Genomic DNA, 243,793 nt, shown 5'->3' on the forward strand with positions numbered 1-243,793 from the left:
TGTAGGCATCATTACCACATATGACAAGGCCTCCTCAAATTCAGCAACACGCCTACCCATCCTCAACGTGGATTCTGCAGACGAATGGCGTGCTGTCGTACAAGTCAACCAATGAAGCATCCGGTTCAAGCTGGACTCTGGTGCTTCAGCAAATTTCAAATCTCAAGCAGATCTTGCTCGCATCCGCCGGCCTGCCAGCTGCTTGATTATAATGGCAATGCCATTACTGCATTAGGGTCTTGTCACTTGCATGTCTCCAACAAGGCCATCAAAGCCACACTGCGATTCAAAATCGTCAAGCCTGACAAGGCTTCCCTGCTTGGTGCCCATGCATTCAAGGTACTCAATCACGTCCAGTGCGTACATGCCATGTCCTCTGCCAATATGAATCTTCAGGCTGACATTGACGAAATCCTGTCACAATACCCGGATGTGTTCAGTGGGATGTTTCCCACGCTGCTGTACCGCTACAAAATCTTACTCAGGTCTGATGCCATGTCTGTGATCCATGCACCACGCCGGATGCCGTCTCTTCTGAAGGACCGTTAAAGGCGCAGCTGCAGGAGCTCCAAGACCAGGGTATAATCTCTAGTGACGGAACCGACTGACTGGGTCAGCTCGATGGTCTGTGTGAAGAAGCCCTCTGGAGAACTGCGCATATGTATAGATCCCAAGGATCTTAACCGAAACATAATGCAGGAACACTACCCGATCCCAAGCGGGAGGAGCTAACCAGTGAGACGGCACATGCCAAATTCTTCACGAAGCTAGATGCATCGCGTGGTTTCCGGCAGATACAACTGGACGAGTCCAGCAGGAAGCTCTGCACGTTTAATACACCTTTCGGAAGGTACTGTTACAACCGCATGCCGTTTGGTATTGTTTCAGCCTCTGAAATCTTTCACAGGATCATGGAACAGATGCTGGAGGGCATTGAGGGTGTGTGGGTTTATGTTGATGACGTCATTATATGGTCCACGACCCCAGAGGAATCTCATCTCCAACAAGTCTTTAGACGCATACATGCCAACGGCCTCAAGTTGAACAAGGCCAAATGCTCCTTTGGCATGTCATCAATCAAGTTTTTGGGTGATCAAATATCCCAGCAGGGCGTGCAACCGGACTCGGACAAAGTCAAGGCCATCAACACCATGAAGACCCCGGAAGACAAAAAGGTGGTACTCCACTTCCTGGGTATGGTTAACTTCTTGGGAAAGTTCATTCCCAACCTCGCATCATACACCACGGCTCTCAGGCATCTGGTGAAGAAGTCCACTGCCTTTCAGTGGCTACCCACAAATCAAGCAGAGTGGCTCGAGTTAAAGGCAAAGCTCACCACTGCTCCGGTACTTGCGTTTTTTGACCCAGAGCGGGAGGCAAAAATCTCCACGGACGCCAGCCAGGACGGCATTGGTGCGGTGCTCCTCCAGAAGGATGACTCCTCATCCTGGGCTCCAGTGGCCTATGGCATCCAGGGCCATGACTCCCACCCACTGAGCAGAGGTATGCTCAGATAGAGAAAGAGTGCCTAGGCCTCCTCACTGGTATTGTAAAGTTCCATGATTTTGTCTACGGTCTACCAGCCTTCACAGTAGAGACTGACCACAGACCCCTAGTCCATATCATTCACAAGGACTTGAATGACATGACGCCCATACTTCAGCGCATTCTCCTTCGACTCCGCAGGTATGATTTTGAATTGGTTTACACACCGGGCAAGGAACTAATCATTGCGGATGCCCTGTCTTGCGCCATCACCTCGCCCTGTGAACAGGTCAACTTCATCCGCCAAATTGAGGCACAGGTGCAACTGTGTGCCAGCAACCTCCCAGCCTCAGACGAACGAGTCGTCAACATTCGAGAAGAGACTGCCAAGGACCCTCTTCTGCAGCGGGTCATACATCACCTTGCAAATGGTTGGCAGAAAGGGCAATGCCCCCAGTTCTTTAATGTCAAGGATGAGCTAACAGTTGTCGAGGGGATCCACCTCAAGCTGGATCATATCGTTATCCCTCGCAACTTCCAGAGCTTAGTGCTCAAACAGATCCATGAGGGACACCTCGGTATTGCGAAATGCAGGCGCAGGGCCTGGCAGGCTGTCTATTGGCCTGGCATCAACGAGGACATATCCAACATGGTTCTCAATTGTGCGACATGCCAGCGTTTCCAGCCTGCTCAGCCCAAAGAAACACTCCAGCAACACAAGATCGTGACCTCCGTGGTCTAAGGTGGGAATCGACCTTTTTCACGCCAATAGGCGTGACTACGTGCTTATAATTGACTAATTCTCGAGTTACCCCGAAGTGGTGAAACTGTTCGACCTCACATCAAGGACTGTCATCAAGGCCTGCAAGGAGACATTTGCCAGGCATGGTATTCCGCTCACGGCCATGAGCGACAACGGTCCCTGCTTCTGCAGCTAAGAGTGGTCCAACTTCGCGAAGCTATACCAGTTCAAGCATATTACCCCGAGCCCGCATTACCCGCAATCTAACGGGAAGGTCGAAAAAGGGGTCCATATCGTGAAACAACTGATCTGCAAGGCCGCGGACTCAGCTTCTGACTTTAACATTGCGCTCCTGGCGTACAGGCAACCCCTCTGTCCACCGGTATGTCTCCGGCACAACTTCTTATGAATCGTGACCTGCAGACGACCGTTCCGTCCATTCATTTACCTGACCTGGATCATCTTCAAGTACTGCTAAAGGTGCAGCAACTCAGAAACCGGCAAAAGCTGACAAACGATGCTCATGCTACTGATTTGCCTGTGCTCTCTCCGGAAGATGCTGTTCACATCAATTTGCATGGTGGAGGCTGGTCAGCTCCAGCTGTTGTTGCTCGACAGGCTGCTCCCAGGTCGTTCGTGGTTCGCATGGCTGATGGATCCATTGTCAGGCGCAACAGAAGGGCACTACGCAAACTTGCCTGCCCACCGCCGGATCTCACGTTCCCAGCTGTCGTTATGCCTTTTCCAGACACCTTGCTCCACGAGGCCACCAATCTAGCTGCAATCCCGCCTGTCAAGACGCCGTCGTCCCCACCTCCACCTCTCTGGCGGTCGACAAGGATCCGACGCCAGCCCCAGAGATTGGACTTATAAATATTTCCTTTGTACATATTGTTCTGTATCTGCACGCTAGACACCTTACATGTACATATGCATTCACTCGCCATTTGCTGTAAATAGTTATATCTGTAAATATGTTGTATATGCTCTAAGCAACCAACACATTTTTTTAAAAAAGGGGGGATGTCATAATATGCACCCATGCACATCATGAGGTAAAAACAGGCAGTGACAGACACCCAGGTTAGCCAATCAACATACAGGACAGAACACAACCAATCATCAGACAGAACACCAGAAGGAGGCTTCCAACTATAAAACACACAAGGCATCAGCACGCCGCCTCTTTCCACTGGTGACAACTGTAGTGACAGTCAGGGTGTATATATCAGTCAGCACCTTCGACATGTGGATCAGAGATAGCCTGGTCTAGTAAGTTAGACTTTTTAAAAAATATATATTTTATTCAAAATTTTTGGCCAACCATGACAGTACATTGTGTATCCTTTCACAGTAATATAACAATATAAATAACAATGGCCAGTTTTAAGCAAGAGATAAATAATATATAAACAACATCGAAATTAAAAAACAAAACTAAATGGCAACTGCCTTGTCCCAGATAAATACTCTCCAAAAAATACAATCTAGCAGTCCAATATACAATTACCTATAACAACAACCTATACATATACACTAACATCCCTGAGAGTCCTTCTGGTTCCTCCTCCTCCCCCCCCCCCTGCCCTCCCACCCTGGGCCGCTGCTGCTGTCTTCTTCTTTTCCATTCCCTCTATCTTTCTGTGAGGTATTCGACGAACAGTTGCCACCGCCTGGTGAACCCTTGAGCCGATCCCCTTAGGACGAACTTAATCCGTTCCAACTTTATAAACCCTGCCATGTCATTTATCCAGGTCTCCACACCTGGGGGCTTGGCTTCCTTCCACATCAATAGTATCCTGCGCCGGGCTACTAGGGACGCAAAGGCCAAAACATCAGCCTCTTTCACCTCCTGCACTCCCGGCTCCTCTGCAACCCCGAATATAGCCAACCCCCAGCTTGGTTCGACCTGGACCCCCACCACCTTCGAAAGCACCTTTGTCACCCCCACCCAAAACCCCTGTAGTGCCGGACATGACCAGAACATATGGGTGTGACTCGCTGGGCTTCTCGAGCATCTCGCACACCTATCCTCTACTCCAAAAAATTTACTGAGCCGTGCTCCAGTCATATGCGCCCTGTGTAACACCTTAAATTGTATCAGGCTTAGCCTGGCACACGAGGACGATGAGTTTACCCTACTTAGGGCATCAGCCCACAGCCCCTCCACAATCTCCTCCCCCAGCTCCTCTTCCCATTTCCCTTTCAGCTCATCTACCATAATCTCCCCCTCGTCCCTCATTTCCCTATATATGTCTGATACCTTACCGTCCCCCACCCATGTCTTTGAGATCACTCTGTCCTGCACCTCCTGCGTCGGGAGCTGCGGGAATTCCCTCACCTGTTGCCTCGCAAAAGCCCTCAGTTGCATATACCGGAATGCATTCCCTTGGGGCAACCCATATTTTTCGGTCAGCGCTCCCAGACTTGCAAACGTCCCATCTACAAACAGATCTCTCAATTGTGTTACTCCTGCTCTTTGCCATGTTCCAAATCCCCCATCCATTCTCCCCGGAGCAAACCTATGGTTATTTCTTATCGGGGACCACACCGAGGCTCCCGTCTTACCCCTTTGCCGTCTCCACTGCCCCCAGATTTTCAGAGTAGCCACCACCACCGGGCTTGTGGTGTATTTCTTCGGTGAGAACGGCAACGACGCCGTCACCATAGCTTGTAGGCTAGTCCCCCTGCAGGACGCCCTCTCCAATCTCTTCCACGCCGCTCCCTCCTCTTCTCCCATCCACTTACATACCATTGAGACATTGGCGGCCCAGTAGTACTCACTTAGGCTCGGTAGTGCCAGCCCCCCCCCCTATCGCTACTACGCTGCAGAAATCCCCTCCTCACTCTCGGGGTCTTCCCGGCCCACACAAAACTCATGATATTCTTCTCAATCCTTTTGAAAAAAGCCTTCGTGATCACCACCGGGAGGCACTGAAACACAAAAAGGAACCTCGGGAGGACCACCATTTTAACCGCCTGCACCCTCCCTGCCAGTGACAGGGATACCATGTCCCATCTCTTGAAGTCCTCCTCCATCTGTTCCACCAACCGCGTTAAATTTAACCTATGCAATGTACCCCAATTCTTGGCTATCTGGATCCCCAAGTAGCGAAAGTCCCTTGTTACCTTCCTCAGCGGTAAGTCCTCTATTTCTCTGCTCTGCCCCCCTGGATGCACCACAAACAACTCACTTTTCCCCATGTTCAGTTTATATCCTGAAAATTCTCCAAACTCCCCAAGTATCCGCATTATCTCTGGCATTCCCTCCGCCGGGTCCGCCACATACAACAACAAATCGTCCGCATACAGAGATACCCGGTGTTCTTCTCCTCCCCTGAGTACTCCCCTCCACTTCCTGGAACCCCTCAGTGCTATTGCCAGGGGCTCAATCGCCAGTGCAAACAATAATGGGGACAGAGGACATCCCTGCCTCGTCCCTCTATGGAGCCGAAAATATGCAGACCCCCGTCCATTCGTGACCACGCTCGCCATCGGGGCCCTATACAGCAGCTGTACCCATCTAATATACTCATCTCCAAAGCCAAATCTCCTCAACACCTCCCACAAATAATCCCACTCCACTCTATCAAATGCTTTCTCGGCATCCATCGCCACCACTATCTCCGCTTCCCCCTCTGGTGGGGGCATCATCATAACCCCTAGCAGCCTCTGTATATTCGTATTGAGCTGTCTCCCCTTCACAAACCCAGTTTGGTCCTCATGGACCACCCCCGGGACACAATCCTCTATCCTCATTGCCATTACCTTGGCCAGAATCTTAGCGTCTACATTCAGGAGGGAAATAGGCCTATAGGACCCGCATTGAAGCGGGTCTTTTTCTTTCTTTAGGAGAAGCGATATCGTTGCCTCTGACATAGTCGGGGGCAGCTGACCCCTTTCCCTCACCTCATTAAAGGTTCTCATCAGTAGCGGGGCGAGCAAGTCCACGTATTTCCTGTAAAATTCAACTGGGAATCCATCTGGTCCCGGGGCCTTCCCCGCCTGCATACTCCCAATCCCTTTCACCACTTCCTCCGTCTCAATCTGTGCTCCCAGTCCCACCCTCTCCTGCTCCTCCACCTTGGGAAATTCCAGCTGATCCAGAAAGCACATCATTCTCTCTTTCCCATCCGGGGGCTGAGCTTCATATAACCTTTCATAGAATGCCTTGAACACTCCATTCACTCTCTCCGCTCCCCGCTCCATCTCTCCCTCCTCATCCCTCACTCCCCCTATTTCCCTCGCTGCTCCCCTTTTCCTCAATTGGTGGGCCAGCAACCTGCTCGCCTTCTCCCCATATTCGTATTGTACACCCTGTGCCTTCCTCCACTGTGCCTCTGCAGTACCCGTAGTCAGCAAATCAAATTCTACGTGTAGCCTTTGCCTTTCCCTGTACAGTCCCTCCTCCGGTGCCTCCGCATATTGCGTGTCCACCCTCAAATGTTCTTGCAGCAACCGCTCCCGTTCCCTACTCTCCTGCTTTCCTTTATGTGCCCTGATTGATATCAGCTCCCCTCGAACCACTGCCTTCAGCGCCTCCCAGACCACTCCCACCTGGACCTCCCCATTATCATTGAGTTCCAAGTACTTTTCAATACACCCCCTCACCCTTAGACACCCCCCTCATCCGACATTAGTCCCATGTCCATTCTCCAGGGTGGACGCCGTTCTTTTTCCTCCCCTATCTCCAAGTCCACCCAATGTGGAGCGTGATCCGAAATAGCTATGGCCGTATACTCCGTCCCCCTCACCTTCGGGATCAGCGCCCTTCCCAAAACAAAAAAGTCTATTCGCGAATAAACTTTGTGGACATAGGAGAAAAACGAAAACTCCTTACTCCTAGGTCTACTAAATCTCCATGGGTCTACTCCTCCCATCTGCTCCATAAAGTCTTTAAGCACCTTGGCTGCTGCCGGCCTCCTTCCAGTCCTGGACCTCGATCTGTCCAGCCCTGGTTCCAGCACCGTGTTAAAATCTCCACCCATTACCAACTTCCCCACCTCTAGGTCCGGGATACGTCCTAACATGCGCCTCATAAAGTTGGCATCATCCCAGTTCGGGGCATATACGTCCACTAAGACCACCGCCTCCCCCTGTAATTTGCCACTCACCATCACGTATCTGCCCCCACTATCCGCCACTATGGTCTTTGCCTCAAACATTACCCGCTTCCCCACTAATACAGCCACCCCCTGTTTTTCGCATCTAGCCCCGAATGAAACACCTGCCCCACCCATCCTTTGCGTAGTCTAACCTGGTCTATCAGTTTCAAATGCGTCTCTTGTAACATAACCACATCTGCCTTAAGTTTCTTTAGGTGTGCGAGTACCCGTGCCCTCTTTATCGGCCCGTTCAGCCCTCGCACATTCCACGTGATCAGCCGGGTTGAGGGGCTCTTTACCCCCCCTTTTTGATTAGCCATCCCCTTTTACCCAGCTCCTCACCCGATTCCCACACAGCTGTGTCCCCCCCAGGCGGTGCCCCCCCGCCCCGCCCACCCCACCCCATACCAGCTCCCCCTTCTCCCCAGCAGCAGCAACCCAGTGGATCCCCCCCTCCCACCCCCCCCCCCCCCCCCGCTAGATCCCCCACTAGCGTAGTTACACCCCCCATGTTGCTCCCAGAAGTCAGCAAACTCTGGCCGACCTCGGCTTCCCACCGTGACCTCGGCTCGCACCGTGCGACGCCCCCTCCTTCCTGCTTCCCTATTCCCGCCATAATTATCATAGCGCGGGAACAAAGCCCGCCCCCAATGGCCAACGCCCCTAACTCCTCCACCTCCCTTCCTCCCTCCCCCACAACCTGTGGAAGAGAGAAAAGTTACCGGGTCGCAGGATTAACAACATAAAAATCAAAAATCATCTCTCCCCCCTTTTTTCCCCCCTCTTCGCCCCCCATATTCGCCCCACCACTTTGTCTCGAACGTTCTTTTTTAATAACCCACTCATTCCAATTTCTCTTCAACAATAAATGTCCACGCCTCATCCGCCGTTTCAAAGTAGTGGTGCTTCCCTTGATATGTGACCCACAGTCTTGCCGGCTGCAGCATTCCAAATTTGATCTTCTTTTTATGAAGCACCGCCTTGGCCCGATTAAAGCTCGCCCTCCTTCTCGCCACCTCCGCACTCCAGTCTTGATATACGTGGATCACCGCGTTCTCCCATCTACTGCTCCGAGTTTTCTTTGCCCATCTTAGGACCATCTCTCTGTCCTTAAAACGGAGGAATCTCACCACTATGGCTCGAGGAATTTCTCCAGCCCTCGGTCTTCGCGCCATAACTCGATAGGCTCCCTCCATCTCCAGCGGACCCGTCGGGGCCTCCGATCCCATCAACGAGTGCAGCATCGTGCTCACATATGCCCCGACGTCCGCCCCTTCTGTACCTTCAGGAAGACCAAGAATCCTTAAATTCTTCCTCCTCGCATTATTCTCCAGCACCTCCAGCCTTTCCACACATCGTTTATGGTGTGCCTCGTGCATCTCCGTCTTCACCACCAGGCCCTGTATATCGTCCTCGTTCTCGGCAGCCTTTGCCTTCATGACCCGAAGCTCCCGCTCCTGGGTCTTTTGCTCATCTTTTAGCCCTTCAATCGCCTGTAATATCGGGGCCAACAGCTCCTTCTTCATCTCCTTTTTAAGCTCTTCCACGCAGCGTTTCAAAAACTCGTGTTGTTCAGGGCCCCATATTAAACTGCCACCTTCCGACGCCATCTTGGTTTTTGCTTGCCTTCCTTGCCGCTGCTCTAAAGGATCCACCGCAATCCGGCCACTTTCCTCTCCTTTTTCCATCCGTATCCAGGGGGGATTCCCTTCTGGTTTACCGCACAGTGCTTTTAGCCGTTAAAATTGCCGTTGGGGCTCTTATTAAGAGCCCAAAGGTCCGTTCCACCGGGAGCTGCCGAAACGTGCGACTTAGCTGGTCATCGCCGCACCCGGAAGTCAGAGTTAGTACACTTAGAGTAGTAGAGTGTCAACCCACAGCCAGCTGTGTGCATTGTTACAGAAGTTCAATAAATCGTATTGAACCAACGCCTACGTTTGGTGTATGCTTTACCGTTCCACTGCATCCTGTTGCAGTCCATGTTACCCCAGGGTGAATAATACGACACCCTGAATTGATCCTCTCAAAGCGAACTTGATTTGTTCCAGACTGAGAAACCCTGCCATATCGCTGACTCACACTCCTGACTTCGAGGGCTCTGACTCCCTCCATCCCAGCAAAATCTATCTCCGGGCAACCAGGGAGGAGAAGGCCAGGACATGCGCCTCCCCCCCCCCCCCCCCCCCCCCCCCCGCCTTGGCCCCCCGGCTCTTCCGATACCCCAAATATTGCCAGTTCTGGACTCGGAGTTACCCTCCCTCCCAGGACTTCTGACATAACGTCCACAAATCCCTGCCAGAATCTCTTCAATTTCGGACATGCCCAAAACATATGTACATGGTTCGCCGGGCTACCCCCACACCGCCCACATCGATCCTCCGCCATCTCAAAGAACCTGCTCATCCGGGCTACCGTCATGTGGGCCCTGTGGACCACCTTGAACTTGATCAAGCTAAGTCTGGCACACAACGAGGATGAATTGACTCTCTTCAAAACTTTTTCCCACAGTTCAATTTCCAACTCTCCTCCCAGCTCCTCTTCCCACTTCCTCTTTACCTCACTGATAGGGGCCACTTCCTACTCTGTCAACTCCTTGCATATCTCCGAGACCCTCCCCTCTCCAACCCTTGTTTTTGACATCACCTTATCTTGTAGTCCCCTCAGGGGTAGGTGTAAAAGCTTAGAACCTAATGTCATGATATCTACATTAACATATCATGGTGCAATCACACACACACACTGATGGACCAGTTGGACCAACCAACACACACACAACATCACAGCCAATCACCAGTGAGAGCACACGCACTATAAAACAGGGAATACCACAGTTCCCACTCATTCCAGCAGGAGATAGCTCAGAGCACAGAGCTCACAGCGTGCCACTCAGACATACACCATGAGCTGAGTGCCTCACCAAGATAGTGCTAGGGCTGGGTCCACAGGTTAGCTGGTGAAGTACGAACCACAGCCAGAAGTTAATAGTTATTATTGTACAGAACAATAAAACAGAGTTGTACCATCTACAACCGTGTTGGTTCGTTTGTGTATCGGAACACCCAACATGACATGATACCAGGACGGGAAACTCACCAGCGACTGTGAGACCTACCTGCACCTCTTCAGAAACCCGTCATCCTGCGCCATGGAAACCATCAACCCGCCGCAGCCGCTCCGGATCGCTGAAAATCTTGGGGTCAACTGGAAGCTGTTTAAACAGCACTTCCAACTCTTCCTAGAAGCCACAGACAGGGAGAATGCATCGGACACCAGGAAGATCGCCCTCCTCCTCTCCGCGGTGGGGCAACACGCCATCGACATCTACAACTCACTGGCATTTGCGGAAGGCGAGGACAAGACGAAATACAAGACGATCCTTCTAAAATTTGAGGAACACTTCAGCGTGGAAGTTAATGAGAGCTTCGAGAGGTACCTCTTCCAGTAGCACCTGCAGGGTAAGGATGAGCCTTTTCAATCTTATTTGACACACCTCCGTATCCTCGCGCAGTCCTGCGGCTATGAGGCCACCTCCGACTCCATGATTCAGGATCAGATAGTTTTTGGGGTCACCTCGGATACCCTACGCCGCAGCTCCTCAAAATAAAGCCCTAGCCACCGCCATCGACACCTGCGTCCTCCACGAAAACGCGACCAGCCGGTACCCCCAAATCCAGGCGGCCGAATCAGCACGGCAGGGGTCCTACGAGGCCGAGCGGGTCCAGTCGATCGAGTTCCTCCCGGCCCGCGGCCCGGACAGGGATGGCCATTTTGTGTGCTTTCCGAGGCCTCCCGTGCTTGTAAGAGGGGCCGTCGACGCAGAGGGACGGGAAGCGCAGGCGTGCTCTGCGCAGGACCGCACCGCACATGCGCGGTGGCGCAACTAACGCCATGACGTCACGACGTGCGGCAACTGTGGATCCGCACACTTAAAGCGGCAATGTCCGGCCAAAGCGCGACAATGCCTCCGCTGTGGCAGGATGGGCCACTACGCTGCCTGCTGTCGAGCAGCTCAACCTGCCAACTCTCCGGAATTCCGCCAGCCTCACAGGTACGTGTGGGCCATTCAGCCCCCATACACCGAGTCATATCCTCGTGCAGACCGGTGATACCGACGACCGGGAACCCTTCCGCGTTGCAGTAATAAACAAGAACCGGATGTCCCCAAGTCGGACCCACCAGCCGATGCCAGTGCACAACATTGATCCGGGCGATGAATGGTGTGCCACCCTAGTGGTCAACCGATCACCAATCACATTCCGCTTAGACACTGGTGCCTCCGCCAATCTCCTTGCATGGTCAGCCTTCCACACCTTGAAGGTTAAACCACCGATTCTGCCATCCCACTGTCAGCTGGTTGATCATAACGGGAACGTTATCCCGGCCATGGGGTCCTGCAGCTTGAGGTGACACACAATTCATACACAGCCACACTGTCTTTTGAGATAGTTGGATCCTCGAAGGACTCTCTGCTAGGCGCACAGGCGTGCAAGATCCTCCACCTCGTTCAGCAGGTACACACTCTGTCTCCAGAAGGCACGTCCGATTTCCCGGATGCAGACTTTAGGGTGCAGCTCCACTCGCTCCTCGCCCACAACCAGGAGGTTTTCGAGGGCATGGGCACACTGCCCTACACATACAGAATACGTCACAAACCGGACGCTACCCCGGTCATTCACGCACCTCGTAGAGTCCCAGCACCACTCAAGGACCGCCTCAGGCAGCAGCTGCAGGATCTGCAGGACCAAGGAGTGCTTTCCCTGGTCACGGAGCCAGCGCCATGGGTCAGCTCAATGGTGTGCGTAAAAAAGCCCTCTGGCGAGCTCCAGATCTGCATCGACCCGAAAGACCTGAACAACAACATCATGAGGGAACACTACCCCATACCCAAACGGGAAGAAATCACGAGCGAAATGGCCCGGGCAAAAATATTCACCAAGCTTGATGCCTCAAAGGGTTTTTGGCAGATTCAACTGGATCAGTCCAGCAGGAAGCTGTGCACTTTCAACACTCCCTTTAGCAGATACTGCGACAATAGGATGCCGTTTGGCATCATCTCGGCATCCGAGGTATTCCATCGCATCATGGAACAGATGACGGAGGGCATCGAAGGGGTACGCGTCTATGTCGACGACGTTATCATCTGGTCCACCACACCACAGGAGCACATCAGTCGTCTCCAGCGTGTCTTTGCACGGATACGAGATCAGGGCCTGCGCCTCAACCGAGCCAAGTGCTCTTTTGGCCAGACTGAGCTAAAGTTTCTGGGGGACCACATATCCCGGTCAGGGGTGCAGCCAGATGCCGACAAAGTGGCAGCCATCGCAGCCATGCCGCAGCCGGCAGACAAGAAGGCAGTGTTACGCTTTCTCGGGATGGTCAACTTTCTGGGGAAGTTTATTCCCAACCTTGCCTCGCACACAACGGCTCTTCGCCACCTGGTCAAGAAGACAACGGAATTCCAGTGGCTGCCCGCACACCAGAAGGAATGGGAGGAGCTCAAGATCAAGCTTACCACCGCCCCGGTATTGGCGTTCTTCGACACCACTCGGGACACAACGATCTCGACTGATGCCAGCCAGTCCGGCATTGGGGCGGTACTCCTGCAACGGGACGACACTGCATCATGGGCCCCGGTGACCTATGCCTCGCGGGCCATGACCCCCACAGAACAGCGCTATGCGCAGATTGAAAGGGAGTGCCTCGGTTTGTTGACCGGCATCGACAAATTCTACGATTATGTGTATGGTCTTCCGCAGTTCACTGTGGAGACCGACCATCGCCCCCTGGTCGGCATCATTCAGAAGGACCTCAATGATATGACCTCTCGCCTCCAACGCAGTCTGCTCAAGCTCCGGAGGTACGATTTCCAACTTGGCTACACCCCGGGAAAGGACCTCATCATCGCGGATGCTCTGTCCAGGGCAGTGAACACACCGCCCGAATCGGAGGGGTTCGTTTGTCAGGTCGGCGCACAAGTAGCCTTCACATCGGCCAATCTGCCGGCTACTGACGCACGTCTGGCGCACATTCGCCGTGAGACTGCGCTGACCCTCTTCTACAGCCGGGACGACTTGGCCGTCATTGATGGTGTACTCCTAAAGTTGGACCGGATTGTGATCCCACACAGCATGCACCGGCTTGTCCTCGAACAATTGCACGAAGACCATCTCGGAGTTGAAAAATGCAGGCGGAGGGCCCGAGAAGCGGTGTGCTGGCCGGGCATCAGCGACGACATCGCTAACATGGTGCTCAACTGCCCCACCTGCCAAAGGTTTCAGCTGGCGCAACCCCCTGAGACACTTCAGCCCCATGAGTTGGTCACGTCCCCCTGGGCAAAGGTGGGTGTGGACCTCTTTCATGCGCTCGGCAGGGACAATGTCATTATAATTGACTATTCTTCAAATTATCCGGAGGTCATACGCCTGCACGACATGACATCATCAGCTGTCATCAGAGCATGCAAAGAAACCTTCGCTCGCCATGGAATTCCGCTCACCGTCATGTCTGACAACGGTCTTTGTTTTGCGAGCCAAGAATGGTCTTCTTTTGCCGCTTCATACGACTTCGCACACGTGACGTCCAGCCCTTTGCATCCCCAGTCGAATGGCAAGGCGGAAAAGGGCGTTCATATCGGAAAGCGGCTCCTCTGCAAGGCTGCTGATGCCAGATCTGACTTCTGTTTAGCCCTGCTGGCCTATCGCTCGGCCCCACTGTCCACGGTCCTCTCGCCAGCCCAGCTGTTGATGGGTCGCACCCTCAGGACCACTGTGCCGTCCATTCATGTTCCTGAACCCGACCATACTCCAGTACTGCAAAGGATGCAACAGCAGCGTGCTCAGCAGAAGGTGGCACATGTCACTCGGGCAACTGATCTTCCTGCCCTGGCGCCTGGAGACAACGTCTGCATACACCTACCAGAAGGTGGCTGGTCAGCAACCGCCGAGGTTCTCCGCCGCGTGGCTCCCCGCTCGTTCCTGGTTCGCATGCCTGATGGCTCCATTCGCCGGCGTAATCGTGGGCCCTTCGGCTGCTTCCGCGCTCGCTACGAGATCATGCACCGGTGCCACGCCCTCCTGTTGTCCCTGATGTCGACTTCGTTGAGCTTCCTGCCACTCTGCCTATTCCTCTCTCGCCCGTGGCCAGGCCCATTCCTCAGCCGGTGGATCCTGACCCACCCTTGAGGCGGTCAACCCGAATTCGTCGCCCACCTGATAGACTGGACTTATGAGCCTGTTAGCACATTGGACTCACTGAATTGTTTTACAGTACTGTTAACGTGTTTCTTGTCGTTCCAGAAGTTCTCTTTCGATGTTTGCTAATTGCACTTGTTTTGTTAGTGGTACAACCTCGTTGCTCTGTTGCACCTGACACCTTCCTATGTATATAGTTTAGCCTCATGTACATGTTGTAAATATTGCACACACATACTCAGATGCACTCAGTACACACCAATATTTATTAGCATGTAGGCACATATCCTTGTGAAAAGGGGGGATGTCATGATAGCCACATTAACATATCATGGTGCAATCACACACACACACTGATGGACAGTTAGTTGGACCAACCAACACACACACAGCATCGCAGCCAATCACCAGTGAGAGCACACGCACTATAAAACAGGGAACACCACAGTTCCCGCTCATTCTACCAGGAGATAGCTCAGAGCACAGAGCTCACAACGTGCCACTCAGACATACACCATGTGCTGAGTGCCTCACCAAGATAGTGCAAGGGCTGGGTCCACAGGTTAGCTGGTGAAGTACGAACCACGGCCAGAAGTTAATAGTTATTATTGTACAGAACAATAAAACAGAGTTGTACCATCTACAACCGTGTTGGTTCGTTTGTGTATCGGAACACCCAACACGACACGTACAAAGTCCTGCACCTGAAGGTACCGGAACCCGTTCCCACCCGGCAGCTTGAACTCCTCCTTTAATGCCTCCAAGATCGGAAAGCCCTCCTGGATGAATAGGTCCCCAAATCTCTCAATGCCTGCCCGCTGCCATCTCTTAAAGGCCCCATCCAGCCCCCCTGGGGCAAACCAGTGATTGTCACAGATTGGTGACCACACTGACTGCAGTCCCATGTGCTGCCTCCATTGCCCCCACTCCCTTAGGGCTGCCACCACCACAGGGCTTGTAGAGTACCAAGCTGGCGAGAACGGCAGAGACACCGTTAGTAAAGCCTCCAAACTCGTACCCTTGCAGGATGCCGCTTCCACTTCCTCCCAGACCAACCCCTCCTCCACTACCCACTTCCTGACCATCGATATGTTGGCCGCCCAGTAATAGTTAATAAAGCTCGGGAGGGCCAAGCCCCCCTCTCCGCGATCCCGTTCCAGGAGTGCCTCCTTTAGTCTCGGGGTTTTACCCGCCCACACAAAACCCGATATTGGCGCGTTCATTTTCCTGAAAAAAGCCTTTGGGACAAAAATCGGGAAACATTGAAAAAAGAAGAGCAGTCTCGAAAGGACTGTTATCTTCACCATCTGGACCCACCCCGCAAGCGTCAGCGGGAGCATGTCCCATCTGCGGATGTCCCTTTTCATTTGATCGACTGCTTTGCCCAGATTTAACTTATGAAGCTGCCCCCAATCCTTAGCCACTTGAATCCCCAGATATCTAAAACTCCTCTCAGCCACTTTAAAAGGTAACTCCTTCAGTGTCCTTTCCTGCCCCCGTGCCTGGATCACAAACATCTCGCTCTTTCACATATTTAACTTGTAACCTGAAAATCACCCAAATTCTCCTACTACCTCCATGATTTTGCCCCCCCCCCCCCCCCCCCCCCCCCCCCGGGCCTGTGACAGAGAGCAGCAAATCATTTGCATAGAGAGAGATCCTGTGCTCCACCCCCCACCTCACTATTCCCCGCCAGGCATTTGATGGTCTAATGGCCATCGCTAAGGGCTCTAAGGCCAGGACAAACAGTAATGGGGAGAGCGGGCATCCCTGCCTTGTACCCCTACAGAAACCGAAGTATTCTGACTGGACTCGGTTGGTTTTTACATTTGCCACCGGAGCCTGATATAACAGCCGGACCCAATCCACAAATCCCTGTCCAAACCCAAACCTGCCTAAAATATCCCATAGGTACTTTCACTCCTCCCGGTCGAAAGCCTTCTCCGCATCCATGGCTACTACCACCTCAACCTCGCGCCCCTCCGCTGGCATCATTATCACATTAAGAAGCCATCTAATATTGGACGTCAGGTGCCTGCCCTTCACAAATCCCATCTGATGCTCCCCGATTACCTCCGGGACACATTCTTCTATTCGAGTGGCCAAGATCTTTGCCAGCAATTTAGCATCAACGTTCAAAAGGGAAATTGGTCTGTACGATCCACAGCTCTCCGTATCCTTGTCTCGCTTCAGGACGAGAGAAATTGATGCCTGTGATTGTGTTGGGGGAAGCACTCCCATCTCCTTGGACTCATTAAAAGCCTTAACCAGAAGCGGCCCCAGTAACCCAGAAAACGTTTTATAAAATTCCACTGGGAATCCGTCAGGTCCCGGGGCCTTAGGCAATTGAAAAGTCAGTCACTATTCCCAACCAAGCACAGATGAGGGGGACAGGATTTATCTGATCCGTTGCAGCTTTCAGTTCTGTCCTGGCACCATGGGGACAGTCACACGTTGAGAACTACATTACCCATGCTGCATGTGCCCAATTGTCTGTACAATGAGGAGTGTCAGTATGGAACTGGGGTGACCCAGCCCTCGGTGCCCGATGGGAGCACAGTGGTGGTTGGCGCACAGCGTTCGAGAGTTCAAAACAGAGAGGACACGAACAGAAACAGCTGTGATGAATGTAGGAATTGTACTGTATTATAATTGGTAGGTCAAGTAAGGGTTAAATGCCTGGGTTAGAGTGTGTTTGATTGCTGAAATCGTGTTTTACAAGATTCTTAGGTTGAAAGGCAACAAAGCTTTTGGGAGCCAGAAGTGCAATTAACCATCGTAAAAAGCTTGGGCTAATGCAATTTTGTTTTGATTAAGGGGATTTGCTGGGGAGTTAATTAGTTTTCAGCTTGGTGAGATGATGTCATTGCTGGGTGGGGCTAAGGCATCAGCCTTTTTGAGAAAGCATTTTCAATTCAGTTCTGATCTGGCTGAAGCTATGTGCGCAGTGAAACAGTCCTGCTCTCACTGTAAGTTAGTTAAAAGAGATTAGCTATATTTAAAGCAGAGCAGACTTGACTGAGGACAAGGGGGAGCTGAAACAAGCCAGTTGAAACAGCTTTTGAAGACATCCAGCCAGAATTTCTGACAGAGTCAGATCTTTTCTGCAAAGCAGTGTCAAGAGATCTCTTTCTCAGAGAATAACTTGGTTAAGCAAGTATTACTCTGTGTCATTGGTATTTAAAGTGGAATGAGAACCGAGATGTTTTTTTCCCCTTGTTGTTTAAGTAGGAATAAAGGTAGCAATTAAGGGTATTGTATTCACTGTATTGAGTAGTATTGTTTAAGGGGTAATTGTAAGCTATTTTCTGGTGTGATGTTAATACTGTGTGAGTAATAAAGTTTGTTTTAATATACCATACCCCTATTTTTTTGTGCAATCATTCTTCGAGCAAAGTACCCGCTTCTCACAGTCTTACAAAATTAAAATAAAATATTGGGATTTTGGTCCAGTATCCTAGCCACTGTTGGGGTCTGCTCTGGTTGGGATCGTAATACAGCTGTCATGTGGACATGCTGGAATTTGAGGTGCACACATGTAAATCCCTGCCCACGTTATGTGAACCATGATTGCAGGCGTTTAACTCCCTCTACCTCATGACCCCTCCTTCACTCCAATTTGCCCTCCTTCACCTACCCATCCCTTCACCCACCCATCCTCCCTCCTTCACGCCATTCCTCCTTCCTTCCCACCCCCCCCCCGTTCACTGCCCCCATTCCCCCTTTTTCACCCCATCCCCCCGTCTTCACCCACTGATCTCTTCTCCTTCCCCACCCACCCACCTACCTCCCCCTTCACCCACCCATCCACTCTCCTCACACTCCATCCCCCTCCTTCACTCGCCCACCCCCTCTTCTTGACCCATCCATGCCCCCTCCTTCACCCCCATCCCCTCTCCTTCACCTCTTCCCCCCTCCTTCCCTAGTTGGAGAATTCTGATTTGCATGATCAGCCATGATCATTGTGAATAGTGGTGCAGGCTCGAAGGGCCGAATGGCCTACTCCTGCACCTATTTTCTATGTTTCTATGTATGTTAAAGCAGCAGAGCTGGCACACAGTTGAAGTGGTTGTACTATTTGTTCACAGTAACTCTTTATAATGGATAGTTTTTCAACATAAAGTCTGAATAATGAAAACACCCTTCTCTGGATTGCAAGCCAAAGGATTTGCTTCAAGAAATACTCGACCTTGGACTCTCTGGGGTGTTTCCGAATATCACAATTGCATTGTGTATTTGTGTCAGTTTGCCTGCATCAGTGGCTTCAGGTGAATGTACTTTCAACCTGTTGAAGCGGGTAAAGAACCATCACCATTCCCCTATAGGACAGGAGCATTTCAATGGTATCACCATGCTTAATATCAACTGTGATATTGCATGAAAGCTAGATTTTCCCTTAATAATTAGTGGGATTGCACAGAAAAAGGATGAAAAACATTTGTTAAATTTTTAAAAATAAAGTTAGAGTACCCAATTATTTTTTTCCAATTAAGGGGCAATTTAGCATGATCACCCCACCTACCCTGCAAATCTTTGGATTGTGGGGGTGAGCCCTCGCAGACACGGGGAGAACGTGCAAACCTCACACGGACAGTGACCCGGAGCCGGAATCAAACCCAGGTCCTCAGCGCCGTCGGCAGCAGTGGTAGCCACCATGCTGCCTAACATTTGTCAAATTTTTTAAATATTCAAATTATGTCTCACCTTTTTTTGGTGTCATATTTTTATTATGGCTAGGGGCCTCAATAGCTGAGGTGGCCCAGGTCTCTTTGGACCTCTGCGAGGGCCTGAGTGAGACATCCAAATGGTGCAGCACTCTCAACAGAGCCAGAATAAGCCACCCTTTTACAGCACTAGTTGTCATATTCTGTCTGGTAAGTTTAAAGGTCCAATCTTTGAGTGTGGGTTGGCGAATGGGTAAGTGGATGAATGGGTGAGGTGTGTAGGTGGATGAGTGTCTAGGTGGATGAGGTGGACGAGTGGGTAGGTGAGTGAGCTTGGTAGGTGGGGAGTGGATCTGTTATAAGGTTAATGGGTAAGTGGATGAATGGGTGATGGCAGTGTTGGCCGGTGTTAATAAAGCACTGAGGGCCAAGGTGGATGATCTGGAGAATCACTCCAGGAGACAGAATCTTAGAATCGTGGTGTTGCCGGAGGAAATGGAAGGTCCAAATTGAATGGACTATATCTCGAAGATGTGTTGGGAAGATTCTGGGGGAGGGTGGATTGACATGCCCTCCCGAGCTGGATCGAGCCCACCAGTCGCTCAGGCAGAAGCTTCATCCCAGCGAGCCACCACAGGCAATCATTGTGAGGTTCCATGGTTTTCAGGGGAAGGAATAAGTCCTGAAGTTGTCGAAGGATCATTGGGACTATAAATGGGAGAGCCATGCCATCAGGCTTTATCAGGATGTGCACATAGAGCTGTCAAAAAGCTGGCGGCATTTACCTAGGCCAAGGCCGTATTGTGTAAGAGCTGAGTTCAATTTGGGGTGGTATACTCTGCACGTCTCAGAATGACTTTTGATATGAAGGACTATTATTTTGACACGCTGGAGGAAGCAGAGGCTTTGATTAAGAATAATAGGCTGGGACGAGCTAATCATAATTTTCACAAGGTCTTTGTATGTTTGGGGAGGACATGTGGTAATGGGGATTTGTTGGGGTGCAAATTTGTATTTTTTTGTTCTTGTGTGGGAGGGGTGTTTTTCTTTGTTTTTGAAGTTAGATTTGGGCGGGCGGGGGGGCTGGTGGCTAGGGCACAGTAGCACAGCAGTTAGTGCTGTTGCTTCACAGCACCAGGGTCCCTGGTTTGATTCCCGCTTGGGTCACTGTTTGTGCGGAGTTTGCATGTTCTACCCGTGTCTGCGTGTACTTCCTCTGGGTGCTCCGGTTTCCTCCCACAATTCCCAAAACATGTGCTTGTTAGGTGAATTGGACATTCTGAATTCTCCCTCCGTGTATCTGAATAGGCTCCGGAATGTGGCGACTAGGGCATTTTCACAGTAACTTCATTGCAGTGTTAATGTAAGCCTACTTGTGACAATAATAAAGATTATTATTTATTTGTCTTTATTCTAAATGGGGACAGCCCTGCTAGCTGAAGAGTTAGCTAATGGGAACAGAGTGGTGGGGATAACTGCAGCTCACTATATTATAGTAGTTTTAGATAATGATCTAGTGTTTTTGTTTTGTTTGGGGTTAGGGGTAGTGGAGGTAGGGGCCAGGGGGCTTGTTTGTCTTTTGGTTATTTGATTGTTTATTTGGACGTGGTATTGTTGGGAGATGGGGGAGAGATTTGGGGGACATGGATAGTTTTCTGACAGTGATACAGTTTTTGCTTTTGGATGGAGGGTCAGGCGGACATCTTGGGTGGGTCTGTGCCTGTGCCCTGTTTGGTGGAAATGACTGACTCAAGGACGGGATGGGACTGGACGGGACAGGACGGGGTGGGGTGGGGGTGTGGAAGGCCCCCAATTTGGCTGATCATTTGGAATACAAGGGGGTTGAACGGCCCAGTGAAAAGGTTGAGGATATTTATTCACCTGAAAAGTTGGAATGCTGATGTGGTGTTTCTGCAGGAGACTCATTTGTGGATAAGGGACCAGACAAAGTTACGGAAGGGTTGGGTGGGACAGGTTTTACACTCGGATTTTGATGGTAGGGCCCTGGAGGGGCAGTAGTTTTGAGTAACAAAAGGATTCCTTTTTTGACGGCTAAGATCTTGGCGGACCCGAAAGGGAGACATGTGATTGTCAGTGGGTCTTTGGCAGGCACTTCGGTGGTTTTAGTTAATGGGTGGGATTATCCGTAGCCTGACTCTGAAATCAAGAACGGTGATCAGGGGAGAATAGCTCCTGACGCCAAAATTGGGGCAGGCGCTAGTTTGACGCCGGTTTGTGATGCTCCGCCTCCCTCCAAATTGGCATCATCGGGACGTTGTGCCGCGCGCAGTCACAACCCCGTCGGAGCGCCATCGGCCGGCCGGCCCGCAGATGCTCCACTTCCAATGGGCCGAGATCCAGACAGCACGGGCCACTTGTGGTCCCAGTGTTATGGGCCAGGGGTTTAGAAAACCCCAAGGTATATCATGGAGTTCACCTGACCCACAACTGTTTATAGATTTTGGTTATGAGGAGCATACCTTTCAGCTGTATTCAACTTTAAATCAAAAACAAAATTTATCCTACAAATTCAGTTAACATTTCTATAAACACACACAGTAAGCATTTTTATCAACTACAAACATAAATACCCCACACAGCTACAGTTCTCTCTATATATAACCCTTAATAACTTCCCTTTCAACTGTTTCAATTTGATAATTTGCCATTGAATACAGGAGTTGGGACGTCTTGTTGAAGTTGTACAAGACATTGGTACGGCCACACTTGGAATACTGTGTGCAGTTCTGGTCACCCTATTATAGGAAGGATATTATTAAACTGGAAAGAGTGCAGAAAAGATTTACTAGGATGTTGCCGGGACTTGATGGTTTGAGTTATAAGGAGAGGCTGGATAGACTGGGACTTTTTTCCTTGGAGCGTAGGAGGCTTAGGGGTGATCTTATAGAGGTCTATAAAATAATGAGGGGCATAGATAAGGTAGATAGTCAACATCTTTTCCCAAAGGTAGGGGAGTCTAAAACTAGAGGGCATAGGTTTAAGGTGAGAGGGGAGAGATTCAGAAGGGCCCAGAGGGGCAATTTCTTCACTCAGAGGGTAGTGAGTATCTGGAATGGGCTGCCAGAGGTAGTAGTAGAGGCGGGTACAATTGTGTCTTTTAAAAAACATTTAGATAGTTACATGGGTAAGATGGGTATAGAGGGTTATGGGCCAAGTGCGGGCAACTGGGACTAGCTTAATGGTAAAAACTGGGCGGCATGGACTGGTTGGGCCGAAGGGCCTGTTTCCATGTTGTAAACTTCTATGATTCTATAACAACATCCAATTAAAAAAAAACTTTTACCAAAACAGTAGGTTTGAATTCTTTCCAGAAAAAAAATTATCACTTTTAAATTATCAAGTGATCTGGACACCTTTTAACGTGCAGAGAGAGAGAGAGGAGAAGTCTTCTTTGTCTGAATCCAGATTCCAACTGTGTAAACCGAAAGTAAAACTCAGAGTCACAGCCAGCTCCCAGCTCTAAACAAATGTAAAAGCCAGAGCCACAGCCCAGCTCCACCCACACACTAACATCACTGAAGCCATTTGATAAGACAACATTTCTTAAAGGGACTCCCCCGTGACACCAGTGGTCAGGAACCCAGCATGCTGGCTGAGGACAGTGTCCAGCGCCGCCATACTCGGCTGAGATCCGTGCCGCTGGCCGGGAGGCTTCTGCTCGGGCTGGAGGGAGTGTTGAGGGGTGGCCAGGAGGTGGGCTGAGGGGTCGGGTGGGGGGGTGGGTACGTGGTCCAGCACGTCCGGCGCCATGTTTTCCGGTGTGACCGGTGCGAGTGTAGGCGTGCGCAGCTGCAGCTTGTCAACCCTGAGCATGTGCGGCCTGGGACCTGGCAATTCTCCGGCCGTTTTCTGCACGTTCCGCAGGTGTTTCATGCAGCGCCGGTGCTAGCCCCTCACCAGTACTGGAATCGATTTTCTCATCGTGGGACACCGCGGATTCTCCATTGGCGCCAGCACTCAGCCTCAGAAATGGAGAATTCAACCCAATGTGTCTGCACCAAATTGGGATGATACGGCTTTTATCAACAACCTACTGGCTTCTATTCCTAATCTGGACTCACACCAGCTAATTTTAGGGGGGGGACTTAAATTGTACTTTGGATCCTTGGATGAATTGATCAAGTCCTAAGTCTCTGATCCCATCAGGGGTGGCAAAGGCATTATTGGCTTTTATGGAGAAGAAGAGGGGGGGGAGGAGCAGGGGCTTGGGGTGGGAATGTAGATCCATGGCTGCTTTGTATCCGAGTGATGAGGTCTTTTCTTTTTTCTCCCATGGCCATCAGGTTTATTCTTAGATCGACTTTTTTGTGGTGGGTAGGTCTCTCCTTTCTTGGGTGAAGAGGGCGGGGTACCCAGCCATTGTGATCTCAGACCTTGCCCCACATGTTGTGGATTTGGTATTAGAGCCGGGTCCCTCTCAACGACGCCGTGAAGATTGGACAAGGCGTTGTTGGCAAGCAAAAGATTCTATGAAGGTATCTCCTCTACCATTGGGGAGTACATTAAGTTTAATAAGAGTGAGTCGACCTCAGCTTTTACATTGTGGGAGGCACTTAAGGGGGTGATTAAGGGGAGTAATTTCCTACAAGGTACACGGGGAAAGGGTTGGGAGGGTGGAATGGCAGAGGCTGGTGGATTCCAGCCTTGAGGTGGACCATCAGTACACGCTTGCCCCCTACACCAGAGTTGCTGGCGAGTAGGAGAAAGTTACAGATGCAGTTTGAGTTACTCTTACGGGTAAGGCGGTGAGCCAGCTGCGACGCTCATTGGGAGAAAGCCAGTCGTCTTTTAGCGCACCAGCTGAGGCAGAAGGCTTCCTCCTGGTAGATTATGCAGGTAAGGCACTCGGGTGGCAATTTGGTCTCCGCCCCACTAAAAGTTAACGCTGTGTTTGAGGACTTTTATCAAAGTCTTTATAGTTTGGAGCCCCTAGAGGAGAGTTTGCCCATGATGCAGTTTTTGGATGGGTTATCCTTCCTGGTGGTGGAGGGGGAGAGAAGGGAAGAGTTGGAATCCCCATTGGGCCCTGAGGAGATTATGGAAAGTATTAGTTTAATGCAGTTGGGGAAGGCTCGGGCCCAGATGGGTTTCCCATCGAGGTCTGTGAGAAATTTGTGGCAGTTGATCCCACTGATAGTGGACATGTTTAATGATTGCTTGGCATCGGGGGTATTGCCTGTTACACTGGCGCAGGCCTCTATTTCCCTGATTCTGAAGAAGAACAAGGACTCTACAGAGTGTGGGTCGTATCAGCTTAACTCGTTGTTGAATGCTGATGCTAAATTGCTCACTAAAGTGCTGGAACCGAGGTTGGAGCCCTGCATTCCAGAGGTGATTTTGGAAGAACAGATGGGTTTTGCTAAGAGTCGGCAGCAGTTGGCCAATATACATCGATTACTAAACATCATCCTCTCCCCTTCTCCAGTTCCCGAATCGGACGTGATTGTCTCACTTTTTCGGATTTCGGACTTGCCAGTGCTGCAGACAGGGATGAAGGAGGATGCCCTTGCCTTTGCCTCATTGTTAGCCAGAGGTGAGTTCTGCTGGCGTGGAGATCTCCTACTCCACCCAGTGCCTCTGCTTGGTTGGGTGACCTAATGGAGTTCTTATATCTGGAGAAGTACAAGTACATCATTAGGGGGTCGGTAGAAGTATTCTACTGGAGATGGCAGCCATTCATTTCCTTTTTCAAAGAGTTAGTCACCGTCAGCTGTTAGGGAGGGGTTTTAGTTGTAAGTTTGAGGGGTTGGGTTTAGTTAAAGTATTGATTGTGCTATTTTTATGTTGTACCTTTATGTACAGTGTGGTATTATTTTGTTACAATGAAAAATGTCTTCAATAAAAATATTTTAAAAGAAGAATTAATCTCTTTCAAATATTTTATTGCTTCTAAGATTAAAATAAATGTTGAACGATTTTAGTACTGCATTGAGTTTTGTCGATGATTCATTAATTTCTTGCCTTGTCCGCATTGGGCTTACCGAGTAAAGCAGGGTGTTCACCTGCTCTCCTCTGACTTTTTATTTAAACCTGAAACAATGCTGTATCTTCAGAATTGTTTCCTCCAAAGTCTTCAATCCTGTGGTTCATTTGGGCATTGAATTGGTCTGAATTGATTTGAAAGTGTGGAATTCTGATCCATGTTCAAAATTTTAAAAGTGTATGATCTGCTTTAAGAACTGTCTGAATGTCACTCGGAAACAAAGGGATTTTCAACATTTTCTGCCTGGCTTGACTGCTTGGAGAGTTCTCTTGTTCCGTGTTTTACTTTAAAGTTACAAATTTGTCAGGTCCTGCCTTTGCTTTCTCCCAGCTGAATTTAGAAGTAGTACTTCCCCTGGGATTCTTGAATTAATTGCTGTCTCAATTTCGGAGTGAGCGTGGCCATCACGCTGACTTGGGGATTGGGATTGAGCAATGGCACTTTTTTCAAACTGCACTTCTATCTGAGTTATTTAAAGTTTGGTCCGGACTTGCTGTAGCCTGGAGATGTAAAAGATTTAGCTCACCCTGCTGATTATGAACTCTGGGATTTGAAGCTGGACTTCCAAAGGGGCTGCAATGGAGTCTTCTGCTGCAGTAAGAAATTTTAAATCTCTGCCTTCAGCTTTCAAGCCTTTCTTTGGAGCTTTTCCTGGCGATTTCTTTTTCTGTGCCTCTGCTTCTGGAGCATCAGAATGCTTTTCTGATTTTTTTTCCTCAGTCTTCCAGCGGTTTGTCTCTGCATTTTAATGAGGTTTTGGTTTTGTCCATGAGCTGCCCCCATGTTGTGTGGTGTAGGTTACACCTCAGTACATTTGATAAAGTCTTCATAGTCTTTAGCTGGTTAACTGAAAATCTTTATTAACTACTAGATGGGTGTAAACTAGATACACGTCTCCATGCTTAGGTCTGAACGTGGCTCAGTCCAACACCACACTAACTATGGGTACTGATCATATGCTCTCTTTCATCGCTGTGGAGGTGGTACTATACTCAGTCAGTCCCACATTTACCTTATATGTGCGAGAACCTTATAACAGATCCTCCCCCCCACCTACCAAGCTCACTACCTACCCACTTGTCCACCTCATCCACCTAGACACTCATCCATCTACCCACCTCACCCATTCATCCACTTATCCATTCACCAACCCACACTCAAAGATTGGACCTTTAAACTTACCAGACAGAATATGACAACTAGTGCCGTAAAAGGGTAGCTTATTCTGTCTTCCCTTGACTCTATTCGACAAAGTTCCCTGGGGAATCATGCACTGCACATTTCTGTGACAGCTGGGATTTGAAGATCCAGAAGAAATCTGCAGAAACATTGGGTCAGGAGAATCTTCACACACAGCTACAATGTACCCACTGTTGACGTTGCTCAGAAGATTCAGCCCAACTATTTTAGTAGACTGAGCTTTGCTATGCAAATAACTATCAATGTTAAAGAAACATAATAACATCATTATTATGTGAGTGAGTCCAGAGCTAGGCAACCTAAATTTAGGATAACCAGAATGCAACCAAATTTAAAAGGAATTTCTTGCACAGACAGTTCTGGGAATGTGGGCTTTGCTGTCACATGGAATGGTTGAAGCAAGCATTGACATATTTAATGGTTCTCGTTATTATTTACACGCGAATTGGATAGCAACTTCTGGCAAGCACAGATTTGCAGTTCAACATTCTCACCATGCAAGAGTGGCATTTTGCTGACTAGCTCCATATTGAAATGCATTTGATGGCATGAAGTTCCTATATTACTAATATAGATGTTAACCTCATTATCACTGCCTAAGCACCCTTTTTAACAACTTGCAAATCTTAATTGCTACCAAATAACCTCTGGCATTGAATATTAACTTTAACAATTTTGGAACCTAGTTTCTTCAGATTTTGGGGGATTTGCTAAAATTAAATTGTTAAAAAAAAAGTCTGTCTTTTTTATATCTCCCCCCACTTAATCCAATCTTTTTTCCCTCTTTCTTTATTTCACTTGATATATAAGGTTTGGCATTTAATTCACTGTTCAAGTTACTCTTCCTGGGGCGGACTGTGGAGCAGTGGTTAGCACTGGGACTGCAGCGCTGAGGACCCGGGTTCAAATCCCGGTCCTGAGTCACTGTCCGTGTGGAGTTTGCACATTCTCCCCATGTCTGCGTGGGTTTCACCCCCACAACCCAAAGATGTGCAGGTAAAGTGGATTGTCCACACTAAATTGCCCCCTAATTGGAAAACAAAATAATTGGGTACTCTAAATTTTTTTTTTAATGTTACTCTTCCTGGTTCATATTTTGCACTTCTCACTAACTATTCTTCAACCTGATTGGTTGCAGAGATGCATAGTTTCTTGGCTTGTTAACATGGGTCCCTGTCGAGAGTGCTGCACCATTTGGATGTCTCACTCAGACCCTCTCAGAGAGGCCTGGGCCACCTCAGCTTTTGAGTCCCTAGCCATCATAGAATATGCAGATACAAGAAAACAAAATATGCCACCAAAAAAAGGTGAGACATAATTTGAATATTAAAAAAATTTGACAAATGTTAGGCAGCATGGTGGCTACCACTGCTGCCTACGGTGCTGAGGATCCGGGTTTGATTCCGGCTCCGGGTCACTGTCCGTGTGAAGTTTGCACGTTCTCCCCATGTCTGCGTGGGTCTCACCCCCACAACCCAAAGGTGTGCAGGGTAGGTGGATTGGCCAGCTAAATTGCCCTTAATTGGAAATAAATAATTGAGTACTCAAAATTTATGTTTAAAAATTTAACAAATGTTTTTCTATCCTTTTTCTGTGCAAATCCACTAATTATTGAGGAAAAATCTAGCTTTCATGCAATATTAAGCATGGGGATACCATTGAAACGCTCTTGTCCCATAGCTGAATGGTGATGGTTCTTTACCCACTTAAACGGGTTGAAAGTGTGTTCACCTGAAGTCACTGATGCAGGCAAACTGACAAAAATACACAATGTAATTGTGATATTCGGAAACACCCCAGAGAGTCCAAGGTCGAGTATTTCTTGAAGCAAATCCTTTGGCTTGCAATCCAGAGAAGGGTATTTTAATTCTGAGGACTTTATGTTGAAAAACTATCCATTATAAAGAGTTACTGTGAACAAATCGTAAAACAACTTCAACCGTGTGCTAGCTCTGCTGCTTTAATGGAGACATAGAAACATAGAAAATAGGTGCAGCCTGCACCACCATTCAATATGATCATGGCTGATTATTCAAATTCAGTATCCCACTCCCACTTTCCCTCCATACCCCTTGATCCCTATTTAAAAAAAATATATTTATTAAAGTTTTTTAACACAATTTTTCTCCCTGACAAACAATAACCCCCCTCTCGTAACTAAAAAAAATGAGAAATCGTGCAGAGCAAGATATATACATGGCAAAATGATATATTTACACAGCTTTATACACTGGCCCTCACCCGTACGTGGCAGTTTCCCCAACCCTTCATGTTATCTCTTGCTCATCCACCCTCCCAGGCAGTCCCCCCTCCACCCCCCCCCTCCCAGGACATCCCCTCCACCACCCCCCCCCCCCAAGGTTGCTGCTGCTGCTGACCGACCTTCCTCTAACGCTCCGCGAGATAGCCTAGGAACGGTTGCCACCACCTGTAGAACCCCTACGCAGACCCTCTCAAGGCGAACTTAATCCTCTCCAACTTTATGAACCCAGCCATATCATTTATCCAAGCCTCCAGACTGGGGGGCTTTGCCTCCTTCCACATTAGCAAGATCCTTCGCCGGGCTACTAGTGACGCAAAGGCCAGAATGCTGGCCTCTTTCGCCTCCTGCACTCCCGGTTCGTCCACTACTCCAAATATTGCTAGCCCCCAGCTTGGCTTGACCCGGACTTTCACCAGCTGAGATATTGCTCCCGCCACTCCTCTCCAGAACCCCTCCAGTGCCGGGCAGGACCAAAACATATGGACATGGTTCGCCGGGCTCCCTGAGCACCTTCCACATCTGTCCTCTACTCCAAAGAACCTACTCGACCTCGCCCCCATCAAGTGCGCTCTGTGGACCACCTTAAATTGTATCAGGCTGAGCCTGGCACACGAGGAGGAGGAATTAACCCTACCTAGGGCATCAGCCCACAGACCTTCCTCGATCTTCTACCCCAGCTCCTCCTCCCATTTACCCTTCAACTCTTCTATCAGCGCTTTCCCCTCTTCTTTCAACTCCTGGTGTATTTCCGACACCTTGCCCTCCCCGACCCATACACCCGAGATCACCCTATCTTGAACTTCTTTTTTTTTTTTAAATAGTATTTTATTGAAAATTTTTGGTCAACCAACACAGTACATTGTGCATCCTTTACACAACATTGTAACAATACAGATAATAATGACCTTTTTAAATTTAAACAAAAACAACAACAAATAAATAAATATTAAATAACAAAAAATAAAAACTAGCCCTAATTGGCAACTGCCTTGTCTCAGGCCACACCCCCCCCCCATCCCCCCCCCCCCCCCCCCCCCCCCCCCCCCCAAGTCCTGGGCCGCTGCTGCTGCCTTCTTTGTTCTCCCCTATCTATCTTTCCGCAAGATATTCGACGAACGGTTGCCACCGCCTAGTAAACCCTTGAGCCGACCCCCTTAGGACAAACTTAATCCGCTCTAACTTTATGAACCCCGCCATATCATTTATCCAGGTCTCCACCCCCGGGGGCTTGGCTTCTTTCCACATTAGCAATATTCTGCGCCGGGCTACTAGGGACGCAAAGGCCAAAACATCGGCCTCTTTCGCCTCCTGCACTCCCGGCTCTTGTGCAACCCCAAATATAGCCAACCCCCAGCTTGGTTCGACCCGGACTCCTACTACTTTCGAAAGCACCTTTGTCACCCCCATCCAAAACCCCTGTAGTGCCGGGCATGACCAAAACATATGGGTATGATTCGCTGGGCTTCTCGAGCACCTCGCACACCTATCCTCCACCCCAAAAAATTTACTGAGCCGTGTTCCAGTCATATGTGCCCTGTGTAATACCTTAAACTGAATCAGGCTTAGCCTGGCGCACGAGGACGACGAGTTTACCCTGTTTAGGGCATCTGCCCACATCCCCTCCTCAATCTCCTCCCCTAGCTCTTCTTCCCATTTCCCTTTTAGTTTGTCCATCATAGTCTCCCCTTCGTCTCTCATTTCCCTATATATATCCGACACCTTACCGTCCCCCACCCATTTCTTTGAGATGACTCTGTCCTGCACCTCTTGTGTCGGGAGCTGCGGGAATTCCCTCACCTGTTGCCTCGCAAAAGCCCTCGATTGCATGTACCTGAATGCATTCCCTTGGGGCAACCCATATTTCTCGGTCAGCGCTCCCAGACTCGCAAACTTCCCATCCACAAATAGATCTTTCAATTGCGTTATACCTGCTCTTTGCCACATTCCATATCCCCCATCCATTCCCCCCGGGGCAAACCTATGGTTGTTTCTTATCGGGGACCCCCCCAGTGCTCCGGTCTTTCCCCTATGTCGTCTCCACTGTCCCCAAATCTTCAGTGTAGCTACCACCACCGGACTCGTGGTATAGTTCCTTGGTGAGAACGGCAATGGGGCTGTCACCATAGCCTGCAGGCTGGTCCCCCTACAGGACGCCCTCTCTAATCTCTTCCACGCCGCTCCTTCCTCCTCTCCCATCCACTTACTCACCATTGAAATATTAGCGGCCCAATAATACTCACTTAGGCTCGGTAGCGCCAGCCCCCCCCTATCCCTACTACGCTGTAAGAATCCCTTCCTCACTCTCGGAGTCTTCCCGGCCCAAACAAAACCCATGATACTCTTTTCTATCCTTTTGAAAAAAGCCTTCGTGATCACCACCGGGAGACACTGAAACACAAAAAGGAATCTCGGGAGGACCACCATCTTAACCGCCTGCACCCTCCCTGCCATTGACAATGCTACCATATCCCATCTCTTGAAATCTTCCTCCATCTGTTCCACCAACCGCGTCAAATTTAGCCTGTGCAATGTGCCCCAATTCTTAGCTATCTGGATCCCCAGGTAACGAAAGTCTCTTGTTACCTTCCTCAACGGTAGGTCTTCTATTTCTCTACTCTGCTCCCCTGGATGCACCACAAACAGCTCACTCTTCCCCATGTTCAATTTATACCCTGAAAAATCCCCAAACTCCCCAAGTATCCGCATTATTTCTGGCATCCCCTCCGCTGGATCCGCCACATATAGTAGCAGATCATCCGCATATAAAGATACCCGGTGTTCTTCTCCTCCCCTAAGTATTCCCCTCCATCCCTTGGAACCTCTCAGCGCTATCGCCAGGGGCTCAATCGCCAGTGCAAACAGTAATGGGGACAGAGGACATCCCTGCCTTGTCCCTCTATGGAGCCGAAAATATGCCGATCCCAGTCCATTCGTGACCACACTCGCCACTGGGGCCCTATACAACAGCTGCACCCATCTAACATACCCCTCTCCGAACCCAAATCTCCTCAACACCTCCCACAGATAATCCCACTCCACTCTATCAAATGCTTTCTCGGCATCCATCGCCACTACTATCTCCGTTTCACCCTCTGGTGGGGCCATCATCATTACCCCTAACAACCTCCGTATGTTCGTGTTCAGCTGTCTCCCCTTCACAAACCCAGTTTGGTCCTCATGAACCACCCCCGGGACACATTCCTCTATTCTCATTGCCATTACCTTGGCCAAGACCTTGGCATCTACGTTGAGGAGGGAGATTGGTCTATAGGACCCGCATTGTAGCGGATCCTTTTCCTTCTTTAAAAGAAGCGATATCGTTGCTTCTGACATAGTCGGGGGCAGTTGTCCCCTTTCCTTTGCCTCGTTGAAGGTCCTCGTCAGTAGCGGGGCGAGCAAGTCCAAATATTTTCTGTAAAATTCAACTGGGAATCCGTCCGGTCCCGGGGCCTTTCCCGTCTGCATGTTCCTAATTCCTTTCACCACTTCTTCTACCGTGATCTGTGCTCCCAATCCCATCCTTTCCTGCTCTTCCACCTTGGGAATTTCCAGCCGATCCAAAAACTCCATCATTCTCTCCCTCCCATCCGGGGGTTGAGCTTCATACAATTTTTTATAAAATGTCTTAAACACTTCATTCACTCTCTCCGCTCCCCGCTCCGTCTCTCCATCTTCGTCTCTCACCCCCCCTATTTCCCTCGCTGCTCCCCTTTTCCTCAATTGGTGTGCCAGCAATCTGCTCGCCTTCTCTCCATATTCATACTGTACACCCTGCGCCTTCCTCCATTGTGCCTCTGCAGTGCCTGTGGTCAGCAAGTCAAATTCCACATGCAGCCTTTGCCTTTCCCTATACAGTCCCTCCTCCGGTGCTTCCGCATACTGTCTGTCCACCCTCAAAAGTTCTTGCAACAACCGCTCCCGTTCCTTACTCTCCTGCTTCCCTTTATGTGTCCTTATTGATATCAGCTCCCCTCTAACCACCGCCTTCAACGCCTCCCAGACCACTCCCACCTGAACCTCCCCATTGTCATTGAGTTCCAAGTACTTTTCAATGCATCCCCTCACCCTTAAGCACACCCCCTCATCCGCCATTAGTCCCATGTCCATTCTCCAGGATGGACGCCCTCTTGTTTCCTCCCCTATCTCCAAGTCTACCCAGTGTGGGGCATGATCCGAAATGGCTATAGCCGTATATTCCGTTCCCCTCACCCTCGGGATCAATGCCCTACCCAACACAAAAAAGTCTATGCGTGAATAGACTTTATGGACATAGGAGAAAAACGAGAACTCCTTACTCCTAGGTCTACTGAATCTCCACGGGTCCACCCCTCCCATCTGCTCCATAAAATCCTTAAGCACCTTGGCTGCTGCCGGCCTCCTACCAGTCCTGGACTTCGACCTATCCAGCCTTGGTTCCAACACCGTGTTAAAGTCTCCCCCCATTATCAGCTTTCCGGTCTCTAGGTCTGGGATGCGTCCTAGCATTCGCCTCATAAAATTGGCATCGTCCCAATTCGGGGCATACACGTTTACCAACACCACCATCTCTCCCTGTAATTTGCCACTCACCATCACGTATCTGCCCCCGTTATCCGCCACTATAGTCTTTGCCTCGAACATTACCCGCTTCCCCACTAATATAGCCACCCCCCTGTTTTTCGCATCCAGCCCCGAATGGAACACCTGCCCTACCCATCCTTTGCGCAACCTAACCCGATCTATCAGTTTCAGGTGCGTTTCCTGTAACATGACCACATCTGCTTTAAGTTTCTTAAGGTGTGCGAGTACTCGTGCCCTCTTTATCGGCCCGTTAAGCCCCCTCACGTTCCACGTGATCAGCCGAGTTGGGGGGCTTCCCACCCCCCCCCCTTGCCGGTTAGCCATCATCTTTTTCCAGCTTCTCGCCCAGTTCCCACGCGGCTGTATTTCTCCCAGACGGTGCCCCCCCGCCCATCCTTTCCCGTACCCACTCCCCCCTTTCCCCAGCAGCAGCAACCCAGTAATTCCCCCCTCCCCCCCCCCCCCCCGCTAGACCCCCCGCTAGCGTAATTACTCCCCCCATGTTGCTCCCAGAAGTCAGCAAACTCTGGCTGACCTCGGCTTCCCCCCGTGATCACGGCTCGCCCCGTGCGGCGCCCCCTCCTTCCTGCTTCTCTATTCCCGCCATAATTATCATAGCGCGGGAACCAAGCCCGCGCCTCTCCCTCGGCCCCGCCTCCCATGGCCAACGCCCCATCTCCTCTCCCTCCCCACCTCCCCCCATCACCACCTGTGGGAGAAAGAAAAGTTACCATACCGCAGGATTAATCATACAATCCCTCTTCACCCCCCCCCCCCCCACTCGTCCCGCCACTTTGTCCAAACGTTCATTTTCGTAGTCCAATCATTCCAATTTTTCTTCTACAATAAAAGTCCACGCTTCATCCGCCGTCTCAAAGTAGTGGTGCCTCCCTTGATATGTGACCCACAGTCTTGCCGGTTGCAGCATTCCAAACTTTATCTTTTTTTTGTGAAGTACCGCTTTGGCCCGATTAAAGCTCGCCCTCCTTCTCGCCACCTCCGCACTCCAATCTTGATAGACGCGGATCACCGCGTTCTCCCATTTACTACACCGAGTTTTCTTCGCCCATCTAAGGACCATTTCTCTATCCTTAAAACGGAGAAATCTCACCACTATGGCTCTGGGAGCTTCTCCTGCTCTCGATCCTCGCACCATAACTCGGTATGCTCCCTCCACCTCCAACGGACCCGTCGGGGCCTCCACTCCCATTAACGAGTGCAGCATCGTGCTCACATATGCCCCGACGTCCGCCCCCTCCACACCTTCAGGAAGGCCAAGAATCCTCAAGTTGTTCCTCCTTGCGTTATTTTCCAGTGCCTCCAACCTCTCCACAGATCGTTTCTGGTGTGCCTCCTGTATCTCCGACTTCACCACCAGGCCCTGTATGTCGTTTTCATTTTCTGCTGCTTTCGCCTTCACGACCCGAAGCTCCTGCTCCTGGGTCTTTTGTTCCTCTTTCAGCCCTTCAATCGCCTGTAATATCGGGGCCAACAACTCTTTCTTCATTTCCTTTTTTATCTCCTCCACGCAGCGTTTCAAAAACTCTTGTTGTTCAGGGCCCCATATGAAACTGCCACCTTCCGACGCCATCTTGGTTTCTGCTTGCCTTCCTTGCTGTTGTTCCAAAGGATCCGCTGCAATCCGGCCACTTTCCTCTCCTTTTTCCATCCGTGTCCAGGGGGAACACCCTTCTGGTTTACCACACGGTGTTTTCAGCCGTTAAAATTGCCGTTGGGGCTCCTATCAAGAGCCCAAAAGTCCGTTTCACAGGGAGCTGCCGAAACGTGCGACTCAGCTGGTCATCGCCGCACCCGGAAGTCCTATCTTGAACTTCTTGTGCCGGGAGCAACGGGAATTCCCTCACCTGTCGCCTCACAAAAGCGCTCACCTGCATATATCTAAAGGCATTTCCCGGGGGTAACTCGAACTTCTCCTCCAGTGCCCCTAGGCTCGCAAACGTCCCTTCGATGAACAGGTCCCCCATTCTTCCAATCCCCGCCCGATGCCAGCTCTGGAACCCCCCGTCCATCTTCCCCGGGACAAACCGGTGGTTACCCCTGATCGGGGACCACACCGATGCTCCCATTGCACCCCGTGCCTTCTCACTGGCCCCAGATCCTTAGCGTTGCCGCCACCACCGGGCTCGTGGTATACTTTGTCGGCGAGAGCGGCAGCGGTGCCGTCACCAACGCCCCCAGGCTCGTTCCTTTACAGGACGCCATCTCCATCCTCTTCCATGCCGCCCCCTCTCCCTCCATAACCCACTTGCGGATCATCGCCACATTTGCTGCCCAGTAGTAGCTCCCCAGGTTTGGCAGCGCCAACCCTCCTCGGTCCCTACTGCGATCCAGGAACCCTCTCCTTACTCTCGGGGTCTTATTCGCCCACACAAACCCCAGAATACTCCTGCCTACTCTCTTAAAAAAGGCTTTAGTGATCACGATGGGAAGGCACTGAAACACAAACAGAAACCTCGGAAGGACCACCATTTTGACCGACTGCACTCTACCCGCCAGCGAGAGCGGTAACATGTCCCATCTTTTGAAATCCTCCTCCATTTGCTCAACCAACCTCGTCAGATTCAGTTTATGTAGGGTCCCCCAACTCCTGGCTATCTGGATCCCCAGATACCGAAAGCTCCCCTCCGCCCTCCTCAGCGGTAGGTCCCCTATCCCTCTTTCTTGGTCCCCCGCCTGTAATACAAAGAGCTCACTCTTCCCTACATTGAGCTTATAGCCCGAAAACTCCCCAAACTCCCTTAGAGTCTGCATGACCTCCACCATCCCCTCCATTGGATCCGCCACGTACAGCAACAGGTCATCCGCATATAGCGACACCCGATGCTCTTCTCCCCCTCGGACCACCCCCCTCCATTTATTAGACTCCCTCAATGACATGGCCAATGGTTCAATCGCCAATGCGAACAACAGGGGGGACAGGCGGCACCCCTGCCTCGTCCCTCGGTACAGTCGAAAGTACTCCGACCTCCACCGGTTCGTCACTACACTCGCCATCGGGGCTCTGTAAAGGAGCTTAACCCAATTGATAAACCCTACTCCGAACCCAAACCTACGCAGCACCTCCCAGAGGTATTCCCACTCTACTCGGTCAAAGGCCTTCTCCGCGTCCATAGCTGCCACTATCTCCGCCTCTCCCTCCTCCAATGGCATCATTATCACGTTTAAGAGCCGCCGCACATTGGTGTTTAGTTGCCTGCCCTTTACAAATCCCGCCTGGTCCTCGTGGATTACCCCCTGGACACAGTCCTCGATCCTCGTGGCCAGCACTTTTGCCAGCAACTTTGCATCCACATTGAGGAGCGAGATCGGCCTGTACGATCCACATTGCAGTGGGTCCTTGTCCCGCTTTAGGATCAAAGAAATTGTCGCTTCCGACATTGTCGGGGGCAGGGCCCCCTCCTCTCTTGCCTCATTAAAGGTCCTCACCAGTAGCGGGGCCAACAGGTCTGCGTGCTTCCTGTAGAACTCCACCGGGAATCCGTCTGGTCCCGGGGCCTTCCCCGCCTGCATGCTCCCCAAACCCTTGCTCAGCTCCTCCAACCCAATTGGTGCCCCCAAACCAGCCACCTCTTGCTCCTCCACCCTTGGGAATCTCAGCTGATCTAGGAATCGTCTCATCCCCTCTTCCCCCGCTGGGGGCTGGGATCTGTACAGCTCTTCATAAAAGGCCTTGAATACTTCGCTTATTTTCGTCGCACTCCGAACCGTGGCTCCCCTTCCATCTTTGACTCCCCCTATTTCCCTCGCTGCCACCCTCGTACAGAGCTGGTGTGCCAGCAACCGACTAGCCTTTTCCCCATACTCGTAGGTAGCCCCCTGCGCTTTCCTCCACTGTGCCTCCGCCTTCCCTGTGGTCAACAGGTCAAACTCCGTCTGGAGCCGCCGTCTTTCCCCAAGTAATCTTTCCTCCGGGGCCTCTGCGTATCTCCTGTCCACTCTCAAATTCTCCCCCACTAACCTCTCCCTTTCCATACCCTCTGTCTTCTCCCTATGAGCCCTAATGGAAATTAGCTCTCCCCTGATCACCGCCTTCAACGCCTCCCATATCACCCTCACCCGCACCTCCGAGTTGTCGTTGGCCTCCAAGTACCTTTCGATACACCCCCTCACCGTCCCACACACCACCTCGTCCGCCAGCAGTCCCACATCCAGCCGCCACAACGGGCGTTGGTCCGTCTCCTCTCCCAGCTCCAGTTCCACCCAGTGCGGGGCATGGTCCAAAACGGCTATAGCCGAATACTCTGTCCCCTCCACCCTCGGGATGAGCGCCCCACCCAGAACAAAGAAATCTATCCGGGAATAGGCTTTGTTTCCATGGGAGAAGAAAGAAAATTCCCTGGCCTGCGGTCTTGCAAACCGCCATGGGTCCACTCCCCCCATCTGATCCATAAACCCCCTAAGTACCTTGGCCTCCGCCGGCCTCTTTCCAGTCCTTGATTTGGAGCGGTCCAGTGCTGGATCCAACACTGTATTGAAGTCTCCTCCCATTATCAGGCCTCCTATCTCCAGGTCTGGAATGCGCCCCAACATGCGCTTCATGAATCCTGCATCATCCCAGTTCGGGGCGTATACGTTTACCAACACCACCCACGTCCCTTGCAGCCTACCGCTCACCATTACATATCGCCCTCCATTGTCCACTACAATAGTCTTGGCCTCAAATGACACCCGCTTTCCCACCAATATTGCCACCCCTCTATTCTTCGCGTCCAGTCCCGAGTGGAATACCTGTCCTACCCATCCCTTTCTTAGCCTGACCTGGTCCGCCACCTTCAGGTGTGTCTCTTGGAGCATGGCCACGTCCGCCTTCAGTCCCTTTAAGTGCGCGAACACTCGAGCCCTCTTCACCGGCCCATTCAGGCCCTTCACATTCCACGTTATCAAAGAACAAAGAACAAAGAACAAAGAAATGTACAGCACAGGAACAGGCCCTTCGGCCCTCCAAGCCCGTGCCGACCATACTGCCCGACTAAACTACAATCTTCTACACTTCCTGGGTCCGTATCCTTCTATTCCCATCCTATTCATATATTTGTCAAGATGCCCCTTAAATGTCCCTATCGTCCCTGCTTCCACTACCTCCTCCGGTAGCGAGTTCCAGGTACCCACTACCCTCTGCGTAAAAAACTTGCCTCGTACATCTCCTCTAAACCTTGCCCCTCTCACCTTAAACCTATGCCCCCTAGTAATTGACCCCTCTACCCTGGGGAAAAGCCTCTGACTATCCACTCTGTCTATGCCCCTCATAATTTTGTATACCTCTATCAGGTCGCCCCTCAACCTCCTTTGTTCCAGTGAGAACAAACCGATTTTATTCAACCGCTCCTCATAGCTTATGCCCTCCATACCAGGCAACATTCTGGTAGATCTCTTCTGCACCCTCTCTAAAGCCTCCACATCCTTCTGGTAGTGTGGCGACCAGAATTGAACACTATACTCCAAGTGTGGCCTAACTAAGGTTCTATACAGCTGCAACATGACTTACCAATTCTTATACTCAATACCCCGGCCAATGAAGGCCAGCATGCCGTATGCCTTCTTGACTACCTTCTCCACCTGTGTTGCCCCTTTCAATGACCTGTGGACCTGTACTCCTAGATCTCTTTGACTTTCAATACTCTTGAGGGTTCTACCATTCACTGTATATTCCCTACCTGCATTAGACCTTCCAAAATGCATTACCTCACATTTGTCCGGATTAAACTCCATCTGCCATCTCTCCGCCCAAGTCTCCAGACAATCTAAATCCTGCTGTATCCTCAGACAGTCCTCATCGCTATCCGCAATTCCACCAACCTTTGTGTCGTCTGCAAACTTACTAATCAGACCAGTCACATTTTCCTCCAAATCATTTATATATACTACAAAGAGCAAAGGTCCCAGCACTGATCCCTGTGGAACACCACTGGCCACAGCCCTCCAATTAGAAAAGCATCCCTCCATTGCTACCCTCTGCCTTCTATGGCCTAGCCAGTTCTGTATCCACCTTGCCAGTTCACCCCTGATCCCGTGTGACTTCACCTTTTGTACTAGTCTACCATGAGGGACCTTGTCAAAGGCCTTACTGAAGTCCATATAGACAACATCTACTGCCCTACCTGCATCAATCATCTTAGTGACCTCCTCGAAAAACTCTATCAAGTTAGTGAGACACGACCTCCCCTTCACAAAACCGTGCTGCCTCTCACTAATACGTCCATTTGCTTCCAAATGGGAGTAGATCCTGTCTCTAAGAATTCTCTCCAGTAATCAGCCGGATTGGAGGGGCTCTCAACCCCCCCCCCCCCCCCCCCCCACGCCCCGCCGACTAGCCATCTCCTTTTCTGGGCCAGTCCCGTGCCCACGCCTCCCTCACCCTCCAGTCCCCCAGAGGGGGGGCCCCCGTCCCGACCACCTCTTCTGTGTCCCATTCCCTTTCGGCCAGTGCAGCAGCAACCCTTTCCCCCCCCCCTTCCCCCACTCCCCCCCCCCCCCCCCGCTAGACCCCTGTCTAGCTTGTTTGCTCCCCCCCCCCATGTCACTCCCGTAAGTCAGCTGACGCCTGCTGACCCCGGCTTCCCCCGCCGTCCCACTGACCTCCCCGCGTGGGAGTCTCCCAATCCATATGCATTCCTTCGTTCCCCTTCCCGCCTTTCCAAAGCCCACTCTGCCCCCTCTGGCGCAGCACCTGTCGCGGCCTTGTCTCTCTCCCTCAGCCCATGTAACATTTCCTGCGCGTGATTGACCCCCTATATACAACAACCATCACACATCAAACCCCAAAATTAACCCCCCACCCTCACAAACCCTCAGTTAGAGTCCAACTTTTTGGCTTGTACAAAGGTCCACGCCTCTTCAGGCGTTTCGAAGTAATAGTGTTGGCCCTTGTATGTGACCCACAGTCGCGCTGGCTGCAGCATTCCGAATTTCACTTCTTTCCGGTACAACGCCGCTTTGGCCCGGTTGAAACCCGCTCTCCGCTTTGCAACCTCCGTGCTCCAGTCCGGGTATATTCGGATCTCTGCATTGTCCCACTTACTGCTCCGCTCCTTCTTGGCCCATCTCAGGACCCACTCTCTGTCCGTGAACCCGTGGAACCTCACCACCATTGCCCTTGGCGGCTCATTTGCCTGGGGCTTCTTCGCCAGCACCCAATGTGCCCCGTCCAACTCCAGCGGCCTCGAAGGGGCCTTCGTGCCCATCATCGCCTCGAGCATCGTGCTCGCGTATGACCCGGCATCAGCCCCCTCCACTCCCTCAGGGAGACCCAGGATTCGCAGATTCTTTCTCCTCGACCTGTTCTCCAGGTCTTTGAGTCTTCCCGCCCACCTCTTGTGTAGCGCCTCGTTCTGCTCCACTCTCACCGCCAGGCCCACGAGCTCATCCTCGTTCTGACTGACTCTTTTCTGTACCTCCTGGATCTTAGCTTCGTGGGCCTTCTGGGTGATCCCGAGTCCTTCAATTGCCGAAAGCATAGGCGCCAACATCTCCTTGCGCATCTCCTCGCGCTGCTCCTTGAAGCAGCGCTTGATGAACTCCTGCAGCTCCCCTTTGTCCCTGGCCACCGCCATTTTGTTTTCTTTCCCTCGCTTCTCCCGTTGCTCCAGTGCCGCTCCTTTGGCCGTTACACTTCTGGTCCGTTTCATAGAAGTTGGAGGGGGACCTCTCTCTTCCCTTCCCCACGGGCTGCGTCAAAAAAAAAAAGTTCCGTTGGGGCTCCTCTAACGAGCCCGAAAGTCCGTGGTAGCGGGAGCTGCCGAATCGTGCGGCTACCGGAAGTCGAGAGGGAATCCTTTTGGCGGTGTTCGCTTCACCAGTCTGCCCCAAAAAGTCTATGGAAACACCTGAAAAAGGTCTGAGAGTCCGTTCCAGACGGGAGCTGCCGAATGCGCGACCTACTCCTCCATGGCCGCCACCGGAAGCCTCGTCCCTGCTTCTTCAATGGCCTTGGTAGATCTTTCCACAGTTGTTCCCTCTGCTGCTAGAATTCACCTTTGATAGAGTCAAGTCAGATTGCAGCTTTAAGCTTGCCCTTCCCCCGCCTGCATGCTGGAAGAGGCCTTTGTCTATTCCTGCCGCTCAAGCCAAATCTTTTACTGTTTCTGCCGTGTCTGGTAGCCAAAAGACATATCATTTCTGGGGGACACTGTCAGGGGAATGCTGCAGTCTTCTTCCCACACCAGGAAATGTCAAACAAATGCCGTGGGGGCCCTGTAAAAGAGCCCAAAAGTCCGTTCCAAGCGGGAGCTACCGAATATGCGACTAGCTCTGCATAGCCGCACCCGGAAGTACCCCTTGATCCCTTTAGCTACAAGGGCCACGTCCAGCTACCTCTTGAATATATCCAATGAACTGGTCCGAATAGCTTTCTGTGGTAGAGAATTCCACAAGTTCACAACTCTCTGAGAGAAGAAGTACTGCCTCATCTCAGTCCTGAATGGCTCACCTCTTATTCTTAGGCTGTGACCCCCTAATTCTGGACATCCCCAACATCGGGAACATTCTTCCCAGTTCTAGCCTGTCCAGTCCCATCAGGATTTTATATATTTCTATGAGATCCCCTCTTATTCTTCCAAACTCCAGTGAGTACAAGCCCAGTCAATCCAGTCTTTCTTTATAGGGCAGCACGGTAGCATTGTGGATAGCATAATTGCTTCACAGCTCCAGGGTCCCAGGTTCGATTCCGGCTTGGGTCACTGTCTGTGCGGAGTCTGCACATCCTCCCCGTGTGTGCGTGGGTTTCCTCCGGGTGCTCCGGTTTCCTCCCACAGTCCAAAGATGTGCAGGTTAGGTGGATTGGCCATGATAAATTGCCCTTAGTGTCCAAAATTGCCCTTAGTGTTGGGTGGGGTTACTGGGTTATGGGGACAAGGTGGAGGTGTTGACCTTGGGTAGGGTGCTCTTTCCAGGAGCCAGTGCAGACTCGATGGGCCGAATGGCCTCCTTCTGCACTGTAAATTCTATGATAATCTATGTCAGTCTTGCCATCCCGGGAATTAGTCTGGTGAACCTTCGCTGGACACCCTCAATAGCAAGAATGTCCTTCCTCAAACTAGGAGACCAAAACTTCATACAATACTCAAGGTGTGGACTCACCAAGGTCCTGTATAACTGCAGCAAGTCATCCCTACTGCTATACTCAAATCCTCTCGCTATGAAGGACAGCATGTCATTAGCTTTCCTCACTGCCTGCTGTACCTGCATGCCAACCTTCAGTGACTGTTCCACCATAACACCCAGGTCTTGTTGCACTTCCACTTTTCCTAAACTGCCACCATTCAGACAATAATCTGCCTTCCTGTTTTTGCCACCAAAGTGGATAACCTCACATTTACCCACATTATATAGCATTTGCCAAGAAATCACTTCTTCAAACATGTGAATTGTTGCACACTTTTGTTCTCTCTCCCTCTGCAAACACCTAGGCAAAATGAGGTAATGTTCATTTTTATTTATTAAAGGCAATTTGAGGTTAGCGCCGCGACAAGTTCCTCTTGTTTTAAAAACATTTTTTTTACACTTAAAATGTGGCAGCACGGTAGCACAATGGTTAACACTGTTGCTTCAGAGTGCCAGGGTCCCAGGTTCAATTCCCGGTTTGGGTCACTGTCTGTGCAGAGTCTGCACGTTCTCCCTGTATCTCCGTGGGTTTCCTCCGGGTGCTCCGGTTTCCTCCCACAAGTCCCGAAAGACGTGTTATTAGGTGAATTGGACATTCTGAATTCTCCCTCTGTGTACTCGAACAGGTGCCGGAATGTGGCGACTAGGGGCTTTTCATAGTAACTTTATTGCAGTGTTAATGTAAGCCTACTTGTGACAATGAAGATTATTATTATTATTATTTGCCCACTCAGCCAGCCTGTCCAAGTCACCCTGCAGCCTCTTTGCACCCTCCTCACAGCACACACTGCCACCCAGCTTAGTGTCATCTGCAAATTTGGAGATATTGCATGCAATTCCTTCGCCCAAATCATTAATGTGTATTGTGAATAGCTGGGGTCCCAGCACTAAACCCTGTGGTACCCTACTAGTCACTGCTTGCCACTCTGAAAAGGATCCTTTTATTCCCACTCTCTGCTTCCTGTCTGCCAACCAGTTCTCTATCCACTTAGATACATTACCCCCAATACCATGAGCTTTAATTTTGCTCACTAATCTCGTGTGTGGGACCTTGTCAAAAGCCTTTTGAAAATCCAGAAACACGGGACTTCCGGTGGCGTGGGCGAGCAGGGCGGCCGCAATAACAAGAGCGCCCACCAGTGGCTGCGATCCGCAGCAATTTCGGGGAAATCCCCGAGTCCTCACGCACTCCCCAACTATCGTCGGCCTTTGGGGCCGCCACGAGCAGCCAGCGGAGCCGGTTTAAAAACCAGCGAAGAACCCCGCGCGGGTGTCGGGCGGCGGGGGCTGAGGCGCTGGGCCCGGCGTGGCAGGTCAGAGCAGCAGGGGCGGAGCTAGGAGGAGGCCGAGGCGGCAGGCCCGAGGCCAGGGCACTATGTAGGGAGGGTGCTCCACGTCGGATGGCTCCCACATAGAAAGAAGAAATAAGGTTGAAGTCTGGTCCCAGGGGAGCTCTGGGTGAATGCAGAGGAGAAAGAAAGAAGGTTTAAGGAAGTTTGGTGAAAGTTTTTTTTTTTCTCTCCCCCTTTTTTTTCAAAAAACTAATGTCAGATTGATGAAGGACAGGAGGGTGAAGGGGGAGAGAGGAGAAAAGAAAGAAGATAAAAAACAATAAGCCGCTAACGGATGCGAAGAGCAGCGTCGAAGAAAGGAGGAAACGCGGGTTCGCCGCCGAAGGAGAAGACGAGCAAAAGTGTTGACAGGATGGCGGAAGCCGAACTGCTTACGGTGGAGAAGATGACCGAAGTGATGGCGGTGGAGCTGGAAAAACAGTTTGTGAGGCACATGGAGGCCTTGAGGAAAGAGACGGCAGTCGTGTTGAGGTCATTGGTGGAGGAGGCAATTGGCCCGATGAGGGTGGAGGTGGCAAAGCATCGGCCGAGGTGAGAGAGCAGGGCGAGAAGTTGAAGGAGGTGGAGGAGGCCGTGTCACGACACAGCGACCAGGTCACCTCGATGGGGGATGAGCTGCGGAGGGTGGTGGAGGTTAACAGAGGAATCCGAGCAAAGCTGGAAGACTTGGAAAACCGCTCAAGGCGCCACAATTTGAGAATTGTGGGCTTGCCCGAAGGGACAGAGGGCCCAAGGCCAACGCAATACTTCGCTAAGAAGTTGGCGGAGCTGATGGGGGAGAGTGAGAGCTCCACCCTGTACGAGCTAGACCGAGCTCATCGGTCATTAAGGCCAAAGCCCAAAGTGAACGAACCGCCAAGGGCAGTAATTATCTGCTTCCATAAGTTTTGCATGAAGGAGAAAGTATTAAGCTGGGCGAAGCAGGAGCGTGAGGTGCTGTGGGATGGTACTGCGGTTCGGATCTACCAGGACTTGACGGTGGAGTTGGCAAAAAGACGAACGGCGTTTGGGCGAGTGAAGGCGGCTTTGTACAAGAAGGGGGTGCAATTTGGTGTGGTGTATCCGGCGAAGTTGAGAGTAACATATAACACCAAAGACTTTTATTTTGAGACAGCGGAGGCGGCTGAGGCGTTCGTGAGGGCAGAAGGCTTGGGACAGACGTGAAGAGCGGAACTGGAAGAGAGACTGTGGACTGTGTTTGAGCGGCTGGAAAATGTTACAACTTTCTTTTTACTGATTTGTATTGAAATTTACTTCTCTTTGCATTGTTACAGAGTTCAAGTTAATGGAGTTCTGTGTTGCGACGGTTAAATGTTATGTTAGTGAATTGTAGGGGTTGGATTGTTGGGTTTGTTTTGGTGTTTCTTTCTCTGGGACTGGGTGGAAGGGGGCGAGAGGTCTTGGCGGGGGGAGCCACCCGCGCTAGCTAACTAAAGTCAGTTAGTGAACGGGGGTGAGGTGAGAGGAGGGCTGCGGACGTTGGAGCCTGGATAGCAGGCTTCAATGGGCCTATGAGGCGAGCAAGATGGGGTGGAGGGATGGATGTTGGGGGATGTTTTTGTAGGGGGAGTTCTTGGGAGGGGGGGAAGGGGTTCGATGTTAACAATGGACAGGGGCGGGTCAGGCTTATGGAGCAGGGCCCGGTGGTATGGTGATGGTGGATAAGAAAGGTGGGGGGGGGGGGGGGTGAGAGACCCCAAGTAAGGATAGTCACGTGGAACGTGAGAAGGCTAGGAGGTCCAGTCAAGAGGTCAAGGGTGCTTGCACATCTTAAAAAGGGCTGGGTTAGCCAAGTGTTTCACTCCGGATTTGATGGAAGGGCTCGAGTGGTAGTGGTGTTGGTCAGCAAAAGGGTACGCTTCCAGATGGAGAAGGTGGTGGCAGATCAGGGGGGTAGATATGTGATTGTGGCAGGGGCGCTGGAGGGGAGATTAGTGGCGCTGTTAAGTGTATACGGTCCCAATTGGGACAATGTGGGATTCGCGAGGAAGGTGTTTGGGGCTATTCCCAACTTGGACACGTGTGAGCTGATTGTGGGGGGGGGACTGGAACTTGGTGCAGGAGCCAAGATTGGACAGATCACGGCCACGCTCGCTGGTCCCATCAGGGGGGGGGCGAAGGCGCTGGCTGGGCTAATGGTGGAAATGGGAGGGGTGGACCCTTGGAGGTTCCTGCACCCAAGGGAATGGGAGTACTCGTTTTTCTCAGCGGTCCATAAGGTATACTCGCGGATCGACTTTTTTGTGGTGGGGTAGGCTTTGCTGGCTGGAGTCAAGGGGTCGGAATACTCTGCAATTGCAGTGTCAGATCATGCTCCATATTGGGTGGATATGGTGCTGGAGAAGGGGGCAGCGCAGAGACGGGGGTGGAAACTGGATGTGGGGCTTTTGGGGAACCAAGTGTTCTGTGAGAAAATTGAAAAGGTAATTAAGGAATATGTAGGTTTCAATTGTACGGGTGAGGTGTTGAAGGCAGTCGGCTGGGAGGCACTAAAGGCGGTGGTGAGGGGTGAGGTAATTTTGTTTAAGGCCAGGGTGGATAAAGAGGAGAGGTTGGAGCGGCAGAGGGTAATAGATGAGATGTTGGAGTTAGATAGGAGGTATGCAGAGGATGGGGACCCGGCGAAGCTGGAAGAGGAAGGAACTACAGGCGAGCTTCGACCGACTGTCCACCAGGAAGGCGGTGCGCCACCTGAGACGAGCAAGGGGTGCAGTTTATGAACATGGAGATAAGGCAGGTCAGCTCCGGAGGGAGGCAGCGGCAAGGGAAATTCTTCAGGTGAAGGATAGGGCAGGGAAGTTGGTGGTGGCTTCAGTGCTGATAATCAAGGTTTTTGAGGAGGTTTATGAGAGGTTGTACAAGTCAGAGCCACCCGGGGTAGACCGTGAGATGCAGGAATTTCTAGATGGGTTGGAGTACCTGAGGCTAGGGGAGGGGGACACGGCTACATTAGAAGGAGCAATAGTGGAGCAGGAGATAAAGGATGTGATTGGGAGGATGCAGTCGGGGAAGGTGGCAGGGCCGGGTGGGTTTCCGGTGGAATATTATAAAAAATTTAAGGATAGGTTGGCACCCCTGATGGTGGGGATGTTTGAGGAGTCGATAGGGAAGGGGGTGTTGCCGCAAACCTTGGGACAGGCATCGATTTCCCTGTTGCTAAAAAAAGATAAGGATCCGACGGAGTGTGGGTCGTATCGGCCCATATCACTTCTGAATGTAGACGCAAAAGTGATGGCGAAGGTACTGGCGTGTAGGCTGGAGGAGTGCCTCCCGAAGGTGATAAGGGAGGATCAGATGGGGTTCATGAAAGGGAGGCAGCTGTTTTCGAACATTAGGAGGGTTTTGAACGTTGTTATGGCACCATTGTTATGGCACCGGCAGAAGGGAAGGAAACAGAGGTAGTTGTGGCATTGGACGCCGAGAAGGCGTTTGATCGGGTAGAATGGGGGTACCTGATGGCCGTGCTGGAGCGGTTTGGGATTGGACCAAGGTTTGTAAACTGGGTAAAGCTATTATATAAGGAGCAGAAGGCAAGTGTCCGCACAAATAATATCAGTTCGAGATACTTTTCTCTCCACCGTGGGACGAGACAGGGATGTCCTATGTCCCCCCTGCTGTTTGCACTTGCGATTGAGCCGTTGGCCATCGAATTGAGAAGTTCGGGAGCATGGAAAGGAATAGTGCGGGGGGGGGGGGGGGGGGGGGGGGGGGGCGGGGGGGGGGGGGGGGGCGGGGGGATAGAGCATAGGGTGTCCTTATATGCCGACGACTTGCTGCTGTATGTGTTGGAACTGAGTGCGTTGATAGGAGGAATATTGGAGCTACTGCGGGTATTTGGGTCTTTCTCGGGGTACAAGTTGAACCTGGACAAGAGTGAGTACTTTGTGGTGTCTCGGCCGGGGGTGGGGGCAGGGGTGGGGGGGCTGCCATTCCGTAGAGCAGGGATTCATTTTAGGTATCTGGGGGTGCAGATTGCCCGGGAGTGGGGGAGGCTTCGCAGGTACAACATCACTAGTTTGGTGGGGAGAGTGAAAGCCGACCAGGCATGATGGGACAGCCTTCCTCTGTCACTGGCAGGTCAGGTACAGGCGGTTAAAATGAATGTGTTTCCGCGATTCCTGTTTATTTTTCAATGTCTACTGATTTTCCTGCCAAAGTCTTTTTTCAGGGAGATTGAGGGAAGGATTACCTCATTCATATGGGGAGGGAAGGTGGCCAGAGTGAGAAAGGTGCTGCTACAGAGGGGAAGGCAGGCAGGGACTTTGGGTCTCCCGAGCCTGTTGTACTACTACTGGGCGGCGAATGTGGAGAAAGTGCGGAGCTGGGTCAGAGGGGTTGATTCTCAGTGGGTCAGAATGGAGGAGAGTTTGTGCAGGGGGTCGGGGCTGAAGGCACTAGCAACAGCACCGCTCCCGATAGCTCCAGGGAAATATTCAGGGAGTCCGGTAATAATAGCTTCATTGAAAATCTGGAGGCAGTTTCGCCAACACTTCGTGTTGGGTTTAGGGTCAAGGGAAATGCCGATTCGGGAGAACCACAGATTTGAGCCAGGGAGGTGGGATGGAAGTTTTTGAAAATGGGAAGAGAAGGGGATTAAGACGCTAAAAGATTTGTTTCTTCGGGGTCGGTTTGCAGGATTGAGGGAGCTGGAAGCGAAGTATGGGTTAGAGCAGGGAGAAGTGTTTAGGTACATGCAGGTTCGGGATTTTGCCAGGAAGGCAGAGCTTCCCAGAGGAACCGGCCTCCACATTGCTGGAGGAGGTGTTGACGACAAGGGGACTGGAGAAGGGGGCAGTGTCAGCGGTGTATGGAGCTATTTTGGAAGAGGATAAGGCACCACTGGAAGGGATCAAAGCAAAGTGGGAGGAAGAGCTGGGAGAGGTTATAGAGGAGGGGGTCTGGTGTGAGGTGCTCCGGAGAGTGAATGCCTCCACCTCATGTGCGAGGTTGGGGCTGATCCAGCTGAAGGTGGTATATAGAGTGCACCTCACGAGGGCGAGGATGAGCCGATTTTTTGAAGGAGTAGAGGATGTGTGTGAGTGTTGCGGGGGGGGGGGGGGGGGGGGGGGGGTGCGCGAATCACGTTCATATGTTTTGGTCCGGTCCAAAGCTAGAGGAGTACTGGAAGGAGGTGTTTAGGGTAAGTTCCAAGGTGGTGCATGTGAAACTGGACCCGGGTCCCCAGGAGGCCATATTCGGGGTGTCGGACCTGCCAGGGTTGGAAACGTGTGCGGAGGCAGATATCATAGCCTTCGCCTCGTTGATCGCCCGAAGGCGGATCCTGCTGGGACGGAGAGCAGCCTCTCCACCCAGTGCCCTGGCGTGGCGGGGGGACCTGTTGGAATACTTGACCCTTGATAAGGTTAAGTCTGAACTGAGGGGAAGCTCAGAGGGGTTCTACAAGTCATGGGCGCTATTTATTATGCACTTTCAAGAACTGGATAACATCGAACATTAGTTGGGGAGGGGGGCTGTGTAGATTAAGGGTGACTATGGGTAATCCCTGATTCCTTTTTGTCATTTGTTTATGTAAACATGCGGGCTGATGTTTGGGGGTTGGTGGGCGGATGGGATCGTTGTTATTATGGGGATTGACATATCTTGCTGATTATTGTTTATTGGTGATATGTGTAAATGCAGGAGAAAATGTGAAAAAGGAGGAGAATAAAAATATTTTTTTTAAAAGAAGAAAAAAAAAGAAAATCCAGAAACACAACATCTGCTGGTTCACCCTTGTCCACTCTACTCATCACATCCTCAAAGAATTCCAGAAGATTAGCCTAACGTGATTTCCCTTTTGTGAATCCATGCTGACTTGAACGTATCCTGTCCCCACTTTCCAAATGCTCAGTTATTTCATCCTTAATAATTGACTCCAGCATTTTGCCCACCACGGTCTACAATTCCCCGTTTTCTCTCTCCCTCCTTTTAAAAAGAAGTGGGGTTACATTAGCTAGCCTCCAATCCATTGAAACTCTTCCTGAGTCAAGAGAATGCCGGAAAATGATCACCAATGCATCCATTATTTCTAGGGCCAGTTCTTTAAGTATTCTGGGATGCAGAGCATCAGGCCCTGGGGCTTTATTGGGTTTTAATCCCAACAATTTCCCCAATACAATTTCCTGACTAATAAGGATTTCCTTCAGTTCCTCCTCCATGCTCGACCCTCTGTCCCCTAGTATTTCTGGAAGGTTATTTGTGTCCTCCTTAGTGAAAACAGATCCAAAGTAATTGTTCAACTCTTTGTTGCCCATTATGAATTCACCTGATTCTAACTGTAAGGACATTTGTCTTCACCAGTACTTTTCTCTTCACATATTTATAGAAGATTTTGCAGTCAGTTTTTATGTTTTCTGCAAGCTTACTCTCGTATTCGATTTTCCCCTTCCGAATTAAACCCTTTGTCCTCCTTTGCTGAATTTAAAATTTCTCACAGTCCTCAGGCTTGCTGCTTTTTCTGGCCAATTTATATGCCTTCTCTTTGGCTTTAATGCTATCCCTGATTTCCCTTCTTAGCCATCTTCCCCAACTTACTCTTGCGCCAGACAGGGATGTACAATTGTTGAAGTTCATCCATGTGTTCTTTAAATATATGCTAATGTCTATCCACCATCAACCCCTTAAGTATCCTTTGTCAGCTTATCCTAGCCAATGCACATCTCAGACCATCAAAGTTACCTTTCTTTAAGTTCAAGACCATAGTCTCAGACTTAACTGTGTCACTCTCCATCTTATTTAAAAATTCTACCATATTATGGTCACTCTTCCCTAAAGAATCTCACACCACAATGTTGCTAATTAATCCTCTCTCATTGCACAATACCAAGTCTCGGATGGCCTGCTCTCCAGTTGGTTCCTCGACATATTGGTCGAGCAAACCATCTCTTATACATTCCAGGAAATCCTCTTCCATCACATTGCTACCAGTTCGATTAGCCCAATCGATATGCAGATTGAAGTCACCCATAATAACTGCTGTACCCATACGACACACATCTCTAATTTCCTGTTTGATGCCATCCCCAACCTCACAACTACTGTTTGATGGATTGTACACAAATTCCATTAATGTTTTTGCCCTTTGGTGTTCCGTAGTTTCACTCATTCAGATTCCACATCGTCCAGGCTAATGTCCTTCCTTACTATTGCGATAATCTCCTCTTTAACTAGCAATGCTACCCCACCTCCCTTTCCTTTCTATCTGTCTTTATGAATGTTGAATACCCCTTGATGTTGAGTTCCAATCTTTGGTCACTCTGGAGCCAGGTCTCCGTGATCCCAATTACATCATATCAGTTAATGATTGTCAGTGCTGTTAATTAATCAACCTTATTACAAATGCTCCTTACATTGAGACACAGAGCCTTCAGGCTTGTTTTCTTGACATTTATTGCCCTTTTAGAATTATGATGCAATGTGGCCCTTTTTGATTTTTGTCTTTGGTTTGTCTGCCTTCCACTTTTCCCTTTACTGCCTTTTGTTTCTGTTGCCAACTTACTTCCCTCCGACTTCCTGCATTCGTTCCCATCCCCCTGCCATATTAGTTTAAACCCTCCCCAACAGCATTAGCAAACACTCCCTCTAGGACATTGGTTCCAGTCCTGTACAGGCGCAGACCGTCTGGTTTGTACTGGTACCACATCCCCCAGAACCGGTTCCAATGTCCCAGGAATTTGAATCCCTCCCTCTTGCACTATCCCTCAAGCCACGTATTTATCTTAGCTATCCTGCTAGTCCTACTCTGACTAGCACGTGGTACTGGCAGCAGTCCTGAGATTACTGCCTTTGAGGTCCTACTTTTTAGTTTAACTCCTAACTCCCTAAATTCTTGTAGGACCTCATCCCATTATTTTATCTATACCATTGGTGCCTATATGCACCACGACAGCTGGCTGTTCGCCCTCCCCCTCCAGAATGCCCTGCAGCCACTCCGAGACATCCATTTAAAAAATAAATTTACAGTAGCCAATTCTTTTTCTTTTCCAATTATGGGGCAATTTAGTGTGGCTAATCCACCTAATCAGCACATCTTTTGGGTTGTGGAGGTGAAATCCACGCAGACATGGGGAGAATGTGTAAACTCAATATGGACAGTGACCCAGGGCCAGGGTTCAAACCCGGGTCCTCAGCGCCGCCACTCCGAGACATCCTTGACCCTTGCACAGGCAACACATCATCCTGGAGTCTCATTTGCGGCTGCAGAAACAAAGAACAAAGAACAATACAGCACAGGAACACGCAGTCCAAGCCTGTATCGGTCTTGATACCAACCTTTGCCAAAACCCTCAGCACTTCCTTGTGCCGTATCCCTCTATACCCATCCTATCCATGTGTTTGTCAAGATGCCTTTTGAGCACTGTTAATGTATCTGCTTCCACAACCTCCCCTGGCATCGTGCTACAGGCACTCACCACCCTCTACATAAAAAACCTGCCTCGCACATCTCCTCTAAACTTTGCACCATGGACCGTAAACCTATGCCCCCTAGTGACTGACCCCTCCACCCTGGAAAAGAGTGCCTGCCCATCCACACTATCCATGCCCCTCATAATCTTGCAGACCTCTATCAGGTCACCCCTCACCCTCCGTCTTTCTAATGAAAACAGTCCTAGTCTATTCAGCCTCTCCGCATAGCTAACACCGTCCAGACCAGGCAATACCCTGGTAAACCTCATCTGCACCCTCGCCAAAGCCTCCATATCCTTCTGGTAGTACGGCAACCATAATTGTGTGCAATATTCCAAGTGTGGCTTTACCAAGGTTCTATACAACTGTAGCATGACTTGCCAGTTTTTATACTCAATGCCCCATCCAATGAAGGTAAGCATTCCGTATGCTTTCTTGACTGCCTTGTCCACTTGTGTTGCCACCTTCAAAGATATGCCCCTTACAATTAAATCCCCTATCATTATAGCTCTGCCAGTCTTTTTCCTGCCCTCCTGTGCAGCAGAGCCAGCCACGATGCTATGAACCTGGCTGCTGCCGCCTTCCCCTGGTGAACCATCTCCCCCAACAGTATTCATATACTTACATCATCTTTCATACGCCAGTAGGATAGGCTGCGCAGACACTGCCCGATGTACAATACGGAACAACAAAACAGAGTTTATTTTCCTATATTATTTCCTTATGCGCATAAAAACATGTTGCAAAACTTATCAAATGCCAGAAAATTAACTAATGTCTGAATTTGAGGCCCCCTTTCAGCTTGAGTTCCAAGTCCCTTCCCCGGATTGACCCTGGTCTCACTGACAGCAACTTGCCATGCAGAACCTCTTGTCTAGGCAAATACACACCTAATGAACAGCTAGAGGTGCCATTTGTTTGCTGCTCACAATGGCCCATTGAGTTTATCCACTTAGTAGCTTGGCCATACAGATGCAGAATGTTCCAGAATTAGGCTGTGCTGGGTTAGTTGTTTTAAACAAAAGTATTGTGATATTGACATTATGGATTCCTGCCCAGTCTGGGAGCTCCAGCAGGAGCAGAATCAATGACTTTAGAAGAACAAAGGAGGGAAGTAAAAACAATTTTAAAAAAGTGTGGACTCACTGTATTGATGCTTCATACTACACAACTTCTGAACAACTAGAATCATCTACTTTTCAGAAACCTACATGGGTGATTCATATCTAAACCTTGTTTACAAATCTACTGTTCTAGCCTTAATTTCCAAACATTAATTACAAAATGTAGCAGATTCTCTGTTATCAATGGAAGTCTTCAGCACACATTCTATCAGCCTATTATATGAAAGGGAAGGAAATACAGTGTGAAATATAAGCTAATAATAAGAAAGCCAAAGCAGTTTTAATGTATGTTTTGCAAATAATGCAATATGACCCAGCTGTTACTAACAGTTACTGGGATTGTGGTTTCAGCACATTTGTTATTTTGCATTAATATGCTAATATATTTATTATTTATTTATTAGTGCATTTCTTCTGGCATTCGCATTCCTCATAACCTGAATGCTCGTAGCATTCGAAACAGGGCAAATCAGTTAATGGCACAAATCATCGTGAATGAGTATGATTTAGTGGCCATTACAGAGACATGGTTGCAAGGTGGTCACGGCTGAAGTTAAATATCCAGGGGGTATCAGACTATACAGAAGGACAGACAGGAAGGCAAGGGAGGAACTTCCGGGTGCGGCGATGACCAGCTGAGTCGCACGTTTCGGCAGCTCCCGGTGGAACGGACTTTTGGGCTCTTAATAGGAGCCCCATCGGCAATTTTAACGGCAAATAACACTGTGCGGTAATCCAGAAGGGAATCCCCCCTGGACACGGATGGAAAAAAGAGAGGAAAGTAGCCGGATTGCGGTGGATCCTCTAGAGCAGCGGCCAGGGAGGCAGGCACAAAGCAAGATGGCGTTGAAAGGAGGCAGTTTAATATGGGGCCCTGACCAACAAGAGTTCCTGCGGCGTTGCGTAGATGAACTCAAAAAGGAGATGAAGAAGGAGCTGTTGGCCCTGATATTACAAGCGATTGAGGGGCTAAAGGAGGAGCAAAAGACCCAGGAACAGGAGCTTCGGGTGGTGAAGGCAAAGGCTGCTGAGAATGAGGACGACATACAGGGCCTGGTGGTGAAAACGGAGATCCACGAGGCACAACACAAAAGATGTGTGGAAAGGCTGGAGGTGCTGGAGAATAATGCGAGGAGGAAGAACCTAAGGATTCTTGGTCTTCCCGAAGGTGCAGAAGGGGCGGACATCGGGGCATATGTGAGCACGATGCTGCACTCGTTAATGGGATCGGAGGCCCCGACGGGTCCGCTGGAGGTGGAGGGAACCTATCGGGTTATGGCGCGAAGACCGAGGGCTGGAGAAATTCCTCGAGCAATAGTGGTGAGATTTCTCCGATATAAGGACAGAGAGATGGTCCTCAGATGGGCAAAGAAAACTCGGAGCAGTAGGTGGGAGAATGCGGTGATCCGCGTATATCAAGATTGGAGTGCGGAGGTGGCGAGAAGGAGGGCAAGCTTTAATCGGGCCAAGGCGGTGTTGCATAAAAGGAAGGTCAAATTCGGAATGCTGCAACCGGCAAGACTGTGGGTCACACATCTAGGGAAACACCACTACTTCGAAACGGCAGATGAGGCATGGACATTTATTGTCGAGGAGAAGCTGGAGTGAGCGGGCCAGAAAAAGAACGTTTGGGACAAAAGTGGGGGGGTGAATTTGTGGGATGAAGGGGGGAAAAGGGGGAAGAGAGGACTTCCCAAGTTGTTAAACCTGCGACCCTGTAACTTCTCTCTCTTCCTCATGTCGTGGGGGAGGGAGTGAGGGAGGATGAGGAGCTGAGGACGCCGGCCATTGGGGGCGGGCCAAAAGGGAAGCGCGGGCTTTGTTCCCGCGCTATGGTAATCATGGCGGGAACAGGGAAGCAGGAAGGAGGGGGCCTCGCACAGTGTGAGCCGAGGTCACGGGGGGAAGCCGAGGTCGGCCAGAGTTTGCTGACTTCTGGGAGCAACATGGGGGGTGCAATTACGCTAGCTTGGGATCTAGCGGGGGGGGGGGGTTAACTGGGTTGCTGCTGCTGGGGAGAAGGGGGAGCTGGTATGGGAGGGGGGGGGGTCGGGGCGGGGGGGCGCCGCCTGGGGGGGATACAGCTACGTGGGACCCGGGTGAGGAGCTGGATTGAAAAAGGAAATGGCTAGTCGTCAAGGGGGGGGGGGAGAGGGGGGGGGGGGGGTAAAGAGCCCCCCAACCCGGTCGATCACGTGGAATGTGAGAGGGCTGAACGGGCCGATTAAGAGGGCATGGGTACTCGCACACCTAAAGAAACTTAAGGCAGATGTGGTTATGCTTCAGGAGACGCATCTGAAGCTGATAGACCAGGTTAGACTTCGCAAAGGATGGGTGGGGCAGGTGTTTCATTCGGGGCTAGATGCAAAAAACAGGGGGGTGGCCATACTAGTGGGGAAGCGGGTAATGTTTGAGGCAAAGACTATAGTGGCGGATAGTGGGGGCAGATACGTGATGGTGAGTGGCAAACTGCAAGGGGAGGCAGTGGTATTAGTGAACGTGTATGCCCCGAACTGGGATGATGCCAATTTTATGAGGCGTATGTTAGGACGAATCCCGGACCTAGAAGTGGGGAAGTTGGTAATGGGTGGAGACTTTAATACGGTGCTGGACCCAGGGCTGGACAGATCGAGGTCCAGGACCGGAAGGAGGCCGACTGCAGCTAGGGTGCTTAAGGATTTTATGGAGCAGATGGGAGGAGTAAATCCCTGGAGATTTAGTAGACCTAGGAGTAAGGAGTTTTCGATTTTCTCCTATGTACACAAAGTATTTTCACGAATAGATTTTTTTGTTTTAGGAAGGGCACTGATCCCAAAGGTGACGGGGATGGAGTACACGGCTATAGCCATCTCGGATCATGCTCCACACTGGGTGGACCTGGAGATAGGGGAAGAAAAACAACAGCTTCCACCCTGGAGAATGGACATGAGATTATTGGCAGATGAGGGGGTGTGTTTAAGGGTGAGGGGGTGTATTGAAAGGTACTTGGAACTTAATGATAATGGGGAGGTACAGGTGGGAGTGGTCTGGGAGGCACTGAAGGCAGTGGTTAGAGGGGAGCTGATATCTATTAGGGCACATAAAGGAAAGCAGGAGGGTAGGGAAAGGGAGCGGTTGTTGAAAGAACTTCTGAGGGTGGACAGACAATACGCGGAGGCACCGGAGGAGGGACTGTACAGGGAAAGGCAAAGGCTACATGTAGAATTTGACTTGTTGACTACGGGTAATGCAGAGGCACAATGGAGGAAGGCAGGGTGTACAGTACGAATATGGGGAGAAGGCGAGTAGGTTGTTGGCCCACCAACTGAGGAAAAGGGGAGCAGTGAGGGAGATAGGGGGGGTGAGAGATGAAGAGGGAGAGATGGAGCGGGGAGCAGAGAGAGTGAATGGAGTGTTCAAGGCATTTTATGAAAGATTATATGAAGCGCAGCCCCCGGACGGGAAGGAGAGAATGATGTGCTTTCTGGAATTTCCTAAGGTGGAGGAGCAGGAGAGAATGGGGCTGGGAGCACAGATTGAGACGGAGGAAGTAGTGAAAGGGATTGGGAGCATTCAGGCGGGGAAGGCCCCGGGACCAGACGGATTCCCAGTTGAATTCTATAAGAAATATTTGGACTTGCTGGCCCTGCTACTGATGAGAACCTTCAATGAGGCGAGGGAAAGGGGGCAGCTGCCCCCGACTATGTCAGAGGCAATGATATCGCTCCTCCTAAAGAAGGAAAAAGACCCGCTGCAATGCGGGTCATACAGGCCCATTTCCCTCCTGAATGTGGATGCTAAGATTCTGGCCAAGGTAATGGCAATGAGGATAGAGGATTGTGTCCCGGGGGTGGTCCATGAGGACCAAACTGGGTTTGTGAAGGGGAGACAGCTAAATACAAATATACGGAGGCTGCTAGGGGTAATGATGATGCCCCCACCAGAGGGGGAAGCGGAGATAGTGGTGGCGATGGATGCCGAGAAAGCATTTGATAGAGTGGAGTGGGATTATTTGTGGGAGGTGTTGAGGAGATTCGGCTTTGGGGACGGGTATGTCAGGTGGGTACAAAGATTTGGCTTTGGAGATGAGTATATTAGATGGGTACAGCTGCTGTATAGGGCCCCGATGGCGAGCGTGGTCACGAATGGACGGGGGTCTGCATATTTTCGGCTCCATAGAGGGACGAGGCAGGGATGTCCTCTGTCCCCGTTATTGTTTGCATTGGTGATTGAACCCCTGGCCATAGCACTGAGGGGTTCCAGGAAGTGGAGGGGAGTACTTAGGGGGGGGAGAAGAACACCGGGTATCTCTGTATGCGGATGATTTGTTGCTATATGTGGCGGACCCAGCGGAGGGGATGCCAGAGATAATGCGGATACTTGGGGAGTTTGGGGATTTTTCAGGGTATAAACTGAACATGGGGAAAATTGAGTTATTTGTGGTGCATCCGGGGGAGCAGAGCAGAGAGATAGAGGATTTACCGTTGAGGAAGGTAACAAGGGACTTCCGGTACCTGGGGATCCAGAGAGCCAAGAATTGGGGTACATTACATAGGCTTAATTTAACACGGTTGGTGGAACAGATGGAGGAGGATTTCAAGAGATGGGACATGGTGTCCCTGTCATTGGCAGGTAGGGTGCAGGCGGTTAAAATGGTGGTCCTCCCGAGATTCCTTTTTGTGTTCCAGTGCCTCCCGGTGGTGGTCACGAAGGCTTTTTTCAAAAGAATTGAGAAGAGCATTATGAGTTTTGTGTGGGCTGGGAAGACCCCGAGAGTGAGGCGGGGATTCTTGCAGCGTAGTAGGGACAGGGGGGGGCTGGCACTACTGAGCCTAAGTGAGTACTACTGGGCCGCCAATGTTTCAATGGTGTGTAAGTGGATGGGAGAAGGGGAGGGAGTGGCGTGGAAGAGATTGGAGAAGGCGTCCTGCAGGGGGACTAGCCTGCAAGCAATGGTGACGGCGCCGTTGCCGTTCTCACCAAAGAAATACACCACAAGCCCGGTGGTGGTGGCTACATTGAAAATTTGGGGGCAGTGGAGACGGCATAGGGGAGGGACGGGAGCTTCGGTGCGGTCCCCGATAAGAAACAATCATAGGTTCGTTCCGGGGAGAATGGATGGGGGATTTGGAGCATGGCAAAGAGCTGGGGTAGTACAACTAAGAGATCTATTTGTAGATGGGACATTTGCGAGTCTGGGAGCGCTGACGGAGAAATATGGGTTGCCCCAAGGGAATGCATTTCGGTATATGCAATTGAGGGCTTTTGCGAGGTAACAGGTGAGGGAATTCCCGCAGCTCCTGACACAGGAAGTGCAGGATAGAGTGTTCTCAGAGACATGAGTGGGGGACGGTAAGGTGGCGGACATATACAGGGAGATGAGGGACGAGGGGGAGATCATGGTAGATGAGCTGAAAGGGAAATGGGAAGAAGAACTGGGGGAGGAGATTGAGGAGGGGCTGTGGGCTGATGCCCTACGTAGGGTAAACTCATCGCCCTCGTGTGCCAGGCTAAGCCTGATACAATTTAAGGTGCTACACAGGGCGCATATGACTGGAGCACGGCTTAGTAAATTTTTTGGGGTAGAGGATAGGTGTGCGAGATGCTCGAGAGGCCCAGCGAATCACGCCCACATGTTCTGGTCATGCCCGGCACTACAGGGGTTCTGGGTGGGGGTGGCAAAGGTGCTTTCGAAGGTGGTGGGGGTCCGGGTCGAACCAAGCTGGGGGTTGGCTATATTTGGGGTTGCAGAAGAGCCGGGAGTGCAGGAGGCGAGAGAGGCTGACGTGTTGGCCTTTGCGTCCCTTGTAGCCCGGCGCAGGATATTGTTAATGTGGAAGGAAGCCAAACCCCCGGGTGTGGAGACCTGGATAAACGATATGGCAGGGTTTATAAAGTTAGAACGGATTAAGTTTGTGTTAAGGGGTTCGGCTCAGGGGTTCACCAGGCAGTGGCAACCGTTCGTCGACTACCTCACAGAAAGATAGAGGGAATGGAAAAGAAGTAGACAACAGCAGCAACCCGGGGGGGGGGGGGGGGGGGGGGGGGGAGGGCGGGGTGGAGGAATCGGACGGACTCTCAGGGATATTATTGTATATGTATAGGTATTTGGTATATGTAATTGTATATTGGATTGTTGGATTGTATTTTTGGAGAGTATTTATTTTGGACAAGGCAGTTGCCATTTAGTTTTGCTTTTTGTTTTTGTTTATATATTACTTATTTATTTGTTTAAAACAGGCCATGGTTATTTATATTGCTTTATTGTTGTGTAAAAGAAACACTACGTATTGTTATGTTTGGCCAAAAAACTTGAATAAAATATATTTTTTTTAAAAAAGGAAGGCAAGGGAGGTGGTGTAGCTCTAATATTTAAGGATGTCATCAGGCTGGTAGCGAGAGATGATATAGAAAAAAGTTGAATCTATTTGGGTGGAAATTAGAAATAGTAGGAGAAAAGGTCACTGATAGGCGTAGTCTATAGGCTACCAAATAATAATATTACAGTGGGGCAGGCAATAAACAAAGAAATAACTGATACATGTAAAAATGGCACGGCAATTATCATGGGGGATTTTAATCTGCATATCGATTGGTCAAAAAATGTCGGTCAAGGCAGCCTTGAGGAGGAGTTCATAGAATGTATCCGCGATCGTTTCCTCAAAACCTGGAATGGAACCTATGAGGATGCAACAACCCAGACCTGTTTATGTATAATGAGACAGGAATAATTAATGAACTCATAGTTAGGGATCCTCTCGGAAGGAGTGATCACAGTATGGTTGAATTTAAAATACAAGTGGAGGGTGAGAAGGTAAATCCAATACCAGTGTCTTGTGCTTAAACAAAGGAGACTACAACGGGATAAGGGAGGAGTTGGCTAAGGTAGACTGGGAGCAAAGACTTTATGGTGGGACAATTGAGGAAAAGTGGACGACTTTCAAAGCAATTTTTCACAGTGTTCAGCAAAAGTATATACCAATGAAAAGGAAGGACTGTAGGAAAAGGGATAATCAGCCATGGAAATCGAAGGAAATAAAGGAGGGTTTCAAATTGAAAGAAAATGCATACAAATTGGCAAACATTAGTGGGAAACTAGAGGATTGGGAAATCTTTAAAGGTCAACAGAAAGCCATGAAAAAAGCTAGAAGGTAAGATAGATTATGAGAGTAAAAAGAGGGGCTAAGGTAAACATTGGTTCTTTAGAGGATGAGAAGGGGGATTTAATAACAGGAAATGAGGAAATGGCTGAGGCATTGACAGGTATTTTGTGTTGGTCTTCACATGCCAATAACATGCCCATAATTGATGGCAAGGAGGCTATGGCAGGTGAGGACCTAGAAGTGATCATTATCACTAAGGACAAAGAACAAAGAACAAAGAAATGTACAGCACAGGAACAGGCCCTTCGGCCCTCCAAGCCCGTGCCGACCATGCTGCCCGACTAAACTACAATCTTCTACACTTCCTGGGTCCGTATCCCTCTATTCCCATCCTATTCATGTATTTGTCAAGGTGCCCCTTAAATGTCACTATCGTCCCTGCTTCCACCACCTCCTCCGGTAGCGAGTTCCAGGCACCCACTACCCTCTGCGTAAAAAACTTGCCTCGTACATCTACTCTAAACCTTGCCCCTCTCACCTTAAACCTATGCCCCCTAGTAATTGACCCCTCTACCCTGGATCTGACTATCCACTCTGTCTATGCCCCTCATAATTTTGTAGACCTCTATCAGGTCTCCCCTCAACCTCCTTCATTCCAGTGAGAACAAACCGAGTTTATTCAACCGCTCCTCATAGCTAATGCCCTCCATACCAGGCAACATTCTGGTAAATCTCTTCTGCACCCTCTCTAAAGCCTCCACATCCTTCTGGTAGTGTGGCAACCAGAATTGAACACTATACCCCAAGTGTGGCCTATACAGCTGCAACATGACTTGCCAATTCTTATGCTCAATGCCCCGGCCAATGAAGGCAAGCATGCCGTATGCCTTCTTGACTACCTTCTCCACCTGTGTTGCCCCTTTCAATGACCTGTGGACCTGTACTCCTAGATCTCTTTGACTTTCAATACTCTTGAGGGTTCTACCATTCACTGTATATTCCCTACCTGCATTAGACCTTCCAAAATGCATTACCTCACATTTGTCCGGATGTGGACAAAGGAGGTAGTGTTGTGCAAGCTAATGGGGCTAAAGTTTGACAAGTCTCCTGTCCCTGATGGAATGCATCCCAGGGTACTAAAAGAGATGGAGGGGGAAATAGCAAATGCGCTCATGGTAATTTATGAAAATTCGCTGGACTCTGGGGCGGTTCCGGCAGATTGGAAAACAGCAAATGTGACACCACTGTTTACAAAAGGAGATAGACAAAAGGTGGGTAAATATAGGCCAGTTAGCTTAACTTCTGTAATGGTGAAAATGCTTGAATCTATCATCAAGGAAGAAATAGCGAGACATCTTAATAGAAATTGTTCAATTGAGCAGACACAGCATGGGTTCATGAAAGGCAGGTCATGTTTAACTAATTTAGTGGAATTCTTTGAGGACATTATGAGCACAGTGGACAACAAAAATCGGTGGATGTGGTGTATCTGGATTTCCAGAAGGCATTTGACAAGGCGCCGTACAAAAGGCTGCTGCATAGGATAAAGGCGCACGGCATTACGGGTAATATATTAGCATAGATCGAGGATTGGTTAACTAACAGAAAGCAAAGAGTGGGGATAAATGAGTATATTTCTAGTTGGTGTTCAGTGGCTAGTGGTGTGCTTCAGGGATCAGTGTTGGGACCGCAATTTTTTACAATAGATGATTTGGAGTTGGGAACCAAGTTTAATATGTCAAAGTTTGCAGATGACACTAAGATGAATGGTAGGCCAAAGTGTGCAGTGGACACTGAAAGTCTGCAGAGGAATATAGACAGTTTAAGTGAGTGGGCAAGAGTCTGGCAGATGGAATACAATGCTGGTAAATGTGAGGTCATCCATTTTGGTAGGAATAACAACAAAATAGACTCTCACTTAAATGATAAAATAATGCAGCATGCTGCTATGCAGAGGGACATCGGTGTCCTTGTGCATGAATCGCAAAAAGTTGGGATGCGGGTGCAGCAGGTAATTAAGAAGGCAAATGGAATGTTGTCCTCATTGCTAGAGGGATGGAGTTTAAAAACAGGGAGGTTATGTTGCAGGTGTATAGGGTGCTGGTGAGGTCACACCTGGAGTACTGTGTACAGTTTTGGTCTCCTTATTTGAGAAAGGATGTACTGGCACTGGAGGAGTTGCAGAGGAGATTCACTAGGTTGATTCCGGAGTTGAGAGGATTAGCTTATGAGGAGAGACTGAGTAGACTGGGACTATACTCATTGGAATTTAGAAGAATAAGGGGGGATCTTATAGATCTTATATGTAAAATATTGATAAGGTAGAAGCAGGGAGGTTGTTTCCACTGGCAGATGAAACTAGAACTAGGGAGCATAGCCTAAAAATAAGGGGGAGCACATTTAGGACTGAGGTGAGGAGGAACTTCTTCACCCAAAGGGTTGTGAATTTATGAAATTCCCTGCCCAGTGAAGCAGTTGAGGCTACCTCCTTGAATGTTTTTAAGGCAAAGATAGATACATTTTTGAATAGTAAAGGAATTAAGGGTTATGGTGAGCAGCAGGTAAGTGGAGCTGACTCCACAAAAAGATCAGCCATTAACTTATTCAATGGCGGAGCAGGCTCGAGGGGCCAGATGGCCTACTCCTGTTCCTAGTTCGTATGTTCTTAGAAATGGATAGTATGATGTTTTTGGCGAGAGCACTCTTCAGATTGGACAATGTTAGCACAGTTCAGACTGCAGATCAGAAGCTAATTAGCTAACTTTTCCTTTTGTAAAATTGTTTTGCATCTATAATGAAGTGTGATAGGTGAAACACGCAGACTGGTTTTATACATTCACTCATGGACAGCCTTTTTAAAATAAGTACAGGAATGTCACAGATAGAATGCAGAATGTATTGTTCTGTTCAGTGAAGTGATATCACTTAAAGGCTATGAGATCTAATTATGTGAACACCATGCAAGGTCAATTAGAGATTCCTCATCTTGGTAGTTGACAACCATGGGACTCCCGTGAAGTACAGAATCTCAATGCAACTTCCTTCTGTTAAATGCCAGTGGACAAATGTGCTGTTGACAGAAAGCAAACCATGGTTGCAGTGTATTTTTCACAATGACTCACAAGGTAGCTACACCACCGCCTTCTCAAGGGCAATTAGGGATGGGCAATAAATGCTGATCTAGCCAGTGAAGCCCACGTCTCATGAATTAATAAAAGAACTTGGTGTTCTCCTATAATCGCAGAATCATGGTTTGTTAGATGAAACAGTAAAATAAAGGCACTGTTGCCTCACGGCGCTGAGGACCCAGGTTGGCTCCCGGCACCAGGTCACTGTCCGTGTGGAGTTTGCACATTCTTCCCACGTTTGCATGGGTCTCACCCCCGACAACCCAAAGATGTGCAGGGTAGGTGGATTCGCCATGCTAAATTGCCCCTTATTAGGAAACAAATAATAAAAAAATACAGTAAAGTAAGAACACATGGGTAACATGGGTGAGTTGCATAAATATTTGAAGGTCTTACATTGAAGGTAAAATACCCAAAATTAAAATTTTCAACATTATAGGAAGGAGTTGTTACTTTTCAGGATTTAAAATAATTTGTAGCTGTGTACATTTGGGTTTACATGATTTGATGGAATTGTACTTTACCATTGGAACTTGGTGTTCTTCATGTAATCGCAGAATCATGGTTTGTTATATCTTTGTCTCTTTCATACGTATAAGGCAATTGTTGGCCTCAGGATATATCTTTGCAAGTGTCTTGGATCAGACAAATACCTTTCTTGACTTCTGCACACCACTGCTTTAATAATTGTTTTGAATATTGCACCGTGAATTATATTTTCAATATTTGTTTATGAGAGGTGAATAATCACTTCAGACTTGTCTTTATTTAACAAGCCTATTATTGAGATTTGATAGAAATATTCAAAATCGTGAGGGTCCTGAACAGGTTAGATAGGGAAAAAAACGTTCCCATTGGCGGAAGGATAGAGAACCAGAGAGCGCATATTTAAGGTAACTTGAAAACGAAGCGAAAGCGAGGTGAGAAAAACCTTTCTTTTTTTGCACAGTGAGTGGTTAGGGTCTGGAATGCACTGCCTGAAAATGCGATGGAGGCAGGTACAATTGAGGCATTAAAGAGGGAATTAGATGATTATTTGAAAAAAATCAATGTGCAGCGATATGGGGAGAAGGCAGGGGAGTGGCACGAGGGTGAAATGCTCATTCAGAGAGCAGCTGCACACATAATGAGCTGAATGGCTTCCTTCTGCACTTTAACAATTCTGTGATCCTGTGAAATGTTATATTCAAATTCTCAATGAGTGACTAGAAATGATATTCTGCAATTGGCTTGATGGAATCAAATAGAACGAAGATGAAGCATAAAAAAACTACCAGTTGCTGGGATTTCTGAAAATTATGATAGGCATTCAATTTGTTCAAATATTGATGGAAAATCATTATGCTTTCTCCAATATTTCTGTGAAAGCAGTGCTGAATGCTAGGAATGCCATGGATTCCTGCTGCAATAGTGGTGGGGGGCCATTCCCTCTGTACCAATTTTACAAAGTATTTTTATTTATCTTATTTTTAAAGAATAGTTTTATTCAGCTTTTTCAATTTTATACATAACCCAAACAGGAAATACCAAACTTCTCCCCGAACCCTCCCCTCCCTAAAAATCCCAACAGAAATCCCACCAACCCGCCCCTCCTGCACCAACCCCCTCCTCCCCACAACAACTAACGGTGACCAGCTCTTTAAAGTACAAAGTAAATGGCTGCCATCTTCGGTAAAACCCTTCAAATGCACCCCTCAAGTTGTACTTAACTTTCTCCAGATACAAAAACTCCAAAGGTCCCCCAGCCAAACTGAGACACTGGGTGGAGAAGTTGACCTCCAACCCATCACCACACACTTTTGAGCAATCAGCGAGGTGAAGGCCAGAACATCAGCCCCCACCCCAGTCTGCAGCTCCGGCAGGTCCGATGTCCCGAATATGGCCCCGAGGGGACAAGGCTTCAGTTCAATTTGTAGGATCGCCGACAGGGGGCCAAGAAGGAGGTCCAGAGCCCCACAAGCTTCGGACATGGCCAGAACATATGCACATGGTTAGCCACGCCCTTCTCACAATGTTCACACTCATCCTCCACTCCCGCAAACAGCTTGCTCACCCTGGACTTGGTTAAACGGGTCCTATGCACTACCTTCAATTGTGTCAGCCCTAACCTCGCGCATGATGACGTTGCAATCACCCTTCGCAGAATTTCACACCAACCCCTTCCTCAGACTCGGACCCCAACTTCTCCTCCCACTTGGCCTTCACTTCTTCCAAGGATACTGCCTCTTCCGCTATAAGCCTCCCATAAACCCCCAAGGTACTCCCCTCCTCCATCCCTGCCAATGACAAAACCTTCCCCATCACCAAGGAAGGGGGTGCCACCGGGAACGTCGGAAAGATCCTCTTTGCGAAGTCACGCACCTGTGAGTGTCTAAGTATATCCGCCTGTGAGAGTCCACATTTCTCCACCAATTCCTCAAAGCTCACAAATCATCCTTCCAAAAGCAGATCCTTCATCACAGCAACCCCCTTCTCTTCCCATCCCCAAAACCTAGTGTCCAGCCTCGCCGGCTCAAACATATGGTTCGCACAAACCGGCACCGACTTCGATATTGCCCTCATTTAAAGTACTGTCAAAATTGTCTCCATATCTTCAGTGTGGAGACCACCACTAGATTCCCTGAGTACCTCCCCGGAGAAAAAGGTAGAGAAGCCGTGACCAATGCCCTTAACCTCGACCCCTCTCCGAGCTTTACTCCATCCGCACCCATAAAGCCTACAGATCCCGACACCCATAAAGCCTACAGATCCCCACACCAAACCAATACCTTCTTAGTGTTCGCTGCCCAATAATAATATATCATGTTTGGCAACGCCAAGCCTCCCGACTGCCTGTCCCTCTGAAGCACCAGCTTCCTAATCCTGGCTACTTTTCCCACCCAGATGAACATTAAAATCAATCTCTCCACGCTCCCAAAAAAGCATTTTGGAACGAAAAAAGTCTGGCAAAAATTGGAATAAAAACAGTAAACGAGGCAGGACATTCATTTTCACCTATTGAATTCTGCCCGACAAGGATAGAGGGGGGCTATCCCACGTCTGTAGATCCACCTTCACCTAAGGCACCAGGCTCATGAAATTTAATTTCTGAAGCCGGGCCCAATCCCGTGCCACCTGCATCCCTAAATATCTAAAATGGGGACCCATAAGACGAAACGGCAATACCATCAAATTAACCCCCCTCCACAGCTGGGTTATCTGAAAATATTCACTCTTCCCCCAATTTAATTTATACCCCGGAAAAGCCTAAAATCGCTTCCGTGGTGCCATGATATCACCCATTGTGGGGATTGGATCCATTACCAACAAAAGAAGATAATCCGCATTCAAGGACACCCTAAGCTCAAACCCCTTCCCCCCTCCCTTACTAACCCTCTCCACCTATCTGAAGCTCTCAGGGCAATGGCCAAAGGTTCAATTGCCAACGCAAACAAGAGGGGGAATACAGAGCACCCTGGTCTCGTTCCCCTGTATAACTGGAAATATCTCGAGCTCATATTGTTTGTCCTTAGGTGCCTTATATAATAACTGAACCCACGCCACAAACTTAGGCTCCATCTCGAACTGTTCAGCACTGTCAACAAATATCCCCATTCTACCCTATCAAAGGTCTTCACAGTGTCCAATGCCACAATGACCTCCTGCTCCCTCCCCTCCGCTGGGGACAATACCACATTCAAAAATCGTCTCATATTGGACAATAAGTGCCTACCCTTCACAAACCCCGTCTGGTTTTCCCCAATAACCTGTGGGAGACACCCCTTGGTACTCACACCTTAACCAAAATCTTAGCATCTACATTCAATAGTGAAATCAGGAGGAACAATCCGCACTCAACCAAGTCCTTATCCTTCTTTAACAGAAGCTAAATGGACGCTTGCATCATTGTCTCTAGAAGAGAGCCCGAACCACCAAGTCCTCAAAATCTCCATGCCAGCAGCAGCACCATTTGATCAGCACATTTTTATAAAGCTCCATCCTGCCCCTGCGCTTTATCCATCTGCATTTGCCCAAATGCCTTTCTGATCTCCTACCCCCAGCGGCCTCTCCATCTCTCCCCGATCCTCCTCCTCAACCTTGGGACACTTCAAACCCACTCCAAAATCCTCAACTTGTCTGGTGGCTCTGACCTATAAAGAGTCTTATAGAATGCCTCAAATGCCCCGTTAACCTTATCCGGCACCGACACTACCCCACCACCCGAGTCCCGAATCCGTACAATCTCCCTGGAGGCCATCTGCCGCCTCAGCTGACCAGCCAAAAGCCTACTGGCCTTCTCCCCATACCCATACACTACATGTCTCAACCACTAACCAAATCCCATTCAAGCCTCTTCAGTCCAGTCCAAGTCCTTCGGCTTTAATAAATGTCTCCGTTTCCTCGACCATCTCGAAAAAGTGATCTTTATCCTTGTACATCACCCTCAGATTCACCAGATAAACTATGCCAAACCACACACCACTCTTGTAGAGCGCTGACTTTGCCCTGTTAAAGGCCGCCTGCCTCCTTGCCAATTCCGCTGCAATGTCTTGATAGATGCGGCTACTGCTGCCTTCCCACCGCACCTCCTGATTCTCCTTGGCTCACTTTAGGACCCACTCAATTGACAGATAACTGTGAAAACACGCTATCACCGCTCATGGTGGTTCACTCCCCCATGGCTTCACCTCATGCGACCAGTGGGCCCGATCCAGCTTTATAGGGAGACCCTAATCTTCCTCCCCCGTCAACTTCTTAAACATCGACTCAAAGTATTCAGTCGCCTCGGACCCCCCACCCCCTCAGGCACGATCCTGAGGTTCTGCCACCTCGACCTGTTTTCAAGGTCATCGACCGTCCCTCTGAGGCCCGTGACGTTCCTCCACCCTCTGCAGATCAGCATCTAAGTAGGCCAACTGATTGCTATGCTGCGACTGCGCTGCCTCCCCCCTTTCAACAACTCGTCATGCTCCCGCACAGTCTCTTTTTAAAAATAAATTTAGAGTATCCAATTATGTTTTTCCAATGAAGTGGCAATTTAGTGTGGCCAATCCACCTACCCTGCAGATCTTTGGGTTATGGGGGTGAGACCCACGCAGAAAGGGGGAGAATGTGCAAATGTCACACGGACAGTGACCCGGGGCCGGGATTGAACTTCGGTCCTCAGCACCGTGAGGCAGCAGTGCTAATCACTGCGTCACCATGCCTCCGCACAGTCACCAAAGTCTTTTCCACCGCCTCTTTTATCAGGACCTCATCCACTGACTTTCTGAGGGCCTCCATCATTTCCCTCCCATGCCTTTAAATGCTTGCCGATCTGTTTCTCAAATTCCACAGCCATTACCTTCTCCAGCTTTGATGTGGAGATGCCGGCATTGGACTAGGGTGAGCACAGTAAGAAGTCTTACAACACCAGGTTAAAGTCCAACAGGTTTGTTTCGAATCACTAGCTTTTGGAGCACTGCTCCTTCCTCAGGTGAAGGAAGGAGCAGTGCTCCGAAAGCTAGTGATTCGAAACAAACCTGTTGGACTTTAACCTGGTGTTGTAAGACTTCTTACTCTTCTCCAGCTTGACTACCGTGATAGGTGTGGACCCACACTTGTGGATACACTTATCTCCGCCATCTTAGGCCCCCTTAGACTGTGCATCTTGCTCGGCTCTTCCCGCAAACTACTGCTTCCACCTTTCTTAATTATATTTTTTCTTGCGTTTTGACAACCTCGTACCAAATACTCATGAATGGGATGAGTCTGACTATCAATTATCCCCCGGGAACCAGGTAAAAAGAACCAAAAACTAACGACTGTGGCGGGAGCTACCTGTATGTGACCTCCTTCTACATCTCGCCCCGACAAAGTATTCTTAAAGCAAATTTTTCTTTGTTTCCCCAGAGGCAGGCAACTTGGCTGTCGGGTTCTGAGGCATGGATCAGTGATTTCCCTCTCTAGCCTTAAACAAGCTTTCTGACAGAGGAGAAAATCCCACCATGAGCTTGGTGTAACTATTTGAATGATCCTGGAACTGGGAAGCCAGTTAAAAAATAGAGCAGGTCCTGCTGAAGTTGTGACAGCGTGAAGTCAGGAAACAAAACTGGGCCAAGTCTAGATGCCCTGCATTTTGTAAATGATTTAATTGCAACAAAATCTTTCTGATATTGTGAATCATTTTCAGTGGATTTATTCCATAAGATTGATCAATTTTTACCTTGACTGGAGGCCAATCATGTGCTCCCCCTCATTTTTTTTAATTTAAATTGTTTTTATTCTCCTCCTTTTTCACATTTTCTCCCACATTTACATCCAGCTCCTCCTGTCCACTGCCTCTTGTAAAACTCCTCCTCCCAAACTCGGTTCCTTCCACCCCAGCTAGACCACTCGGACCCTGTTCTGCCAGGCTCCGATGGTCGCAGCCCCTTCCCCCACCTCACTCCCGTTCACTGGCCGGCTTAAACCGGCCAGCGTGGAGGCCCCCGCCCGGGTCCCTTTCCCACTTGCCCGGCCCTAGGAAAGCCCAAAGATCCCCTTTTAGCACACAAACCCCACATATCCACCTACACCCCAAAGAACTCTCATTTCGAGTGAAAGTCCAGTCCCTTCCCTTGTCCAAATATATACCACATTGGCTCCTTTAATCTCTACACCCGCGCGCAGTGATACAAAAAAGAAGAAAATACAGTCATGAGGTTACATCGGCACATGGCCATTCCTCAATTTGTCAGTTCTGCCACAGTCCTTCTGCTTTCGCAAACTCCTCCGCTGCTTCAGCCGTTCCAAAATAAAAGTCCCTGAGCTTGTAAGTCACCCTCAGCTTCGCTGGATATACAACCGCACTGCACCTTGCTAATGTACAGTGCCCTCGTCACCCGGTTGAAGGCAGCCTGCCTCCTTGCCAGCTCCACCGTAAAGTCCTGGTATACACGTATACCAGCTCCAGTCCACTGCACCACCCGCTTCTGCTTGGCCCAGCTCAGGACCTTCTCCTTCACCCTGTACCTACTGAAGCACAGAGTCACTGCCCTTGGCGGCTCACTCGCCTTTGGTATAGGCCTCCACGACCGATGAGCCCGATCCAGTTCATATCGGGAGGGATCCTCCCCCTCCCCCAATAATTTTGCCAGCATCGCGGCAAAGTACTCAGTCGGCTTCGGTCCTTCAACTCCTTCGGGCAGCCCCACAATCCTCAAATTCTGTCGCCTGGATCTATTTTCCAGGTCTTCCATTTTTCCTCGCAGATCCTTGTTAGTATCCATCACCTTCCGCATCTCTTTCCCCATCGAGGCAAGTTGATCACCGTGCTGCAATAACGTCTCCTCCACTTCCTTCAGCGCCTCCCCTTGCTCTCGCACCTCCGCCACTGCGCTCGCCACCTCCGTCCTCACCGGGGCAACCACCTCCTCCACCAGCACACTCAAAACCTCCCTCATCTCCTTCCTCACCGTCTTCATGCATTTCGCAATCTGCGCCAACTGCTTTTCAAATTCCGCAGCCATCATTTTAGTTATTTCTTCAGCCGTAAGCAGTGTGGCCTTCCCTGGTGCACCAGCCTCCATTTTTCCTCGTGACCCCGTGGTGACCTTTCCACTCCCCGACGGACCTCCAGCTGTTTTTTTTCCGGCCGTTTTCTTGCTCACCCTCGACATTTTTCTTTGTTCCTTTTTTCCTCCTGTGTCTTCACTGTGCCTTCTCCCTTCTTCTGCCGCCTCCGCGGACCCTGGGACCGGGCTTAAAGCCCCGAAAATGCCGTTGCCGACCGGGAGCCCTCCATTGTGCGGCCGCCTCCCGCCCGCCGTCCATGTGCCCCCCCTCATGAGCTACATCTATTTTTGTTTGTGTAACTATTTTGATTATTCTTGTCCAGACATTACATGTAAGTATTTTATGAAAGTAACCTAGTTATTTCGAAAGAAAATTATTTGAATGAGGTGATTGAGTGACAACTTAATCTCCTGACTATATCCCTCAGTTTAAACTAGTATGGCAGGGGGGTGGGCACGGGAGCAATAGGTCAGAAGGTGAGAGCATTGAGGGAGAACTAGAGAATAGGGACAGTGTGGCTCTGAGGCAGAGCAGACAGGGAGAAGTTGCTGAACACAGCGGGTCTGGTGGCCTGAAGTGCGTATGTTTTAAGGCAAGAAGTATTACGGGTAAGGCAGATGAACTTAGAGCTTGGATTAGTACTTGGAACTATGATGTTGTTGCCATTACAGAGACCTGGTTGAGGGAAGGGCAGGATTGGCAGCTAAACGTTCCAGGATTTAGATGTTTCAGGTGGGATAGAGGGGGATGTAAAAGGGGAGGCGGAGTTGCGCTACTGGTTCGGGAGAATATCACAGTTGTACTGCGAGAGGACACCTCAGAGGGCAGTGAGGCTATATGGGTAGAGATCAGGAATAAGAAGGGTGCAGTCACAATGTTGGGGGTTTACTACAGGCCTCCCAACAGCCAGCGGGAGATAGAGGAGCAGATAGGTAGACAGATTTTGGAAAAGAGTAAAAACAACAGGGTTGTCGTGATGGGAGACTTCAACTTCCCCAATATTGACTGGGACTCACTTAGTGCCAGGGGCTTAGACGGGGAAGAGTTTGTGAGGAGCATCCAGGAGGGCTTCTTAAAACAATATGTAGACAGTCCAACTAGGGAAGGGGCGGTACTGGACCTGGTATTGGGGAATGAGCCCGGCCAGGTGGTAGATGTTTCAGTTGGGGAGCATTTCGGTAACAGTGACCACAATTCAGTAAGTTTTAAAGTACTGGTGGACAAGGATAAGAGTGGTCCTAGGATGAATGTGCTAAATTGGGGGAAGGCTAATTATAACAATATTAGGCGGGAACTGAAGAACATAGATTGGGGGCGGATGTTTGAGGGCAAATCAACATCTGACATGTGGGAGGCTTTCAAGTGGCAGTTGAAAGGGATTCAGGACCGGCATGTTCCTGTGAGGAAGAAGGATAAATATGGCAATTTTCGGGAACCTTGGATGACGAGAGATATTGTAGGCCTCGTCAAAAAGAAAAAGGAGGCATTTATCAGGGCTAAAAGGCTGGGAACAGACGAAGCCTGCGTGGAATATAAGGAAAGTAGGAAGGAACTTAAGCAAGGAGTCAGGAGGGCTAGAAGGGGTCACGAAAAGTCATTGGCAAATAGGGTTAAGGAAAATCCCAAGGCTTTTTACACGTACATAAAAAGCAAAAGGGTAGCCAGGGATAGGGTTGGCCCACTGAAGGATAGGCAAGGGAATCTATGTGTGGAGCCAGAGGAAATGGGCGAGGTACTAAATGAATACTTTGCATCAGTATTCACCAAAGAGAAGGAATTGGTAGATGTTGAGTCTGGAGAAGGGTGTGTAGATAGCCTGGGTCACATTGAGATCCAAAAAGAAGAGGTGTTGGGTGTCTTAAAAAATATTAAGGTAGATAAGTCCCCAGGGCCTGATGGGATCTACCCCAGAATACTGAAGGAGGCTGGAGAGGAAATTGCTGAGGCCTTGACGGAAATCTTTGGATCCTCGCTGTCTTCGGGGGATGTCCCGGAGGACTGGAGAATAGCCAATGTTGTTCCTCTGTTTAAGAAGGGTAGCAAGGATAATCCCGGGAACTACAGGCCAGTGAGCCTTACTTCAGTGGTAGGGAAATTACTGGAGAGAATTCTTCGAGACAGGATCTACTCCCATTTGGAAGCAAATGGACGTATTAGTGAGAGGCAGCACGGTTTTGTGAAGGGGAGGTCGTGTCTCACTAACTTGATAGAGTTTTTCGAGGAGGTCACTAAGATGATTGATGCAGGTAGGGCAGTGGATGTTGTCTATATGGACTTCAGTAAGGCCTTTGACAAGGTCCCTCATGGTAGACTAGTACAAAAGGTGAAGTCACACGGGATCAGGGGTGAGCTGGCAAGGTGGATACAGAACTGGCTAGGCCTTAGAAGGCAGAGAGTAGCTATGAAAGGATGCTTTTCTAATTGGAGGGCTGTGACCAGTGGTGTTCCACAGGGATCAGTGCTGGGGTCTTTGCTCTTTGTAGTATATATAAATGATTTGGAGGAAAATGTAACTGGTCTGATTAGTAAGTTTGCAGACGACACAAAGGTTGGTGGAATTGCGGATAGCGAGGAGGACTGTCGGAGGATACAGCAGGATTTAGATTGTTTGGAGACTTGGGCGGAGAGATGGCAGATGGAGTTTAATCCGGACAAATGTGAGGTAATGCATTTTGGAAGGTCTAATGCAGGTAGGGAACATACGGTGAATGGTAGAACCCTCAAGAGTATTGAAAGTCAAAGAGATCTAGGAGTACAGGTCCACAGGTCACTGAAAGGGGCAACACAGGTGGAGAAGGTAGTCAAGAAGGCATACGGCATGCTTGCCTTCATTGGCCGGGGCATTGAGTATAAGAATTGGCAAGTCATGTTGCAGCTGTATAGAACCTTAGTTAGGCCACACTTGGAGTATAGTGTTCAATTCTGGTCGCCACACTACCAGAAGGATGTGGAGGCTTTAGAGAGGGTGCAGAAGAGATTTACCAGAATGTTGCCTGGTATGGAGGGCATTAGCTATGAGGAGCGGTTGAATAAACTTGGTTTGTTCTCACTGGAACGAAGGAGGTTGAGGGGAGACCTGATAGAGGTATACAAAATTATGAGGGGCATAGACAGAGTGGATAGTCAGAGGCTTTTCCCCAGGGTAGAGGGGTCAATTACTAGGGGGCATAGGTTTAAGGTGAGAGGGGCAAGGTTTAGAGTAGATGTACGAGGCAAGTTTTTTACGCAGAGGGTAGTGGGTGCCTGGAACTCGCTACCGGAGGAGGTGGTGGAAGCAGGGACGATAGTGACATTTAAGGGGCATCTTGACAAATACATGAATAGGATGGGAATAGAGGGATACGGACCCAGGAAGTGTAGAAGATTGTAGTTTAGTCGGGCAGCATGGTCGGCACGGGCTTGGAGGGCCGAAGGGCCTGTTCCTGTGCTGTACATTTCTTTGTTCTTTGAAAGTTCAAACCCTTACTACTCCTTACGTAGGGATGATCTTGAAGCGTTCCAGTTATCATTATGAATATTTAAGTTTAAAAATTACAATCATAGAATCCCTACAGTGCAGGAGTCCACTTGACCCATCAAGTCTGCACTAGCCCTCTGAAAGAGCACCCTACTTAGGCCCAATCCCCAGAACCCCACCTAAAGGTTGGTCACTAAGGGATAATTTATCATGGCTAATACACCTAACCTGCACATTTTTGGACTGTGGGAAGAAACCGGAGCACTTGGAAGAAACCCATACAGACACTGGAGAATGTGCAAACTCCACAGTCACCCAAAGTTGGAATCGTACCCGGGTCCCTGGCGCCGTGACACTCATTCATGTTTAGTATCACGTGTGAAAAATCATGTTTTCTATTATTTTGGTCGATAAAAATAGCTCACAAAAGTGCAATCTAGTATACTGTTAATCGTTACTGAATATTTGTTGCTTATTTTAATTAGCTTATTTTATGGCTTTTAATCTAAGTAATGAATGTATTTCCAAAGTCTGAAAAACCACAAGAATTTTCATGTGGTTCTTAGACAACAGTACATTGACAATATCATGCATGTGGAGTCACACTGTACTTTGAGCAGTTTTCATCGTGAACTTTCTATTTAATCCTGAGGCTGACCTTCCGACTCAATATTCATTACATCAAGACTGCCTGCTTCCACCTCCACAATCTGAGTATATCTGCCGTTCAAACCCTCATTCTTGTTTTTTTTAAAAAACCTATAGTTGTGACTGATGCGACCATCAATTCACTCGAGACAAGAGTCAAAGTAAACCGTGGCTTTAATCAACTTAGAACAGTGCCTGCCTACGACTGATCCAATACTGAGAACCGCCTACAGGTCGACTGCTCTTTATACCTTCCTTCAAGGGGAGGAGCCATGGGCAGAGCCCATACAGGCCCCAACATGTTCCCCTATGGATAATGCCATACAATGGCCCATAGGAGGAGCCCACAAGGGCAACAGCATAGCACAGATACAAATACAAGGGCAACAGCAGATACAAATACAATGGTGGATTATTGGCACAATGCATTCACCACAGTGACTATTCATGGCCTATTCAAACCTCTATTGCCAGCTATCCTAGCTTGCACAGTCCCATTCACCAATCACTCATGATGCCTTATGTACCCTTGGTCCAGCAAAACCCTGATTTAAAAATGTTCATGCACGTGTTCAAATCCCCACATGGCCTTGCCCCTCCCTATCATAGTCTACTCCAGCCTTCTGCACTTTTCCAATTCTGCCTCTACACATCTCGATTTTTATTGCTCCATTGTCAGCCTCGCCTTCAGCTGTGGACCCTCAACTTTGAAACGCCCTCCTCAAAAATTACTGCCTCCTTCTTTTCCCTCCTCCTTCAAACCTACCACTTATTTGACCAGTCTGACCCTAAAATCTCTTGATGAAGCAAATTTCAGTGTTCGTGTGATAAGCTTCTTGTATTTATTACTCAAAAGGCGTGTGTGTAAAAGAAAATGTCGTTGAAACAGCAGGGCGCCCCAGCAGTTAAGAGTAAGGATGGGGTCTGCGGGGTGCATTTCGAGTGCAGACATGGGTAACACATACCCCTCTCTGCAAACACACCGTGTCCACCTAAAATGCATGGAAATAGTGCCATGTACCTCCTCCCTCCAACCCACCAGCAGGGAAATGAGTCGTTGGTTTAACTGTTCATCTGGAATACGGCACTATGGACGGCCGAGCCTCCCTCACTGGTGCACCAAAGGGTCAGCGTGGGCGGCACATTTATTTATCGGTGCTGAGTGCTGCTGCACGGCCCCATGCAACGGAGGGGAAACGAATACAAAACGAACGTTCCCCGTCCCCGCGAGAATATCTCAGCACGCCAGCTTTCTGGGTGCAAGCCTGCAACCAACGAGCAGGCTGTGCTTCCCGGATGAGGCCTTTGACAGCACTGGCGAGCATTTCCGGACCCCGGAGTCACGTTACGCCACGCAGCGTGTCGTGCGAGATGTCATCGCGCCGCGGCAAGTCAGCGGTTTACGCAGGCGTCCTGAGTAACATCCGGGCTCGGATAGGATGAATCCTAAATTACAACATGGCGACCGAGGGAGGAGGCAAGGAGATGAACGAAATCAAAACTCAGTTTACTACTAGGGAAGGTGTTTATAAAGTGTTGACCCACTCCGAGTACAGCCGGCCGAATAGGGTGCCTTTTAATTCCCAAGGATCCAACCCAGTCAAGGTGTCATTCGTAAATGTGAACGACCAGTCCGGCAATGGGGACAGAATCTGCTTTAATGTGGGCCGGGAGTTGTACTTTTACATTTACAAAGGCATAAGGAAGGTAAACATCAGGATGCTTTGTCTGTGTTTGTTTCGGGGGCGGCGGCGGCGGCGGCGGGGAGGGGGCACGGGGAAGCGAATGGAGAGCAAGGCCTTTAAAAAAAAAAGAGACTATGCACATAGGTGTGATACTGTGCAGTACCTGGTTGGCGATCAGTTATTGCGGGTGTTGAGAGGGTGAGAGCTCGCCCTTAGGCTGGCTTGTCACCTATACCCCCGCCCCCAAGCAGTTATGCAAGTGGCGTTCAGCTTGCAAACAGGTTTGGATCCGTGCAGTGGATTTGTGATTTGAATGTTTGGAGAGATTCCATTCCTTTTATATTCAAGAGTTCGTTTTGAGTATTTAATGTGCTATGGTTTATACGAATAACAATTTCTTCGAGCATTTTAGCCATATTTCATAAAAATAACTATAAAAGGTGATATAGTTTGGTTTCTCTAGTTTTTTAATGTCAAAAGATCACAGGTTTAGTCCACACATAATGGGCGTAGGATTAAAAACAAGCTGGGATTTACTTTAGCATATTTTAAAACTTTTATTTAACTAAAATAATGTCACTTATTTTGAACATAGTATCTTTTCGAAATGCAATTCCAATGAAGAAGATTTTTGTGGTTGTGGTTGTGGAAGTTCAGCAGATGGGTCCAGCAAGGCTATCTCTCTTAATGTATGATCTTTTTAGAAGGCATCTGACATTAAGGTGTCAAATTTGACATGTTTCTGCCATTTTCCAAAGCTGGCATGATGTAACATGTCTTACAGCTTTATAAATATTGCAATTTCTTGCTTGATGTATAGGGTTGTGTAACTGGTGATGTACTTGTACATGTGGTCATCTACAGGGTTCAAATGCTCTCCTGGTCCAAGGTCCATCTGCAGCTGTTTATGGGATTAAGAGAATATATTCACTTAATATAATTAATGTACTGAGAGGATGAGATGAAGAGTTAACCGGCCACTTCATTTGAATGTATTGAATTTGCCTTTTTGTTTTAAATTGACGATGAGGCAATAAGACATACAAGGAAATCAGAAAGTGTGGGGGAGATGGGTATTGAGTGCATTTCTTGAGGTTACAATATCTGAAACAGCAGTTTGAAATTGTATTAATATTTTTCTATGTATGTTGAAGAGAGCAACCCAGAAGAAAAATTGTTTCACACCACCAGAGTTATTTAACTATTAGGGGAAAAAAAGGAAAAAGGCACAAAATGCAGAAGTACTTCGTAGAATGTTGTAAATTATTGAGAACATACAATTGTTTTATTGGTCTTGGGTGAGCATTGGACAAACTAAAAAGTGCATTTTTACAGAAAGGGATTTGAACATTTAAATTTACAGATTTGAGAGAGACATTTGCAGAACTATATATTTTAAAACAATTTATATCAAGTGTTTTATAAAGCTGATAATATTAAAGCATACATGAGTTGTTTACTGGCATCATAACTGAGGCCGTCATAACTAGCAAGATAACCATTTTTGGTAAGCAGTTTGTTGCATTTGACTTGATCACTGATTATTAAAATCTGTACATAATTTTATTGATTGTGGAGGCACAATAGTTCCCATTTTTGCCAGATGATTTATAATCTCTCCTACATGTATTTAGATGTTGAGATTGAACCACTGCAATATGATTGATCTTAGAAATTATACAATAGCTAAAGAAGCCAGTGACCACTAAGTATTATTACTTCCTACCAGATGGACTTTTGCCAAGTGCTGATTTGTCTTAAATACTTTACAGCTTTCAATTATGTAAAACATACAGGCTTATTTTGCTCCTTCCCCTTTCCCACCTTTTAAAATTGTTATTTGTGTCTCATTGAAGCATACACCATTCCACTGGTGATTTCCTCTATGATTGTTGATAGTATCTTTCTTGATGTTGTTGTGTCCTCCCTGGGTGGTTGTACAAGTAAGCAACATTTCTATTCAGTTGAGATGGTTATCAAGATGACACATTGGGCAGCAAGGTAGCACAGTGGTTAGCACTGTTGTTTCACAGCACCAGGGTCCCAGGTTCGATTCCCAGCTTTGATCACTGTCTGTGTGGAGTCTGCACATTCGCCCCGTGTCTGCGTGGGTTTCCTCCGGGTGCTCCGGTTTCCCCCCACAAGTCCCGAAAAACGTGCTGTTAGGTAATTTGGAAATTCTGAATTCTCCCTCTGTGTACCTGAACGGGTGCCGGAATGTGGTGTCTAAGGGCTTTACACAGTAACTTCATTGAAGTGTTAATGTATGCCTACTTGTGACGATAAAGATTATTACATTCTGCTAGAAGTTCATAACCACATTCTGTGGCAGACTCAGTAAAATAATCTCTGAGACAATCAGATCTGCAGCACTGTTGATACTGAATTAGCTAGCCTGGCATACTAGCTGGAAGCCTGGCATACTAGCTGGAACCTGGAGGGATAGACCTGCCATGCAAGTCTGAAATACTTCCTACTCTTCCAGACACCTGACCCTGTGTGTACAATGGGCTTTGATGGAGAACCAGTACTTTGTGCTAGTAGGTTATATGGTCATGCTGACTAAACTCCACAGTTACCTGGTGGGTGTTTATTGTTGGTGGGGTTGGGGATGGGCATGGTGTGGGGGTTGCAATTCCCAGGCCGTTGCTCTGTAAGTGAGACACCCTTGTAAACGATAAAGTATACACTCTATACTGGATTTCTCCATAGCTTGCTGTGGAGATTTGAATTAGTTTTTTTGCATGTCAGGCACTGGGCTGACCAAAATATAATTCAGCTGTTAAGTGGTGCGCAGGAGCAGTCCAATGTGACAGATTACCCTCCATGCTATGTGAAAACACCAAGTCTGACTCACTACCCAAAACCTAATCCAAAATGTTTTAAAGTTTAAAACCTATACGGTGAGATTGCTAGTAAATTACAAAACTAGACTAGAATACAAAGCAAAATGTCTGTTGCAGAACACTTTCCCTTCTGAGTCAGAAGGTTGTGGATTCAAGTCGCACTTTAGAACTTGAGCACATAACAAAGTTGACCGTTCAATGAAATACTGAGGGAGAAGTGCCATCTTTTGGATAAGACATTAAACCGAGGCCCAGTTTCACAGGCCCAGTGGAGGTTAAGTTTCAGTGACACTAAAGAACAGACGGGAGTCCTCTAAGTGCCTGGCTAACTTTCATTCCTCAAGTAACATCTTCAAAATAAAGTAACTTGTATTCATCTTATTGCTGTTTGTGGGACCTAGTTGTGTGTAAAATGGCTGCTATATTTGGCTACCTAAGAGTAATTGCCCTCACAATTGCACTTCAAAATAGTTTGTTGCTCACGGCGCCGAGGACCTGGGTTCGATTCCAGCCGCGGGGTCACTGTCCATGTGGAGTTTGCACATTCTCCCCGTGTCTGCGTGGGTCTCACCCCCACAATCCAAAAGATGTGCAGGATAGGTGGATTGGCCACACTACATTGCCCCTTAATTGGAAAAAATAATTGAGTACTCTAAATTTATTTTAAAAAAATAGTTCTTTGAATGTAAAACGTTTTAAGATTTTTGAAAAACATGAGAAAAGTTATTTTGGTTTTGGGAATAGATTTTCATGTAATAGCAACAAAGCTGCTGAACAGCAAGTAGAACATTAATATCCTTTATGGCAGTTGTAAATAATTTAACATTGTGAAGAAAATGCTTTTAAGATCATTTGTTGTTTTTATTGTCAATGTGTCTATTGGGGGAAAAAAAATAACTGAAGATCCAAAGTTCAAGACTTAGAAAATACTGTGGCTACAAGTGCAGGTCAGAGGCTGGAACTCTCTTGCTTCTGTAAAAAAAATACTTGGTTCCTGACTCCCCAATGTCTGTCCATGGTCTACAAGGTACAAGTTAGGTGTGTGTTGGAATACCTTGCCTTTCTGAATGCAGCCCCAACACCACTCAAGAAGCTTGACATCATTCAGGACCAATCAGCTTGCTTGATCAGCACCCCATTCACCTTCCTGAAACATTCACTCTGTCCAGCATCGGCTTACAATGGTGCAGCCGCAAAATGCATTGCAACAACTTCTAAACCTGCAGCCCCTACAACCTTGAAGAACAAGAGCAGCAGACAAATGGGAACTCCACCACCTGCATGTTTCCCTCCAAGCCACAAATCATCCTGACTTTGAACTATATTGCCATTCCTTCACCATTGCTGAGTCAAAATCCTGGAACTGCTTCCCTAACAGCATGATGGGTGTAATAATGCCAGGTGGACTGCAATGGCTCAATGACTTACCATCACTTTCTCAAAGGCAATTAGGGATGGGCAATAAATGCTGATCTTGCAAATGAAAAACAGCAGGATTTAGAGTGCAGCAGAAATTTGTTATCATGAAGCTCAATTTCTGCAAGCATTCTAACAACTAAAGATGCCATACATGGTAAGACATATATATGTCAGTACTAACAATATGTTGCAGGTCCACTTTTGCTACTGGAATTTTTCTTTTTGCTTGTTTAAATTTAGCTTTCATCAGAAGAGTGATGAATAATCTTTGGTTTGTGTGAATTACATTTGATGAAAGATTTAACATTTAAACGATTCGAGATGCTTTACTGAAAACATCGTTGTGGTTTTCTTCTTTAAAAAAAGCCACTTTTTGGGAGGAGGATAGGTGCAAGTTGTTAAAACTTCTGGTCTTTAAATTTGCTTAAGCTTTTATTAAGTGAGATATTGGGTCAGAGTAGTTTTATTAGCATCTCATCTCTGCAACATGGATTTAAATCCAGCTCAGATTGATGGAATGAAAGAATTTCTTGCTGCTTAAAACAAAGCTTTGTGAAATGGATTCGGTGATCTTAACCTCGGTCCTCTTGAACATGCATTGTAGAATGACCCTCTAATTAATAATCTTGCTCAGAGAGGTGAGAAGATTTACTATTGTTAAGAAGCAATTAAAATAGCTACTCGGGATGGTTGCCCAAATAGACAGAACAGGAGTATATACTAAAGCTTAGATCAAATTTAGAAGAGGGTCATGGCACAAGAAGGACCATAATTAATGGTATAGATAAGTAAAATCAAAAAGAAAAGTTGAACCAAAGAATGTCATTAGAAATTAATGATAAATTGGGGACTTCCGGTGGCGGCTATGAAGGAGTAAGTCGCACATTTGGTGGTTCCCGCTCTGGTCGGACTTTTGGACCTTTCCCCCGTTTTTCTACCAGACTTGAATTGTAAAACGGATGTTAGTGGCAATTGTTTACTGAATTCCCACTTCGGTGCATGGAGAGAAGGACTAGAAGCGTTCGTAAGGGCAGAAACAAAAAGATAGCGAAGGCTTGGGCTGTAGCTGCAGCAGAAGACAGCATGGCGGAGGTTTGGACCTCTGGCTTGTCGACCCAGCAGTCTATGGAGCAGCTGATGCAAGTCATTCAGGTTGACTTTGCCACGCAGAAACGGGACTGCTTGGACCTGATAAAAGAGTCGATTGAGCGGTTGGAGCATAGATTGGACGCCCAGGATCGGGCGATCCAGATGGTGGAGAAGGCGCTGGCTGAACAGGAGGAACATCAGACTGCGGTGGAGCTGGAAGGGGGGGGGGGTTCCGGTTATGGCGGAGAGCGGGGATTGAGAGGATGGGATATAGGTTCATAGAGGGGAGCTTTCCGAGTATGAGGGCGTTGGAGGAAAAATTTGGGTTGGCGAGGGGAAACAAATTCGGGTATCTGCAGGTGCGGGACTTCCTTTGTAAACAGGTGTCAACCTTCCTGCTCCTACCACTAAGGGGGATTCAAAACAGGGTAGTTTCTAGAGGGTGGGTAGGAGAAGGGAGTGTCTCGGACATTTATAAGGAGCTTATGGGGTCGGAGGAGATGCAGACCGAGGAGCTGAAGCGCAAGTGGGAGGAGGAGCTGGGAGGGGAGATAGAGGATGGTCTTTGGGCAGACGCGTTGAGTAGAATCAACACGTCCGCAACATGTGCCAGGCTCAGCCTGATACAATTTAAGGTTGTTTACCGGGCTCACATGACAGTGGCCCGGATGAGCAGATTCTTTGGGGTGGAGGACAGGGGCGCAAAATGTGCGGGAGGACCGACGAACCATGTCCACATGTTTTGGACATGAACAAAGCTTAGGGGATTTTGGCAGGGATTTGTGGACGTCATGTCCACGGTGTTAAAGACAAGGGTGGCGCTGAGTCCAGAGGTTGCGATTTTTGGGGTGTCAGATGACCCGGGAATCCAGGAGGAGAAAGAGGCAGACGTTCTGGCCCGTGCTTCCCTGGTAGCCCGGAGACGGATACTGTTAGCATGGAGAGACTCAAAGCCCCCGAAGTCGGAGACCTGGCTATCAGACATGGCTACCTTTCTCTGTTTGGAGAAAATCAAGTTGGCCTTGAGAGGGTCACTGTTAGGGTACACCCGGAGGTGGCAACCGTTCGTCGATTTCTTTGCGGGAAATTAATCGTCAATAGACGGGGGACGGGCAGGGGGTGGTGTATAGTTTAGATTAGAGTACGGGGTTAATAAGGGTGGGACCTGTACGAGAGGTAAATGGCTTTTGCACTATGTTTATGGTTTCATGTATATTGTTTATTTTGTTGTTGTTACTATACCAAAAATACCTCAATAAAATGTTTATTAAAAAAACATTTACTACATAAATTAATAATAAATTAAAAATAAAACTTTAAACATATTTGCTAACTTTTAATTTATCAAACAAGATAATAAAAGCAGAGTTACAATGGTTCATCAATATACAATGAATGCCATGATGGGAGAGTGCTATACTAGAGGGGTGAGTTTTAGTCGGTGTTTCATTATGTCCTGATGGTAGTATGGGCAGTGGAAAATCACACTTGTGCACTTATCTTGACTATATTGTTATTCATATGTGAATTTGATTATTAGTGGGGATGCATTACAGTTAAATGTGATCTTATCATAATCTGTCTCCCATGTATGTATGCTACTTTCGGCAAGGGTTGCTGAATTCTGATCAGGAGTGGGAGCACTTGCCATTTCCTGTCTTTTACCAAACCAGATGCAATGAGGCCAGGTGGGTGGGACTGGAGGCAGAGAGAGCTGCAAATGCCTTGCCACCCTGTGACAAGAATGGAGCATTACAGTATATTTTGGTGTGGTTCCTCATTATTGTGTTACTTAACACTTGTTTGAAAAAAAGCTGGTACATAGGGACTTGAGAATTTTCTCCTGTTGCTATTATTTGTGTTATTAGAATTAATTTCAGCCTTTTTCTATGGTTTTCTTGCTTTGTACTCTGAGATTATGAATTGTGGTTGGTAAAATGGAGGCTTAATCAGCTACATCTGTTGGGATATCTTTTTAAGTATTTATCAGTGTACCACAATGCACGCTAGAGTCACTGTAGTTGCTTGGCTTCTCTCTAAATTAGCTCTGCATTACGGCAGGGCTCTTTGAGATTTCTATGTTTTTCTACTGTTAATAAAAAGACTTGCATTTATATAGTGCCACTATCCCCGGATATCTCGGCCAATTAGATATTTTTGAGTGTACTCACTGTTGTAATGTAAGAAGCATACCAGCCAATTTGTGCACTGAAAAATCTCACCAGTGGCAATGCGTTACAGATTAGATGATCTGGGGGTTGGGGGTTGATTTTATTATGTAGCCTGCTAGGATGGAAAACGTGGCAAGTGGGGTGACTGAATTAGGTGGCAACTGATATCTTGATTTCCTGATGGCGGGTCAAGATGCAGAGATTAAGTGTGTTTGTGGTATGTCGAACCTCGCAGCATCCTGTGGTGGATTCCCACTTTCAATATATATGCATTCCATGAATGCTCATTAGCATATTAAGAAAAAATTATGTCCTACATCCAATATAAAGCCAGTGTTGCATGAGAATCTCATGGCATCCGATTCACATCTTGTTTAAAGATGATGTGATTCCTGTGCATGCTGTTGGCATTTTAAATTTTAGTTGTAATTCTGTGGGGAGCCTGGAAAAAAATCAAGTTCGCCTTGAGAGGATCAATTCAGGGGTTCGCCCAGAGATGGCAACCGTTCATCGACTTCTTCAAAGAAAATTGAACGTCAGCAGTGAAGGGGGGAGAGAAGAAAACAAGAGGCATGGCAGTGTTCGATAAGGACAGGCAACTCAGTATACGGGTAAGTAGGGAATAGGGTGGGGGTAGTAGGGGACATTGTTTTTTAGGTTTTTTGCATGTGTCGGCCCACATGGTTGTTTAAGAAATGTTAATCTGTTAAACTGAAAATTACAAATGCTTCAATAAAATATTTTCTAAAAAAAAAAATTCTGTGGGGACCATCTAAAAGCAAGAGAATGAAAGGACCCTCTCTGGCGTCAGAAACGGCGTGCCATAGTTAAAATTCATCTCTTTGTTTTTGAGATGGTGATTGAAGGACAAATATTATCTAGGACACTGGGGATAACTCCCTTGTTCTTTTGAAATAGTGCCATGGATATTTTATGTTCATCTGAGGGATCAGATGAGGCCTCGGTTTAAAGTCTTATTTGAAAGTTGGCACCCCCAACATTGCTAGACCCTCAATACTGCATTGGAGTGTTGGCCTTGATTTTTGTGCTCAAGCCCTTGAGTGGAGCTTAAACCGACAACTTCTGACTCGGGTGAGAGTGCTCTCAACTGAGCCATGGCTGATACCTGCCTGAATTTTCTGTGCAGTCCAATTTCCCAAAGTTCCAATTAAATGGATGTGACTTCCTCCATTATTCACTTATGTTACAGCCTTTGCATGGGTGCCCCATCTGTCCATCACTTCGCAAGTCTGTGCCTGCCTTTGTGTTGTCAGATTATTTATTTGTCCAGATTATGTGCTCTTTCAGGTCATTAGTGAGGTGATCAAAGCCATTATCCACCACCACAGATTCTGCCTTTTGCGACTGATCCCCTCGCCATCTCTGTTAAGCTGTTGTAGTCTTGGCAACCTATTTGACCCTGAAGTGCGTTTTCAATGCCACATCCCATCTGTCACCAAGACCATGTATTTCAACTCTGAAACACTGGTTTCTTCCCATTCCTTAACAGCTCTGCCACTAAAATCTTAATGCATGCTTTTGTAATCTCCAGACTTCACTACTTCCCTTGCTGACCTCTGACTATCCACCCTTCATAAAGTTGACCACCAATGTTACATATATCCTCTCTGTCACTGAGCACTGCTTCTTTATTAACTGCATCCTCACCTTTAATCCCCACAGCATTTAATTCAAAATCCTTGACTTTTTCTGTACCTCCCTCCATTCCCTTGCCCCATCCCATCTTTGCAATTTCTTCCTTTATCCTTTCCCAAATGCTTCATTCTTTGATTCTGGCATTCTGTGTTTTCAATCCATGTTCTTCACACCCTGCATTGATGACTGAAAACCATCAGCTGCTCGGCCCTATTCTCTGGAGTTAACCTCCTTAAACTTCTTCACCTGTCTTTTGTCTCTCTTGTTAATTTTCTCAGGCTAGATTAGATCATTATGCGGAGGCCTTCTCAAGAAGTGGCTGTTGGCCTAGCCCCTCTATTCAAAATAGCTGAGCAACTAAGAACTGAATAGAACTTTGTGTTTTAGCAAATACTTTTTATTTAGGATGTGAAATAATAAATTGTAATAATGTGCAAAGCCACTGATTAACTGAATTGTCCTTTTAAAATTTTAAACAAAATTTGAATGGTGGACGGTATCCTGGTCAGATTACTAAGGAATTCATTTCCGTTACTTTGATGGCAAAAAGTCCTGTATGAATTTCTGTCTCTAGAAACAGATTTATAATCGAACACAGACAGGTATTAGATTAATCAGAGCCATTACAATGGAGAAAGAGGTAATTTGGCCCATCAAATCCATGTCAGCACTCTGTAGAACAATCTAGTCAGCTCCATTATCGCCACTCCCTCCCCTTCAACCTTCCCTGTAGCCCTGTTCATAAAATGTGAAAGATTACTATTTATTATACAATATGGGCAGCAGGTTGGTGCAGTGGGTAGCACTGCTGCCTCACAGCGCCTAGGACTCGGGTTCGATCCTGACCTCCGGTCACTGTCAGTGTGGAGTTTTCACATTTTCCCCATGTCTGCGTGAGTCTCACCCCCACAATCCAAAAAGGTGTGCAGGGTGGATGAATTGACCATGCTAAATTGCCCCTTAATTGGGAAAAAAACTCTTATACAATCAAGATGAGCTTTAAAAGGTGTGTGTGAAAAATGAGCACCGAGGCAATTAAATATTTTTTGGAGAATGTACTGGTACATTTGCACCAGTTATCTGTCTTGAACCATGGCTACAAGAGTAGTCCCAACCAACCAAATCCCATTTCATGGAACTATCATTATACCATCTATTTTGTAAATGCTTAGATTTTCCTTTTGTTCTTTCATGGAACATAGACATCATTGACAGGGCCAGCATTTGTTGCCCATCTCTAATTAACCTTGACAGGTAGGTGGTGCGGTACCTTCTTGAAACGTTGTAGTCCATTTGGCTCATGTATTCCCACAGTGCTTCTGGGAAAGAGGTTCCTGAATTTTGACTCCACCACGATGTAGAAGTGGCAATATAGTTCCAAGTCAGGATGGTGTGTGGCTTGAAGGGTAATGTGCAAGCGGTGGTGTTCCCGTGGATTTGCTGCCCTTGTCCTTGAAGGTGGCAGAGGTTGTGGGTTTAGAAAGTGCCGTGAAAGAGCCTTGGTGAGATGCTGCAGTGCATCTTGTATATGGTACACGCTGCTGCCTCACGGCACCAAGTTCCCAGGTTCGATCCCAGCTCTGGGCCACTGTCCGTGTGGAGTTTGCACGTTATCCCTGTGTTTGCGTGGAATTTACCCCCACAACCCAAAGGTGTGCAGGTAGGTGGATTGGCCATGCTAAATTGCCTCTTAATTGGAAAAAATGAATTGGGTACTCTAAATGTATTCAAAAGAATTTGGTCGATGGGGTGCCGATTAAGCAGACTACTCTGTCACAGATGGTATTGAGCTTCCTGTGTGTTATTTGACCCCATTGATCCAGGCAAGTGGAGAGTATTCCATCACATCCCTGGTGACATGGTAGCACAGTGGTTAGCACTGTGGCTTCACAGCGCCAGTGTCCCAGTTTCGATTCCCGTATGGGTCACTGTCTGTGCGGAGTCTGCACGTTCCCCCCCGTGTCTGCGTGGTTCCTCTGGGTGCTCCGGTTTCCTCCCACAAGTCCCGAAAGACGTGCTGTTAGCTGAATTGGACATTCTGAATTTTCCCTCAGTGTACCCGAACAGTCTCTGGAGTGTGGCGACTAGGGGCTTTTCACAGTGACTTCATTGCGGTGTTAATGTAAGCCTACTTGTGACAATAATAAAGATAAAAATAATAAGTGTCTTCCAGATGGTGGATAGGCTTTGGGGAGTCGGGAGGTGTCTTACATGTTGCAGAATTTTCAGCCTCTGACCTGCTCTTGTAGTATTTGTATGGCTAGTCCAGTTCAGTTTCTGGTCAATGGTAATCCCCAGGATGTTGATAGCAGGGGAAGTCAGCGATATTAATACCATTAAATGGCATGAGGAGGTGATTGAATTTTCTTTTGTTGGAGATGGTCATTGCCTGGCATTTGTGCAGCCTGAATGTTGTCCATGTCTTGCTGCGTATTGGCACGGACTGCTTCAGAATCTGAGGAGTTGCAAATAGTACTGAGTATTGTGCAATCATCAATTAACATCCTTACTTCTGACCTCTGTGACAGAATGAAGGTCATGATGAGGCAGCTGAAGAAGATTGGGCCAAGGACACTAACCTGACAAATTCCTGTTGCGATGTACATAGTTGGTCAATGATGGCTATTGCACCAAAGAAGAAGCTATTGGGGGTGGGGGGAATGTAGTCAAAGATCAGGATCCTTTAAAGGAGACATTTTAAAGAGAGAGGATTAAAGGCAAGATTTCAGAGTTTGCAGCTTTGACAGCTGAGGTAATGTCATCGATGGTAGTGCCAAGGGGAGGACACAGTTAGAATAGTGAATTGTGAAGATTGGTGGAGGGTTGAGGAGATTACAGAAATAGGAGAAGTAAGACAATAAAGGTATTTGATGCCACAAGAGTGTTACATTGGAAGTGTTAAGATACCAGGAGCCAACACGGGTCAGCATAAATAGGCCCAGGTGATTGGAACCTGCTGCAGCATAGAATATATACAACAATTTTGATAAACTGAAGTTTACAGAAGCTGGAGACCTGCAGGGTTTTTTTTTCTTTGGAAATCTATTTTTTCTTAATAAACATTTTATTGAGGTATTTTCGGTACAGTAATAACAAAATAAACAATATACATGAAACCATAAACATAGTGCAAAAGCAATTTACCTCTCATACAGGTCCCACCCTTATTGACCCCCTACTCTAAACTAAACTACTGCTCCCCCCCCCCCCCCCCCCCCCCCCCCCCCGGGGTCTGCTGACGATTAATTTCCCGCAAAGAAGTCTACAAACGGTTGCCACCTCCGGGTGAACCTAACAGTGACCCTCTCAAGGCGAACCTGATTTTCTCCAAACAGAGAAAGCTAGCCATGTCCGATAGCCAAGTCTGCGACTTTGGGGGCTTTGAGTCCCTCCATGCTAATAGTATCCGTCTCCGGGCTACCAGGGAAGCAAAGGCCAGAACCTCTGCCTGTTGCTCCTCCTGGATTCCCGGGTCTTCTGACACCCTGAAAATCGGCACCTCTGGACTCAGTGCCACCCTTGTTTTTAACACCGTGGACATGATGTCTGCAAACCCCTGCCAAAATCCCCTAAGCATTGGACATGTCCAAAACATGTGGACATGGTTCGCCGGTCATCCCGCACATTTTGCGCACCTGTCCTCCACCCTAAAGAATCTGCTCATCCGGGCCACTGTCATGTGAGCCCGGTGAACAACCTTAAATTGTATCAGGCTGAGCCTGGCACATGTTGCGGACGTGTTGACTCTAATCAACGCGTCTGCCCATAGACCATTCTCTATCTCACCTCCCAGCTCCACCTCCCACTTGCGCTTCAGCTCCTCGGTCTGCGTCTCCTCTGACCCCATAAGCTCCTTATAAATGTCCGAGACGCTCCCTTCTCCTTCCCACCCTCTGGAAACTACCCTGTCCCGAATCCCCCTTAGCGGTAGGAGCGGGAAGGTTGACACCTGTTTACGAAGGAAGTCCTGCACCTGCAGATACTTGAATTTATTTCCTCTCGCCTACACAAACTTTTCCTCCAGCGCCCTCATACTCGGAAAGCTCCCCTCTATGAACATATCCCCCATCCTCTCAATCCCCGCTGTCCGCCATAACTGGAATCCCCCGTCTGTACTCCCCGGGACAAACCGGTGATTATCACAGATTGGGGCCCAGACTGATGCTCCCACTTGCCGCCTCCACTGGCCCCAAATTCTCTGGGGCGCCACCACCACTGGACTGGTGGAGTACCGTGCCGGCGGGAACGGCAGAGGCGCAGTTACCAACGCCCCCAAACTGGTGCGCTTACATGAAGCCGCCTCCATACGCACCCATGCCAATCCCTCCCCCACCACCCACTTCCTGATCATGGCTATATTAGCCGCCCAGTAATAGTTGCTAAAGTTTGGCAGCGCCAGCCCGCCCTCTCCCCGACTCCGCTCAAGCATTACCTTCCTTTGCCCGCCCAGACAAAGCCCGTGATCACTCTGTTGACCCGCTTAGAAAAGGACCGCGGAATAAAGATGGGTAGACGCTGAAATACAAATTGGAATCTCGGGAGGACCGTCATCTTCACTGTTTGCACCCTCCCAGCCAGAGACAACGGACGCGCATCCCATCTCTGAAAATCGTCCTTCATTTGGTCCCCTCACCTGGACCATGAACATCTCACTCTTTCCCATATTAAGCTTATACCCCGAAAACCGGCCAAATTCCCCTAAAGTCCTCATGATTTCCTCCATCCCCTCTATTGGGTCCGGAACGTACAGAAGCAGGTCATCCGCATAGAGCGAAACCCAGTGTTGCTAAAGCCTTTTCTGCATCCATTGCGATCACTATCTCCACCTCCCTACCTTCCGGGGGCATCATGATAACATTTAACAGCCTTCTTACATTGGGCACCAACTGCCTGCCCTTAACAAACCCCGTTTGGTCCTCCCCAATAACGTCCGGAACACAATCCTCGATCCTGGAGGACAAGATTTTGGCCAGCAACTTGGCATCTACATTCAACAGGGTGATCGTCCTGTAGGACCCACACAGCTCCGGGTTCTTGTCCCGCTTTAGAATCAGCGAAATAGGTGTCTGTGACATCGTCGGGGGCAACACCCCTCTTTCCCTTGCCTCATTGAACATCCTCAACAACACCGGCCCCAATATCCCCAGGATCATTTTATAAAACTCCACTGGCTACCCGTCCGGACCTGGGGCCTTACCCGCCTGCATGGCCTTCAAGCCCTCCACTATCTCTTCCAGCCCGATTGGGGCCCCCTGCCCTTCTACCCGCTCCCCGTCCACCTTTGGGAAAGTAAGCCCCTCCAAGAAGTGCCTCATCCCCTCCGGCCCCGGAGGGAGTTCTGACCTGTACTGCCTGCTGTAGAAATCCCTAAACGCCTTATTCACCCCTGCTGAATCACCAACTGCCCTTTACTTTCCCTATCTCCCTAGCTGCCTCCCTCTTCCTAAGTGGCTGTGCAAGCATTCTGCCTCTGGGGTCTCCGCATACCTCCTATCAATCTGTAGTATCTCCTTTATCAGTCGGTCCGCCTCTGCCCTGTCCGCCTTCTCCCTATGGGCCCGGATCGACATCAGCACCCCCCTGACTACCGCCTTCAGTGCTTCCCACACCACTGCTGCTGAAATTTCCCCCGTGTCATTGACCTGCAGGTAGTTCTGAATACATTTCCTCAGCCGCTCGCACACCCCTTCATCCGCCAAAAGCCCCACATCCAACCTCCAGTGTGGGTGCTGGTTACTGTCTTTACTAACCTGCAGTACAACCCAGTGCGGAACATGGTCTGAGATTGTAATCATCGAGTACCCCGTGTCCACCACCCCAGCCAGCAAGGCCCGTCTCAAAATAAAGAAATCAATCCATGAATACACTTTATGCAAGTGTGAGTAGAAGGAGAACTCCTTCATCCTCGGCTGCCCAAATCTCCATGGATCCACCACCCCCATCAGCTCCATGAACCCTTTTAGTTCCTTTGCCATTGCTGGCACCCTGCCCGTTTTCAAGCTTGACCGGTCGAAGCCAGGGTCCATAACTGTGTTGAAGTCCCCTCCCATGACCAAGATGTGCGAGTCCAGGTCCGGTATCTTCCCCAACATCCTCTTTATAAACTCCACATGATCCCAGTTTGGCGCATACACATTTACTAATACCACCTGCACCCCCTCTAGCTTCCCACTGACCATAATGTACTGACCTCCCACGTCCGAGACTATTCTACCCGCCTCAAACACCACCCGCTTATTGATCAGGATCGCGACCCCTCTAGTCTTTGAATCTAGTCCCGAGTGAAAGACCTGACCGACCCAGCCTTTCCTCAGTCTAACCTGGTCCGTTACTCTAAGGTGCGTCTCCTGCAACATTACCACGTCCGCCTTCAATCCCCTAAGATGCCCTTTTGACCGGTCGATTTAACCCTCGAACATTTCAGGTGATCAACCTAATTGGGGGGCTCATTGCCCCCCCCCCTCCGCCGATCAGCCATCCCCTTTTTTAGGCCCGCCTGCAGCCCATGTTCAGCGCCCCCACCGGTCCATCCCCAGGCTGCACCCGCCCCCAACCTCCTCTCTGTCCCTCAGCCCAAGTCCCTACCTCGTCAGCAGAACATTCACCCCCCCTAATAACAACACCCTGTAACCCAACCCCTTTACTAAACCAAACATATGCACACCCCCCACTGTGCTCCCGAGAGCTAGCTCGCCCAGCTAGCTTGGTGACCCCGATCCCCGGTGCCAGATAGTCTCCCACCTATTGTTCCCTCCCCATCCTCGACCCCGCTCATACAAATAAACTCCAACATCAAACAATCCCCACACAATTGCCCAACAGAAAAACACCAAGATCAAAACAAGCACACCTCCATCCCCCAACGGTGCAAATGAAAACTAACTCACTCAGCTCTACCGTCGGTTCCAAATCAATGCAAACTGCATCACAAACATCTTCCATGAAACACAAAACAAGAATCTTTTTACAAAAACAGAAAAATAAAAACATGATCGTTGCAGCCAAGTTCAAAAGTTCTCAATCCATCACCAGCCCTTTATCGCAAAGTCCAACGCGTCCTCAGGCGACTCGAAGTAGAAGTGCTGATCCTCATGCGTGACCCAGAGACGGGCTGGGTATAACAGTCCAAACTTCACCTTTTTCTTAAAAAGGATCGACCTGATCTGGTTGAAGCCTGCTCTCCTCCTGGCCACCATCTCTACACTCGGGTCCTGGTAAACCCACAGGTCCCATTTACAGCTCCGTGACTGCTTGGCCCACTATAGAATGCGCTCCTTATCTGAGAACCTGTGGAATTCACCACCATTGCCCTCGTGGTGGGGGGGGAGGGGGGGCGGGGGGGGTAGGGGTAGGGGTCTCCCATTTGCGGATTCCTGAGGAGTGCTCTGAGGGCCGGGAGAATGCCCCAACCCCCAGCAGCTTCACAAACATGTCTGCGATGTATGCCCCAGCGTCCGTTCCTTCGGACCCCTCCAGGAGTCTGACGATTCTTAGGTTCTGCCGGCGGGACCTATTCTCTAGGTCCTCCACCTTCTCCAGGAGCTTCTTCTGCTGGTTCCTCAGCATCCCCACCTCCAGCTCCACTGCAGTCTGATGCTCCTCCTGCTCAGCCAGCGCCTTCTCCACCTTTTGGATCGCCCAATCTTGGGCATCCAATCTATGCTCCAACCGCTCAATCGACTCTTTTATCGTGTCCAAGCAGTCCCGTTTCTGCATAGCAAAGCCTTCCTGAATGACTTGCATCAGCTGCTGCATAGACTGCTGGGTCGGCAAGCCAGAGGTCCGAACCTCCGCCATGCTGTCTTCTGTTGCAGCTTCAGCCCAAGCCTTCTCTGTCTTTTTGTTTCTGCCCTTACGAACACTTCTAGTCCTTCTCTCCATGCACCGAAGTGGGAATTCAGTAAACAATTGCCACTCACATCCGTTTTACAATTCAAGTCTGGTAGAATAACGGGGGAAAGGTCCAAAAGTCCGACCAGAGCTGGAGCCAGCAAATGTGCGACTTACTCCTTCATAGCCGCCACCGGAAGTCTTTGGAAATCTTTTTTATTGGCTTCTCTCATATTTATAAACTGTTGTGTATGCACATTACATTTTTCTTGCCCCCCCCCCCCCCCCCCCCCCCCTCCAAAGCTTTTTCCTAGCTTACTCCTCGTTGCTGGCCTTGAACAGGTTTTGGAACAGGCCGACGAACTGCCCCCAAGTATCCAGGAAGCCTGCCTCTGACCCTCGGATGGCGTACTTAATCTTCTCCTGGTGGAGAAATTCCGAGAGGTCAGCGAGCCAGTCTGCAGCTTTGGGTGGTGCTGCCGTTGACCAGCCGAGTAGGATTTCCCGGCGTGCAATTAGGGAAGCGAAAGCAAGGGCGTTGGCCCCCTTCCCCATGTGTAACTCTGGCTGAGACCAGCAGGGTTAGGAGATTGTTAGAACAGTTGAGTATGGAGGTGACAAAGGTATGGATGAAGGTTTCAATGGTGGATGGGCGGAGCTAAAGGCAGAGATAGAAATAGACAGTCATTGTAATGGATAGTGTAGAAACATAGAAAGATTAAGGGCACAGAAGTAGGCCATATGGCCTATTAGGACAATGCTGACCAAAAATAAAACTATTCGGTCTAATTCCACCTCCTGGCTCTTGGACCATAGCCCTCCAGTCCATATCCAAGTAGTTTAAAAATGCGGTTGGAGTTTTTGCATCAACCACCTTTTCAGGCGAGTGTGTTCCAGTCCAGACCCCTTTCACACTCTGGGTGAAAAGAATTACTGCTGAACTCCCTTTAGCTTCTGCTAATTTACTTTTGCTCTCTGCTAAGAGCAATAGATCCTTTTTACCTACTCTATCTAGGTCCCTCATAATTTTATACATCTCAATTAAATCTCTCCTCAGTCTGCAAAGTTTCAAAGAAAACAACTCCAACAAATCCATTCTTTCTTCATAACTAAAATTCTCCATGCCTGGCAAGTTCCTTGTAATTCTGTACCATCTCAAGTGTGATCAACTCATTCCTGTAATGCGCTGACTAGAACTGTGTATTGTACTTTAGCTGTGCTCAACTGCTATTTTATGCAGTTTTAGCATTACCTTCCTGCTTTTGTATGCTATGCTTTGGCCAACAGAGGAAAATGTCTTTATGCCTCCTGGATCAGCTTATCCACCGTTGCTGCTACTCTCCAATTTCTGTAGTAGACATGCTGTAGTTTATTGTGGGGATGGAAGTTGTATTATTGTATCGGTATTACTAACCTGTTGAGTGTTGTCTACATGTATGTAGAATATTGAGTTAAATATCTAGACATTTTAACGTGATTAATAATAAAAATTGCTTATTGTCACAAGTGGGCTTCAATGAAGTTACTGTGAAAAGCCCCTATCGCCACATTTCGGTGCCTGTTCGGGGAGGCCGGCACGGGAATTGAACCTGTGCTGCTGCCTTGTTCTGCATTACAAGCCAGCGGTTTAGCCCACTATGCTAAACCAGCCCCGTACAAAATGATTTGCCACCCTGCTACAAAAATACCCACCTGTCATTCTTTTCTGACAAAAGGAAGCTCAATTTTCCCTTTGTGCCAAATGTAGCCCGACCCAACAATTTTACAGATTTATTCTAAAGATCAACAGGTTTTAAAGAAACTTCTTTCTATACAGCATTGTATCAAATACTTCCTGAATCCCCTTGAGAGCGAGAGAAAGCAGAGAAATTGTTTTTGCTGCAGGCATGAAGGCTTGCGTGTTACTTCTGCTTGCTTTGTTTTCCACAAATGGGAGAGGAAAGGTACCCACCCTTTAGTATGACCTATTCGCCTAAATTAAACATTCTTATGCAAAGCTTCTTTGAATATTAACTGTGTTGCTGCACAATTTGTACATCTCTCATAGAATTAAGCTGCTTTCAACCATTGATTTAAGGTTTTGTTTTTCAATAAAATGTATGGAAGGTAAATTATCAGAGAGCGAGCGAGCTCAACCTTCAGGTGTCGGTAAGATATTTTATCATCAAACAAAAGAGAAATCTTTCGGAAGGAATGCAACCCATTTAGCTCATTTTACAATTGAGATCTGATTTCAGGACCCAATCTGACCACCTGTGCCTTTTTCAAAACCTTATTGTCTATTGCTCTTGCTGATTGTGGAGTCACTCTTTTGTTTAATTCAAATTCAGAAAAGTTTGGTTTACTTAAACGCTGCAGTATTTTTCGCTTGCTCCTGCATCTGTGGCAAATTTTGCTGAGGATTTCAGTATACAATTCTCCCTAACAGAGGAAGGTACATGCCCCGAGAAAAAAAGTTTGAATTCCGGAAATGCCACTCATGAAAATAATATGGCTTCAAGCATATTGCATTTAAGTTTATTCCTAAACAAGTTGCTTAATTGCTTCAACAGCCCAGTATTATACAAATGTATTCAAGCTAACAGACAATATTCTCCTTCGCAGTCAACTTCTTTGACAGTCCTTTATGAATTCTTTCTGACACAGCACTAGGAGTACGTGGATAGCTAGAATCTTAGACCTTCCAGCAGTCTAATACTTGGTGTCATGGCGGACTTCATATCCATAAAATCCCTACAGCGCAGGAGGAGGCCATTTGGCCCATCAAGCATGCACACGCCTCCCAAAAGAGCACCCTACCTAGGCCCATTCCCACACCCTATTCCCATAACCCCAGTTAACCTGCACATCTTTGGATACTATGGGGCAATTTAGAATGGCCAATCCACCTAATCTGCACATCTTTGGACTGTGGGAGGAAGCCCACACAGACACGAGGAGAACATGTAAACTCGATATAGACAGTCACCCAAGGCTGGAATCAAACCCAGGTCTCTAGAGCTGTGAGGCAGCAGTGCTAACCACTGTGCCGCCCTTCTGATAATGTGTCGGACAGTTGCACCAGAAAAATATACACGGGCAAACTTGTACTAATTTATTGTGCGATACAGGCAAAAGCATCTTATTGGGGGAGGGGATGAACCTTTGGAGAATACAAATTATTTCCATAACTTGCAGAATTCACCCATACATTGAGCAGACCAAATGTTTTATGGAATTTTGTTCTTGGTTATTTTTTTCCCGTCGGTCATTTAATAGCTCATGTAGTTAGGGCAGCATGAAGGGCAGCACGGTAGCACAAGTGATTAGCACTGTGGCTTCACAGCGCCAGGGTCCCAGGTTCGATTCCCCGCTGGGTCACTGTCTGTGCGGAGTTTGCACGTTCTCCCCGTGTCCGCGTGGGTTTCCTCCGGGTGCTCCGGTTTCCTCCCACAGTCCAAAGACGTGCAGGTTAGGTGGATTGGCCATGCTAAATTACCCGTAGTGTCCATAAGGGTTGGGAGGGGTTATTGGGTGGAAGTGAGGGATTAATGTGGGTCGGTGCAGACTCGATGGGCCGAATGGGCTCCTTCTGCACTGTATGTTCTATGTAATCTATGTAATCTAGTTGACTGTTATTCATGTATAAACCTCGATAGTAACTGTAGTCAAATTGTTGAACTGCAGGTGACATTATAGCTGAATTTACTTCTGACTACACACCTAGAAGGATTTTGTTTGATGGTGCACAGAAGCTCAAACCTTGCCGTTTTTCTTTCATTGTTACCGCTTTCCCTCAACTCACGATGCTGAGGCTAGTTTTATTGCCCTTTATTTTTACCACTTTGCTAAACTAACTCAAAGAATGTTGAGCATTAAACCTGAACTTTACGACCTGTGCCTCAGATACTCACTGGACTGTCCGGGAACTTATATTATTTTTGATACAGAATTTTTTGATAAAACGAAAATCACATTCCTGGCGCATGATTTGGATTGAGAGTGCTTTATCTATCTATTCCTATCAGCCCCTTTTTTCTTATCATATCCCCTTATTCAAGTGTTTAACCTCTGGATAAAATGTAAAATTTCTATAGATTCTGGAGAGATTCCTGCAGACTGGAAAGTAGTAAATGTAACCCATTGTTTACAAAGGGAGGGAAAGAGAAAACAAAGAACATCAGGCCTGTTAGTTTGACGTCAATAGTAGGGAGAATATTAGAATCTATTATAAAGGATGTGATAACTGGACATTTAGAAAATAATGATATGTTTGGGCAAAAACAACATGGTTTATGAAAAGGAAACCATGTTTGATAAACCTGTTAAAGCTTTAAAAAAAATAAATTTAGTGTAACCACTTCTTTTTCAACTTAAACGGCAGTTTAGCGTGGCCGATCCAGCTAAACTGCACATCTTTGGGTTGTGGGGGTAAGACCCACGCAGACACGGGGAGAATGTGCAAACTCCACACGTACAGTGACCCGGGGCTGGGATTGAACCCGGCTCCTGAGCGCTGTAGGAAGCAGTGCTAACCACTACACCAGCATGCTGCTCTCTGTTAGAGTTTTTTGAGAATATTACTTGTAGCATAGATAAAGGAGAACCCGTGGATGTGGTGTACTTGGATTTTCAGAAGGCCTTCGATAAGGTCCCACACAGGAGCTTGGTAAACAAAATTAGAGCATATGGGATTGGGTGGGTGGGTGGGAAGGAATGTACTGCAGGGTTGAGAAGTGGTTAACAGACAGAAAACAGAAGGCAGCACAGTCAGGATTCGGTCAGGAATATCAATTTTCCGCCCCGCACCGAACGCGATTTTGGCGCGGGACTGCAGAAAATCCAGCCCAGAGTGTCTCTTAAATGATGAGAGGTTGAGAACTGTTGATGTCTCACCGGACCAGGGTGTCCTTGCCCATGAGTGAATAAAAGCTAGGATGCAGGTGCAGCAAGCAATTCAGAAGGAAAATGGTTGTTGGTCTTCATTGCAAATTCATTGTAGACACAGAGTCTTTGTCTCAAGACTATCGGGTACATTGAAGGGTAACTTGATAAAGTTGCTTTTGCATCCTAATGACCAGTTTGCGTGATGTTAGTGATGGCCTGGATGTAGCCAGTGCACACATTCTTGGCGCAGGATGCTGTATGTTTGTAGTGTACCAATATAAAGTAAAACCTGGAAAACTAAGAGGAGAATATTAATATAAAGAGGAGTTATGCACATTACAAGAGGGTGTTGTGGTCAATTCAGTGTTTGTAGTAAATTTCTTCAAAGCTAGCTGTTTAACTGACTTGTGTTTTCAGTTTTGGCAAAACAGCAACATCTTGAATTTATGTAATGCCTTTAACATAGTAAAACTTCATTAACGCATATTAGGAAAAAAGTTCAGCAATCAAAGGAATTATTTGGTGGTGTGACCAGTAAGCTTGTCATTGGAGTGGGTTTAAAACAGCATCTTTAAGGAAGAGGGAAAGGTGGAGAGGTAACGGTTTAGGGAGGGAATTCCAGAAAATTGGCAGATGTGCCTTCAATGATGGGCAAAGGGAGGGAGTTGTTAAAAAGACAGGAGTCAGAAGACCAGGGAATTTGAAAGGGGGGTTGTAGGGCTGCAGGTGCTTGGAGATTGAGAGCAGTAAGGCCATGAAGGGATTTACAAACCTACGGATGTGAATTTTAAATTGGTTTCGTGCCTTCTCTACTCCGGCAGGAGAGCATTGACAGGTCGGTGGGATTTGTTGAAGACCTGAACAGATATTTGCATGCTGTAAATATTTTTAAAGTGGGGGATAAGCATAGAAATTCCTTTTAATGATCTGATTTAAAAAAATAGCATTGAAAGTTGTCGTTCAGAAGCCCCTGCTTTTGGGTGAAGATGGACTACAAGCCTGGTGTAATATAATTTCTGTTCAATGGAATAGCACCACCAATGAAAGTACTTTGACTTGAATCAACTCGATGACCATTAAGTAAAACAAAGTTGCAAGGTCTTTATTTTAGAGTTTAAAAAAAATACACTACTGAAATTTTAATTTAATTTTTTTGTGCTCGTGGTGGTGAGTAAAACTAGTTTTGATTTGTTTTTTAATCCCTACATCAGATATTCCGAGATCAGATCAGATATAGCAAGGCCAGATGGAGAGTAGAGAAAGAAGGATCAAGCTGCATTTACAACTCCAGTTGTAAAGTACTTTGCGCCATCCAGAGGTAGCGAAAGGACAATATAAAGTCAAACCTGGTCCTTTCGCTACCTCTGGATGGCGCAAAGTACTTTACAACTTGAGTGTAGTCAAAGTAGGGAAATGTGGCAGCCAATTTGTCCACAGCAAGATCCATAAACAGCCTAAATATAATAATCAAATCATTTGTTTTATGGATGTTGGTTGAGAGAAAAACATTGACCAGTAATTGGGAGAATATGGCCTCCACCTCTTCGAATGGTATTACAGAATCTTTTATGTTAACCTGAGAAGTCAAATGGGCCCTCAGTTTAACATTTCTCAGAAAGGAGGCCATTCAGCCTATTATGCCTGCACCGGCTCTCCAAATGAGCATTGTGTCTTTGTAACATTCTCCTGCCTTTTCCCCAACCCTGCACGTTGTTTCTATTCAAATAATCATCTAATGCACTCTTGAATGCCTTGATTGAACCTGCCTCCAGCATATTTCCAGGCAGTGCATTCAAGACCAGAACCACTTTTTTTCCTTTTATCACATTTGCTTCTTTTGAAAATCACTTTAAATCAGTGGGCATCTTTCATCTAAAAAACAGAACCTCTTGACTGTGCAGCTAGCTCTTCCTCGCTGTTATTACTGAGCCAAGGTTCCTGTTACAACAATGTATTTTAGTTGCCTGCCCTTACTTCTCTGCAATTTTACAGTGGGACAGGCGAGGCCTAGGCCCAGGAAGGGGTAGGAAACTCTGCTATCCACAAAATCCTGGCTCATGAAAACTGTAGCAGCAATTTTTTAAAACCGGCATTTGTGTTTTCATGGCATATTTTACTCCAAAGGTACGTGCCATATAGATTTGGGGGGAAATGTGCAGAACAATGAGTTCAAGAAAGTTTATAGGAAGAAATGTAAAAGCATTAGGAGGCAATTTAAAACTGACTAGGTATGCGGTGAGGATTTTCCACCCTCTTTTCTGGCAAGCAGAAATGGCGGCAGGGGTGGAGAATCCAACTGTAGTCTCCAAGCGGCCTCTATGCCATCGGGCCTTCCTGTCAGATTGTCACTTCCACCCTCCTGCCAATGGTGTAATGAAAGGTCAGGAATTCCATTACCATACATTTCAATATCTTTAGTGGGCTCCCCCGCTCTATTATCTTGCCCCTCACCCATGTTTTCAGAACGTATTATTAATAAGCGTGGAAAGTTCATGAAATAGGTAATTTACAATTTAACCGTCTCAGCGTTAGCCTTGGGACTTATTTAATTATTTTTATATTAAGACTGGATTGTTGAATGCTGCCATTGTTATCATTGGATAATATGAGGGAGCTAATGTTTAACTAAAGCACTGTCAATTTGCATCTTTTTTTCCTCGGAATTTATATTTTGGATAAGAATCAAGTCGTTTTGAATTGGAGACGGTAGTTTGTTTACAACAATTTCTTCTATGTATATAGATTCTTTATTCTAAAACATCCCAAGGTGTTCTCAAGACCATTATAAGACAAAATTTGACACAAAGCCACAAATATTGGAGCAGATGATCAAAATGCTGGTAGGTTTTAAGGAATACCTTAAAGGAGGAAATAACGTAGAGAGACACAGATCTAGGAAAGGATTTCCAGACTTGGCCTCGGCACCGGAAGACAATACCACCAGTGGTGAACTGATTAACTGAGATGCTCAAGAGGCTAGAATCAGAGGAGCACAGACATCTTGGAGGTTTGTGGGATTAAAGGATATTACAGAGATGGAAAGGCTGAGGCCATGGATTTGAAAACAAAGATGAACGTTTTAAAATCATGATGTTGCTTAATCAAGAGCCAGTGTAGGTCAGTGACTACATGAGTGATGTGAGAACAGAATTGGTGTGAGTTAGCACACAGCTAAAATTTGGTTAGGATTTCATTATTCTGTCTACATACTACTTCGTATCAAAATCCATAGAATCCCGACAGTGCAGATGGAAGCCATTCGGCCCATCGGGTCTGCACCGTCCATCCGAAAGAGCATTCTACCTCAACCTACTCCCCCCGTCCTATCCCTGAACTCCCGTCACCCCACCTAACCTGCACGTCTTTGAATGCGAAGGGGCAATTTAGCATGGCCAATCCATAGGCGGCATGGTGGCACAGTGGTTAGCACTGCCGCACCACGGCGCCGAGCACCCGGGTTTGATCCTGGCCCCGGGTCGTTGTCTGTGTGGAGTTTGCACATTCTCCCCGTGTTTGCGTGGGTCTCACCCCCACAGCCTAAAGATGTGCAGGGTAGGTGAATTGGTATACTCGAGCATACCAAGCTGCTGCTGGAAAATTGATTAGAATTAACTGGTTGGACCACCCGAATACTAGAAATGGAGGCGGTGACATAGTGATATTGTCACTGGACTAGTAATCCTGAAACCCAAGGTCATGCTCTGGGGACCTAGGTTTGAATCCCACCACGGCAGCTTGGGGAATTTGAATTCAGCAAAAAAAAAATCTGAAATTAAAAGTCTTGTGATGACCATGAAACCATTATTGATTGCCATAAAAACCCACCCGGTTCACTAATGTCCTTGAGGGAAGGAAACCTGCCGTCCCTATCTGGTCTGGTCCACATGTTGGCTCTAGATCCACGGAAATGTGGTTGACTCGTAAAATTCCCTCTGAAATGGCCCAGCTAGCCACTCAGTTCAAGGGCAAATAGGGATTTGCAATAAATGCTGGGCCAGCTAGCAATGCTCACATCCCATGAAAGAATAAAAAAAAGCAATAGCACACCCTGGCCAGTTGACCCTGCAAAGTTCTCCTTACTGATATCTGTGGGCTTGTGCCAAAATTGAGAGAACGGTCCCACAAACGAGTGAAGCAACAGTCTGGCATTGTCTTACAACCAGTGTGTCTGATTCCTCCATCCTCGTTCCTGGGAATGGCTTGTCCTATCGATAGGATGGACCCACCAGGAATTGTGGTGCAGGGTGTACAGTCATAAAAGGGATGATCCCGGGTTACTGTCCTTTTGGAGTTTGCACACTCTCCCCGTGTCTGTGTGGGTCTCACCCCCCCACAACCCAAAAAGATGTGCAGGGTAGGTGGATTGGCCACGCTAAATTGCCCCTTAATTGGAAAAAGATAATTGGGTACTCTAAATTTATAAAAAAGAAGAAAAGGGATGCTCTGGGAGTTCTCAAGATAGATACTTTATGCCATGAAATCATAGAATCCCTAAAGTGTAGAAGGAGGTCATTTGGCCCATCAAGACTGCACCGAGCCTCTGAAAGAGCACCCTATCCAGGCCCAATCCCCACCCTATCCCTGTAACCCCACCTAGGTGCAATTTAGCATAGCCAATCCACCTAACCTGCACATCTTTGGACTGTGGGAGGAAACCGAAGCACCCGGAGGGAACCCACGCAGGCATGGAAGAATGTGAAAACGCCACACACAGGTCCCCTGAGATCGGAATTGACGCCGGGTCCCTGTTGCTGTGAGGCAGCAGTGCTAACCACCGTGCTGCCCTCCAACCTAATGGCATCAGCCCAAATATGGACAAGAAAATCTGCTGATGACACTGCCCTCCTTCAGTTTATCAATCGATACTCCATGTTGAACAGCACTTGGAAGAAGTCCTGAAAGTAGCAAGGGCTCAGAATCTGCTTTGGGTGGGGGACAATGACTTAATAGCACAATTACTGATTTGAGTTTGCTGACTCTCGAACACATATTTGCCAGGGAAAATCCTACTTTCCCTCACCCTCACCAATCTGTCCATGGTAATGTTGGTAGGAGTGATCACCACACATTACTTATGGAGATAAAGTTCTGCCTTTCCATTGAGGATACCTTGCATTGTGTTGCTAAATGGGACAGATTCAGACTAGATCTAGCAACACCATGAGGTGCTGTGGCCCATCAGTAGCAACATAACTTTATTCAACCATAATCAATAACCTTACAGCGTAGCATATCGCCCACTCTACCATCTAGTCAGCGGACCAACTCTCATTCAATGAAGAGGAGAGCTTGTCGGTAGCCGCACTAGATATACCTAAAATGAATGCCAATCCAGTGAAGCTACAAGAATATGAAACAGCAGAAGCAGCATGAGATAGAGTTAAGTGATCCTACAACTAATGGGTTAGATAGATCAAAGCTCTGCAGTTCTGCCTTATTCAGTCGTGAATAGTGGTATACAAATAACTGGAGGAGGAGGCTCCACAAATATTCCCATCCTTGCTGATGGCAGAGCCCAGCATATTTATGCAAAAGAGGAGGCTGAAGCATTTGCAATGTTTCAGCCAGAAGTGCCAAATGGATGATCTATCTTGGCCTCCTCCTGAGGTTCTAACATCACGGGTGCCACTCTTCAGCCAATTCCACACGGTCCACCTGGTTTCAAGAAATAACTAGCAAAAGTACTGTGCATAACAAAAGGCTGTGTGCCCTGACAACATCCCAGCAGTAGTTGTGAAGATTTGTGCTCTAGAACTAGCCATGCCCGTAGCTAGTCAAGGCAGCACAATAGCACAGTGGTTAGCACTGTGGCTTCACAGCGCCAGGGTTCCAGGTTCGATTCCCGGCTTGGGTCACTGTCTGTGCGGAGTCTGCACGTTCTCCCTGTGTTTGCGTGGGTTTCCTCCGGGTGCTCCGGTTTCCTCCCGCAAGTCCCGAAAGACGTGTTGTTAGGTAATTTGGACATTCTTAATTCTCCCTCTGTGTCCTTGAACAGGTGCCGGAATGTGGCCACGGGGGGCTTTTCACAGTAACTTCATTACAGTGTTAATGTAAGCCTACTTGTGACAATAAAGTTTATTATTGTTATTAGAACTACAACACCGGTATCTATCTGACAATGAGGAAAATTGTCAAGGTATATCCTGTCCACAGTGCTATCAAGTGGCATTTGGATAGCAATAGTCTGCACATTAATGTTCATTTTTGGTTCCGCTAGGGCCACTCAGCACCCGACCATAATTGCAGCATTTGCCCACACATGAACAACAGAACTGAATTCTTCATTGGTTGGAATCTTGCAAAACACAAAGGAAGGCGATTGTGATTGTTGGAGGTCAATCATTACAGCCCCAGAACTGCAGGAGTTCCTCAGGGTAGAATCTGAGACCCAACCATCTTCATCTGCCTTCTCTCCATCATTAGGTTAGAAGTGGGAATGTTCTCTGATGATTGCACATTGTTTCAGCACCATTCACGACTCTTCAAATATTGAAGCAGTTTAGTGTTCATATATGCATCAAGACCTAGACAACATTCATGCTTGACCTGACAAATAGCAAATAATATTTGCAACATAAATCCCAGGCAATGACCATGACCAGCAAGAGACATTCTAGCCAGCTCCCCAAAATATTCAACGTCATAAAAAAGTTACAGCACAGAAGGAGGCCATTCGGCTCATGTTGTCCACGCCAGCCCTAGGACACCCAGTTGCCCTTTCTAATCCCACCTTCCTGCACCCGGTCCATATCCTTGTAGCTTAGAGCACTTGAGATGCAGATCCAAGTACCTTTTAAAAGAGTTTAAGGTCTCTGCCTCCACCACCAACCCGAGCAGCGAATTCCAGACTCCCACTACCCTAAGCGTAAAAAAGTTTCCCCACAATTCCCCTTTACACCTTCTGCCACATATCTTGGATCAGATATATCTTGAATCTATGTCCCCTGGTTCGAGAATTCTCCACCAGGGGAAACAATTTTATCCTGTCCACTCTTCCCCCCCCCCCCCTGTAATTGATAATATGGAAAAATGTGTCATTTGAAACATGGAAGACTGGCAATATCTGGTCCAAGAGAAACATGAGAGAATGTAGGGAAAGATCCCACAAAGGGTTAACAGCAGCTGCCACGGAAGGATTGTAAAATGCAGATATCCTTGGTCAAGCAGGCTGAGCAAACAAGACAAACAGGATTTTGAATGAAGCCAAAAACAATGGCTCACACCTTCATTGAAAGTAACTAACTTAGTAAGGATCTGGAAAAGAATGGATGAGTTCAGTTGAATTTTGTGATAATTCGAAGTGTGAAAATTTGCTAATACCAGGTAAATTAAAGAAAACTGGAGGCTCTCAGTCTACGAGAAACATAATTCAAAGCCAAAATCAAAGTCAAAATTAAGCTGAGGACACAATTGGAAAATAAAACTATAGAAATGACAGGAATTAAAAGTAATACCTCTTGAAGTCAAAGCATTTTGAACATCACAAAGGACACAATGTAATCAGATCTTTGAGATGAGGTTATGTCAAAATGAATGTTTAGACCAAAGATACTTTTTACAATCAAAGAGAATCAAGAGTTACTTAGCAATAAGGTAATTAAAAACTAGATAACTGAGAAAAAAACCCGAAGAAAGGGGACAGCGGGCAGAGCCAGCTCTCATAGCTCGGTACATGGGAAAGATAGGACACAGCAACTGAGCTCATCAGCGAATACATCTAAAGAAGACCAGATTTTAAAAAGAAGATTGATTGTCAAGTTGGGCCTGAAGGTCCCTTCAACCAACCAGAAGGATCCAGAAGCAAGATCTTTTTACCTTCCTGTAAAGACCGTAATTGCAGCTTTTAAAAGAAAATATATAATAATAAAATAACTTAAAAATTTTAACCTGAAACAGTGGTTATTAGCCTACTTTACTTACTTAGCAACGCAGGACCCAAGATATCAATGCTACTGAGGGGTAAGTAGGTAAAATTCTTCGGTGAAGGTATGGGTTATACCGGGGGATAACTTGAAAATATAGTTTGACCTGAATAGCACCCACTGAAGCTTGCATCGGAGTCGGGGAGTGAGAATTCCTGTTCACCATTTAGAATATCGACTCTTTTTTTGGTATAGGGGGAATTCTAAGAATAGTGGTGAGTTTTTAACTTCACCCCTCATAATTTTGTACACCTCAAAGGGCGGCACTGTAGCACAGTGGTTAGCAATGTTGCTTCACACCGCCAGGGTTCCAAGTTCGATTCCCGGCTTGGGTCACTGTCTGTGTGCAGTCTGCACGTTCTCCCAGTGTCTGCGTGGGTTTCCTCCGGGTGCTGCGGTTTCCTCCCACAAGTCCTGAAAGACGTGCTGTTAGGTGAATTGGACATTCTGAATTCTCCCTCTGTGTATCCAAATAGGCACCGGAATGTGGCAACTAGGGGCTTTTCACAGTAACTTCCTTGCAGTGTTAATGTAAGCCTGCAGTGTTAATGTAAGCCTACTTGTGACAATGAAGATTATTTAAAAAAAATTAAAACATTACCCCTCAGTCTTCTTTGTTCAAGGAAAATAACTCCAACCTGTCTAATTTGTCCTCGTAGCCACATTATAGCAATGACATCCTGCTGCCACGTGCTACCTGTGTTCTCAACTAGTCTACCTTGTTTGTAACTTGCATTGAAGTACCGTTTAACCCCACCATTTTCCCTTGCTGGACACTTTTAAAACTTTGCTTTGCCGCTTCTCCTGTATTTCCAAGTATATCATTACATCTTCTATATCGCACGTTAAAGTTCTACCTCCATTTTCCTGATCTGATTTTGACCTATCTGATCCTACTCCTGGGATCCCATTCCCCAGCCACACTAGTTTAAATACTCCCCAACAGAACTAGCAAAAGCCCCCGCTAGGATATTGGTCCCATTTCTGCCTGGGTGCAACTGGTCCGGTTTGTACAGGTGCTACCTGCCCCAGAACTGGTCCCAGTTCCTCAAGAATCTGAATCCCTCCCGGCTACACCATCTCTCCAGCCATGCATTCATCTGATCTACCTGCCTATTCCTGCTGTCTCTAGTGCGTGGAACTGGGGGTGATCCTGAGATTACCACATTTGAGGTCCTGCATTTTAGTTTATCTCCTAACTTCATGTACTCGGCTTGCAGGTCCTCCTCCTTTAGCTTACCCATGTTGTTGATACCAATGTGTACCATGATCACTGGCTGTTCACCTTCCCTCCCCAGAATGCCCTGCAGCCGTTCCGCGACATCCCTAACCCTGGCACCAGGAAGGCAACAGACCATCCTTGCTTCATGTTTTTTAAAATAAATTTAGAGTACCCAATTATTTTTTTTCAATAAAGGGGTAATTTAGAGTGACCAATCCACCTAACCTGTACATCTTTGGGCTGTGGGGGTGAAACCCACGCAGACACGGGGAGAATGTGCAAACTCCACACGGACAGTGACCCGGGGTCGGGATCAAACCCAGGTCCTTAGCGCCATAGGCAGCAGCTGTGGCCTCGCTGGTGGATCCCAGGTAAGTTTGCTGAAGTTGGTTTAAAAAACGGCTTCCATCTGGGCAGGATTCTGACTCTGACGATTTGTGGGACTTGGGTAAATCCCACGAGGCGTGAAGACTGTCGGGAAGCCCGCGAGAGGCCTCTCCCAGCATTCACCGGCTGCACTGTGCTCGAGCGAGAGTGCAACATGGCCGGTGGATTGCGCCCTGTCTTTCTTTTAAACCAGATGTTAAAAAACATTACTGCAGCAGTCACAGACACACACTAACCCAGGCTTTTAACCATTACTGCACTAGATACATTTAATACAATATATATCTGAAATTCCTACATTGATCACACCACCCAAAAGGACAAGGGCAGCAGACAAGTGCGAACGACACCACTTGCAAATTTCCCTCCAAGTCACACAACAATCTGACTTGGAACTATGTCACCATTCCTTCACTTATTACTGGATCAAAAACCTGAAACTCCCTGCCTAATAGTGCTCATACAACCCATGGACTGCAGCATTTCAAGATTATCATAGAAGTTACAGTGCAGAAGGAGGTCATTCGGCCCATCGAGTCTGCACCGGCTCTTGGAAAGAGCACCCTACCCAAGGTCAACACCTCCACCTTATCCCCATAACCCAGTAACCACCCCCAACACTAAGGGCAATTTTGGACACTAAGGGCAATTTAGCATGGCCAGTCCACCTAACCTGCACATCTTTGGACTGTGGGAGGAAACCGGAGCACCCGGAGGAAACCCACGCACACACAGGGAGGATGTGCAGACTCCGCACAGACAGTGACCCAAGCCGGAATCGAACCTGGGACCCTGGAGCTGTGACGCAATTGTGCTATCCACAATGCTACCGTGCTGCCCCGATGGCGGCTCACTACCACTTCTCAAAGGCAATTAGGGATGTGCAACAATTGATGGCCCCTCCAGCAACGCTGACGTCTAATAAAAATAACAAATATAGGGTAAGCCTATAGTTGGATTCAAGTTGGATAAAGGTGCTTATATGTGCGCGGCTTTTAGTTTCAATTCAAACTGTGCTTCTATTCTGCTTGAAGAAGTTACGGTGTGCAGAGTAAATAGAAGATTTACTCTGCACACGGTAGCATTGTGGATAGCACAATTGCTTCACAGCTCCAGGGTCCCAAGTTCGATTCCGGCTTGGGTCACTGTCTGTCCGGAGTCTGCACATCCTCCCCGTGTGTGCGTGGGTTTCCTCCGGGTGCTCCGGTTTCCTCCCACAGTCCAAAGATGTGCAGGTTAGGTGGATTGGCCATGATAAATTGCCCTTAAGTGTCCAAAATTGCCCTTAGTGTTGGGTGGGGTTACTGGGTTATGGGGATAGGGTGGAGGTGTGGACCTTGGGTTGGGTGATCTTTCCAAGAGCTGGTGCAGACTCGATGGGCCGAATGGCCTCCTTCTGCACTGTAAATTTCTGAAAGATATGACCGAGGTAGAAGTTATTGCTCAGTAACCAGGGACCACTTTCCAGAGGGCAGACCTTTCATTTGTTCTTAGTTCAACTGGAAGTGAAGGCAGTTGGAGATAGGACGCTGGGGAGTGAACATCTCAACTCTGCCAGAAGAAAAGCTGGAGAGGATGAGGAGACTGAAAAAAGGCAGACTTCCCAAAGAACCAGATAACCAGGGAATTAGGACAGAAAAAATGTCTCAGGAAGTATAAAGTTAAGTGAACAGAGACCAAGAATTTGAACAAGGTACAGTCCAAGGGAAAAACAGATATCGTCTTTTTGAATACTGCTGGAGGAGATGGCTCACCAGGGGAAGGCAGCAGTAGCCAGGTTCATGGCACCGTGGCTGGCTCTGCTATGCAGGTGGGCAGGAAAAAGAGTGGTAGAGCTATAGTGATAGGGGATTCGATTGTAAGAGGATTGGCAGGCGTTTCTGCGGATGCAAACAAGACTCCAGGAAGGTATATTGCCTCCCGGGTGCAAGGGTCCTGGATGTCTTGGAGCGGCTGCAGGGCATTCTATAGGGGAGGGTGACCAGCCAGCTGTCATGGTGCATATAGGCACCAACGATATAGGTAAAAAAACGGGATGAAGTCCTACATGCTGAATTTAGGGAGTTAGGAACTAAACTAAAAAGTAGAAACTCAAAGGTAGTAATCTCGGGATTGCTATCAGTGCCACGCGCTAGTCAGAGTAGGAATGACCGAATAGACAAGATGAATGCGTGGCTTGAGAGATGGTGCAGGAGAGAGGGATTCAGATTTTTGGGACATTGAAAACGGTACTGGGAGAGGTGGGCCCATTACAAATCGGACAGTCTACACCTGGGCAGGACTGGAACCAATATCCTAGGGGGGTTGTTTGCTAGCACTGTCTAAACTAACATGCCGGGGGAGAGGAACCTATGTAAGGAGTCAGAGAAAGAGGTAGCACAGTGGGCTAAGACAGCTGGCTTGTAATGCAGAACAAGACCAGCAGGCGCGGGTTCATTTCATGTTCCAGCCTTCCCGAGCAGGCGCCGGAATGTGGCGACTAGGGGCTTTTCACAGTAGCTTCATTGAAGCCTACTTGTGACACTAAGTTATTATTATTATTATTATTAATAATAAAAGATAGAAAAGGGAATAAGAAAGGTGATGGGCGAAGATACCAAGGGCAAAATTCAAACAGGGCAAAAGAGAAAATATTGGGAGCAGGACAAACAATGTGAAAAAGACAAACCTATGCTCTGTGCCTTAATGCATGGAGCATTTGCAATAAAGTGGATGAACTAATCGTGCAGATAGATATAAATGGGTACAATATACTTTGGATTACGGAGACTTGGCTGCAGGATGAACAGGGATGGGAACTGAATGTCCCAGGGTGTTCAGTATTTAGGAAGGACAGGCATAAAAGAAAAGGTGGTAGCGTGGCACTGCAGGTTAAAGAGGAAATTAACACAATAGTGAAATAGGATATTATCTCTGACAATGTAGAGTCTGTATAGGTAGAGTTGAGAAATACCAAGGGGTAAAAAACATTAGTGGGTGTCATATATAGACCCACAAACTGCAGTGCTGATGTTGGGAATGGCATTAAACAAGAAATTAGAGATGCATATAATAAGGGAATATCAGTGATTAGGGGTGATTTTAATCTGCACATATATTGGCCAAATCAAATTAGCCAGAATGCCGTAGATTAGGAATTCCTGGAGTGTATACAGGACGATTTTCTTGACCAATATGCAGAAGAACCAACTAGAGAGCAGGCTATCTTAGACTGGGTACTGTGTAATGAGAAGTAAATCATTGTCAATCTGGCTGTGCGAGACCCCTGGATATGAGTGACCATAACATGATAGAATTATTTATCAAAATGGAGAGTGAAGTAGTTGATTCGGAGACTAGGGTGCTGAATCTTAATAAAGGAAATTGAGGTGTGAGTTGGCCTTGAAATATTGGGGAGAGTTACTTAAAGAGATGACAGTGGATAGGCAATGGCAAACATTCAAGGAACACATGGGGGAACTGCAGCAACTGTTCATTCCTGTCTGGCACAAAAGCAAAATGGGTACGAGGGCCAATCCATGGCTTACAAAGGAAATTAGAAATAGTATCCGATCCAAGGAAGAAGCATACAGATTTGCAAAGAAAAATAATAAGTCTGAGGATTGGGAGCAGCTTAGAATTCAGCAAAGAAGGACCAAGGTATTGATTAAGAAGGGGAAAATACAGTACGAGAGTAAGCTTGGAGGGAACATAAAGACTGACACTAAGAGTTTCTATAGATATATGAAGAGAAAGAGATTGGTAAAGACAAATGTAGGCCCCCTACAGACCGAAACAGAAGAATGTATAATAAGGGACAATGAAATGGCTGAGCCATTGAATACACACTTTGGTTACGTCTTCACAAAAGAGGACACAAATCAGATACCAGAAATGTTGGGGAATGAAAGGTTTAGTGAGAGGGAAGAACTGAGGGAGATCAATATTAGTAGAAAAATGGTGCTGGGAAAATTGATGGGATTGAAGGCAGATAAATCTCCACGGCCTGTTAATCTGGATCACTGAGTGCTTAAGGAGGTGGCTCTGTAAATAGTGGATGCGTTGGTGGTCATTTTCCGGGATTCTATCGACTCCGAAATAGTCCCTGCAGATTGGAGGGTAGCTAATGCCACTCCAATATTCAAAAAGGAAGGTAGAGAGAAAACAGGCAATTATAGACCAGTAAGCCTAACATCGGTAGTGGGGAAAATTCTCGAATCCATTATCAAGAACTTTATAGCGGAACAATCAGAAAGCAATGGCAGGATAAGTCTGAGTCAGCAAGGATTTATGAAGGGGAAATCATGCTTAACAAATATGTTGGAATTTTTTGAAGATGTAACTAGTACAGTTGACAAGGGGGAGCCAGTCGATGTGGTAAATTTGGATTTTCAGAAGGCGTTTGACAAAGTCCCGCTTAAGAGATTATTGTGCAAGATTAAAGAGCATGGGATTGGGGGAAGAAGTGTATTGAGGTGGATAGAAAACTGGTTGGCAGAGAGGAAACAAAAAGTAGGAATTAATGGGTCCTTTTCAAATTGGCAGGCAGTAACTAGTGGGGTGCCACAGGTCTCGGTGCTGGGACCCCAGCTATTCACACTATAAATGATTTGGATGAGGGAACAAAATGTAACATCTCAAAGTTTGCAGATGATATGATACCAAGTTGGATGGGAGGCTGAACTGTGACGAGGATGCAGAGATCCTACAGCATGATTTGGACAGGTTGGGCGAGTGGGCAAATAATGGCAGATGCAGTAAAATTTGCATAAGTGTGAGGTTATTCACTCTGGAAGCAAAAACAGGAAGGCAGATTACTACTTGAACGGTTGTAAATTGGGAGAGGGGAGTGTGCAGCTGGGTGTCCTTGTGGACCAGTTGCTGAAGGTAAGCATGCAGATGCAGCAGGCGGTAAAGAAGGCTAATGGTATGTCGGCCTTCATTGCGAGAAGTTTAGAGTACAGGAGCAGGGATGTGTTGTTGCAATTATACAAGACTTTGGTGAGGCCTCACCTAGAATATTGTATAAAGTTTTGGTCTCTGAGGAAGGATGTTCTTGATCTTGGGAGTGCAGCGAAGGTTTACCAGACTGATTCCAGGGATAGCGGGACTGTCATATGAGGAGAGATTTGACTAGGTTAGGATTATTCTCGCTGGAGTTCAGAAGAATGAGGGGGGACCCCATAAAGACTTATAAAATTCTAACAGAACTAGACAGGGTAGATGCAGGGAAGATGTTCCCAATGGTGGATGTGTCCAGACCAGGGGTCATAGTCTGAGGATTCAGGAAAAACCATTTCGGACAGAGACGAGGAGACATTTCTTCACCCAAGGAGTGGTGAGCCTGTGGAATTCATTACCACAGGAAGTAGTTGATGCTAAAACATTGAATATATTCAAGAGGTGGCTAGATATAGCACTTGGGGCGAATGGGATCCAAGGTTATGGGGCGAAAGCAGGATTAGGCTATTGTGTTGGATGAACAGCCATGATTGTGATAAATGGCGGAACAGACTTGAAGGGCCAAAAGGCCTCCTCCTGCTCCTCCCTTCTATGTATCTATAATCTTCTGAGTTAAAGAGACAGCTGCAGTAACTAGATTTAAAGTGGGAAAACAGACTTCAGAGGTAAATCAAAGATTTTGTGCCATCTTAATACCGTCTGGGAATCAATAGTTAAAGCAAATGTAAAGTGTTTGTACAACAGTCGAGACAAAGGAAACCTGAAGGGAGAGGTGTAAAACTTAGCTGGGAACAGCTGAGGAAAGCATTGTTGAAAAGAAGATTTGAAAGGATGTCTGAGAGCAGAATTTGAAATCACTCCTGTGGAAGCTGGACTTCAGTGAGACAAAATGGCTCACTCTGTGATTAAAGGGAATGCATCTTGCTGAGACCATTACATAGCCTAAGATATGCTTTGTAACCTGTGTTAACCCGAAAACCTGTGTATATTTGTGAAGCTAAGGTGGGAGTAGAGGAATATTGTATCATGATCAAACTTTTCATGTTTAATTTTGTTTCCTTATTAAAACTAATTTGTGGTCCTGTGAGTCTTTTCCTCCACGTTTTCTAAAAAAATATAAACAGTGTGATCTTTTGAACCAGGGTTCCATTCTGGATCTTCCCGTCCAGTTGGAACAAGAACTGGGATTGTAACAAATGCAAAAAATTATTTTCTATATTAGTCCATTCTGTTCATTAAAAGGATGTACTAAAATTAAAGTATTTTAGATGTATTCATGGAAATATTAATTTTTGTCATGGTATTATTCAATGACCAGTATAATTTTTCAAGATTTAATTTAATTTAATTTAATTTGATGCTTGTTTTTTTGCCTTAAGAGCAATTTTTGTATTGTCTACTGCTTTTTACAATGAAGTGAACATGTCTACTTCTTTGCACTGAGTGCTGAATTTGGTGCTTTTTGAGTGCGATAGTGAGAGTTTGGTGACCGAGGGAGTATAAGGCTTCATTTTTATCTAAAGTTTAGTCTTTCTTTTATTTAGTTAATTAACTTAAAAGTTGCTGTTTGGTTTAGACGAAGGTGAATTTTCAATCAGCTTTAAACAGGCTTCTACTACTAGGCACTTGCAGCTGGAGCTTGTTAATTAGTTAATTGGATTAGGCCAGTTTTTCAGAGGCTAGATTCACAGTATAAAAGTGATCCCCTACAGTGCAGACTTTGTTTGCACTGAGTGCTGAATTTGGTGCTTTTTGAGTGCGATAGTGAGAGTTTGGTGACCGAGGGAGTGCTGAATTTGGTGCTTTTTGAGTGCGATAGTGAGAGTTTGGTGACCGAGGGAGTGCTGAATTTGGTGCTTTTTGAGTGCGATAGTGAGAGTTTGGTGACCGAGGGAGTTGGGTGAGGAGGGAGTAAGGTGCTCCTTTCATTTTGTTTCCGACATTTCCGCAAAGAGTGCAAAGAGAGCCAGGAGTTTACAGGAAGTGTAGCTGACTGGGAGCAGAGTCGGAGGGCGGAGATCTAGTTAGTCCACACAGCAGCTATATTCTGTAAGGTAAGAGGGGATGGAGGCTAGGCCAGTTACATGCTCCTCCTGTAGGATGTGGGTGGTGAGGGATACCACCGGTGTCCCCACTGACTATACCTGCGGGAAGTGCACCCAACTTCAGCTCCTCAAAGACCGTGTTAGGGAACTGGAGCTGAAGCTGGATGAACTTCGGATCATCCGGGAGGCAGAGGGGGTGATTGAGAAGAGTTACAGGGAGGTAACCACACCCAAGGTACAGGACAAGAATAGCTGGGTTACAGTCAGGGGGAAAAAAACAAACACGCAGACAGTGCAGGGATCCCTCGTGGCCGTTCCCCTTCAAAACAAGTATACCGTTTTGGATGCTTTTGGGGGGGATGACCTACCGGGGGAAGGCCCTAGCGGCCAGGTCTCTGGCACTGAGTCTGGCTCTGGGGCTCAGAAGGGAAGGGGGGAGAATAGAAAAGCAATAGTTGTAGGAGATTCAATGGTTAGGGGAATAGATAGGAGATTCTGTGGTCGCGAGCGAGACTCCCGGAAGGTATGTTGCCTCCCGGGTGCCAGGGCCAGGGATGTCTCGGATTGTGTCTTCAGGATCCTTAAGGGGGAGGGGGAGCAGCCAGAAGTCGTGGTGCACATTGGTACCAACGACATAGGTAGGAAAAGGGGTGTGGCGGTAATAAACAAGTTTAGGGAGTTAGGCTGGAAGTTGAAAGCCAGGACAGACAGAGTTGTCATCTCTGGTTTGTTGCCGGTGCCACGTGATAGCGAGGCTAGGAATAGGGAGAGAGTGCAGTTGAACACGTGGCTGCAGGAATGGTGTAGGAGGGAGGGCTTCAGGTATTTGGATAATTGGAGCGCATTCTGGGGAAGGTGGGACCTGTACAAGCAGGACGGGTTGCATCTGAACCAGAGGGGCACCAATATCCTGGGAGGGAGGTTTGCTAGTACTCTTCGGGAGGGTTTAAACTAATTTGGCAGGGGAATGGGAACCGGATTTGTAGTCCAGCAACTAAGGTAGCCGATATTCAGGACGCCAAAGCATGTAATGAGGCAGTGGGGAAGGGAACACTGACAAAGGAGAGTATTTGCAGGCACGGAGATGGGTTGAAGTGTGTATGCTTCAACGCAAGAAGCATCAGGAATAAGGTGGGTGAACTTAAGGCATGGATCGGTACTTGGGACTACGATGTGGTGGCCATCACGGAAACGTGGATAGAAGAGGGGCAGAAATGGTTGTTGGAGGTCCCTGGTTATAGATGTTTCAATAAGATTAGGGAGGGTGGTAAAAGAGGTGGGGGGGTGGCTTTATTAATTAGAGATAGTATAACAGCTGCAGAAAGGCAGTTCGAGGAGTATCACCCTATTGAGGTAGTATGGGTTGAAGTCAGAAATAGGAAAGGAGCAGTCACCTTGTTAGGAGTTTTCTATAGGCCCCCCAATAGTAGCAGAGATGTGGAGGAACAGATTGGGAAACAGATTTTGGAAAGGTGCAGAAGTCATAGGGTAGTAGTCATGGGCGACTTTAACTTCCCAAATATTGAGTGGAAACTCTTTAGATCAAATAGTTTGGATGGGGTGGTGTTTGTGCAGTGTGTCCAGGAAGCTTTTCTAACACAGTATGTAGATTGTCTGACCAGAGGAGGGGCAATATTGGATTTAGTACTGGGTAATGAACCAGGGCAAGTGGTAGATTTGTTAGTGGGGGAGCATTTTGGAGATAGTGACCACAATTCTGTGACTTTCACTTTAGTAATGGAGAGGGATAGGTACGTGCAACAGGGCAAGGTTTACAATTGGGGGAAGGGTAAATACGATGTTGTCAGACAAGAATTGAAGTGCATAAGTTGGGAACATAGGCTGGCAGGGAAGGACACAAGTGAAATGTGGAACTTGTTCAAGGAACAGGTGCTACGTGTCCTTGATATGTATGTCCCTGTCAGGCAGGGAAGAGATGGTCGAGTGAGGGAACCATGGTTGACAAGAGAGGTTGAATGTCTTGTTAAGAGGAAAAAGGTGACTTATGTAAGGCTGAGGAAACAAGGTTCAGACAGGGCATTGGAGGGATACAAGATAGCCAGGAGGGAACTGAAGAAAGGGATTAGGAGAGCTAAGAGAGGGCATGAACAATCTTTGGCAGGTAGGATCAAGGAAAACCCCAAGGCCTTTTACACATATGTGAGAAATATGAGAATGACTAGAGCGAGGGTAGGTCCGATCAAGGACAGTAGCGGGAGATTGTGTATTGAGTCTGAAGAGATAGGAGAGGTCTTGAATGAGTACTTTTCTTCTGTATTTACAAATGAGAGGGGCGATATTGTTGGAGAGGACAGTGTGAAACAGATTGGTAAGCTCGAGGAAATACTTGTTAGGAAGGAAGATGTGTTGGGCATTTTGAAAAACTTGAGGATAGACAAGTCCCCCGGGCCTGACGGGATATATCCAAGGATTCTATGGGAAGCAAGAGATGAAATTGCAGAGCCGTTGGCAATTATCTTTTCGTCCTCACTGTCAACAGGGGTGGTACCAGGGGATTGGAGAGTGGCGAATGTCGTGCCCCTGTTCAAAAAAGAGACTAGGGATAACCCTGGGAATTACAGGCCAGTTAGTCTTACTTCGGTGGTAGGCAAAGTAATGGAAAGGGTACTGAAGGATAGGATTTCTGAGCATCTGGAAAGACACTGCTTGATTAGGGATAGTCAGCACGGATTTGTGAGGGGTAGGTCTTGCCTTACAAATCTTATTGAATTCTTTGAGGAGGTGACCAAGCATGTGGATGAAGGTAAAGCAGTGGATGTAGTGTACATGGATTTTAGTAAGGCATTTGATAAAGTTCCCCATGGTAGGCTTCTGCACAAAGTAAGGGGGCATGGGATAGTGGGAAATTTGGCCAGTTGGATAACGAACTGGCTAACCGATAGAAGTCAGAGAGTGGTGGTGGATGGCAAATATTCAGCCTGGATCCCAGTTACCAGTGGTGTACCGCAGGGATCAGTTCTGGGTCCTCTGCTGTTTGTGATTTTCATTAATGACTTGGATGAGGGAGTTGAAGGGTGGGTCAGTAAATTTGCAGACGATACGAAGATTGGTGGAGTTGTGGATAGTAAGGAGGGCTGTTGTCGGCTGCAAAGAGACATAGACAGGATGCAGAGCTGGGCTGAGAAGTGGCAGATGGAGTTTAACCCTGAAAAGTGTGAGGTTGTCCATTTTGGAAGGACAAATATGAATGCGGAATACAGGGTTAACGGTAGAGTTCTTGGCATTGTGGAGGAGCAGAGAGATCTTGGGGTCTACGTTCATACATCTTTGAAAGTTGCCACTCAAGTGGATAGAGCTGTGAAGAAGGCCTATGGTGTGCTCGCGTTCATTAACAGAGGGATTGAATTTAAGAGCCGTGAGGTGATGATGCAGCTGTACAAAACTTTGGTAAGGCCACATTTGGAGTACTGTGTACAGTTCTGGTCGCCTCATTTTAGGAAGGATGTGGAAGCTCTGGAAAAGGTGCAAAGAAGATTTACCAGGATGTTGCCTGGAATGGAGAGTAGGTCTTACGAGGAAAGGTTGAGGGTGCTAGGCCTTTTCTCATTAGAGCGGAGAAGGATGAGGGGCGACTTGATAGATGTTTATAAGATGATCAGGGGAATAGATAGAGTAGACAGTCAGAGACTTTTTCCCCAGGTGGAACACACCATTACAAGGGGACATAAATTTAAGGTGAAAGGTGGAAGATATAGGAGGGATATCAGAGGTAGGTTCTTTACCCAGAGAGTAGTGGGGGCATGGAATGCACTGCCTGTGAAAGTAGTTGAGTCGGAAACATTAGGGACCTTCAAGCAGCTGTTGGATAGGTACATGGATTACGGGAAAATTATATAGTGTAGATTTATTTGTTCTTAAGGGCAGCACGGTAGCATTGTGGATAGCACAATTGCTTCACAGATCCATGGTCCCAGGTTCGATTCCGGCTTGGGTCATTGTCTGTGCGGAGTCTGCACGTCCTCCCCGTGTCTGCGTGGGTTTCCTCCGGGTGCTCCGGTTTCCTCCCACAGTCCAAAGATGTGCGGGTTAGGTGAATTGGCTAATGATAAATTGCCCTTAATGTCCAAATTGCCCTTGGTGTTGGGTGGAGGTGTTGAGTTTGGGTAGGGTGCTCTTTCCAAGAGCTGGTGCAGACTCAAAGGGCCGAATGGCCTCCTTCTGCATTGTAAATTCAATGATAATCTATGATTAATCTAGGACAAAGGTTTGGCACAACATCGTGGGCCGAAGGGCCTGTTCTGTGCTGTATTTGCTATGTTCTATTTTCTATGTTCTTTGTACAATGAAGTGAATATGTTTCTGACCAAGAGTCTAATGTTGTTTATGGGTGATTCTTGTCATCATTCTCATTTGAAATTGTTGCTGGCCAGCCTTCTTAGTGCCCAAAAGCAGATGATGTATATTAGAAATTGGGGAAATTCCTGCTTGGGTAAGACAATGTTGGTGGTAATACTTTCCTGTATATGCCAAATTTTCGTAACTTGGGGATTTTTGATTCACCATCTTGCTTAAACATGTGCTGTTTAAGGTTAGAAGTTGCCTCAAAAGAAATTACTTTTATTTGTACAAAGCATTATCATGTCCTAATGTACCAAAGCACTCTAAATTTATTAAAAAAAAATAATCTAATGGTTGTAGAGTGCCTGATTCTTTTATTTTCCAATTAAGTGACAATTTAGCGTGGCCAATCTACCTACCCTGCACATCTTTGGGTTTGTGGGGGTGAGACCTACGCAGATGTGGGGAGAATGTGCAAACTCCTCACCATCTGTGATCCGGGGCTGTGATCGAACCCTTGTCCCCAGCGGCGTGAGGCAGCAGTGCTAACCACCGTGCCACCCACTAGATTTGATCTTAAATCACTAATGTTACATAAGATCCTGAGAGGACTTGCTAAGACGTTTCCCCTTGTGGGAGAGACTAAAATTAGGGGACACAGTTTAAAAAAAATAATGCGTCTCCAATTTAAGATAGATAACTCTTCCCTTAGAGAGCAGTGGAGGTAGGGTCAGTGAATACTTTTAAGGCAGAGGTGGGTGGATTGACTAAAATGGGAGCCCAAGAATGTCAGGTTTGGCAGAACGTAGGGTCAAAGTCCCAATTGGACCAGCCATGATCTTATTGAATGGTGGACCAGGCCAGGCCCCAAATGGTCTACTTCTCCTAATTCATGTGTTTGTATGTTCTATAACTTGGGCCTCAGTTTGTAAGGATATTACATAAAAAACAGCAACTTTCAATTATTTTGTGTTTAAATGGCAAGTTTACAAGTATCTGGAATGCAATGAAAATTTCAGTGACCTGATACTCTCACTAACTGATATACCTCTCAACAAGCTATAAAATAAATTAGGTACAACTCCGATATGAACTGCCACTATACATCCAGTGAGACAATTTGTACTTATGCAATTAATAGCCAACATCATAACTTGTGCAATTAATAACCATCATGGGGAAAAGTCCTGGAACTCCCTCCCTAACAGCACAGTGGGTATACCTACACCTCTGGGACCACAGCGGTTCAAGTAGGCAACTCACCACCACCTTCTGAAGGGCAATTGGAGATGGGCAATAAATGCTGGCCAAACCAGCGGCACCCACGTCCCGTAAATGAATTTTAAAATGTCTTTGCAATGTCCTGTTGACAATGTATGATTTGACAATAAAGATTTGTCAATAACTGACCATATAGGAATTTGTGAAAGGTTTAACTACATATAACTGGTGTAAGTAAGTGAGCATTTTAAGGTATATTCAGCCTCCAGGAAAAGGTAGGGCAAACAAAATAGAGCTCCCTGGATGACAAAGGAGTTAGAAATTAAGAAAAAGTGTGCTTTTGACAGGTGTCAGGTAGAAGATATCAAGAAAAGACAAAAAAAGGCATGCATATAACTAGGGAAAATCCTTGGTTACATTTAAATTTATTTTGTCTAAATATTACTGAATTATATGTCAGGCTGTATTACTATGTTTTACAACATTGATAGCCCAGTATGATTAAATACGATTTTAGATTTTTTTGAGAAGTTGTGCTCAAAACAGTCACTAGATTATTATTTTTTCAACAAAAATGGCTGATTTCTGGCTACCTATGTGTTATGGTAATTAGAATAGCTTTTGATTATTCTGGATATTGTCCATCGCTTGTCTTACAAAAATGAAGAACAAAAATATTTGTGGCAGCAGTAAGTTGAACGTGATATTATACCCTCAGGATATTATTGAAACTTCTGATTACTTTAGCTTCCCCCTTGCTGTAATTCAAATCAAAGGTCAATGTATGGATTCAAATCTGGAGTGGACATTTAGTTTATTTGGCTCTTAATGTTTTGCAGAATAATATCTTTGTGTGAAATCCCTATTTCTAGCTTTCCTTTTTTAAAAGTAGGAATCAGATGCCAACTGCATTCATTTGCACCTGTTATTCTTCAGTTTGACCTTTGTTCAAATGACTTACTAAATCTTGAACTTTGCCTTTCTTTATGATGCCATTTAATGATCTTAATTAGGCTGCTCCTTTAGTAATTGTTCGAGAGAATTCATAATCATTTGAGAACCTCTGTTAGGTTACCCCCTTAACCTTATCAGTTCTGGGGAAAGAGCCCCAATCTGTTCATTTATTGTTCATAGTTATAACCTCAGCTATGCTGTTACCCGTTGCAAATATTTGTCACACTTTCTCTTCATATATCCATTTTTTACTCGCTCAAAGGGGCTGATAAGCAAATTTCAGAAAGATAAGGTTTGGCACAACAATAAACTGAATTTCAAAAAAAAAGTTGTGGTATTAAGAAACTTGTTGAGCAAAAATAAAGCAATGTCAAATCAATAAGTCAGTTTAAAAAGAGTCCGTAATTAATCAAAACATAATAATAAAAATGACCAGTGTGTCTGCCAGGCTCACTTGAATCTCCGGGATCTCACTCACTCGCCGTCTCTCACTGTGAATGAATGAGTATGTGTTGATGTGTGGTGATGAGGAGTGAGTGAGTGAGAAACCTGAGACTGGTAGTAAGGCAGACACACTCATTCATTCTTACATTCCTCAGTGATGTAGTAGTATTGCCACTGGACTCATAATCAGGGTATTGCTCTGGGGACCTGGGTTGGAATCCCCACCATGGCAGATTAAATTTGAATTAAAAAAAATCTGGAATTAAAAATGTTTAATGATGATCATTGTAAAAAAAACTCATCTGGTTCAATAATGGTCTTTCCATGCAATTCCAGACCCAAAACATTGTGGTCGACTGTTAAAAACCCTGGCAAGCCACTCGGTTGTATCAAACCACTAAAAGTCTAAAAGGGATTAAACCTGATATCGACCCACACACGGAAACGATGACGTCAAACTCACCCCTGTCAACCCTGCAAAGTCCATTTGGGAGCAAGTGCCAAAATTGGGAGAGTTTTCTCACAGTCTCGTCAAGCAATAACCTGACATAATCATACCATACAGATAATGTCCCTGGATATGTCCTGTCCCACCAGCAGCAGAGACCCCATAGAGATAACGGCACAATGGTATACAGTCAGGAAGGAGTTGCCCTGCAGTCCTCAACATGACTAGACCCCATGAAGTTTCATGGCACCAGGTCAAACATGGGCAAGGAAACCTGCTGCTGATTAACATGTACTGTCCGCCCTTATCTGATGAATCTGTACTCTCCATGTTGAACACCACTTGGAGGAAACATTGAGGATGGCAAGGGCACAAAATATACTCTGGGTGGGGGACTTCAATGTCGATCAACGAGAGTGGCTCGATAGCACCACTACAGGTCAAGCTGGTTGAGTCCTAAAGGACATTGCCGCTAGACTGGTCCTGCGGCAGGTGATGAGTGAACTAACAAGAGGGAAAAACATACCGACCTATCTGCCACAGATGCGCGTCCATGACAATATCAGTGAGAGTGGCCACCTACAGTCCATCTTCTCATTTGAGGATACCCTCCAGCGTGTTGCGTGGCACTAGCGCCATGTTAAATAAGATTGATTTCGAACAGATCCAGCAACTCTAGGCTGGACAACTGCAGCAGCAGCAGAATTGTACTGCTCGTTGATGCTCACTTTTGAGTTCTGCCAGGTTCACTTAGCTCCTGACCTCATGACAGCCTTGGTTTAAATATGGGACAAAGGAGTTGAACTCGAGGTGGTGAGAGTGATTGCCCTTGACATCAAAGAGCCCAGCAAAACTGGAATCGATGCGAATCATGGGGAAGACTCTCCACTGGTTGGAATCATACCTAGCGTAGAGGAAGATGGTTGTAGATGTTGGAGGTCAGTCATCTCAGCTCTAGGACATCACTGCAGGAGTTCCTCAGAGCAGTGTGCTGGGTCCAACCATATTTAGCTGCTGCATCATGACCATCACTCCATCCAAGGTCAGAAATAGGAATGTTCACTGATAACTGCACAATGTTCACCATTCCCGACTCAGATACTGAAGCGGTCTGTGTCCAACTGCAGCAAGATCTGCATAATATCCAGGCTTGGGCTGACAAGTGGCAGTTAATATTTGTGCCTGAAGTGCCAGGCAATGATCATCTCCAACAAGAGAGAATCTCGTTATCACCCGTTAATATTCAAGTGGCATTACCATCATTGAATTCCCCACTGTTTTTTTTTTTTTTAAAAGATAATAATGACCTTTTTTATTTAAACAAGAACAAAAGAAAACAACAACAAATAAATAAATATTAAATAACAAAAATAAAAACTAGCCCTAATTGGCAACTGCCTTGTCTCAGGCCACCCCCCCACCCCCCACCCCCCAAGTTCTGGGCTGCTGCTGCTGCCTTCTTTGTTCTCCCCTATCTATCTTTCCGCAAGATATTCGACGAATGGTTGCCACCGCCTTGTAAACCCTTGAGCCGACCCCCTTAGGACGAACGTAATCCGCTCTAACTTTATGAACCCCGCCATATCATTTATCCAGGTCTCCACCCCCGGGGGCTTGGCTTCTTTCCACATTAGCAATATTCTGCGCCGGGCTACTAGGGACGCAAAGGCCAAAACATCGGCCTCTTTCGCCTCCTGCACTCCCGGCTCTTGTGCAACCCCAAATATAGCCAACCCCCAGCTTGGTTCGACCCGGACTCCTACTACTTTCGAAAGCACCTTTGTCACCCCCATCCAAAACCCCTGTAGTGCCGGGCATGACCAAAACATATGGGTATGATTCGCTGGGCTTCTCGAGCACCTCGCACACCTATCCTCCACCCCAAAAAATTTACTGAGCCGTGTTCCAGTCATATGTGCCCTGTGTAATACCTTAAACTGAATCAGGCTTAGCCTGGCGCACGAGGACGACGAGTTTACCCTGTTTAGGGCATCTGCCCACATCCCCTCCTCAATCTCCTCCCCTAGCTCTTCTTCCCATTTCCCTTTTAGTTCGTCCATCATAGTCTCCCCTTCGTCTCTCATTTCCCTATATATATCCGACACCTTACCGTCCCCCACCCATTTCTTTGAGATGACTCTGTCCTGCACCTCTTGTGTCGGGAGCTGCGGGAATTCCCTCACCTGCTGCCTCGCAAAAGCCCTCAATTGCATGTACCTGAATGCATTCCCTTGGGGCAACCCATATTTCTCGGTCAGCGCTCCCAGACTCGCAAACTTCCCATCCACAAATAGATCTTTCAATTGCGTTATACCTGCTCTTTGCCACATTCCATATCCCCCATCCATTCCCCCCGGGGCAAACCTATGGTTGTTTCTTATCGGGGACCCCCCCAGTGCTCCGGTCTTTCCCCTATGTCGTCTCCACTGTCCCCAAATCTTCAGTGTAGCTACCACCACCGGACTCGTGGTATAGTTCCTTGGTGAGAACGGCAATGGGGCTGTCACCATAGCCTGCAGGCTGGTCCCCCTACAGGACGCCCTCTCTAATCTCTTCCACGCCGCTCCTTCCTCCTCTCCCATCCACTTACTCACCATTGAAATATTAGCGGCCCAATAATACTCACTTAGGCTCGGTAGTGCCAGCCCCCCCCTATCCCTACTACGCTGTAAGAATCCCTTCCTCACTCTCGGAGTCTTCCCGGCCCAAACAAAACCCATAATACTCTTTTCTATCCTTTTGAAAAAAGCCTTCGTGATCACCACCGGGAGACACTGAAACACAAAAAGGAATCTCGGGAGGACCACCATCTTAACTGCCTGCACCCTCCCTGCCATTGACAATGCTACCATGTCCCATCTCTTGAAATCTTCCTCCATCTGTTCCACCAACCGCGTCAAATTTAGCCTGTGCAATGTGCCCCAATTCTTAGCTATCTGGATCCCCAGGTAACGAAAGTCTCTTGTTACCTTCCTCAACGGTAGGTCTTCTATTTCTCTACTCTGCTCCCCTGGATGCACCACAAACAGCTCACTCTTTCCCATGTTCAATTTATACCCTGAAAAATCCCCAAACTCCCCAAGTATCCGCATTATTTCTGGCATCCCCTCCGCTGGATCCGCCACATATAGTAGCAGATCATCCGCATGTAAAGATACCCGGTGTTCTTCTCCTCCCCTAAGTATTCCCCTCCATCCCTTGGAACCTCTCAGCGCTATCGCCAGGGGCTCAATCGCCAGTGCAAACAGTAATGGGGACAGAGGACATCCCTGCCTTGTCCCTCTGTGGAGCCGAAAATATGCCGATCCCCGTCCATTCGTGACCACACTCGCCAATGGGGCCCGATACAACAGCTGCACCCATCTAACATACCCCTCTCCGAACCCAAATCTCCTCAACACCTCCCACAGATAATCCCACTCCACTCTATCAAATGCTTTCTCGGCATCCATCGCCACTACTATCTCCGTTTCACCCTCTGGTGGGGCCATCATCATTACGCCTAACAACCTCCGTATGTTCGTGTTCAGCTGTCTCCCCTTCACAAACCCAGTTTGGTCCTCATGAACCACCCCCGGGACACATTCCTCTATTCTCATTGCCATTACCTTGGCCAAGACCTTGGCATCTACATTGAGGAGGGAGATTGGTCTGTAGGACCCGCATTGTAGCGGATCCTTTTCCTTCTTTAAAAGAAGCGATATCGTTGCTTCTGACATAGTCGGGGGCAGTTGTCCCCTTTCCTTTGCCTCGTTGAAGGTCCTCGTCAGTAGCGGGGCGAGCAAGTCCAAATATTTTCTGTAAAATTCAACTGGGAATCCGTCCGGTCCCGGGGCCTTTCCCGTCTGCATGTTCCTAATTCCTTTCACCACTTCTTCTACCGTGATCTGTGCTCCCAATCCCATCCTTTCCTGCTCTTCCACCTTGGGAATTTCCAGCCGATCCAAAAACTCCATCATTCTCTCCCTCCCATCCGGGGGATGAGCTTCGTACAATTTTTTATAAAATGTCTTGAACACTTCATTCACTCTCTCCGCTCCCCGCTCCGTCTCTCCATCTTCGTCTCTCACCCCCCCTATTTCCCTCGCTGCTCCCCTTTTCCTCAATTGGTGTGCCAGCAATCTGCTCGCCTTCTCTCCATATTCATACTGTACACCCTGCGCCTTCCTCCATTGTGCCTCTGCAGTGCCTGTGGTCAGCAAGTCAAATTCCACATGCAGCCTTTGCCTTTCCCTATACAGTCCCTCCTCCGGTGCTTCCGCATACTGTCTGTCCACCCTCAAAAGTTCTTGCAACAACCGCTCCCGTTCCTTACTCTCCTGCTTCCCTTTATGTGTCCTTATTGATATCAGCTCCCCCCTAACCACCGCCTTCAACGCCTCCCAGACCACTCCCACCTGAACCTCCCCATTGTCATTGAGTTCCAAGTACTTTTCAATGCATCCCCTCACCCTTAAGCACACCCCCTCATCCGCCATTAGTCCCATATCCATTCTCCAGGGTGGACGCCCTCTTGTTTCCTCCCCTATCTCCAAGTCTACCCAGTGTGGGGCATGATCCGAAATGGCTATAGCCGTATATTCCGTTCCCCTCACCCTCGGGATCAATGCCCTACCCAACACAAAAAAGTCTATGCGTGAATAGACTTTATGGACATAGGAGAAAAACGAGAACTCCTTACTCCTAGGTCTACTGAATCTCCACGGGTCCACCCCTCCCATCTGCTCCATAAAATCCTTAAGCACCTTGGCTGCTGCCGGCCTCCTACCAGTCCTGGACTTCGACCTATCCAGCCTTGGTTCCAACACCGTGTTAAAGTCTCCCCCCATTATCAGCTTTCCGGTCTCTAGGTCTGGGATGCGTCCTAGCATTCGCCTCATAAAATTGGCATCGTCCCAATTCGGGGCATACACGTTTACCAACACCACTATCTCTCCCTGTAATTTGCCACTCACCATCACGTATCTGCCCCCGTTATCCGCCACTATAGTCTTTGCCTCGAACATTACCCGCTTCCCCACTAATATAGCCACCCCCCTGTTTTTCGCATCCAGCCCCGAATGGAACACCTGCCCTACCCATCCTTTGCGCAACCTAACCTGATCTATCAGTTTCAGGTGCGTTTCCTGTAACATGACCACATCTGCTTTAAGTTTCTTAAGGTGTGCGAGTACTCGTGCCCTCTTTATCGGCCCGTTAAGCCCCCTCACGTTCCACGTGATCAGCCGAGTTGGGGGGCTTCCCACCCCCCCCCCTTGCCGGTTAGCCATCATCTTTTTCCAGCTTCTCGCCCAGTTCCCACGCGGCTGTATTTCTCCCAGACGGTGCCCCCCCGCCCATCCTTTCCCGCACCCACTCCCCCCTTTCCCCAGCAGCAGCAACCAGTAATTCCCCCCTCCCCCCCCCCCCCCCCCCCGCTAGACCCCCCGCTAGCGTAATTACTCCCCCCATGTTGCTCCCAGAAGTCAGCAAACTCTGGCTGACCTCGGCTTCCCCCCGTGATCACGGCTCGCCCCGTGCGGTGCCCCCTCCTTCCTGCTTCTCTATTCCCGCCATAATTGTCATAGCGCGGGAACCAAGCCCGCGCCTGTCCCTCGGCCCCGCCTCCCATGGCCAACGCCCCATCTCCTCTCCCTCCCCCTCCCCCCATCACCACCTGTGGGAGAAAGAAAAGTTACCATACCGCAGGATTAATCATACAATCCCTCTTCGCCCCCCCCCCCCCCCCCCCACTCGTCCCACCACTTTGTCCAAACGTTCATTTTCGTAGTCCAATCATTCCAATTTTTCTTCTACAATAAAAGTCCACGCTTCATCCGCCGTCTCAAAGTAGTGGTGCCTCCCTTGATATGTGACCCACAGTCTTGCCGGTTGCAGCATTCCAAACTTTATCTTTTTTTTGTGAAGTACCGCTTTGGCCCGATTAAAGCTCGCCCTCCTTCTCGCCACCTCCGCACTCCAATCTTGATAGACGCGGATCACCGCGTTCTCCCATTTACTACACCGAGTTTTCTTCGCCCATCTAAGGACCATTTCTCTATCCTTAAAACGGAGGAATCTCACCACTATGGCTCTGGGAGCTTCTCCTGCTCTCGGTCCTCGCACCATAACTCGGTATGCTCCCTCCACCTCCAACGGACCCGTCGGGGCCTCCACTCCCATTAACGAGTGCAGCATCGTGCTCACATATGCCCCGACGTCCGCCCCCTCCACACCTTCAGGAAGGCCAAGAATCCTCAAGTTGTTCCTCCTTGCGTTATTTTCCAGTGCCTCCAACCTCTCCACAGATCGTTTCTGGTGTGCCTCCTGTATCTCCGACTTCACCACCAGGCCCTGTATGTCGTTTTCATTCTCTGCTGCTTTCGCCTTCACGACCCGAAGCTCCTGCTCCTGGGTCTTTTGTTCCTCTTTCAGCCCTTCAATCGCCTGTAATATCGGGGCCAACAACTCTTTCTTCATTTCCTTTTTTATCTCCTCCACGCAGCGTTTCAAAAACTCTTGTTGTTCAGGGCCCCATATGAAACTGCCACCTTCCGACGCCATCTTGGTTTCTGCTTGCCTTCCTTGCCGTTGTTCCAAAGGATCCGCTGCAATCCGGCCACTTTCCTCTCCTTTTTCCATCCGTGTCCAGGGGGAACACCCTTCTGGTTTACCGCACGGTGTTTTCAGCCGTTAAAATTGCCGTTGGGGCTCCTATCAAGAGCCCAAAAGTCCGTTTCACAGGGAGCTGCCGAAACGTGCGACTCAGCTGGTCATCGCCGCACCCGGAAGTCGAATTCCCCACTGTTAACATCTGAGGGCCCATGCCACCGGCCTCTCCGACGCCGGGGGGCTGGGGGGGGGGGGGGGGGGGGGGGGGGGGGGGTGGAGGGGTGCTGCCGGCTTCTCCGTCCTGGGAGTCCCAGCCAGTGGCCTGTCCTTCCTGGGGACCCCAACTGCCAAAGAAGACCTCTTTCTCCACAGAAACCCAGTGCCGCTGATACTCTCTGCTGCTCCCATCACAGACTATTTGTCTCCCGTATTGGCAGCAGCAAACATGGGAAAGGAGAGGCCTGTAATTTGAGGAGCAGCTCCCTGTAGAATCTTCCACTCTACTGTAAATGTTTGACTGGTATTTTGAAAGCGGGCCCCAGGTGTTAATGTAGTGGTGCTTCAGGGACCAGTTGCATCCTGTGGACCACTGGTTGGACAAGGTAGCCGTTTTTGTGACGTGAAGGTCGGGGCTCGATTCTCCGGTCCCCAGCCGTGTATTTCTTGGCAGCTCGTCGTTTGCTGGTTCGGGGTTCTCTACTCCCGCCTCTTGTCAGTGAGAGTTTCCATTGAAGCCACCCCACGCCGCTCGGAAACCCGCAGGCGGGGGTGCGTTGCTGGCGGGAACAGAGAATCCCAACAGCCAGAGAATTCCGGCCCAGAACTGTGCACAATGCTCCTAAATGCAGTCTAACCATTTAATCTATAGAAATTGAGCATAACTTCTCTGCCTTTCGATACTGTTCCTTTGGAAATAGACTGTTGTGCTTTGTATGTTCTCAATCAGCATTGTTGTTTCTAATGATTTGTGAATCTGTATCCCTAGATCCTGTTGCTCCTTCACCACCTTATTTGTATCTTTCTTTTCCAAGAAGTAGGTGTCTTCTAATTCCTCTAAACAAAATGCACAGTGTCAGACTTGTGTATAATGAAGTTAATTTTCCATCTACACTTCCATTCTGTGAGTTTATTAATGTCCTATGTTGCATTACAATTTTCCTCTGTATAATGTAAATTGTTGAACGTAAGTATTAAATTTTGCCATAATTTAATCTAACCTTTGAGAATACTGTCAGAATTTGAAATAACCTCAATATTAATCCAACCAATTTTGCCTACATGTGATATCTTAGGATCAGCTTTAATGGAAAGCTTACTACCATACACATATTTTGTTGACGTAGGACAGGCCACAGATGGATAGAACTATATCCACACTATCACTTGCAAAACGTTAGGACTGATTATAGCAATTTAAATCTTCACAATAGCAAACTGATTCAATTGTGATTTTGCTACTGGCAGGAAATTGGAATTGCTGTGATTCCTGAACATGAAAATAATAACATCGATGTGTCGTTATTATGTAAAACTCCAAATGGAAATATATCCAGTGGCAATTACATTGTGTTACCTTTGTCTCCACAGTTTAAGTATTTAATATTTTACATCGATGAAACAAATTGTACCGTTATTTCGATGTGGTTTAAACACATGACCTTAGAAATAAAATGAGTGGTAGTTGATCTGCGGCTGCTCAATTGCATTTTAAAATAAATGTATCTTCTATGAGACCGTCTTTATACCAGTGCTACCAGGCTCGAAGGGCCTGTTTCCATGCTGTAAACTTCTATGATTCTTCTTCTTCTACCAATATTTCTTCATTTTTCCTCAACTGAGGATTCTCACTGACTACAGTTAAGGGCCCTTTTAAAAAAAATATAAAAAAATAATAATATCATATGCAAAATGGTCAAACAAGTTTTTATATAATTTTTATAAAAACCCTCCCCTGCTCTCTCCCTAGTTGCTGATGACAGCCAACGCCATAAAGAAGGTAAGGAACGGCAGCCACCTAGATTAAAATCCCTCCTCCAACCACCTTATGGCATACTTTATATTTTCCAAATACAGGAATTCCGACAAATCTCCCAACCATTCCGAAGCCTTAGGCAATGCTGATGCCCTCCATCCGAACAAGACTCGCTTCCGGGCTATTAGAGAGGCAAAGGACAAGACATCAGCCCCTCCTCCCCTCCTGTAGCCTTGGCAAGTCCGACGCTCTAAAGATCGGCACGGCTGCACTCTAATTCCGAAAATGTCTGACATTGTTTCGACAAAGGAAGCCCAGAACTTAACCAACTTAGGGCAAGATCAAAACACTTGCAAGTGGTTCGCCAGCCCCCTCGAACAACGCTCACATCTGTCTTCCACACCCGGAAAGAATGCACTCATACGTGCTTTGGTCAAGTGCGCCCTATGTGCCACTTTAAACTCAATCAAACTCAGCCTTGCACACGAGGAGGTAAAATTGACCCTATACAGAACTTCCCCCCCCCCCCCCCCCCCTCCCAAAGCCAAATCCAACTCTTCCTTCCATTTCCCCTTTACTTCCTCAGTGAAGCCTTCTCCATCATCTACCCATATATATCTGATATTCTCCCTACCCCATCTCATCAAAAGACAGTGCCCTACCCATAAGTGAAGGCGCCGGCAACCAAGGAAACCTTTCGCACAAAGTTCCATACCTGCAAATACCTAACAACATTCCCTCCCGGGAGTTGGAACTGCTCCACCAACTCCTCCAGACCAGCAAACCTACCCTCCACGAACAAATCTCTAAGCCTCTCAGCCCCCTCCCTATCACAGACCTTGTACGGCTAACTCATCCTAGCTGGTAAAAACCATAGTTCCTACAGATTGACATCAGTAGCGACTTAGACCCTAGTTTAACGTGCTGTCTGAATTGATTCCATAGTTTCAGAGTCTATTACCACTGAGCTTGAAGAGAACAAAAGAGGAGCAGTAACAAGTGCCCTCAAACTTTAACTTATCCAAGAAGTCTCCTCCATTCGCCCCCAAAACTCACTCTTGCCCAAGTTCAATCTATATCCTGAGAAGGAACCAAACTTTCTAAACACCTCCATTATCTTCCCCACATTAGAAAATGGGGTCCATGAAACACAGCAATAGACCATCTGTATACAGGGACACCCTATGTTCCCTACCTCCCCTCTCTATACTCTTCCACCCAGCCAACTTGTGATGGCAACAGCTCAATTGCCAAAGCAAACAGTAATCTGGAAAGTGGACATTCCTGCCTTGTACCCCTATATAACCAAAGGTATCCCAAACTCAATGCATTGATATGGACGCTCGTAGTGGGGGCCCTGTACAAAAGCGTAACCCACAAAATGAATATAGGATCAAAGCCAAACCACCCCAATACCTCAAAAAGGAATCCTATGCTCCACAAGGCCGAAGGCTTTTTCCGCATCCATGGAGATGATTACCTCTGGATCGACCCCTATGAGGGCAACAGCACCACATTCAGAAGTCTCCTATTATTATTGGCTATCAACTGCCGGCCCTTGAAAAAACCCGTCCGATCCTTGGAAATGAACCCTGACGGGCACCTCTCCTTGCAAGCACATTAGCCAACAGTTTTGCATCAGCATTCAACAGAAAAATGGGCCGATATGACCACACCCCATGGGATCTTTATCCTTTTTCAAGATTAAGCAGATAGATGCTTGCGGCAATGAGGCCGGTAACAACCCCCGGGACAGAGAATCATGAAACATGTCCAACAGGAGTGGTCCCAATACAGTTGCAAACCATTCATAAAATTCCACAGGGAATCCGTCCAGGCCGGTGCCTTCACCGACTGCATTGAACATATAAAATTCATAATTTCCTCTAACCTGCGTGGTGTCTCCAGCTCCTGCCCTCTTTCCCTTTCCACCACCGGGAAGACCAACCCATCCAGAAACTGTACCATAGCCGAGTCTTCCTCCGGAGGCTCAGACTTGTATAGCCCCCGGTAAAAGATTTCAAATACCCCATTGGCCTTCTCTGAGCAGTGTTACCAATAACTTCATTCAATTCTCCCCATTCCATGCTTCTTTACAAAATAATTCGCCTCCTCTGCCTGTCGAAATAATAGTCCAGAGCTCTAGTGACCCGAAGGCGAGCCAGGTGCACCACACCAAAATGCGCCGTTCTCTTGTAAAGAGCATACCTGTGGTCTTGTTAAACCCTGCACCCCCTTTTGCCAGTTCTGACGGGATGGCCCTCCCAACTACATTCTCGAGTGTCCTTTGCCCACAGAATCCTCGCTTTATCCAAGTATCTGTGAAGTTGGAACTAAATTGCCCGTGGCAGCTCCCCAGACCTTGGCTTCTGTCTCAAAGGCCGCTGGGCCTGGTCCACTTCGGAGGTTCGTGAAAACCCCTCCCCCACTAGCTCCCAAACATCTTTGTCACATATTCCGTGGCACTCGTACCTTCTATGCCCTCCGGCTGCCCAATGATCCTCAAATTCTGGAGCCTGTAGCGATTCAGCAGGTCATCGGCCTTGGCCTTCAATATCTTCTGTTTCTCCGCCAACATCGCCACCTCTGCCTCCTGATTGTAATCTGATTGTTATGCTCTGACTGTCTCCTCCACCTTTCAAATTGTCGAGCTCTGTACCTCCAGCCATTGTTTCACCATGTCCAAAGTTACACGAATGGGAGCCACCACCACCTTATTTGCCTTTGCCAGGTCATCAGAGACCACTTGTCTCTATTTCTTAAACTCCTGTGTAAGGATTTCCACCAGCCTCTCAGTTGTCCACTGAGAAGGCAATGATGACACAAGAGCCTCCACCATTGTCTCCCCTCTTGCAACACGAGGGCCTTCCAAGTCAAGGACCCCTTTTTCGATTTGTTCCTCGTATTATAACCTCCAGACATCACAAGCTGGAGGAGGAACCAAAGCTTTCAACTTGCACCACCTTTCTCTCCAAACAACACCCGTTAAACAGGCAAAAAGAGCCAAAAAACGAATCCCAAGCAGGAGCCACCTTGTGTGTAACCGCTCATCTCTTGGCCGCCACCGGAAGTCGGTTTAGGGCCCTTAACTGTATCCTGTGATGAATGTAGACATTTCAGATGTTTTATAGGTATTTGTTGAAGTTTTTAAACATTAATTTTAAGGGATATGGGCTTCACTGGCTAAGGCAACATTTGTTACCCATTCCTAATTGCCATTGAGAAGTGGTGGTGAGCTTACCTCTTTGAAAAGCTGCAGTCCATGTGGCATGATACACCCACTGCTATTAGGGAGGGTGTTCCTGGAATTTGACCCAGCGACAGTGAAGGAGCAGCAATATATTTCAAAGTCAGGATGGTGAGTGACTTGGAGGAAGACTTCCAGGTGGTAGTGTTCCCATGTATCTGCTGCTCTTGTCCTTCTAGATGATAGTGGTCGTGGGTTTGGAAAGTGCTGTCGAAGGAACCTTGTTGAATTCCTGCAGTTATCTTGTAGATGGTACACACTAATTTTATTGAGGTATTTTAAGCATATAGAAAAAGTGACATTGTACAGTACAAAAAAAAGTCAAGACACAAATTAAACATAGTGCAAACCACGGCTCTGTTCACGCAAGGACCTGCCTCAATATCCCCCTACTCTACTCTACTCTACCCTAGCCACCCCCCCCCCGCTGACGCTTACTCCTCTGCGAAGAAGTCAATAAATGGCTGCCACCTTCGGACGAACCCTAATAGCAAATCTCTCGAGGTGAACTTGACTTTCTCTAGGCCAAGAAAGCTCGCCATGTCCAATAGCCATACCTCAGCCCTCGGGGGCTCTGAGTCTATCCATGCCAACAGTATTTGTCGCCGGGCTACCAGGGAAGGAAGGGCCAGAACGTCGGCCTCTCTCTCTTCCTGGACTCCCGGGTCCTCCGAAACCCCAAAGATTGCCACCCCAGTTTTCAATACCCGGGACATGACATATGCGAATCCCTGCCAATACCCCCTGAGTTTAGGGCACGACCAGAACATGTGTACATGGTTAGCCGGCCCTCTGGCTCATCTAGCACACTTGTCCTCCAGCCTGAAGAATCTGCTCATCCGGGCCACCGTCATGTGGACCCGCTGCACGACCTTAAACTGGATCAGGCTGAGCTGGTGCATGTTGTGGTCGTGTTTACTCTGCTCAGGGGCTTCTGCCCAGATACCGTCCTCCATCCCCCCCCCCCCCCCCCCCCCCCCCCCCCCCCCCCCCCCTCCGAGCTCCTCCTCCCACTTAATCTTCAGGTCCTCGGTCTGCGTATCCTCAGCGCCCATTAGTTCCTTGTAGACGTCTGAGACTCTACCCTCTCCCCTAGAAACTACCCTGTCCTGCCTACCCTTCAGCAGGAGACGCGGGAAGGACGTCACCAGTCTGCGGTACAAAGTCCCGCACATGTAAGTATCTAAAGTCATTCCCTCTCGCCAGCCCAAACCTCTCCTCCAGCGCCCTCATGCTCGGAAAGCTCCCTTCCAGAAACAGATTCCCCATCCTCACAGTCCCCACCCTCCTCCACAGCCGATACCCCCCCGTCCATGTTCCCCGGGGCGAATCGAAGTTGCCGCAGATTGGGGTCCACAACGATGTTCTTACCTCCCCTAGATGCCTCCTCCACTGGCCCCAGATCCGAAGAGCCGCCACCACTATCGGGCTGGTGGAGTACCGTGCCGGCGGAAGCGGCAGAGGCGCCGCAAAGCTAGTGCCCCTGCACGAAGCAGCCTCCATCCGCTCCCAAACCGACCCCGCACCCACCATCCATTTCCTTATCATCGCTATGTTGGCCGCCCAGTAATAGTTGCTGAAGTTCGGCAACGCCAGCCCCACTTCTCCTCTGTTCCTTTCAAGCATCACCCTCTTCACCCGCGGGGAGTTCCCTGCCCATACAAATCCCAGAATAATTTTATTCAGCCTCTTAAAGAAGGACCGCGGATAAAGAGGGGGAGACACTGAAAAACAAACAAGAACCGCGGGAGAATCGTCACCTTAAAAGTCTGCACCATCCCTGCAAATGACAGCGGGAGCGCATCCCACCTCCGGACCTCCTCCCTCACTCGTTCCACCAGTCGGGACAGGTTGAGCTTATGCAACTTGCCCCAGTCCCATGCCACCTGAATCCCCAAATATCGGAAACTCTCCCCCACTAGCCTGAACGGCATCCCCTTCAGCCTACTCTCCTGCCCCCTCACCTGAATTACACACAACGCGCTCTTAGCCATGTTGAATTTGTATCCGGAGAACCGGTCAAATTCCCTCAGGGTTACCATAATACAGTTCATCCCCACCATAGGGTCCGATACATGTATCAGCAGATTGTCTGCGTATAACGAGACTCTTATGTTCCACTCCCCCCCCCCCCCCCCCCCCCCGGACCAACCCTTTCCAGCCCCTAGAAGCTCTCTGTGCAATTGCCAGCGGCTCTATGGCTAGTGCAAACAGCAGTGGGGAGAGAGGGCAGCCCTCTCTTGTCCCACGATGCAGTCTAAAATAGTCCGATGTCTTCCTGTTCGTCCTTACACTCGCCTCCGGGGCCTGATATAATAGCCTAACCCAGTCGATGAACCCCGCCCCGAACCTGAACCGTCCTAGTACCTCCCACAGATAATCCCACTCGACCTGTAAAGGTCAAAAGCCTTTTCAGCATCCATGGCTACCACTATCTCTACCTCCCTACTCTCCGGGGCATCATAATCATGTTGAGCAGCCTTCTTAAGTTGGCCACCAGCTGCCCCCCTTTACAAACCCGGTTTGGTCCTCCACAGTTACATCCGGTACAGTCCACAATTCTGGTCGCCAAGATCTTGGCCAGTAACTTGGTGTCTACGTTGATCAAAGAGATCGGCCTGTATGACCCACAAGCCTCCAGGTCCTTATCCCATTTCAGAATACGCGAGATGGTTGCCTGCGACATCGTCGGGGGTAAACTCCCTCTGTCTCTTGCCTCGTTAAAGACCCTGACCAGCACCGGCCCCACTATCCCGACAAATTTTTTGTAAAACTCCACCGGATACCCATCCGGCCCCGGGGCTTTACCCGACTGCATAACCTTCAGGCCCCCCAATACCTCTTCGATCCTGACCAGGGCCCCCAGTCCGTCCACCAACCCCCTCCCCACTCTTGGGAAGGTCAGTCCGTCCAGGAATCACCGCATCCCCCCTGGCCTCCCGGGGGGTTCCGAAGTGTACAGCTTCCTATAAAAGTCCCTAAAGACCTTGTTCAGCCCTGCCGGGTCACTCACTAGATTACCCTCCCCATCCACTACCCCCCCTATTTCCCTAGCTGCTTCCCTCTTCCTTAGTTGTTGCGCAAGCATTCTACTGGCCTTCTCCCCATGCTCACAAATCGCGCCTTTTACCTTTCTAAGCTGCTTTACAGCCTTGCCTGTAGTCAGCACCCCAAATTCGTCCTGCAGCCTCTGTCGTTTCCTGAGTAACTCTGGCTCGGGGATTCCGCGTAACTCCTATCCGTCTGTAGAATTTCCTTAATCAGTCGTTCCGTCTCTGCCCTGTCTGTCCTGTCCCTGTACGCCTGGATTGAAATCAGCTCCCCTCTCACCACTGCCTTCAGTGCCTCCCAGAGCACCGCTGCCGGGGCTTCTCCAGTATCGTTCACCTGTGTGCATTTCCTCAGCCTCTCACACACCGCCTCGTCCGCGAGTAATCCAACTTCCAGCCTCCATGGTTGGCACTGAAAGCTGTCCTTACAAAACTGCAGGTCTACCCAGTGCGGAGCATGGTCCGATTATGGCAATTGCCGAATATTCTCCCCCACCATTCCGGCCAGCAGGTCCCTACTCACAACAAAGTAGTCAATTCGGGAATACACCTTGTGGACGAGAACTCCCTCGCCATCAGCCGGCTAAATCTCCACTGATCTGCTCCACCCGTTTGTTCCAAGATCCCTCTCCGTTCCTTTGCCATCGCTGGCAACCTGCCCGTTCTTGAACATGACCGGTCCAGGCTCCAGTCCAGAACTGTATTAAAGTCCCCGCCCATGATCAGCTTACGCGGGTCCAAGTCGGGGATCTTCCCTAGCATCCTCCTAATAAAATCCACATCGTCCCAATTAGGGGCATACACACTGACCAGGACTACTCTCACCCCTTCGAGCTTACCCCTCACCATAACGAACCTGCCACCCCCATTCACGACTGTGCTCTCCGCCTCAAATTGTACCCTTTTATTAATCAAGATTGCAACCCCCGTCGTCTTAGAATCAAGCCCCGAGTGAAAGACCTGACTGACCCAGCCCTTCCTTAACCTAACCTGGTCTGCCACTTTCAGATACGTCTCCTGCAGCATGACTATGTCCGCCTTCAGAACCCGCAGATGCGCAAACACACGCGCCCTCTTCACTGGCCCGTTTAACCCTCTAACATTCCAAGTGATCAGCCTGATTGGGGGGGGCGCTTCGCCCCCCCCCCCCATTGCCGATCAGCCATCCCCTTTCCTTGGCCAGCCCCCCAGCCATGTGTCGCGCTTCATCTGGCCCGCCTCCTGACCGGCTCCACCAATGACCTCCTCACTGTTGCCATGCCCAGTTTCCATCCCCGTCAGCAGACCGACCCCCCCCACCTCTAGCAACACCATCCTATCACCTAATCCCTGCTCTAATCTAACTATATGCACACCCCCCACCTCGGCTTCCGCTGACTAACCCCACGCAGCTAGCCTGGGGCTCCCAGCCTCGGCGCCAGCGCGTCTCCCACCCATTGTTCCCAGTCACCCCTCCCCCGACCCATCTATACCACTTCCCCAGATCAGCCCTACTTAAGCAAACACTCTATACAAGTCATAAACAATCCCCACAATAGCACAATTCAAGTTAAACAAGAGAGAGAAAAAAGAGATAAGAAATAACAGGCACTCTCAGTCCTTCCCATACAGACACAGAAAAAGATTCCACACAATTCCCCTGAAGCATCCATCTTAACCCATCCTTTTAACTGTTTTCTTTATTATTTTCCCGCAAGCCAAACTCCAACTAACCAAAGAGCCCAAAAAGGAAACATTCAGGTAAAGCACGCAAAAAAAACAAACACATCCCCACCACCTTCTAACCCCCTAAAAAGGTCGAAAAAAAAACCCTGACAAAAACGGACCCAAACATGCAGGCAATTTTCAAAACGGGAGGGGCACCACTTACCACATATACTTAAAAGTTCTAACATGAGTCCAAACGCCCTCAGCTCAGAGCCAGCCCTTGCTTCTTAAAGAAGCCCATCGCCTCTTCAGGTTCCTCGAATAGTGGTGCTGACCCTCATACGTAACCCACAGTCGCGCCGGAAAAAGCAGCCCGAATTTCACCTTGTTTTATATAGTATCTCCTTCACCTGCCTGTAGCCTCCCTTCCTCCTGGCCACCTCGGCGCTCAAATTTTGGTAAGCACGCAGGTGGTATTGTTCCAAGTACAGTTTTGTGTACTTTTGCCCATTGCAGCACCCGTTCCTTGTCCAGGTACCTGTGAAAGCATACTACCATCACTTGTGGGGGACCCCCTCGTCCTGCACTCTGTGTGCCCTGTCCACCACCTCATTCCCCAGCAACTTCTGAAACATACCCTCCACATACGCGGCAGTGTCCTGCCCCTCTGCCCCCTCCGGGAGGCCCATGATTCTCAAATTTTGCCGGATTTGTTGTCCAGGCCCTCCAGCCTTTCCAGAAGCACTTTTTGTTGGTCCCTCAACCTCCGAATCTCCACATCTGCCACCGTTTGAAAGTCAGCCTGCTCCTCCACTGACTTCTTCAACTGCTGGAGCTTCTCAGCCTGATCATCCAGCCTTTTTTCCATCCGGTCAATCGACTTCTGTAGCGGCTCCAAGTTTCAGAGCCGAAAAGCCCTCCTGCATAGTCTGCAGCAGCTGCTCTATTGTGGGCTGGGTGTCCCTTTAAGAAAGGTGTGTTTATCTAATAGCTGCAGTGATGTCATTGTGTGGGTGGAGCTGAGCTGTGTTTCTGGCTTTTACTTTCGTTTTGAGCTGGTTTCATTTTCAGTTGGGAGCTGCATTCAAACAAGAAGGTGTATTTTGATCTCTCTCTCTTTGCATGCTAAAAAATGTCTTCAGATCACTTGGTAATTTAAAAGTGATAACTGCTTTCTGTAGAGAATTGAAACCTGCTGTGTTTGTTAAAAAGGGTATTTGACTTATGGATGTTGTTAGGAAAGTTATTAAGGGTTATCTATAGAGTATTGTGTCTGTGGGGATTATTTGTATTGGCAGTTGATAAACTGTTTACTGTTTGTTTATAAAATGTTAACTGGATTCATAGAATAAACATTGTTTTGTTTAAAAATACTTAAGGTCTCTGTTGCATAACACCTGGAAAATGTGCCCTTGTGCTCCCCATAACCAAAATCTATTAAAAGTTGTGGGTCAGGTGAACTCCATGAAATACTTTGGTGTTCTCTAAACCCTGGCCCATAATAGTAATGCCATTGAATGTCAAGGGATGATGGTTTAATTCTGTCTTATTGGAGATGGTCATTGCCTGGCACTTGTGTGACGCGATTGTTACTTGCCACTTGTCAGTCAATGCCTAGGTATTGTCCAGGTTTTACTGCATTTGCATTTGCACTGATTCAGTGTCTGAGGAATCCCGAATGGTGCTGAACATTGTGCAATCATCAGCAAACAACCCCACATCTGGGGCGCGATTCTCTGACCTCCCACCTGGTCGGAGAATCGCCGGGGGCTGGCGTGAATCCCGCCCCACCGTGTCGCGAATTCTCCGTCACCGGATATTCGGCGGGGGCGGGAATCGCGCCGCGCTGGTCGGCGGGAATCCCCCAGCGATTCCCGGGTCTGCGATGGGCCGAAGTCCCGCCGCTGTCAATCCACGCAGCCGGCGTGATTTGAACCACCTACCGTGTCGGCGGGAGCAGACGGCGGGGGCGCTCCGGGGTCCTGGGGGGTGCGTGGGGGCGATCTGGCCGGTGGCCTGGCCTGCGATTGGGGCCCACCGATCCACGGGCGGGCCTGTGCCGCGGGGGCACTCTTTTCCTTCCGCCCTCGCCATGGCCTCCACCATGGCGGAGGCAGAAGAGACCGGCTCCCGCGCATGCGCCGCACGACAAAAGTCATTTCCGCGCCAGCTGGCGGGGCACCAAAGGCCTTTCCCGCCAGCTGGCGGGGCGGAAATCAGTCCGGCGCGGGCCTAGCCCCTCAAGGTAAGGGCTCGGCCCCATAAGATGTGGAGAATTCCGCACCTTTGTGGCGGCTCGATGCCGGACTGATTCGCGCCGTTTTTGGCGCCGGTCGGCGGACATCGCGCCGATTACGGAGAATCCCGCCCCTGACCTTCTTTTGGAAGGGAGATCAGTGATGAAGCAGCTGAAAATGGTTGGGCCAAGGACTACCCTGAGGAAATCCTGCAGGGATGTTCTGGGACTGAGATGACTGACCTCTAACAACCGCAACCATCTTTTCTTTGTACCACGTATGACTCCAACCAGTGGAGAGTTTTCCCCTGATTCCAGTTTTGCTAGGACACCTCAATGCCATACTTGATCAAATGCTGCCTTGATGTCAAGGGCAATCACTCTCTCCTCCCCTCTGGAGTTCAACACTTCTCCAAGGCTGTAATTGGGTCAGGAGCCTGGTGATCCTGGCGGAACCAACTGAACAGGTTATTGCTAAGTAAATGCCATTTGATAGCCGTCAAATTTTTTTTCCTTTTTATTGACTTTGTAACAGTTTTTATACAACTGAGTGACTTGCTAAGGCATTTCAGAGGGCATTTAAGAGTGAACAATGCTGTGGATCTGGCGTCACATGTAGGCCAGACCAGGTAAGGATGGCAGATTTCCTTCCCTAAAGGAACATTAGTGAACTAGCTGTTTTGCTTTTAGAACAATCTACAATTGATTTATGGTCATCGTTAGACTGTTAATTCCAGATATTTATTGGATTCAATTTCCACCAGTTGCCATGGTGGGATTCGAACCCGGGTCCTCAGAGTATTACCCATGATGTCTGGATAATCAGTCCAGTGACAATACCACTGAGCCACTGCCTCTCTTTTGGGTGAGGGTTAAAAGCCTGGGGTAGTGTGTGTTTAACAGCTGCATGTTTTTCCAAAGAATCTGGGTTTGAAAGACAACAAAGCTTTTAGGAGCCTGAGGTGCAATTAAGCATCGTAAAAAGCTTGGGCTAATGCAATTTTGTTTTGATTAAGGGGATTTCCCCATGGGAGTTAATTCGTTTTGAGCTTGGTGAGATGCTGGGGCTAAGGCATTAGGCTTTTTGGGAAAGCATTTTCAGTATCAGTTCTGATCTGGCTGAAGCTGAGACCATGTAAGGCAGTTTGTTCTCCCTGTAGCTTATTTAAAAGAGGTTAACTACATTTAAAGCAGTGCAGACTTGTCTGAGGATGAGGGGGAGCTCAAAAAAGTCAGTTGAAACCGCTGTTGAAGACATCCAGCCAGACTTTCTGCAGGGGTTCAGACCAGAGTCAGATCCGTTCTGTGTCAAGACGTCTTTTTCTCAAAGAATTACTCTGTAAGGCAAGTATTACTCTATACCATTGATATTTAAATGGATTGAGAGCTGAGATGGTTATTTTCTTGTTTAAGTGGAATAAAGGTAGCAATTAAGGGTATTGTGTTCCCTGTATTGAGTAGTATTGTTTAAAGGGTAATTGTAAGATATTTATGCTGTGATGTTAATGATTTTAATACCATTAGTAAGAAAGTTAATTTAAAAAAATATATATATTTTTATTGAAGTATTTGCAAATTCTTTATAACAATAGCAAACAAAATAATAATAACATAAACATCAACATGGTAAGCTAGACATTTCCTACTGTTATAACCTGCCTACTTACCATTGGCTGGGGACTAATGACAACCCCACAATCCTGTGGGAGTATGAGCTTCCCCAATGAGGGGGGGGGCGGAGAAACCATTAGTAAACTCCTAGTATGAATAAAGCTGGCCAGTTTAGGAACCAGCAGGAAGGAGTGTGCAGCAAGGGAGGTTGCTGCTGCTGTTATATATATATATATATATATATATATATGTTATTGTAAATAAATGTTATTACTTTGTATCCTTAAAACTCGTGCTGGATTCTTCGTGGCCCTCACAAAACTGGCGACGAAGGTTAAAGTGAATAGCTGTCTACACTGCTGAAGCCACCTCCCTGGATTTTTGTTGGATACAGGTTGGAAGTTGTTTTCTATTATACCATGCCTCTGTACGGACGTTTGGATATTTTTGATGCTGCGCTGGAAAGCTGGAACCAGTACACACAACGGATGCGTTACTATTTCCGGGCAAACAATATCACCGAAAACGAGCGCCAGGTGGTCATATTGCTCACCGCCTGCGGCCCACATACGTTTGGGGTGATTAGGAGCCTGACGTACCCAGCTGCGCCGGACACCAAAACGTTTGATGAACTTGTGAATATAGTGGGGCAACATTTTAACCCAACCCCGTCCACGATAGTCCAGCGTTACCGGTTTAATACCGCTGAGAGGACCCCTGGAAAATCCCTTGCCGATTTTCTATCCAGGCTACGCAGGATTGCGGAGTACTGTGACTATGGTGAGACCTTGTCAGAAATGTTACGGGACCGTTTGGATTGCGGTATTAACAATGCGGCCACCCAGAGAAAGTTGTTAGCTGAGCCAACATTGACTTTTCAACAGGCCATTCAAATAGTATTGTCCCGAGAGAGCGCAGAACGAGGAGTGCAGGAGCTACAGGGAATGGAAGTGCATGCCTTGGGGCGCAACCCCTTCCGTCCGAAAACGTCCCCCCCGCACTCCTGCGGTACCTTGGGCGAGGCAACGTCCGGACCGACGCCAGTGGCCGTCGGACATTCCTCCCCGAAGGGAGCCTTCTCCAGAACCAATGGATGAGAAGCTATGTCCGTGTCAGACTTGTAGGCGCCGACCCTGTCGTGGACGGCGGTCCTGGGGGGCGCCAGAGGCGCCGTCGTTCCGACCGAAACTGGGACCAGCCCAGGGGCTGTACCTTCAATGTGGATGAACCTGCGGCGACTACTCCTGAGGACGTGGAGACGGAGGACGACTGCCTGCAGTTGCATTGTGTGGCAGCTCCCCGTGTGGCCCCCATTAAGGTGACAGTACGGGTCAATGGCCACCCGCTTGAGATGGAGTTGGACACTGGCGCAGCGGTCTCCGTGTTTACGTATAGGACCACCCCCCATGCGGTGACTGGGGTAGCTCCCACAGAACTCCTAATGGGCCGGAGACTTCGCACCCGCCTTAGTATGGTTTACCCGGACATTGCTGCACACAAGAACGGCAGGGACAGGGATTTTCTCGGCATCGGCCGATTCGGCGTTTGCGCCCGGTGACCCTGTGTTCGTTCGGAATTTTGCTGGTGGTGCCCAGTGGGTTCCTGGTGTAATCTTTCTCCAAATGGGCCCTATATCTTACCAGGTGCAAGCCCAGGGTCGTCTCCAGTGCAAACATGTAGACCACGTTCGGTCCAGAAGACTATCCCCTCAAAAGATTCCCCGCCCCCGGAGCTCATTTCTACAGCCGCAGAGACCAGAGACAAGGGAAGGTAGTCCTCACAATCTTCCACTGGTGCCTCACTCGAAGCCTGCGTAGGTCGTTACAGAACCGAATGGAGATAGAGACGCTGACATGACGGAGGCAGCAGACACTGACTCCGAGATGGAGACACAGGATGCATCAGAGGGGGATTCCTCGGGTCCATGGGCCGTGGATGTACAACCGTTGCACCGTTCATCACGGAAGCGCCGGTCTCCGTCTCGTTACACGCCGCCTGATCCAGCGCCGCGTGCAAATGGTGTCCGGCCTGCGGCAAAACGAGTCCGACGCCCTTCTTCGCCAGGGTCTTTGGTGGATTCCTTGGACTTTGGGGGGGTGGGATGTTAAAACCTGCCTACTTACCATTGGCTGGGGACTAATGACTACCCCACAATCCTGTGGGAGTATGAGCTTCCCCAATGAGGGGGGCGGAGAAACCATTAGTAAACTCCTAGTATGAATAAAGCTGGCCAGTTTAGGAACCAGCAGGAAGGAGTGTGCAGCAAGGGAAGTTGCTGCTGCTGTTATATATATATGTTATTGTAAATAAATGTTATTACTTTGTATCCTTAAAACTCGTGCTGGATTCTTCGTGGCCCTCACAAAACCTCCCCAACCCCTTCTGTACATCCCCTTAACCATATTGCACCTACCCGCCCGCCACTCCCCACTTCAGAATGCTGCTTCTGCTGACATTTTAATTTTCCCTGAGAAAGTCTACGAACGGCTGCCACCTCCGAGAGAACCCCAGCATTGACGCCCTCAAGGCAAACTTTATTTTCTCCAGCTTGAGAAACCCAGCCATGTCACTGACTCAAGTCTCCACACTCGGGGGGCTTCGACTCCCTCCACATTAAAAGGATCCGTCTCTGGGCTACCAGGAAGGCAAAGGCCAAAACGTCGGCCTCTTTCACTCCCTGAACTCCCGGGTCTTCTGACACTCCAAAGATCGCCATCTCTGGACTCTGCACCACCCGTGTACCTAGCACCTTGGACACTGCCTTGGCAAACCCCTGCCAGAATCCTCCAAGCTTCGGGCATGCCCAAAACATGTGGACATGGTTTGCTGGGCTTCCCGCACAATCGCACATCTATCTTCAACCCCGAAAAACTTGCTCATCCTCGCCGCCGTCATGTGTGCCCAGTGTACCACTTTAAACTGTATTAGACTGAGCCTGGCACATGATGAGGAGGAATTAACCCTGCTTTGGGTGTCCACCCACAGACCCGCCTCTAACTCCCCACCTAGCTCCTCCTCCCACTTGCCCTTCAGTTCCCCCACCGGGATCCCCTCCGCCTCCAACAACTCCTGATAGATATCCGACACTTTCCCCTCCCCTACCCAGGTACCGGACACTACTCTGTCCTGTATCCCCCGTGGTGGCAACAGCGGGAAAGCCAACACCTGTTTCCTCAAAGTCCCGCACTTGCAGATACCTGAAACCATTCCCCGGCGGCAACTTGAATTTGTCCTCCAGCGCCTTCAGACTGGGAAAACTCCCATCTATGAATAGATCTCCCATCCATCTAATTCTTACTCTCTGCCAGCTCTCACCCTCCATCTATCCAGCCCGGTGCGAACCTGTGGTTATTGCAAATCGGGAAGTAAGTTTATTTTTAATGTACCATGCCCCTATTTGTTCGTGCAGTCACTCCTTTCCTCACAGTCTTACAAAATTAAAATAAAATATTGGGGTTTCGGTCCAGTATCCTAGCCACTGTTGGAGCCTGGTCTAGGATCGTAATAATCCCCAGTCCTGTATCCTAGCCACTGTTGGGGTCTGGCCTGGGATCGTAATAATCTCCACGTGTGTTCCCCCCCTCCTTTCTGCACTTCTGCTCCCATCACTTCCTCCTCCTTGGAGTCACAACAGTGTTCCCCTTGTCCTCAATTACCATACCCAGTCTTCACCGTAAACATATCACTATCTTCAGCATAATCCCATCACCAAATATGCTATCACTTCCCTTGCATTCCAAAGGTTTCTTCGTAACACCCAGGCGCACTCTTCACTAGTATGCAGGTAATGAGGAAGGCAATGGAATTTTTGCCTTCATAGCGAAAGGAATAGAGTATAAAAGTAGGAAAGTGTTGCTGCAAGGGATTGATGAGGCCGCACCTGGAGTACTGTGTATAGTTTTGGTCCCCTCATTTGAGGAGTGATGTAGTTGCATTAGAGGCAGTTCAGAGGAGATTCACCAAGTTGATTCCAGAGATGAGGGGTTTGTCTTCTGAAGAGAGATTGAGAGTTTAGGCCTATACTCTCGAGTTTAGAAGAATGAGAGAAGATCTAATTGAGGTATATAAGATGGTAAAGAATATTGACAAAGTAGACCTAGAGTGGATAAGAGGAAGCAGATTTAAAACAGATGAGGAGAAATTACTTCTTCCAAAGGGTCATGAATCTGTAGAATTCGCTACCCGAGAGTGCAGTGGATGCCAGGTCATTGAGTAAATTTAAGGAGGAGCTAGACAGATTTTTAATTAGTAATGGGTTGAAATGTCCTGGTGAGCGGGCAGGAAAGTGGAGTTGAGGCCAAGAAGAGATCAGCCATGATCGTGTTGAATGGCGGAGCAGGCTCGAGGGGCTGAATTGCTTACTCCTCCTGGTTCTTTTTGTCTTGTGTTCTTCTCATGGTGTCTTTCACTGCTAGCATAGGAGATGAAGCACCTGCCCTTTTACCTCCTCGTATCCCAGTATCTATGACCCTAAACACTTGTCTTTGGTAGAACAGTGATTTACTTTTCATTTAGTGTACTGTATTCAGTATTCAGGATATGGTCTCCTCAGTCACCAGGAATGATGGGCGGAGTTGTTGATAGTGTAATCAAATGGCACTCCCTCATCCGTACGTGCTTGTTGATACTCTATTGGGTTCCAACAGGATCACTGAGCTCCAGACCTTGTGCCTTAGTCCAAGCATGGGCAGAAGAGCTGAATTCAAAAGGTGAGAGGAGAATGACTGCCTTAGACATCAAGGCAGCATTTGACCAATTGTAGGATCAAGGAGCTCTCGCAAAATTGAACTCTCTGGGAATAAAGGAAAGCTCTCCACAGATTGGTGCCATAACCCACACACAGGAATATGGTTGTAGTTGTTGAAGGCCCTTGCCCTGCCTTTGTTCTTGCTTAAAACCTGTTACATGGACTTCCGGTGCAGACGTGTAGAAGGAGGTTGCACAGTAGAGAGCTCCTGCCAGAGTTGTTGGTTTTGATGCTTTTTATGCGATTTCTGGGGGTAATTGGTGGGCAGACTCATCTCATTCGAGAGTTTTCGTGCGAGGATGTCAAAAGACGCAAGAAAGAATATAATTAAGAAAGGTGGAAGCAGTAGTCCGTCGGAGGAGCCAAGCAAGGTGCAGAACCCAGGGGGATCTAAGATGGCGGAGACAAATTCATCGGGTGGAGCCACACCTATCATGGTAGACAAGCTGGCGGAGGTAATGGCTGTCGAATTTGACGAACAGTTCGGCAAGCATTTTGTGAGGCATGGGAGGGAGATGATGGAGACCCTCAGGAAGTCGGCGGATGAGACCTGGTACCGATAAAGGAGGCGGTGGAAAAGAAGTTGGCAATGTAGCGGTGTTGAAAGGGGTGGAGGAGGCCCTGCCGCGGCACTGCGATCAGTTGGCCTCGTTAGATGTGAGCTGTGGAGGAACGAAATAAGTGCCTGAGGGCGAAGTTCGATGACCTGGAAAATACGTCAAGGCAGTAGAATCTTGGAATCGTGGGGTTGCCTGAGGGGGTGGAGGGTCTGAGGCTGACTGAATACTTTGAGCCGATGTTTGGGGGGGGGGGGGGGGGGAGGGAGAGGATAAACCCAGATGGTGGAGGTGGTAGCGGACCAGGGTGGCAGGTACATCATAGTTACAGGGACATTGGAGAGTAAGTCAGTGGTTTTAGTGAGCGTGTATGCCCCAAATTGGAGTTCATGAAGAGTATGCTGGCTGTGACCTGATATGGATATGCACCAGTTGATATTGGGGGGGGGATTTGCATTTTGAGCCCCAAGTTGGATTGGTCTAAGCCAAAGTCGCTGGCCCCTTCATGAAGGGGATGCGTGGAGCGGATCCATGGTGGTTTTTGTATCTGTGGGGCAATGTTCCTTTGTTTCTCTGGTGCATCATGTCTATTTGGGCATGGGAAAAATCCTGCTGCCAGTGGTGAGGAATGTGGAATATTCCACAATAGTGATATCATTTCATGCTCCGCACCTTGTGGATGTTGTATTGGAGATGGAGCTGGTGTGGAGTTTGGATGTGGGGCTGTTCGCGGATTTGGGATTTTATGTGAAGATGGCTTGGGTGATGATGAATATGTAGGGTTCAGTAAGAATGGGGAAGTGTCGCCCTCTGTACTGTGGGAGGCACTGAAGGTGGTGGTGAAGGGGAGATAGTTTTGCACAAGACACAGAAGGATAGGGAGATAAGAGAGGAGCACTTGTGGTTGGTGGACGAGATCCTGGAGGTGGATGGCAGCTGTTCAAGTGACTTGGCGCCAGAGCTTTAGGCTAGTATAAAGAAGTTGCAGATGCGATTTGACCTGCTATCCACTGACAAGGGGGTGCGGCACTCAAGGGGCTCGTGTGCAAGTATGAGGAGAAGGCCAGACTTTTGGCTGGTCAGCTGAGGTGGGAGGTGGTCTCTGGGGAGATTGTACGGATTCGGGACTCGGGTGGGAGATTAGTGTTGGTGCTGGATAAGGTTAATGGGGCATTTGAGGCATTCTATAAAACTATAGGTCGGAGCTGCTGGAGGAGGAGGACATGTTGAGGGTTTGGAGTATCCCGAGGTTGAGGAGGAGGGTCGAGAGGGGATGGAGGCACTGCTGAGGGGGAGGAGGTCATAACAGCAATTGGGTAAATGCAGAAGGGGAAGCGCCGGGGCCGGATGGGTTCCCAGTGGAGTTTTATAAAACATTTGCTGATCGACAGGTGCCGCTGCTGGAGTGGAGATGTTTGAGGACTCAGTGGATCGGGGATCTCTTCCGGAGATGATGATGCAAGTGTCCATCTCGCTTCTGCTAAAGCAAGATAAAGACCTGGGGGAGTGTGGGTTGTACCTCCTGATTTCACTATTAAATGTAGATGCTAAGATTTTGGCTAAGGTGTGAGCACTGAGGGTTGAGGGTTGTCTCCCACAGGTTATTGGGGAAAACCAGACTGGATTTGTGAAGGGTAGGCACTTGCCGCCAATATGAGGCAACTTTTGAATGTGGTATTGTCCCCGGCGGAAGGGAGGGAGCATCGGATTGTCATTGTGGCATTGGGTACTGAGAATGCCGATAGGGTAGAATGGGGATATTTGTTCACAGTGCTGGAATGGATTGAAATAGGGCTAAAATTTGAAGCACCAAGACTTTGGGCAGCACAGTATCACAAGTGGATAGCACTGTGGCTTCACAGCGCCAGGGTCCCAGGTTCGATCCCCGCTGGTTCACTGTCTGTGCGGAGTCTGCACGTTCTCCCCGTGTCTGCGTGGGTTTCCTCCGGGTGCTCCGGTTTCTTCCCACAGTCCAAAGACGTGCAGGTTAGGTGGATTGGCCATGCTAAATTGCCCTTAGTGACCAAAGAGGTTAGGAGGGGTTGTTGGGATAGGGTAGAAGTGAGGGCTTAAATGGGTTGGTGCAGACGCGATGGACTGAATGGCCTCCTTCTGCACTGTATGTTCTAGTGTACTTACAATGTGAGCGTGGGTTATTTCACTTGCACAAAGGAACGAGGCAGGGGTGCCCCACGTCCCCCCTCTTGTTCGTGTTGGCAATTGGCCATTACCCTGAGGGCTTTGAGTGGGTGGATAGGGAAGGGGGTGGGGTGGGGGGAGTAGTTGAATACAGGGTGTCCTTGTACGCTGATGATCTATATGTAATGGATCTGACCCCCGCAATGGGTGGTATCATGATGCTGCTGAAGCGATTTGGGGCTTTTTTTTGAGGGTATAATTTGAATTGGGAGAAAAGTGTGCAATTCCCGATAACTCAGGTTGGTGTGTGTTGGGGGGGGGGGGTCATCAATCTGGGGGTGTTGCCGTTTCGTCTTACAGGTCATCATTTCTGGATGCGGGTGGCCCAGGATTGGTCCCGGCTTCGGAAATTATATTTTAGGAGCTTTGGTGAGCAGGGTTTTTAAAGCGGACGTGCAGAGGCGGGACAGCTTTCCTCTGCCCTTGGCTGGCAGAACTTAGTCAGTGAAAATGAAGGTACTGCTGAGTTTTCTGTTTTTATTTCAGTGTTTGCCAGTTTTTGTTTTTTTCCAAAATCGTTTTTTGGGGAAAGGAGATTGATTTTGACATTCATTTGGGTGTGAAAAGTAGCCAGGATTAGGAAGTCGGTGCTTCAAAGGGATCGGCAGTCGGGGAGCTTGGCGTTGCAAAATCTGACACATTATTATTGGGTGGTGAACGCTGAGAAGATGCTGCTTTGGTGTGGGTATCTGGAGGCTTTATGGATGCGGATGGAGTTGGGCTTGTGTAACAGGGCAGGGTTAAGGGTGTTGGTGATGGTTTCTCTACCCATTTCCCCTGGAAGTACTCAGGGAATCTGGTAGTGGCCTCCACACTGAAGATATGGAGATAATTTTGGCAGTTTTTCAAATTGGAGGTGGGATCAAAGTTGGTGCCGGTTTGTGTGAGTCAGTGAGGCTGGATGCTAGGTTCAGAGGATGGGAGGAGACGGGGGTTGCTGTGATGAAGGATTTGTTTTTGGAGGGCTGATTTGTGAGCTTTGAGGAGTTGGCGGAGAAATTTGGACTTTCGCGGCAAATATATTTAGATATTTACAGGTGCGTGACTTTGCGAAGAAAATCTTTCCGACGTTCCTTGTTGTTGGAGAAGGCGTGGTCACTGGTGGGGATGAAGGGGCATACCTCAGGGGTTTATGGGAGGCTTATAGCAGAGGATGCAGTATGCTTGGAGGGGTTAAGGTCAAGCGGGAGGAGGATTGGGGGCCGAGTTGGAGGAAGGGGTGTGGTATGAGATTCTGCGTAGGGTGAACGTAATGTCATTACGTGCGAGGTAGGGGCTAATACAGTTGAAGGTAGCGCATAGGGCCCATTTGACTAAATCCAGGATGAGCAGGTTAATTGTTGGGGTTCGGACCTGCCAGACTGCAGACTGGAGTGGGGTTGATGTTCTGGCCTTCGCCTCGCTGATTGCATGAAAGCGGGTGCTGATGGGTTGGAGGTCAGCTTCTCCACCCAGCCCCTCGATATGGCTGAGGGATCATAGAATTCATAGAATTTACAGTGCAGAAGGAGGCCATTCGGCCCATCGAGTCTGCACCGGCTCTTGGAAAGAGCACCCTACCCAAAGTCAACACCTCCACCCTATCCCCATAACCCAGTAACCCCACCCAACACTAAGGGCAATTTTGGACACTAAGGGCAATTTATCATGGCCAATCCACCTAACCTGCACATCTTTGGACTGTGGGAGGAAACCGGAGCACCCGGAGGAAACCCACGCACACACGGGGAGGACGTGCAGACTCCGCACAGACAGTGACCCAAGCCGGAATCGAACCTGGGACCCTGGAGCTGTGAAGCAATTGTGCTATCCACAAGGCTACCGTGCTGCCCAATTGTGGATCTTGTGGAATTTTCTTGTGAAAGTTAAGTACACCGTGATGGGTGCAATTGAAGGGTTTTACAGGAGATGACGAGCATTTATTTTGTACTTTGAAGAGCTGGTCACTGTCAGTTATTTGTGGTGCAGGGGGGAGGGTGTGGTAGGGCTAGAGGCAGTTGGTGTTGGTATGAATTTTGTTTGACTATCGGGGCGTGGGGGGGGGTGCGTTGTTATTACCTGTTACAGATTTTGTTAAGTATAAAATTGAAAAAGGTCAATAAAAATATTTTTTAAAAACCTGTTACACATCTGTTTTTTTCCATTTCGGATTCAAGGTCATCAATCAGATGGGTTAACATTGTTTCGCTCTTCACAGATGCTACCTAACGTGCTGAGTATTTCTGTCATTTTCTGTTTTTATTGAATTGTTTAACATTGTGCAGATACTGCTTACGTGTACTGCAGCAGGTTCAGAATTATCTGACTCGGACCAGTTTCTAATCTTTGAGAATGGGATGAGTATAGAAAACGGCTGGCTTGCAAAATCTTGGCTCTAATGTCAATGTATAATATTGCCATGAAAAGTGGTGACATTTTGCATTCTGGGATTGCATGTAAGTAGTGTATCTTTTTTAAATATGTATTTTTATTAGGGTTTCTCCATTTTTACAAATAACAAAACAAATCTTCAGGATTGGTACAGTACAATGTAAATGCTTCAACATACATGAGTACAGAAAAATACAGGAGAACAACAATGTAATCATTCAACCCAGTGCCTTCGTTTACACCAGGAGGGACGATGCACGGATACACTGGAGACCGAGGATAAAGCCATGAAAACATGGTAAACTGACGCATATACAGCTCCGCCAAAGAAGATACAGGATAAGAATTTTGCACCATGTTTGGACATGCACCAGGGCAGGTGTATCATTAAAAAAATATATATTCCCAGACTTCCGGTGAGCAGTCGCACATCAGGTGGCTCGCCTCCCCTGGACCCGAAAAATAGTCACTTTTCAACGATAACTCGCCAAAAAAGACGCAGTAACTAATTCCCCAACCGTAGTAAGTCAGAGGAAGAAAGAAAGAAAGGGGGAATATAAGAACAAATGGCCAGAAAAAGACAAACTAGGGGCCGAGCAGAGACCAGGAGTAGAAGGGGCCAGGAACGCCCACACTCGAACGAGCCAGCCAGAGCACGAGGCGGCGGAGCGCAAGTTTCGCCGAAGCAGAAGGAGCAAGGCAGACACGAACAAGAATCCCCCCCCCCCCCCCCCCCCCCCCCCCCCCAGCCGCACATGAGGCGGAGCTGGAAGGCATCCTTCACCGAGGCACTGAGGGAGCACCAGCAGGTGATAAAGGCGGAGGTAAAAGTGGACATTGAGGCCACCGTGAAGGCAACAGTGGCCGAGACTCTGGCCCAAATACAGCTCACCCTGAGCAGAGCAGAGAAGAGACTGGAAGCCCAAGAGGCGACCATCAAGGACATGGAAAAGGCCGCAACCGACCAAAGTGATCGGATTGTGGCGCTGGAGAAAGAGGTGGGGATGTTGGTCGCGATACAGGGTAGTGTGAGGGGTAAAGTAGAGGATCAGGAGAACCGCTCAAGAAGGCAAAACCTGCGGATTGTGGGCCTACCGTAGGGGATCGAAGGCAGGGACCCCACGGTATATGTGACCGGGATGCTGGGCAACCTGATGGGAAGAGAAACTTTCCCCAACCCACCAGAAATAGACGGGGCACACCAGTCGCTGCACCCGAAACACAAAGCCGGGCAACAACCCAGAGCAGTAACAGCCAAACTGCACCAGTACCAGGACCGAGAAAGAATCCTGTGCTGGGCCAGGCAGTCCAAGAACTGTAGCTGGGAAGGACATAGAATTAGGATATACAATGACATTGGGGCTGACCTGGCCAGGAAACTGGCAGAATTCAACAGGGCAAAAGCAGCCCTGTACAAGAACGAAAGCTCTGGATCATATGCCAAGGCAAGGAACACTTTTTCACAGCCCCTGCCGAGGCAGACAGGTTTGTCGTGGAATGCGGGCTGGAACAGCGACAGCAGGGGAAGCAATAAGTGGGCCCCTGGCAAGGAACAACAGCACAGCGACGAGCCGACGGGAGGGGGGAGAGAGGGAACCCCTCCCCCTCCCAAAACCAAACACACCCTGAGCGACAAGCAGCAAGCCACCACCTGAGGGACCACTTCACGCGGGAGATCGTGACCTCGTTTGAGAGGGCGAGAGCAGCGGAGAAGGGAAAGTGAAGTGGCAAGCGGGAGGAGTGCAGGGGAAGATGGGGAAAGTAACTACAAAGGGTGGGCAAGGGAGGAACAAGACAGTAGCTCCCGGAAGGGGGGTCACCGCACTAGCGGGAAAGCTAACGCCGGGAGTATGCAACAGTGCAAGGCTGCGGTACATCCCCGACAGGGTGGATATCACCAGGCAGTGGGGAGGAACACACAACGAGAATGGGGAGCAAAGGGGGGATAGGAGCTAGGGGAATGGGGCCAACGGGGGTGGTGGGAAAGGGAGACGGCACAATGGTCGACGGAGCAGCTGGTGAAGGTCTATCAAGGATTGCTTCGCCAAGCTGGAGAGGACCGATTAAGGCTTCGATTGATCAAGTGGTTCAGAATCAGGAACCCACGGGAGAACGTTCCAGGAGGTCGAACAAAAGTTGTCCGAGCAGCAGGAGTATATAACCCTGAGTGCTGGAAAGCAAGGTGGGGATGATGAACGACTGCCAGAAAAGAATGCAGGAGAAGCTGGAGGACCTGGAGAATAGGTCCAGGAGGCAGAATCTCAGAATTGTTGGCCTCCCTGAAGGCAGTGAGGGATCGGATGCGAGGGCCTATGTGACAGACATGTTGGAGAACTTGATGGGGGCTGGGGTGTTCCCTCGGCCCCTGGAATTTGATAGAGTGCACAGTGCCCTCGTGAGGAAGCTCAGAGCGAACGAGCCGCCGAGGGCCATGGTGGTACATTTTCACCGTTTCATGGACAAGGAACGCGTTTTGCGGTGGGCCAAGAAAGAACGGAGCAGCAAGTGGGGAGAACTGTGAGTTGCGCATCTATCAGGACATGGGAGTGAATTTGGTCAAGAGGGCAAAAACGACCCTCTTTAAGAAGGGGGTGAAGTTCAGGATGCTGTACCCAGCCCGTCTGTGGGTCACACATGAGGAACAGGACTTCTACTTTGAAACGCCAGACGAAGTATGGACCTTTATTAAAGAAATGAAGCTGGAGGTGAACTAAAAGACACTTAAGCCTTGAGAAGTACTGTGGCAGCAATTTTGTGGTGCTGGATTGTTAAATTTAAGTAGCTCTATGTGAAATAATGGGCTGTGTGGATGGTTAAAGGTTGATCTGTCTTGCAGGGACCTTGTTAGAGGGGAGGATGGGCTTTGATTTAATTCTGCTTTTTGGGGGACTATTTTTCTAAAGTGACTTTCTTCACTTTTTTCTGTTTGTTTACTGGGGAATGTGATGCTTTAAAATGTTTATTCATGTGGGGGGGGGGGGAGAGGAGAGTACAATAGGGAGACAGACTGCTTGGTGCTGGGGGCGGGAGCTATCGAGTCAGCATGAGTCAGCTGACTCTTGGAAGCGAGGTGGAGGGTGAGCAGGTGTTAAGCTGGAGCTTGACTTGGGGGATTGGGTTTCTAGTGCTGTTGCGAGGGGGGGGGGGCGGAGCTGCTTTGCTGACAGGGGAGGAACTGTTACGAGGGGACAAATGGGAGGTCGGGAACGCGACAGCCCGAGTGGGGACTCGAGGAAGTGGAGGGCGCGAGCTCGAGGCTGGCCTAAAAGGGTGATGGCTAGTCGGCAGGGGGGGGGTTAGAAGCCCCAAGTCCAGGCTGATCACATGGAACGTGAGAGGATTGAATGGGCCAGTCAAGAGGGCTCGCTTGTTCGCGCATTTGAGGGAACTGAAGGCGGACGTGCCAATGCTACAAGAGACACACCTAAAAGTTACAGATCAGACGAGATTGAGGAATGGGTGGGTTAGCCAAGTGTCCCACTCAGGACTGGACTCAAAGACCAGGGGAGTAGTGATCTTGATCAGCAAACGAGTGGCATTCGAGGCAGGGAGAATCGCGTCAGACAAGCGGGGTAGGTACACTATGATGAGTGGGAAGCTTGGGGGGGGGGGTCCGAGTGGTACTTGTGAACATATATGCTCCAAATTGGGACGACGTGGAATTTATGAGGCGGGTGGTAGGGTCAGATCCCAGACTTAGAGTCACATCACCTGATCATGGGAGGGGACTTCAACACAGTCATTGAACCGGTTAAAATCCAGGGACAGGGAGGAGGCCGGCTGCGGCAAGGAATTGAAGGGTTTTATGGAACAGATGGGGGCAGTAGACCCATGGAGGTTTGCACGGCCGAGGGCGAAGGAGTTTTCTTTTTTCACATGTCCACAAGGTATACAGTCCCATCAACTTTTTTTGTTCTGAGCAAGGCGCTAATACTGAAGGTGGTGGATATTGAGTATTCGGCAACTGCAGTGTCGGATCATGCCCCGCACTGGGTGGATCTACGGGTTAGTGTGGAGAGAGGGCAATGCCGCTGTGGAGACTAGATGTGGGGTTACTAGCAGACGAAGCGATCTGTGGGCGGGTTAACAAGTCCATCCAGAACTACCTGGAAACAAATGATATGGGGGAGGTCTCCGCAGCGACGGTTTGGGAGCTTTGAAGGCAGTAGTCAGAGGGGAATTACTCTCGATACGGGCCCACAGAGAAAAGGTGGAACGGGGCTGAGAGGGTTAGATTAGTGGAGGAGATACTCCAGGTGGACAGGAGATACTCGGAGGCCCCGGACGCGGGGCTACTGAGGGAGCGGCGGAGGTTACAGGTGGAGTTTGGGCTGTTGACCACCGGGAAAGCAGTGGAACTGTTGAGGAAGGCAAGGGGGCGATCTATGAGTACAGGGAAAAGGCAAGCAGAATGTTGGCACACCAGTTCAGCGGGGGTGAACGAGGTGTTTAAGGACTTCTGCAGTAAATTATATGAGTTGGAACCCCCTGCTGGGGTGGAGGGGATGAGTCAATTTCTGGATCAGTTGAGGTTCCTGAGGGTGGAGGAGGACTGGTGGAGGGGCTGGGTGCCCCAATTGAGATTGAGGAAATAATCAAGGGGCTGGAGGACATGCAGTCGGGCAAGGCCTGATGGCTACCCGGTGGAATTCTATAAGATGTTTTCAGAGATATTGAGCCCACTGCTGGTGAGGACATTTAACGAAGCAAGAGAGAAGGAAGTCCTCCCCCCAACAATGTCGCAGGCCTCGATTTCATTGATCCTGAAATGGAAGAAGGATCCGGAGCAATGTGGGTCATACAGGTTGCTTTCTCTACTGAATGTGGATGCCAAACTGCTGGCTAAGATACTGGCCACGGGATAGAGGACTAGTGTCCCGGGGGTGATGGGGAAGACCAGACGGGATTTGTTAAGGGCAGGCAACTCAAGGCCCATGTTCGAAGGCTTCTAAATGTTATTATGATGCCCTCGGAAGGAGAGGAGGTGGAGGTGGTGGTAGCGATGGATGCGGAGAAGGCTTTTGATCAGGTGGGTGGGAATTACCTGTGGGAGGCGCTGGGAAGGTTTGGGTTTGGTGAGGGCTTTATTGACTGGATGCGGTTGCTCTGTCAGGCATCAGTAGTGAATGTGCGTACGAACTGGCTGAGGTGGGGGTATTTTTAAACGACTACTGTTTAATAGAGCCATTGGCCATGGCGTTAAGAGCCTCTAGGAACTGGAAAGGGCTGGTTCAGGGGTGGGTGGGAGGGGGGTGGGGGTGGGGGTGGAGCACCGGGTCTCGCTCTACGCAGGTGACCTGCTCTTGTTACATTGCGGACCCGTTGGGAGAGGATGGGGCAAGTTTTGCGAATCTTGAGGGAATTTGGCACTTTTTCGGGGTATAAATTGAATATGGGGAAAAGCGAGATGTTTGCGATCCAGGCAAGAGGACAGGAGAAGAGACTGGGAGAGCTGCCGCTTAGAATGGGAGGGAAGAGCTTTCGATATTTGGGAATCCAGGTGTCCCGGAAATGGGAGGTACTACACAAATTAAACCTATCCCGGTTGTAGAGCAAATGGAGGGGGACTTTAAGAGATGGGACATGCTTCCGCTGTCACTGGCGGGGAGGGTACAGACCGTGAAAATGACGGACCCCCCAGATTTCTGTTTGTCTTTCAGTGCCTCCTTATCTTCATCCCTAAGGCCTTTTTCAAGCGGGTGAATAAGGTTATTTTGGGCTTTGTGTGGGCGAGTAAAACCCCGCGAGTGAAGAAAGTGTTGCTGGAGCGCAGTCGGGGGGAGGGTGGGTTGGCGCTGCCGAACTTCTGCAATTACTACTGGGCAACTAATATAGCCATGATTAGGAAATGGGTAGTGGGGGAGGGGGAGGCATGGGAGCGGATGGAGGCAGCGTCTGAAAGCATTGGTAAGGCACCTCTACCGTTTTTGCCAGCCGATACCCCACAAGTCCGGTGGTAGTGGTGGCTCTGAGGATCTGGGGGCAATGGAGGAGATCTAAGAGAATGGAGGGAGCATCGATTTGGACCCCGATTTATAATAACCACAGGTTTTGTACCGGGTAGGCTGGATGGTGGGTTCCGGAGTTGGCAGAGGGCAGGATTGGAAGGATGGGGTATCTATTTATAGACGAGCTTTCCCACTTGAAAGCTTTGGAATATTAACTTTAAATTGCCAGCAGGGAATGGTTTTAGATATTTGCAGTTGCGAGACTTACTGAGAAACAGCTGCTGGCATTTCCGCTGCTGCCGCCACGGGGATACAGGATAGAGTAGTTTCCAGTACCTGGGTGGGAGAGGGGAAGGTGGGAGAGGGGACGTATCGGATATTTACCAGGAGCTTTCGGAGGCGGTGGATACTCCGGTGGAGGAGCGTAAGGGCAAATGGGAGGACGAGCTAGGAGGAGAGAATCGAGGCGGGGCTATGGGCGGATGCCCTAAGCAGGGTTAATACCTCCTCCCATGCGCCAGGCTTAGCCTGATACAATTTAAGGTAGGAAGCCCAGCAAATCATGTCCATATGTTTTGGGCAATCCCGAAGCTTAGAGGGTTTTGGCAGGATTTTGCTAAGGCAATGTCTCCGGTACTAAAAATACGGGTGGTGCCGAGTCCGGAGGGTAGCGATCTTTGGAGTGTCGGAAGATCCGGGAGTTCAGGGGGCGAAGAGAGACCGACGTCTTGGCCTTTGCCTCCCTGGTAGCCCGGAGACGGATCTTGTTAATGTAGAGGGACTCGAAGCCCCTGAGTGTAGAGATCTGGGTTAGTGACATGGCTGGGTTTCTCAGTCTCGAGAAAATAAAGTTGCCTTAAGAGGGTCAATGGTTGAGGTTCTCCCGGAGGTGGCAGCCATTCGTCAACTTTCTTGTGGAAAATTAAATGTCAGCAGATGCAGTATTCCAAAGTGGGGGGGGGGGGGCGGGGGGTGGCAAATTGTTGTTCTATGGTTGAGGTGTGTGAAGATTGGCTGGGGGGGGGGGGAAATGTTTATTTTACCATGTTTATGTCATTGTTTATGTTACTGTTATAAAAATTTTCAAATACCTTAATAAAATATTATTTAAAAAAATATATATATATTGTGCATCTCCACATTTTCCGTCACAAATTCCAAACTCAGTTTAGAAATCGGGTCACAGTTCAGTTTATTGTCTGTTTTATTTGAAACTGCAGCAAGGTGACAAGATACTTTTCAAGTGAAATTACCCTTTAGCCCTTTTGATATTCACCAGCTTCGTTACAACTCCTGGCTTTTTAATGAGTCCAGTTAGACTCATTCATTGTTTCTGCCAAGCTGTCCTATTTGTTGATGTGTTTTTAAAAAATACTGCCCTAAACCAGTAAGCTAAGGAATGTATTTGCTTGCTAGAAGACTGAGGCCTATTGTGATGGGCACTGTAATGTTTAGATGTGGGGAAAGAGAGTAGAAATGTACTCTTATTAGAAAATGCTGGAAACCTTATTTCTGAAATGGGAAAGCTTTTTGTCATACCATTCATGTAGTTTTGATGCCAAAAATGCAAGGAAAAATTATTGAACCAAGTTGCCATTCTACAAAAATGAATAGGCTTTACCTTCCACCAAGGTCTTTAGTTTACCCCTTAGATTAAATAGTATGTGAGCTTGGGTAAAATGGATATTCCTTCCTTTTGGCCTCTTGTTGTTGCACTTGATAAGCTTGTTGTTTATTTATAGCATGAGAAGATGAAGATCCTAGACTGCTCCATTGTTGCCGCCATTGCTGGTTTCCTTTTAGTGGAACTGGTTTACACCTCTTTCAATGTGAAAGTGGAGCAATATGCCGAAGTAGCCAACATATACACAGCATTCATCACTGAGTATCAAGAAAGCTTGCTGTTGGTGGTCCAAGATTATTTGGACCTGAATTTTCATGGCATTAACTTCCCAACCACTGGAGCAATTTGCCTGGTATTCCCGTAATGCTTAAATGGACTCTTTATTCCAGAGAATGTACAAAACATTTTAATGTGTAAATACTTAGCAAACACTTCAACATCTATCCATTGATATCATGCATTGAATATCCAACTGTTTATCTTTGATAAGATCTTGATCAGTTAATTTCAGGTAGCCATGTATTCTATTAACATGGTCAATGAAGGAGATTTGCTTCAATATGCTAACCATAATACTACTCGGTTACTTATTTGAAGAAAATAAATTTGCATCTTCGCTTCAAAAGTCTGATACTTTTATAGCTGTTTTAACAGCAGCATCATTATAAATAATTTTAAAAGACTTGTGTCACAACTTCTTAACTGCTCTTCACTTTGTACAGCATGATAGCATTTCCTGTTTCTTGAAGTCAGCAATTGTCAAACTTTTCAGCAGTGGAAATTCAGTAATACTGGAAGATAATTTGCAGGCTGGTGCATATGACAGCTCCATAATTTGAAGTAAAAATTGCAGATAATGAGAGAAGGAAAATACGGCGCTGAGGACCTGGGTCCGATCCCGGCCTCGGGTCACTGTTCGTGAGGAGTTTGCACATTCCTCCCGTGTCTGTGGGCATCACCACCCCACAACTCAAAGATGTGCAGGGTAGGTGAATTGGGTATTCTAAATTTATTTTAAAAAAACATTGAGGAGATAATCTGTTAAAATTTTTCTTAAAAAAAGTTTTGAGTGGACCTTTTCTATAGGGCATAAATACTTGAGATAAATTTCAATATTCCAGATGCACAAGTGGAAATGTTTCCTGTTATTTGGCTAAAACTCCCTTGATGACAGAGAAACAAATCGAGTTTCTGTTTGTTTTGTGCCTTTTTTAAATGAAGCAGCTAGTATTGAAAATGCAAACTACCGTGTGTTGATTATTTGTCGTACAAGGCAAGCTGATTTGGTTCCACATTTTTGTTTTGAGTTAAACAAAAAATAGTGAAGATTCATTAAGTTAGTGTGCTACATGAAATCATGTCTGGAAATTTAATCGTTGAGAATTTTAAATATTTTTCCTCTTTTCTGCACCCCTCCTCCTACTATCTCATAAACCCTTTGTGATTGTCATTAGTTACTGCATTTCAGCTTTTGATTACAAAATTGTTACTTAGGAGAATGTAGTAGTTAGGGAATTTTAAATTAAAAACAGAAAATGCTGAGAAAAAAACAAGAAGTGCAAAACGTCAACTTGTTGGAAATTTAGAAGATTTATAAATTAATATCTGATTATATCTGAGTGACTAATAAAAAAAATATGATGAATGTGCCTTTTTCTTCTTAGGCTGCAGATTTAAGTAAACCTATTGACAAGCGGGATATACAAAGGAACACAACCCACCTGCCATGACTTCAACCATCTGACAGCTACAGCAGAAAGTGTCTCCCTACTTGTGGGCTTCTCTGCAGGACAGGTTCAACTTATCGACCCTGTAAAGAAAGAAACTAGCAAGTTATTTAATGAGGAAGTAAGTATCACATGATGACTTAATCTTGTCATTGTGCAGCAGTAGTTGGTCAACCTAATTGCACTTTTAAAAAAATTATACACCTTCACTTTTGTCAATCATAAACTGGTCATTCTCCCACAGTCAGAAACAATCACGTCTGCAGGAGTAAGTGTGGTTCTCAAAACTGTAAAATCAAACTCCCTTTGCAATTTTCTGACGTTATGATGACAATACAACTCTCCTGTTCCATCTTGCATAAAGATGGCTGCATAAATCGATTAATTTCCCATTGTCGGGGTGGCACAGTGGTTAGCATTGCTGCCTATGGCGCTGAGAACCCGGTGTTTCGAATCCCGGCCCTGGATCACTGTCAGTGTGGAGTTGCACATTCTCCCCATGTCTGTGAGTTTCACCCCACAACCCAAAGATGTGCAGGTTAGGTGGATTGGCCACGCTAAATTGCCCCTTAATTTGAAAAAAATAATTGGATACTCTAAATTTATAAAAATTTCCCATTATTGTCTGTGTGTAATTTAGCATGGCTTCTTGAGATGAGTGTTCAAAATCTAAAGAGTGGCAGATGAAAGTTAATTGAAGACCTAATATCAAATATAAAGTACATCGGTATAGGAAACATACTGAATGATGGGTGTACATTAAAGGATTAAAAAGTTGGGACGAATTGTATATTACTGAATTATGCAGTTACTACGAGACCATTAAAGTGTTTGTTGAGAACATTTAATTTTCTTTCAAGCAAATTGGAAATAGTTTTATTTATCCAAATTAAATTCGACTACTATTCAAAGACTGAAGTCACAAGACACCATACTATTTAAAAGTATGTTTGCAATCTTGAGAAGTCAACATCTCTTTATCACAAACACCTCCTCTGCTCTCTTGCTTGTATGTCAGCAGCATCTCACTGTCATAGAAAATCATCAAAAAGATGATTTTGCATGTTTATCATAGAATTTACAGTGCAGAAGGAGGCCATTCTGCCCATCGAGTCTGCACCGGCTCTTGGAAAGAGCACCCTACCCAAGGTCAACCACCTCCACCCTATCCCCATAACCCAGTAACCCCACCCAACACTCAGGGCAATTTATCATGGCCAATCCACCTACCTGCACATCTTTGGACTGTGGGAGGAAACCAGAGCACCCAGGAGGAGAACCCACCGCACACACTGGGAGGATGTGCAGACTCTGCACAGACAGTGACCCAAGCCGGAATCGAACCTGGGACCCTGGAGCTGTGAAGCAATTGTGCTATCCACAATGCTACCGTGCATTGTTCAAAATGTACAATCATAATGTGGTGTCATTTTGGTGTATCATTGCTGTACCCCTCCAAGGCCAACATATCTTTCCTGTAGTTCGGTTCCCAAAACTGAAAAATGTTAGCGAGCTTTTAAGCAAGTACAGGGGTGGGGGTTGGACGGGTGGGTTGGGTGGGGAGGGGAGATGGTGGGGCGAACCAAAGAAGGTCTCTGATAGGGTGGAAGGCAGAATAGATAAATGACAAAAGGCATATTTTGAGAGGGTAAGGTGTGAGAAGAGCACTGTTTGGAGGATAAATCATTGAATAAAAACTAGGTTGTGTTCAGGAATACTGAGCCAGTAAGAAAAGACAAACTGCAGAAAATGAAGGTTAACAGAGAAAAAATGTCACTCTGGACAACGGCAGAAGTAATGTCAGAAATAAGGGCAAAAGCACAGATTGTTCATAAAGTAATGGGTAGTGCAGTGAAGCGAGATGAACGTTAAAAAAAACAAACAAGGTAAGAGATATAGGAGCTAGTCAGAAAATCTAAAATTAAAAATAAGGTTAGACCACAGGGAATATTAAATGTCAAGCATTTATTTTTAAAGCAGATGAGAGGAAATTGTAACACTATTGAATCATTCAAAAGGTTACTCAAAATCAAGTGATCAACGGATAGCAAAATGTTCTACAAATTATTTGCTTCACAGAAGTGGACCATTTGGCCAACAAGTCTATATGGGTGGTACGGTAGCACAGTGGTTACCACTGTTGCTTCACAGCGCCATTGACCTGGGTTCGATTCCCGGCTTGGGTCACTGTCTGTGCGGAGTCCACATGTTCTTCCCGTGTCTGCGTGGGTTTCCTCCGGGTGCTCATGTTTCCACCCACAAGTCCCGAAAGACGTGCTTGTTAGGTGAATTGGACATTCTGAATTCTCTCTCAGTACAGCTGAACAGGTGCCGTAGGCGACTAGGGACTTTTCACAGTAACTTCACTGCAGTGTTAATGTAAGCCTACTTGTGACACTAATAAAGATTCTTCTCTTCTGTCTGCACGAACCTCCTCCCACCCGATTTCATCTACCCCCATCAACACGTCTTTCTATGATATTCGCTCCAACTGTAGTAACAGGTTCCACATTTTAACCAGTCTCTGGGTCAAGCAGTTTCTCCTGATTGCCCCATTTTTATCAGAAGACCCTTATTTCTGCTCTCATCTGCAAGGGGAAACATTTTCTCAAGTGTGCCCTATCAAGCCATAATCTAAAAGACCTCAATGAAGTCATCTCCTCCGCTTTGCTTTTACAGAGAAAACCAATTTGACCTTTCCTGAAGGGTATTACATCTTGGTGTTCATTTCATTTCAGTAAAATCTTTTTTTGCATCTTCTCCAGTGCTTCTGTACCTTTTAGTGATGTAGGCCATAAGGCCATACAGTGAATAAACAAAACATTTGTTTCAAGAGGGATTGATTAAAAAGTTCAGTTATGTTCAAGTTGTATAGAAACTATTTTATAATTGGATGTATGCATCCCTAATAGCTCTTGGACTGAGTGACTTACTAGACCGATTCAGAAGGCTTTTTAAAAATAAGAGTCAACCACATTGCTGTGGATCTGGATTCACTTGTAGACCAGTCAGGAAAGGATGACAGATTGCCTTCCCTCATGGATATCAGTGAACACATTTACGACAATTGACGATGGTTCATGGTCTTCATTTTTCACATTTTCATCAAATTTACACCCACCAACAAATATTCAACAATAACGAATACAATGACAAGCCCCCTGGCCAACGATCCCTTTATCCCACCCACCCCCAAACAACTCCAACATTTTAAATACAAAACATGCAAGAATCATTGGACTACTTTTAATTCAAGATTTATTTTAAAAATATATATATTTATTCAAATTTTTCAACAAATTTTCAACAAACCCCCCCCAACAAAAAGAAACAAGAACGCAACAATCCGAAATTATACATTGGATTTCCCCCATATACAATAACCTGCCGTATAACATTTAAGAACACAAATAGGGAGAAAAAAAAAACACCTTCACCCAAACGCCACCCCAGAAGAACCCCCCCCCCCCGGCCCTTGGGCTGCTGCTGCTGCAGCTGACCTCCTCCTAACGCTCCGCGAGATAGTCTAGGAACGGTTGCCATCGCCTGAGGAACCCTTGCACAGACCCTCGCAAGGCAAACTTTATCCTCTCCAGCTTGATGAACCCTGCCATGTCATTGATCCAAGCTTCCACACTAGGGGGCTTCGCATCTTTCCATAGTAGCAAAATCCTCCGCCGGGCTACCAGGGACGCAAAGGCCAGAATACTGGCCTCTTTCGCCTCCTGTACTCCCGGCTCGTCCGATACCCCAAATAATGCCAATCCCCAGTTCGGCTTGACCCGGCCGTTCACCACCTTGGACATAGTCCTCGCAAAACCTCTCCAAAACCCATCCAGCGCCGGGCACGACCAGAACATCTGGATGTGATTTGCCGGGCTCCCCGAGCACCTCCCACATCTGTCCTCCACCCCAAAGAACCTACTCAACCTCGCCCCTGTCATATGCGCTCTGTGAGTAACTTTGAACTGTATTAGGCTGAGCCTGGCGCAAGAGGAGGAAGAATTAACCCTACTCAGGGCATCAGCCCACAGACCCTCCTCTATCTCCTCCCCAAGCTCCTCCTCCCACTTGCCCTTTAACTCCTCCACCGAGGTTGCCTCCTCTTCCTTCAGTTCCTGGTAAATCGCCGAAACCTTGCCTTCTCCAACCCATACACCCGAAATCACCCTGTTCTGAATCCCACGTGCCGGAAGCAGCGGGAATTCCCTCACCTGCCGCCTCACAAACGCCCTCACTTGCATGTACCTGAAAGCGTTTCCCGGGGGTAGCCCAAACTTCTCCTCCAGCGTCCCTAGGCTCACAAACGTCCCATCGATGAACAGGTCCCCCATTCTTCTAATCCCTGCCCGATGCCAGCTCCGAAACCCCCCCATCCATCCTTCCCGGGACAAACCGATGATTCTCCCGAATCGGGGACCAAACTGAGGCTCCCACCTCGTCCCTGTGTCACCTCCACTGCCCCCAGATCTTCAGCGTCGCCGCCACCACCGGACTCGTGGTATACCTTGTCGGCGAGAGTGGCAATGGTGCCGTCACCAGCGCCCTCTGCCCATGCCCACACAGGGCTCCATCTCGAGCCTCTTCCATGCCGCCCCCTCTCCCTCCATTACCCACTTACGGATCATCGCCACATTGGCTGCCCAATAATAGCCACACAGATTCGGCAGCGCCAGCCCCCCCCCCCCCCCCCCCCCCCACCTGCTACGCTCCAGAAACCCTTGGGGTCTTATTCGCCCACACAAATCCCATGATGCTCCTGCTTACCCGTTTGAAAAAGGCCTTGGGGATCATAATGGGGAGGCACCGGAACACAAAGAGAAACCTCGGGAGGACCGTCATTTTGACCGACTGCACCCTACCCGCTAGCGAGAGTGGCAGCACATCCCATCTTTTAAAATCCTCCTCCATCTGCTCCACCAACCGCGACAAATTGAGCCTGTACTGGGCCCCCCAACTCCTAGCTACTTGGATCCCTAGGTACCGAAAAGTCCTTTCCGCCCTCTTCAGCGGTAGCTCGTCTATCCCCCTTCCCTGGTCCCCGAATGCACCACAAAGAGCTCACTCTTCCCTACGTTGAGTTTATACCACGAAAAGTCCCCAAACTCCCTAAGGATCCGCATGACCTCCGCCATCCCCTCCACTGGATCCGCCACATACAACAACAGGTCGTCGGCATACAACGACACCCGGTGTGTCCTCCCCCCCCCCCCCCCCCCCCGCCCCCCGGACCAGTCCCCTCCATTTCCTGGACTCCTTCAGTGCCATGGCCAACGGCTCAATTGCCAGTGCAAACAACAAGGGGTACAAGGGGCATCCCTGCCTCGTCCCCCGGTACAGCCGAAAGTACTCCGACCTCCGCCGGTTCGTAGCCACACTTGCCACTGGGGCTCTATATAGCAGCCTGACCCAACTGATGAACCCCTCCCCGAACCCAAACCTCCGCAGCACTTCCCAAAGATACTCCCACTCCACCCGATCAAAGGCCTTCTCCGCGTCCATAGCTGCCACTTCCTCCGCTTCCCCCTCCACCGAGGGCATCATAATCACATTGAGGAGCCTCCGCACATTTGTGTTTAGCTGCCAACCCTTCACAAATCCCGTCTGGTCCTCATGAATCACCCCCAGGACACAGTCCTCAATTCTTGTAGCCAGCACCTTCGCCAGCAACTTAGCGTCAACATTGAGGAGCGAGATCGGTCTATACGACCGACATTGCAATGGATCCTTGTCCTGCTTCAAGATCAAAGAAATCAGTGCCCTGGAGGCAAGGTCCCCCCCCTCCCTCGCCTTATTAAAAGTCCTCACTAGCAACGGGCCCAGCAGGTCCATGTATATCCTGGAGAATTCAACCGGGAACCCATCCGGCCCTGGGGCCTTCCCTATCTGCATACTGCCCAATCCTTTAACCAGCTCCTCCAGCCCAATCGGCGCCCCCAAACCAGCCACCTCCTCCTCCTCCACCCTCGGGAACCTCAGCTGATCTAGGAATCGTCGCATCCCCTCCTCCCCCGCTGGGGGCTCAGACCTGTACAGATCCCCATAGAAGTCCCTAAATACCTTGTTTATTCTCACCGCACTCCGCACCGTATTCCCCCCCTCTATCCTTAACTCCACCAATCTCCCTCGCTGCCTCCCTCTTACGAAGCTGATGTGCCAGCATCCGACTCGCCTTCTCCCCATGCTCATACGTCGCCCCCTGGGCTTTCCTCCACTGTGCTTCTGCTTTCCCCGTGGTCACCAGGTCGAATTCCGTCTGGAGGTTCCGTCGCTCCCTAAGTAGTCCCTCCTCGGGGGCCTCTGCATACCTCCTGTCTACCCTTAGAATCTCCCCCACCAACCTCTCCCTCTCCCTCCCTTCTCTTCTCCTTGTGGGCCCCAATGGAGATTAGCTCTCCCCTGACCACCGCCTTCAACGCCTCCCAGACTACCCCCACCTGCACCTCCCCGTTGTCGTTGGCCTCCAAATATCTTTCAATACACCCCCGCACCCGCCCGCACATCCCTCATCCGCCAACAGTCCCACATCGAGGCGCCACAGCGGGCGCTGGTCCCTCTCCTCCCCCAACTCCAGCTCCATCCAATGCGGGGGGTGGTCCGAGATGGCTATGGCCGAATATTCCGTTCCCTCCACTTTCGGGATTAGCGCCCTACTCAAAATGAAAAAATCTATCCGAGAGTAGGCTCTATGGACGTGGGAAAAGAAGGAAAATTCCCTGGCCAGCGGCCTGGCAAACCTCCATGAATCCACCCCCCCCCCCCCCCCCATCTGGTCCATAAACCTCCTGAGCACCTTGGCCGCAGCCGGCCTCTTATCCATCCTGGACCTAGAACGGTCCAGTGCTGGGTCCAGCACCGTGTTGAAGTCTCCCCCCCCCACCCCCATTATCAAGCTTCCTGCCTCCAGATCAGGAATCCGACCCAACATATGTTTCATAAATCCGGCATCATCCCAATTTCGGGGCATATACGTTCACTAGTACCACCCGCAACCCCTGCAACCTACCACTCACCATCACATATCGACCTCCGTTGTCCACTACAATATTCAGTGCCTCGAACGACACCCTGAATGAAAGCCCTGCCCTACCCATCCCTTTCTCAGCCTAACCTGATCTGCCACCTTTAGATGTGTCTCCTGGAGCATAACCACGTCTGCCTTCAGTCGCTTTAAGTGCGCGAACACCTGGGCCCTCTTGACCGGCCCGTTCAGGCCCCTCGCATTCCAAGTTATCAGCCGGATCGCGGGGCAACTTGCCGCCCCCCCCAGCCGACTAGCCACCTCCTTTTCTAGGCCAGCCATGTGCCCACGCCTCCTGCACCCTCCAGTCCCCCAGGTGGCGGACCCCGCCCCGACTACCTCTCCTACTTCCAACTCCCTTTTGGCCAATGCAGCAGCAACCCAGTTTCTCCCCCCCCCCCCCCCCCACTCCCCCCTCCCCCGCTAGATCCTCATCTAGCCATTTTGCTCCCCCCATGACACTCTCGTAAGTCAGCTGACTCCTGCTGACCCCGGCCTCTCCAGCTATTCCATCGACCCCCCAGTGTAAGAATCCCCCCACCCCTTGGCAGTCAGTGTGCACTCCTCTCCAGCCCCGCCCCCATCCTTCCCTAACGCAGGAAAAAGCCCGCGCTTTCCTGAGCCAGCCCTGCCCCCTCTGGCTCAGCTCCTTTTTGCGGCCTTACCCCAACTCCCCATCCCCGGGCCTCCACCCCCCCCTCTTCCTCCGTGGGGCCCTGCCCCTCCAACACCGACGCCCACACTCTCCCACAGCCCCCACATCAAATCCATTCACCCATCCCCACCCAGCACTCCAGCAAAAAGAACATTCCCCAAACGCGGTAAACACAGTAAACATCCCCCCACGACAAACCCTCAATTTGAGTCCAACTTTCAGTCTGTATAACGTTCCATGCCTCATCAGGCGTTTCAAAATAGTGATGCCGATCTTGGAACGTGACCCGCAATCGCGCTGGCTGCAGCATCCTGAACTTCACCCCCTTCCGATGGAGCACTGCCTTAGCCCGGTTGAAACCAGCCCTCTTCTTAGCCACTTCCGCACTCCAGTCCTGATAAATTCGGATCTCCATGTTCTCCCACCTGCTGCTCCGCTCTTTTTTGGCCCATCTCAGGACACACTCTCTGTCCACAAAGCGGTGGAACCTCACCACTACAGCCCTTGGTGGCTCGTTGGCTTTGGGTCTCCTTGCCAGGACCCGATGAGCCCCATCCAGCTCCAGGGGTCTTGGGTGCACTCCCGCGCCCATCAACGAATTGAGCATCGTGCTCATATATAGAACATAGAACATAGAACAATACAGCGCAGTACAGGCCCTTCGGCCCACGATGTTGCACCGAAACAAAAGCCATCTAACCTACACTATGCCATTAACATCCATATGTTTATCCAATAAACTTTTAAATGCCCTCAATGTTGGCGAGTTCACTACTGTAGCAGGTAGGGCATTCCATGGCCTCACTACTCTTTGCGTAAAGAACCTACCTCTGACCTCTGTCCTATATCTATTACCCCTCAGTTTAAAGTTATGTCCCCTCGTGCCAGCCATTTCCATCCGCGGGAGAAGGCTCTCACTGTCCACCCTATCTAACCCCCTGGTCATTTTGTATGCCTCTATTAAGTCTCCTCTCAACCTTCTTCTCTCCATCGAAAATAACCTCAAGTCCATCAGCCTTTCCTCATAAGATTTTCCCTCCATACCAGGCAACATCCTGGTAAATCTCCTCTGCACCCGCTCCAAAGCCTCCACGTCCTTCCTATAATGCTGTGACCAGAACTGTACGCAATACTCCAAATGCGGCCGAACCAGAGTTCTGTACAGCTGCAACATGACCTCCTGACTCCGGAACTCAATCCCTCTACCAATAAAGGCCAACACTCCATAGGCCTTCTTCACAACCCTATCAACCTGGGTGGCAACTTTCAGGGATCTATGTACATGGACACCTAGATCCCTCTGCTCATCCACACGTCCAAGAACTTTACCATTAGCCAAATATTCCGCATTCCTGTTATTCCTTCCAAAGTGAATCACCTCACACTTCTCTACATTAAACTCCATTTGCCACCTCTCAGCCCAGCTCTGCAGCTTATCTATATCCCTCTGTAACCTGCTACATCCTTCCACACTATCGACAACACCACCGACTTTAGTATCATCTGCAAATTTACTCACCCACCCTTCTGCGCCTTCCTCTAGGTCATTGATAAAAATGACAAACAGCAACGGCCCCAGAACAGATCCTTGTGGTACTCCACTTGTGACTACTCCATTCTGAACATTTCCCATCAACCACCACCCTCTGTCTTCTTTCAGCTAGCCAATTTCTGATCCACATCTCTAAATCACCCTCAATCCCCAGCCTCCGTATTTTCTGCAATAGCCTACCGTGGGGAACCTTATCAAACGCTTTACTGAAATCCATATACACCACATCAACTGCTCTACTCTCATCTAACTGTTCAGTCACCTTCTCAAAGAACTCAATAAGGTTTGTGAGGCATGACCTACCCTTCACAAAGCCATGCTGACTATCCCTGATCATATTATTCCTATCTAGATGATTATAAATCTTGTCTCTTATAATCCCCTCCAAGACTTTACCCACTACAGACGTGAGGCTCACCGGTCTATAGTTGCCGGGGTTGTCTCTGCTCCCCATTTTGAACAAAGGGACCACATTTGCTATCCTCCAGTCCTCTGGCACTATTCCTGTAGCCAATGATGACATAAAAATCAAAGCCAAAGGTCCAGCAATCTCTTCCCTGGCCTCCCAGAGAATCCTAGGATAAATCCCATCAGGTCCCGGGGACTTATCTATTTTCAGCCTGTCCAGAATTGCCAACACCTCTTCCCTACGTACCTCAATGCCATCTATTCTATTAGCTTGGGGTCAGCATTCTCCTCCACAACATTATCTTTTTCCTGAGTGAATACTGAAGAAAACTATTCATTTAGTATCTCGCCTATCTCTTCAGACTCCACACACAATTTCCCATCCCTGTCCTTGACTGGTCCTACTCTTTCCCTAGTCATTCGCTTATTCCTGACATACCTATGGAAAGCTTTTGGGTTTTCCTTGATCCTTCCTGCCAAATACATCTCATGTCCCCTCCTTGCTCGTCTTAGCTCTCTCTTTAGATCTTTCCTTGCTACCTTGTAACTATCCATCGCCCCAACTGAAACTTCACACCTCATCTTCACGTAGGCCTCCTTCTTCCTCTTAACAAGAGATTCCACTTCCTTGGTAAACCACGGTTCCCTCGCTTGACGCCTTCCTCCCTGCCTGACCGGTACATACTTATCAAGAACACGCAGTAGCTGATCCTTGAACAAGCCCCACTTATCCAGTGTGCCCAACACTTGCAGCCTACTTCTCCACCTTATCCCCCCCCCCAAGTCACGTCTAATGGCATCATAATTGCCCTTCCCCCAGCTATAACTCTTGCCCTGCGGTGTATAATTATCCCTTTCCATCATTAATGTAAACGTCACTGAATTGTGGTCACTGTCCCCAAAGTGCTCTCCTACCTCCAAATCCAACACCTGGCCTGGTTCATTACCCAAAACCAAATCCAACGTGGCCTCGCCTCTTGTTGGCCTATCAACATATTGTTTCAGGAAACCCTCCTGCACACACTGTACAAAAAACGACCCATCTATTGTACTCAAACTATATCTTTTCCAGTCAATATTTGGAAAGTTAAAGTCTCCCATAATAACTACCCTGTTACTTTCGCTCTTATCCAGAATCATCTTCGCCATCCTTTCCTCTACATCCCTAGAACTATTAGGAGGCCTATAAAAAAAACTCCCAACAGGGTGACCTCTCCTTTCCTGTTTCTAACTTTAGCCCATACTACCTCGGAAGAAGAGTCCCCATCTAGCATCCTCTCCACCACCGTAATACTGCTCTTGACTAGCAGCGCCACACCTCCCCCTCTTTTTCCTCCTTCTCGGAGCTTACTAAAACACCTAAACCCCGGAACCTGCAACATCCATTCCTGTCCCTGCTCTATCCATGTCTCCGAAATGGCCACAACATCGAAGTCCCAGGTACCAACCCATGCTGCCAGTTCCCCTACCTTGTTTCGTATACTCCTGGCATTGAAGTAGACACACTTCAAACCACCTACCTGAACACTGGCCCCCTCCTGCGACATCAAATCTGTGCTCCTGACCTCTATACTCTCATTCTCCCTTACCCTAAAACTACAATCCAGGTTCCCATGCCCCTGCTGCATTAGTTTAAACCCCCCCAAAGAGCACTAACAAATCTCCCCCCCAGGATATTTGTGCCCCTCAGGTTCAGATGTAGACCATCCTGTCTGTAGAGGTCCCACCTTCCCCAGAAAGAGCCCCAGTTATCCAGAAATCTGAATCCCTCCCGCCTGCACCATCCCTGTAGCCACGTGTTTAAATGCTCTCGCTCCCTATTCCTCATCTCACTATCCCGTGGCACGGGCAACAACCCAGAGATAACAACTCTGTTTGTTCTAGTTCTGAGCTTCCATCCTAGCTCCCTGAAAGCCTGCCTGACATCCTTGTCCCCTTTCCTACCTATGTCGTTACTGCCAATGTGGACCACGACTTGGGGCTGCTCCCCCTCCCCCCTATGGACCCGGAAAACACGATCCGAGACATCACGTACCCTTGCACCTGGGAGGCAACATACCAAATGTGAGTCTCTCACGCTCTCACAAAATCTCCTATCTGTGCCCCTGACTATAGAGTCCCCAATTACTAATGCTCTGCTCCTCTACCCCCTTCCCTTCTGAGCAACAGGGACAGACTCCGTGCCAGAGGCCCGTACCCCATGGCTTACCCCTGGTAAGTCCCCCCCCCCCCCCACAAGTATCCAAAGCGGTATACTTGTTTCTCAGGGGAACGACCACAGGGGATCCCTGCACTGACTGCTTTTTCCCAGTCCCTCTTAGAGTTACCCACCTATCTCCAATCTTTGGTGTAACTAATTCCCTGAAGCTGCTATCTATGACCCCCTCTGCCTCCCGAATGATCCGAAGTTCTTCCAACTCCAGCTCCAGTTCCCTAACTCGGTCTTGGAGGAGCTGGAGATGGCAGCACTTCCTGCAGGTAAAATCAGCAGGGACACTAACTGCATCCCTCACCTCAAACATCCTGCAGGAGGAACATTGCACTCCCTTCCCTACCATCCCTCTAACTTTCTACCAAGATCTGGCTAACAACTAAATAAATTTTTTTATTAAAAAAAAAAATTAATAATAATAAAATATGGTACTTACCTCACACCAAAGGGTTTTATTATTAGGTTAGAGGAGGAGGGCGGGCCCCTCCACTCCTTCAGGGAGACCCAGAACCCGAAGATTCTTCCTCCTCGACCTACTCTCCAGGTCCTCAAATTTTCCCGCCCACCTCTTGTGCAGCGCCTCGTGCGCCTCCACCTTCACCGCCAGGCCCAAGATCTCGTCCTCGTTCTCCGAAGTTTTGCCACACCTCCCGGATCGCCGTCCCTTGGGCCTTCTGGGTCTCCACAAGCTTCTCAATCGCTGCCTTCATTGGCGCCAGCATTTCTGTTTTCAGCTCCTCAAAGCAGCGTTTAAGAAACTCCTGCTGCTCCTGCAACCACTGCGCCCACGCTGCTTGGTCTCCACCCACCGCCATCTTGCTTTTCCTCCCTCGCACTTTTCGCTGCACCAGGATCACTTTTTTAGCTGCTCCACTCCTGGTCCAATCCATATACTGTCGGGGGGACCTTGCTGTCACCTTCCCACACTGGAAGCCGTCGAACAATTGCCGTTGGGGCCCCTCTGAAGAGCCCAAAGGTCCGTTCCCGGCCAAACGTGCGACCTACCTAGGCATAGCCGCAACCGGAAGCCTCAAGATTTTTTTATTGAATTCAAATTGCACCATGCGCCATGGTGGGATTTGAATCTGTGTCCTAGGTCTCTGGATTACTAGGCCTGTGACAATACCACGACACCACAACGCTCAAGGCAGTGCATTCCTGATCCTAACTGTTCATTGTGTTGAGGAAAATGTTTGTCCCTGTCTACTCTGTTGAGATTCCTCCTGATTTTGAACAACTTTATCAAATTTCCTGTCACCCTTTCTCTTTAAGGAGAACAACTCCACCTCTCCAATCTATCCTTGTAACTAAAGTCCCTCCCCCGCAACAATTCTTGTAATTATTTTCTGTACCCTCTTTAGAGCCTTTACAGCCTTCCTAAAGTGTGATGTTTCAAATTGAACATACTGCTCCAATTAAAGATGAACTAGTGTTTATAAGGTTCACCAATACTTCCTTGTTTTTGTACACTCTGGTTCGATTTATCAAACCCAGGATCCCATATGCCTTATTAACCATTTTCTTAACCTTTGTATTAAAAAGTAGGGAAGTTATGCTAAACTTGTATTGAAACTTGGGCAGATCATATTCAAGAGTACTGCATGCATACTCATCATAATATAAAAAAGGATATAGAGGCAATGGAGGGTGCAGAGGTTCACAAGGATTGTACCAGAAATGTATGGGTATACATATCAGGAACAAATTGACAGGCTGTGACTCTCTTGGTTGGGCAGGGGGTGTCTTCCCTCTACAACTTTTGATAGATTTAAGGGGAAGCCAAATAAGATTTGAGGGAGAAGGCAATAGATGGTTACGATGGCAAATTTAGTTCAGGAAAGATGGGAGGAGGCTCAAGTAGAGCATAAACATCAGCCTGGACTGTTTTGGCTGAATGTTCTGTGCCTTATGCCTAGGGTTAATCTGCCTTGCTACCTTCATTGATATGTGCACCTAACCACCAGGTCTTTCTGTTTCTGCATATAGGGACTGCAGTGGTTCAAGAAGGCAGCTCACCGTCACCTTCTCAGGGGCAGCAAAGGATGGGCAATAAATGCTGGCCTAACCAGCGATGCCTACATCCCATAAATTAATGTAAAAAAGGAACAAAATAGACCTAATACTAACCTCTGGAGAATTCTGCTGTTATGCTCCTGGTCCAAAGAAAAAACAATTCAGTCCTACTGTTTTCTGTCACATAGCCAATGTCATGTTCATGCTGCCACTGTTCGTTTTATTCCATGAGCTGCTGAGAAACCTGCCATGTGCCACTTATCAAATACCTTTTGGAAGTTCAAGTACACCAGTCAACCACATTACCCACATCAACCCTCTTTGTTACCTCTTCAGAAAGTCTAAGCAGAATGCTTTGTTTACTCTTTGAGGCTTTATCAATCTGTGTCCCCAGATCTCTCCATTCCTCTATGCTGCTTATAGAGATTTATTTTTCAAGGACTGTATAGCTTCTTTATTTTTACCAAAATGTACTCGCTCACATTTATCTATCTTGTCACCTGCCAATTACACACCTATTTTGCAAGTTTATTACCTCCTATATTTTGTTGCAGGGCTTCTCTATATTAACTGCAGTCCCCAATTTTGTGTCACCGGTAATATTTGAAATTAAACTTCCAAATTGTTGATGTAAATAGGGAATGACAGTGGTCCAAGCACTAATCATAATGGAACACCACTTCAGACTTTTTGCCAATCTGAGGAGTTACCTTCAACTCCATCTCTTTTTTTTTTTTTGTAGCCAGCTTACTATCTATCCATTCTGGTACCTAGCTCCGGACTACTAAATTAATTTTTCTATGTTCACATTCGGACACTTTGGACAGTCTCACGATATCAATATTTGAACAGTGGAAGTCCTAAAGTAGGAAATTTCTTTTGAGGTGTTCACTCTGGAACTGTTGAATATGAGGTTAGGCCTTGATGGATTTCATGAGCATACCTAAAGTAGCCAATAAAATTGATAATATAAATGCAACTATCTTTCGGCCTCATTAGAAACTCAAGTAGTACGTTTGGATTGGAAAATCGGTAAAAATCTCCAAAAAGGGATATTGTCCGGCAAGAGAAATTAATAAAAGGGAATGATGGACATTATTGACAGTAGGAATTCTCCAGATGTGATTGCACAACTTTGCTACTGCATAAGTGCATTCACAAGGTAAAAGGCTTGAAGTGGATGGAAAATTACTAAACCAGAAAAGCAAGAGACTGTTGTGAATGGAACAATGTTATTATGGAAAGAGATCACTCAAAGGGTTTCAGAAGGAAACGGCTGTAGTGGATGCAAATGATTTGAAGCAAGGCTGTTAACTAGGTCTGCAGATAACACCAGTCTGTCTCCCAAGGTGATTACATTACCAAATTGAAAGAAGTACAAGTAAATCGTTGTTTCACCTGCAAGGAGTATTTGGAATCTTGACTAATGTGAAGAAAGGAGGCAAATTCGGCACTGAGTGCTGAATTTGGTGCTTTTTGAGTGCTATAGTAAGAGTTTGGTGACCGAGGGAGTATAAGGCTTCATTTTTATCTAAAGTTTAGTCTTTCTTTTGTTTAGTTAATTAACTTAAAAGTTGCTGTTTGGTTTAGAAGAAGGTGAATTTTCAATAAGCTTTAAACAGGCTTCCTTGTAGGCACTTGCAGCTGGAGCTTGTTAATTAGTTAATTGGATGAGGCCAGTTTTTAGAGGCTAGATTCACAGTATAAAAGTGATCCCCTACAGTGCAGACTTTGTTTGCACTGAGTGCTGAATTTGGTGCTTTTTGAGTGCTATAGTAAGAGTTTGGTGACCGAGGGAGTGCTGAATTTGGTGCTTTTTGAGTGCTATAGTAAGAGTTTGGTGACCGAGGGAGTGCTGAATTTGGTGCTTTTTGAGTGCTATAGTAAGAGTTTGGTGACCGAGGGAGTGCTGAATTTGGTGCTTTTTGAGTGCTATAGTAAGAGTTTGGTGACCGAGGGAGTGCTGAATTTGGTGCTTTTTGAGTGCTATAGTAAGAGTTTGGTGACCGAGGGAGTTAGGTGAGGAGGGAGTAAGGTGCTCCTTTCATTTTGTTTCCGACATTTCCGCAAAGAATGTGAAGAGAGCCAGGAGTTTACAGAAAGTGTAGCTGACTGGGAGCAGAGTCGGAGGGCGGAGATCTAGTTAGTCCACAGGGCAGCTATATTCTGTCAGGTAAGAAGGGATGGAGGCTAGGCCAGTTGCATGCTCCTCCTGTAGGATGTGGGTAGTGAGGGATACCACCGGTGTCCCCGCTAACTATACCTGCGGGAAGTGCACCCAACTTCAGCTCCTCAAAGACCGTGTTAGGGAACTGGAGCTGAAGCTGGATGAACTTCGGATCATCCGGGAGGCAGAGGGAGTGATTGAGAAGAGTTACAGGGAGGTAACCACACCCAAGGTACAGGACAAAAATAGCTGGGTTACAGTCAGGGGGAAAAAAAACAAACAGGCAGACAGTGCAGGGATCCCTCGTGGCCGTTCCCCTTCAAAACAAGTATACCATTTTGGATGCTGTTGGGGGGGATGACCTACCGGGGGAAGGCCCTAGCGGCCAGGTCTCTGGCACTGAGTCTGGCTCTGGGGCTCAGAAGGGAAGGGGGGAGAATAGAAAAGCAATAGTTGTAGGAGATTCAATGGTTCGGGGAATAGATAGGAGATTCTGTGGTCGTGAGCGAGACTCCCGGAAGGTATGTTGCCTCCCGGGTGCCAGGGCCAGGGATGTCTCGGATCGTGTCTTCAGGATCCTTAAGGTGGAGGGTGAGCAGCCAGAAGTCGTGGTGCACATTGGTACCAACGACATAGGTAGGAAAAGGGGTGTGGAGGTAATAAACAAGTTTAGGGAGTTAGGCTGGAAGTTAAAAGCCAGGACAGACAGAGTTGTCATCTCTGGTTTGTTGCCGGTGCCACGTGATAGCGAGGCTAGAAATAGGGAGAGAGTGCAGTTGAACACGTGGCTGCAGGAATGGTGTAGGAGGGAGGGCTTCAGGTATTTGGATAATTGGAGCGCATTCTGGGGAAGGTGGGACCTGTACAAGCAGGACGGGTTGCATCTGAACCAGAGGGGCACCAATATCCTGGGAGGGAGGTTTTCTAGTACTCTTCGGGAGGGTTTAAACTAATTTGGCAGGGGAATGGGAACCGGATTTGTAGTCCAGCAACTAAGGTAGCCGATATTCAGGACGCCAAAGCATGTAATGAGGCAGTGGGGAAGGGAACACTGACAAAGGAGAGTACTTGCAGGCACGGAGATGGGTTGAAGTGTGTATACTTCAACGCAAGAAGCATCAGGAATAAGGTGGGTGAACTTCAGGCATGGATCGGTACTTGGGACTACGATGTGGTGGCCATCACGGAAACTTGGATAGAAGAGGGGCAGAAATGGTTGTTGGAGGTCCCTGGTTATAGATGTTTCAATAAGATTAGGGAGGGTGGTAAAAGAGGTGGGGGGGGGGGGTGGCATTATTAATTAGAGATAGTATAACAGCTGCAGAAAGGCAGTTCGAGGAGTATCACCCTATTGAGGTAGTATGGGTTGAAGTCAGAAATAGGAAAGGAGCAGTCACCTTGTTAGGAGTTTCCTATAGGCCCCCCAATAGTAGCAGGGATGTGGAGGAACAGATTGGGAAACAGATTTTGGAAAGGTGCAGAAGTCATAGGGTAGTAGTCATGGGCGACTTTAACTTCCCAAATATTGAGTGGAAACTCTTTAGATCAAATAGTTTGGATGGGGTGGTGTTTGTGCAGTGTGTCCAGGAAGCTTTTCTAACACAGCATGTAGATTGTCCGACCAGAGGAGGGGCAATATTGGATTTAGTACTGGGTAATGAACCAGGGCAAGTGATAGATTTGTTAGTGGGGGAGCATTTTGGAGATAGTGACCACAATTCTGTGACTTTCACTTTAGTAATGGAGAGGGATAGGTACGTGCAACAGGGCAAGGTTTACAATTGGGGGAAGGGTAAATACGATGTTGTCAGACAAGAATTGAAGTGCATAAGTTGGGAACATAGGCTGTCAGGGAAGGACACAAGTGAAATGTGGAACTTGTTCAAGGAACAGGTGCTACGTGTCCTTGATATGTATGTCCCTGTCAGGCAGGGAAGGGATGGTCGAGTGAGGGAACCATGGTTGACAAGAGAGGTTGAATGTCTTGTTAAGAGGAAAAAGGAGACTTATGTAAGGCTGAGGAAACAAGGTTCAGACAGGGCATTGGAGGGATACAAGATAGCCAGGAGGGAACTGAAGAAAGGGATTAGGAGAGCTAAGAGAGGGCATGAACAATCTTTGGCGGGTAGGATCAAGGAAAACCCCAAGGCCTTTTACACATATGTGAGAAATATGAGAATGACTAGAGCGAGGGTAGGTCCGATCAAGGACAGTAGCGGGAGATTGTGTATTGAGTCTGAAGAGATAGGAGAGGTCTTGAACGAGTACTTTTCTTCTGTATTTACAAATGAGAGGGGCGATATTGTTGGAGAGGACAGTGTGAAACAGATTGGTAAGCTCGAGGAAATACTTGTTAGGAAGGAAGATGTGTTGGGCATTTTGAAAAACTTGAGGATAGACAAGTCCCCCGGGCCTGACGGGATATATCCAAGGATTCTATGGGCAGCAAGAGATGAAATTGCAGAGCCGTTGGCAATGATCTTTTCGTCCTCACTGTCAACAGGGGTGGTACCAGGGGATTGGAGAGTGGCGAATGTCGTGCCCCTGTTCAAAAAAGGGACTAGGGATAACCCTGGGAATTACAGGCCAGTTAGTCTTACTTCGGTGGTAGGCAAAGTAATGGAAAGGGTACTGAAGGATAGGATTTCTGAGCATCTGGAAAGACGCTGCTTGATTAGGGATAGTCAGCACGGATTTGTGAGGGGTAGGTCTTGCCTTACAAATCTTATTGAATTCTTTGAGGAGGTGACCAAGCATGTGGATGAAGGTAAAGCAGTGGATGGGATGTAGTGTACATGGATTTTAGTAAGGCATTTGATAAGGTTCCCCATGGTAGGCTTCTGCAGAAAGTAAGGAGGCATGGGATAGTGGGAAATGTGGCCAGTTGGATAACGAACTGGCTAACCGATAGAAGTCAGAGAGTGGTGGTGGATGGCAAATATTCAGCCTGGATCCCAGTTACCAGTGGCGTACCGCAGGGATCAGTTCTGGGTCCTCTGCTGTTTGTGATTTTCATTAATGACTTGGATGAGGGAGTTGAAGGGTGGGTCAGTAAATTTGCAGACGATACGAAGATTGGTGGAGTTGTGGATAGTGAGGAGGGCTGTTGTCGGCTGCAAAGAGACATAGATAGGATGCAGAGCTGGGCTGAGAAGTGGCAGATGGAGTTTAACCCTGAAAAGTGTGAGGTTGTCCATTTTGGAAGGACAAATATGAATGCGGAATACAGGGTTAACGGTAGAGTTCTTGGCAATGTGGAGGAGCAGAGAGATCTTGGGGTCTATGTTCATACATCTTTGAAAGTTGCCACTCAAGTGGATAGAGCTGTGAAGAAGGCCTATGGTGTGCTCGCGTTCATTAACAGAGGGATTGAATTTAAGAGCCGTGAGGTGATGATGCAGCTGTACAAAACTTTGGTAAGGCCACATTTGGAGTACTGTGTACAGTTCTGGTCGCCTCATTTTAGGAAGGATGTGGAAGCTTTGGAAAAGGTGCAAAGAAGATTTACCAGGATGTTGCCTGGAATGGAGAGTAGGTCTTACGAGGAAAGGTTGAGGGTGCTAGGCCTTTTCTCATTAGAACGGAGAACGATGAGGGGCGACTTGATAGAGGTTTATAAGATGATCAGGGGAATAGATAGAGTAGACAGTCAGAGACTTTTTCCCCGGGTGGAACAAACCATTACAAGGGGACATAAATTTAAGGTGAAAGGTGGAAGATATAGGAGGGATGTCAGAGGTAGGTTCTTTACCCAGAGTAGTGGGGGCATGGAATGCACTGCCTGTGGAAGTAGTTGAGTCGGAAACATTAGGGACCTACAAGCAGCTATTGGATAGGTACATGGATTACGGTAAAATGATATAGTGTAGATTTATCTGTTCTTAAGGGCAGCACGGTAGCATTGTGGATAGCACAATGCTTCACAGCTCCAGGGTCCCAGGTTCGATTCTGGCTTGGGTAACTGTCTGTGCGGAGTCTGCACGTCCTCCCCGTGTCTGCGTGGGTTTCCTCCGGGTGCTCCGGTTTCCTCCCACAGTCCAAAGATGTGCAGGTTAGGTGAATTGGCCAATGATAAATTGCCCTTAATGTCCAAAATTGCCCTTGGTGTTGGGTGGAAGTGTTGAGTTTGGGTAGGGTGCTCTTTCCAGGAGCCGGTGCAGACTCAAAGGGCCGAATGGCCTCCTTCTGCACTGTAAATTCAATGATAATCTATGATTAATCTAGGACAAAGGTTCGGCACAACATCGTGGGCCGAAGGGCCTGTTCTGTGCTGTATTTTCTATGTTCTAAAAGCATCTGCGCTTGCATGGGAAGGTGCTGTGGAAAGTGGAGGCATGTGCTGGAGGTGATTGAGGACTGGCCAGTGCGACAGAAGGAACGGTCCCTTTCAGAAACCTGCAAGTTGAGGGGAGGAAATTGTGTTCGGCAGTGGAATCAGATATAGCAGGACCTGCGGAGTATTTCCAGCAGTTTCTGTTTTTATTTCAGATTTCAGCACCCACAGTATATTGCTCTTGTAAAATTTGGGAGACTAGGGAGAGTGAGAATTCTGGGCAATGTGGATGAAGGTGTTTCTTTTTGTCTCCAGCATTTGTACTGGTTGGTACGTGTAGGCTCGGAGGTATTTTTAAAGGTTTGGTCCAATTTTTTAATACTTCGAAGGTAGTCGAGGTTAAAACAATTTCAAGAAGGAATTAGATATAGCTTTTTGGGCTAAAGGGATATGGGGAGAAGGCAGGATCAGGGTATTTATTGAACTTGATGATTAGCCATGATCATAATGAATGGCACAGCAGGCTTGAAGGGCCAAATGGCCTCCTCCTGCTTCTATTTTATGTGTTTCTATGTGTAAGTGTGTAGAAAAATAAAAAAAGGCAAACTATAAAGTAGACAATACAACAAACTAATAGGTAGATATAAATAAGATAGATTAAGATTTGGCAGAGCAGGCTGTGTGACTGGATTACAATATGTGCAGATTTGTCAGCGAGACTGTCTCAAGTGAACACATTTATTGTGCCTTCACCTTGAATCTCTCCAGCTGAGAGTCATTGAGCTGGATGTGGGTTGCAGGCACTCCAACACATAAGCGAGGGATGCAAGTATCTGAACAGTTTGCTTCAGGTCTTAATCACACTTTATAGAGAGGTGTATGTTCAGAGCAGAATTGGTGTGTTGGATAAGGTGCAGAGAAACGGGACCTCGGGTGGGATAGAAAATGAGGATAAGCAGAAATAGTTGCTCAGTTTGAGGATAAGGAAAGATTGTTGGAAGGACGGCTAGAATTTGAGTTATGGTAATCTGGAGCAGGAGGAGGGGAAACATAACATGGTAGTTGCAATGAATTCAGTAATTAAGAGACGTATAGCATTCTTTGCAAGCAAGATCAACATCCCACATGGTTTGTTTCCTAGTTGGTGCCAGGGTGAGGGACATCTCTGACGGGCTTGAAAAGATATTGGAGAAGGAAGGGTGAGTTCAGTTGTTGTGATTAACAACATAGTGATAGTAGACAAGAGGTCCTGTTTGGTAAACATTAGGCTTAGGAGTAGGCGACTCGGCCATTCAAACCTGCTGTGCCATTCATTAAGATTGGACAGGTTGTGCATGTATCCATTGGAGTTTAGAAGAATAAGAGAAGATCTTATTGAAACATAGAAGATTCTGAAGGGACTTGACAGAGTTAATGCCAAGAGGATGCTTCCCCTTGTGAAAGATGCTAGATCAAAGGGATACATTTAAAATAAATGGTCTCCTATTTATGGTAGAGAAGCGATTTCTTTCTCTCAGAAGGTCATTAGTATGTGGAATTCTTTCCCCACAGAGTATTGGAGACAGAGCCGTTGAATATTTTAATGCTGAGTTAGATAGGTTCTTGATTAGCAAGGGGGTCAAAGGTTATCGAGAGAAGTCAAGAAAGTCGAGTTTAGGCTATTATATGGTGGAACAGACCTGAGGGGCTGATTTACATGCTTCTACTTTGTATGTTTGTAGGGTTGAATTCCCTAGAATTCTAGACGGTTAAGGGATGATTTCATTACATTTTTCCAGAGTCTAGGAATAACATGTAGGATAGAAACTACTTCCACCATTTAATAGCCTCAACTCTACTTTTGTGTCATCCCTCCACAACCTTTGACCAAATTTGATTGCTTTTTGTTACGGTATTAAAGGATATGGGGCAAAGGCTGGTTTATGGAGTTAAGTCGCAGATCAGCCATGATTTCATTGAATCGCAGAATAGGTTTGAGGGGCCAAATGTAGTCCTCCTATTCTTAATTCTAGAGCAACCTCAAATATAAGACATAAAGATTTATGTTTAGAAAAGGGAAGATGCACAAGTTAGTTCTTTAAAACTATTTTTAAGCTGCTGGTGAAAAAATGGAATGGATCATCCAAGGAAACAGATGATGTGGGAAAAGAAATTGAGATGTAACCATAAATTTGTACAAATTAGTTACTGTGAGGTGTTGATTTTTAGCACCAATCGAAGACTACATTATCTTTTCTGGTCCTGTACTTTGTGTACCAATGATAATACCAATTTTTGTATTTTATACTTGCTACTATTGCAGAATTTCATGAGTAAAGTTCTAACTTGTGAAAGGGTAAGACCAGTGCATTTATCATATGGTTAATTACACCTTTTTTCACCAGACATCTGATGGATTTTGCAATGACAATTTTGTTCTTGATCAAGACAAGAATTATGTAGATGAATCAGAGCACAGTTTCCAAGTATTTTGGACAAGTTTTTTTTTAATACCAAGTGTGGGTTGAAGTTTTTTCTGTTTCACTACAGTTCGTTTGAGGCTATGAAGTTCCCAGATTTCTTTTAGTTATATTATGGATCGTACACTTCGGAATACTGCTACCAAAGCCTTGTACCAAACCTAATTTCCCAATGTTGGCGAGGTGATATTGAATTCTGGCATAGCTCTGCAGCTCAGATTTGGTTCTCTGCTGTACCTTTGTCATTAGGAGTTGCTAATTTAAATTGGCCAATCCATTGGCCAGGTTTTCAAAGTATATTCCCTACTGAAAGATGACAGATTTTGGCTTGGGTATAAAATGCACCTTTTCTTTTAGTGGTATCTTGTATTCCTATTTTGATTATTTCCATCTCCATCTCCCCAGAAGTGAAGGAAGGCAATTTTGACTACCACCCTGATCAATCATCCAATAGCATATTTAGTTGTACTGTGTCAAATCACCAAAGCAACCATATCTGCCCAAGACATTGGATCTCCTTCACTGTAGTTGCCTGGAACTATTTTAAATGTTCAATGTTGCTTTCAGAGTCTCTTTTATTTTAAAGAAAAATCTTGCCAGGACTTCATAGTGAGAAAAGCATACATGCAAGTATAAAACTACAACTGAATGACATTGGATCTGTTAGGAAGTTAACAGATTAAATCTGTACCCTCAAAGTAGTGATGAAAATGTTGCTTATTCCCTTTCTTTATAACATTTGCACTGACAATATTTTAAATATCCTATGAACCATTTTGTGAAAGAGAAGTACAGAACAGCCGATGATTGAGAAAGAGGGGTCAGTTACCTCAGTTGACTGGACGGCTGGTTCGTGATGCGGAGCAACGCCAACAGCGCGGGTTCAATTCCTGTACCAGCTTGAGGTTATTTATGCAGTTCCCACCTTCTCAAACTTGCCCCTCGCCTGAGGTGTGCTGACCCTCAAGTTAAATCACCACCAGTCAGCTGTCAAAGGGGGGGGAGTAGCCTATGGTCCTCTGAGACTGTGGCGACATTTACGTTTCCTCTTTTACCGGTGAGAGCATGCACATGCACTCACACACATGCACAATAAGTAAATACAGAAAACGGCTATTGAAGACCTGCTTCCCCCAAAGACCATCACGTTGAGGGATAATAATGAAAAATTCATGTATACCTTGGAGCATACTTGAAAAAAAGGAAGGGAGCCATACCTTGAGAAATTTCCCCAGTTGATATATTCTTGACCTGAAATTGTTAGTTAATGTCAGGGGCATACTGACCTCTGAAGCATAATTTAGTGTTGATATGGAAAGGTAACAGATTTTCATCTTCCTTTAAATGTTTATGAAATCAGATGAATGTTTGGCATCATCCAAATTTGTGATACTGGATTGGAAGCCTCTGCAAAAATTATCTTCTTCAAATTCTTTGAATGTCTATGGATTTTTTAATGTTATAGCTTTAATTGATCAAGAGATGGAATAAATTAATTAAACTGCTGTTGGAATTGTGCAGTTGGAATTCTTTGCTTTTATCAGAAAACATATATTAAAGCAATTTAGTCAGATGCAGAGAGGTTAAACTACAACATAGTGGAAGGTTGAAAGGAGATGTAATAGCGGCATTCAAGATCATGAGGGGCCTGGACTATAGTTGGGGAGAAACTGTTCCCATTGATGGAAGACAACCATAGGGCACTAACTTAAAGTATTAGCAAAAGTACCAGGGGCAACATTAAGAAAAGCTTTTCAATGCAACAAGCGATTAGGATCTGGAATGCAAAGCCTGGGAGTGTGATGACGGCAGATTCAGCTGTGGCTTCCAAAAGGGAATTGGATAATTACCTGATGAGAGAAGATTTTCAGGGAAAAGGCATGGGAATGGGACTAGTAAAGTTGCTGATAATGGACCAAATGGCCTCCTGCTGTGCTGTAACCATTCTACGATTCTTAAATATAACAAAAGTAGTGGGATACTGAAGGCAAATGGTATGAATTTTACTGTGACTGATGAGGGAACAACTTTTATCCTTCACCCTATATACAGTTGCCCACAGACTTTTAATGAGCTTGTGTGGAGTTTTTTCATCCATATTTAGTGTGAGAACAGTGGGTAATTAGCCTAAATTCACACCATGATCTCTGTATCGATTACATTGGGAAGAACAGGGTTATCGCACAGCAGCTTTTGAATTTCTATTTTAACATTTTCTATTTGTATGAATGCTAGAAGTTGCAATCAGTGTTATCCAGTAATAACAGCTGGTACTGATGGCCTAATGATTATTAGTACAGAAAAATCCAGGCTGTAGCTGTAGTGGGGAATATACAATGTATGAGATGGAAGACTATTAATTAGACATGAGCCAAACATTTTTTTGGCCTAACTCACTATTCCCAAGTTGGATTGTTAGCCAGAAGACATCAGTGATCTGAAGTTACACTATCCACGTTGCTTCAGTGACTCACTCATTCATAAAACCTAACACAATGACCATCTGTGTTTGTAGTTTGATTTATTAAAGATCAAAATGACTAACTCAGCATGTATGATTGTCATATGTATTTAGATTTGGTCATTTAGGTCCTTTATATCCAACATTCAATAGTATCATTGTTTTAGTTATCAAAATATATAACAATCATATTTTAGTAGGCTTATATGTTTTTAATAACATTTTAATTGTCTGTAAAGGGAAATTGAATGTATTTTGTTTTAACTTTGTTAACTATTCTATACATGTTTCAATACAGTTTGGAAGATATTGCACAGAAGTATTAATTGGTTCATCTTTTTCCTCAACAGAGGTTAATAGACAAGTCCCGAGTAACCTGTGTAAAATGGGTGCCTGGTTCAGAAAGCCTGTTTTTAGTATCTCATTCCAGTGGCAATATGTACTTGTATAATGTGGAACATTCTTGTGGTACCACAGCACCACATTATCAGCCACTGAAACAAGGAGACAATTATGCGGTTCACACCTGCAAAAGCAAATCTACAAGAAATCCTTTACTCAAATGGACAGTTGGAGAGGGGGCCCTGAATGAGTTTGCATTCTCTCCTGATGGGAAGTACCTTGCTTGTGTAAGTCAGGATGGATTTCTCCGTGTTTTTAATTTTGATTCCGTGGAGTTGCATGGTACAATGAAAAGTTACTTTGGAGGACTGCTATGCGTGTGTTGGAGTCCAGATGGAAAATACATTGTAACAGGTGGCGAGGATGATCTGGTGACCGTGTGGTCTTTTATAGACTGTCGTGTAATAGCCAGGGGACATGGACATAAGTCATGGGTCAGTGTTGTTGCATTTGATCCTTATACCACTAGTGTAGAAGAAAATGATCCTATGGAGTTCAGTGGGAGTGATGAGGACTTCCAAGACCAAATACACTTTGGCAGAGATCGGGCAAATAGTACACAATCTAGGTTGTCAAAAAGGAATTCTACAGACAGTCGTCCTGTAAGTGTCACATATAGGTTTGGCTCTGTTGGCCAAGACACACAGCTCTGTTTATGGGATCTGACGGAAGATATTCTGTTCCCTCATCAACCTCTTTCACGTGCTCGGACACACACAAATGTGATGAATGCCACAAGCCCATCAGCTGGAAATGTTGCAACCAGCACTGGAAGCAATGGCAACAGCAGCATCACAACACCCAGCAACTCCTTACCTCCTCCTCTTCCTAGATCGAATAGCCTTCCGCATTCAGCAGTTACAAATGTCAATAACAAAAGCAGTGTCATGGATGGTGCAATTGCTTCTGGAGTCAGTAAATTTGCAACCTTATCACTACACGACCGCAAGGAAAGACACCATGAGAAGGATCACAAACGAAACCACAGCATGGGTCACATTTCCAGCAAAAGCAGCGACAAACTAAACCTAGTCACCAAAACTAAAATGGACTCAGCCAAGACTCTGGGAACCTCTCTCTGCCCTAGAATGGATGATGTGCCCCTGTTAGAGCCTCTTATCTGTAAAAAGATAGCACATGAAAGACTGACTGTGTTAATATTTCTTGAAGACTGTATAGTCACTGCCTGTCAAGAGGGATTTATTTGCACATGGGCAAGGCCTGGTAAAGTGGTAAGTTTGAGCTCTTAGACCTAAGTTATATAAAAAAAAATCGAAGTTCACTCAATTCCTCTTTGGAGCAAATAAATTATTTTCAAAAAGCTGCTTTTTGACCAAATCATGATTTCCTTTTCACAGACACTTAAGTCCAAATATAGATAGATACCAATTGTTCTGCAGCGACTTGCTCCGAAAGCAATGCTAAAAATCATTAACGAGTACTAATAAACCATGAGATGTAGTAAATATATTTTTTTAAATTACAAAATGAGAAGGTGTAATCTCTTTCACCAGGCCTGCCATTTCAGGTCCACATTGTGGAGGGATTACAACATAACTTCCAGAAAACATTGGACCACCGTTACTATCATTAACATTAGGGGGTGGTCGGTCAGATTTATTGTATCCCATTTGATTTATTTCCCTTCACAAATGAAATTTGTGATGAGGGTATATTTCCCTTTCACTAATATAATGTATCAAAATGGTTGTGTGTGTGTGTATATATATATATATTTATAGATGTGTATATATACATATGTATGTGTATATAGAGATATATATCTCTGTATATGAAAAGCATCATTTATAAAAGGATAATTTTTTTCTAATGAAGATTAAGTGCTTCTTTAAATGGAGTAATGTGTATAATGTCTTTAAACATGGGGTATATTTATCATGTCCTGTATTAACTACTACTGTACATCTCTGTAAAAACTTGTGCATGTTTTCATGATCTGGTGTGTACCAGAACAGTCCACAATTTTTACAGTGGAATTCAGTGAGATGTCAATTTCTTTAATTCACAGTTTGGAGAAGAAAACCAGTGAATACTGCTAGTGTATATTAAATGAATGTATGCTGTATATAAATGCTGTTGTTTCAGTTTTTCTGACTGTGGTAACACTATTTCATTTACAATAAGTGTCGTCACATCCAAAAATGAAAGCTTTTGAATCAGAAATTACAAGTTCAATACAACTAATAACACTGTAGTCTTTTTGGCACATTTTTAAAAAGTACATAATTTTATTTGTTTTGAAACCTTTGTATTGCTGTACATAAAGTGAGAAGAATATACTTTGCAAAATGATTTCTCTTTAGAAAGGTAAATATTTCAGATTAATTTTTCATGTAACTAAGAAAATAGAATTATGACTTTGCACCGTTTCAATTTTATTTGTGTTGGAAGCATGCTAGCAATCAACGATTCCAAATTTTAGTAAATTCAGTAACAATCAAATAAATGATGAGAGAGATTTACGGTCTAGTGCTTTTAATAGTAATCTTAATTGTCAATGATTTAACTGTTTGTGTTCACTGATACATAAAATGGCGCAAGGATAAATTTAGAGCAAATTATGAAACCTTATACAATTTGAACCAATGTTAAAATGTTAAATCCAAATCTTAACTCAAGTTATTTAAAACTGATTTTCCAATGAACATACATGATCTTTGGTAAAATTAAGTAATTACTACAGTAGCTGTGAAATATCCAATAAGTGTCACCCCCGATACATTGTCCGCAAGTGTTTGCTGATGCCATGAATTTTGGTGGATGAACAAGTGTCAAACAATAATAGATTATTTAATTTAGTTTTGCTTTATTTTTAAATATGCACTGCTTTCACTTTTTGTTCTTAAACAACAATTACTTCACCAGATTTTTTTTAACATTAATACTTTTCGACTGAAAATATTTGTTTCCAAAAACAAAAGTGGAGCTTCTGCCTATTGCTCGTGTCAATCTTGCCATTTACATTGATTACTGAGTTACCATCATCCCATGGTCATAATCCATTTTTTCTAAGGTTTGTCCTGGTGACAAACTAATTCCTATTGTTTTTGTTGGTATTACATTGCGATATGTTTATAATTTATAACTGAATCCATGAAAATATTGCAAATGTCTCTTAATTTTTTTTGCTGTGGGCAATGAAGCTCCAGTATTCTTTCATAACACAAAACAGTCAGGCTGTACTGATCTACATTTAAAATTTCTCATTGTTTCATGGATTAAGAACACTCAGTTCAACAAACTATTTCTAGGCAATGCATATATTAAGTACGTAGATGTAAATTGTCTGAAATATGCATATTTAAATGTTTAATCTAGTTTCAAAGTAAATGTGAAGCTTGCATTTTACGACTCATTTCCGTTTTCCCTAAATTGACAATTACATTGGGAACAGGCAGCTGTTAGGCAGTAATCTAATTGCATCCATAGCAATTGCTATGCAAGACTAAACAAGTAACAATTTGATACCATTGCTAATCCACCCTTGTTTCTTTCGCTTGAAAAGAGGTATTTTAATGGACCATGATTTGCTGTAGCAGGGCACCAAATGGTATCTGTCTTTAGTAAGACTGGCCCATTTAATTTGGATGATATTTTCGTCTGCAAGCTGCTGTGAGCTGATAATGTTGCGATGAGGGAAACTGGGCATTTGAGTGGACAAGGCAAACAACTATATACCTAACCGATCAGATTGAAGGATTGTGAAATTAACGCATGGGCAGAGTAGAAAATATGAATTAGATTCTGAATTCCATCACAATCAGGTACAGAAAAATCAATACAGTATAAGATAAACAAAAAGGTTTTTTGAAAAATAAGTTTTATATTTTGATATTCCTGTCAATTCAAACCTGAGGGAATGAGACATCACACTTGTAATAGTTAATTTTCAATGTGGTAAATTTAGTATATATCTGCTGCTCAGTGCGTTTCAATGGCATTTCCATGAAGCTAACAGTGAAGCGGTGTGTCTTGGACAGCAAGGTTTGCATTTCCATGTATCTACCTGCACCTCGGGTTGCTGAGGCATATGCACATAAATAATGGGAGGTACCACTGATCTGTTATTTTGGCAGCATATGATGACCCAGTGTTTCAAATAGTGATCCGTGAGTGTTTCAATGGGCGCTCTTAATTGCTGTCAGATTCCTCCCAAATTATCCCCCTTGCTGGGGTCATAGGTAGTTTCAGTTTTATAAGGAAGCTTTCCATAGGTCACTGGTAAACGGCAACAACAGTGATTGCAGAAGAGACTACAGCCCCACTAAAGGTTGCCAGCTGGTACTAAGATGCTGTTCTTTTCAGTAGGAAACTGGAAATTGTTCACATAACTGGCTCTGAACAACAGTGAAATTATTTGAAATAATTTTGAATACAACACTTAATAAATGTTGGATGCTGTGTTCATGGAGTTGTGTAAAATACAGCATAGTTTAATAAGTAACTTTTTGGAGAGGTGTTACAGTTCAGTTGTTGTAAGCTTGACAGAAAAAGGGTGTTACCACCATTGGGAAGAAATCAAAATAGGTCTTGATCTCTTTTGAAGCACTGGAACATTGATCCTCATGATTTACCTCTCAACAGTGTAATTGGGATTAACAAATTAATACTGCTGTGTACCTTTCTGCTTATACTTTGAAATTATGCATTTGATTTCCCCTGAAAAATGTTGCATCATTGGACATGGTTTTACCACCTTTGGCTGTGTTCCTTTTACTAATGGTCCAAAGGTTATGATTAAAGTACCTAAACAATCAAAACTTTTTTTTAAGCTGCATATAATTCTAATTTTCAAGTGAAAGCAATTTATCTTGCCTAGCAATCATCAGGTCGGTGCAGACAAGATGGGCCAAATTGCCGCCTCCTTGCACTGTAGGGATTCTATGGGATCTTGCATCAATGAAATACATTTTAAAGGTGATATATAAGTTTTAAATCAGATTTTCTCTTTCCTGTTCTTCACCCCACATAGCAGCTGCCCCTTACAATTATTTTAGCTAGGGTTTGTGTAGGCTTCATGCATTTTCATCTCTTGGCATTGGTGCTGTTTATCAGAAATAAAAATCATGTTTCAATAAGATGATCTTGGTTTTCTCCTTAAGGCAATGCTCTATTTAGTGGCCCAGAAAAGAAATAATTTAGTTGTTTACACTGACAAATGGAACTGGATTGTCATGCACAATCTGATAACTGTGAAATGAAGACCTTAAAGGAGAGCTCAATGTGCTGAATATTATTTTAAATGTAAATTTTCAAAATGTTGTTCTGCCGCAGTCTTATCATTTAGCTCTCAGTAAATACTGCTTTATTATGGAGAGATGCAACTGCCAACACGACTATATGCAGTGTTGATTTGCTGAATTTTCCACACATCATTTAAAAAAAGCTAGAGCCACTTCACCAAGATCTAGAAACACAATAAAAGCTGTTCTGATTCATCCATTTGATGAAAAGTACATCGTTATTGTGCAGAACAAAAAATGCGGTTAATGCAGTATGAATGGTGAGTAACTAATTGAAATTTCCCAGTTTCTTTCTCCTTTAATTGCTTTGTTGCACTAAGCTTTCATGATTATGAATTGATCTTTAATTTAAAAATGCTTTGAAACATTAGCAACTTGTTAATGTAGTTAAATTCAGTCATTTTTAAGCCTTGTGTGTATGTGTGCAGTCTCTAAAGATAAAATGCTTTGCTGATCCTTCAATATGCAGAAAAGCTGGAGAGTAGGCTAGTTTCCATGTCCACTGCCATTCACATTGGTTCGGCTGCTGGATGGTGCTGTAAGTGTCGTACAAAGCTTTCTGCAAGTGTATGTTGGGAATGATCAGACTAGAATTTAAACTCAACTGTTCTGTCCATGGGCATGCACAAGATTCCCTATGGCTCAATGCATATTCTAATATCCGTAGTCCACCTCTTCCACTTCAAGTTTAGGGAACAGTATTCGAGGTAACCTGGGTTGCAAGGGGAAGAGTTTCATAGACAGGAGAATATGCATGTAAAGATTTGTTTTTCATGCAGACTGTGTGCACTGTTGAAGAGTAGAAGCAGTTGCTGCAGCTCTTTTTGGATATAAAAAGGAATAGCCTAACTTGGAGTCACAGTGGTACACATGGACCAGGCATTGATAGTTTTGATAACTGTGATTGGCAGTTAACTGTAAATGAAAATTTTAATATAATGGAGGTTCTGATTCGAACATGAAACATGTATAGAACCAAAGAAATAATATAATGGAGGCTCTGATTCGAACCTGAAACATAGATAGAATCAAAGAAAAAGCAGGCCCTTTGAGTCCATTCAATATGATCATGGCTGTTCAGTAACTAGTTCCCAATTCAGTAGCCTATTCTCGCTTTCCCCTCGTGTCCCTTGATCCCTTTAGCCGCAAGAGCTATATCTAGCGCCTTCTGGAAAACGTGCAATGTTTTGGCCTCAACTGCTTCCCATGGTAGCAAATTCCACAGACTTACCACTCTCTAGGTAAAGCAATCTTTCCTCATCTCAGTCTTAAAAGGTTTACCCCATATCCTTAGGCTATGATTCCTGGTTATGGACACCCTCCCCAACAGAACATCCTTCTTGCATCTACCCCATCTCGTCCTGTTAAGAGTTTTATAGGTTTCTATGAGATCCCCCCCTCATTCTGAACTCCAGCGAATAAATCCTATCTGACTCGATCCCTCCTCGTACTCAGTCCTGCCATCACAGTAATCAGTCTGGTAAACCTTCTCTGCACTCCCTCTATAGCAAGAACATCCTTCCTCAGATAAGGAGACCAAAACTGTACACGCTATTCCAGGCGTGGCCTCATCAAGGCCCTGTATAATTGCAGCAAGACATCCCTGCTTCTGCACACTAATCCTCTTGCTATGCAGGTCAACAAACCATTTGCCTCCTTTACCACCCTCTGCACCTGCATGCTTGCATTCAGTGATTGGTGTACGAGGACACCCAGGTCTTGTTGCACATTCCCCTCTCTCAATTTAAAGCCATTCAGAAAATCTACCTTCCTGTTTTTCCTACCAAAATGGATAACCTCTCATTTATCCACATTATACTGTACCTGCCATGATTTGTCCATTCACTCAACTTGTCCAAATCGCACTGAAGCACCTCTGCACCCCCTCACAGCTCACCCTCCCACCCAGCTACATGTCTTCTGCAAATTTGGAATTATTACATTTCATTCCCTCCTCTAAATCATTAATAATATTGTGTATAGCTGGGGTCCTAGCACCGATCCCTGTGATACCCAACTAGTCATTGCCTGCCATTCGGAAATAGACCTGTTTATTCCTACTCTTTGTTTCTTCTCTGTCAATCCCGTACCAGCCTCCCCGAACAGGCGCCGGAATGTGGCGACTAGGGGCTTTTCACAGTAACTTCATTTGAAGCCTACTTGTGTCAATAAGCGATTTTCATTTCATTTCAATTTTCTAGCCATCTATATACACTACCCACAATCCTAATCTCTTATATTGGACTTTGTCGAAAGTCTTCTGAAATTCCAAATAAACCACATCCATTGGCTCCCCCTCATCAACTCTACTAGTTGCATCCTTGAAGAATTGAAGCAGATTGTCGAGCGTAAATCCATGCTGACTCTGTCCAATTCTAGTACTGATTTCCAAGTGCTCTGCTATAAAACCTTTGATAATGGATTCTAGAATTTTCCCCACTACCAACTTCCGGTTGACTGGATTATAATTCCGTTTTCTCTTTACCCTTTTTAAATCGTGGGGCTGCATTAGCTATCCTCCAATCTATAAGAACTGTTTCAGAGTCCATAGAATCTTGGAAGAAGACCACTTCTTCAAGTGCTCGTAAATTCTAACTCCAATTTGAATTATAAATTTGGTATTTAATGTTTTGAAAAATCAATCGCGAAATAAACAAAAGCTCAAAATGATTAATTTAACCAATACATATTATTGGTTTACCTGGAAAACATTTGAGCTTTGTTTTCTGGTTGTTTTACAGAAATATTCATTTACGGATTTTTCAATTTGGTTTCTGAAATTAATATGCTAATCTTGCATTGCTGTCACAAGCTTTAGTCCAAAGAGTTTTTAAAAAATTAAAAAATATATATTTTCATTGGCATTTGGAATTAGAAAAACTGAGTTTTGCATATAAACAATACAACGGTAATGATAAGTAGCAAAATAGAAATGACAAAACATGCGCCCCTCGCTGTCACCATAACCGTGACAGGTCCCAATACTACTTTACATTTTTAGAGTAGTGTTAATTTTGACAGTATTTTGACAGGTTCTTAATGCGGCTCCTATCACATGACGCAGGAGTTGCACCGAGCTTTACCCACATATTTACAAATATTGTTGGAATCCATCCCCTCACTTGCCAGTTGTCTTCGTTTCACTGGTGGGTGGAGTCCCCTTCCCCCTTGAGTTTGAGTTTTTGAGGGAGGGTGGGTTGATTTGTTTCCCCGGGTCAGCTTGTGCGGGAGGGGTTTGTGTTCCCTCCTCCCCACACCTTCTGTTCTTTGCGAGCTCCCCTCCTTCCAGGCAACATTCCCTGCACCCCCTCCATCCCCTGATTGCAAACAGGTCTGTGAGGAGGCTTGTGAATTTATTCCAAGTGCTGTGGAATCTCACATCTGACCCCCTTATCTCAAATTTTATTTTTTCCAGCCTCAGAAATTCGGTCAGATCAGAGAGCCATTCCGAGACCCTGGCAGAAGTCTTCACCTGCCGATCAGTGAGGCCAAGGCCAAGGCCTCCTTCCCCTTCCCTCTCCAGAGCTCTGGGTGCCCTGACACCCTGAAGACCGCCACAGATGGGCACGGCTCCACCTCAACCTCCACCACCCTGGAACATGGCCTCCAAAAAGGCCGTACAGACTTCCCTGAGTCTGCATCAAGACCAGAACATGTGGGGTAGTTGGCCGGGCCCCCTGACAGCGCTCGCACTTATCCTCCACCTCTGGGATGAACCCACTCATATGCGTCTTGGTAAGGTGCGCTCTGTGCACTACCTTGAGCTGCATCAGGCTTAGCCTGGCGCAGGAGGAGATGGAGTTCACTCTGTGCAGCACCCTGATTCAGAGTCCTCCCCCCCCCCCCCCCCCCCCCCATCTCCATAACAATTTCCTCCCCCCATTTCTGTCTGGTCTCATCCAGTGAGGTCCTGACCTTTTTTATAAGTCGTCGTAGATGTTGCCACACTTATCGTCTCCTAACCAGTCCAGTCCTATCATTGTGTCCAGAAATGTGTGTCCAGTTCTCTGGGGGAATGTTTTTGTCTCCTTGTGGAGAAAGTCACGCAGTTGCAGGTACCCAAGCTCATTCCCTTTCGGGCGCTGGTGCCTCTGTGAGAGTTCCCCAATTTTGCTAGTCTGTCGTCCATGTACATGTGAACTGTCAGTGTCGCTCTGTTCTCCCTGCACGTCCCAAATGTGTCTATCCTCGCCGGTGTGACCACGTGATTGCTGCAGATGGGGGCCCCTATGGATATCTCACCAAATTCAAAGTGGTACCTAAATCGTTCCATGTCCTTAGGGTGGCTATTACCACTGGGCTCCTGGAGTGTGTGTGTGTGGATTAACGTACTAGGGTACGTAACTCTTCTTCACCCCCGCGAAGGCCATGATTGACTTGTAGACCCTGGTGAAGAAGGATTTGGGGATGAAGATCGGGAGTGATCTAGACACAAAGAGGAACTTAGGCAGCACCTTCATTTTGACTGCCTGTACCCTTCCGGCCAGAGAAAGAGGGAGCGAGTCCGATCTTTGCAGGTCCCTCTTCACCTCCTCCATTTATGGAGCCTGTTCCAGGTGTGGGCCACTTGGATCCCCAGATACCTGAACTTGGTCTGGGTTACTTTAAATGGCAGTTCCTCCAGCTCCACTCCTCTCTCTAAGGTTTGCATGGAAATTTCACTCTTTCCCAGGTTGGGTTTGCAATCTGAGAAGGCGCTGAACTCCCTAAGGTGTCCGGTTATCTTTCTCGTGCTGGCTAGGGGGTTCAACATAAAGAGGAGCAGGTCATCCGCATTGAGTGAGAATCTTATGCTCTCTGCCCCTCTCCGAATGCCTATCTACCAATCTGTCGATCTCAGGGCAATAACCAGCGGCTCGATTGTCAGTGTGGACAGTAGTGGGGGTAGCTGGCACCCCTGCCTTGTTCCCCTGTGGAGCTGGAAGTATTTAGAGCTGGTGGCATTCGTCCGCACGCTCGCCATAGGAGTGCTGTACAGGAGCATCACCCACGTGGTGAACCGTGCTCCAAACCCAAACCGTTCAAGCACCTCAGTGAGGTACCTCCATTCTACAAGGCTTTCTCAGCATCCAAGGAGACCATCATCTCTGACGTCCTCTCTGCCGATGGGGTCATTATTAGGTTCAGCAGGCGTCTGATGTTCGCTGTTAGTTGTCTTAACAAACCCAGTCTGATCTTCTGCGATCGCTTCTGGCAGGCAACACTCCAGTCGCCTCGCCAGTGCTTTCACTAGGACTTCCACATCAGTATTTAAGAGAGAAATGAGTGTGTGATCCACCCTTTGTGGGGGTCTTTGTCCTTTTTGGGGATCAATGAGGTCGAGGCCTGGGCCAGTGTGGGCAGCAGGGCCCCCTTCGACAGTGAGTCGTTGAACATCTCCCGCAGGTGCGGGGCCAGCGCTGCTGAGATGTTTTGTAAAAGTCCAGAGTTTTTAACCACATGATGTTTAGTCTTTATTTAGCTCAGCAACACCTTGAGGAAATCCTAGTGAAAACCTAATAGTAGATCCTCCCACCTATTGGCACCAGCTGATTAGTTTCTAATTCCATTAAAGTAAATTTATTGATTTCATATTTGTAAATTCAAATGAAAACTGAAGACTTAAATAAAAATTAACTTAGAAAGCAAACACCATTCCTTTTGTTACTACTCAAAATTGGTTAGTACATGCAGTAGATGAGTGTATGTGAAAATCTGTGTTGTAATTTCTCTGTAATTTTATGTTCATTTGTCTGGGTAATTTAGGAAATTCATTAGTTGTCACAAAGAGAAAGCTAAGATCTTCGCAGTAGTGTATGCAAATTTATATATCTATGATAAGAATGACTGTAGTAACTTTAATTGTTTACCTTCACCCGTGGCTGATTTTATTCCTGTTCATTAACCCTTCCCCTCTAGAAAATCCTCTACGATCCTTCATGATCAATTGGGGATGTGCATGACCAACTAAATTTCTTTCCAGATTCATTTAGTCTGGTGTGTATATAATATTGCATAAATAGATAAAGAACAATAGCATCGTCTGCGTATGAGACTCCGGTGTTAATCGCCTGGGATACAGAATATTATTATGAATGTTTCCTGCTGTGCACAACAAATGCACTTAGCCCGCCTTCTACCAATTCTGTTGTGGATATCCTGGCCCACAACTAGGATTGTTTTCACCCACCAAAAAGTCAATGGACTTTTAGCTGCCAAATCTCCCACAGCAGGTGCAGTGAGGCTGGAAAATTCCAGCCTAGGACTCTCTCTCTCTCTCTCTCTCTCTCTCTCACACATGCACGCAGACACTCCCCTCGTGTACACACGCAGACTGCCACTCGTGTACACGTGCAGACCCCCCTCATGTATGCGTTCAGGCACCCCCTTGTGTACACACGCAAACACCCGTTCGTGTATGCGTGCAGACACTCCGTTTGTGTACGTGTGCTCCCTCCCCCTCATGTACGTGCGCAGACACCCTCCCCCTCGTATACGCGTGCAGACACCCTCCTGTTCGTGTATGCGCGCAGACACCCCGTTCGTGTACGCGCGCACCCTCCCCTCGTGTATGCTCGCAGACATCCTCCCCTTCATGTACGCACAGACACCCTCACCCTCATGTACGCACAAGCGCAGACACGCTCTCCCCTTGTGTACGCACGTGGCAGACACCCGCCCCCCTTGTGTACGCACAGTGGCAGACACCCCCCTTGTGTACGCACAGTGGCAGACACCCTCCCCCCTTGTGTACGCACAGTGGCAGACACCCTCCCCCCTTGTGTGCGCACAGTGGCAGACACCCTCCCCCCCCCCTTGTGTACGCACAGTGGCAGACACCCTCCCCCCCCCTTGTGTACGCACAGTGGCAGACACCCTCACCCTTTGTGTACGCACAGTGGCAGACACCCTCCCCCCTTGTGTGCGCACAGTGGCAGACACCCTCCCCCCCCTCCCCTTGTGTACGCACAGTGGCAGACACCCTCCCCCCTTGTGTACGCACAGTGGCAGACACCCTCCCCCCTTGTGTACGCACAGGCGCAGACACCCTCCCTCCTCGTGTACGCACAGGCGCAGACACCCTCCCTCCTCGTGTACGCACAGGCACAGACACCCTCCTCGTGTACGCACAGGCACAGACACCCTCCCTCCTCGTGTACGCACAGGCGCAGACACCCTCACCCTCATGTACGCACAGGCGCAGACACCTCCCCCTCGTGTAAGCACAGTCACAGACACCCTCCCCCTTGTACGCACGCATAGTTGCAGACACCCCCCCCCCCCTTGTACGTACGCACAGTTACCCCCTCGTGCATTCGGGCAGCCACTCCCCCTTGTACACGTGTACTTGCAGTCACCCCCCGCACACGCAGTCATTCCACACGTACATGCGTGAGCGCAGTCACTCTTCCACGTACACTCAGTCACTCCCCTTCGTACACACGTATGCGCAGTCACTCCCCCCTTGGACGCACGCCCCCCCCTCTTCACCCCCCCCCCCCCCCCCCGGATCCACGCACCCACCGTATTTCCCGCATGTTTCCCCTGTGGCGCCCTCACTTCCCCTGTGTCCACCTCTTTGCCTGCGCCACCCCGCCCTGTTACCCTAGGGCCCAGCCCGTTGTTTACAATTAACACTTAGAAATTCTTAATAAAAGGAAACATTTTTCTTAAAATTTAGAGTGCCCAATTATTTCTTTTTCAATTAAGGGGCAATTTAGAATGGTTAATCCACCAACTCTGCACATCTTTAGGTTATGGGGGTGAGACCCATGCAGACATGGGAAGAATGTGCAAACTCCACACGGACAGTGACCCGGGGCTGGGAACGAACCCAGATCCTCGGCACTGTAGGCAGCTGTGATAACCACTGAGCTGCCCAAAAGGAAACATTTTAACTTCTACCAATCTTTTCTGTTGCTAATTAAGCAAAACCAATTACAGGTCAAAAGCCACTTGCAAATAAAGTTAGCAAACACAGATACTTGCTGTCCTCTGGGTAGAGAGTTGCTTCAGCAAAGGAGGGAGACCCATTCCAGGCTCAACCTGCAAGTCTTTGGGCTGGATTCTCTCAAAATGGGACTATGTCCCCTTGCTGGCAAACAAACACTGGAGTTTTACTCCAAAGATTCCTGGAAAAAAGATCAGCTAATTCAATGTCCTACAGGGGGCTAGCAGGGACCTGGAGTGATACATGCAGCTTTTGCTGTGGATATGGGCCCCCGCACTTCCGGTTTAGAGTCCGCGAATGTGCACGGCGGCGGCCTGCAGCAGCCGCGCCAAGCTCCATGGCGGACTCGGACTGTGGAGCCACACCCAAAAATTAGACCACCTGATCGGCCGCATGCCCGAGCATCTAACCGCGCCTCCCACCAGGGCGGCCGCAGACTAAGTCCACAGCCGCCAAGCCAGCATCCCAACCGGCAATAGATGGTTCTACACCGTCGGGAACTCGGCCGGTCGGGAGTGGAGAATCGCTGGGGTGGCCTCTGTCAATGGGCCCCTAGCCGCACAGCGTACTCCACGATCACACCGATTCTCGGGTCCCAGAGAATTGCCGGAGCGACGCCGGGCCCGATTACGGCATGAAAGTGGATTCTCTGCCCCTGCGCTGAACTTTGGCGAGGGGCTGTGGAGAATACAGTGCTTTGTCTTTTTCAGACTAAAATCTAAACTGCCTGCTACACAATAGTCTCCGGTGAATTGTTAGCAACGTAAATGTCAAAATGGTGCAATGTCAATACCAAACTCAATGTATCCTTCTCAATGGTCGAATACCTTTGATGAATATTTAGTTTATTGGAAAAATAACCAACAGGTCTTTCTAGCCTTTCATCATCTTCTTGCAACAGTACACACCAATGCCTACATCACTCACATCAATGGCCACCTTAAATTGCTTGCCATAAAATTGTCACCAAAACTGGTGTGGTTAGCAGTTTTCAGATTGTCAAATGCCTCCTGATATTCTGATAGCCACTGAAATTTCCTGTGCTTTTTCAGAAGTTCGGACTTTGGAGCAACTCCACTTAAAGTTTGGCACAAATTTCCGGTATAAATCACTCATGCCCAGAAGGCTCAGAACTTCTCTTCTCGTTGATGGTATGAACTCCCCAATAGTTTGCTTTTTCACTTTCGTTGGGGCCATCTCACCGTGTCTGTTGTATGGCATAAGAATGTGATTTGGGCTTTCACAAATTCACTTTTACCACCAAGTCAGCCTCCTACACTTGATCAAACAATTCCTTTAAATGTTCCTTCCATGTTTGAGTGAACACCACCAGCTCATCTATGTACACTGCACAGTTGTTTAGTCCAGCAATTACCTTGTTGGTTAATCTTTGGAATGTTGCTGCCACATTCCTCATTCCAAATGGCATCATTTAAAGCTGATAGCATTTGGCGTCACAAAAGACAAAACGTCCTTTCTGATAAAGATGCTTGCCAGTACCCTTTTAATAAGTCAAGTTTGGTAATAAAATTTGCTTGCCCTCCTCCCCCCCCCCCCCCCCCCCCCCCGTTTCAATATATCTTCCACACAAGGAATAGGATACAAATCTGGCTTCATAACTGCATTGACTTTCCTATAGTCCCCACACACATTGTTCTGTTCCATCTGGTTTTGGTATCATCACAAAAGGTGAGCTCCGACTCACTTCAATTATATCATTCTTAAGCATGCTTTCAATCTCCTTCTGATCTATGCCACCTTTAGTGGATTGAGTCTATATGTCATAAGGATGTTGCTTAATTGGAACACCATTTCCTGAATCTACATCATGTATAATTACTTTTGTACTTCCTAGTTTGTTCCAGAATATAGCTCTATGTGACTACAATAACTCTTTCAGGTAACTCTGACTTTCCTCTGGAAGGTAACTCAGTAACATATCCCAATTTCTTATCACTTCCTCATTGACCAGTCTGATTTGAGGAACGTCAAATTCAGAATCTGGATTTATCTCTTTTCCCTGAGTTACAACGACTAACAACTATTTTTCCCTTCTCTATCAAAATACCATTTGAGCATATTAACATGACATATTTAGTGAGTTTTTCTTTATCTGGCATTCTTATCAAATAATTCACCTCTCAATTTCCCCTATTAGGGCTCCCTCCCACTCCATCAGCTCATGATAGATCTCTGAGACCTTCCCGTCTCCTTCTCCTGTTCTCGACACCACCTTATCCTGTAGCCCCTGGGTCGGCAGGTGCGGGAAGGCCGAAAGCTGCCTCTGCACAAAATCCATCACTTGTAAATACCGGAACCCATTCCCACTTGGTAACTTAAACTCCTCCAACTTCTCCAAGCTCGGGAAACCCTCATCAATAACGAGACCTCCAAATCTCTCGATCCCTGCCCGTTGTCACCTCCGAAACACCCCATCCAGCCCCCCCCCCCCTTCCCGGAGCGAACCGGTGGTTATCACATATCGGTGCCCACACCGATGCCCCCTTGAACCCCATGTGCTGCCTCCACTGTCCGCACACCCTCCGGGCGGCCACTACTACCGTACCGAGCTGGCGAGAACAGCAGAGGTGCCGTTAACAATCCTCCCAAACTCGTGTCCTTCCATGAGGCCGCCTCCATCCTTACATGAGGCCCTCTCCAAGAGAGCATTCCCTTTCTAATAGTCGTTCTTACAGGTCCCTGCAGTCCCCCCCCCCCCCCCCCCCCCCCCCCCCGCCCTCCCAGGTTACCCACATCCAGTAGTTCCTCTAGCATTGTGCGTCTCTGGGTCCTTGGGTATGCTATCGCCTCATAGAAGAACAAAGAACAATACAGAACTGGAACAGGCCCTTCAGCCCTCCAAGCCTGTACCGGTCCTGATCCCAACCTTGGCCAAAACCCTCAGCACTTCCTTGTGCCGTATCCCTCGATGTCCATGCTATCCATGTATTTGTCGAGATGCCTTTAGAACGCCGTTAATGTATCGGCTTTCACAACCTCCCCTGGCAACGCGTTCCAGGCACTCACCACCCTCTGTGTAAAAACAAAAACAAAAAAACCTGCCTCACACATCTCCTAACCTCTCCCCATGGTCCTTAAACCTATGCCCCCTGGTGACTGTCCCCTCCACCCTGAGAAAGAGTGCCTGCCCATCCACTCTATTCATGCCCCTCATAATCTTGTCGACCTCTATCAGGTCACTGCTCAACCTCCGTCTTTCTAATGAAAACAGTCCAAGTCTATTCAGCCTCTCCGCATAGCTAACATCCTCCAGACCAGGCAACATCCTGGTAAACCTCCTCTGCATCTTCTCCAAAGCCTCCACATCCTTCTGGTAGTGTGGCAACCAGAATTGTGCACAATATTCCAAGTGCGACCAAACCAAGGTTCTATACACTAGCATGCACCTCTCGGTGTCGGAGTTCATTCCCGTTAGGTTCCTGCAGTCTCCTTGTCAGTTCCTCTAAGGTTGCTAGGGTGGCACGGTAGCACAGTCATTGGCACTGTTGTTTCACTGTGCCAGGGTCCCAGGTTCGATTCCCAGCTTGAGCCATTGTCTGTGCGGACTCTGCACGTTCTCTCCATGTCTGCGTGGATTTCCCAGGGTGCTCCGGCTTCCTCCCACAAGTTCCAAAAGGCGTGCTTGTTACGTCAATTGGACATTCTGACTTCTCCCTCAGTGTGCCTGAACAGGCGCAGGAGTATTGCGAGTAGGGGAGTTTCACACAAACTTAATTGCAGTGTTAATGTGAGCCTACTTGTGACAACAATAAACATTATCCCCTATTATTATTCCCCCCCCCCCCCCCCTTGCTTGTCCTGTCTGTAAAAGTCCCTGACAGCCAGTGCTCTTCTCCCCCCCCCCCCCCCAACTCCTGCCTCCACCTCTGGAAGGTGGCGTCTAGCATGGCTTGCGCGAACATCTGGTTGCTGCAGATGGGGGCATGGTGGACATTTCGGACAAGCCGAAGTGCTGCCTCATCTGGTTCCAGGTTCGGAGCGTGGCTGCCACCACTGGGCTTACTGAGTGTTTTGCTGGCGGGGATGTGAGCGCTGCCGTGGCAAGGGCCCGGAGGGTCGTCCCTGTATGGCCACACAAATGCCATAATCATTTTATCGACTGCATTGAAGAAGGCCTTGGGGATGTAGAACTGTGTGGATCTGAACAGGAAGAGAAACCTAGGTGAGCGTTCATCTTGATCGTCTGTACCCTCCCCGCTAGGGAGAGTGGAAGTGTGTCCCATCTCTGGAGGCTCTTTTTTTTTTTTTTACTTCTTCCACCAGAATGGTCCAGTTCCACTTCAATCTGGATCCCCAGATAGCGGAAATTGCGTTGGGTAGTTTGAATGGTAGTCCCCCCAGCTCTGCCCCTCCCTCTCTCGGGTTCACAGGGAAGACTTCACTCTTGCACAGGTTGAGTTTGCAGCCCGTAAGGCTCCAAACTCTCTGAGGAGCTAAATGATTCCTTTTTTTAAAAAATAAACATTTTATTGAGGTATTTTTGGTATAGTAACAATAATATAAACAATATACATGAAACCATAAACATAGTGCAAAAGCCATTTACCTTTCAACAGGTCCCACCCTTATTAACCCCCTACTCTAATCTAAACTACTGCCCCCCCCTCCCCCCCCCCCCCGGTCTGCTGATGATTAATTTTCCGCAAAGAAGTCGGCGAACGGTTGCCACCTCCGGGTGAACCCTAACAGTGACCCTCTCAAGACGAACTTGATTTTCTCCAAACAGAAAGCTAGCCATGTCCGATAGCCAGGTCTCTGACTTCGGGGGCTCTGAGTCCCTCCATGCTAATAGTATCGTCTCCGGGCTACCAGGGAAGCAAAGGCCAGAACGTCTGCCTCTTTCTCCTGCTGGATTCCCGGGTCTTCTGACACCCCGAAAATCGCCACCTCTGGACTCAGCGGCAGCCTTGTTTTTAACACCGTGGACATGATGTCCGCAAACCACTGCCAAAATCCCCTAAGCTTTGGACATGTCCAAAACATGTGGACATGGTTCGCAGGTCTTCCCGCACATTTTGCGCACCTGTCCTCCACCCCAAAGCATCTGCTCATCCGGGCCACTGTCATGTGAGCCCGGTGAACAACCTTAAATTGTATCAGGCTGAGCCTGGCACATGTTGCGGACGCGTTGACTCTACTCATCGCGTCTGCACATCTTCTATCTCACCTCGCAGCTCCTCCTCCCACGCGCTTCAGCTCCTCGGTCTGTGCCTCCTCCGAGCCCACAAGCTCCTTATAAATGTCCGAGACGCTCCCTTCTCCTACCCACCCTCTGGAAACTACCTTGTCCTGAATCCCCCTTAGCAGTAGGAGCGGGAAGGTTGACACCTGTTTACGAAGGAAGTCCCGCACCTGAATTTGTTTCCCCTCGCCAACCCAAACTTTTCCTCCAATGCCCTCATACTCGGAAAGCTCCCCTCTATGAATATATGCCCCATCCTCTCAATCCCCGCTCTCCGCCATAACCGAAACCCCCCCCTGTCCATACTCCCCGGGGCAAACCGGTGATTATCACAGATTGGGGCCCAGGCCGATGCTCCCAAACTCTCAGGGCCTCCACTACCACTGGACTGGCGGAGTACCGCGCCGGCGGGAACGGCAGAGGCGCAGTTACCAATGCCCCAGACTGGCGCCCTTGCATGAAGCCGCCTATATACGCACCCATGCCGACCCCTCCCCCACCACCCACTTCCTGACCATGGCTATATTAGCCGCCCAGTAATAGTTGCTATAATTTGGTAGCGCCAGCCCGCCCTCTCCCCGACTCCGCTCAAGCATTACCTTCCTTACTCGTGGGGTCTTGCCCGCCCAGACGAAGCCCGTGGTCACTCTGTTGACCTGCTTAAAAAAGGACCGCGGAATAAAGATGGGGAGACGTTGAAATACAAATAGGAATCTCAGGAAGACTGTCATCTTCATCGTTTGCACCCTCCCAGCCAGAGACAACGGAAGCGCGTCCCATCTCCGAAAATCGTCCTTCATTTGGTCCACTAGCCGGGCCAGATTCAATTCCCGCGTCACTTGGATGCCTAGGTACCGAAAACTTCCCTCTACTAATCTAAATGGCAGCTCTCCCAGTCGCCTCTCCTGTCCCCTCGCCTGGACACAAACATCGCACTCTTTCCCATATTAAGCCTATACCCCGAAAACTGGCCAAATTCCCCTCGAATCCTCATGAATTCTTCCATCCCCTCTATTGGATCCGAAACGTACAGTAGGTCATCCACAGAGAGCGAAACCCTGTGCTCAACGCCCCCCCCCCCCCTCCCCCCGGACCAGTCCTCTCCAGCCCCTCTAGGCTCTCAGAGCAATTGCCAACGGCTCTATAGCCAGCACAAACAACAGTGGGGAGGGGGCATCCCTGTCTCGTCCCCCGGTGCAGTCTAAAATAGTCCGATGTTATCCTATTCGTCCGTACACTTTCCACAGGAGCCTGATACAGTAACCTGACCCAGTCAATAAAGCCCCACCTGAATCCGAACTGTCCCAGTATCTCCGACAGATAATCCCATTCTACCCGATCAAAAGCCTTTTCTGTATCCATTGCGAGCACTGTCTCCATTTCCCTACCTTCCGGGGCCATCATGATCACATTTAACAGCCTTCTGACATTGGCCACCAACTGCCTGCCCTTAACAAACCCTGTCTGGTCCTCCCCAATAACGTCCGGAACACAATCCTCGATCCTGGAGGACAAGATTTTGGCCAGCAACTTGGCATCTACATTCAATAGGGAGATTGGCCTGTATGACCCACACACCTCCGGGTTCTTGTCCCGCTTAAGAATCAGCGAAATCGTTGCCTGTGACATCGTCGGGGGCAGCACGCCTCTTTCCCTTGCCTCATTGAACAGCCTCAACAATACCGGCTCCAATTTCCCTGAGAACTTTTTATAAAACTCCACTGGGTACCCGTCCGGATCCGGGGCCTTTCCCGCCTGCATGGCCTTCAAGCCCTCCACTATCTCTTCCAGCCCGAATAGGAGCCCCAGACATTCTACCCGCTCCCCATCCACCTTTGGGAAATTCAGCTCCTCCATGCCTCTGGCTCCGTAGGGGGTTCCGACCTGTGCAGCCTGCTGTAGAAATCCCTAAATGCTTTATTCACCCCTACTGAATCACCAACCAGGTTCCCATCTCCGTCCTTTACTTTCCCTATCTCCCTGGCTGCCTCCCTCTTTGTAAGCTGCTGTGCAAGCATTCTGCTGACCTTCTCTCCATTGAATTTACAGTGCAGAAGGAAGCCATTCGGCCCATCGAGTCTGCACCGGCTCTTTGGAAAGAGCACCCTACCCAAGCCCACGCCTCCACCCTATCCCCATAACCCAGTAACCCCACCCGGCACTAAGGGCAATTTTGGACATTAAGGGCAATTTAGCATGGCCAATCCACCTAACCTGCACATCTTTGGACTGTGGGAGGAAACCGGAGCACCCGGAGGAAACCCACGCACACACAGGGAGAATGTGCAGACTCCGCACAGACAGTGACCAAAGCCGGGAATCGAACCTGGGACCCTGGAGCTGTGAAGCAATTGTGCTAACCACTATGCTGCCGTGCTGCCCCATGTTCATAGATCGCCCCCCTCACCTTTCTCAGCTGCTCCACCACCGTCCCTGTGGTCAGCAAGCTAAACTCCCCCTGTAACCTCCGCCGTTCCCTTAAAAGCCCTGCATCTGGGGTCTCCGCATACCTCCTATCAATCTGTAGTATTTCCTTTATCAGTCGGTCCGTCTCTGCCCTGTCCACCTTCTCCCTATGGGCCCGGATCGAGATCAGCTTCCCCCTGGCCACTGCCTTCAGCGCTTCCCACACCACCGCTGCTAAAATTTCTCCCATGTCATTGACCTGCAGGTAGCTCTGAAAATATTTCCTCAGCCGCTCGCACACCCCTTCATCCGCCAAAAGTCCAACATCCAACCTCCAGTGCGGGCGCTGATTACTGTCTTTACTAACCTGCAGGTCAACCCAGTGTGGAGCATGGACTGAGATTGTAATCGCCGAGTACACAGTGTGCACCAACCCAGCCAGCAAAGCCCTGCTCAAAATAAAGAAATCAATCCGGGCGTACACTTTATGCATGTGTGAGTAGAAGGAGAACTCCTTCACCCCCGGCTGCCCAAATCTCCATGGATCCACCCCCCGCACCCCAAATCAGCTCCATGAACCCTCTTAGCTCCTTTGCCATTGCTGGCACCCTGCCCGTTTTCGAGCTTGACCGATCCAAGCCGGGGTCCATAACTGTGTTGAAGTCCCCTCCCATGACCAACCTGTGCGCGTCCAGGTCCGGTATCTTCCCCAGCATCCTCTTTATAAACTCCACATCATCCCAATTTGGGGCATACACATTTACTAATACCACCTGCACCCCCTCCAGTTTCCCACTGACCATAATGTACCGACCTCCCACATCCGAGACTATTCTACTCGCCTCAAACACCACCTGCTTATTGATCAGGATCATGATACCTCTACTCTTTGAATCTAGTCCCGAGTGAAAGATCTTACTGACCCAGCCTTTTCCTCAGTCTAACCTGGTCCGTTACTCTAAGGTGAGTCTCCTGCAACATTACCATGTCCGCCTTCCATCCCCTAAGATGCGCAAACACACGTGCCCTTTTGACCGGCCCATTTAACCCTCGAACATTCCAGGTGATGAGCCTAGTTGGAGGGCTCATTGCCCCCCCCCCCCCTGCCCCCTCCGCCGATCAGGCATCCCCTTTGTTAGGCCTGCCTCCTGCTGTTGCTCTGCGCTTCCACCGGTCCATCCCCAGCCAGCCCCCGCCCCCAGCCTCCTCTCTGTCCCTCAGCCCAAGTCCCTCCCGTGCCAGCAGAACATTCACCCCCCCCTAGTAACAACGCACTGTAACCCAACCCCTTTACTAAACCAAACATATGCACACCCCCCACTGCGCTTCCGAGCTTCATGATTCCTACCAATCCACTTTGGGGGTCCGAAATGTAGAGGAGCAGATCCTCCGCATAGTGAGACTCTGTGCTCTCTGTCTCCTCTTCAGATTCCCTTCCAGCTTTTTGCCACTCTGAGGGCGATCGCCAATGGCTCAATTGTCAGGGCGAACAAGAGGAGAAACAGTGGGCATCCCTGCCTTGTGCCTTTGTGCAGATGGAAGTATTCCGAGCTGGTGGTGTTAGTTCGCACGTTCACCTCGGGGGGTTTCACCCATGAGGTGAACCCTGTCCCTTGCCCAAACCACTCTAGTCCCTCTGAGGTATTTCCACTCGACTCTGTCGAAGACTTTTTCTGCGTCCAGGGAGACGATCAACTCAGGTGTTCTCTCACCGGATGGGGTCATTATCACATTTAGCAGTCGCCTGATGTTCGCTCTCAGCCGTCTACCCCTGACAAAACCCGTATGGTTCTCTGCAACCACCTCTGGTACGAAGTTCTCTCGCCGCTTTTTGCGAGTATTTTCGCATCCACATTTAGCAGCGAAATGTGTCTGTATGATCTGCATTCCGTTGGGTCTTTGCCTTTCTTGGGTATCAACAATATGGTGGCTTGGGTGCCTCTCGATAACGAGTGCGAACATCTCCCGCAAGTGTAGGGCCAGTTGTGTCGCAGATTTTTTGTAGAAGTCGCCGGGAGCCCATTGAGTCTCACCGCCTTCCCCGACTGCATGGAGCTGATGCTCTCCATGACCTCTCCCAATTGTAGTGATATTTTCAGCCCCTTCCTAAAATTGTCCCCAATGACTGGCAGGTCCAGTCAATTGAGGAACGGTTTAACCCCCGAGTCCTGTCGGGGGTGCTCAGAGGTATACTGTCCCTTGTAGAAGGCCTCAAACGCTTTGTTGACCTTTTTTGGTTGGGCTACCAGTCTGCCTGTGCTGTCCTTCACCTGTGCTATTTTTCTCGTGGCTAGCCTTGTAACCTTGTTCATCGACTGTCTCCTGTGTCAGGCGGAGTTGGTGCACAGCCTTCCTGATGGATAGCAGGTTAAAGTCCATTTGTAGCTTTTTTCTCTCCGCCAGAAGCTGTATGGTCGGGGCCTCAAGAGTATCTCCTGTCGACCTCCAATGCAGTCAATCAGTTACTGCCTAGCCGCCCTCTCTTCTGTCTCTACGTGCCTTGCAGGCAATGATTTCTCCTCTAATCAGCCATCAGCACCTCCCAGAACATGGAGGGTAAGACCTCCCCTTTCTTGTTGTTAGTAATGTACTTGTCTATGGCCTGTGATGTTTCTGGCAGAAGACCTTGTCGGCCAAGAGGGTCATGTCCAACCTCCATGTTGGGCGTTGGGCACAACCCGTCTCCAACCTCACATCGATGTAGTGTGGAGCATGTTCGGAGATCACAATCTCCGAGTACTCCGCTCTTACTATCCCTGGAAGCACCGATTTCCCTACTACAAAGAAGTTGATACGGGTAGACCTTATGTACTGCGAGAAGAAAGAAAACTCCTTCTCACCCGGGTGCATGAACCTCCATAGGTCCAGAGCCCCAATCTGTTCCATAAATGTCTCCAGTTCTCCAGCCATGCCTGCCGCTTTTCCCGTTCTGGAATTTGACCTGTCCGTCAGTGGATCCTGTACACAATTGAAGTTCTCACCCTTCCATGATCAGCCGGTGCATATCTATGTCGGGGATTTCTGCCATGATATTCTTTTCAGATTCCGTGTCATCCCAGTTGGGAGTATACACATTCACTAGGTCTACCGGTGCCCCGTCGAGGACTCCGCTGACCAAGATATTCCATCCCCCTGGTCCGTGACCGTCTTTGTCGCAATTTACATCTTCCTATTACTTATCAGTATGGCTACCTCCGTAGCTCTCGTCCTGAAACATGAATGGTACGTCTGTCCCACTCATCCCTTTCTTAGCAGCAGTCGGTCCTTTTACCTCGGGTGCGTCTCTTGGAGGAAGACTATGTTGGCTTTCATACTTTTCAGGCGGGCGAAGGCTCTGGATCTTTTCACTGGGCCGTTAAGTCCCCTGACAGTCCAGGTGACTATTCTGATGGTTTTTATTTGTCCCGTTCTCCCCGCGGGATGAACTAGACTTACCTTTTGGATGCGCCCCTGCACTCCGGGGTTTCCCTTTGGTAGGGGGCCATCCAAAATGGCTGTTGTCATCGTACTCACCATTTAAAAAAAAACATTAATTTACGGGATGTGGGCGTCGCTGGTTAGGCCAGCATTTATTGCCCATCCCTAGATGCCCTTCAGAAGGTGGTAGTGAGTTGCCTTCTTGAACCGCGGCAGTCCTTCTGGTGTAGGTACACCCACTGTGCTGTTAGGGAGGGAGTTCCAACATTTTGTCCCAGCGACAGCGATGGAACGGAGATATATTTCCATCTCAGGGTGGTGAATGACTTGGAGGGGAACCTCCAGGTGCTGGGGTTCCCAGGTATCTGCTGCTCTTGTTCTTCTAGATGGTAGTGGTCGTGGGTTTGGAAGGTGCTGTCTAAGGAACCTTTGTGAGTTACTGCAGTGCACCTTGTAGATGGTACACAAGGCTGCTACTGTTCGTCGGTGGTGGGGGGTTTAAATGTTTGTGAAACGAGGAGCAATCAAGCGCGCTGCTTTGTCCCGAATGGTGTTGAGCTTCTTGAGTTGTTGGAGCTGCACGCATCCAGGCAAGTGGAGACTATTCCACTACACTCCTGACGTGTGCCTTGTAGATGGTTGACAGGCTTTGGGGGGTCAGGAGGTGAGTTACTCGCTGTAGGATTCCTAGCCTTTGACCTGCTCTGGTAGCCACAGTATTAATGTGGCCAGTCCAGTTCAGTTTCTGATCAATGGTAACCCCCAGGATGTTGATTGTGGGGGATTCAGCGATGGTAATGCCATTGAATGTCAAGGGCAATGGTTAGATCTTCTCTTGTAGGAGATGGTCATTGCCTGACACTTGGTAGCGCGAATGTAACTTGCCACTTGTAGCGCAAGCCTGGATATTGTCCAGGTCTTGCTGCATTTAGACACGAACAGCTGGTCCCCTGAGCTTCGAGGTTTCGCTTTGTCAAAAAGCCACCCAATATGGCAGCCAACTGTGTGTACGCCATGTAGGTGAGCCCTTGCACTCCGCGTTTCTCTTTGTTCAGGGACTCTCCAAAGTGGCTGCTTGTGGTGCCATCTTGGTCCATGTTTCCAAAGCCAGTCTAGAGCCCTCGCCCCATCATTTTGATCCCTCTGCGGATTTGGTTCCCTCCCTCTTTCTGACCCCATGCAACCCCCCTTCTGTTTACTCCTCTGCTTTCCCCCACCCCCTTGCCAGGCGTGCTCTCCGATGTGCCACGCCCCTCCCCCCCCTCGCTCATATCTCCTTGCGCTAGCTTTTCGTCTAGAATGGTGGGCCCCCCCTCCTGGAATCGGTGTGACCCCCTCCTACGGCCACTTTGTTGGTATACCCTCTATCTCCTCGTCATCCTCTACTGCACTCGCTCCCTCCATTCTACGAACTGGTTCCTCTGTTCATAACGAGGCGATGCAGTCCCACGTAAAATTGTCCATTGGTTCTTCTCTGCCTCATTGGCGTCTTCTTTATCACTGTCTCCTTTGCTGTCTGTCTAGACGAAGGCTTCTGCAGGGGCAGTGAAGTAATGTTCCTTGCCCTGGTATGTTACCCAGAGCCCGGCTGGGTACAACATCCCAAATTTAATATTGTTCTTGTACAAGGCCGGTTTTGCCTTATTAAATTCTGGCCTGCGCTTTTCCAGGTCTGCCCCAATGTTCTGGTAGACTCTGATTTTGTGTACCTCCCAGTTGCAAGCCGTTGTTTGTCAGGCCCAGCAAAAGATTCTTTCCCAGTCCTGTTATCTGTGCAGCGTGACTATGACTGCTCTTGGCTGCTCCCCTGCCTTCTGTTTCAGTCAGAGAGACCTGTGAGTCCTGTCAATCTCCGGCACTTGAGGAAGCTGCCTCTCCCCACTAGGTTAACTAGCATTTGGGCCATGTAGTCGGTTGGGTTCCTACCCTTGATTCCTTCTGGCAGGCCCACTATTCTGATGTTCTTATCTACTCCACCTGATACACGAGTAAACCTTGCCCTCACAAATATAACTTTGCCCTCGCAAATAAAACTTTCGTATCTACCAACCTCTGGTCAAGCTGTACACTCTTTCGCACCCCTTCAGTTGCAACCATGGTCTCTTTTGCCACTTTAATAAAGCCCACTGGCTTATCCGGTTTCAACGCATCAATCTTCCCAGTTCTTTTAAGCCACCAACACTGCAACTTCATGTCTCCAACTTTATTACCATGGAAACAGTTAAGTTTTCTTATCTCTCTTCCACGATCATGAGATTCCTTTTTAACCTGAGACAAATTTTCCTCAGTATCTACAACTAGACCTTCTTTACCGTGACTACCTGTGGATTTCTCATTTCTCCAGTTTCTGTCCTTCACAGACTGAAAATGATGTTGAAACCCAAACCTTGATTTATGAACTAATTCAAAACCATCTGCAATTTCTGCTGCCAGTCTAGCAGTTTTAACCCTTTGCTCTTTCAGATGCGTTCTCATTACTGCGGGAAGTGGATCTTTAAATTCCTCCAAAATAACCGATTCCTTAAGAGTGTCACATGTTTGCTCTATATTTAATGCTCCTATCCACCCATCAAAGTTATTTTGTTTGATTTTTTTCAAATCTTATATATGTCTGACTTGGTTCTTTCCTTAGATTTCTAAACTTCCGCCTGTAGTCTTCTGGCACTAGTTCATATGCACTTAAGATGGCTTTTATCATCTCCTTATAATCCCTCGATACCTCCTCTAATAGTGATGCATACACTTTCCTAGTTCTACCTACCAACTTTGTTTGAACCAAGAAAACGCATGTTGTCTTTGACCAATTCAGTTGCTTAGCTACTTTCTCAAATTAGATTTTAAAAAGTTTCCACATCTTTCTCGTCAAAACTTGGCAGCTCTTGAATATTTTTAACCATATCCCCACGAGGGCTTTGACTAGGAAGTGTTAATCATCCCTCTTAACTTTTCCTCAACTTCTGCCTTTACCATGAACATTTTAAATAGATATTCTCTTTTCCTTTCCAACTCCCTCATTTCCATTTTGTGACTTTCAAATTCTTTCTCTTTACTTAACATTGCCTCCCTTTCTTTCCTTTGCTTCTGACATTCCCACTCTCTCTTTTTACTTCTGCAATTGCCTTTCCTTTCCTTTTCTTCTGCAATTTGCCTTCTCTCTTTCCTTTTCTGCCCCCTCTTTCCTTTGCTTCTGTCATTGCCACTTTCTCGTTCTCTTTTGCCTCTCCTTTTCTTTTCTTCTGCATTTCTAATTGTTTAATTTGTAATTGAATTTTAGCCAATGCTAATTTTTTCCGGCTTTGAGCATTGTTTCCAAATTTAACAGCTGAGATATCGCTGCAATTATCTCCACATTCCTCGCCTCTACAGGTAACGTCAACTGCAGCTTGTTTGCCAAATCCAAAAGCTTGGCTTTAACCACTTTTGCAAATAACTCCGGGTGAACTCATCCACACCCGTGAAGTTCTTAGCCACTGAACGTGCCATTTCACAAATTACTCCCTATTTAAACTGCATCAACTGAAAGAAAGCACCAGTTCCTCACAGTCGCTGTCTTTTAAATTTAATAATCCCAAGACAAACTAGGAATTATACTTTTTTAATCCCGTAAGAACCACCAATTTTTGTTACGATGACCAGACCCCACCAGTTGCTAGGATACCTGACAGAAACCCCATATTTTATTTTATTTGTAAGACTGTGAAGAAAGGATACTTCTTCACTCCAGGAATGATTCTAAACATAAATAGGGATATGGTATTTTAAAACAAACTTTATTACTACCAATTGCTAACTTTTAACCTCAAAGAAAATAACTTACAATTACCAGTTACACACTGCATAACAATAATAACCTTTATTGTCACAAGCTGCAACAGTGCAATGAAGTTATTGTGAAAAGCCCCTAGTCGCCACACTACGGCGCCTGTTCGTGTACACAGAGGGAGAATTCAGAATGTCCAAATTACCTAACAGCACGCCTTTCGGGACTTGTGGGAGGAAACCAGAGCACCCGGAGGAAACCCACGCAGACATGGAAAGAACATGCAGATTCCGCACAGACAGTGACCCTAGCCGGGAATCAAACCTGGGACCCTGGGTACTGTGAAGCACCAGTGCTAACCATGTGCTACCGTGCCACCCATGTAACGTGAAACATTTAACTCCTATATTTTATTTCCACACAAGCAAAACCCATCTATGGTTAAAATCCACTTTTAAATACAGTTAGCCAACCCAGGAATACTTGCAGTAAAGAGATGTCTTGGATAAACCACTTTGAGGAATACCCAGTTTGCAGATTTTTGCTTGTGTCAATAACTACTTTTTTAAACTTGCCAGGCTTTTCAGAAACTGCTGTTATGTTCACAGGCAGACCTGGCTCCTCCTATTAATTACATCATCTCTATCCCAGGAACTGTCTTATGACCATCTCATGAAATCTAAACACAACCTCTTAATTATCTAAACTCCAGGGAACCTTTCAATAAACAAAAGTGCATTAGCCCGATATCGGCAAACAATTAAATAGTTATAATCAATGATTATTCCACTTTTACGACATCTTAATTGCATGCTTTGCACACACACCGCCTGCCTGTATATTAAACCAGGGTTTATAAAAATATTACTGCAACAGATATACAATTTATATAACTATTCCCTACATTAATCACAGCATGCGCGTACCTTATTTCTCTCTCCCATACGCACGTTGTTTCTCTCGCATGCACAACATCTTGCATGCATGCACACAAATCTTGTTTCTCATGCATGCACACATTGTCGCTACTGTCTCTCTCATACATGCACCATCTGTCTGGCGCACATATTTAGACACACAGTGCGCACACATCAATTCCTGTGCACGTGCACACACCAGGTTCCTCCCTCCTTCGTGCACGCCCGCACCCGTCACTCACCTAGATACATCAATGCCTCTTATGTACACACAACCCCTCCCACTCTCACGTGCACACACGCTCTCTCTCATGCATGCACGTACATGCCTACACACATCAACATGCACTGCGATTAATGTAGGAATTTCCGATGTATTGCATTTTATGGAGTTGGTGCAGTAAGGGTGAAAAGCCTGGTTAGTAGGTGACTACTGCAGTAATGTTTTTAAAAATCCTGGTTGAAAGACAACTGACACTTTTTGGAGACAAAGGGGCAATTAAATCATCATAAAATTAAGATCATAATTCATTCCAGCCATGAATATTGTTTGCTGAAGTTGGGCTCATGGATGTTGTTGATATCAAGAGGGTTCCCTGGGGAATAGATAATTAGAGACATTGAGTTTAGTTTTGGTAAGATGATGTCGACAATGGTAGGAGCCAGAGGCTGAAGCAGAAAGTTGTTGGGTTTTGGAGTTTCAGTTCAGTTTTGATCTGTCTGCCAACAGATCAGCATCTTCCCTCAAAGCAGCTTAGCTAAAAAAAATCTGACTGGAGACAGAACAGGAGCTATTTCTCAGGCTGGCAGTTTAAACAGTAGTTGAGACAGGCAAGAATCTTCCAGCTGGGTCCTGAGGAATATCGCTTTCTCAAAGTGGTTTATCCAAGTCATCTCTTTACAATTCCTGGATTGGCTAACTGATTTAAAGTCAATTTTAACCTGAGATGGGTTTTGTTTAGGTGGAGATAATCATAGCAGTTAAGGGTTATTGTTTCATTGTATTGTTAAGCATTGTTTATGGGTAATTCTAAGTTATTTTTCTTTGTAATGCTAAAGTTAGTAATACTGCGTTAGTAATAAAACTAGTTTTAATATACCATATCCCTATTTGTGCTTGTAATCACTCCTGGAGTGAAGTATCCTTTCCTGACAGGTTTACAAATTAAAAATATTGGGGTTTCTGTCCAGTATCCTAGGAACTGTTGCAACACACATCCTCTCTTGCACGCGCACACAAAATCGCACTCACCTTCACATACAACACACCCACAAGCACACAGGCACAGCCATACTCTCTCACACAGACACCCACACCCATGCACTCACATGCACACCTACACTCACTCTCAAACGTGCATCCACACACTCACAATGTGATGAATGTACGGATTCCAGATATATTGTATTATATGTATTTGGTGCAGTGAGGGTTAAAAGTCTGGGTTAGTGTGTAACCAAGAAAGCCTTGGTTTGAAAGGCAGTCGTCTTTTTGGAGATGGTGGTGCAATTAAAGGATCAGAAAAGTTGGGCTCATGGAATTTTGTTTGTATAGATGAGGTTCCCTGGGAAGTAGATAATTGGGCGGGTTTCTCCGTTGCCTGATGCCGATATAGTAATCGGCGATCGGGCGGAGAATCGATTCCGATGGCGGAATCGGCACCGGTTTACAAGTCTCCCCTCCAATCCGACGCCATTGTAACGTGTGCCGTACGCAGTCGCAATGCCATTGGTGCCTCATCGGCCGGTTTATGAGTCTCTGCCCCTTCCAAACCAGCGTCATCGTTACGTGCGCAGTGCACAGTCGCAATGCCGTTGGTGCCTCATCGGCTGGCCCACTTGTAATGCTCCGCCCCGATGGGCTGAGTTCCCGATGGCGCAGGACATGTGTACTCACAGAAATCGTGAACCCGATGTGGTGGCTGCGGACTGTGTCCAGTGCCGCCACACTCGGCCAGGATCCATGCCGCTGGCCGGAGGGGGCTTTAGCGAGGGCTGGGGGGACTGGTGGGGGGTGGTCAGGGATGAGTGTGAGGTCGCAGTTTGCGAGTTGGGTCCGCGCACGGCTGGCGCCATGTTGCACGGTGCAGTAGATGCAGATGGTCAGCCGTGCGGATGCGCTGCCCGGGACCTGGCCATTCTCCGGCCACTTACGCTGTGGGAGGCGGGAGTTTTGGTCGGCACCAGTGCTAGCACCTCACCAGTACCGCAAAAGGTGAGGAGTTCATGCTGATTTTTTTACGAGTAGACCTCTGGCGGATTCTCCGTTCGAGCCGGCACTTAGCCGCAGGAACGGAGAATCCAGCCCATTGTGTTTAGTCTTAGTAAGATGATGTAGTTAATGGAAGGAGCCGAGGCTGAATCAGGTGTTGAGTTTTTAGTTTTGAAGTTCAGTTAAAGATTTGATTGTCGACAGACTATTATACCCGGACCAGACCCCAATGGTTTCTAGGATACTGGACTGAAACCACAATATTTTATTTGATTTGTTAAGACTGCGAAGAAAGGATGTTTCACTCCAGCAGTGATTTCACGCACAAATAGCAATACGGTACATTAAAACAAACTTTATTACTAACACAGTATTATTCACTTTAACATCATAAGACAATATATTTCATTTACCAGTGAAATAATACTTAATAATACAAGGACAATCCTAACTGCTATCTTTATTTCCAGCTAAACAAAACCCATCTTGGGTCAAAATCTACTTCTGCCCAGAATTAGAAGACTCAGGAATACTTGCTGTAAAACGATATCTTGGATAAACCATTTTGAGAGAGCGATCCTCCAGAAAACAGCTTGCAGATTCTTGCATATCAAACTACTGTTTAATCTGCCAGCCTTTGTGTTAGGCAGGTAGGTTCGATGTGGACTGCACTCGATGCAGGGAAGCTAGAAACAGACGTCTAACACTGGAGAAGATCCAACACTGTTTTATTCAATGATAGAACTGATATACATATTCAGCTGTGGGTCGACACTATACTGAACTGACTGGAGGCCTTGTAGTAGCCTGACCAGACTTACTAGCTACCGCATGGAGTTTGCACTTGCTAGCTCGTGGACTCTGTCTCAGTGGCTGGGTCCCGAGAGAGCAGGAAACCCAGTGCCCTCTGGCTTTATAGTGGTAGTGTCCTGTCTGGTGATTGGCTGCACTGTGTTGTGTGCGTACTGGTCATCCTGTGTGTAAATCACTGCCTGTCTGCATCTCATTATATACATGAGTGGATATTATGACATCTCCCCACTTTTCTTTTAGTATATATGCCTGACTATGTACAAAAGAAGTCTAAATGAACGTATATACATGGGAAGGTGTCGATAGTGCAGATACATGGCCAACAAAACAATATTTACAGAGGTTAAATCGATGAAGTCACAAAATGTACAAAAGTTCAGTCTACAGATTCAGTCTTTGTGGTGGGCGACGAATTCTTGTCGATCGCCGCAGAGGTGGATCAGGAGCCGCATGCACGTGGATAGGCGGGATCGCTGCCATCGCGGTGGTCGCATGGGCCAGCAGGATTGCTGGTAGATCGGTGGCCTCGTGGCAGGGTACGTCTGGAGGAAGCATCGTAGGCGGCAGGGCACTTCGGTCAGATAGCGGGCGTGGAACTCTTCGCAGTGCCCACCTGTTCCGCCGTAGCAGGGAGCCATCAGCCATGCAGACAAGGAACGATCTTGGGGCCACTTGTTTGATCACAACAGCTGTGGCTGACCAGCCGCCCTCAGGCAACTGGACACGAACATGATCAGTTGGGGCCAGCTCGGGTAGATCCGTAGAATGAGCATCGTATGTGGCCTTCTGTTGGGCCCGTGACTGCTGCATTTTCTGTAAGACCGTGAGGTGGTCAAGGTCTGGAACATGGATGGCTGGAACTGTGGTCCTCAGAGTGCGATTCATGAGCATCTGCGCTGGAGACAACCCAGTGCACAGTGGGGTTGCCCTGTATGCCAGCATCGCCAGGTTGAAGTTGGAGCCTGAGTCTGCAACTTTGCACAGCAACCGCTTTACAATATGGACCCCTTTCTCGGCCTTCCCATTTGACTGCGGGTAGTGGGGACTGGAGGTTACGTGACGGAAGTTGAAGGACTGTGCAAAATCTGACCATTCCTGGCTGTAAAAGCAAGGACTGTTGTCGCTCATTACCGTGAGCGGAATCCCATGCCTGGCGAACGTTTCTTTGCAGGCTTTGATTACCGCCTTCGACGTGAGGTCGGACAGTTTCACCACTTCTGGGTAACTGGAGAAGTAGTCGACCAGGAGTACGTAGTCACGCCCCTTGGCGTGGAAAAGGTCTACACCTACATTGCACCATGGAGAGGTCACGATCTCATGCTGTTGCAGCGTTTCCTTGGGTTGAGCTGGTTGAAACTTCTGACAGATGAGCTTTGCTTTCAGCTCCCGCCATTCCTCTTTATGCGTGGGCAGTCACTGGAATTCCATTGACTTCTTGACGAGATGGCGGAGGGCCGTGGTGTGGGATGCCATATTGGGAATGAATTTCCCGAGGAAGTTGACGATCCCGAGGAAGCGGAGGACCGCCTTCTTGTCCTCTGGGGTCTTCATGGCGTTGATCGCCGAGACCTTGTCGGCATCTGGCCACACGCCCTGCTGCGAGATGTGGTCATCCAAGAACTTAATATCTGATTGATCAAATGAGCACTTGGCCCTGTTGAGCTGACCATGTTCATTAATTCTCTGGAATACCTTCTTGAGGCGAGAGATGTGTTCCTGGGGCATTGTGGACCAGATAATTATGTCGTCAACGCATACTCGCACCCCCTTGATGCCCTCCATCATGTGCTCCATGATGCGGTGAAATACTTTGGAGGCAGATATGATCCCAAAAGGCATCTGGTTGTAGCAGTAGCGACCGAACGGGGTGTTGAACGTGCACAGCTTGCAACTGGACGCGTCTAGCTGTATTTGCCAAAAGCCCTTGGAGGCATCCAGTTTAGTAAAGAATTTGGCATGAGCTATCTCACTGGTCAACTCTTCACGTGATGTTGCGGTTTAGATCCTGAGGGTCAATGCAAACGCGAAGCCCCCCTGACGGCTTCTTTACGCAGACCATGGAGCTGCCCCAGTCTGTTGGCTCTGTGACCTTCGATATGATGCCCTGGTCTTGGAGGTCCTGTAATTGCTTCTTCAGACGATCCTTGAGGGGTGCCGGCACCCGGCGTGATGCATGAATTACAGGGGTGGCGTTCGGCTTGAGCAGGATTTTATATTGGTATGGGAGCGTGCCCATTCCATCGAATACGCTGTGGTACTGCGTAATAATGTCATCTATGTCGGCTTGCAAGTTTCCATCAGGCTAGGCCGTCGCCGGTGATGATGACATGGTGTGGACTCGCTGAACCAGGTTCAGGAGCTTGCAGGCTCGAGCACCGAGCAGGGACGCTCTGTCAGGCCCGACGATTTCAAACCGCAGTGTTGCCTTGATCGCATTGTTGGATACCCCTAGTTGACAGGAGCCACTGGCAGCTATGGCATTGCCATTGTAGTCAAGGAGCTGGCAGGCCGGTGGAAGAATGTTTGGTCTGGCGTGGATGGTGTCGAGGTCGGATTTTGAGATGAGGTTCACTGATGCACGGGTGTCCAGTTTAAATCGGATGCGGGCCTTGTTAACTGTGAGGATAGCACACCACTCGTCGTCGGGATCCACACTGAGGATCGAGAGGCGTTTCGCCGTTGTGGTGGAAGGTAGCGCATGTGCAGTTATGATGCCCTCCCGGTATGGGGACTTGAGGCACTCAGCATCAGGGTCTGTTGGGCTGTCGGGATCGGAATCTGGCAAGCGTTGTTATATTGAGCGGACACTTCTGCGCTGCAGCTGGGATCGCTGGCTGCTGAGTGGTGGAGCAGATCTGCAAAGGGCTGCGTAGTGGCCAAGCTTGCCACACTGTAGACACCGGCGTCCTTTTGCCGGACATTGCCGCTTTAAGTGGGCGGAGCCACAATTTTGAAACGTCATGACGCCGACGTCAGCGCGTTCCGTGCGCCATCGCGCTTAAGCAGTGCAGTTGGTCGACGTACGCACCTGCACAGTCGGGTTGTCGGGCTCGTCGTCCACTCGGTCGTGGCGTGCATGCGCAGGACCCGAGAAAAGCACGCGAAAGGGCCACTCTCCTCGATGCTCAGGCCCTGCATTTGTGCAATGGCCTGCACCCGTCCGCCTCGTGGGAGGCCAGCTTTGCAGTTTCTGTCGCCCTGATGTGGGAGTAACGATTCTTAGCATGCTCATGGACAACGCACATCTTGATAGCGACAGGGAGGGTCAACTGTTTGACTTTCAGGAGCTGCTGCCGAAGAGAGTCGGAGTGGACCCCGAAAATGATCTGATCCCGGATCATGGAATCAGCCATCGAATCATAGTTACATGACTGCGCTCTGATGCGGAGATGGGTCACGAAGGACTGAAAAGGTTCATCCTTACCCTGAAGCCTCTGCTGGAAAATGTACCGTTCAAAGCTCTCATTCACCTCAATGTCGCAGTGGCTGTCAAATTTCAGCAGGACTGTTTTGAATTTCGTTTTGTCTTCGCCGTCAGCAAACGTAAGGGAGTTGTAGATGTGGATGGTGTGGTCCCCCGCGGTGGAGAGAAATAACGCGATCTTCCTGGCATCCGATGCTGCTTTGAGGTCGGAGGCCTCAATGTACAAGAGGAACTTTTGCTTGAAGGTTTTCCAATTGGCGCCGACGTTGCTGGAGATGCGGAGGAGGCTGGATGTTTTCCATTTCACCGGATGGCTGCTTGTTGGTCAATGCTGATTCACTCGAGGTAGGTCCATCAAGATCAGTATCACTCTGATACCATGGTGTGTTAGGCAGGTATGTTCGATGTGGACTGCACTCGATGCAGGGAAGCTAGAAACAGACGTCTAACACTGGAGAAGATCCAACACTGTTTTATTCAACGATAGAACTGATATACATATTCAGCTGTGGGTCGACACCATACTGAACTGACTGGAGACCTTGTAGTAGCCTGACCAGACTTACTAGCTACCGCATGGTGTTTGCACTTGCTAGCTCGTGGACTCTGTCTCAGTGGCTGGGTCTCGAGAGAGCGGAAAACCTAGTGCCCTCTGGCTTTATAGTGGTAGTGTCCTGTCTGGTGATTGGCTGCACTGTGTTGTGTGCTTACTGGTCATCCTGTGTGTCGATTGTCATGATATTTAGGTAAACATCATAGCACAAACATACATACATACTGATGGACAGATCAACGGACCAATCAACACACACACAACACCACAGCCAATCACAGGCAAGAGCATACGTAGTACAAAACAGGGAACACGACACTTCCTGGGCATTCTAGCAGGAGACAGCTCAGGGCACAGAGCTCATAGCAAGCCACTCAGACATCCACCATGTGCTGAGTGCCACTACAAGACAGTATTAGGATTAGGTCCACAGATTCTAGGGTTATGATCGAACCTCAGTAACCAGTTTACCACTGTAAATAAATGTTAGCAATAAAACTGAGTTGTACCATTCGCAACCGTGTTGGTTCGTCTGTGTAGCAGAGTACCCAACACATCATCGATCACTGCCTGTCTGCATCTCATTAATTCTTTGAGGAGGTGACCAAGCATGTGGATGAACGTAAAGCAGTGGATGTAGTGGACATGGATTTTAGTAAGGCATTTGATAAGGTTCCCCATGGTAGGCTTCTGCAGAAAGTAAGGAGGCATGGGATAGTGGGAAATTTGGCCAGTTGGATAACGAACTGGCTAACCGATAGAAGTCAGAGAGTGGTGGTGGATGGCAAATATTCAGCCTGGATCCCAGTTACCAGTGGCGTACCGCAGGGATCAGTTCTGGGTCCTCTGCTGTTTGTGATTTTCATTAATGACTTGGATGAGGGAGTTGAAGGGTGGGTCAGTAAATTTGCAGACGATATGAAGATAGGTGGAGTTGTGGATAGTGAGGAGGGCTGTTGTCGGCTGCAAAGAGACATAGATAGGATGCAGAGCTGGGCTGAGAAGTGGCAGATGGAGTTTAACCCTGAAAAGTGTGAGGTTGTCCATTTTGGAAGGACAAATATGAATGCGAAATACAGGGTTAACGGTAGAGTTCTTGGCAATGTGGAGGAGCAGAGAGATCTTGGGGTCTATGTTCATACATCTTTGAAAGTTGCCACTCAAGTTGATAGAGCTGTGAAGAAGGCCTATGGTGTGCTAGCGTTCATTAACAGAGGGATTGAATTTAAGAGCTGTGAGGTGATGATGCAGCTGTACAAAACTTTGGTAAGGCCACATTTGGAGTACTGTACAGTTCTGGTCGCCTCATTTTAGGAAGGATGTGGAAGCTTTGGAAAAGGTGCAAAGGAGATTTACCAGGATGTTGCCTGGAATGGAGAGGTCTTACGAGGAAAGGTTGAGGATGCTAGGCCTTTTCTCATTAGAACGGAGAAGGATGAGGGGCGACTTGGTAGAGGTTTATAAGATGATCAGGGGAATAGATAGACAGTCAAGACTTTTTCCCCAGGTGGAAAAACCATTACAAGGGGACATAAATTTAAGGTGAATGGTGGAAGATATAGGGGGGATGTCAGAGGTAGGTTCTTTACCCAGAGAGTAGTGGGGGCATGGAATGCACTGCCTGTGGAAGTAGTTGAGTCGGAAACATTAGGGACCTTCAAGCAGCTATTGGATAGGTACATGGATTACGGTAAAATTATATAGTGTAGATTTATTTGTTCTTAAGGACAGCACGGTAGCATTGTGGGTAGCACAATTGCTTCACAGCTCCAGGGTCCCAGGTTCGATTCCGGCTTGGGTCACGTCTGTGCGGAGTCTGCACATCCTCCCCGTGTGTGCGTGGGTTTCCTCCGGGTGCTCCGGTTTCCTCCCACAGTCCAAAGACGTGCAGGTTAGGTGGATTGGCCATGATTAATTGCCCTTAGTGTTGGGTGGAGGTGTTGACTTTGGGTAGGGTGCTCTTTCCAAGAGCCGGTGCAGACTCAATGGGCCGAATGGCCTCCTTCTGCATTGTAAATTCAATGATAATCCATGATTAATCTTGGACAAAGGTTCGGCACAACATCGTGGGCCGAAGGGCCTGTTCTGTGCTGTATTTTTCTATGTTCTATGTACATGAGTGGATATTATGACAGCCTTTTTAGAATCTGCTGTTCTGTTCTCAGGCAAGATCTTTTCAATTGAACTGCTTTGAGCGAAGAAGCTAGTCTGTTAACAGATCCAAACTGAACTGAAACTCCAGAAACTGCTTCAACCACTGGCTCCTCCCATTAACAACATCATCTGGGTAGCTCGGTGGCGCAGTGGTTAGCACTACTGCCTCACAGCACCAAGAATGCGGATTCTATCCTGACCCTGGGTCACTGTCCATGTGGAGTTTGCACATTCTCCCCGTGTATGCATGGGTCTCACCCCCACAACCCCAAAGTGTGCAAGGTAGGTGGATTGGCCACGCTAAATTGCCCCTTAATTGGAAAAGTAAAAAACAACATCACCTTACTAAAATACAATGGACTGATTCAGTGGACTTGAGTTAAAGTCCGTTGAATGGCACGTTTAGTGGGGTGTATCTCGGTGCATGCAGCGCCGTGAAACATCCTGCTATTCAACGGCACTTTGCAGTTTTGTTTGGCCAAGAGGAGATTCTCTCCACCGAGGTTGCCTTAGAGGGATTTTCTGGAAAAGCTCCTTGCAGATGGGGCGGCTGTCCTGATCTTATCCCCATAGGCCCCGCTTACTGGCCCACCACTCCATTTTTTGCGATCCTTCCCTCACCCCCCCCCCAAACCTTGGTAGGGTCACGGAATACCCCCTGACACCCCTACCCGGCAAGGCCTGTCTGGGAACTGATCCCTGGCAGTGCCCCTGCCGCCCTCCACTTGGCAGTGCCATATGGACCAGGCGGCAGTGCCTGGATGCCAGAGGGAGAGCCAGGGTGCCACCCTGCCTTGTTCATGACCACCTAGAGTCTCCAATGGCCTGGGAGACCCTCACCCCCCTCCAAGTGCTCATGATCCACATTTATTTTATAAATTAAGGGGCAATTAGCATGGCCAATCCACCTAACCACACCTCTGGGTTGTGGGGGTGAAGCCCACACAGGCATGGGGAGGTGATGGCATAGTGGTATTGTCACTGGGCTAGTAAACCAGAGACCCAGAGTAATGCTCTGGGGACCCAGTTTCAAAGCTCGTCACTGCAGATGATAAAATTTAAATTCAATAAAAATCCAGAATTTAAAGTCTAATGGCGACCATGAAACCATCGTCGATTTTCATTAAAAAAAACCATCTGGATCACTAATGGAAATCTGCCATCCTTACCTGGTCTGGCCTACATGTGACTCCAGGACCACAGCATGCGGTTGACTCTTAATTGCCCCCTCAAGGACAATTGGGGATGGGCAATGTGCAGGCACAGCCAGGAATGCCCAAATCCCATGAACAAATTTTTAAAAAATTCCACCCGGTTGACCTGTGGCTGGGATTGATCCTTAGTCATTGGCACCGTGAGGCAGCAGCAGTGCTGACCATTGCGTCACTGTGCCGCCTTCTGGTCCATGTTTGTGTGGACTAGTACCAAACGACGGTCTGGAGAGGTCTCCTAGGCGCGGCACCTGAGTCCCGGGCGGCGGGTGAATCCAGCGAATGTTTTTAAAAATGAGCCCTAGTGCTTATTCAAATATGCTAATGTGGATCGTGCCCAGTGAGGGTGGAATCCAGATCGTGTCATCCTGTGTGATTTCAGTGAAAGATGCGAGACGTTTCGAGCATTGCAAATCTCGCGGGAGGTTTCTCGTGAAATTCAATGCCCTCGTCCCAACACAAGGTGGGCAACGAGGCGTCTGAATCATGCACCATGGGTTGGATTCTCCCAAAATGAGACTATGTCCCCACGCAGGTGTAAAAATGGTGGAGTTTTACTCCAGAGATTCCTGTAAAAATGTTGACCTCGTTCATTGCCCTGCAGAGGGCTAGCAGGGACCCGGAGTAAATCTCACAGCTTTAGCTGCAAATACGGGCCCCTGCACTTCCGGTTCGGAGTCCACACATGTGCATGGCGGCAGCCTCCAGCGACCGTGCCGAGTTCCATGGCAGACTCAGACCGCGGAGGCAGACAAAAAGATGAGACCCCCCTATTGGCTGCGCGCCCGAGCATCTAACCCCGCAGGTCGAATCCCTGCAGCCTATAAGACCCCCCCCTCCCGTTCTCGGATCCCCTTGCCCTCGACCAGGGCGGCCGCGACTGAGTCCGCAGCCACCACGCCAGCATCCTGACCGACAATAGGGCGTTAGGTCCACGCCGTCAGGAACTCGACCGGTTGGGAACGGAGAATTGCTGGGTGAGCCTCTGGCAATGGCCCCCCCCTGACGGCACGGTGTACTCCGCGGTCATGCCAATTTTCGGGTCCCGGAGAATCGCTGAAGCGGCGCCGGACCTGATTATGGCGTGAAAGTGGATTCTCCGCCCCCCCCGCCGGCCACGATTTTGGCGCGGCGCTGCGGAGAATCCAGCCCAACGTCTCTAATTATCGACTCCCTGTAGAACCCTCTTAATATGAACAAAATTCCATTAGCCCAACTGCAGCAACCGTATACATGGCTGTAATGAATTATGATCTTATACAATGCTTTAATTGCACCTCTTATGATGCTCTAAGAATAATAATCTTTATTAGTGTCACAAGTAGGCTTACATTAACACTGCAATGAAGTTACAGTGAAAAACCCATATTCGCCACACTACGGCGCCTGTTCGGGTAGGCAGAGGGAGAATTCCGAATGTCCAATTCATCTATTAAGCACGTCTTTCAGGACTCGTGGGAGGAAACCGGAGCACCCGGAGAACCGGAGAAAACCCACGCAGACATGGGGAGAACGTGCAGTCTCAGCACAGTGTCCCAAGCCAGAAATCAAGCCTGGGTCCCTGGCACTGTGAAGCATCCGAGCTCACCATTGCGCTACCTTGCCGCCCACCTCTCTCCAAATAAGTGTCTGCTGCCTTTCAATCAGGGTTTTTACAAAGATGGCTGCAGCAGTCACCTACGAACCCAAGCTTTTAACCTTCACTGCACCAGCTACATATAATACAATATATATCAAACTCCTACATTCACATATCTCCCTTAAAAAAAAATGAACCAACAATATGAAAAGATTGCTTCATGTTCCAATGCCTTTCAACTCACATTACTCCTTACTAAACACCCCAATACTTTATAATTTACGTATGATACTACATTCAAGCATGCAAATTTAAATATGGGCACGGTCCGTTTCAATCTTTCTTTTACACTTTTGAACGGACCAGTCTTCTCTCATTTCAAATTAGTGATAAAGCATCTGCAATCACATTTCCCTTTGTGCTACATGTATAATAATGGTTGGAGCATTAAATTCCATCTAAACAATGTTGCTTTTCGATCTTTAAACTTTCCAAAAAATACTAGACTTATGGTCTGTATATATAATTGTCTCCGATTAATTATTAGCAACATAAATGTCAAAATACCAAACTCAATGTCTCCTTCTCAATGGCCGAATATTTCTTTTGATGAATATTTAGTTTCCGAGAAAAATAACCAACAATCCCTTCTATTCTTTCATCGTCTTCCTGTAACATTACAGCACCAATGCTCACATCACTCGCATCAATTGCCACCTTAAATTGCTTGGCATTAGGTATTGCCAACACCGATGGTTAACACAGTTTTCAGATTGTCACATTTCCCCTGACATTTTGATGTCTATTGAAATTTCTCTGCTTTTTCAGAAGTTGAGTCAGTGGGGCAACTGCACTGCTAAAATTTGGCACGAATTTGCAGAAGAAACCACACAACCCAGAAATCTCAGAACTTCTCATTTTTGGCATTGGAAACTCCCCAATAGCTTTTCTTTTTACATTCTGTGGGGCCACCTGACCATATCCAATTGTATGGCCTAAGAATGTGACTTGAGCTTTTGCAAATTCAAGTTTACCACCAATCTGACCTCACCTGATGAAGGAGCTGCACTCCGAAAGCTAGTGATTTGAAACAAACCTGTTGGACTTTAACCTGGTGTTGTAAGACTTCTTACTGTGCCCACCCCAGTCCAATGCCAGCATCTCCACATCATGTTTAAATGTTTCAAATGCTCCTTCCGCGTTTGATTGAATGTACACTGTTAAATGTTTCAAATGCTCATTCCACGTTTGATTGAATGCACGCTGTTAATGTATACTGCACAATTGTTTATCCCAGAAATGGCCTTGCTGGTTAATCTTTGGAATGTTGCTGGTGCATTCTTCATTCCAAACGGCATAACTTTAAACTGATACAGGCCATTTGGTGTTACAAAATCTGAAACTTCCTTCACCCTGTCTGATAAAGGTGCTTGCCAGTATCCTTTAAGTAAGGAAAGTTTGATAATATTTTCAATACAGCTTTCCAAATGAGGAATAGGATACAAATCTGACTTTGTAATTGCACTGACTTTTCTACAGTCCGCACACATTGTTGTGTTCCATCTGTTTTTGTACCATTACAATAGGTGAGCTCAAATCACTTTGATGATATCCTCCTTAAGCATGCTTTAAATCTCCTTTTGTACCTGTGCCAACTTTAGTGAATTGAGTCTACATGGATGTTGCTTAATTGCATTTCCTACATCTACATCATGTATAATTACTTTTGTACTTTCTAGTTTGTTGCAACATGTGACTGTAATAACTCGTTCAGGTAACACTAATTTTTCTCTGGAAGGTAACTCCATAATATATCCCGATTTCTTATCACTTCCTCATTGTCCAATCTAATTTGAGGAATGTCAAATCCAGAATAATCAGGATTTATCTCTTCTCCCTGAGTTAATACAACTAACTTCCTTCTCTATCAAAATTCCCTTTGAGAATATGTGAGTTTTCCTTCTATTTAGCGTTCTTATCAAATAATTTGCCTCACTCAATTTCCTTTAAATTTGATAAGGCCCACTAAATCTTGCTTTTCATAATTCATCTACCACTTGTAATAATACTAATACTTTCTCCCCACCAACAAAACTACAAATTTTTGATTTCTTATCTGCCTCTTTTTAAATCACAAGCTGTGACAATTTCAAATGCTTTCTAGCCAAATCACTAGCCCTGGTTAATCTCTCCCTTAGGTTTGACACAGTCCAACAATGTGGTCTCAGAACGCTGACTCACCAATTTCTCTTTGACCAAATTAAGTGGTCCTCTTGCCTCATGACCTAAAAACAATTTGAATTATGATCTTATACAATGCTTTAATTGCACCTCTTATGATGCTCTAAGAATAATCTTTATTAGTGTCACAAGTAGGCTTACATTAACACTGCAATGAAGTTACAGTGAAAAAGCCCTAGTCGCCACACTACGGTGCCTGTTCGGGTACACAGAGGAGGAATTCAGAATGTCCTATTCACCTAACAAGCATGTCTTTCAGAACTTCTGGGAGGAAACCGGACTACCTGGAGGAAACCCACGCAGACACGGGGAGAACGTGCAGACTCTGCACAGGTAGTGACCCAAGCCGGGAATCAAACCCGGGTCCCTGACTCTGTGAAGCAACAGTGAACATCTGCCCATTTCTCATCTGCCTGAGTACGTAAAGGTCTCTATTTCCTCATTAATATGTTCTTTTTAATATAATGACACTCCGGTATACACTCAGATTATATCTCTATATGCTTCCTGATACAGCAAAAAGATTCCGAGATAAAGCAGTTGTAATTCTACCATGTTTCTTGAACTATCTGCTTCATCCACAACCTTTTCTCGTTCTTTTATCGACCATCTGATCACAGATTATTTCTGATAACAGAACCTGAGCCTCCCTATCTGTACTCCGAGTTCTCTTCCTCCTGTCTCAACCTGTGGCTTGGTGATCTTGTCACCACATAATCTGGAAACACTCCAGGATATGCTTTTTGCAACACCTCAGTCGTTTGACTTTCCACCAGCTTTTCTTTTTTTAAGCAAATTAAAAGTACCCAATTCATTTCTTTTTTCCAATTAAGGGGCAATTTAGCATGGCCAATGCACCTACTCTGCACATCTTTGGTTTGTGGGGGTGATACCCATACAGACACGGGAAGAATGTGTAAACTCCACACGGACAGTGACCCAAGGCCGGGATCGAACCTGGGTCCTCGGCGCAGTAGGGCAGCAATGCTAACCACTGTGCCACCATGCCACCCATCCACCAGCTTTTCAACTACAGTAGGAATCACTCCCACCTATGATCCAGTGATATCATTACCCAGGATAAATTATACCCCTGGAAAAGATCATTTTTCTATTACTCTTACCACCACTTTTCACTGGACTCTCTAATCTTCCCTTACATAGTGCCACACTCGTCCTTTCACCACTAATTCCACATATTACCACCTTTTCTGTCAATACTCCTTCCGAACTACATATCTCCTTATCACTCACCATTAAAGATTGACTTGCCCTTGTATCCCTTAAGATCTTAATCTCCTTACCTACTCCACTTGTACACACAAGTAAAAGCTTACTCTCACAAATAAAATATTTAAAAAGAGTTAACACTGTTTGCCTCTCAGCTCCAGGGATCCTGATCCGATTCTGACCTTGGGTGACTGTGTGAAGTTTGCACATGTGCCCGTGTCTGCGTGGGTTTCTTTCAGGTGCTCTGGTTTCCTCCGACAATCCAAAGATGTGCAGGTTAGGTGGGTTGGCCATGCTAAATTGCTGCATAATGTTCAAAAACTTAGTTTTGGTTACTGAGTTGGGCCTGGGCGTGAATAGGGTGCTCTTTTGTAGGGTCGGTGCAGACTCGATGAGACATATGGCCTCCTTCTGCATTGTAGTGATTCTATCCTATGATCTGGTCCCTGCTTATCCACCAACCTCGGAACAGGCTGTACTTCCTGTTGTACCTCTTCCTCTGGAACTATGGTTGCTTTTTCCACTTTACTAAATGCCCACTGGCTTTTCTTGTTTTAACAAGCCTGTCTTCCCAGTACATTTCTTAAGCCATCAACACTGTGACTTCATGTGTCTGACTTTATTGCAATGAAAACATTTAAGTTTTCTTATCTTTCTTCCACGATCATAAATTTTCCTTTTTAACCTGAGGCAAACTCTTTTCAATATCTCCAACTGGACCTTCTTTGCCTTGACCATCTGTGCATTTCTTATTTCTCCAGTTTCTATCCTTCACAAATTGATATTGAAAACCAGGCCTTGGTTTATGAGCTAATTCAAAATCATCTGCCATTTCTGCTGCCAGTCTAGTAGTTTTAACCCTTTGCTCTTCCATATGACTTCTCATTACTGGGGGAAGTGAATCTTGAATCTGAACTGTAAAAGAATTGAGGGCTATGGTGGGTAAGTGGAGCTGAGTCCACAAAAAGGTCAGCCATGAACTTATTGAATGGTGGAACAGGCTCGAGGGGCCAGGTGGCCTACTCCTGCTGCTAGTTCTTATGTTCTCCAAAATTATTATTTCCCTAAGAATGTCAAAAGTTTGGTCCATTTTCAATGCTCTTATCCAGCTATCAAAATTATTTTGTTTAATGACCTGGTTCTTTCCTTAGAGTTCTAAACTTCTGTCTGTTGGCTTCTGGCACTAGTTCATATGCACTTTGATAGCTTTACTTGCCTCATCATAATCCCTAGACACATCCTCTGATAGTGATGTAAACAGTTCACCAACTTTACATACGAACTTTGTTTGAACCAACAATGCCCACATAGTCTTTGTGCACTTCAATTCTTTAGCCACTTTCTCAAGTGAGATTTAAAAAATGCTTTCAAATCTTTGTCAAATGTTGCCAATGCTTGAATACATTTAAACATATCATCACTAGGCTTTAGACTAGGAAGTGTTAATCCTTCCTCTTAACTTCTGCCTTTACCACCAACAATTTAAGTTGATATTCTCATTTCCTTTCCAACTCCCTCCCATTCGTTTTCATTTTGTGAAGTTCAAATTCTTTCTTTAATCTTTTCTCTTGCCACTGCCTCCCTCTCTCTTTCCTTTGCTACTGCCATTGCCCTTTTCTCTCTTTCTTTTTCTTTGAATTCAAGCTGTCTCAGTCAATCTCAATGCTTCAGACTGTGTCTCTGGCAAACTTAAATGCTGAGCTTTCCCTGTAATTATCTCCACCTTCCTTGGCTTTCCAGGTAAAGTCAACTGCAGCTTGTTCGCCAAATCCAAAAGCTTTGTTTTAACCATCCTTTGTAAACCCGCTCGAGTGACCTTTTCCACACACAGGAAATTCTTTGCAACCGGAAGAGCCATTTCCCATGCCACTCCTTATTTAACGTGCAACACCTGAAAGAAAGCACCAGTTCCGTACACACTCGCTGTATTTAAATTCAATAATCCCAAGCAAAACAAGGAATTATACTATTAAATCCAGGATAAGCCCCTAACTTCATTGAATTTGTAAGCCTGAGGGGAAAGGATGCTTCACTCCAGGAATGATTTCACGCACAATAGGGGCATGGTATATTAAAACAAACTTTAGTACTAATACAGTATTAATAACTTTGTCATAAAATCAATAGCTGCAGCACAGTGGCGCAGTGATTAGCACTGCTGCCTCATGGCGCCAGGGACCCGGGCTCGATCCCGGCCCCGAGTCACTGTCCATGTGAAGTTCACACATTCTCCCCTGTCTGGTGGGTCTCACCCCCACAACTCAAAAGATATTCAGGATAGGTGGATTGGCTAAATTGACGTTTAATTGGCATTTAAGAAAAAAATTCAATTACCAGTTAAACAATCCTAACTGCTATCCTTAATTCCACTCAAACAAAACCCATCTTTTAAATGCAGTTAGCAGACTCAGGATTACTTACTGTAAAGAGATGTCTTGGATAAACCACTTTGAGAGATCCTCCAGTGAACAATTTGCAGCTTGTGGATTCTTGCTTGTCAAACTGCTGTTTAACCTGCCAGCCTTTTCAGAACTTTCTGTTATGTTCACAGGCAGAAATCAAACTGCTTTGAGAGAAAAAACTATTCTGTTCATAGATCCAAACTGAACTGTAATGCCAGAAACTGCTTCAGCTTCTGCTCCTTCAATTAACTACATCATCTTACTAAGCTGAATACAATGTCTCTAATTATCTACTCCCCAGGGAACCCTTTTAATATAAACAAAATTCCATTAGCCCAACTTTAGCAAACAATATCCATGGCTGGAATGAATTATGATCCTACTTTTATGATGCTTTAAAGTAAAAAGTAAAATCACCAGAGTTACAGATGACCATAGGCTGCTTTCCCCTTTTGAGAGGGCGAGCTGGCTGGTGGTGATTTAACCTGAGGGTCACCACACCTCAAGAGAGGGCAAGTTTGAGAGGACAGGGTCTTCATGAATAACCTCAGTCGGTACGGGAATCAAACCCGTGCTGTTGACCTTGCTCTACATCACAAACCAGTTGTCTGGGCAACTGAGCTAAACTGGGCCACCTTTAATTGCACCTCTGTCTCCAAAAAGTATCTGCTGCCTTTCAAACCAGAATTTTAAAAAACATGACTGAAGCAGTCACACACTAATCCAGGCTTTTAACCAACTACGTATAATACAATATATCTGAAATTCCTATGTTCATTACTAGACCAGCAGCTGCTCTCAAAACTGCATGTTGGTCTGGCTCTGAACAGAAGCAGCTTCTCTCAAAACAGTGAGTTAAAGATTTGCCTGTGAACAGGACAGGAGTAGTTTCTCAAAGGCTGGCAGGTTAAACAGTACTCTGAAACAGGCAAGAATCTTCAGGCTATTTCCTGACCCGATTTCTCTCTTTCCAATCTGTCTTTTAAAAGGATCTCTATTAAGCAAGTATTCCTGGGTCTGCTAAATGTATTTAAAAGTGGGTTTTGAACTGAGCTGGGTTTTGCTTGAGTGGAGACAACAGATAGCAGTTAGGATTCATTGTTTCATTGTACTGTTAAGCAATTACAAGTAATTGTAAGCTGTTTTCTTGTATGACAAAGAACAATACAGCACAGGAATGGGCCCTTCGGCCCTCCAAGTCTGTACCGGTCATGATTCTACCCTTGGCCAAAATAATGTTTGTTTTATTATACCATATTCCTATTTGTGTGAAATCACTCCTGGAGAAAGGTATCCTTTCCTCACAGCTGTACAAAATAAATAAAGTATTAGGATTTATGTTCGGTATCCTAGCAACTGTTGGGATCTGATCCGGAATCATAATAACACACATAATCTCTCTCACACTCATATTCTCTCTCTGCCTCACATGGGCAGACTGCCCTTGACAGTATTTGATGGAGTGTAGCATCAAGGCAGTATTTGACTGAGTGTGGCATCAAGGAGCCCTAGCAAACCTGGAGTCAGTGGGATCATGGGAAAACCATCTGCTGGTTGGAATCATACCGGACACAAACGAAAATGGTTGTGGTGATTGGAGGTCAATCAACCCCATTCGAGGATATCACTGCAGGAGTTCCTCAGGGTAGTATCCCAGGCCCAACCATCCTCAGCTGCTTCCTTCCATCATAGACTCCGAGGTCAGTGATAATTCCACAACATTCAGCGCCATTCACGACTCCTTAGATGTCCAAATGCAGCAAGACCTGAACAATATCCAAGCTTGGGATGATGATTAGTGGCAAGTAACATTTGCACCGCACAAGTGCCAAGCTTAGCACTGCTGTCTCACAACAACGAGGACCCTGGTTTGATTCCAGCCTTGGGTCACTGTTCGTGTGGAGTTTGCAGATTCTCCCCATGTCTGCATGGGTCTCATCCCCACAACCCAATGATGTGCAGTGTAGGTGGATTGGCCATGCTAAAATTCCTCTTCATTGGAATTTTTTTTTAAAGTGCCAGGCAATGACAATCTTCAACAAGAGAACCAAATCGCCCCTTGGTATTGACTGGCATTACCATCACTGAATCTTCCACTATTAACATCCTGGAGGTTACCATTAAAGAGAAAGTAAACTGGACTGGTAGCACAGTGGTTAGCACTTTTGTTTCACAGTGCCAGGGTCCCAGGTTCGATTCCCGGCTTGAGTCGCTGTCTGTGCGGAGTCTGCACGTTCTCCCCGTGTCTGTACGGGTTTCCTCCGGGTGCTCCGGTTTCCTCACACAAGTCCCGAAAGACGTGCTTGTTAGGTGAACTGGACATTCTGAATTCTCCTTCAAGTGTACACGACTAGGCGCTGTTTCCTCCGGGTGCTCCAGTTTCCTCCCACAAGTCCCGTAAGACATACTGTTAGGTGATTTGGACATTCTGAATTCTTCCTCAGTATACCCCAACAGGCGCCGGAGTGTGGCGACTAGGGGATTTTCACAGTAACTTCATTGCAGTGTTAATGTAAGCCTACTTGTGACATGAATAAAGATTATTATTACTATGGCTACAAGTGCAGGTCCAAGGCTAGGAATCCTGTGGCGAGTAACTCACCTTCTGACTCCCTAAAGTGTATACTCCCCACTTCCCTGGATGAGTGTGGCTCCAACAACACTAAGAAGCTTGACACTATTTAGAACAATGTAGCCCGCTTTATTAGCATCCCATCGACAAACATTCACTCTCTCCACCACCGATTAATGATGGGAGCAGTGTGTACCATCACCAAGATGCACTGCAGGAACTCACCAAGGCTTCTTAGGCAGCACCTTCCAAACCAACAACCGATATCACCTAGAAGGGTAGGCTGCAGAGACATGGGACCACCACCACCTGGGATTCCCCTCCAAGTCACTCACCATCCTGACTTGGAAATATATCTCTGTTCCTTAATTATTGCTAGGTGCAAATCCTGGTACCTCCACCACAGATTCTGCAACGGTTCAACAATGCAGTTCACCACCATCTTCTCAAGGACAATTGGGGATGAGAAATAAATGCTAGTCGAATCAGCGACATCCACATCCCATAATTGAATTTAAAATACACACACATTAACCTTCTCTCACACACAAATTGACCCTCCTTTCACACGCTCACTTTCTGGCGCAGAACATCTGTTTCATGCGCACACACCAATTGTCTATAACCTCTCTTGCACGCCTGATCACTCTCGCACACGCATGCCCTCCCTCTCTCTTACGCATGCACACGTGCCCCCTTCTCTCGCGACCCCCCCTCTATCTTTCTTTCTCTCACGTGCCCCTCCCACACTCATGCCCCCTTTCATTTATGACATGCCCTCTCACTCCCTCTCGCCCGCGTGCCCCCTTCTAACTCTCTCTGTCTCATGCGTGAGTGCCCGCTAACTACATCTCTCATTTGTGCAAGTGCCCTATAACTCTCTCGCGATATTGACCTCGAACACTCGCGCCAATTCCCTTTAATTCTCTTTTGAGTATGGGGGGGCTGGCACTACCGAGCCTAAGTGAGTATTATTGGGCCGCTAATATTTCAATGGTGAGTAAGTGGATGGGAGAGGAGGAGGGAGCGGCGTGGAAGAGATTAGAGAGGGCGTCCTGTAGGGGGACTAGCCTACAGGCTATGGCGACAGCCCCATTGCCGTTCTCACCGAGGAACTACACCACAAGCCCGGTGGTGGTGGCTACACTGAAGATTTGGGGACAGTGGAGACGGCATAGGGGAAAGATTGGAGCCTTGGGGGGGTCCCCGATAAGAAACAATCATAGGTTTGCCCCGGGGGGAATGGATGGGAGATATGGAATGTGGCAAAGAGCAGGAATAACGCAACTGAAAGATCTGTTTGTGGATGGGAAGTTCGCGAGTCTGGGAGCGCTGACCGAGAAATATGGGTTGCCCCAAGGGAATGCATTCAGGTATATGCAATTGAGGGCTTTTGCGAGGCAACAGGTGAGGGAATTCCCGCAGCTCCTGACGCAAGAGGTGCAGGACAGAGTGATCTCAAAGACATGGGTGGGGGATGGTAAGGTGTCAGATATATATAGGGAAATGAGGGACGAAGGGGAGACTATGGTAGATGAACTAAAAGGGAAATGGGAAGAAGAGCTGGGGGAGGAGATCGAGGAGGGGCTGTGGGCAGATGCCCTAAGCAGGGTAAACTCGTCGTCCTCGTGTGCCAGGCTAAGCCTGATTCAGTTTAAGGTATTACACAGGGCGCATATGACTGGAGCACGGCTCAGTAAATTTTTTGGGGTGGAGGATAGGTGTGCGAGGTGCTCGAGAAGCCCAGCGAATCATACCCATATGTTTTGGTCATGCCCGGCACTACAGGGGTTTTGGAGGGGGGTGGCAAAGGTGCTTTCAAAAGTAGTAGGAGTCCGGGTCGAGCCAAGCTGGGGGTTGGCTATATTTGGGGTTGCACAAGAGCCGGGAGTGCAGGAGGCAAGAGAGGCCGATGTTTTGGCCTTTGCGTCCCTAGTAGCCCGGCGCAGGATATTGCTAATGTGGAAAGAAGCCAAGCCCCCGGGGGTGGAGACCTGGATAAATGACATGGCGGGGTTTATAAAGCTCGAGCGGATTAAGTTCGTCCTAAGGGGGTCGGCTCAAGGGTTCACCAGGCGGTGGCAACCGTTCGTCGAATACCTCGCAGAAAGATAGACGGAATGGAAAAAAGAAGGCAGCAGCAGCAGCCCAGGATCGGGGGGGGGGGGGGGGAACCAGAAGGACTCTCAGGGTTGTTAATATATACTGTATAGTATGTATAGGTCGTTGCTACAGATAATTATATATTGGACTGTTAAATTATATTTTTGGAGAGTGTTACTTGTGACAAGGCAGTTGCCAATTAGGGCTAGTTTTCATTTTTGTTATTTATTATTTATTCATTTTTTGTTTATAAAATAGGTCATTGTTATTTGTGTTGTTATAATATTGTGTAAAGGATGCACAATGTACTGTGTTGGTTGACCAAAAATTTTCAATAAAATATTTAATAAAAAAAAAAAATTCTCTTTTGAGTATGCTAGTGCCCTCCAACACTCACGCTCACGTGCAAATGCTCTCCATCACCCACTTAGTGCCCTCAACTCAATCTCGCTCTCCCTCACACGCACCCTCTAATGCTCTCGCGCGTGTGTGATCTAACCTACTCTTGCTCATGCCCCCTAATTTTCTCCGAGTCGTGTGTGCCCTCTAACCCGCTTACTATCACACAAGCTCCTTCTAACTCTCTCGCAGGCGAACGCCCCCCAGCTCGCAATCTTCACGAGTGCCCCCTAGTCACTCACTCTGTCTCTCACATGAGCTGCCTCTAGCTCACTCTCACACGAGCCCCATCTAGCTCGTTCTCATGCAAGTTCCCTCCAGTTGGCTCTCCCTCGAGCATCCTCTAGCTCACTCTTGCGCGAGCACCCTTTAGTTCATTTGCTCTTGCGTGAGCACCCTTTAACTCGTTCGCTCTCGTGTGAGCGCCCTGCAGTCGTCCTCCCTTACACATTCTCGCTCGAGCTCACTCTCTCATGCGGGCCCCATCTAGCTCACTCGCTCTCTTTTGTGCAAGCGCCCTCTAACTCGCTCGAGTGTCCTCCAGTTGGCTTTTCCTCTTGCTCGAGTGCCCTCTAGCTTGCTCTTGTATGAGCACCCTCTAACTCGTTCATTCACTCTCATTCAAGCGTCCTCTAGCTCGTTCATTCTCACGATCACCTTTGAGTGCGCTTGCGTCCGCGATCTTGCTCTCTCACTCATTCACTCTCTCGGGCACGAATGCCCTCTAGTGTGCTCACACGCGTGGCTCTCTCGATCATTCTCTCGCGCCAGTGCCCTGTAGCCTGCACCCTCTTGTATGCGCGAATGCCCGCCAGCTTGCACTATCTTGCACAGACGTGTGACCACTAGCTCGCCTGCTCTCGCGTGCGCTATGGCAGGCACGCCCTCATGCCCGCTCTCCTTCACTCTCGGCCGCCTACCATGCCCTCAAACTCATCATCTCTCTGTCGTGCGCTGTCCTCTACCTCATTCACTCCCCCTCTCGCACAAGTGTCATCTAGCCCATCCTCTCTCTTGCACTGATATATACGTCCTGTCTCTCTCATACACATGCTTGCCCTCCAGCTCTCTCTCATGCACATGCACGCCCTCCAGCTCTCTGTCTTGTGCTTCCTCTAGCTCGCTCACTCACTCACACAAGTAACCTATAGCTCGCTCGCTCTCCTGCACGCACATGCAAGCACTCTCGAACTCGCTCGCTTTATCATGCGCACAAACACCTTGTCCTCATGCCCACCCACCTTCTGATCACCCTCTCTCGTTCAACCGCACCCCCGTCGATTTTGAGCACAGGAGTGCCTTGTATCTTGCTCCTTCACATGTGCCCTCAGGTTTGCTCTCTCTCTCTCTCTCAAGCACACACACGAGTGCCCTCCAGCTAACTAGCTCACTCTCGCTTGTGCATGCTGGCCAGCGCCCTATAGCTTGCTTTCTCTCTCTCTCTCTCTCTCTCTTTCTCTCTCGTGCACACACATGCCCTCTATGTCCCTCTTAGCTCACCCACCTTCATGCATATGCCCCCTACATTGCCCGGTCTCTTAGCTCACCCGTTGTCATGCCTATGCCCCCTAGCTCGCTCGCTGTCGTGTGCATGCCCACTAACTTGCTCACTTGTCTTGCGCGCACTCCCTAGCTCACCTTTCATGCACGTGCCCCCTAGCCTGCCCGCTGTCATACCTGTGCCCCTTAGCTTGCCCGCTGTCGTGTGCATGCCCACTAGCTTGCTCACTGTCTTGGGCATGCCCCTAGCCTGCCCCCTTTCATGCGCGTGCCCCCTAGCTTGCCCGCTGTCGCTGGCTTCAGTATCAGAAGTCAGAAAGTAAATTGAACAATCCTTTTGACCTGGCTATATTGCCAACCTTTGATTCATTTTAAAAATATATCATTTAAACAACCTTTTTGTAGCTGCAATTGTATTTGTAAACTTCTTGGAAAATATAAATTTTGAGATTGCCTTTTTAAGTATGACCAAGCCAGGCAATGTATTACTTTTCTAAACTGCTTTCCATTTGTTATAATTTTATAGTTTGTCATCCTGGAATAAAATGCTTTCCAATTATTTACTTTATGTGCTCAGTACTGGAGTCATTTCATTTACAAAATTTCACTTGGAGCCATCTCTGAAAAGTCTAATAATTTATGTAGGAATATTTTTGTCCGTTCTGTTGCTGTTGAATGAATTTAGTTTTTATTTACATTTCTACTTGTGAATTCAAGTAATTTACTAATAAAGCATTTATCAGAAGTTCCTTGCTTTTGAAAAGTTTCCCAATTTACCTATACTTTATGATGCCTCAACAGAAAAACTTGAAACACTTATTGAGTCATAAATAACAAATGAACTAATATTTAGTACAAATGACTAAGGTATAACAATTTGAAATGCTGTATTTACAGGCCTTATTGTCATCCCAACACCAAGCCAACTCGCCGAGTGGTACTGTAGTATAGCCATCGCACTACTGCTAGCAAACCTTCGCTACAGGATATGAAGTAATGACATTGGAGCCAAGAGCTGGTCTTCAGCCACAGAGCTTTAGCAGTTTTATCATAGTGGTGTTTTTGTTCAGGGTTCTGCTGTGAATTGTGTCGAGTTAACACTGGGGAACAATGTCGAGTGTAAGTTCTTGAAATGGGAAGGATGCTTACTCCAAGAATTCTAAAACCCCAAAAACATTTTATCAATCTTAACTTTTCAATTTTCTTTGGTCTATGTTAATTACATGTATAATGAAAAAAATATTTATAGTACATTAAATAGCCCTGCGGATTAGTATCTCACTGTATTTTGCACTGATTTCTGTTTTGCTTTTTCATTTTATAAATTTAAACTGGTTGGAAGGTCACTTAAAATGCACTTGGTGGAATTGAGTCATTACTTTCTGGCCTGAATTTGTGATTCACGAGGTGGAAGTTGCAATCATAGATTTATATATTTTTTAAAGTTGCACTTAATAGTTTAATGCAGGTAGAGAATTACTTACAATGGGATGTGCCAAAAACTCCCAGACAATTGCAGACAAAGAAGATATTTCTTCTCTATCTATTAAACATTTATTTTAATTTGTTTCAAATTGTATTATATGTATAAATACCATTAGTCATGGGGCAATAATCATTTACACTAGTTGAAGTTTTGTCCTCTAGTGAAAGTGGTTTCTAATTCAGAAATTATACATAAAATCTTGAATATAGTTTTACTGTTCATTTATTTTCAGTTGTAAACAACAAATTTGTCTGTAATTAATCCTTTGTTGAATTAACTGTTTGGTACAAAAGAAAATCTTTCTATTAAAAAGATGTAGTGTCCTCACAACCATACATATTTTAAAATTCTGAACTTTGTATTTCTGTGGCTGATGCATCACCAAGGTCCAAAAACTAGCACTTGGACTTATTAGATGCTAATTAGGAGCAGTTATATTGAGGAATTGTTTGTGGGTTAGAATTGCTCAGTCTTAACAGACCCTCATCAATGTAAAATAATTTAGGATGTGCCAAACATTTTACAGTTGTCATGCAATCTAACCAGAAATTGTTGTGGGTTGGGTTATGTTATATTATAAATTCGCTGTACAGATTAATGCTGATTTCTTGGAAGAATGTAAAGACAGATGAAGCTTGAATAAATGATACCTTGCGTACTACTTGACATTTTTTTTTCCACTTGGTAGGTCATTTAACATGTACTTAAAGTCTCCTTGACCTGACCTTCTTGATATGAGATTCCTCCACTGTTTTTTTGCTGAATATGAAAATCATGAATTCACTGAAATGGATTTCTACCGTTGGCAGTTTTGCCAGTTATATTTGTCGTGTTCTAATTTTGCACCAATGAAAACCATCAAATTGAACGCAATTTTCTGTTTAGGAGAATGTTGACGCTGGGACTGAATTGTGTGCGGTTTGCATTCCCGTTGGGGCGCTATTTTTTTTTTAGAATTTACAGTGCAGATGGAGGCCATTCGGCCCTTGGAAAGAGCACTCTACTTAAGCCCACGCCTCCACTCTATCCCCATAACCCAGTAACCCCACCTAACCTTGTGGACACTAAAGGGCAATTTATCTTGGCCAATCTACCTAACCCGCACATCCTTGGACTGTGGGAGGAAACCGGAACACCCAGAGGAAACCCACGGAGACATGGGAGAATGTGCAAACTCCACACAAAGTCACCCGAGGCTGGAATTGAACCCGGGTTCCTGGAGCTGAGGCAGCAATGCTAGCCACTGTGCCGCTCCGAACGTGGAGCAATGGGCCAGCGCTCTGCCCATGTGAATTTAGAGCAATTTTTATTCCTGCTGGTGTCTGATTCGCTGGGGCCGGAATTGTGGTGGAGAGCTTGATAAGCTGAAGCTGCTTAT

The 243,793-nt window shown here is 47.5% G+C and overlaps 1 protein-coding gene across 1 annotated transcript; it reads left to right on the forward strand.

Moving 5' to 3' along the window:
* Positions 1-76,463: 76,463 nt before the first annotated feature.
* wdr20a (WD repeat domain 20a) lies at positions 76,464-243,076 on the forward strand. The gene is given in 5 exon segments (XM_072490769.1): positions 76,464-76,752; positions 161,954-161,986; positions 161,988-162,137; positions 187,588-188,871; positions 241,827-243,076. Coding segments are annotated over 5 exon segments (1,770 nt in total). The 5' UTR covers positions 76,464-76,503; the 3' UTR covers positions 241,881-243,076.
* The last annotated feature ends 717 nt before the right edge of the window (positions 243,077-243,793 follow it).

This window comes from Scyliorhinus torazame, chromosome 2, assembly GCF_047496885.1.
Source record: "Scyliorhinus torazame isolate Kashiwa2021f chromosome 2, sScyTor2.1, whole genome shotgun sequence".
Lineage (NCBI taxonomy): Eukaryota > Metazoa > Chordata > Chondrichthyes > Carcharhiniformes > Scyliorhinidae > Scyliorhinus > Scyliorhinus torazame.